Here is a 233,445-nt window from a genome sequence, read left to right on the forward strand (position 1 = left end):
TAAGCTATGGTAATTGCTACTAACTAGGAATATTCCTAACCCTCCAACCCAACAAATGGGCATTTTCATCTTTTTTTTAATGAGTCCAAAAGAGAACAGATACCCAAAAAGCCCCTTGGTTAGGATTACCAGATGGCTTCTTTTTGTAGGGCATCTGCTACTAACCCTAATCAAAGGGCTTTGAACTCTCCCAGGCTACAGCATGTTGGCTCTACACTTAGCAGTTCCTCTTTTTTGGCTGAATTATCTGACAAGGGCCTACCATCATCCCAGGCTGCCACACATGAAACTGCCTTATACTGAATTAGACCCTTGGTCCATCTAAGTCAGTATTGTCTACTCAGACTGGCAGTGGCTCTCCAGGGTCTCAGGAAGAGGTTTTTCACATCACCTACTGCCAACTGGAGATACCCAGGACTGAACCAGTAACTATTTGCATGTCAAGCAGATGCTCTACCACTGAATCACAGCCCCTCCAAGGTCGGTGAAGTTCTGGGATTATCAACAGGCCCTCTGAAGGTATGTGTCAGAACTTGTAACTTTATTATTGCTAGCTTAATGTAGAACCAGTATAATTGATGGTTGGCAAGTATGCATAGAGTGGACCTGAGCGTTGAACCAGACCGACCCCATGTTGTAACCTTTCTTAACCTGAAGTGCCTGAGTAGTAGTTAACCCTGCCCCGATGGTATCCAAAGTATTTGGGGGCTGTAGACTGAATAATGTTGTATCTCTGTACTTTCTCACACTGACACCCTTTGAAGCCGAATCGTGTGGCCTTCAGAGTAAGGAGGCAACGTCTTTGCTGATAGCACTGGTGGGAAGACAGATGTGCCTGTAACGGTGTGAATTAAAGCTTTGTGGGTTGTTTGTTTTACTATATAAAACTGGGCCAGTGCTGGCTCTCGCCATCACTGTTATCTTGTACCTTGTATCTAACAGTTCTTAGTTCTCTCTAATAAAATCCTAGCTTGGAAACTAAGTATGGGATCTGCCTGGAGTTCTTAAGTTCTGACATTATAACAGTGATCCCATTGTTTCGGAGCTTATCTGAACTGGAAACCCGGCCCGATGGCTGCAAAGGTTCCAGACAACGGAGAGCCCACCACTCCAACGGAGGACCCGCCGCTCGACCCGAAGGTGACGGGGGTGAGGCGCAAGATTAAGGTGCCCGCACCTTTCTCGGTGGACGCGTTCGCCGCACCCCGATCCTGGAGCCCGCGGAAGTCCACGGCGGCGATCGACGCGGCGGAGCAGCGGTACAGAAGTATGCTGGGCGACGGGGCAAGCGGAGACGGAGACGACGACCAGGGCGAAGGTCCAGAACCGCGAGGCGGGGACGACCCGGTCCGGAGCCTCCGCAACGACCTGTTCGACTATGTACGGGAAATTCACAACGACGTACACGCCTCCCGAGTTATGATGGCCGAGGAGATGCAACAGAACCTAGGCGCGATCTACGACCAGCTCCGCACCTTGCAGACGGCGGTCCTGGGGATCCCCGTGGGAGGGCTGCCGCTGGGGCAACCGCCCGTGGCCCCACCGGCCCCGCTGGCTCCCGCGCCGCCGGTGGTGCCCGCTCCAGCCCCACCGGCCCCACAACCAATGGCGCCTCCGGCCCCGGGGGCCCCCGCGCCGCCGGTCCCAGCGCCTCCGGCGCCGCCAGTTCCGGCGCCCCCGGCGGTCCCCGTGCCCGCACCGCCAGCGCCGCCGGCCCCAGCTGCACCAGCCCTACCGGCCCTGCCGGCCCCGGTGCCCCAACCCGCGGCACCCCCGGTCGCAGGGGGGGGGAGAGAGCTGAAAATTACATTCGACGGGAGCCCAGAGGACGTGGAGTACTTCACCATACAGTGCGACACGTTCTTTACCCACTGGGGTGCGGACTACCCGACCGAAGCCAGCCGAGTGTACCACATTGCGTCCCGACTGAGAGGTCCAGCCCGCAAATGGTACGTCGGGCTGTTCACCGCGAGGAAGCCCGAGCTAGCAACCGTAGCGGGGTTCCTGCACGCCATGCTCCGCCAGTACGGCGACCCGCTCCGCGAGGAGAAAGCCATCGCAGCCCTCCAGCGCATCGAACAAGGCAACCGATCCATTCGCGAGTATGCCACGGAGTTCCTGGGCTACTGCGCGGCAGTGAGAGGGTGGAACGAGATTATGAAATATACTGCTTTTTGTAACGGGCTGAACCCGAACGTCCTCGACCGCTGCTACAGCCACGGGCGACCCGACACCTTGGTCGGGTGGATCCAGCTAGCCGGAGAGGTCGAGACCAACATCCAGCACGTGGGGCTTCGCCGACAGCAACTGGCGAAGAAGGGGTTGAAATCCACACCTACCAAGGCGGAGGGGCGGCGGGCCCCGACAACCTCGACCCCCACCACTGCCCGAAAGTGTTACCGGTGCGGCGACCCGGACCACCTCGCCTCCAACTGCCCAGCCAAAGCGGGGTCCACCCCGCCGACAGCCAGGCCAACCGCATCGGGGCCCAAGAAGAAAAAGAGTAATCGGCCGAAAGAGCCCGGACGGGGCTCCGTCGCCACCACCTTGGCGACTGACGAGGATTTTACCGCCGAACCAGAAACCGTGGAAGAATCGACCGGGGAGTCGGACGACACCGAGTCGGCGGGAAACGACAACGACCTGCTTTAATGGGTGCCGCGAAGCAGGTCCAGCAACAGCCGGCACTCCTCACGGTGAGAGCCACTGGGGGTTTATTGTTTATGGCCGTAACTCTTCTCAACCCGAACCTAAAACGGTTCATGCATGCCCGAGCACTAATCGACTCGGGGTGCAACCGGGACTTAATCACCCCCCGCCTAGTAGAGGCGCTTGGATTAGCCACGTCCCCCCTCCCGCTACCCATGCTTTTCCAGCAGATGGACGGGGGGCCCATGAGGGGAGAGCCATGTAAGCTAGAAACGCAGGCGGTCCCCGTTGGGACCGAAGAGCATTGGGGGATCGAAACTTTTGTAATTGCCCCCTCTTGCTCGTTTGATGTGGTGATGGGCTCGGGTTGGCTCGCCCGCCACCAGCCAGACATAAGGTGGGAGGAGCAGATCGTCCGATTCCCGGACTGGAGGTGCGAACACCACCATTGGCGCCCCGAATGGGGGCCGCATCCGCCTCCCCGGAATGAGCGAGCCTGCCTCACCCTCGAGGAGGTCGCCTCGATCCCCAAAGAATACCGGGACTTAAAACTGGCCTTTAGTGAGAAGGAGGCGGATGAGTTACCACCTCACCGCCCCACGGACTGTGCAATCGAACTGATCCCGGGGCAGCAACTGCCAAAAGCGAAACTGTACTCCATGGGTTGGGCGGAGAAAGCGGAACTCCGCAAATTTTTGGACAAAAACCTGAAGCGGGGGTTCATACGACCGGCAACAGCCCCCCATGCTGCCCCCGTCCTCTTCAGAAAGAAAAAGGATGGGTCGCTTAGACTTTGCACAGATTTTCGCTCGATAAACGGGATTTCGATGTCTAATGCCTACCCGATCCCATTGATTAAGGACCTATTGAACACTGTGGCCACAGGGAAAATATTCACAAAACTCGACCTCCGAGACGCGTACTTCCGAGTCCGCATCAGGGAGGGGGACGAGTGGAAGACCGCGTTCAATACCCCGCTAGGACAATTTGAGTACTTGGTTATGCCTTTCGGGCTACAGGGGGCCCCTGGGGTATTCATGAACTTTATCAACGAGGTTCTGCGAGAGTTCCTGTTTAAGGGGGTGGTGGTGTACCTTGATGACATCATTATCTATTCGCCAGATCTCAAGTCACATGTACCACTAGTCAGAAAAGTGTTGAGCACCCTGTGCAAGCACAAGTTGTATGCCAAACTATCAAAATGTGAATTTCACAAGACTGAACTAGACTATCTAGGCTTCCGAGTATCGGGGGAAGGGTTGTCAATGGACCCAGCAAAGGTTCAAGCGGTGCTAGACTGGGAGCCCCCACGAACCCGCAAACAGCTCCAAAGTTTTCTCGGGTTCGCAAATTTTTACCGCGACTTCATAAAGGGGTTCGCCACCATCATGTTACCCCTTACGGAGCTCCTTAAAACAAAGGGGAAGGGGGCAGAGGCAAAAAAGCCGGGCGCGCGCCTAACGTGGACGCCCGAGTGTCAAAAAGCCTTTACAGAATTGAAACGCCTCTTCACCTCGGAGCCCGTGTTGGCCCACCCTGACGAGTTAAAACCTTTCGTGGTTCAATGTGATGCTTCCGACGCCGCCGTCGGAGCCATATTAATGCAAAGGGGGGACAACGGGGTTCTGCGCCCCTGCGCCTACATTTCACGAAAGTTCTCGAACGAGCAGAAAAATTGGTCAGTGTGGGACAAGGAGGCTTTTGCAGTCATGTTTGCCTTGAAAACCTGGCGCTCCTGGCTTGAAGGGGCCAGAGTCCCATTTGAAATCTGGACTGACCACAAAAATCTCGAGGCATTGACCGGGCGCCGCAAAATGACTGCAAAACAAATCCGGTGGGCTGGGTTTTTCGCCAAATTCGACTTTGTACTGAAACACATCCCAGGTACCAAGAATTTCTTGGCGGACGCCCTCTCCCGCCTGCCACAGCACGAGAGCCTCCGCGAGGAGGTGGTGGACTCCCTTATCCCCCCTTCGGCCATCGCGGGGGGGGTCACCACCCGCTCCGGGAAGAGGATCGGCCCCCCGGAGCCAGACCTCTTGTCTCAGTTAGTTGCGGAGACTGCTCGGGAAGCAGATCAACCACCGAACCTCCGTAAAAGCGAGGACGGCCTCCTGTTGCACAACGAAAAGATCTATGTGCCCTCCTCCCTCCGCAAGCAGATTTTAGAGCATTGTCATTCCAGCCGCCTGGCGGGCCATTTCGGCTATGTCAAAACCCTCAACCTCCTTACCCGACAGTTTTGGTGGCCTAGGCTCAAAAGAGACGTCTCCGAATTCGTCCTCTCATGTCCCACCTGTCTGATGGCTAAACGAAGAGGGGGTAAACCTCCCGGCCACCTAGTGCCCCTCCCAACAGCCACCCGGCCTTGGTCGGTAGTGTCTATGGATTTCATTGTGGAGCTCCCGCCGTCGCAGGGCAAAACTGTTGTTTTGGTAGTGGTCGATACATTCTCCAAACAAGCCCACTTCATCCCCTGCAAGCAGCTCCCCACGGCTAAAAAACTTGCCCAACTTTTCTTTACACACATTGTACGCCTACACTCGTTCCCAGACAAGGTCATTAGCGACCGCGGGACGCAGTTCGTTGCCAACTTCTGGCGGGAGTTTTGCAAACTTGCGGGTATTGAGCAGGGCCTCAGCTCAGCCTACCACCCCCAGTCGGACGGACAGACGGAGAGAGTTAATAGCCTTCTAGAACAGTACCTCCGCTGTTTCATTAACTTCCAACAGTCCAACTGGGTGGACCTACTCCCATTCGCTGAATACGGCTACAACAACAGCCTTCACAGCTCTACTAAAACCTCTCCTTTCCAAATCATAAATGGCTATGAGGGCAAGCCTTTCCCAACGCTTCCCCTCCCTGCCACCCCCTCAGAACCCACATCGTGCCAACAATGGTGGGAAGGCCTTCGGGAGAGCTGGAAGGGAATTCAGGAGAACCTGGAGGAAGCGAAAAAGGCTTACAAAAAACAGTTTGATAAAAAACACTCTCCTGAATGGGAATTGAGAGTGGGAGACACTGTCTTTTTGTCCACAAAAAACCTCCCCCTTCCTCAGCCCTGCCGCAAACTTGCGTTGAAGTTTCTTGGGCCTTTTAGGATCAAACGAGTAATCAATAAGGTGACTGCAGAACTCGAGCTGCCCAAGTCTCTAAGCAAAATCCATCCTGTTTTTCATTGCAGCTTACTCCGGAAAGACCCTGGTGCCACGTCCTTCCATCCCAGGGCTCCGCCGCCCCCTCCGACGACAGTGAGGGGTCAGAGTCACCATGAAGTCCACGAAATCCTGGACTCCAAAGTCAAACGGGGGAAACTGTATTACTTAATCAGGTGGAAGCACTTCCCCCCGAGCTGTGATGAATGGGTCGAGTCTCAGAACGTAGCTGCGCCGCAATTGTTAAAAAAGTTTCACCTGCTGTACCCGCACAAGCCCAAGCCGCCACCCCCCGGGGGAGGGCGCTTAGGGGGGGCAGTATGTCAGAACTTGTAACTTTATTATTGCTAGCTTAATGTAGAACCAGTATAATTGATGGTTGGCAAGTATGCATAGAGTGGACCTGAGCGTTGAACCAGACCGACCCCATGTTGTAACCTTTCTTAACCTGAAGTGCCTGAGTAGTAGTTAACCCTGCCCCGATGGTATCCAAAGTATTTGGGGGCTGTAGACTGAATAATGTTGTATCTCTGTACTTTCTCACACTGACACCCTTTGAAGCCGAATCGTGTGGCCTTCAGAGTAAGGAGGCAACGTCTTTGCTGATAGCACTGGTGGGAAGACAGATGTGCCTGTAACGGTGTGAATTAAAGCTTTGTGGGTTGTTTGTTTTACTATATAAAACTGGGCCAGTGCTGGCTCTCGCCATCACTGTTATCTTGTACCTTGTATCTAACAGTTCTTAGTTCTCTCTAATAAAATCCTAGCTTGGAAACTAAGTATGGGATCTGCCTGGAGTTCTTAAGTTCTGACAGTATGCCAACTCCCGTTTTAAATAAAGGAGCTCCTTTTGAATCAAAGAACTGTAGCAAATCGATGACTACCATTCGGAAATTAGTCTGCAGTTTAGAAAGACTAGAAGTGGCCCCACGGCCTCAGAGACCTAGATGAAGGAGGCAACGCAGCAAGGGGCGGCCCAGTGGCAGAGGACGGAGCAGCTGAGTGAGCGCTTTGCTCTCAGTCTCCACCTTTCACTCTAGCTTTGCTCCAACCCGCGGGAAAACGACATTGCTTTGGCGGCGGCTTCACGCAAGCTGCCTCTACAACTTAACTTTCCTCCAACCACTGGCGACTCCTCCCGCCAGAACACACCCACTGCCGGGATCCAAACCCTCCAAGGCTTCGGCCTCCGCCTCCTCTCCTGGCCTGGCGGTTCTTCGTCGCCCCGGGCGTGTTCCCACATAAACGGGCAATGGCCGGGGGAGTTGCCTCGCACGTGTGAAGCGCCTGCTCTACAAAGGCACGAGCCCTTAACTGTGTTTGGAAGGACAAGACCGGGGGCGGGGGAGCTGTTGAGGAGTCTGCTGCTCGCTCACCTTATAGACGCTCCCCTTTCAGGCCTGCCCCCTCGCTTTATGCAACTACTCTACGGGGGAGGGGGTCGCGCCGCAAAGGCATCACTGTGGGCTCCCTGCTCCCTTTCGATGGGCTCATCCTTTCCTGGTCTAAAAATTAAAAGCGAAGCGGGGGAGGGAAGGAGAGAGAAAGAAAGTCCCAAGTCAAGTCGCCGACGTCTCCAGCCCTGCAGTCGCAGCGGCCGCTCCGCATTCTTGGCATTCCTGGGCTGTGACTCCGAGGTCGGTGGCGGCGGCTTTTCCAAGCAGCTCCACATTACAGGAGAGAAAGAGCAACGCAGGCACACGCACGCTCCAATCGCCCCTCAGCAACAGCCGCCGCGCCTCCTTCACCACCTCGGGTCCTCTGCGTTTGAGGCTCCGACAGCAATCCCCTCCCTTGCTTTCTTTCCCCACCCTCCTGGCTCTCAGCACATCCCCCCCCCCCGCTTGACTCCCCCTCCCCGGCGAATTTCCTGCCTCCTCACCAAACTTCTCCAAACTTTCCCCAGTGCTGCTGGGACGAGAGTGTGTTTCTAAGGCAGAAGAGGAGGAGTCACTCCTCCGATAGTCTTTTCTCCCCGGCCCGTCCCTACATAACTAGCTACTATCTCGATCTTCCTCACCTCCCATTGTATAGATATTATTTTGCAGCGATCTCTCGGGTTAAACTTTTCTTTCCCTTCCCTTTGGATTCTTTGATTTAAGACGGGGAGCTTCGTCCATCCTTGGCTGGCTTCCTCGGGATTTTGTACAAAAGCCTGAGTTGCCCCTTTTCCGAGGGCGGAAAAATGCTGGGGGGATCCCAGTGACCTTTGCGCCTTGGGAGAAGCAGTTGCCTTCGGGTGACCCAAAAACATAGGAAACAGGTAAGCCGCAGCTGAAACACTTGGGAAGGGGGGTTGTTTGAAGTTTCTGAAGCTGAATTCCGGGCAGGCATGCTGTGTTAGAGCATCATTTAACGACTGAAATGTAGAAGCTTGTCATAAAACACTTTTATAGTGTGTTATATTTTGCATTAAAAAACCCCTTCTGTCTATAATGTGGAATCAATTAACATGCAGTTATTGAGGCAAGATGGTGCTTCTGTTTTTTGTTTTTTTGCTGAAACTTTATTTTGGTTTGGACTTGTTAACCTGCCGGTTTGGTGTCCCAAAGTGGAATTGAGAATGAAGGCCTTTTGGAACCAAGTATAACCCCCCACCCTTAACAAACTTATTCATGTTTCATTAAATGCCTGTAAACAGAATAACTTTTCTCTTCACTCCCTAGCTTCACTGCCCTGCAGCAGTGTGTGATACTGCTCAGCTTCCAGCCACCCTCCCACACTGTTGGGTGGATTTACCTTCTTGCTCTTTGTTAGCTACCAGTCAAGTCTGTACTGGTCATTTGTCTTTGGCAAACAGTGTGAAAAGAAGTTAGGAATGCAGTGTGATCTGCTCCTGTTTTTTACAGGACAGAAATCATTAATCTCAAAAGTTTTTCCAAAGTTAGGTATGAAGGTATGAGTCACTGGACATACAGTATGTACAAAATAGATGTGTGTGTGTAAGGCTTGTAAATGGGATGAGGTTTGCTACTTTTGAACTCTGTGGGTAATGTTAGTGAAGGGCCTTTTGATTACAAGTTTGCCTCTTTGCAGTCTTGAGTAATGTACATAATGAAAGGTGCAGATAATGAAAGGAAGAAGAATCGTATTTGTAGAATGTTGCTTAACTTCTTGTGTGTGTTTCTCACACACATCTTGTCATGGCTTCATTCCTGGGTGCACAGTTGAAGGAGGTAATGCAGAAGCAAGAATTGTTAACAAACAAGTATGTCCTCGTGCATTGGTTTTTGCAAGTTCTAACTGCTAGTATTTGTGTGCATGAGTAGTTTTAAGGCCTTACAAAAGGTAAAGTACATAAGTGATAGTGAATAAGATTAGACCAAAGATCCATGTAGATCAGTGTCCTAAGAACATAAGAAGAGCCCTGCTTGATAAGACCAGTGGTCCATTTAGTCCAGCATCCTGTCTCATATTGTGGCCTGTCTCATACAGTGGCCGACCAGTTTCAGCAGGTCCTGTTTCCAGCCATCTGCATCCAGATGCAAGGAGGGCATTGAGAGCATGGTCCCTATTCCCATTTGCCCCCGAGTCTCATATTATAGTCTTAAAGTATTTGATTGTCAACGAGTTGCTGCAAGTCTGTGGCTAATGCCATCTTTACTACCCATAATTCCAGATGGGCACTAATTCTGCTTAATGTTACTAGGTGATACTGCCAGGCACAACCCACTGGATTCTGGCCACTTGCAGGTGGGGACAAGAGCATGAAAAAGAATTATGAGGCCTTTCTCCTTCCAACCTAAACCAAGAACTCAGGGTTATATCATTATTTCATTATTATTTGGCTGGTTCGTGCAATCTCATGCTTCACTTAATTTCTCAATGCTTTATTATTATACACTAATTAACCAGCAGTTGGAGGTGTGAATTGCCTTCATGGAAAAGCAGTGAGTGTATGTGTGGGTGTGAAAGCCTACTCTTTTGGAGTGGGTGGGGTTGATGTGGCCTATTGTATAATCTGGAGTATTTTTTAAATATGTTTATATAAGTAATTAGCCTCTTTAGAGGGTCTTTTGCTATGGACAAGCAAGGATGAATGCTGTTTCTCTCATGTTGAATCTGTAATTGCCTTATTCACATGTGATTTGTTGCTTGATGTTGTGGTCAGTCACAAAATATTGACATAGCATGTGTGAATCAGCCACCCTATGGAGTAACTTAGGCTGGGAAATAGTGCTCTACCTCCAGTGGTTTACTGGCCTTTGGGGTGTCCCACAATCAAGCCCAACATTCCATTCATTCATCATCCATTAATGATTATTTCAGGATATGATATCTTGTAGATATGATATACAAGGATCTGGATATGTTGTTTTTTTGAGTGTTCTCATTTTGGAGTTGTTTTTTGGAGTGTTCTCATTTTGTGACTTTTCCTGCAGCTCCCTGACAGCATGGATGCTTTCTTTAAGTAACTGCAAGAAGCATGCAGATGATGTTGATATCCCTGTTGAATAATGATGATAAGGGTGGGATTTGGGGTGCAAGAAATTCTGTGCTCATTGACTTCAGTAAGTCTCATTGAACTTAGTGGATTCTATTCCTGATTTAATGTAATAAGTAGCCATGCTTAGGATCACAGTACAGGTTGCTTAATTATATCAGTTTTAATTGGCTAAATTGCTTAAATTTGCATATAAATAAAACAATAACTTTGAAAGAAGCAAACTCATTATTTAAACTTATACATATATTTATTGTAGCAGATGTCCTGTTAAGAGGTATGCATTTTCTTATGGTAAATATAATTAATCTTTTCAAAAATATCTGTCGTCTTGTTAGGGAACACGTTATAAATTGATCAAAAACTATTAGAGTATTGGATTAGGATCTGAAGGACTGGCATCTGCTATCTGTTGAAGGGAGATTTGACTCTGAAAGCTTATACCCCCAAAATCTTGTTGGTCTCTTAGGTGCTGCTAGATTTGAATATAGCTGTTCTACTACAGGGCATCATGGCTACCCTCTGAAACTAGGTTGATGTCTCAACTCTGTTGTGGAAGCTTGCTGGGTGCCCTTGGACCAGTCACATGTACTCAACCTAACGTACCTCAGAACGTTGTTGGGAGGATAAAGTGGGTGAGAGAAGAATGATGTAATCTGCTTTGGGTTCCATTGGGGAGAAAGACAGGGTATAAACTCATAAACCGAATTAGTACCTTCATCCTTAAACATGTTTATAACATGTTTATTGGAGGTAGATCCAACTTTGTAGTAAGGCAGCTGACAATTGTAGTTTTAAATTGACAGCAATAAGGATTATTATTTCTACAGTGCAGACAATTGCCTAGGCTCTGTACAAAAATGAAATAAAAAACACCAAGCCACTGTTTGCTTTGAAATCTAAAACAGAGGTTGAAAAGCTTTTTGGCCTGATTTCTGAAAAAAAAACAAGCCCATATTTTCCCTGCGAAGTTGGTGATGTGCTGGCAAACAGAACTCGGTAGAGAGAGCTGAGAGTTGGGCCAGATACATTGTGATGAAGCCCAACCCCAGGGTTGGGGTCAGCACCTTAACAGCTCCCTTTGGGCCAGCTGGAGGTTGTTTGGGAGGCAGCAATGGGTAGGCAAAAGAGGCAGTGCAGTGCCTCTGCCTTGTTCCACAGCCCGGTTGCTAACAGGCCCCGATCCATGGCCCAGGGGTTGGGGACCCCTGCTCTAATCCAAAAGTGTCGCACTTATTTATTATGGCGAGATTATTATTTATTATTATTTTCAATTTATAGCCCACACTTTCCCAAATGGGCTCTGAGCGGGTTACAACTGTCAATAATACAAGGTTAAAACCAGATTAAGACAATATACAATCTAAAAGTAATATAACAGTCTAAAAACAAACTCCAATTCTGCCGTTAGTGGTATCAGTTGCCTCCACGTCTTCCATACATCCCCTAGTTGGTATAAAATAAATGGGTCAACAGAGTTATTTCATCAGGGTCTCCGCCATCAGGGAGGCCACAGAATAACAAAATGCCCACTGCCTCAGTTGAATGCTTGGTGGAACAGCTCTGTCTTACAGGCCCTGTGGAACTGCAATAGTCCCTGCAGATCTGACATAAATGTTTGTTGGGCTGGGCCATGTGTGCCATAAACGTAATATCAGGTACCAGAGCTATAAATTGTATAAATGACATAGGCAAACACCATTAAATCCCCATTTTTACTCAAAATACAAACAAAAGCAATTGATTCCTAGGAATGAAAGCAGCTGATTTACTGGGGAATCCACAAAAGCCCCAATAAATATATTTAATTATGTGCAAGGTTTTTTTCTAAGGAATATCATAAAAGAGGGGGAGGTATCTTACATTTCCAAACAAATTAGTTACTTTTCATATGTATAGCACCTTTAGGAGTTGTTATCTTCCTTGCAAGTAAATAAGGTAGTTTTTTAACACACCCATATGCCCAGCCTCAGCAGCTGTTTCCTGCTCTTTGTTTCCTCTCTTGCCCTGTCCTACCTCTGAGGATCTCGAGGAGGCACATGGGTTTCTTCTTCCACCACCCCATCCCACCATCAACAACAACCTTGTGAGGTGGTCCAGGCTGAGTGACCACCCCCAGGTGACCCAAACAACAAAGTCCTGGCTTGGGGGGGGAGGGGAATCTGAACCAGGCTCTCTCAGATCCATGACTTCATTTCCCACAGAAGTGGCAAGACTGAGAGGAAGACCTGATTGAAAGTCTTTTCCCAAAACCTCCAAGGGGTGCTTTTTGTCCTCCCATGACCCCTTTCTCTTCATATCCCACGCTCCCTGATACTCACTTTGGCTCTGCCACTGTTCAGACATGTGGTGACAATAGTGGTACCCCTTTTTCCTTTCACTCCTCCCAAGGCTAGTATGTCTTTCCCCTGAGTGTGGCATGCACAAGACAGCCCAGTTAGTACTTTCCAATCCACACACCAGCCCTCCTACTTCCTCCCCTGCTGGCCCTGGCCCTTTGTCCCTTCCTCTGCCTTCACTGCCATTGCCCCAAACTGTTACCTCAACCTCATAGTCGTGCCCCCTAGCAATTTTCTTTCTATTTCTTAAGAACATAAGAACATAAGAGAAGCCATGTTGGATCAGGCCAACGGCCCATCAAGTCCAACACTCTGTGTCACACAGTGGCAAAAATTTTTATATACACACATACACTGTGGCTAATAGCCACTGATGGACCTGTGCTCCATATTTTTATCTAAACATATTTTTATCTTGACAGCTTCAACCACACAACCCTCACTTGGTGCACCTGCTTATCTGCCTCCAGCAGCCTCCTGCCTTCCTTGTACCAGTTGCTTGTAGTATGGATAAGAGCCCTGGACAGGCCAGTTCTGGCCCTGGGACTTATGTTTGACACCCCTGCTTTAATCAAATTTGAGTTAGATTACTATAATGCATTCATGTAGTGTTGTCTTTTAAAAAACTGTTCAGAAACTGCAGTTGGACCAAAATGCAGCAGCCATGGATTGGTTACAGGAATCATACCATGTTTATGCTGAAAGATCTGTTTCTAGGCACAACCCAGAATGCTGATTTGTCACCCACAAACCCTAAATAGCTTGGGGCCAAGGTACCTGAAGGTCTGTCTCCTCCCATACCATCCAGCCCACCAGTTAAGATCTGCCTTTTAAGTCCTACTTTGTGTGCTGCTTTTTCAGAGGTGAGGTGAGCAGTGGCAAGAGTCAGAGCACCTTATATCATCGCACCTTGAACTCTGAAACACCCTCCCTCTCACCTGGTGTCTACTTTCCTTTCTTTTAGGTGCCAGGCCAAAATACATCTTTTAACCCAGGCTTTAAATTGGTATTTAAAAGTCTTACTGCTTACCTCTGTCTTGTAGATGTTTGCTTAATGACTTGATTTTAAAACTGTGACTTTATTTTCGTGAGCTATCTCAAGCAGGACTATGAAGAGGTGGCGTAGAAATATCCCAAATAAATAAATAGGCTCCACCATGAATCTATGCCAATCATAACATATTGGGAGGTCCCATGCTAAGCATCCTCCCATGATAGAGGAAGCTGCTTCCTAAACGGTGCTTTCTGCAGTTACAAAGATTATGTTTTCTGAAGCACCTCCTGAATCAAGGAAATCTGGGGAAAAGAAAATGTTTGATTTCAGTTTACAAAGAAAGGTAAGGGTTTGCTCTGTGAGTTGCTCCAGGAAGATGTTTCCAAGCTCACAGACAGAAGAAAGTCTGTCTATGACTAAGTGAAAGGTGTATGGCTGTGATGCACTTGTCTGGTATGACCTTAGTGCTGTACTGGTTCGTCATCTGGTACTGAGTGACCTGAAGATCCCTGCTTTTTTCTATTCAATTTAACACCCTTTGGATTCAAGCTGCAAGCTGGTACCAGGAAAACCATTGGTGGGCACCATAGTACTTTGTGAATATGGGCTTAAGCTATATGGAGTCTTTTGCTCTGTGTTTGTGGTGGGCTTCCTCTGTGTTTGCTTATCCCTGGTGGATCAGAGGTCTTGCTTTCTGCAATTTGTTCCTTGCAGGTCTCTAACATTCTGGGACTTAACTAGATTGTAGATCCGGTTGTAAGGCTAGATTTTTGTGATCAGCCAATACCACATTATAAGTTTCTCCATCGCTATTTACTGTTTACACATGCTGCAAGTACTCTGGGTTGGGTTCAAGAGTGTCTGACAGATATTAGGAACCTTTCAATGACAAAGCATTTTCATTTTAATTGGAATAGCTGAAAAATGGTTTTGTAAATCTTCTCTTTCAAGGACAGTCTAGTGAAGGAGGGCAGTAGATGTATTTGTTCCTTGAGGAAGCTGTGTGCTGTGGCTGTCAAGGTTCTGAAAAATCCTTCAGATTTTTTTTTGTTGAACAGAACAATGTCCTTGAGGAAGTTGGGTGTTTTAGGTCTTAAAGTTCTAAAGCTCCTCAGCCACAGAGAATGTGCTCTTCATGAACTTCTGAGGAGTAATTCTGCCAGCTGTAGGAAGCTATTGGATTGTGCTTGTTACATTTAAACATGTAGTGTGAATTGCTGAAGTTATATATAGATTGATATAAAATGTAAATGTTCAAATACAACAATTTTACTCATAGATATTGTAACAGAAATCTGGTAATTTTCCTGTTTTGAAGAAGACCCTCTGCTTTAGAGTTTGTGTATAATGGTAAACTGAAAAACTTTTGTAACTAGGAAACATTTTAAAAAACATCTCATTTCAGAGTAGCCCCACTAGCCAAGATGTTTCCCGTTGATATATTTGAACATGTACACTTAGTTCTTATAACACATTCTTACAGCATGTATATATAGATCTGATACCATTGTAGTGATGTGCTTCAGTATTTGTGTTTTTAACTTTTGTACACAGTTGTTCCTTGTGATTGTCACAGAAATTGTTTGAGACTGGCTACCTATCAATCATTTGTTCTTATATTGAACTTCTGGTGGACTAAGAGTACTTCATTTTAGTTCTGTACCTCAGCTACTTCCATTTGTGAACACTTGCTTGCTATATACTAATATCTGCCAAAATTTTTACTCCAATTCATAGGTGACTGTATTTTCATGATTTATTTGGGGACACTACTTTGAATTACAGTTGTGGCATACAAGAGATCTGCAGCTTTACAGCTTGGATCTTATGCTATCTTCAGTGTTAGGCAAGATACTGAATTTCAGTGAAACCCTTAAAAATTGATGTTGCTTTAAATTATATGCAGTACAATTGCAACTTTACATTTAATGTCTTTTATTGACTGTTCTAAACATGAGAGGGCTATAATCAGGCTGACTACATGTGTCATAGCTGAAATATCCCTTGCCTTCCCTCATTTGAGGATATTGCAAACAGCAATCCTAGACCATCTGTGCTGGTCTTATAAATGGGCCTTCCCTTCCTTTTCATCAGGCACATTGTTCTGCAGGCTCACCCCACCCCCATTCAGCCTGGTGCAAAGATTTAAAGGCACACACACCTTTCTAGAAGCAAGCTGTTCCCAGTGTCGTCTTAAGCCTTTTGAGATTTGAAGGCACATGGAAGCTGTTGGGGCCAGGCTTCAACCTGCTGTCCAACTGACTGGGGGTGGGAAAGAGTCTGCCAAACTGGGAGATCCCCTGTTGGGACTTGGGGATCGACTACCCTATGCTGATGGGAAGAGGAGTGTTAAGATTTGATGCATTTGTTCTAGGTTGCACATTCAGTTCAAAGTTGCTTGCATGACTGGGGCTTTTGTCTGCAGTTAGCTGTAATGTGCTCCTGCTTTTATTTTGCAGCATGAGATTAGTCCTATGGCTGAAATTAGATTATATTTAGAGTTAGCAGTTCATTAGCCTACATGCTATAATTGTGCTTGCTCTGTAGTTTGAATCAGCTAGCTAAGGGAACCAAATTTTTGGCCCAGTTGGTATAGTTTAAAAATATTAAATAGTATACCATTTAATTACTATTATTAAATGCTATACCATTTAATTATTTATGTAGCGACCACAAAGACTGTAGGATCTTAGCCACCAACTGATTGCAGAATCAAAACCTGTCTGAAGAATAAATACATTATCTGAGTGTTGATTGTTTTTTGGGGTCACAAGGACCATTTCCACATGGATTATTCCCCTAGTATTTTTATTGCAACCAGCAAGAGTCTGGGGATGAAGGTGACATGGACATGATGGGTACCGTTAGCTTGAAGTCACTTCTGAGAAAAGCCCAGAAGTTATAACACACCTCTCTCAACCCAGAAGTGATATCACACCTCTCTCACTGGAAACTCTATGGTAATTATAGAAAGAACTGATGTTGCTTCCAAATTTTCCTCAGAAATGATGTCACGCCATTGGCCTGACAGCAGTCCCTTCCCCCCTCCAATGTTTCTTCTGCCTCTTGGAGTAGCAATAGGAAGAGAGGGTCACTGGCAGGAAGTCCCGCTCTTGCTGGGAGACCTGGCAGCCCCGCCTGTGTTAAATGCCATTGAGAAGGGGTTTCTTTTTCCAATTCCCTGTAGCATCATGGTACATTCATTTACTTCCCTGGTTTCCCCTGGCTTTTCTGCAGTCTTTTCCAAACTTTTGGGGAGGGATGGTGTCTCAGTAGTAGAGCATCTGCTTGGTAAACAGAAGGTCCCAGGTTCAATTCCTGGCATCTCCAAAAAAGGGTCCAGGCAAAGAGGTGTGAAAAACCTCAGCTTGAGACCCGGGAGGGCTGCTGCCAGTCTGAGTAGACAATACTGACTTTGATGGACCAAGGGTCTGATTCAGTATAAGGCAGCTTCATATGTCCATGTCCAAACTTGCTTTGCTGTGAAGTTTTGAGAGAGATTGCATCAAAGCCTGTATGGCTGCCACAGTTGTGGGAAGGTTCAGATTTTCCTGGTCCTGCCCACTTTTTCCCTTTGTTCCAGTCCCCATGGCAGCCATTTTCTGCCCTTGCTACCGAGTGGGCTTTTTAAAAAGTTCACCTTTTTTATGTCACATTATAAAGTTTTGTGTATCATGTTGTCTGAATTCCTAGCTTTCATTTCAAAGAAAAAGTGTATAGCCCTTTAATTATGGAGATATAATAGGAAGAGTATATGTCTTCAAGAAAAGGGATAGACTTTCTTTTTTGAAAAACATACAAACTGGGAATTCAGTAGGCCTGGTATACAGATTGTTATAATAAATGTTATATCAGTACAAAACCAGGCAACTGTTAAATAAGTGAAAGCCCCCATGGCCCAGGGATGGCTGCTGTTGAGGGATTGGGGCAGGGAAAGTTCAGGGAAACCTGCTGCGTGGAAGCCTGTTGCTGCTGCATTGCCACCCATAGCAATGTCAGGAACCATATTTATTGTGCAAAACCCCCAAGATGTTTTAAACCAGAGTTGCCAACCAGTGATTGCAACTGGCGGGAATGGGGGGGGCAGGGACATAGGGCATTGTCATTTGCATGGCAGCATTATGACACTTATAGAGAAAACACTGAACTATCATACTTATCTAGGAATCTCTGGCAACTCTCTAGAGGTGTGACATCACTCCTGGGTTCTCCCCAGAATTGATGTAATGCTGTTGTGCTGACAATGATTTTTTAAAAACTTTTTTCTCCAATGGAGCAGCAGCAAGCAACAGGAACTGAGGCCAGATGATGCCTTGCCTCCAGTGGATAACTGGTATTCCTATTTTAAAACAGGGAACTCTTGTTTCTGTCTTCTTTCAGTAGTCATTTCTAGTAGCAGTAATGGCCTAGGTGCAATACTATTCATGGGAGCAATTAATTAGCAGCTGGTGTTAACGTATCTCAGTGCTCTTCTCAGCTGACCATTAATTGGAAGCAGATGTTTTGTTGCTTAAATATGGGACAGATTCCTGTGAAACAGCTATTCATGCAGTTTTGTTTAACTTGGGAGTGTTTAACCAAGCATAGATAAAAGGCATATAAAAATACAGAATTCCAAGGAAAGAGAAATGTATCTGTATGCATGGCACCAGTGAGTAGTGAGAGAAGTGCTGGCTGCTTGCTAACCATGGTTAAGCAACTGAAAGGCAATCTGGTGAAGGTATACCATCCCCCCCCCGCCCGAGCGATTTCCCCTTTCTTTCCCCAATCTTAATTGTAGATTTGTAGCCATGGTTTTAAATTGATTTTGCAAATCATGATTATGAGGGAACGTGGTTTTGTGTTAATTGTGGCTTGTGCTGGTGTGCATTTATTGTGATACAAGCCATGGTTAATGCCATTAGAGGAGGTGAGAAAGAAGTCTGTGTCCATTAGGTTAGCTTATGATTTCCAAACCACACTTTGCAAGATGTTGAGGTAAGTTTGCAGTCAAGATTACAGAAGCAAATGTCATATTTCCCCCTCTGCTGTGAAGCAGGGGTTGATTAAGTTAACATTCTTGTGTAATATACTAAGTTGTAATATGATTCAACATCTTTTAATGGTGATTAGCATTGTTAAAGATGGAGTTGGCGCTGATATAAGTCTTGCTGGCAAGTATTTTCTGGTGTGTCTTGCTAAGCGGACATCATTCAGGAACAATGTTACTATTCTAATACACTGGGCTGTATATTTCTTGTTTGATTCTAGAGGCAAAGGCAGACCCAAGTTCTGTATCCACATCTGTGCCTTCTCCCACGTCTGGCTTGGGCCTAAATACCTTATAGGCCACCTGTTTTCTTACACCCTCTTTAGCGTAGCAACTGGTTGGTGGTCTCTTAGAGGGACCTTCCATTCAACAAGTACACCCAGAGGAGATTTTCTGATGGCTACTTCAAGCTCTGATACGTCTTTCTCTGGATGTAATCTCAGAATCCTTGGAAATAATTTTTTACAGGCAATTGTTTCAGTGAAATTAAGGAAAAAAGTGAAGCACTTAATAAAAAGTGATTAAACTTAATGTGCTGCATTCTGCCTGGATTATACTCTTGTATGTAATTTATTTACACTTTGGCTCTTTGCCGGTCCTCTAGAGCTTGGATGTTGCTTATTGTCAAGGCCCAGGGTATAATGTATTTTTTAAAAATGAAAACAACACTAAACACTCAAAACCAGGCCTGTCAGAAACAACGAAAACTACCCGTGGGCTTCTTGATTATGTGAGAGAGAGCTTGGTGAATCATTTTAGGGGTGAAGTTCCAAACACTTTCTGAAAAATCCCTGCTCGATGTAACCTTTAGTGTACAACTGTTGAGAGGCCATAGATTATTCATACATTTCTTTTTATTTTCTGTTTGTATTTCCTTATTTTCAGTGTGATGTCTTACATTTTATATCAAGTACTTGCTAAGATTTCCCGTGTTAGCACTCTAGTAGAAAATACCAACTATTTTTAGATTCCACCCCCCCCCCCATTACTATGAGGATTATAAACTTGTTCTGTTAGAATTGAAGCTTTCATTTTAAGGATTAGCTTGATTATTAAGAGACTTTGAATGCAGTCCTATGCAGATCTACTCAGCAATAAATCCTGTCTCATTCAACAGGGCTTACTCCCAGGGAAGTGTTCTTAGGATTGCAGCCTTTGGCACAAAATTAAAATGCATGGAATTTTGGTTGCGACTTGTGTTGCACCCCATATTTATTTATTTACTTCATTTATAACCTTCCTTTCTTCTCAGTTAAGACCAGAATAGATTATTTTCCTCTCCTCTATTTTGTCATCACAACATCCCTGTGAGGTAGGTTAAACTGAGAGTCACTCAGCAATCATGGCAGAGTGGGGATTCAAATCTGGGTCTCTCAGATCTGGCATTCTGTGGTCTGAGGCAGAATACAGCCTTCCAGAGCCTCTGTCCATAATCATAACTCCCCCTGTATGCAATATGGAGTGGGAAGGAGGCATGGTGTAGTTTGGTCTTGTCAGATTGTGGAAGCTAAGCAGGATAGATGGGATGGGAGACCACCAAGGAAGACTCTGCAGAGGTGGGCAATTACTAACCTCCATGTTTGCTTCTCACTTGCATAAAAAACCCCACAATGAAGTCTCCATGGCTGTGACTTGATGATGCATACTATGTATACAGTATGTATATTTTAAGGAAAAAGGTGACAGCTAATATGATGAAGTAAATAAACTTGGAAGTTTGGTCGTGTACCTCCCGCCTCCTTTCCCTCCTGTGCTATCAGCAGCATTCCCATAACTTTGCCTACTTCTGAGTCTCTGCTTTCCAATCCCATCAGTTAATTTCTGTGAAAACCCTGGGAGGCCTTGGCTCAAGGAAGACTGGGTTGTTCTGTCTGCACTTGCACATTAGCTGGCCACAACAGTTGATCTTTCCGTGTGTGTTTGACCTACTACGGAGAAGATTCAGATAGCACTTTACCTCCCTCTCTAAACAATATGATGACAGTGGTTTCATTTCTTTGCATGTGGTTTAACTTTAGTCCTTTGTTGATTCTTGTCAGGTATTGTGTTGCTTAGGGTTTTTTGTGTGTGTGTTTTTAAATGGTTGCCAACATTCTGCATGATTAGTTATATGATCTGTGACACGTGGCCCTAGCTTCATGTTTTGGTGAAGATACTAATCTGTGTACCTTTTCTATTTTTAAAAACAACCACATGTCTTTTTTTCTTTTAAGATCTTGTCAATTTGTGGTTGATGGGAAAGTTTATAGTAGAGCTGAATGGAAAATTAAAGATAGTTGGTTCAAACATACTTAGGCTTGCCAATCCCAAGCTCCCAACGGGGGTTCTCCCTCTTTCCCAGGCTCCTTCCTGCCTCCAGTCAGTTGGCTGGTGGGGGGAAGCCCCACCCCCACAAGCACCATGTGCCTTTCCACCTTCGAAGGCTTCAGACTCCGCTTGGAACAGCTTCCTCTTTGGATGATGTGTCTGTGTCTTTAAGGCTGAATGGGAGTGGGGGGAGGAGGCAGAACAACATGGCTGCTCCCAGTGGCTGTGAAAGCAGCACAGATCCTCAGTTGGTTGCACAATCTTTTCAGAGGTCATTTGCATAGGAAATGTAAACTTGAACCTTTGGTTGCTCTGTATTATTTTGAAGATGTTGGAAGTTCAGCAACTTGTAAGTAGAGATGCCAATCCCCAGGTGGGAGCAGGCCTTTCCCCGCTTCAGAGTTGTCAGAAACGGGGGGGAGGGGGAGAGGGAAATGTTCATTATTCCCATTATTCGATTCTCATAGGGTATATTGGAGAACTGATCTGGGGGTATAATTGGAGAATTGATCTGGGGGTATTTGGGGTTCTGGATGGGCTGTTGTTTGAGGTAGAGGCACCAAATTTACAGCATAGCATCTGATGACTCTCCTCAGAATGCTCTCCAAGTTTCAAAAAGAGTGGATCAGGGAGTCCAATTCTATGAGCCCCAAAAGAATGTGCCCCTATCCTTCATTTCGAATGCAGGAAAGGCATTTAAAAGGTGTGTGGTTCCTTTAAAAGTGATGGCCAGAACTCCCTTTGGAGTTCTATTGTGCTTGTCACAACTTTGCTTATGGCTGCGCCCCGATGTCTCCTGGCTCCATGCCTAAAGTCTCCTGGCTCCACCCTAGGGTTGCCAGGTCCAATTCAAGAAATATCTGGGGACTTTGGGGGTGCAGCCAGGAGACTTTGGGGGTGGAGCTAGGAGAAAAGTTGTGACAAGCATATTTGAACTCCAAAGGGAGTTCTGACCATTATATTTAAAGGAACCGCACACCTTTTAAATGCCTTCCTTCCACTGGAAATAATGAAGGATAGGGGCACCTTATTTGGGGGCTCATAGAATTGGACCCCTCAGTCCAATCTTTTTGAAACTTGAAGGGACTTTGGAGGAGAGGCATTGGATGCTATGCTGCAAATTTGGTACCTCTACCTCAACAAACAGCCCCTCCCCCCGATACCCACAGATCAATTCTCCATTATTCCCTATGGGAATTGTTCTCCATAGGGAATAATGAGTGTCCAGCAGACATTTCTCTCTGTCCCCCGCTTTCTGATGACCTAGACGCGGGGGGGAGAGCCTACAAACTGGGGGATTCCCTGCCCACACCTGGGGATTGGCAACCCTACTCCACCCCCAAAGTCCCCAGATATTTCTTGAATTGGACTTGGCAACCCTAAACATATTCCATTGAGTTTTCAGTATAGCCTTGCACCCACCTCATCAAGTACTGATGTTTGATTGATTTGATTGGACTAATATTCCGCCCTTTCCTGTAAGTGGGCGGAATATAAGTCCTCAAAAAAAATAAATTAATGGCACTGTTGTATTGGAAATTGGGTTTAGTAGTTTGCGCTGGGGTTATATTTCTGAAGACCTTTGTCCAAAACTGTTTTTAAAAATTTCTTGGTTTTCACAGCAGTGTGTGTCAGTGCATTTGAGGAGGAAAGTGCTGACTCATGGAAGTTCATGGTGCAATAACCATTGTTAGTCTTTAAGGTGCCACAGGACTTCTGTTGTATATTGTCAGTACATGTATATTGTCAGTACATGTTTTTTGTTTAAAACATTATGTGGGTTTTTTCTTCTTTTTGGAAGTGCAATCCTGTTCCCAGTTTATCTACTACTATCATTTGTACTTTATGATGCTTTATATAATATGATCACATTTAAATCAATACCTACCTACCTTGTTGCCCAATGATGGGGCACAGGAGTGGCCAAACTTGGTTAACATAAGAGCCACATAGAATAAATGCCAAATGTTTGAGAGCCGCAAGACATGAACATCACTCAGATGTTTGAGAGTTGCAAAACATGAACGTCAGATATTCGAGAGCTGCAAGGAAGGAAGGAAGGCAAATAGATGGTGGAGAGAGAGGTGGAAAGAAAGCAGCATTAATTTAAAATGCATTCTCCAAGCTCCTGGCTGGCTTGGCTTGGATAAGTGATTTAAAGAGACGGGTGCCTTCACCAAGTTGGCTGATGGGGTGGAGGGGACTTCATGAGCCATATAATATCTGTGAAAGAGCTACATGTGGCTCCCGAGCTGCAATTTGGCCAACCCTGGGCCAGCCCAGTATCCAGTGTAATTTACGCTGAATGGTATGAAGGTGTTATGATGAAATAACGCTTATGGGGTCTACTTATATTCATGTTTTTGCTTTTCTCATTGCTTAGGGTTTTTAAGCTTAAGACCATGGCCATGTTTCTTCTACACCTGTGTAGAGGCTGAATGGAGTTTCTCTCTCTCTCTCTCCACACTACGTTTTAGGAGTATGGCATCCACTCGTCTGGGTGCAAGGGTTAGTTTCATGAGCAGATTGTGCCACTGTAACCCCCACTTTCCATTTTTCCATGTTACATCCTGGCTCATCTGGGCAATTTAGCACTTACTGGTAATCCGTCTATGCCAGAAATTCATATTCTTTGGAGTAATTGGTATCTAGGCCAAACAGAAATATTTTGCTCTGTGTAGCTATGCTCCTCTCCTGGAATTTTTTAAAAAACTAATACATTTATTAAATATTTATTAAAACTAAGTAAAGGTTAGTTACATCAATGGATGTTGCTTGGGAGATTCCACAAGCAGAATATTTTAGATTACACAACAAGAATATTCTAAATCTATGATCAGAGTATATTATGCATGTTAAATTAGGTATGCAGATCTGCACAGCATAACAGTAGATTGTTTATTTGCTAGGGCCCAGAATTTCTGTGGGAAAGACCTGAAAGTGTTACAAGGCTAAGACTAACCACATTTAGACTGAGATTGTTGGAGAAAGGACTTGTAATTAAAGAAGGGTGTAGAAAGGGACTTTACTGGGCAGGATTGCTGTTACTTCTGTTGGATTACTGTTGGTTGGGGAGTTTAGCTGCAGGCATCTCCTGTAACAGCTGCCTGTGGTCATAGAAGTATAGAAATGACAAGTCCTTGCTTGTTGTTTGGAGAACACAGTATTTAAATGCTGGTTGTCACTGTACTTGAAATAAGGAACACAGTCATCTTAAGGTCTTGTAGGGCTTTGGAACAGTAAAATTTGGTGTCAGTCATTTGAGGAATGTCTTGAATATTTCTATAATTTTATTTCATATGTCAAAACTTGGGTTGCTAAGTCCAATTCAAGAAATATCAGGGACTTTGGGGGTAGAGCCAGGAGACATTAGGGGTGGAGCCAAGATGAAGGCTGTGACAAGCATAATTGAACTCCAAAGGGAGTTCTGGCCACCGTTTCAATTCCTTCCTTCCATAGGAAATAATGAAGGATAGGGGCACCTTCTTTTGGGGCTCATAGAATTGGACCCCCTGGTCCAATCTTTTTGAAATTTGGGGGGTATTTTGGGGAGAGGCACTAGATGCTATACTGAAAATTTGATGCCTCTACCCCAAAAAACAGCCCCCCCCAGAGCCCCAGATACCCGCGGATCAATTCTCCATGATTTTCTATGGGAATAAATCTCCATAGGGAATAACAGAGTTCCCAGCAGACATTTCCCTCCCCTCCCCCCGCTGTCTGATGACCCTGAAGCGGGGGGAGGGCCTCCAAACCAAGGGATCCCCCGCCCCCACCTGGGGATTGGCAACCCTGGTCAAAACTGTGTCTTTGAAGAATCCAGTTTGTTCTATTGGCCATTATTTAAGTTAACCTTGCAACGAAATGCACAGAAGTTAGCAACTTTCTTATTTACCAGTAACTGTGTTTTCTTAGAGCTTTGATTATGCATTCAACCACTGTGCAAAGATTGATCTTCTTCGTGGTCTCTGTGCTTCACACTCATGGGATAGTGCGCCTGCGCCGATCCCCGAATCGGTACCTGAAAAAGCCCGGGATTTTTTCGCGCTCGGCGCCAATGGGCATGCGCAGGCGTCCCAATGCGCATGCCCACCAGCGCCAGCGCGGGGATCCCGCCAGTTCCTTTCTGACCGCCGCGCTAGAGAGGTTCCCTTTCTGCTTCTCCGGTCGGTGAGAGTATTTTTTTTCTCTCGTTCTAGCCCGTTGGCCTTTGTAAATAGTTAGTTAGTTAGTTATTAGTATAGTTAGTGATAGTTAGTAAAAAAAAAAAAAGTGTTTCGTTGTCCGGCGGACTACCCCTTGGGGTATTCCGCTTTCGCTTTCCCCCGCCTTTCTCTCAGGCGTTTCTGAGCAGAAAGAAATTGTTTTTTCGTGCGACTGCCTATGGAAAGTCGCTGGGGGTTTTTCAAGCGCTGCCGTGCTTGCAAGAAGAAGATTGCCCCTCCGGACGGCCATTCTCTGTGCCTCTTGTGCTTGGGAGAGTCGCACAGAGTAGAGTCGTGCCCGCATTGCCTTTGGTTCTCGAAACAGACCAGGAAGAACCGTGCGGCTCGATTATCGGCGGCGTTAACTGAATCGGTGCTTCGACCTCATCGACCGATGGAGGGATCGGCACCGAAATCGACTGACACCCCGGCACAGGAGCTCGCATCGGCCGATGCCGCTCCGATCCCGACTTTAGAACTGCCGGAAGAGCGTGGCTCCACAAAACGTTCCCGCGAGGGCTCGGTGGATATGCCCGCTAAGAAACGCGTGAGGACTCGGGGACCCGAGCTCCGAAAAAGGCGAAATCGAAGGAGAAGCGTAAGTGACCCCGCACTCCTTCCCCGTCGGGTGGCGCATCGACATCGGCAAACCCGCCGAAAACGATTCGGGTTTCCCCGCGCCGAAGCCCAGCAGCCCAACAACGCGTGTCGGCGTCAGAGCAGGAGCCGGAGATTGACCTCACCCAATGGTCTTCGTCTTCGGGCTCACGTCGTGGGTCGATCAGCGATTCGGCGTCGGAAGTGGATGCTTCGGCACCAGTCATAGACCCGCCATTCAAGCCCCGACCCAGGCGGGATCCACACTATACCCCGCACCGCTTCCCGATACCACCATGGGAGCAGCGTCGGTGGCAGCCTCCCTACTCCCGGTATGAATCCTGCCGTTGGTACCCGGAGGACTACCAAGACTGGGAGCAAGCTTCGGAGTTCTCTTCGGTGTCGAGGGTCTCGCATCGTTCCCGGAAGGCGTCGGCGTCGGTTCCCCCGGATCGACAGCTAGTTCCGGTCGAAGCCCCTCATAGGCTACAGCCGCTTCAACCTCCACTGAGAGAGTCGACCCCGATCCTGTCAGAGCATTCCACTCATCAGGATTCTTCATCGGAGTCGGACGGTGAAGTCCACGACTTAGACCCTTCACCGGTCTCCCAGACGGCTGAGGATCTTCCGATTTCGCCTTCGGAGGATCTGAAGTCTTATGGGGACCTTGTGAAACGCATCGCTGCCACCCTTCGATTACCCGTGACCCAGCCTGAACCCGTAGTGGACGACAACGTGTTCGACATAATGCAGAAGAACACGTCCACTGCGGTCGCTCTACCGGTTACCAAGGTGATCCTTCAAGTGGTCAAGGAACCTTGGAGCAAACCATCTTCGACGCCGGTGTCATCCAAATGGCTGGACCACATGTACAGGGTCCAGGAGACGGGGGCTGAATTCTTATTCACCCATCCATGCCCTAACTCGGTGGTAGTCTCCTCCTCCTCGAAGGCCAGGAAGGTTCACTCCGCTCCACCGGACAAAGAAGGGAGGAAGATCGACGGAATGGGCCGCAAGGTCTACTCAGCTGGGGCACTCGGTATAAAAATATCTAACTATGCAGCCTGCATGGCTAGGTATCAGTATGCCGTGCTGGAACAACCTGCCCCGTTCGTCTCTTCTCTAAGTGAGGACAAAAAGGCCGCTGCAACCAAGCTGCAGAAAGAAGGTCTCGCTGTGGCCAGACAACAACTGGCTGCAGCGAAACACATGGTGGAAGCCTCAGCCAAACAGATCACCTCTGCAGTCTGCATTAGGCGTCACTCCTGGCTTCGGTCTACGGCACTCCACCAAGATACAAAAACCTTTATCGAGGACCTGCCTTTTGAGGGTGACGGGCTCTTCAGCACCACAACTGACACGGCGCTGCAAGAGTTCGACAAGAGCGTCAAGACCTCCAAGAACTTGGGCGTCCAATCCACCCCCAAAACTTCTAGGTCCAAGCAGTGGCCTAAGCCCTGGACCAAGAAGCCCTATCAAAGGTTCACCCCTGATCAATGGCGTCCCCGGCCTGCACAGCCTGAACGACCCTCCTTCTCTGGTAACGGCAGGAACCGTTACGGGGCCCAGCCCTCCAGCAAGTCTAAGGGGGCTCGTCCTCAGAAGCAGGGGGTTTGACTTCCTGCAAGCACGCGTCTTCGTTCCCACTGTTGGCTCTTCCATCCGCCTACGCCCTTTCCTGCCTGCCTGGGAGTTGATCTCCACAGACAGGTGGGCACTATCCATCGTAAAAGAGGGCTACAAAATAGAGTTTGTTCAGACCCCAAACCAGTCCGTGGTAGTTACCACTCCCCCTTCCCCACCTCTGCTGGCGGAGGTGAACAACCTCCTACAGAAACAAGCCATAGAGGTGGTTCCGCCGGAGGCCAGGACAGGAGGCTTCTACTCCCGTTACTTCCTGGTCCCCAAACGGGACGGGGGTTTGAGGCCTATCATGGACCTTCGGAGTCTGAACAAATTCATTCTGTACCAGAAGTTCAGAATGGCTACCCTGCAAACTATCCTGCCCCTCGTCAATCAGGGAGACTGGATGGCGACCCTGGACCTCAAAGATGCCTACTTTCATGTCAGCATCCACCCTGCGTTCAGGCGTTTCCTAAGGTTTGCAGTGGGTGCTCGGCACTTCCAGTTCAGGGCCCTGCCGTTTGGACTGTCTACCGCTCCTCGGGTGTTCACGAAGCTGATGAGTGTGGTGGCTGCCCGCCTTCGTCTTCAGGGAGTTGTTGTCTTTCCATACATCGACGACTGGCTTCTTGTGGCGAAGTCGAAGGAGAGTTTGACAATGCACATTGCCATCACTCTGTGTCTTCTCGGCACCCTGGGATTGCAGGTCAACCTGGAGAAGTCCCATCTGACTCCATCAAGGACAGTTCAATTCATAGGGGCTCTGCTGGACACAGATCAACACCGAGCATTCCTTCCTTCGCAGAGAGCAAAGGACATCATCAATCTGGTACAGCTTCTCCAAAGGCGGCAGTGGGGCACGGCTCAGCAGCTCCAGCGGATGCTGGGGCTGATGGCTGCGACGACAAGCGTGCTACGTTTCGCAAGACTGCGAATGAGGGGACTGCAACTGTGGTTCTTACGCCATTTTCGTCCGCTCAGAGATTCGCCCCGAAAGAGGTTTTCCATCCCACCTGGGACTATCCAATCTCTGCAATGGTGGGGATTGGAGAGCAACATCTGTCAAGGGGCTCCCTTTCATCTACCAACCCCCACTGTGACTATTGCCACCGACGCTTCCATGTGGGGGTGGGGAGCTCACCTGGAAGACCTATGTGTGGGGGGCCAGTGGCCTCCGAAACTGAGTCGGTGCCATATAAATTACTTGGAACTGCTGGCGGTTCACTTCGCCCTTCGCTCCTTTCGCCCTCTGTTAGCAGGGAAGACTGTGGCACTGCTTACGGACAACACCACTGCCCTGTGTTATATAAACAGACAGGGGGGGACAGTGTCCCGCAGACTGTGCTCGCTGGCGATGGACCTCTGGATGGAGTGCCTCCAGTGGGACATTTTTCTGAAGGCAACACACCTGCCGGGGGTCCTCAACATTCAGGCGGACTCTCTCAGCAGGGGTGGAGCTCTCCCACACGAATGGGAACTGCAATGGCGGTTCCTGGAGCCGGTGTTCCAGCGTTGGGGGTACCCACAGCTAGATGTTTTCGCCACAGCGGAGAACAAAAAGTGCCCCTTGTTCTGTGCCAGGGGAGGTGCGGATCCAGCCTCGCTGGGAGACGGACTCCTTCAGTGGGGGGGGGCTGGTTCCTTTACATGTTCCCGCCCTTGCCTCTTCTGACAAGGGTAGTCCACAAGTTAGTTCAGGAGAAGCCACGTTGCATCCTGGTGACTCCTTGGTGGCCCCGTCAGAGTTGGTTCTCGATCCTGCTCCAGCAGTCGAGGGGGGTATTTTATCAGTTCCCGACAGATCCGGACCTGTTGTCGGCCCAGGGCGGGCACGTACTCCACCACAACGTGCCCCACCTGAAGCTGACGGCGTGGTTCATCGATCAGTAGGGTTTTCCACCAGGGTCCAGCAAGTCCTCCAAAGCAGCAGGAAGCCTTCCACTCGTGCCTCTTACGAGAGGAAGTGGAAGAAGTTCAGTAACTTTGTGGCTGACTCCCCTACGTCGCCTGACTCCGTTGGGCTTTCGGCAATTTTTGAGTTTCTTTTAGCCTTGGTGGATGAGGGGCTGGTATTCTCCTCCATCAAGGTTTATTTGGCAGCTATCTCTGCTTTCCATGTTTCAGTAGAGGGCTACTCTGTTTTTGCTCACCCTCACTCTAAGAGGTTCCTGAAGGGACTGTTCCGCCTTCATCCCCCTTCTAGATCCCCTCCACAGTTGTGGGATTTGACTCTGGTTCTGGACAGGTTGACTCGTCGTCCTTTTGAGCCCATGGCAACGTGTTCCTTACAACTTTTGTCCTGGAAGACTGCATTTTTGGTTGCCATCACCTCAGCACATCGTGCGGGGGAGCTCACGGCGATGCGCTGTGATTACCCCTACCTTGCCTTCAGGGAAGCGGGGGTCTCCCTAGCTCCAGACATTACTTTTCTTCCCAAGGTGGTTTCCCAATTTCATCTTAACTTAGAAGTTTGGTTACCCACGTTTTACCCTAGCCCTTCCTCGGATGAGGAGCGCAGGCTGCATGCCTTAGACGTTAAGCGTGCCCTCTTGTTTTATTTGAATCGTTCACGGGGTTTTCGTGAGGACAACCAACTTTTTGTCTCCTACTCTGCCCCCAAGTTAGGGTCCAAGATTTCGTCTCAAAGGCTTTCCAAGTGGCTCACTGAGACAATTAAACTTTGTTATTTGTTGGCGAAGAAGCCTTTACCTGGACCTGTTTGTGGACACTCCACAAGGGTGATGGCCACGTCGGTGGCATTCCTGAAAGGTGTGTCCCTTTCCGACGTCTGCAAGGCGGCTACCTGGTCTTCTCCGCATGCCTTCATGAAGCACTACGCGCTGGACGTGCATGCTCAGCAGAGGACTCGGTTGGGAGCTGCGGTGCTGCAAGCTGTTTCTTCAGGTTGACCGTCTTCCCACCTCCAGGTATGCTTTGCTTGCTAGTCTCCCATGAGTGTGAAGCACAGAGACCACGAAGAAGATAGACAGGTTGCTTACCTGTAACTGTAGATCTTCGAGTGGTCATCTGTGCATTCACACTACCCGCCCTCCTTCCCCGCTGCTGACGGTCTCCCTCCAGTAAGAGGCTTTCGGCGGTCAGGAAGGAACTGGCGGGATCCCCGCGCTGGTGGGCATGCGCATTGGGACGCCTGCGCATGCCCATTGGCGCCGAGCGTGAAAAAATCCCGGGCTTTTTCAGGTACCGATTCGGGGATCGGCGCAGGCGCACTATCCCATGAGTGTGAATGCACAGATGACCACTAGAAGATCTACAGTTACAGGTAAGCAACCTGTCTTTCTTGGTGCCACCTAGTAATTAATTTTTTTATAATGTCCCTTTGTCCCAAAGGGATCCAAAGCTGCTTACAATAGGGGGGGGAATACTGCATGTGTAAACTGATGCACAAATTATGTGCCCCATGCAATCTTTACATTTTGTGGTGCTATATATGTTATTTTTTTGTCCAACAAAGCAGGGGAGTTTCTCATAAATCTATTCTACATTTGTACTTTTTCTCCAAGTGTGGCTATTGATGCTATAAAAATGGAAAACCAGTCATCAAACCACTATGGGAGGAAATTTATGCTTGACTAGGAATAAGGCCCGTTCTGAGGAAAAATACAATGGGCTCTAGAAGGAGGCTCTGGGTAAGTGTCGCCCCCCGGTATCTTCCCATCTCCACCCCCTCCAACTACCTCCCGACTCCCAACCACTTCTTCCTCTCAACTACCTCCGTACCCTTGGCACACCACTACTCCCCCCCCCCCCCAATATGACATTCGCTCATCTCACGCTTGCTGTCTTTCCCCCCACCAACCCTTGACCTTCACTTACCCCCTCTTTTCGGTCTTCCTCCCAGCCCTTGGTATTCACTCACTCCCCTCTTGCTGTCTTCCCACCCATCCTGCAGCTGAAACAGATGCTGGCTTCCCTGTGTGTGTGTGTGTGTGTGTGTGTGCCCCCATGTTTGTGGTGGCTCAAAACCCTGAAAGAGGCCCAAAATGGAGATACAGAAGAATAATTATGGGGTGTGAAGGTCATGACAGCAGACGGTGAAGCTCAGCATCCTTTTGTTTGCAGTGCATTTTTACTACCTTTTCCTGTCATATTCAGTCTTACAACATTTAGAATCAGTATGTACTTTTGGCTTGATCTGAGGTTTTTTTTACCTGACTTGATGTTGTTATGATATACCATAGAGTTTGCACCTCAAGGTGGTGGTTTTCTGTAGGGAAATTGATCTGACTTCAGCTTTCCATTTCCCTCCCCACCACTCCCGTAGCCTCTACCTAGGAAAAATACAGTCTTTCTCCACAGTATGTACTTTTGGCTTGATCTGAGGTTTTTTTACCTGACTTGATGTTGTTATGGTATACCATAGAGTTTGCTGTGTAGTCACATTATGATGACAATGATGGCTCCCTGGCTTTGGAGGCTGCGTGTGCTGGAAGGCCATTTGTGTGGGCTGTTGATGGGGCAGCAGAGGTCTATTGCTGGCAGCCATGACGCCTTTCTTGAGGCTGCAGTAGAGTGGCAGCCCTTTCTAAGGCTGATAGACAGAGAGGACAAAGAGAAGCATTGGAGATGTGTCTGTCTCTGAGGGAAGACTGCTTTGGTAGTTTGTTCAACATTCACGGGCCTACAGTAGATGGGAGCAGGGGAGTCAGCCAATGGGAGGTCAGAGATGCTGACTGAGCTGTAATGGACCAATGGTTTATGGAGTGCATGGAGAGCCAATGGAAAAGCTCAATTTGGCCACCACCGTAGGGGACTTATTATCTACTAGGAATAAGGAAACAGGCTCTAGAAAGTCTCTGGCCAAGTGCCCTCCCACTCACCCACCCAAATGAAGACACTCAATCCCCCACCGTGGGAGTCTTTCCACCCACCTGCCATTCACCCCCCTTCAACCTCCCACCACCATCTCAGCTAAATACATCAGGTGCTAAAAGGTGCTATGATCAAAGAACGCTCAGAGGGGATAGGGAAAAGGGTGTGTTTGTTTCAGAATGAGAGGAGAGCAGGATGAAGGCTAAGCTGACACTTCCATGCATTATTCCTATGACCCCTAAGGGCCCTCCAACTTCCCTCCCAGGTTTGAGAATCTGCCACTCCCCTACCATCGCCATTTCCCCCTCATTGTCAGTAGCCCCCCCCAACTATGTCACTGGCCAGCCGGTGGCAGCTTCCCACCCCCGCCAGGTATGTGACGTGAACTCCCACCTGAGAGGCAGAGTAGAGGCTGCAGCATTATCTGGGCGCATTGTTGTTACCTTGGGCTGTTTTGGAGGATCCGGATTGCTGTTGGAGAGTGTCATAATCTCCCAGCCTCTGTTGCAGGCCTGTGATGTTTCCAAGGCCCCTTGGGAGGGCGTTAGGGCTGCCAAGCCCCTGCTCCAGACGGGGAATTCCCCGCCCTGGAAGTTCCCAACCCGCCAGCCCACATTGGGCTGGTGGGGGGGAACCTCCCCCTGCGTTGCTGGCATGACGTCACCCGGAAGTGATATCATCAGTATGGTGGTGCACATGCAGGGCCGCTCTAGGCATTTCCAGGAAAACTATGGTTTTCCTGGATGCTCTAGCCATTTGGGAGGTAAAACTCTATGGTACAATAGGTACCAAAGAGTTTTAACCAACATGTGGACAAAGGGGACCCAATAGATGTTGTTTACCTTGACTTCCAGAAAGCTTTTGATAAAGTTCCTCATCAAAGGCTCCTTAGTAAGCTTGAGAGTCATGGAGTAAAAGGACAAGTCCTCTTGTGGATCAAAAACTGGCTAATTAATAGGAAACAGAGAGTGAATGGGCAATCTCCTCAATGGAGGATTGTAAGCAGTGGGTTGCCGCAGGACTCAGTACTGGGTCCGATGCTTTTTAACTTGTTCATTAATGATTTGGAGTTAGGAATAAGCAGTGAAGTGGCTAAGTTTGTGGATGACACTAAATTGTTCAAGGTGGTGAGAACCAGAGAGGATTGTGAGGCACTCCAAAGGGATCTGTTGAGGCTGGGTGAGTGGGCGTCAATGTGGCAAATGAGGTTCAGTGTGGCCAAGTGCAAAGTAATGCACATTAGAGCCAAAAATACTATCTATAAATACGATGGGGTGTGAACCGGAGGAGACTGACCAAGAGAGAGATCTTGGGGTCGTGGTAGATAACTCACTGAAAATGTCGAGACAATGTGCAATTGCAATAAAAAAGGCTAATGCCATGCTGGGAATTATTAGGAAGGGAGTTGACAACAAATCAGCCAGTATCATAATGCCCCTGTATAAATTGATGGTGTGGCCTCATTTGGAATACTGTGTACAATTTTGGTCACCGCACCTCAAAAAACATATTATAGCATTGGAAAAGTGCAAAAAAGGGCAACTAGAATGATTAAAGGTTTGGAACACTTTCGCCATGTGGAAAGGTTAAAACACTTGGGGCTCTTTAACTTGGAGAAATGTCGACTGAGGGGTGACATGATAGAGATTTACAAGATTATTCATGGGATAGAGAAGGTGGAGAAAGAAGTACTTTCTAGCAATATAAGAACTCATGGGCATTCAATGAAATTGAATTGCTGAGCAGTCAGATTAGAACTGATAAAAGGAAGTATTTCTTCACCCAAAGGGTGATTAACATGTAGAATTCACTGCCATAGGAGGTGGTGGCAGCTATAAGCCATTCAAGAGGGGATTGGATAAGCATAAGGAGTAGAGGTCCAACAGTGGCTATTAGCCACAGCGTATTGCTGGAACTCTCTGTCTGGGACAGTGATGCTTTGTATTCTTGGCGCTTGGGGGGCACAGTGGGAGGGCTTCTAGTGTCCTAGCCACACTGGTGGACCTCCTGATGGCACTTGGGTTTTTTGGCCACTGTGTGACACAAAGTGTTGGACTAGATGGATCTAGCATTGGCCTGATCCAGCATGGCTTCTCTTATGTTCTTATGCCATTTGCAGTTTTTATGTAAGTACTCAGGGCTTTTTTTGAGCAGGAACACACAGGAATGCAGTTCCGGCTGGCTTCGTGTCAGGGGGCATGGCCTAATATGCAAATGAGTTTCTATAGGGCTTTTTCTACAGAAAAAAACCCTGTGGAAAACTGGTGACATCAGAGAGTATGGCCTAATATGCAGATGAGTTCATGCTGGCTTTTTCTATAAAGAAACCCTGTAAGTTATCAAAGATTTCAGGTTTTCACGGCTGGTAACATCATTAGGGTTTGTAGAATCTTTCGGGATCAAGTGCCGTGTTCTACTGGAGACAGTTTTCCTTCCAGACGTTTTGTTCTCAGCTGCGGAGAACATCCTCAGTGGCGTTGCAGCCGGAGCAGGCGCTCAGACCTTCTTGGCTGCTGTGCATTGAGTGGGGCCAGGGCTGCTGGAGAGTTTTTAAAGCATAAGGCTAATATTGGTGTAAAGGTTAAGTGTGTCATACTAGAATCTGCAAGATTCAGGTCCTTATCTGCACTCTGCCATGGAAGTTCACTGGGTGACCTTGGGCTAGTCACTCTCAGCTCTTTTGGACAGAATGTCTTGTGCAGGGATCAAGGTACCCATCTCAACAAATCAGCATCGAGACAAATGTATATGTTTTGGTTGCAGCCTGAAGTTCACAAGTGTCCTCTTGTAGCTATTCTGATAGAGCACTTTCTATAGGCACTGCCCTACTTAAAAATAGATTCTATATACTATGTCTGGGGGAAAAAGACATGAGTTTATTTTTGCATGTCTAGACGTTTCTTCTATATGTTTTTCTTGGTTTTGCAAAATAATCCTCTCCATGCTGGAAGTCAGTTTAGTTTGGGACTTACTTTGTGGCAAACTGTAGGGTGTTTTTTTTTTTTTAAATGCTACAGAATTTAGAAGACACAGGTATCTGTAAAAATATGAAAGGTATTTTGTTTTCCCTTAGTACAATCTCCTCTTAGACATTCCTAGCTTATCCAGTGGATGGTGGGCTCTAACCTGTGATGACCTTGTCTCTACAAGAAAGCAGGGTCATCTGCAGTCATTTTTACTGTGTGCTTGTGTGTGTTTTAACAAGGGAAAATACTTTACATTCTTCAGGTTTCTTAGATTAGCCCTTATCATTAGAACTCCCTTCTTTTAAAAAGAATTATGGGGCGAAATTCTCTTGGACTTCAGGTGATTGTGGTTATTAAGCTAAACTCTGGGCAAAGTCTGATGTAACTGAAAGAGCTGCAGTCTCAAGTGCCCTAAATGCTTTGGCTGCAGTAAAATTCACCAGCATCTGCTTCTCCCCTCTTTCCTTCTGCCTATGCTAATGACAGAAAGAGCAACCATATTTTATAGACATATTTACTTTCTTGTGCGGGCTAGTGATCTGTGATCCATAATGGCAGTTCACAATTTGCTACTGTGATTATTTGCAAGTTCCATACATATTGCAAATATTTATTTTTTTAGATTTTCGTCCTGCTTGTGAATTCAAGTCAGGTAGTAATACAAACAAAATTCTCACAGATTGAAAGTCTTCAATTATTTAAGCACTGTGAAGTTTTAAATGCTTCTACAATTACGAGCCACCCACTTCTCACTGGAGAAAGCATCCTCTTCATCTCCTCCCTGGCCAGCATCTCTTCCAGTTCAAACTGTATCTTTCCTTAGCCACTTTAATCCTATTTGCTAATGCAGTTCGCCCAAGAACACTTTCCCCCGCATCCCGAGTCTCATATCAAAGCAAGAGAAGTTTCCCAGCCTTGTAGCCATGAAAGCAAGGTGTGTTAAAGTTCCATGTGAATGATTTCTCTTGCAGGCTTGTATTTCTGTACATGCAAATACGTGCTCTCTGTAATGTGCATAAAACACATGCTGTCCTCTTGTTTACATGATCTTGCTTCTGCTCTATGCTAAATGTAACAGGAATCATGCTTCTGGATGGTGCAGAGTGCTTGAGTATGCACTAACCTTTGGGATGGTCTTGTCTTCCATTTATAAGACTTGCAAAACAGACTCTCACACACAACTATCTAGGAATGTAGTGTACAGAGTGTTTTAATTCAAACTGATATCATTTCTGCTGTTCTAGATAGATGTGCATTTAAGGACCAGACATGTTGTTTTGGGATATTCTTAGATCTGGTTTTATTGCTTGATGTTTAAATCACTTCTGTTACATAGTGTGCTGCATACTAGCTTTGGTTAGCATGCCAGATGTGGCCATTCTTAAATTTGTCACTGTTAATTCAGGCTCTGGCAACTTCTAGGTTTGATTACTGTAACACATCAGATTTCATCTTGGGAATCTGGACCCTCAGGTGGATTGCAGAGGCCCAGCTGCTTAGTCAAGAACCTCTAAATGGCAGTTTTGCCAGTTCTGGAAGGACCTGAAGCTAGTGCATGGGTATGGAGAGCAAAGGTACAACATCTACTGTCTTAGTGCATGCTGTGGAGAGCAGCAGGGTCATGAGGTGAGGTGAGGGCTATGAGGTGATGACTAACTTTTGGATTTCCTCATTGTGGTGTACTTCCTGTTGCTCAGTGTGTTTCTTGTCCCTGATTCTCTTGATCTGTTGCCTAGTTTTATCCTGTTTCCCTCTTCGTGGCATGTGACTCTGAAGTCAGGTGATTTCCTGTCATGTGTTTGCATGTGTGGTTTCTCTTCTGTGTGTTTGGGGTAAAAGGTGGATCCCAGGTTTCAAAAGATTGAGCACCATTCCTGTAGTGCGCTTTATTGTAGGTTTTCCTTTGAAAATAGTTCAGAATTTTTAGCTGGTCCAGAATATGGCAATGGGATTGTGAATTGCAGCTGATAAAAGGAAGCCCATTTCCACAGTTTTGGAAGAAAATTTCTAGTTTGTAGTTTGTCTTTGGGCAGAATTCAAAGTATTACTTGATCAGTAGATCCTAAACAGTCTGGGAATCTTAAGCAGCCCTTTGTCCTGCATGAGCCTGTAAGTTTAGAACTGTGATGGATCTTTTCTGTGGTGGTGTTATTGTTACAGAACTCCCATCCTATACAGGCCTTTTTGTGGCAGGCTAATTTGCTGCAGCACAGTTTGGGAATTTCTGGAGAAGAGGCTCTTAGACCGCATGTGAGTGGCAGCCACAACGGCTGCTATGTGGCTGCTCTTTGCTTACTGTATTAGTCTGGTCATGGCTGTTTGTCATTTTTTGCATATATAAGTATAGAGAGGAATTTGGTTATTTGGAGAAGCTGGATTCTTGAGACAGACTTCACAGGCCTTTAAGCTTTATGGCTATGGGACTATGTTTGCAAACATGTTTTCCTGAAAGCTGTATCTTTTTGGAATGGAAACATCCCTCAGTTGCACAACACAGTGCAAAGTCCTAAAATTCTAATATCAGGTTCAGAATAGTAAGCACATTTGCTTAAGTATTGCTAGTTTTACGAATATTCTTATTGAAGAATATAATTTTCCTTGGTGCAGAGCACCAGCAGCAAATACCACAAGGCTATTAGCTCTCTAGTTGCAAACATATCCAAGGATATGGTGACCGTGACTTGGTTTTTCTGATAGGGTGCTCATCTCCTCTCAAGAGAAACTTAATAATCTTCTTCGTGGTCTCTGTGCTTCACACCCGTGGGATAGTGCACCTGCGCCGATCCCCGAATCGATACCTGAAAAGCCCGGGATTTTTCCGCGCTCGGCGCCAGTGAGCATGCGCAGGCGTCCCAGAACGCATGCTTGCCGGCACCGGCGCGGGGATCCCGCCAGTTCATTTCTGACCGCTGCGCTGAGAGGTTTACCTTTCGTGTTCCCCGGTCGGTGAGAATCTTTGGCTTTGCCCTTTTCTCTTCTGTTTAGCCCGTTTATTATTTTCTTAGTGTAGATAGATAGATAGTTAGTTAATTAGAGAGTTAGTTGTTTTTTAAAAAAAGTTTTTCCGTGTGTGTTTGTTGGATTGCCCTTCGGGGTGTTCCGTCCCTTTCCCCCCAGTTTTTCCCCTCAGAGGACTCTGAGTGGGTTTTTTAGCGGCTATCGTCTACGGACAGTCGCTGGGGGTTTTTCAAGCGCTGCCGTGCTTGTGGGAAAAAGATTGCCCCCCCCCCCAGACGGCCATTCCTTGTGCTTGCTGTGTTTGGGTGAAGCGCATCGCGTGGAGGCCTGCCCACACTGCCTTCGCTTCTCCAAACAAACGAGGAAGAACTGAGCGGCCTGTCTATCGGCAGCTTTGACGGAATCGGCGCTTCGCCTGCAGAGATCTATGGCGACCTCATCGACACCGAAGACGGCGGACACCCCGGCACAGGAGCTCGCATTGGCCGATGCGGCTCCGACTTTGACTCTGACCGAGTTGCCGGAAGAGCGCGGCTCCACAAAGCGTTTCCGTGAGGGTTCGGTGGACACGCCCGCTAAAAAGCGCCGAGACGACTCGGGGACCCGAGTTCCTAAGAAGGCAAAATCGAAGGAAAAGCGGAAGCAACCCCGCACTCCTTCGCCTTTGGTCGACGCTTCGGCCCTGGTGACCTCAGCACCACCGAGGAAGATCCTGGCTTCCCCGCACCACAGCCCGCTGACTCAGCCACGTCAGTCAACCTCGGAGCATGAACGTGAGATCGACTTGACTCAGCGATCTTCCTCGTCGGGCTCACGTCGACGCAATGCGAGCGAATTGGCGTCTGAGGTGGAGGTTTCGGCACCGTTCATCCAGCCTGTACCGATGGGGCCCCGAGAGAGACGAGAGGTGGAACCCTTTCAAGCACCTCGCCGCTTCCCGATACCACCGTGGGAACAGTGTAGGTGGCAACCTCCGTACTCTTATTATCCGCCGTACCAGTGGTACCCAGAAGAGTTCCTGGAGTGGGAACGAGAGTCGGAGTTTTCCTCCATGTCTCGAGTGTCACACCGATCCTGAAAGGCGTCTGCATCGGTATCGATTCCCCCGGAATGACGCATAGTCCCGCTTGAAGCTCATCGACGACCATCGCCGCCGATCCGGTCTCCTCCGAGGGAATTGACGCCGATGTTATCGGAGCACTCCGCTCACCAGGATTCCTCGTCATCAGAATCGGATAGCGAAGCCCAGGACGTGGAGCCTTCACCGGTCTCCCAGATGGCTGAGGATCTTCCGATTTCGCCGTCGGAGGATCTGAAGTCATACGGGGACCTTGTGCGGAGAATTGCAGCCACTCTCAACCTGCCTGTGACTCAGCCAGAACCAATTGTGGACGACAATGTGTTCGATATAATGCAGAGGAACACATCCACCGCTGTTGCCTTGCCAGTCACCAAGGTGATCCTCCAGGCAGTTAAAGAGCCCTGGAAGAGACCATCTTCTACGCCGGTCTCCTCCAAACGACTGGACCACATGTATAGGGCCCAGGAGGCAGGAGCTGAGTTCCTCTTTACCCACCCGAGGCCAAACTCAGTGGTTGTCTCCTCCTCGAAGGCACGTAAAGTTCATTCCTCCCCACCAGATAAGGAAGGGAAGAAAATTGATGGTATGGGCCGCAAGGTCTATTCAGCAGGGGCACTCGGAGTGAAGGTATCTAATTATGCAGCTTGCATGGCTAGATACCAGTACTCCGTGTGGGAACAACTCTCCCCTCTTCTCTCTTCCTTGAGTGAGGATAAGAAGGCTGCTGCCAGGAGGTTGCAAAAAGAGGGCCTTGCTGTTGCCAGACAACAACTGGCTGCAGCAAAGCACATGGTGGAGGCTTGGTGGAGCCATCACTTCCGCTGTCTGCATCCGGCGCCACTCCTGGCTCAGATCCACTGCCTTACACCAAGACACTAAGACCTTTGTGGAGGACTTACCATTTGAGGGTGACGGGCTCTTCAGCACCACTACTGACACGGCGCTGCAAGAGTTTGATAAGAGCGTCAAGACCTCGAGGAACCTGGGCGTGCAGGCCACCCCTAAAACTTCCAGGTCTAAGCAGTGGCATAAGCCTTGGGCCAAGAAGCCCTTCCAGAAATTTTCGCCTGAGCAGCAACGGCATCCTCGTCCCTCGCAATCTGAAAGACCCTCCTACTCCGGCAACAACAGGAGCCGTTACGGGTCCCAACCGACGGGCAAGCCCAAGAGTGCTCGGCCCCAGAAGCAGGGGCTTTGACTTTCCTCCAGCACGCGTTATCGCTCCCACTGGTGTTACATCCATCCGCCTATGCCCTTTCCTACCTGCCTGGGAGTTGATCTCCACAGACAGGTGGTCTCTGTCCATCGTAAAAGAGGGCTACAAAATAGAGTTTGTTCAGACCCCGAATCAGTCCGTGGTAGTTACCACTCCCCCTTCCCCACCTCTGCTGGCGGAGGTGAGCAACCTCCTACAGAAACAAGCCATAGAGGAAGTTCCGTTGGAAGCCAGGACGGGAGGTTTTTACTCTCGCTACTTCCTGGTCCCCAAAAGGGACGGGGCTTGAGGCCTATCATGGACCTTCGGAATCTGAACAAATTTATTCTGTACCAGAAGTTCAGAATGGCCACACTGCAAACAATCCTGCCTCTCATCAATCAAGGGGACTGGATGGTGACCCTGGACCTCAAGGATGCCTACTTCCCCGTCAGCATCCATCCGGCGTTCAGGCATTTTCTAAGGTTTGCAGTGGGTGCTCGGCACTTCCAGTTCAGGGCCCTTCTGTTCGGCCTGTCCACTGCTCCTCGGGTGTTTACAAAACTGATGAGCGTTGTGGCTGCCTATCTTCGTCTTCAGGGAGTTGTTGTCTTCCCGTACATCGACGACTGGCTTCTTGTGGCGAAGTCGAGGGACAGTCTATCATCGCACATTGTCATCACTCTGTGTCTTCTCGACACCCTGGGGTTGCAAGTCAACCTGGAGAAATCCCATCTTACTCCATCAAGGACGGTGCAGTTCATAGGGGCTCTGCTGGATACAGACCAACACCGGGCATTTTTGCCTTCGCAGAGGGCAAAAGACATTATCAGTTTGGTGCAGCTTCTCCAAAGGCGGCAGTGGGGCACGGCTCAACAACTTCAGCGGATGCTGGGGTTGATGGCGGCGACGACAAGCGTGCTGCGTTTTGCAAGGCTACAAATGAGAGGTCTTCAACTATGGTTCCTGCACCATTTTCGCCCTCTCAGGGACTCACCTCGAAAGAGGTTCACCATCCCGCTTGCAGCTCTTCGATCACTGCAATGGTGGGGGTCGGAGAGCAACATCTGTCAGGGAGCTCCCTTCCATCTTTCGACCCCTACTATGACTATCACTACCGATGCTTCCCTGTGGGGATGGGGGGCCCACCTGGAAGATCTCTGTGTGGGTGGTCAGTGGCCACCGAGACTGGCTCGGTGCCATATAAATTATTTAGAACTGCTGGCGGTTCATTTTGCCCTTCGTTCCTTCCGCCCGCTGGTAGCGGGAAAGACGGTGGCACTGCTTACGGACAATACCACTGCCCTGTGCTATATCAACAGGCAGGGGGGGACAGTGTCTCGTCGACTCTGTGTGTTGGCGATGGACCTCTGGATGGAGTGCCTCCAGTTCGGCATCTTTGTGAAGGCGACACATCTGCCGGGGGTCCTCAACATACAGGTGGACTCCCTCAGCAGGGGTGGGGCCTCTCCACACGAATGGGAACTGCAGTGGCGTTTCCTAGAGCCTGCGTTCCAGCTTTGGGGGTACCCGCAGCTGGATGTCTTCGCCACAGCCGAGAACAAGAAGTGCCCTTTGTTCTGTGCCAGGGGGGGAGCGGATCCAGCCTCGTTGGGAGACGGACTCCTACTTCCTTGGGGGGGGGCAGTTCCTTTACATGTTCCCGCCTCTGCCTCTGCTGACGAGGGTGGTCCACAAGTTAGCACAGGAGAGGCCACGCTGTATTCTAGTAACTCCTTGGTGGCCCCGCCAGAGCTGGTTCTTGATCCTGCTCCAGCTGTCGAGGGGGGTCTTCTACCAGTTTCCGGCGGAACCGGACCTGTTGTCAGCTCAGGGCGGGCACGTGTTTCACCACAACGTGCCGCATCTGAAGTTGACAGCGTGGTTCATCGACCAGTAGGTTTTTCTAACAGGGTCCAGCAAGTCCTCCTAAGCAGTAGGAAGCCTTCCACCCGTGCTTCTTATGGAAGAAAGTGGAAGATATTTAGTGACTTTGTGGCCGACCCCCCTTTGCCGCCTGACGCTGTCGGGCTCTCGGCAATTTTTGAGTTTTTATTAGCCTTAGTGGATGAGGGCTTAGTTTTCTCCTCCATCAAGGTCTACCTGGCAGCTATTTCTGCCTTCCATGGTTCAGTGGAGGGTTACTCTGTTTTTGCTCACCCTCAATCAAAGAGGTTCATGAAGGGGCTGTTCAGGTTGCATCCCCCCTCGAGGTTCCTCCCACAATTGTGGGACTTGACTCTAGTTCTGGACAAGTTGACTCGTCGTCCATTTGAACCTATGGCAACGTGCTCCCTACAACTTTTGTCATGGAAGACTGCATTTCTAGTTGCCATCATGTCAGCACGTCGTGTGGGGGAGCTCACGGCGATGCGTTGTGACTATCCTTACCTTGTTTTTCGAGAAGCTGGGGTTTCTCTGGCTCCAGACATCACTTTTCTTCCTGAGGTGGTCTCTCAGTTCCACCTTAATTTAGAAGTTTGGTTACCTACGTTTTACCCTAGCCCTTCCTCGGACGAGGAACGCAGATTACATGCGCTGGACGTTAAGTGTGCGCTACTGTTTTATTTAAATCATTCACGGGGTTTTCGTAAAGACAAGCAACTCTTTGTTTCTTATGCTGCTCCCAAGTTAGGGTCCAAGATTTCGTCTCAGAGGCTCTCAAAATGGCTTACGGAGACAATTAAACTTTGTTATTTGTTGGCGAAGAAGCCTTTACCTGGACCTGTTCGTGGGCACTCCACAAGGGTGATGGCCACGTCGGTGGCATTCCTGAAGGGGGTGTCCCTTTCTGATGTCTGCAAGGCTGCTACCTGGTCTTCTCCGCATGCCTTCATGAAGCACTACGCGCTGGACGTGCATGCTCAGCAGAGGACTTGGTTGGGAACTGCGGTGCTGCAAGCTGTGTCTTCTGGTTGACCGTCTTCCCTCCTCCAGGTATGCTTGGCTTGCTAATCTCCCATGGGTGTGAAGCACAGAGACCACGAAGAAGATAGACAGGTTGCTTACCTGTAACTGTAGATCTTCGAGTAGTCATCTGTGCATTCACACTACCCGCCCTCCTTCCCCACTGCTGACGGTCTCCCTCCAGTAGGAGCTTCCAGCGGTCAGGATGGAACTGGCGGGATCCCCGTGCCGGTGCCGGTGAGCATGCGTACTGGGACACCTGCACATGCTCACTGGCGCCGAGCACGGAAAAATCCCGGGATTTTCAGGTACCGATTCGGGGATTGGCGCAGGCGCACTATCCCATGGGTGTGAATGCACAGATGACCACTCGAAGATCTACAGTTACAGGTAAGCAACCTGTCTTTTTGGAACTTCAGCTTAAACTTTTCTTCTACTTGTTCTTTTTCTGCCTCCTCTGCCCAGACCATTCATTATGTTTGTTAACTTTGCTTTTTATTCCTTTCTGTCTGTCAGATTTATAATTCTTTTAAAAACATTTTAACTGTTGCAGAATAGAAAAAGGCTTTAGTATTTTTAGCAATGCAGTTATTGTTTTTTCTAAATATATATAGTCGTCTTAACATTACTTCAGACATAAGAACATAAGAGAAGCCATGTTGGATCAGGCTAACGGCCCATCAAGTCCAACACTCTGTGTCACACAGTGGCAAAAAAATTTATATACACACATACACTGTGGCTAATAGCCACTGATGGACCTGTGCTCCATATTTTTATCTAAACCCTTCTTGAAGGTGGCTATACTTGTGGCCGCCACCACCTCCTGTGGCAGTGAATTCCACATGTTAATCACCCTTTGGGTGAAGAAGTACTTCCTTTTATCCGTTTTAACCTGTCTGCTCAGCAATTTCATCGAATGCCCACGAGTTCTTGTATTGTGAGAAAGGGAGAAAAGTACTTCTTTCTCTACTTTCTCCATCCCATGCATTATCTTGTAAACCTCTATCATGTCACCCCGCAGTCGACGTTTCTCCAAGCTAAAGAGTCCCAAGCGTTTCAACCTTTCTTCATAGGGAAAGTGCTCCAGCCCTTTAATCATTCTAGTTGCCCTTCTCTGGACTTTCTCCAATGCTATAATATCCTTTTTGAGGTGCGGCGACCAGAACTGCACACAGTACTCCAAATGAGACCACACCATCGATTTATACAGGGGCATTATGATACTGGCTGATTTGTTTTCAATTCCCTTCCTAATAATTCCCAGCATGGCGTTGGCCTTTTTTATTGCAAACGCACACTGCCTTGACATTTTCAGTGAATTATCTACCACGACCCCAAGATCTCTCTCTTGGTCAGTCTCTGCCAGTTCACACCCCATCAACTTGTATTTGTAGCTGGGATTCTTGGCCCCAATGTGCATTACTTTGCACTTGGCCACATTGAACCGCATCTGCCACATTGATGCCCACTCACCCAGCCTCAACAGATCCCTTTGGAGTTCCTCACAATCCTCTCTGGTTCTCACCACCCTGAACAATTTAGTGTCATCCGCAAACTTGGCCACTTCACTGCTCACTCCCAACTCTAAATCATTTATGAACAAGTTAAAGAGCATGGGACCCAGTACCGAGCCCTGCGGCACCCCACTGCTTACCGTCCTCCACTGCGAAGACTGCCCATTTATACTCACTCTCTGCTTCCTATTACTCAGCCAGTTTTTGATCCACAAGAGGACCTGTCCTTTTACTCCATGACTCTCAAGCTTTCTAAGGAGCCTTTGATGAGGAACTTTATCAAAAGCTTTCTGGAAGTCAAGGTAAACAACATCTATCGGGTCTCCTTTGTCCACATGTTTGTTCACCCCCTCAAAGAAATGTAACAGGTTAGTGAGGCAAGATCTTCCCTTGCAGAACCCATGCTGAGTCTTCCTCAATAACCCGTGTTCATCAATGTGCCTACTCATTCTGTCCTTGATAATGGTTTCTACCAACTTTCCCGGTATTGAAGTCAGACTGACTGGCCTGTAATTTCCCGGGTCTACTCTGGAACCTTTTTTCAAGATGGGGGTGACATTTGCTACCTTCCAGTCCTCAGGAACGGAGGCAGATTTCAATGAAAGATTACAGATTTTTGTTAGAAGATCCACAAGTTCAACTTTGAGTTCTTTCAGAACTCTCGGATGTATGCCATCCGGACCCGGTGACTTATTAGTTTTTAATTTGTCTATCAGTTGTAGGACCTCCTCTTTTGTCACCTCAATCTGACTCAGGTCTTTCAATACCCCTTCCAAAATTAGTGGTTCTGGGGCGGGCAAAAAGTTCTCATCTTCCACAGTGAAGACGGAGGCAAAAAATTCATTTAGCTTCTCAGCCATTTCCCTATCCTCCTTCAGTAATCCTTTTACCCCATGGTCATCCAAGAGCCCCACTGCCTCCCTGGCTGGTTTCCTACTTCTAATATATTTGAAGAAATTTTTATTGTTGGTCTTTATGTTTTTTGCAATATGCTCCTCATAGTCCCTTTTTGCCTGCCTGATCACAGTCTTGCATTTGATTTGCCACAGCCTGTGTTCCCTTTTACTAATCTCACTTGGACTGGTTTTCCACCGCTTAAAATGGTTTATTTGTATATTCTTGGTAGGGTAAATACATACTTGTTTGCTTTTTGCATTGGAAATGGAAACTAGTGTTGTCACCCAAATGCTAATTAATCCGTTAGCACAGCTGATAAGCAGAGGAAACACGCATTGTGCTGCTTTGTTACCTTCAGCCATTAATATTAACCTGTGTTATTTTGAATACATAGGATTTCTCTGCCAGATTTGCAGATGGTAATTTTGGTGTTTCAGGTTATGGTATAATTGGTATGAGCTGGCAATTAGCCAAGTTATCCTGTCCTGCTGGAATGCTTAGAGTTCCAGCAGGAACTTCCATTAACTCTTTGAGAATCATTGTGTAATTTGCCTTCCCATTAATTTCACTTGATGCTTTGAGGTAAATGTGAATTTCTGCTTATAAGCACAATCCATAAGCAATAAATTTCTTTACCTTGAGTCTGTTGATGAGACTGGGAGTTCCAGAAGCATTTGGGTTAAATGATCATAAGTTATTCTTAGATGTCGTCACAAACCACAACTCAAATTTCTGGGTATCTTCTTCTAGATCAGTTGGTTCATAGGATTGGGAAAAGCAGAATGTACATTCTTCCACTCAAATTAGGGGCAGACTTTTTTTGGACAGACGAACTATTTTCAAAGTAGGTTGCATCAATAAAATATACATGAAAAAGTCTTCTGCCTTTACAACTTAGTGTCAACTCCTGTAAGTTCTTCCCCATTAAAGGACTCGAGTGGTTGCTAGAGATCTTATTGAGAGACTGACATGACAGGCTAGATGAGCATTGCTAAAACCGGTTTAGGTGGGCAAATGCCCTGATACATATACTTTAAGGATAACTGTTAAAACATTCAAGCATTAGGTGCCAAAAGCAGTCCCTCCCCCCATAGTTTCTTCCCAGATGCCCTCTTGGATGTAGGTGCAAGCAAATCTCTGTAAACTAGATTCCCCAAGCTTGAAGTGTCTAGCACAGGGCGATAGTGGGTACATGATGATTACAAGACAGGGCGCAATAGATAGCAGGCATAGCGGTGGGAGAGACAGGTTACTACAGGGCAAAATAGCTGTCTGATGTGCTACAGTTCAAAGTACAAAGGTTACAGGTTACTAGTAACCAGATCATGGCAAGAGCACCTCTTGACACTTAGTGTATTTCCAATATAGTGATGTCAGTTGGAGAGCTGACCTTTGGGTGTACATGCTACAATATCTTTATTTCTTGACTGAGAGAGAACATTTATTGAAATGAGATGAATGGATCACCACCTTTCATTCTCCAGGCTTCAGCAGGGCATACCATGCCTCAACACACTGAGGCTGTTCCATTGCTTTCTTATTTATGAAGCATCAGTCATTTGCCTGTGCATGTTAATGCATAAAGGAAAAAAATGTTTTGGTATATGACTAACTGAAGTCTCTAATGATTTTTCCTCTCTATATTTTATAAATGATCAGTTTGAAAGAACTCATTTAAAAACAAACAAACCATTTGATGTTCCTAATGGACAACTTGGTGAAACCCAGCCAATGTCAGCTCTGCACCTGAGCACGCTTGTCTTGATTGTAGTCCTCCAATGCCAGCTTTTTCAACAAAAGAAAGCCTTATGTTATGCCCACAAGATCATCCAACCTGGCAGGCTATCAGAGAGAACCAGTTTGACAGACAAAGACCTACATTGGGAAAACAACCTGGTTTGAAATTTTCAAAGACATTCAAGGGATTTACCCACACACTTCCTCTTTTTAAAAAAAGTATTTAGAGAAGAAAATCCCTCTCCAGAGATTTTGGAAATCAGCTGTCTGGGCGCTGACAATGTCAGCATCTTCTGGTTTCCAATTCTGTGATGAAGTGTAAACTGAAATAATAAGAGTAACTCCAGATGCTTTTTAAAAAAAATGATGGTGCCTTAAGACACATCGTGTTAGTGGTACTTCATGGCTTGTGGAGATCTGTCTTTGTACTTACCAAAACAGCCACATCTACTTCCATTTCTACCATGGACTGTACCTCAAAGAGGATTGCAGTTTATCTGTTCCTCTGACAGCAGCTATTCAAGATAGGAACCAACCAGACACTCCACCAGCCAAGGGCCTTGCACACTTTCTTGAAACATAGAGTGCATGCTGTATGGTGCTCAGAAGCACCACAGATGGCATGTCAAAGAGCCACATGTGGCTCCTGAGGCATTGAGTGAGTTTCACTGTGTTAACTGTTTTAATGCTAGAGTTACAGAATGACAGTATATATGGAAATAAATAACTCTAAATGTGTGAACTCCTAGAAACCCAATGTATGTTGCTTTAAGTTCCAGGATATAAATAAGCCAGGATATAAATATGTTTGTGTGTGTGTGTAAAAGGGGGGTGAACAGCTAATGGCCCAGAAACAGGAGATGGAGTTAAGAGTATTGGGGGGGGGGCACTCTGCAGATCAAAAAAGAATAGTAGCAGTAACTGCATCATGTGAAGCTGCCTTATACCAAGGCAGACTGCTGGCCCATCAAGATTGTTGTTGTTTGAATTTATATCCCACCTTTCTCGCAAGCAGGCTCAGGTAGGGTAACATCAGAATTAAATAAACATTAAAAACTACTTAGTATAATAAGTTCTTTAAAACAATCCAGAAACAGTTAAAAAGATAGTAAAGAATGGATAACATTTCAGTGACACCCTATAAGCAGGAAACATGGTAACAGGAGTCGCACCGAACTTATATAGTACCAGTACGCCACATGGGCACATGAACAGGCAACTTTTTGAAGGAAGGCCAACTAGTTGGGTATCCACTGCCTCAACTAAAAGCCTGGTAGAACAACTCCATTTTGCAGGCCCTGTGGAACTGCAGTAAGTTCTGCAAGACCCTGATCTCAGGTAGGAACATGTTCCACCAGGTGGGGGCCAGGATAGAGAAAGCCCTGACCCTTGTTGAGGGTAAATGGAGTTCCTTTGGGTGAGGAATAACCAGTAGATGTTAATCAGTGGAGCACAAGGCTCTCCAGGGGATATATGGGGAGAGACAATCCCTTAGCTATGACAGTCCCAAGCCACTCAGGGCTTTAAAGGTTAGTACCAACACCCTGAAACAGATCCACTACTCAATTGGTAGCCAGTGCGACTGATGGGGCTCTAGCTGAATACATGGCCATGTAGGTATTGCAGTCAGTAGATGAGCCACTGCACTGTGCGTCAGCTGGAGAATCTGGGTCAGGTTCTAGGGTAAGCCCACATAGAACAAGTTACAGTAATCCAACTTCGAAGTGACCATTGCATGGATCATTGGAGCCAGGTCCTGGGCAGAGAGATAAGGAATTATTAGAAAGGGAAATGGGAATTATTAGAAAGGGAATTGAAAACAAATCAGCCAGTATCATAATGCCGCTGTATAAATCGATGGTGCGGTCTCATTTGGAGTACTGTGTGCAGTTCTGGTCGCCGCACCTCAAAAAGGATATTATAGCATTGGAGAAAGTCCAGAAAAGGGCAACTGGAATGATTAAAGGGCTGGAACACTTTCCCTATGAAGAAAGGTTGAAACGCTTGGGACTCTTTAGCTTGGAGAAATGTCGACTGCGGGGTGACATGATAGAGGTTTACAAGATAATGCATGGTATGGAGAAAGTAGAGAAAGAAGTACTTTTCTCCCTTTCTCACAATACAAGAACTCGTGGGCATTTGATGAAATTGCTGAGCAGACAGGTTAAAACGGATAAAAGGAAGTACTTCTTCATCCAAAGGGTGATTAACATGTGGAATTCACTGCCACAGGAGGTGGTGGCAGCCACAAGCATAGCCAGCTTCAAGAGAGGTTTAGATAAAAATATGGAGCAGAGGTCCATCAGTGGCTATTAGCCACAGTGTGTGTGTATATATAAAAAATTTTTTGCCACTGTGTGACACAGGGTGTTGGACTGGATGGGCCATTGGCCCGATCTAACATGGCTTCTCTTATGTTTTTATGTAAGGAACCAATTGCCTGACCTGACAATAAGTAATGTTTCTTTTGACTACCAGCAGTTCTTCAGTATCTCAGGTTGAGGCTTTTTACACTGTCTCCTGCCTTACCCTTTTTAACTAGAGGTGCTGGGGACTGAACCTGGGACTTTCTTCAGGTGGAGCAAATAGTGTACCCCACCCCCTTCCTGTTAGGAGTCTTATGGAGAGGACTACAGCAAAACACTTCTGAGGAGGGCTCTATTCATCAGTCCTCTGTTCCCCATTTCCAGTGTAAACTGCTATAGAATATGACCTGTTTTATATAGGATAGAGTTCCCTTCAAAATTGAAAAGCTCTTACTTCATAAGAGAGGAAGAACTCAGCAGTTGTTGCCATTATGATAGATAGATAGATAAATTTATTGTCATTGTTCTCAAAAAAGAAAATGAGAGCAACCAAATGAGGTGCTCTTCCACAAACATACCAACACATCAACACCCCCCTCCAAAAAGGACATATACATAGACCATTTAAATGCATCTGAAAACAAATAATTATTTGTATCTTGCTGTGGATTTTTGTTGTACAATGAAAGCTAATCTGGTTGGAAATAGCCATATAAACATACTAAATAAATGAATGCTTGAATGAATGTTTTACCTTAGTGTTTAATGGTTTGCCGAGATATGGTCATTAAGAGGCGTCACTCTCTACCAGAAGCTGCTTTCAAATGAAATTCATCTCCAGAAGTGAAGTCTTAAAGTCAATATATGATACTTCTCACTGTAGTACAGAAAATGAGAGTTTGGTCTATTACAATTCTGGCACAGCTGAGGAGTTCCTCAAAATGTAAAACTCTTCACACCAAGATATAAGCTGCTGCTGCTGCTGTTGTTGTTATTAGCATCTTGAAGTCATTGTGGCTTCTGGTGACTAATCCCTACTAGGGGTTTGGAGGGTATTCAGAGAGGTGGGTGAATGAAGCCTGCCCCTGTCCTCTTGGCTGTTGGTATTCCAAGGAGGTCTCCTATCCAAATACTTGCCCTCCTTAGCTTCTGAGATCTGATGAGATTGGACTTGCCTGGGCTGTTTAGGTCAGGGCAAGACATAACCATTTTTGATGGGCTAAGATGATCATTGCATTTTCACAAACATCTCTAGAGAATAATGAACCACAGAAACAAGACATGAACAGTAATTTATTTATTTATTTTAAATATTTATATACTGCTTTTTTGGTAGCATGCAAAGAGGATTCCAAATACAGTTTTATTTGTATAAACGTTTCTTTTCTTTAGCACCCATTCTCAAAGTTTGGGGCTGTCCCTGAGAAAAGCCATGGAAACTATCATAATCTCCCTTGGCATTGGGACTTTTGTCTCTACTGGATGGGCAGCCCAGCAAGTATGAAGGTCTCAGGCCTCAGGCCATTGGGAGTTTTAAGGATTAAAACCAGCACTCAGAGTGGTACTCAGACTAGCAGCCAGTTATAGAAATTTCAGGGTCTCAGTAATATGACTAAATTTGCTGGCTCCCATCAGTAGCTCAGCAGCTGTGTTCTGGAATTTCCAGGTTGGCTTCAAAGGCAGCCCCACATAGAGTACATTACAGTCATCTGGCATGGATGGAATTATCTAGATTGGGCATATCTAGGGATGCAAGTTTTGAACTCAAAGTAACTGAAGACAAGCAATCCTAACAATAGCACCGGCTTGCTTCTCCACCCTCAGGGCCAGGGCTGGGAATGCCCTTCAGCTTCTTCTTGTTGTAGTTTCAGTGGAACTGTTTGTAAAACATTGAAAATGTTTATATTTTGAGCTGGGGTGAAACTTGCGGTGTAATCTTCCTTTCCTCTCTTGAGGTAACCATAGTACAGTATATCTGCACAGTTGTTAACACTGTCTGCAGATGGTTTTAACTAGTTTGCAAATCCCCTTCAGTGTCTGTTTGCAAACTCTTTTGAAGTGTGAGTGCACACAAAAGCTTATACCCAGAATAAAGCTATGTTGTTGCCACTGGACTCAAAGTTTCTGAAACTAACCACAGTTACAGCTAAAATTGGTGCAGATCCAGTGTACCATGGTTAGCATTGACAAGGAAACGATAAATGAGTCTGTGGCATGCTCTCTGTCTCTTGATCATAGTTATGCAAGTTATGTCTGTACTGGGGCTAAGTTACTGAAAGTCTTGCAGGCAACCAATATCAGATTGGGTATAAATTTAATTTACGACCTGACAAATGTAGGGCATCACTTTTCAGCCAGTGGAGCTCCACTTATTCAACAAATCCACTCTTCCATGTCTCTCTTCTTCAAAATCAAGTGTGTGTTTTATAGAAAGTGTGTATATTTTATGGCTAGCCATTGGAAGCATCTCTTCTGTCTATAACCTAAAATTGGCACAGCCTTATAGACTGACATACTGAGTTTAGGTGTCTGTAAAGGGTTTATTAGTTTTGGTCTGTATTTTTATTAAACATAATAATTCATTGAGAACACAGTACTGTTTTTGGCAAAGCTCCATTGGTGCCTCAGCTTTTGGATCAAGTCTTTCTGTTTTAATGCTCCTCTCTTTCCTGCTTCATCTCCTCCTTCCCTTCTTGAAGTGCAGTAGTCTTGTAATTTATCCTCTGGGGCCAATGACCGGCTTATTTTTCTTTAATTTTGAAATTTAGCTCAGCTTTGAACTACAGGGCTACTCTCCTAACTATATGCCCAGAAACGATGTGTGGCCTTCCATTTCAGGGTGTCTGGAGGGGAATACAGCCCTTAATTATCAAATTAGATGCACATTCTGGTTCTTTGGCATGCCTTCCTGGCTGCCCATCTGTTAAGCTGGATTTGGGCCCACTGAGAAAGTAGCCTACTGGTTTTCAACAGTGCCCAGGCGCCAACCAACGATGGGTTAAGAGGGCCAGCCTGCAGAATAGTTTATATTTAGTCTCCCCTGCCAGGAGCTCTTCCTGAGCACAAACTAATGCCAGCTTAAGCCCATATGTCTCATTTGTATGGGTTCACATCTGTGGAGACAGATGTGGCCATTGCTTCACAAAGAGTAAATGATAAGGAATGGGGACTGTGGCCACAGTTTATAAATCAAGAGGCCCTTTGTAAGTAATTTAATAACAGCACCACTTCATCATTCTAAGTACTTAAAAAAAGCTCCTTCCAAGGTCAGTTGTCTCTCTTTTCCAGTTCTTCCAATGCCCACAAGCAGCTGGCCTATATAAGAGAGCCTGTAGGTCTGATTTTAAAAGCATAGTGCAGTTCTGGCATTAGAATGCTTTACCGATCCAAAAGTAATTTTTGTAGTTTGGATCAAACCTTGACTTCCACATCACTTTATTCTGTGTATAGTATAAATCTCATTCATGAAGATGAGGGCTGGCAGTAGGGCTTGTGATCTTGCTTTTTCTCTGCTACTACAGGAGATTTCTCTCTCTCCTTTCCACAGTCACTTCAAGAATAGAGGGAAGATTCAAACCCAGATTTCCCTACACCACTGACTCAGTGCTCTTTCTGATTCTATCCCTCCTTCCCATCCAACAATTATTAGTTTTGGGAAAATGAAAAAGGGGCACCATGTTAGAATGTCTTTGTTCTTAAGTGCCCTAGATCCTAGCTTGACACTCTAACCCAACTCATTTGTTACAAGGGCTGGATTTGACACAAATGGGACTTTGTGAGGCCGAGCCATGCATGCCATAAGATGTAATGCCAGGTAGTGGAGATATAAACATTAAAAAAGATACAGATAAACACAATTAAAGGTATTATTTTTACACTTAAAATACAAACATGTTTAAAACTCTTGTGATATTTTGTTTAAAATGGAAAAGTGGGGGAACAGAGGGATTTGGCAATGCAATTCTAAAAGTAAAATATGAAGAAAAAGCACAAGGATCACAGCAGAAACTAAGAATATAAACTAAAAATATAAAACGGTCTGAACCTAGGAAAACATGAAATGGCCAGACATTGCAAGCTTCTCTCCCCAACCCACCCCCATCTACTCAGATTGCCAATGGCTTGGCAGTGTAATATCCCCCTTTGGCTGTGGGTTCCTGGGTTAGAGTACTCACTAGGCACCAGTTCATTCAACAGAGACAAGCTGGCTCAAAGCTTCAGCCCTTTATTTACAAGGAGCTTCAACTGGCCATTAAGGCTGCAAAAAGTGAAACTGCCTTTGCTCCATTCCATTTAAATACATTGCAGCACAAAATTGCAAGGAAAACATGGAATGGATTTTCCATTAAGGTCTCTGGGTGCAGAGATCTTAATAGAAAATCCATTCCATGTTTTCCTTGCAGCTTTGCAAGCCCTGAAGCCAGCAAAGACAAGGCAGAAGGAATTGGGAATGTCATTGGCAACCTCAGAGCTTCAAAGGTGGAGGAGTGGGGAGGGGAAAGAAAAGAACCCTGTGGGCCTGATTGAAGCCCTGGGCAGGCCGGGTGTGGCCCATGGGGTGGAAGTTTGACACCCCTGCTCTAACCATTACTTCACACTGGCAATTTGAAATCTTTGAGGTTTTAGAATGTTTCTCAACATTCTCCTGTGGGAGTGGGATACATTGACCTCAGCCTTTTCCTGCATAATTTTTCTCATACATTAGGACCATAAGTGTTTTATAAGGCAGCATGGTTGCTTCATTATTTAGGAAGTTCCCCTTCTGAGGGAACCCATGTATATTTGCTTGCTCTTATACCAGACATGCTTTAAAGGTTTGGTCCCTTCTTTGGTCTTCTTCCTTCTATCTCAAGCCTTTCCGGTCTTCTATCTGTGCACTTTTGACAGCAAAGGAAAGCAGCCTGCAAACCATCCGGAAGAAAAGGAAAGAAATCCCCTCTGCAGCACATTTCTGCTGCTGTTATAGGAACTGCTGATATTTTTGTGGAAGGAATATGAAAGTGGAACACTGACCGCCTCAGAGATAGAGCAGAGGCAACCTGGTCCTCCTCTAGCCATTCACCAGGCTTTCTTAATCACATTCTTGTCTCTCTAGGAAATGCTGGCATGCTGCCTTTCTCATTCGTGTAAGTAAAGTACTATATGGCCCAGGCAGTTCTTCGCCTAGATGGACATGAGCCAGGATAAATCTTAGTTAAATATTTGCTCCATATTTCACTGAAGCCAAGTTAATTTCCCAGTGGTGTTTAAAAAAAGACATTTTGTTTAGACCTTGATTCTTCTTGCTACATAATATGAGGTTGATAAGTATGAACACAGTGAAGACTGAGAATGTTTTTTATTTAAGAAATTTATATTCTTGCTTTCTGGCCAATGAGGGCCAGCAAATGACTAAGAATTCAAAACAGTACATTATAAAAGGGCACTGTAAAATCAGTTAAAGCTGGAAGTAAAATGCATGTATAAAAACACCAGTTATAACATAGGGTAGGATGGAGAGGTACTGAGAGGAGACCTGATGAAACTTTATTATTTTGATTTGATTTTGTGTGCCATGGTTGCTATTCTAACTTTATCTATATGTATTATGTTTTTCAAAACTGCTGCATGAAGAAATAATGTTTCAGTGGAAATATTAACCTGAAAATATCTAGAAAATGGCCTTCAAAGCGCTTATAGATTTTCTGTTTAGATTATCAGGACCCTAAACTTTGTTTTATTTTATATACACTCACACTCCATTGTTATTTCAGTATGTTTTGAAAGAAACAAATTTGTGCATAGAAAAGCAAGTTCTGTGTGTTTTAAATACATTTTTTAAATGTAAAAAACTTTCAAATATGAGAGTTTAATCATACATTGAGACAGAGTCCATTAAGTCAGGTTTTATTTTGATAGTCCAGGATTTAATTGTATAAGCATAATTTCCTCTTGTTCCCTTTATATATAGCATTTTGACAGACAGTTATAAGTTTCCTTGTAAATATTCTATGTTTGATGTGGATTGAGAAATCTATGTATCTTTTTCGCTTTGTCTGAATTCAAGTCTTTGTCAGACTTCCCTCCAACCTTGTGTCAGCTTTTCCTTATGAATAAACCAGTGGCAGTGTAAGTGAATGGGGTTCCTTCACTGTGCTGTGATTTCATTACATCATGATCAGTGAATCCCCTTGAAATTCAAATCTTTCTCTCTTTCCTTTCTTCCCTCAGGTGGAAGGCAGGAAAAGGTCATTATCTTTTAATTTTTGAGTGGAAGTACAAATGACCGCTAATAGGGGGCCCTGATGCTCCATAGTTATTATGGTGCACAGTAGCAAGAGGGACTAAAACAAATTTTCTTTAAATGGACCTAGTATACAATATAAATTGTCTGATAGGGTTGCCAACCTCCAGGTGGGGCCTGAAGATCTTCTGGAATTTTAAATGCTCTCCACACTGTATACATTAGTATCCCTGGAGAAAATGGCTGCTTTGGAAGGTAGAGTCTATGGCAAATTATCCCACTGAAATCCCTCCTTCCCAAACCCCACAGCTCCAGTCTTTACCTCCGCCCCCCCCCCCCAAAAAAAAAGTCCTCAGGAATTTCCCAACTGGGAGCTGGCAACCCTAGCAGGGTTTTAAGTAGGGATGTCTACTTCCAGTCTCCCATTAACGATAAGCAAAGACCTCTATTACAGAGCTTGAGAAACTTTTGTCAGTCAAAGCAGACAATATTACATGAACCAAACCACTCCACAAGATTGTTGTCTTTTGGGTGGTAGGTAAGGTTAAGCTGTAAAGTGCCAGGTGTATTGGTGGCACTATATCAATACTTATAATTACCAAAAAGGCCATTCTTCAGGATTCTTGAAGTCTTCTTGGTGGCTTCTTTTGCTTTGCTGATGGCCCGAGAGAGCCAGTTACTTGATAGCTGGGAAGGCCCTTTTCTGCTTATCAACAACATGGGATCACAATTACTATTACAGGCTACACAAAAAACAAGCACTGTGATATACAGGCTAACACTGTTTAGTAAAACCTTTAAAGAATCATGTAAAACTATTGTATGCATTATAAAGAAGTACAACTTTATAAGTTTTTGAAGAAAGTAAAGATGCTGCAGAAAGTATTAAATGAATTGTAACAAGGGGCTGATCTCTCTCTCGGCTTGGCTTCGCGAACGAAGATTTAAGAAGGGTGCAATAGTCCACGTTTGCTGCAGGCTCGCTGGTGGCTGACAAGACCAATGTGGGACAGGCAGGTCCGGCCACAGCGGCTGCAGGGAAAAGTCTGATTTAGGGTTGGTCCTGTAGCAGTGCGATTCTTCCTCAATCTCCTTTTGTCCTCAAGACCAGCTATGCGTGTGTTCTCAAAGGAAGAGACAGCCTGGTGGATGGTGTGCCTCCATGCTTTGCGATCTGAGGCGAGGTCAGACCACTGGTGATGGTTGATGTGACAGGTGCTAAGGGATTTCTTCAAGGAGTCCTTGTACCTCTTCTTTGGTGCCCCTCTATTTCGATGGCCGGTGGAGAGTTCGCCATACAGGGCAATCTTGGGAAGGCGGTGGTTTTCCATCCTAGAAATATGCCCTGCCCAGCGCAGCTGCGTCTTCAACAGCAGTGCCTCGATGCTGGTAACCTCTGCCCGCTTGAGGACTTCAGTGTTGGTCACAAAGTCACTCCAGTGGATGTTGAGGATGGTGCGAAGGCAGCGCTGATGAAAGCGCTCAAGGAGTCGCAGGTGATGACGGTATAAAACCCACGATTCGGAGCCATAGATGAGGGTTGTCATCACAACCGCTTTGTAAACATTGATCTTTGTGCCTTTTTTCAGATGCTTGTTGCTCCACACTCTTTTGTGCAGTCGGCCAAATGCACGGTTTGCCTTTGCCAGCCTGTTGTCAATCTCCTTGTCGATCTTGGCATCTGAGGAGATGATGCACCCCAGGTAGCTGAACTGCTGGACTGTCTTCAGAGCTGATTCACCCACAGTGATGCAGGGAGGGTGATAATCTTCCTGGGGTGCAGGCTGGTGGAGAACTTCTGTCTTCTTCAGACTAACTTCTAGGCCGAATAGCTTGGCAGCCTCTGCAAAGCAGGACGTCATATGCTGCAGAGCTGATACCGAGTGGGAGACGAGTGCAGCATCATCAGCAAACAGTAGCTCTCGGATGAGTTTTTCCATTGTCTTGGAGTGTGCCTTTAGTCGCCTCAGGTTGAACAGGCTGCCATCGGTGCGATAGCGGATGTAGACACCATCGTCCTCATCTAGATCTACTGCGGCTCTTTGAAGCATCATGCTAAAGAAGATCGTAAAGAGAGTTGGCGCGAGAACGCAGCCTTGCTTTACACCTGTGCCTATTGGGAAGGGCTCCGAGAGGTCGTTGCAGTGTCTGACTTGGCCTCGCTGGTCTTCGTGTAGCTGGATGATCATGCTGAGGAACCTTGGGGGACATCCTAAACGTTCCAAGATTTGCCACAGGCCTTTCCTGCTAACGGTATCGAAAGCTTTGGTAAGGTCGACAAAAGTCACATACAGACCCTTGTTCTGTTCCCTGCATTTCTCTTGGAGCTGCCTGAGAACAAATACCATGTCGGTGGTGCTCCTGTTAGCTCTGAAGCCGCACTGGCTCTCTGGGAGGAGTTCTTCTGCAATGGTGGGCACCAGTCTGTTCAGGAGTATTCTGGCAAGGATTTTGCCTGCGATGGAGAGCAGGGTTATCCCCCGGTAGTTGGAGCAGTCTGACTTTTCCCCTTTGTTCTTGTATAGGGTGATGATGATTGCATCGCGAAAGTCCTGTGGTAATTTGCCTTGTTCCCAGCAGGTGACAAGTACTTTGTGAAGTGAGCTATGTAGTACTGTGCCCCCATGCTTCCAGATCTCTGGTGGAATTCCATCAACTCCTGCTGCCTTGCCACTTTTCAGTTGCTTGATGGCTTTAACAGTCTCTTCTAGGGTGGGGATCTCATCCAACTCTGTTTTCACCGGTTGAAGTGGGGTGAGGTGGATTGCTGAATCTTGAACTACGCGGTTGGCACTGAAGAGAACCTGAAAATACTCCGACCACCGGTTCAGTATGGATGCCTTGTCTGTGAGGAGCACTTGGCCGTCTGCACTACGCAAGGGACTCTGAGCCTGATATGATGGACCATATACTGCCTTCAGGGCTTCGTAGAACCCTCTTAAATCACCAGTGTCTGCACACAGCTGGGTTCTCTCTGCAAGCTTGGTCCACCACTCGTTCTGAATGTCTCGAAGCTTGCGCTGGAGGTTGCTACATGCAGCGCGAAAGGTTGCTTTTTTCCCAGGACAGGAGGGCTGAGCAAGATGTGCTTGGTAGGCAGATCTCTTTTTTGCCAGTAATTCTTGGATCTCTTGATTGTTCTCATCAAACCAGTCCTTGTTCTTCCTTGTGGAGAACCCGAGGACTTCTTCAGAGATCTGCAGGACGGTAGTTTTTAGGTGTTCCCAGAGTGCTTCTGGAGAAGGGTCTGTGGGGCAACTGAGGTCCTCAATTCTTGACTGGAGTTTTGCCTGGAAGGCAGCTTTAACTTCGGCTGACTGGAGGCTGCCAACCTGAAACTTCCTCCGAGGGATACCTCCTCTCCTGGGTGTGGGTTTAAAGTGAAGACGGAGATTGCAGCGTACAAGACGATGATCCGTATGACATTCTGCGCTGGGCATTACTCGGGTGTGTAAGACATCTCGAAGGTCTCTCTGGCGCACCAGAATGTAGTCGATAAGGTGCCAATGCTTGGACCGTGGGTGCATCCAGGTTGTCTTCAGACTGTTCTTCTGCTGGAAGATAGTGTTGGTGATGGTGAGCTGGTGCTCCATGCAGAATTCTAGCAGGAGGCGCCCGTTGTCATTGCAGTTGCCAATGCCGTGTTTGCCAAGTACTCCTTTCCAGGCTTCCGAGTCTTTACCTACTCTGGCATTGAAGTCGCCAAGGATGATCACCTTGTCCTCTGTAGGGGTCTTCCGTACAAGGTTGCGTAGATCAGCATAGAACTTGTTCTTTTCTGCAGGATCTGCTTGAAGGGTTGGGGCATACACACTGAAGAGTGTTGCATGCTGCTTGTTTTGAAGTGGGAGGCGCATGGACATGATGCGATCTGAGTGACCTGTTGGAAGGTTTTCGAGTTTGGAGGCAATGGAGTTCCTGACCATGAAGCCAACGCCAGAAAGGCGGCTCTCAGCCTTTGACTTACCCGACCAGTAGAGGGTATAGCCAGCACCGTGTTCTTGAAGACTACCTTCCTCAGGGAAACGGACCTCACTGAGAGCTGCTATGTCGATATTCAACCTGAGAAGTTCGTGGGCAACTAGAGCAGAGCGTCGTTCAGGGCGACCACTGCCTACTGTGTCAAGCATGGTTCTGATGTTCCAACACGCAAGGTTTAGTCTTTGCACACTTTGTGAGGCAGGTGCATGCCTTTTCTTTGTTGTTATTTTTCGACCGCAAGTAAGGATGCCCGTTGACCGCGGCTAGCCAACTGGGGTGGGGGAGACGAGCTTTGTTTAGGCCACCTTTTCTAGGCCCCTCTCCGTGTGGAGCAAGCAGTGCTGTCCCTAGATAAGGCTGCTTGGTCGTTCAGGGTGCTGCCGAAAGATGCTTTCGTCTCCGGGTTAGCATCAGGCGACCAATATCCTGAACCGCCTACATGCAGGATCGGGACTGCGGCTTCCAGTGGCACCTTCCACCTGCCGTTTCGCCCCTTGCCTATCGCTGCAGGACTTGATGCATTGTGGGTTGTGTGTGTGGATATGCCCTTCAGGCCTGCGCAGAGGAATTTTTTAGGTGAAGCGCAGTGTGCGCGGTACTGGCTCCACCCTTTCACCTGGGGGTCATCTGCCATGGCCCAGTAAGCCGGGACGCCGGCAGTGAGTCCTCCAGGTGGTAGGTGTTACATTAACGAGCTCTATCTGCCCGGGTTTGATGTTAGAGTTTTCCTTCTCTGAGGCTGACGAAGTTGGTGGGCCCAGCCTGCCCATCCGGTTATACCGCCGGACAATTCGGTCGCACCATGACGTAGCAAACTCTGTGAAAACGGGGGGGACCAGCGAGAAGGTGTTGCTACGGATGCAGTAATGCAGGAGAGGCCATTGCAGTGACCATCTGCCAGGCATAGCCAGACAGTGACCACGCGGCGTTCACTACACCGGGAGAGGAGAGGCTATGTATTGCGCATGCACTTTCCCTGGGGGGGGTAGGATTCCCAGAGGGAGCCCACCCCCCACCACCCCCAACAAGGGGCTGATAACCTGAAGGAAATAGGAACGCTCCAAAGGGAATACTCCTGAGGAAGTCATTGACGAAATGAGCTGATATCTGGGTGCTGATTGGGATGGACTTTATTGTAAAGTTGTACTTCTTTATAATGCATACAATAGTTTTACATGACTCTTTAAAAGTTTTACTAAACAGTGTTAGCACTGTATATCACAGTGCTTGGTGCTTGGGAGTGCGGGCACAGTTGGAGGGCTTCTAGTATCCTGGTCCCACTGGTGGACCTCCTGATGGCACCTGGATTTTTTTTTTTTTTTTTTTTTTTTTGGCCACTGTGTGACACAGAGTGTTGGACTGGATGGGCCATTGGCCTGATCCAACATGGCTTCTCTTATGTTCTTATGTTCTAGTGTTTGTTTTTTGGAAGTGGAAAATATGGCAGCACAGAAGCAGCTGTATGAAGAACTAGTATGTGTAAGGAGATCTGTAACAACATGGAGATATCATTTGGACATTTTACAGATCTAACATTTTGCTTCAAGATGGACATACTATGAAAGAAACTGCAATGCTCTGGGCTTATGGAGCAGACTGTGTGGTAATCTCACCGAGTGGGAAACAGTAGGAGGAGGAACAGGTAACTGACATTCCTTTCTCCCGTTTTAAGTATTAAAAACACACTGCTTGAGGGAAATAACCTGTGTGTGTATCTGCTCAAATAGCGTTCTCAAGTGATCCAAGTATTTTAATTTTTGATAGCCTTTTTAAAGTAGAGAGGATTCCAACTCTTACAAAAACAACAGCTAAATAATAGGGTTGGAAGGAAGAGTTAGTATTTAGGTGTTAAAGATAAGCTGATCCATCTGCACTGCTTTAAGTCAGCTCTAAAGGGTACACGAGATGATAAGTTTATTAGGTGGGTAAATAAGAAGCTTACTAGTTTTGACTGGAAATTATTACTGAGAGATGCAGATAGGAAATAGTCCCCGTTGTATATTGGTTTGTCCTTTCCATGCTCTTTTACTGTTCCTAAACATTTTTATTTCCTAATGCGTAAATATAAAAGGATCTTTACATTGCTATGCTGTAATGCCCTTCCAACAGTACAAATGACAGGATGGTGCTTAAACATACCAGTTATAAATCGTTTATGTAAATGTGCTCCAAATCAGGTCAAGTCATTAGTTCATGTAATGCTATACTGCCCTCTGTACAATAATTTAAAAAAAAGAAATAGATCATCCCTTGAAAAAGGAATTTAGTTGAAACTTCTGAGATCTGAGGGATACATTTTCTTTTAAATGGCTTGTTACAAAAGTTAACCATCAACATAGTGAAGTTTCTTTCAGTGGCATTTTTTCATAAGGGAGAAAAACTTAAAGACAGTGGATGGCCTTTTTGGCTAACAGGAACAGGCTTAAGTGCTAAAGTGATTTTGGTTCTGAAAGTTTTTAGTTCATGTTTGGCATGTTCATAAGAAATAAAAAAATCAAGATTTTCTACACATCCTGCCTTTTGTCCTTAAAAGGTGTAGCATGTAAAATAAAGATGGTTAACCCTGTGTAGGATTGCCTTATCTCTCTCATTATTTGGAAATTGTGCATTAAATACTCCATTATTAATAATTTCCTAAGTATAATTTTCTAGCTGGATCCAGGTGGCAGCCATGTTGGTCTGAAGCAGTAGAAGAAATTTTGAGTTCAGTGGCACCTTTAAGACCAACAAAAGTTTATTCAAGGTATGACCTTTCATGTTCAGGCACACTTCCTCAGATACACAGAAATGGAAGAGAATATTTCATATATATAGGCAGATGCTGGCATAAACTTGAATAAACTTTTGTTCGTCTTAAAGGCACCATTGGAGTAAAAATTTGTTCTGCTGCTTCTGACCAACATGACTAACCACCTGGATCCAGCTACAAAATTTCTAGCGGTTATATGTAATATCTATCTTATTTAGTTATGGGAGTTTGGGATATGCTGCACTGAAGTAAAATATATTTTGCAGTGCAATGCTAAGCAGAGGTATAACTGTGCTCATGACTGCACTGTTAGTGGCTTATAACATGCCAGTAGAATAGAGGTCAATTTATCCCCCCCCCCTCCCCACTCTGTGCTGTGAAAGGTGCACAAAACGATAGAAAAATATTCCCATTCCCTCTGCTCTTAGTTACTAATTAGCCTTTTTAAAGATAAGTGATCGTTAATGACTTGGTTAATTGTAAAAGAGATAAATATATCTACCCCTTGAAAGAGCTTCAGTCCTCCAGTGAATCACTGTTAATAACTTTAATCTTGCACATTGTCTCAGCTGACTAATTTCTTCAGAATGGAATTTGGCTTGAAAATGAAGGAAAATGTTAGCAGCCTTACAGAAACTTGATTTTGCTCCTTTGTTGTGTAAGTACAGTTTTGATCACCAGTTATTACATTTCACCACTCCTAGCCTTGACTGTTAGTTGTAAACCTATGTCTCCCAGGTAGAGAAATAACTGAAAACTTTAATAAAGCATTACGTTATTAAAACAAATGTAATTTCTTACTTTCAGAATGGTTTAATTAGCCCTGATTTCAAGGCATGATGCTAGCAGGACAGGGGAGCTCTCTTTGTGACCTTGCCATGTACATGGCATCTAGCCTGGGTGGGTATTGCTCTGCATACTAATGTTATATGCGTAGGCGGGTAGCATAAATAGTGACCTAGTTTGAACAAAATGCTGATCTCTGCAAAGCTGCATATATAAGTTCTTCTGTCTCACCAGGGTTATGTTTTAGATATCACCATGGGGTTTGACCTTATTTCACTTGCTTCCTTTTAAGACTTTTAGACCATTCAAGAAGGAAAAGGAAAGGAAAGGTCCCCTGTGCAAGCACCAGTCATTTCTGACTCTGGGATGACGTTGCTTTCACAACGTTTTCACTGCAAACTTTTTACGGGGTGGTTTGCCATTTTCTTCCCCAGTCATCTACATTTTCCCTTCAGTAAGCTGGGTACTCATTTTACCAACCTCGGAAGGATGGAAGGCTGAGTCAACCTCGAGATGGCTACCTGATAACCCAGCTTCCACCGGGGATCAAACTCAGGTCGTGAGCAGAGCTTAGGACTGCAGTACTGCAGCTCTTAATGAAAGTACTGTAAAATGATGATGATGATGATATTGGATTTATATCCCGCCCTCCACTCCGAAGAGTCTCAGAGCGGCTCACAATCTCCTTTACCTTCCCCCCCCCACAACAAACACCCTGTGAGGTGGGTGGGGCTGGAGAGGGCTCTCACAGCAGCTGTCCTTTCAAGGACAACTTCTGACAGAGCTATGGCTGACCCAAGGCCATGCTAGCAGGTGCAAGTGGAGGAGTGGGGAATCAAACCCGGTTCTCCCAGATAAGAGTCCGCACACTTAACCACTACACCAAAATGGAAAAGCAATGGCTTGAAAAAATGTTCTCCAAATGTAATCAGCACCCCACTGCAATAAAAACCAGTTTGCTATATTCTGCCGTATTCTCACATCAATAAAGGATGCTATGGCCTTTAGTTTGCAAGACCTGAACAGGGCTGTTAATTGGTAGTACATCCCTAATTCATAGGTTCACCATAAGTCACAGGTGACTTGATGCCATGTAACAGGCACTCACTTCTGTCACAGATGACCTCTGTGTACAGTTGGATTGAGGTGGGTTGGCATTGCTGCTGTTGCTTGATCTTGCAGCAACATTCAACAGGATCTTAGAGCAAAGACCATGATCTTTTGACCCACTACCTCACCAATTTAGGAGTGTATGGGGTAGCCTCGAAATGGCTTACCTCATTTCTTTAGGGTTGGGGACAGAGGGTGGTGCTAGGAGAGAGGTTGTCAACTAGGTACCTACTAGTATGTGGGATTCCTCAGGGGGCAGTTGTCTCTTCAATATTATTTAATGTCTATATGTGCCCCCTTGCCCAATCGGTGCATAGTTTTGGGCTGGGTTGTCACCAGTACACTGATGACACCCAGTTATATCTGTTGATGGGGGGCTGGCCAGATACTGCCACTGCAAATCTGGCTGAGGGTTTGGTGGCTGTGATAGTATGGTCGTGTCACGGCTGGAGCCGGGTCAGGCAAAGTCCAGAGGCAGTCCGAGGTCTGTAGCCAGTAAGCAGGAGGGTCCGAGGCGCCAAATCCGAATCACTGTAGAAGTATCGCAGGTCTGAGGTCCAGAAGCCGAGGTCAGGGAGTCCAGAAGTCCAAAGCCAAAGTCAGGGAGTCAGGAACCAAAGTCAAGCCGGAGTGGATGCTAGAATGTCAGGGAGATGACTAGTTGCTTCCACAAAGCTTCCTCCCAAAGCCCACAGCTATATAGCCCTCTGCTGGCTGTTGCCCGTTTGGGCTAATTGCTGGCTCAGGGAGGCAGCCAGGATCCTGTTACCACTCAAGCATCCTTGCTCTTAGAAGGGCCAGAATCCTCTCAGAACTCAGGGCTCAGGGAGCGTCTTGCTTGTGAGCGTGCCGCCCTCCTCCGATCCCTGAGGTCCTGCCGGAGGCGGTCACGCACACGAGCCACCCGAGAGGGCGAGGCAGGGGGGCTGGGATCTTCTCCAGCAGGAGGCAGGGGCACTGGTGCAGGTGGCAGGGGCACAGTTTCCTCATCAGACTCAACTTCCTCTGAAGGGTCCCCAGCACCCATGACACTATCCCCCCCCCCAGGGCCCCCCTCCGTCGAGGGACCTGGAAGGTCGGGGTGGTCGTTGTGGAACTGGTGCACCAAGTCCGGGGCATGAAGATTGTCCTCGGGCTCCCAAGACCGGTCTTCTGGGCCGTATCCCTCCCAGTCCACCAGGTACTGGAGGCCTCCACGATGGTACCGGGAGTCCAGGATCTGGCGCACCTCATATTCTTCCTCGTCATCCACCAACACTGGTGGTGGCGGCGGTGGGGAAGGAGTCCGAGCTGGGTCAGGGGGTGCAGCCGGAACAAGGAGGGAGCGATGAAACACGGGGTGAATGCGGAGGTGGGGTGGCAACTGGAGCCTGAAGGCGACGGGGTTTATTTGTTCAACGACGGGGTAGGGTCCAATGAACCGTGCATCCAGCTTGTGAGACCGACCAGGCCGGCGCAGGTAGCGAGTTGAAAGCCACACCTGATCCCCCGGCTGCACTGGAGGGCCTTCTTGCCTCTTTCGGTCCGCAGCCCGTTTATATGCCTCCTTGGCTTGCTGTAGCTGCTCTCGGAGCAAGTCTTGGCTGGCACGGAGTTCTTGCAGGTAGGCATCGACGGCGGGGACATTCGTGGGTGGTAGGATCGCTGGGAAGAACCGAGGGTGGTACCCGTAGGTTGCAGCAAACGGGGTCATTTGGGTGGATGAATGGACCGCGTTGTTGTATGCAAACTCCGCTAGGGGCAATAGAGTGGTCCAGTCATCCTGCTGGTAACAGGTGTAACAGCGGAGATATTGCTCTAGCGTGGCATTGGTGCGCTCTGTCTGGCCATCTGTCTGTGGGTGGTAGGCCGAGGACAGGTGCACTCGAGTACCCAGGCTGGAATGGAGGGCTTGCCAGAACCGAGAGGAGAACTGAGGGCCCCGATCGGAGATCAGATGGGCTGGGAGTCCATGCAGACGAAAGATGTGTTGCAGGTAAAGCTGGGCCGTCTCCTGAGCTGTGGGGAGTTTCGGGCACGGAACAAAGTGGGCCATCTTGGTAAATAGGTCGACGACCACCCAGATACAAGTCTGACCCTTGGAGCGTGGAAGTTCCGTGATGAAGTCCATCGAGATGGTATCCCAGGGTCCTGAAGATGTGGGCAAGGGCTGCAGCAACCCTGAGGGTTTGGCTGGGATGTCTTTGGCCCGTCGGCAGACGTCACAGGAGCTGACATAGCGGGCAACATCAGCGCGAACTCGTGGCCACCAGAATTCCCTTGTCAGCAAGTGGGTGGTCTTATGCTGTCCAAAGTGCCCGGCGGGTAACGAGTCGTGGGTCAGGCGTAGCACTTCTGCCCGCAAGGGCCCGGGCGGCACATAGAGGCGTTCGCGGTGTAGCAAGAGGCCGCCTCGAGTCGTGAACTCCCCTGTTGGGTCATCTTGGAGAGCCTGGAGGTGTTGCTGGACCCAGGGATCATTGGCCTGGCTAGCCCGAATGTCCTCCACGAGTGCTGGTGAAGTGGAGGTGGCTGCAAATACTGAGGGCGGCAGGATTGGAGCAGCGGGCGCGGTCTCAGTTGAGGCAGGGGTGTATTCCGGTTTTCGGGAGAGCGCGTCTGCTTTCCGGTTCTGGGTATGGGGGATGTAGGAGATCCGGAAGTCGAAGCGAGAGAAGAATAGGGACCACCGGATCTGGCGCTGGTTGAGACGGCGGGTGGTCTGGAGGTGTTCCAAGTTCCGGTGATCGGTGAGCACTTGAACAGGGTGGCGAGCCCCTTCGAGGTAATGTCGCCAAACCTCAAACGCCGCCTTGATCGCGAGCAACTCCCTCTCCCAGATGGTATAGTTCCTCTCTGCAGCAGTGAGCTGCCGCGAGTAATAGGCGCAGGGCTGTAGTGGCTGGGACGGCTCCTCGCGCTGGGACAGCACTGCTCCCAGGGCCATGTTGGAGGCATCAGCTTCCACCGTAAAGGGAAGCTGGGGGTCGGGGTATCTCAGGAGTGGCCCGGTGGCAAAGCGAGTCTTCAGGGTGGAGAAGGCGTTATCGGCCTCTGGGGACCAGTGGAAGGGTTCTTTGGGGCGGAGTAGTTGAGTCAGGGGTGTGGTCAGGGATGCGTAGGCTGGGATGAATTGCCGGTAGTAGTTGGCAAAACCGAGGAACCGCTGCAGGTCTTTGCGATTCTGAGGAGCCTGCCAGGTCAGGACCGCTTCTACTTTTTTCGGGTCCATGAGGATCCCCTGCGGTGACACGATGTGCCCAAGGAACTCGACGGAGCGCAGGTCGAAGTCGCACTTCTCCAGCTTGGCGTAGAGACCATGGGCTCGTAGGCGCTGCAGGACCTGGCGGACGTGCTCGGCGTGCTGGGCAGGATTGCGGGAGTAAATTAGGATGTCATCCAGGTATATGATCGCGAAGCGGTCGAGCAGGTCCCGGAATATGTCATTCATGAACCTCTGGAAGACAGCGGGGGCATTGGTCAGTCCGAAGGGCATTACCAGGTGCTCGTACTGCCCGTATCGGGTCCCAAACGCGGTCTTCCATTCGTCTCCGGGCCGTATGCGCACCAAATTGTACGCTCCACGGAGGTCCAGCTTGGTGTAGATTTGGGCCCCCTTTAGGCGATCCAAGAGTTCAGGGATCAGTGGTAGAGGGTACCGGTCGCGGATGGTGATCTTGTTCAGGGCCCGGTAGTCATTGCACAGCCGGAGCTCCCCACTTTTCTTCTTCACGAAGAGCACTGGAGCAGATAGGGGAGAGGTTGAGGGTCGGATGAATCCGCGTTTCAGGTTCTTGTCCAGGAAGTCTCGCAGAGCTGCCAACTCCGGCTCCGACATTGGGTACAGACGCCCCACCGGGAGTGGTGCCCCAGGTACCAAATCAATGGCACAGTCGTAGGGCCGGTGAGGGGGAAGCTGATCAGCTCCTGTCTCTTCGAAGACATCAGCAAAGTCCACATACTTCTGAGGGAGCTGAGGACCACCACTCGGGATGCCAGCTGCTAGAGTGGTGGGAGGAGTCAGATGGGGGCATGGGTCTCGGAAGCGTAGTTCCTGCTGGGCCCAGTCCACGATGGGGTTGTGCAGCTTCAGCCAGGAAAGGCCTAGAATCAGCGGGAAGCGAGGCATGCGGGCGACATCAAACCGCAGCTGTTCTTGGTGCTGCTGGACGTGGAAGATGATGGGACAGGTCTCCTGGGTGACGGGGCCAGAACGGAGGAGGCGCCCGTCAATAGCCTCCACCAGCGACGGAATCCCTTTTGTCTGCACAGGGATCTGGTGCTGCTTCACAAAGGCGGCATCTATAAAACAGTGGGCCGCTCCCGAGTCCAGCATGGCATACACGAACAGCCAGCGTTCGTCAGGCAGACGGAGTTTGACTGGTAGCAGGAATGGCCCTGGGGTATCAGCCCGCTGTTCGGAGGACCCAGCTAGTCGCCCCAGGCTGGGGGGTCCACTTACGCCTGGGGCTGCCCTTTTGGCGGCGGTGGCAGCGAAGGTCCAGGTATCCGATGCTTAGCAGGGCAGCCAGAGGCATAGTGGCCTGCCGTGCCGCAGTAGAGGCACAGATTCTGCGTGCGGCGTCTGGTCTTTTCCTCTGGGGTCAGGCGGGGTCGAGCAGCTTCAAGCTGCATAGGCTCATCCTTGGTGCTGGTACTAGCTGGGGACGGGCGAGGAGCCAGGTAGCACGGCGCAGGGAGCTGGCGCCCTCTGGTCTTGGCTTGGCGGCGACTTTCCAGGCGGCCATCGATGCGGAGGCAGAGGGTGATAAGTTCTTGGAGCGTGGGTGGCTGCTCCACCCTGGCCAGTTCATCCAGGACCTCCTCTGCCAACCCCTCAGTAAACTGGTCCATCTGGGCAGCCTCATTCCACGCCAAGTCCTGGGTCAGGAGCTTGAATTCAGTGGCATATTGAGCCACCGAGGAGTTGCCTTGTTTCAGTGCCCTGATCTTCCGGTTGGCTGTGGCTGCTTGGACTGGGTTTGAGAAAGCAGCAGACAGGTGGGCCTCAAACCCCTGGTAATCAGTCAGTAGGGGAGAGGACGCGACCAGTAAGGGTGTGGCCCATTTGGCCGCCTGCCCGTTTAACAGACTGATGACGAAACACACCTTGGTTTTGTCATTGAGGAAGTCCCGTGCTCTCAGTTCAAAGTACAGCCGACACTGTGCTAGGAAGGCAGGAAATTCTTCCACGGCACCCCCAAATCTGTCAGGTGGGGGAACTGGGCACTTGGCTGGAGCACTGGCCGCAGGTTGTTGCTGCAAGTGCACTACTGCCTGTGTTAGCTGCTGTACCTGGGCTTGGAGCGCAGCCAGTAGTTCTGTGGTTTCACTTGCTTCAGCATCCATCCTGTGGAGTGGGTGTTTGTCGGTGGAAGCAATCTGTCACGGCTGGAGCCGGGTCAGGCAAAGTCCAGAGGCAGTCCGAGGTCTGTAGCCAGTAAGCAGGAGGGTCCGAGGCGCCAAATCCGAATCACTGTAGAAGTATCGCAGGTCTGAGGTCCAGAAGCCGAGGTCAGGGAGTCCAGAAGTCCAAAGCCAAAGTCAGGGAGTCAGGAACCAAAGTCAAGCCGGAGTGGATGCTAGAATGTCAGGGAGATGACTAGTTGCTTCCACAAAGCTTCCTCCCAAAGCCCACAGCTATATAGCCCTCTGCTGGCTGTTGCCCGTTTGGGCTAATTGCTGGCTCAGGGAGGCAGCCAGGATCCTGTTACCACTCAAGCATCCTTGCTCTTAGAAGGGCCAGAATCCTCTCAGAACTCAGGGCTCAGGGAGCGTCTTGCTTGTGAGCGTGCCGCCCTCCTCCGATCCCTGAGGTCCTGCCGGAGGCGGTCACGCACACGAGCCACCCGAGAGGGCGAGGCAGGGGGGCTGGGATCTTCTCCAGCAGGAGGCAGGGGCACTGGTGCAGGTGGCAGGGGCACAGTTTCCTCATCAGACTCAACTTCCTCTGAAGGGTCCCCAGCACCCATGACAGGTCGAAGCAGAGCTGGCTGAAACTGAATCTAACTAAAATGGAGGTTCTGTTTCTGCGGAGGAGGGACTTAGGTTTGGAGTGCTATCTCCTGGCTCTTGACAGTGTGTCCTTGACACCAGCATCAACTGTGAAGAGCCTGGATGTGATTCTTGATGCCTCCTAATCAATGGAGGCCCCGGTCACAAATATTGCCATGCTGGCATTCTTCCATCTACACTAGGTCAGGTGACTGGCCTCTACCTGTCTTGCCCCAACCTAGCCACTGTAATCCATGCAACAGTCACCTCCAGATTGTACTACTGTAATTTGCTCTGCATAGGGCAATCCTTGAGTCTTACCCAGAAACTCCAACTGATCCAGAATGCGGCAGCACAAGTCTTTATGAGGACTTCGCGCATAGCATATATCCACCTTGTGCTTTGTGAACTGCACTGGCTTCCAGTGGAGTACTGGATCAGGTTCAAAATTATGGTATTAACCTTTAATGGACCTGTGTATCTTTGGTACCACCTCTCGTAGTATACCCTCCCGAAGGGCACTATACTCAGCTGATAAGAACTTGTTGTTGGTCCCTAGCCCAAGAGACATCTGGTTGTCCCCAACCTGGTGGAATTCTCTGCCAAAGAACATTCATGCCCTGTGGGACTTAATGCCATTCCATAGCGCATATAAGGTAGAGGTGTTCTACCAGGCATTTGGTTGAGGACAGTGACAGTCTTTCCTCTGACTGGCACTCCTGTTTCTTCTGCCTCTCCCCCCATAAGGCAGTGGCATACTTTGGCAGTTTCGTCACCATCTGGCTGCAGTCAGACACACTAAATAATGCACTTTCAATGCACTTTTCAACTGGATTTTGCCAGTTCACACAGTAAAACCCAGTTGGAAAGTGCATTGAAAGTACATTATTTAGTGTGTGTGATTGCAGTCTCTGTCTGATAAGTTATTGTTATTGTACATTTTTAGGATTTTGAGTTTTTATTATAATTTTGTAAAGACTTTTTAATGTGCACTGCTCTGAGCCCTGTCCAACAGAGGAGAGTGGTTTAAAAAAATCAATAAATAAGTCTTTTTCAGTGGTGGTACCTTGCTTGTGGCATGCTATTCCCCTTGAGACTTGCATGGTGCCTGCGTTGCCCTCTTTTAGGCATCAGGCCCAAATGTTTGTTCACCCAGACTTTTAATTAAAAACCTGATCTCCCACCATTTTAATTTGAAAACTGCTTTTATTTGTTACTGAGACTCAAGAAGAAGAAGTTGATGATGATATTGGATTCATACCTTGCCCTTCACTCTGAATCTCAGAGTGGCTTACAATGTCCTTCCTCCTCCATAACAGACACTCTGTGAGGTAGGTGGGGCTGAGAGAGCTCTTAGAGAAGCTGCCCTTTCAAGGACAACTCCCACCAGAGCTATGGCTGACCCAAGACCGTTCCAGCAGCTACAAGTGGAGGAGTGGGGATTCAAACTCAGTTCTCCCAGATAAGAGTTCACGCACTTAACCACTGCACCAAATTGGCAGATGTTATTTTACTTTGTCATTTTAAGCTGCTCAATTATCTGTTTAACGGTCTATATTTTTATGCTCTAGTTGGGTTTTTAATGCTGGATTTCAATTTAATAATTGTTAATGTTTTGTTTTTGTTAAGTTTTATGAACAAATGAAGCTGCCTTATACTGAATCAGACCCTTGGTCCATCAAAGTCAGTATTGTTTACTCAGACTGTCAGTGGCTCTCCAGGGTCTCAAGCTGAGGTTTTTCACACCTCTTTGCCTGGACCCTTTTTTTTGGAGATGCTGGGGATTGAACCTGGGACCTTCTGCTTACCAAGCAGATGCTCTACCATTGAGTCGCCGTCCCTCCCCTAATATTATATTGTATGCTGCCTTGGGAAGATTCCTTGGAAGGGTAGGAAACAAAAGGAGCTAGGTGTAAGGTAGAGCAATTTTATTAGCTCTTCCAAAGCCCAACACATTTCACTGGTTGTTCTAGTTGTTCAAGGTGGGACCAGGGAAGCTCCTATGTAAGGTTCCCTGACAAAGCATATAGCAGAATGCATAGGTTATCTAGAAGATCTAATAAAACTGCTCAGTCTTACACCTTGCACCTTGTTCCTTTTTTCTCTTACCTACTGGTGAAGCCTTATATTCTTCCTGTTCCCTGGAGAGATGGCATTAATTTTTTCTAAATAAATAAAGTGGCTTAGAACACTATTTTCCCTCCTCTTTTTTTCGTTCTTTACAACAGCAACCCTGCAGTCGGTTAGACTGAAAGAGGCTTACCCAAGATCACCCAGCAGGCTTCCATGGCAGAGTGGGCATTTGTACCCAGGTCTCCCAGATCCCAGTCTGACACTCTCACCATTTCACAACACTGCCTTTTCTACATATGCTGGATCTGTACACTGATATTGTTGTGTGTACAAGAGAGATGATTGGGAGCAGATGATCCCAGTCACAGGGATAAAATCAACATGCATACCTGTGTCCTTAATTAGGAAAACACACACTACTGCATGGGTCTGCATGCTCCAGTACAGGCATGGCGTCTTCTCTGAGGAAATTTGCTTGTTCCAAGTCTCAAGAACTAGTAGTATTCTGAAGGGAGAGATTTGGTTGAGGATGGGAATTTTCCAAACATTATCTCCTATGCCTCATGATTTATTGTGATCTCCTTCATTTATGGCTGCAAACAATTAAAATCTTAAACTGTGACCTCTTATTTTCAATGTATGTATATTCATTTTGATAAAAGGAACAAGAGCACTAGTGGGGACATACGTCTGTGAAGTGTGTTCTCTTCCATTTTGTACCACAGCCAGAAAAGAACAGATGCATAAATGTATGAGACAGGTGGTTTGCTGCTGCTGCTCAGAGTTTATAATGGAAATGGAACTGTTCAGTTTTGCAGTAACAGGCAAAGATGCCTTGATGTTGAGTAGCTGCACTTACTTAGAAAGACCATCAGAAAACAAGGAAAGCTTTTTCATTGAGCTCGAATACAGAATATGCTATGCCATAATTTGACACTCACTCCAAATATTCTGCTTAATTTAAGGACATTCAATTTTTGTGCATCATATTATTTTTGATAGTAGTGCTAATGACAAAATACTACTTGTAGCTCAAGACTAGATGACAAAACACTGTCAGTGTTTAAAAAAATCATAGAACAAGAAAAAATGTAAACTTTGTGAAGAATGCCATTTGTATTTCCTTTGCTTGTTCAAGACTTGGCAGGTTGTCGTCTGGCACAATTGGAAAAGTCATCAGGATATTCTGTCACAGTTATGCATGTAATGGCATGATCCACTAGGAAGCTCTTTTGAGCCCAGCACAAGGCCATGAGAAGAATAACATCTTCTTTATCCCTTTCCTTTTGTTTATTAGCTCCCTTGACCAATGGTCTTAAGCTCAACATAAAACAAGACATCATCTTCTTTATCTAACATGTGAAATATTTCACAGTTTGATGAGAAAAACAAGAAAGTTTCTTACGCTTTAAGAGCTTATGGTTTCAAAGTATCAGTAGTTGAGAAGACAATGTAGGCAAGGAAGTCACCAAGGGGGAATGCGAACAAGCACAGTTACATAGACTATGGAATGGAAGCAAGACAGGAGGAAAATCAACTCATTTGAGCTGTGGTGCTGGAGAAGGCTCCTGCACATTCCTTGGACAGCAAAGGCGACAAACAAGCTAGTACTGAAGCACATGAAACCAGACATGCAATTGGAAGGAAAGATCACAAAACTGCGACTGACTTATTTTGGCCATGCCATGCAGAAGAACTCATTAGAAAAAGAGATTGTTTTGATTGGTTAACAGCAAAAAGAAACCAGACCACCAAAGAACATGGTGGCTAGACACCATAAAAGTTGACACCAGCCTAAGCAAGATCAGAAAATGTGGAGAGGACTGGTAAATAGAATTGCCAGCAGTCCAACATGACTGAATGGTTAGCAGCAAAAATGGAACAGAAAAGGAAAGGATTGAAGATCAGGTCAAAACAGCAGAAATATGTAGGGTTTCTAAGTGGTATCTGGAGGAAGAGCAAGAGATGCAGGCAGTTGCATATTAGGAAAGGTGTTCAAGGCATAATGTGCAAGAAGAGTGGGAACCTAGCATCATTTGAGGTAGCAAAATTTGGATTATCTTCATGTACAACTTGTGGTGATCTGTCTTATTAGAGTACTCTGGCTTCATGTGTTAAAAAGTTTCCAAAAACCCAGATTCTTTTACTGGGTCCTCAGGTGCGTCAACATCCAAGAAACAGAAATGAGATCAGATGATATCCAGATCTCGCACTTGAGTGCTGCTCTTACATGAAAAGAATAGTTATATCATAAAAGCAGTTCCAATTAACTGATTGGATTCTTTGGGACTTGTCAGCTGCCTTTGTTTTACAGAGAAATTTCTTTTGATTGCCTAAAGGCAGAAGTAAGTAGTCAAAATATTACTGGGTTCTCTGCCATGACAATGAAAGAGAATTAGGCTCTCAGGTCCCTGAACAGAATGCCTGGCAGTTTTGATGCAGGTTGTCATCAAACTGAAATCCTAACTTTAATTATCTGTTGAATTAAAAGGGAGACAGGAAAGTTTTATCAGTGCTTGGTTTGTAGGGCTCCTGCGTAAAGTGGAGAAGGCCATGCATGTAAAAAGCTAATTCTTTTTCATGGTCTTGAGTGCTTAGTGTAAGCAAGAATAGCAATTTTGTTGAGTTCTTGACCAGTTCTTTCTGTTAAAAACTTATGCTGCTCGTACTTCAGGTAGTTCAAATAACATGTGTGGTTCTTCCCTCCTTCCCCGGCCTATGGCATAGGTTAGGCTGAAAGAGAGAGAGATCAGCCCATAGTTGTACTAGCTGAGTTTCATGATAGAGCAGGAATTTGAACCTGGGTCTCCCTGTCACAGACTAGTACTTTAACTGCTACATTATGCTTCAGCAAATGTCTGATATTTCTGTCTCTGTAGTCAGACATGGGCTACAGCTGGAGTTAGGATTCCCATGTGCCTCTTTATGGCAGAAGACCTCCAGGTAATTGTAGTCCTTGCCCACCAACGCTCATCTGGTCAGCAGGGCCAAAGGGTGGACACAATTATCCTGAATAGAAAAAATTAAAAAACAAAAACAGTAGATCTAAGAATCTCCAGAAACTCAGTGATAAGGTTACATCGAATTACCCTTTGTCATTTCCAGGTAGCTCTAGGAATCACCAGGAACTCTGTAGTCAGAATGTCATGTAAGTAGATGAGACCTTATTTCCCTTTCTAAATTTTGTCCGGGATGCTGCTCCCCCACAGCTCTCCACCAGTTGCTGGGCATTCCTGCCAGTTGCCAGAGGAACCCTAGCTAGAGTTATTTTATTCCAGAGAACAATCTGGAAGTGATGCTTCTTTAGGAATTGCTGGAAACTCTATGATTTTACCATAGTTTATGGTGAGAGACCTGAGATTACGTCAGGGTTTTCCCAGGAAATGACAGAATGTGATTGTGCCGCAGTCACCCCTCCTAGACTCCCGCTGGTTGCTACCAGCTGGCAAGCAACCTAGCTGTAGCCAGTTTTTTTACAGGACTAAAATGTCTGTATGATGGATAATTAATAGCCGACAAAATCATTGTATTTTACTGGAGTAATTTTTTGCTGTTTGTTTTTCAAATGGAAAATGGTAGGAAAAGAGAGTCTTAAATTGCAGAGATGAATATCAGATCATATGCAGTACTTCTAGTTGCCTTAGTCAACAAATCATGTCTACTTTTTCTAAGATTTTAAAAAAAATGTTTCAGGTTTCACTTGATTTCCCTTTGCCTTCTCTTGTTCTAAGAATTTTCAAGCTTGTTTTTTACTGTTTTAAAAAGATGAGTTTTGTCTTCTGAGGGCTGCAGATCAGACCAGCTGTCATTATCCAGTTTGGTTAGTGGTTGTGTGTGGACTCTTATCTGGGAGAACCGGGTTTGATTCCCTACTTCTCCACTTGCAGCTGTTGGAATGGCCTTGGGTCAGCCATAGCTCTCATAGGAGTTGTCCTTGAAAGACACCTCATAGGGTGTCTGTTGTGGGGGGGGGGGGGTGGACGTAAAGGAGATTGTGACCACTCTGAGATTCAGCGTATAGGACGGGATATAAATCCAATATCATCATCATCTTCTATCTGAGGCTTAGTTCAGTCTAGAGGCTTAGGAATATATACAGGAGTCTACAACTCCCAGGATCCCTTCTGTCCCTCTAATTGGGTAATAGAGTTTTGGAGGGAAAACTAGCCGAGAGGGGCTGGGACCTGGGAGGAAAGCATAAATAGATTTGGCTGGAAAGGGAAGTTGTTCTCTCTGCTGAGGCTGGACTGGAGAAGGTTGCAACTGGGGATAGATCCCTTGCCCAAAGGAATTAGTAGCAGGGAACATCTAGTTAGATGCTTTTATTTATTTACGCCAACTTTTACTGTTTCTTTATTCACTGTTGAGCTAAATGTTTTATTACCCACTTGTTATAGAGCACTTATAATAAACTTCTTGTTGTTATACTGCCTGGGTCCTTGCATCTCTTCTGTCATGGTTAAGAGGTACTTGCTAATAGGGAAGATACAGGGGTGGTTGGCTGCCCTGGACCCTCCCATGCAGACCCGTACAAGAGTGGTGGCAGTCAGTAGAAGGTCCTTACTGGTCCCCTGCTGTGTGACACCAGCTCATAGGATGTTCTTTATGGGCCATATAGAAACTAGCAGGTTTAATTACAGGGTCCCCAGTGTGGTGTCCATGGGTGTCATGGTGTACCTGTTGAGACCTTTTTGAGCATCTACCAAGTATTTTTAGGAAGTGGATAGAACCAGATGGGACTTCTGCCCAGCAAGGCTTCTGATTAGCCTTTGTAGATTTGATTGCCTCTGCAGATTTTTTTTTTTAAAAACTTTGATCTGGAAGTAGTTGCCACTGCAGCACAAAGATCTTCACTGTGTAATTGAAGCCAAACTTCACTGTGTAATTGTGGCTGGCTCTGCCTCCAGTGACAGCCATTTTGTGGCTGCACCCATCAGACTGTCAGAATTCCAAAGGTGACTGCAGGCTTTAAAAAGTTGGGGGCCTGTTATTTAATGCAGAGTTAACACTAAAGGCTTGTTCTTGTCATAGTTGGTTCAGTGAGCCTTTTCCCTTCATTATGAATAGCTAGCAAGGCAGTTACTAATCAGTGATAGCCTGGCATGTATGTGTCAGTGTGACAAATCAGACAGATCTATGGACCCCATCTTGCTTACAGCTGATTTAAATGAATTTGGGGCTACTTTGACTGTTTTTCTCACAAAATCTCACTTTATATGGACTTAGAATTTATATTTATATGGACTTAAGGTGACTCAGGGACCAACCTTTCCTTTGTTAGCTAGAGAGTTACTACAGAGAATGCAGTGGTAGAATGGTGGAGGACTGCAGGTGAAGGATTGCATTTTGGAATGTTTCATTATATTAAATCCTCCTTCCCCCACTCATGTAAGTATCAAACATCCTACGAAGATAGTGGGTGAAACCTCCCTCCTTGCTGTGCTAGTTTTGTGTTTGCAGGAAATATTTTATGCCAGTGAACATTCAGATCCTCCAGTTACAGTAATGCAGTCTGTTCCTGGCATTCTATCATCTCAGTCTCTTCAATTGTAAGCCAGGCCAAATCTTATAGTAGACTGCACCTCAGAGTTTTTAACACTGCTAAGGTAGGTCGTGAATGGGCCCTAAGTCACTGTCTGGTCAGTTCTGATGTCTGTACAAAAGTAGTTCTTGCAGCCTCCAGCAATCCAAAATCTTTAACTTGTTGGTAGCCTACTGACTGTACCCAGACAGCCAAGGCTTTTTGCCTAAGTCAGTGTTGCTTACCATTCAGAGGGAAATGGGGGAGAGGGAGCTGCATCTGTAAATAAGCCTTAGTGCTTCACATTTGGCCTGTTTGTGTTATACTGATCAGCCCCATGTATTAAATAACGGACAGTCAAAATTTAAACATAACGTTTGTGCAATAATTATAAATTATTAATGTTGCCAAGCTGGTTGGATTGCTTGAACCTGCTATTGTGAAGGAAATGCATATAATATACAAAAGGTTTTTTTTTTTTAATCGACTCCCCATTTGCAGAAAGCCCTATAGTGTTATCATATTCTGGGATTTTACCAGGTTCAGTTCTGGAGTGCAAAGCAAACCGATGTTTACTGAATCTGAAAAGTGATTTTATGCATTTCTGAACCTGTTACTATTTCCTTTCTGTGGAGAAGAAATGGATTCTGGTTTTGCCTGAATCACAGGATGATGGATTTTCTGGTTCATTACCTTCTGTTGCTCACCATTTGACAACTTCCTACTTTACTTGACATGACACCATTCTAGCCTTTTGTTATTATAGAAGCCCCAGTGTCTTGTCTCTTTAATATCTGGATTTGTAAGTCTGAACAGCAAGATGTGCCCTAGAATTTGGTATACAAATTTTAAATATCAGTTTTATAATCAGAAAGATTTTCTTTACATTTATACTCACTGTTGATTTTTTTTTAAACTTCGGGTGTGGGTAGGCTTTCCAACCCCCCCCCCCCGCCCTGGCGGGGGACCCCTGAATTTGCAGCCTCCTCCCCGCTCCCCAAAAATCTGGAAGCGGGGGGGGGACGGCGCTTCCCCCTCACAGCGCCCGGCTGCCACCGCAGCAACACAAGCGCCGCCACCACCAGTGCCGCTGGCCTGGGCACAGGCAGCAGCCGCCATCGCTGCTGCTGCGGCCCGAGCTACAGGCTGCCTGAGGAGAGAAGCAGAGGGTCTCCTCTCCTTCCGTCCCACCAGGCCCCGGTCACTCTGCAATTCATCTTCCAGTATGAACTACAGACTCCAGCATGCTGCGTGACTTTTAGGCACACCGGTCTATCTTGCGCCGCTGTAATCCACTTCGGACCACACCCCCCAGCCTTCCTTGTGCCGACCCGCCCTTACCCCCTGCCTAGATGCATTCTGGGACTTGTAGTTCTGCGCTTCCCGACAAAGTTTCTCTCTTCTGTCGCCCATGAGGGAGGAAAAGTTTCCACACTCCTGTCACTTGCTGGGCCGGGCAGTTGCTAAGGGCAACCGTGCGCCGACCAATAGCAAAGGCGCTCTCCAAAGCGGGAGGTGCGAAGAGCAGCGCGACGGGCCAATGGCGTGCTTGGCGGGGGTCTTGAGGGCGGAGCGTGAGTCTCCTTGAGCCCCGTGCTGCTTTGCAGCGTAGTCGGGTGCTGCAGGTGACTGACCGACCTCGGGGCGATGGGAGGCGGCGGTAGCGCTTCGCGGAGAGTCATCTTTGAGGCGGACGAGAACGACAACGTGACAGTGGTGAAGGGCGTGCGGGTGAGCAGTGGAGAGGCTCCCCTTCAGCGCCTCCTGTCCCCTTTGGGTTGCCAATCCCCAGGTGGGGGCAGGGGATCCCCCGGTTTAGGACCCCCCCCCCCGCGTCAGGGTCATCAGAAAGTGTGGGGGGGAAGGGAAAGGTCTGCTGGGCACTCATTATTCCCTATGGAGACTGATTCCCATAGGGTATAATGGAGAAGGATCTGTGGGTGTCTGGGGCTCTGGAGGGCTGTTTTTTGAGGTAGAGGCACCACATTTGCAGCATAGCATCCGATGGCTGTCCCCAAAATACCCTCCAGGTTTCAAAAGGATTGGACCAGGGGGTCCAATTCTAGGAGCCCCCAAAGAAAGTGTCCCTATCCTTCATTATTTCCAGTGGAAGGAAGGCACTTAAAATGGTGTGCGGTCCCTTTAAATATGATGGCCAGAACTCACTTTGTAGTTCAATCATGTTTGTCACACCTTTGCTCCTGGCTCCACCCCCAAAGACTCCTGGCTCCACCCCCAAAGTCCCCAGATATTTCTTGAATTGGACTTGGCAACCCTAGGTGTGGGTGATTAGGAACTTAAGGGTATTACCATACATTGCTTTTAGATAGGAAGCAGAGGTCATAATAAATGGATGTTTTATGGAGTGAAGATGTCTTTACTGGCCACTAAGGGATATGCCCATACTAATTTCTTAGTCTTACATCTTAAATTTCATTTTAGGAAGTAGCCTAAAAAGTTCTTGATTAATGGATGTTCTGTAGAAGTGGGACTGGGTGATTTTTATCTTGCATACATTTGGTCTGTACATAAACATGTGATAGGCTTATTTCTGTCCTTTTATTCCATTGGTCTTTCATCCCATTGTTTACAAACTTACATGTCAGTATAGGACTCCACTTCATGCATCTGACAAAGTGGCCTCTGACCCATGTAAGCTTGGTATGTATTAAATACAAGATGTGTTGGTCTTATAATGTTCCAAAGGCTTTAAATGTTAATTACCTTGGTATGCATTGAACTCTTTAGCTTTCCCCTAGCCAGTTTTGTCATCTTTGGGGACCTGGATACTGATCAGCCCACTTGCAACTTCTTTTGCATCATGAGGCCATTTTTAGTACATGTCTTGAAGTGGCTGGGTCCAAGAAAAGATATTTGGGTGGAGTTTTTAAATGTTTCCCTGAGCTATGATTCTGACTCTTTAGCAGAAACTGTTCATGTGGTTTTCATTTTTCCTGCATCTAACCACACTGGTTAGAAAATTGCTCTTCAATTCCTTGGGAATCTAAAAAAGCCACCACCTTCTATGCCAGGAAACTGTAATCTGTAGTATAGGGTGTGATCATGCCCAGACATATTTCTAGATCCCTTTGTAATTAAATATTATTAACTGTTTAAAAGAATTTGAGCGACTAAACAACAAAAACCAGAATAGTGCTTGAAAACCTACAGATATGGGACACTATGTGTTTTTAATACAAACATATCATGTGGTAATCAGGAGAGGGGTCATGGTGAAAATGAGAACCCCACTGTACAAACTAAGTTACTCCAAGATGCCTCAGACAGCAGTGACTCTTCAGAAACTTTGACCCTGGCTCACGGTTCTAAAGCTGCTTTTTTGAAGGCCACCCACACTCATTGCATATTTCACAAGCATTTTACTCCTACTTCCAAGCCTGAGTGGCGTCAGTTCTGGCTCACTGCCTAGGTGTGCTTCCATCTGGCTCTATATCATGCCATAGCCTTTTGCCACCTTTTCAGTCTCCATGTTTAACACTTGCAGGCCCAGTGTCCTCTTTTCCCACTTCCTCTGTTTTCCTGGACAAGTAGTGTAAATTGGCAATTTTCTTCAGCGATGAGAAGGCAAATTTTAAAATACTGAGTGTGTTTTTTTAAAATAATTGCCTTAGATTTCCCCTGTGACTCTTTCAGAAGATGTGTTTTACCTAATATTAGTGGTATACTTGCTACTTAATAAATGCAAATTTATAATAATAATAATATTTAATTTATACCCCGCCCTCCCCGCCGAAGCCGGCTCAGGACGACTCACAACATAATATAAAATACAAAGATTACATAATAAAACAATAATCTACAACATTATACAATTTCCTTAAAATTTCCTTAAAACCATCTAATTAAAAGCAACAATTTCATATGATCGTATTCGGTGCTACATTTTCAAAATTTCCGATCTTACTCATATACAGATTTTTTTCATAGCGATGGTACAGCTGAATCTGCATTAAGAAAAGGCCAGTTGAAAGAGGGTAGTCTTGCAGGCCCTGCAGAACTGGACAAGACTCCACAGGGCCCGCACCTTCTCTGGTAATTGATTCCACCAGTGGGGAGCCATGATTGAGAAGGCCCTTTCCCTTGTAGTTTTCAGTTTGGCCTCCTTCAGCCCGGGGATTATCAGTAGATTTTGTGAACCTGATCTCAGCACCCTCTGGGGTACATATGGGGAGAGACGTCCCTAAGGTAGACAGGTCCTCGGTCATATAGGGCTTTAAAGGGAGTGACCAGCACCTTGCAATGGATCTGGTACACAATTGGCAGCCAGTGCAGCTCCCGCAGCCTCGGCTGTATGTGCTCCCACTTAGGGAGCCCTAAAACAGCCTGGCTGCCACGTTCTGCACCAGCTGTCGTTTCCGGGTTCGGCACAAGGGCAGCCCCATGTAGAAGGCATTACAGTAGTCCAACCTTGAGGTGACCGTTGCATGGATCACTGTTGCCAGACGTCATTCTCCAGGAAGGGAGCCAACTGCCTCGCTCGCCTAAGATGAAAGAAGGCAGATTTGACAGAGAAGGCTCCAGTAGCACCCTCAAGTTCTTGACCTTGTGCGCCATTACCAATGGCGCTGCGTCAAAAGCTGGTAAGGGAATTCTCCCCGACTGCCACGACTCAGGCAAAGAACCTCTGTCTTCACTGGATTCAACTTCAACCTGCTCAGCCTGAGCCATCATGCCATAACCTGTAATGCCAGGTCCAAATTTTCTGGGACACAACCAGACCGGCCATCCATCAGTAGATAGAGCTGAGTGTCATCGGCATATTGGTGACAACCGAGCCCATACCTCCGGACAATCTGGGCAAGGGAACGCATGTAGATGTTAAACAACATCGGGGAGAGGACTGCCCCCTGTGGCACCCCACAATTAAGTGGATGCCTCTGGGACAGTTCTCCCCCAATCGCCACCCTTTGTCCCTGACCATCAAGGAAAGAGGAAAGCCATTGCAAAGGCAACCCCTGAGTCCCCGTGTCGGTGAGGCGGCGGGTTAGTAACCGATGGTCAACCATATCAAATGCTGCCGATAGGTCTAACAACATCAGCACTGCCACGCCACCTCGATCCAGATGTCACTGGAGGTCATCCACTAGGGCGACCAGCACTGTCTCTGTTCCATGGCCCAGACGAAAACCAGATTGGTAGGGATCTAGCACAGAAGCGTAAATACAAAGTTAGCATGTACAGGCGGTAAGTGGAATGTGCCAGGGATGATGCTTTGTAGATATTGACAAGAACTGAGCAAACACATTTCAAGAAACTTTTGTGTAGTGCTCTTATTAGAACCCCCCTTCTAACTTTACTCCATCTTAAGTTTTTAATCCAGCCTTTTCAGTGTTATAGAAACACATTAAGTTATAGAACTATACTGGAAAATTTTACCACAAAATTAAATTTCAGTAGGTTTAAGAACAAATTGTCCCCACTCATTTATAAAATATGGTTGCTTATGCCTTACCCATTTACTTATAAAGAAAGAAAATCACAGTGGTTCCTGTGTATAATGTATAATTTGTTTACATTAATTGGGTTGCCATTCTTTATGTTAACGGGTTTGTTGGCCAGGTGATTTCTGTTGCCTCCCTTACATCATTATATAAGAGTGGATTACAACAATAATAATAATAATAATAATAATACATGTTTGAAAGGACTTTGTAAATTTTTCTGGAAGGCTATGGAGTCTGACGGATTTATTCCTTCTTTGAAAGTAGGGCTGCCAAGTTCCCGGGCCAGGCAGAGAGTCCCCCGCCCGGCAGGTTCCCAACCCGCCAGCCCGCGTTGGGCTGGCAGCAGGATTCTCCCCTGACGTTGCTGGCGCGATGTCATCACTCACAGTGACATCATTGCACTGGCAACATCGTGTGCCAGCCACTGTAGGAGCTTCCGGGGAAACTATGGTTTTTCCCGGACAATCTAGCAATTTGGGAGGGGAAACTCTGTGGTACCTATTATAGTTAGCATGTACAGGTGGTAAGTAGAATGTGCTAGAGATGATGTTTTGTACCATAGAATCCCCCCCCAAATTGCTAGAGTGTCCAGGAAAACCATAGAGTTTTCCCTAAAGCTCCTAGAGTGGCCGGTGTGCAACATTGTTGGTGCGATGACATTACTTGCAAGTGATGTCATTGTGCTGTGTGCGCAGAATGCGCACGAAAACAGTCCCCCGCTGGATGCTGCCTGTCTGAAAGTGACGTTTACTCATAAGTTTACATATCTGCTTGTAAGTTAGGATTGCCTCTGAAGAAGGCTGAAGACTGTTTCTTATAAGGACATGTTTTCCTTCTGTAAATGTTTTCTGGGATCTTTATATGTGATTGGTAGCCTACGTGTTTATATTAGAATTGTTATATTTTGAGAGTAGTAGTAAAACAGATTAAATTTTGGAATACTAATTGGTCTATAAAATTGTTTACTAATGTTATAACCTCTTAATAATTGGTGGTGCAACAGCCAGGGGCTTTTCTTCTCATGCTCTATCTCTTATTGCATTCCCTCCCTGCATTGTTGATTCTTTATGTGGGGCCTGGAATTCTCCTGCAATTATAGTTGATTTCTCAATTACAGACATCAGTTTTCCTGAAGGAAATGGCAGTTTCTGAGGTAGGCTCTATGGAATCACATAGCTGCTGAGCTTTGTCCCATCCCCAAACTCTATCCTCCTGGGCTCTATCTCCGAGTATCATGGAATTTCCCAAGCCAGAGTTGGCGACCCAATATGTAATCCAGTTACAGGCTGGTTACTACAGAAATCTGAAAACATTTGTATGTGTCAGCTCAAAACAGGGGACTTGTACTACGAGATGATGAAATTTCTTACCTGCCATAGGAAGAGTTTGACATTTAGGATAGCACAAGTTGCTTGATTAAAATCTAATAGGAATATCTATTCATCTTTAAGGCATTTAAATGTCAGCTACTTCTACACTTGCAAAAGTGCTGAAATTTGGTACTCTTCTAGCACCCTGATTGTGACAAAGGTTTCTAAAGGAACACATTTTAACATCTAATGACTGAAACATGGGATGTGATGTTTACCTTATAATTGAAGCAAAACTCCTGTACAGAAAAAGCAGAACCACAAGTGGGGAGGAATGTTGGGCTATGGGAGCATTGTTAACTCTTTACATGCTTGTTTTCAGTCTTTGCGCAGGATTACTAGATGAAGCTATAGTTTATTTTTATTTATTTTTCATTTGATTTGATTTATATCCCGCCCTCCGCACAAGGCAGGCTCAGGGCAGCCTGTAATCCAAATAGAAAAGGTCTTTATAGGGTACTCTCATGACCAGTGTTCCCACTAAGCCTTTCTTCTGGTGCTCCATCATTGGGGATGGTCATGCTCACCAAAGAGGAGCTGCCTTTGCTGGCTTTCTGCCTGGCCTCAGCCATCCGAAGGGAAACTGGCTGCCACCCAGGGACCATGTGAGACGGTGCACCAGCCGCACACATGGCTAGCAGCTTGGCCGAGTGTGCTCTGCACTGATCCAAAAATGTGCCAGGACTTGGTAGCACAGCTTAGTGGAAATAGTGCTTATAATCCTGTTTGAATAAGAGGTGTCCTTGAATTTGCCATAGACTAGCTTCTTCTGTGACTGAAATATGAATGTTTCCCTCCTTCATAGCATTCTCCTAATGCCTTTCCAGTACAAACCCATGTTTGAATATGTGGGAGAAAAACTTCAGAAACCCTCAAATACAGATTCCTCATTTAAGAAATGTGGCTTTCAGCAATCACAAGGATAGAAAGACTAGAAATTTGCTGTTTGTAGTTGTTCTAAATATCTTCATTTGGGAGTACTTACTCCTAAAAATGAAGTGGCACAATATTGTGCACACTTTTATTTTCCTGAAATTGCTAGCCAAGCTCTATGCCTAAAATGAAATGTATGTTTTCTTCATGTGCAATTTAAATCACCAAGCTTAGCCAGAGAAAAATATTATATGTATTCATGGATATCTAAATTTAGAAATATGAACACTTCTCCTCCTGTTATAGATTAAGAGAGATAAGTAATAGGAAGAAACAACTGTGTTTGAAGTATTTCTGCCTGAGTGGAAAAGAGGATGAGATTTTTTTTTTTTTTAAAAAGCCTAACTTTTAGGTAGACAGTTTCTTTAAAAATGGTGCTTGCCTTTGCGTGGCTAAAATAAGAGACCAGATTTCAGCAAGCTAACAGGAACTGATCAGTGTATGTGCTATACAAGTAAAGGTCTTGCTTGCCCCAGATGAGTATCTGGGAGAAGAAATGTATGTTCAGATGTAACCAGTGAAGGAGAGCCCCTGAATAATTAATTAATACCCCCAATAATAATAGTAATTGCTATATTGAATAAGAGCATGCTTTGCCGCCAAACTAAGGTGCCTGTTGTAATACTGTCATTAGAAAGTGACCACCGCCCAGCGGCTGTGAGCTGCAGCTGGAAGATTAGATAAGAGAGCAGTCTTCTACAGGCGACTTGCTGTAAATAGATAAAGGAATCGTATCATGGAAATTTACTGAAGAAATCAGATAAGCTTACGCCAGCCTACTCGCTTGCTTGCTTGAAAACTGTATTCACTCAGGGAAATGCATCTCAGTCATTTTGGGGCCCTGTGCCCGACTGAGTCCTCCTTTTGGTACCAAAAAGTAAACCTCACTTCATACCAGTAAGTCTGAGCAGACCTCGTTATTTCTCTGCTTCACCAGCATGGTAGATGTAAATTGCTATTATATAACTATGCTAATTGCTAAAAACTATGTAAATTGCTATTATATTTAAAATTTGAATTCTATTGTTAGAATTTCTGTATTGTAAGCCGCCCTGAGCCCGCTTCAGTGGGGTAGGGCGGGATATAAATCAAATAAATAAATAAATAAATAAATCACCAAATATGTTTGTGTTAAAATTACTAATTTTTGCAAGCTCTAAAATGAAATGAATGTTTATCCGTTTTAGATGTATTTAAATGGTTTTAATGGTTTTAATGGTTTAATGGTTTTAGATGTATTTAAATGGTTTATGAATATGTGTGTTTGATGTGTTGGTATGTTTGTGGAAGAGCACCTCATTTCGTTGCTCTCTTTTTGTTGAGAACAATGACAATAAATTCATCTATCATCTATCATCTATCCCACCACTTCGGGTGCCTCATTCAGCATCAATCAGAGCCTGGGCCTCTTCCATCATGGCTCTGTTTCTGTGGAATGGGCTCCCAGAATAGGTGAAAGGAACACACACCCCTTAGAGATCTTCAGAAGATGCTACCAGGTCTGCCTGTTTGCCAAGACATTTGAGAGGGGTTTGAACAGCAGGCATCTTTTAAGTGGGTGGGAGGGAGGGATTTGAGGCTTGTTATTTTATTGTTTATTTTAGCTGGTGGTGTTTTAATTATTGGTGTAAGTCTCCCTGAATCAAGATGAAAGGCAGGATATAAATGTTTAAATGGAGAAAGTAAGGCTGGATTTAACAATAATTTTCATACATCAGTACCAAACATAATAGTGCCATGACAAAGGTAAGTACCAAAGATAAGGTTCCATGATAGTATTTAAAGATAGAATCTTCTGGATGATCATATAAGCTTTTTGTTTTTGCTACGTAAATAGTAGTCACTGCGAGCCTCATGGTGAAACTGCTTGCAGTAATTCCATATCCTTCCTATTGGTTCAACTGCATCAACTGGAATTGTTGCACTGCTGTAAGTTGTCAGATGAATTGAACTGGGAAATGGTGAGAGAGGTGTTCCAATTCACTGATATTGAATGCCAGCCAAGCATTCTCACTGGATAGCCTGACTACTGTGAATTTCATATTAACATGAAAGGCAAGCTCATCACATAATTGCTGATACTTGACCTGGACATATGAAAATCAACATTATGGATTCTGCTTTTAGTGCCATGCAAGTACTTTCTTTGATATGAACATTTTTCTTGCACAGTACTATATATCAGTAAGTGGCAAACTGATATTTCAATGCTAAATATGGCTCTTAGTTTACTGTCATTTGCATACTGCTTACTCGTGCCTTTCTAGGGGCTAAAAGGAATGTTTTCACTACTGCCTAAATAGTAGCTATAGGAAAAAGAGATACTTCCAAAAACATTCATAATGTGTAGCTTTTATTTTCTATTATCCTATTCCCACTAAGGCAAAGCATGAACCTGGTGCTTTTTATGCTCATCAAAATAAAATCATATTGACAGCAGCTACCAAGTCAATGGTGAGAAATTTTGTCTTTTTCAGAGGCCCTAGAATAGATGGCGTGGATCTTGTATTTGATAAAAGGGGTGCTGAAACCAAACAGCTGGGCTCTTTTTCTTGTTGACACTAGTGTTGGGTGTGTGCCCTGGTTTCTCAGTATATACCCCTCTCCCGGGCACCACAAAGCATCATGCTGTGTCTCTAAAACACTTCTATATAGATGAAAAGCTGGTTTCCGTGCATGGATTTTTTTTTTTATTGTTGTGAGTACATCACTAAAATATTTTTTTTTTCATTGAAAGCTTTTAGAATGATCTAAGTAGTTGGGATTTACGGTCATTTTGGGCTAGATACAGTAAAACTGTGACTGTTCTTTTTCAGATTTGCGTAAAAAAACATTTGGGCATGCTGTTATTCTTTAGTAATAGTTTTATGCTAGATTCTTGGAACAGTTTGTGATTCCCATTTGATATCCATGGCTTATATGCACAATTTATATCTGCAAAAGTCCATCTTATTATTTTCAAAGGGAGATGGTATATCCACATACTGTTGAAAGAGAAGGATGAAGTGTGGTTAACATAAAAGGGCTTGCTTCTAAAGCATTCCGATGCACTGGAACCAGCCAAAGCTTGCAGTCGTTTCAAAGAGCAATTTCCCCCCTGGCCTTCTCATTTTCAGCAATAAATCTTGCTTCTAAGTGTATGAGTTGTATCAGGCTAGTTAAGCCCACACATCATGCATCGAAAAACAATGCTTTAATATTGAGTGGGGGAGAGGATGAAAGAGGAGTCTAGGCCATTAGCTGAACTGTTGCTTTGTTTGTCAGAAGAGGTGGTATTTCTGGCTTGCTTTTGAAACAAGCACACATTCATGTTGTAACTGTGTGATTTATATTGAGGCTTTTAAACTGTGAATTAAAACTAGGGACATTGTCTCATGCAGACATTGAAGAGAAGTCCTAGAAAAGATTTTAATGATTTATTTCCATGTGCCTTTATGGACTAGTCACAGAAGGGGAGGACCTATTCTAAGAGAGACAGGACTTCTGTCCCTTTAAGATGCATGAAGGGAAGATTTAACAATTACAGTTAAGAAAATACCTCTTTCCCTGCTGAATATTGCCTAGTTTATATTCTCTGATGAGCAACAGAAGTGTTTAGGAAACAGCCCTAAATTCTAAAATAGAAACAGTGTAAATTTACAGGATGCTCTGTCTTGCAACAGTATTGTCCTTGTACTCAAACTTTGTAAGCCAAAATGCCCTCAAAATGAGGTTGGGGAATTGTCAGGTGGGCACCTGGCTTAATCAGGATCTTTTACCTGTGTAGACAGGATTCCATGTCCAGAAATTAATGCTTAAAAATATTAGGGACTCTAATTAAGTAAAAACAATTAAAATTTATTAAGAAAAATATAGGCTTCCATACAAGATAAAATACTCATAAAATCATACACACAGTCCTAGGAAAAATAGATAGAGAGATAGGGGAACACATGGGTAGACGAACAGGCTGATATTTACCGATCGTAGTGTTCAAGGAAGGCTCCAATGGCGACGAGCGAGGAAGTGAGAGAGGGGACCCAAAACTTGGCCTTAGAATCGGGGATGGATCTCGGCAGCGGAAATTGGGATACTGCTAGAAGCACAACTGTGGGTAGCTAGTCCACAGGTTATAAGGACTACCTTGAGCCCTTAGGGGATGGGAGGTACGAGGGAGGAGGAAGGTGGTCAGCTGACGCATGACCTCACAAAAAGGGGAGGCTTCGCAGTGACCGTAAGGGTTGGACTACTACAATAGCCAATAGGAAGTTCATTGGTGTCACCAAATTGGGTGCTTGCTCCTGACCAATGGACTTGCTTGGATCCTGGATACCTGAGTGAACTTTCAGGTTGAAATGGACCAGGGAGAGGCTCCAAAATGACCATTGGGGAGAAGAATAGGAGAGATTACTGGGTGGGGAGATGCTTAAGACTATTAAACTTACCTAAAAGGGTGACAATAGTCAAATCATTGCCTAGGTAACACCCGGTTTACACAAAGGAACTTGGCTCTGGCTGAAGATGGTCTTCCTCTTCTTCTGTCTTCTCCTTGGCACCAGTCTTTGTCTTGAGTTCCGTTAAACAAAGAAAGTGGCGGTTGGACGATTAGCCACTCCTGGGGTGGGTAGGTTGCTTGCAGGCACAGGTGACATCTGGCGAGTACGTGAGCTGTCCACTTCGCTGGAACGGAGTCAGGCCTGGTAGGAAGATGGCTGCGTGTGGTGTTAGCCCTCCACAGTGGATTCTATGGTCAGAACTTCAAAACCATTTGCCTGGATAGCTCCTGGCGGCGCAGTATCTTCCACTCCATGGCTGGGATGGACGTCATACAGAATGACAGGAAGCCATCCATTCTCCTGGGGGGCACTCTTGTACCAGTCTTGAGTGCCTTTGTAGTGTTATGGCTGCTAGTACTGCATAAGTCCCTTTCGCCCCGGGATAGGTTTACCCACACTCTCTGGCCAGACGTGTGTGAGTCACTTCTCCAAGTGCTCTGGCAACCAAGTTGGTGATTATGATGTTCTGTAAGGGGTTTTTTCCTCACCAATAATCGTATTCTTGCTTTTTTATTTTTGTCTCAGTGAATTCATATTAAGTCTTCTATACCTAAGTATGTCAAATATATTTGGAAATAGTTGGGCAAAAAATTCTGCTGTGAGAGAAGTGTCTTGGATTTTGTCTAAAATATCTAGAAGTTAGTAACCAGGACATCACAGATAGTGTCATTCTAACTGAGGGTGGTTGATCTACTACGTTGCACCATTTTCTGATCTAGTAGTTGTTCACCTTTGTAGATTCAGGAACTTCTTGCTACCCAGAGTTGCCAGTTGGCAACATTTTTTGACTATACATTTTCCCACTTTTCTAAACTCTCTCCCCAGTCATCAGTCTAACTGGTTTTCATTATTGCCTTTTTACATAGTTTCATCTTTATTTCTGTCTGTCTCCAAAAGGAAGGAACTATACAAGAATCAATGTGAATTGTGGAGATACTACTGCAACCTGCCTTAGTTTGTCACATTTCAGAAGTGCATTGCAACCCACCATTAGAAGGCCAAGCCTGAACTGTTGCAGTGAGCGTGGTTTGTTAAAGGACAGATCCAAGCCACTTAAAATATTATGCAGCAGTTGTCAGCAGTGCATCATTAAATGCATCAGGGAGCCACAGACCAATCAGCCCTCGGCCACAGCATTGGCTTGATTTTGCTGAATCTTGGACAACCTCATAGCTCAGGGTGATCACTTAATGGTTAACTCCCCAGTACTCAGTGGTGGTTTGGGGTGGGGGAGGGGGGAGTTGACTAGGAACAAAGCATTCCTGGAGTGACTAGATATACTATTCCAGGAGGAAAGCTTTTTTTGTTTTTGTTTTGTTTTTTTTTAAAAAATCAGTCACACAACCAGGGGGTGCTAAAAGAGACGTCCTTTTTACCATTGGTGTTTTCAGGGAAAATATGTTTGTTTGTTTTTTGTGGAGATGCTATCCACTAGTCATCTTTCTTGAGCAGCAGCTACTCATTTCAGTGGTGCATGCTGGAGAAGTTCTTGGTGTTATACTGGCATAAAACTTACTGAGGCTTCACAGACACTTCCAACAGTAGTCTATAGTGGCTGTGATATAAAACTTGTGCTAAGGATGAGTATTAAGGAGAAGCTGGAAGAGTAATGGTATCTGGAATAATGGCTTCCATGTGCATATAATTTTGGATCAGTTATGCTTCATCTGATGCCAAGTTAAATGTGACTCTGGGTAGCAAGAAGTTACCCATCTGGCATTGCATGTGCTGTGCATCTTGTTTAGAATATGCCATCATTTTCAGCTTGCTACTTGTAGTATTATTATACCAGCACAGTACCTGACCAACAGACTTCTTAACCCTGACAGTGCATATACAGATAATGCAGACTGAGTTAAATAAGACATGTGGGTAAGTTCTTGGAAACATGATATGTTTAAATGAAGCCCACTCCAGAACTGCAAATTTTGGGAGGGGATTGAGATGATGAGAGAGGAGGGTCCTATGACTGATAGACAAATTAAAAACTGAAGAATCACCAGGCCCAGGTGGCATACATCTGAAAGTTCTGAAAGAATTCAAATGTGAATTTGTGAATCTCCTGGCAAAAATATGCAATCTACCACTAAAATCCCAAGGACTGGAAGGTAGCTAATGTAACCCCCATCTTTAAAAATAAGTTCCAGAGGCAGCCCCATAGCCAGAATTTTTGGGTGGGGGGGCACCGGGAATAAATTTTTGGATGGGGGGGCCATGGGGCTTGGCTTCTTCTTCCAGCAGCCAGCTGCCCAGTCCCAGCTCACTCTCTTGCACTCTTGTCTCACTAAACTGGAGAGGAGGCAAAGAATGGGGAGGTGGATGGGGAAGAAGGGCAGCAAAAGCCAGCACACATACTCCTCCTGGGGCCCCCAACAGGCGCCTGCAGGCCTCAGGGTGCACGGGGGTGTAGCGGGTGGGTGGGCGGGCGGGGGGAGAGTGGAAGGGATCTGGCTGGGTCAAGGTCTCCCTGAGTGGCACTGGAGGTGAACTAGGCGGCAGCAGGAGCAACAGCTGCTGTCACCACCGGCTCAGTCCCACTCAGTCCAGCCCTGCCACCTGGAGGAGGCCGATGCCCAGCTCCCTGGTTGCCTGGGCCTGCACTAGGCCCCCTCCTTTTTCTCCTCCACATTCCCATCTCCCAGGGGCCTTCAGGTGGAGAGGCACGGGGGCAGCTTGGTGGGGGGGGGAAGGTGTTGCATTCACTGTCCCTGCTTCCTCTTGCTCTCCCTCTCTCTCTTGATGTCTCTGTCACTCCCTCTTTTACTCTCTCATGGGGGGAGAGAGATAGCTTGGAAATGGAGGGGCCCTACGGAGGGAGGGGGGTTTACATGGAGCATCTGCCCCCCCAGGGCCCTCCATAGCTACAGGCCTGTCCAGAGGAGATCTGGGAAATTACAGGCTGGTCAGTCTAACGTTGATACTGGGTAAGATAAGAACATAAGAGAAGCCATGTTGGATCAGGCCAGTGGCCCATCCAGTCCCACACTCTGTATCACACAGTGGCCAAATATATATATATACACACACACACACACTGTGGCTAATAGCCAGTAATGGACCTCTGCTCCATATTTTTATCCAATCCTATCTTGAAGCTGGTTATGCTTGTAGCCGTCACCACCTCCTGTTGGTAGATCTGTTATTAAAGATGGAATAAATAGGCACGTTGATGAACAAAAGCTATTAAGGAAGAATCAGCATGGATTCTGTAAGGAAAGATCTTATCTCACTAACTTTTTAGAGTTCTTGGAGGGGGTGAACAAGCATGTGGACAAGGGTGACCCAGTAGATGTTTACCTAGACTTCCAGAAAGTTCAACATCAAAGGCTTCTAAGTAAACTCAGCAGTCATGGGATAGGAGAACAACTCCTCATGTGGATTAAAAACTGGTTAATTAACAGGAAACAGAGAGTGGGTATAAGTTGGCAGTTTTCACAGTGGAAGGTGTCAAACAGTGGGGTGCCATAGATAGAACACTGGGCAAGTGCTGCTCTGTATTCTTGGTGTTGGGGGGGGGTCATAGTGGAAGACTTTCTGGAATTCTGGCCTCACTGGTGGACCTTCTGATGTCACCTGGTTTTTCGTCACTGAAAGAGAAGGTTGAACTGGCCTGATCCAGCACAGCTTCTCTTCTGTTCTTATGTAAGCTTTGTCTAGGTGGACCAGCCTAATTATCCTCAACTCCTGTTCTTGATTGTACAGAAATGATTAAACTATGCCACAGCCCTTGGTACTCTGGTTGGTGACTGATATTACAATATCCTTTTGTTCTGATGCAATCTCAAGACAATTGGTGGTTAACACAGAAGTCTTTTTTTCTTGTCAGAGGAGGAGGAACGGTGCTTCTTGTGACTGTCTCTTATCCACTCGACAGCTGGACTCATGTTCATTTTATCTCTATATTGCTTAGTGCTGTAGCTTTCAAGTATGCAGTTCTTTAGCACCTAGCAAATTCTGCCATCAGTTATGATACATTTTCCTGTGTTTATCATCAACTAGTTTCTATCATCACTGTATTTAATGGTGGCTGGCTCCTATTACGATAATGAAAACAGCAAATCTAGGCTGCCTACAGACAAGATAGGGAATTGGGGAAATTTTCAGGTATTCAAAAAAATGTGACTAAGTAAATTAACCAAAAGGTGGAAAACCCCTCCAAAACTGCCCTAAATTGGCTGGAATGATGGAAGCAGCTAAGTATCAGTTGAAGAGAAAAAAAGAGGTGAGAGGAAAAATCAGCCCATTTTAGATTTTATTTAGACAATCCTGAAAGGGAAGGTTGGGTTTCCAAATTGTTTTCCCTCTCCTGCAGTTCTTCACAGGTGCCCTATGTTTAATGATTCCCTCTATGAATGTTGTAAGTTGTTAGTGAACTTTATATCAAGCCCATGGGGTAGGCCAATATTATTTCCAGATTGTGTATGTGTGAGGCTATTTAGGACCTAAAAGTTCCATCATTTTACTGGGGCAGGATGATGACAAATTTAAGGTTGGTACTTTTGTCTAGTGTGTTTGGTCATGGTGAATCAGTTTTATGTTTGGTCATCCCTTACCTTCTGTAATATAGTGGGTTCTAATCATTGAAGAATCGAGGTGTTAGTGATAAGCTCTTTATTGGAGTACAGCATGGTACATGGCTGCCCAGACTCAACTGCCTGACGGGCCCCGCAGGGCCAACTATATACAATACTGTGTTCCCGTGCCAGTGCGTGATTGGGCCATTCAAACCAGCTGGGGGCCTGTGATTGGAGCAGAGAAGTTAGGATTTGGATTCTATTGCCCATTGTTCCTAAGTCCCCATGCTCATTTTTCAGGCTCCAACGAGTCAGGCCAGAACACCATTTGGTCACGCATGGATTCACATACATAACACCTTCCTCTTGCACATACCATTCCCCTCCCATAGTTGTATGAACCATAAATTTCTATGGCATTGGCAGCAGGCAAACTATTTGCTTTAAAATCAGAATTAGAAACTTACTTGAAATAATGGTGTTTGAGGGGGAAAAAACCCTGGCTTGAAAGTGTGTTGGGATTGGTACAAACAAGACAGTAGTGGGGATCAGAGCACATGGAAAAGAAGCATGCATGCATCCACTGCTTTTGCATCTGAACCAGGCTTTTGGGGTGGGGGAAGAATAAATTGTTTGACATTTTAGTTAAATATGCGCATATAATTGATATATTAGGGATCTTTTAACTTGTTTATAGCTAGTTAGCTGAAAGCATGGCTCCTTTTAAAACATATTTTTATTCATGGAGCCACAGATACGACAGCAGGTAAGTTGGTGAATTTTTCCAGATGAGACCTGCCTATGGTATTTGGCAGTAGTTTCATGCCCGTCTACTGAAAGTGCAGGCTTGTACCTCATCAAGCAAGTTGTACTAATTATCCCCTTCTCCATGCCCAGCCCAGAACTGCATACTTTTGATAGGTGTGCTGTAGTTCTGTAATATGTGGAATGCTGGAAGAATTCCAGAGTCTGTCAGTAAATCTAGTTTCTAAAGTGTAGGAGGAAAATACATGAACACCTTTTTAAAATGGGTAACTACCTGAAGAGTCAGACACTCTGGCTGTATGTGTCTGAAGGTATTCAGCGGCTATTGTTGGACTTTTGCTCTAGATCTGAAGAGAAAGCAAAGATTATGGAAAGCAAATCAAATGATATTTTGATCAGAGCTGTTCGCATGTACTTGTATGGGGCAAAGCCTCACTGATTTAATAGACTTAAGTGTGTGTAGAGTTAGGGTAGAAGTTGTGGCAGGGGTGACGTATAGGAACATGAATAGCATCTGCCCCATAGAAGCAGAGGTATTCTCTTCCCCTTCTGTTTCCCAAGCTGACACATTCATGACTCTTGTCTATACCATAACCTCTAAGACTGCTGTCTTACATTTGGTCCAGGCTTTCAGTAGACTGAAGTTGCAAAGACTGGAAGCAATAGAATGGACTGCATCATTTCTTAGTGCAGGCAGTGGATTCCGGCTTCAGATGTTTCTTTGTGTTAAAAATGCAAGCAGACAGAAAACTAGTATAGCATGGAGAAATGTTCTGTCCCTGTTCTGTCTTTGCTTGTGTTAGCTTTCTATTTGCAATATTTTTTTTTAACAAAAGGAACAATCCATGGGGTGACCTTCTCCTTGCATTATGAAGTGGTGCACTCTGCCACCTCATTCCCATTGTATTCTCTTCTTAAGCCTGACACAAAGATTGCCGGCGTTGAATGTGTGGGCCTGGTGTGGGAAGCCAAGGAGAGTTTGGTTATTTGGCTGGTGTACTGTCCGCCTAATACCCCAACCAATGCCCTGCCTGGTCTGATGGAGGCAGTGTCTGCCTGGGCACTGGAGTACTTCAACGTCCATGCTGAAGACGCAGTCTCCTTGCAGGCTAGGGACCTAGTGTCATCCATGACAACACTGTGGCTCTCCTAATTTGTTTTGGCTTCCACACATCAAGTGGGACACATGCTGGATCTTATCTTTGTCTCAGGGATTATGGTAGACTGTATTACCACGGATGTGGTGCCATGGTCAGACCACTTTGCCTTGAAGGCCCAGCTATGTGCTCCTAGCCCTCCCTGTTTAGGTGGTGAGCGCATTTATGCTCGCCCGCAGAGCCTGATGGACTCTAATGCGTTCCAGAGGGCTCTGCAGGTTCCAGTTCCCCCTGGTAGCTCATTAGATGATCTAGTGGATGACTGGTATGACTGTCTTTCCACAGCCATCAATGTGGTCGCCCCCTAGCATCCTCTTCACCCTCGTGATCACTCAGCCCCTTGGTATTCCGTGGAGCTGAGACAGATGAAGTGAGAGCTGAGACGGCTAGAGAGAGTGTGGCGAAGAGCTTGCAATGAAACTTCGAGAGCATCCTATAGGTCCTTTGTTCAGTCCTATGAGATGGCTATGAAGGCCACAAAGGAGTTCTGTGTGGCCTCTATTGCATCTGCAAAATCGCACCCAGCACAATTATTTAGATTAATTTAGTCTTTGACTTCTTTGCCTCAAGGCATTCCAAATGCTAGGGAATTGGCTATTGGCTGTGAAGCTTTTGTGAATCATTTTGCAGATAAAATCTCATCACTCTGCCGTGACCTCCCAGCTACATTTGATACAATATGTGAACTGGAGGCCCTTTACCCATCTCTGGGTCCAGTCTTGGACCAGTTCAGCCCACTCTCTAAGGAGGAAGTTGACAAGACCCTGGTGGCTGTGAAACCAACCACCCGCCTCATTGATCCCTGCCTATCGTGGCGATGAGGTAGGGATTCCCCTACAGGAGATTATCAATGCTTCCCTGTTATTGGGGACATTCCTGGGAGCTTAGAAGGAGGCAGTGGTTCACCCTCTCCTGAAGAAACCATCTTTAGACCCTACGGTCCTTACTAACTACTGCCCAGTATGAAATTTACTGTTCCTGGGCAAGGTAGTGGAGAAGGCAGTGGCAATGTAGCTCCAGGCTTTCTTGGAGGAAACTGATGTCCTGGACCTCCTCCAGTCTGGCTTTCGCCCCACCCATGGGAAAGAGACGGTTCTGGTCACCTTAGTAGATGACCTCTGGAGGCATATGGATCGTGGCAGTTTGGTGCTGCTGATACTGTTAGATCTGTCAGCAGCATTTGATATGGTCGACCATGAGGTGTTGGCCCACCATCTCGCTGACGCAGGGATTTGGAGATTAGCCTTACAGTGGCTGACCTCCTTCTCCATGGTCAGGGACAGAGGGTGGCTCTTGGGGGGAGGGGATTGTCTCAGCGGCATCCACTAGAATGTGGAATGCCACAGGGGGCAATCCTTTCCACGATACTATTTAATATATGTATGTGCCCCCTCACCCTGATGGTTTGAAGATATGGGCTGGGTTATCACCAATATGCTGATGACACCCAGCTCTATCTGCTTATGGACGTCCACCCGGCTCTGCCCCTGAAGAATTGGGTGAGATATTGCAGGCCATGGCTGGTTGGTTGTATCAGAGCTGGCTGAAACTGGATCCATCAAAGACAGAAGTCCAGTGTCTGAGTCAGAAGGGGGTGGGGAGTGGGATCAGGCTTCCACCCTTCGATGGCACCCAATTGACGCCATTGACAGAGGTGAAGACCCTGGGGTGTTTCTGGATGCCTCTTTATCTATGGAGGCACAGGTCACCGCCACTTCGAGGACTGCTTTTTTCCATCTGAGGCGGGCCCGACAGTTGGTCCCCTATCTTACTTCCCATGATCTAGCCACAGTGATTCATATAACGGTCACCTCCAGATTAGACTATTGTAACTCTCTCTACGTGGTGCCTCCCTTGACCCTGCTCCAGATAGTCCAGTGGGTGCAGAATGCAGCAGCCCATTTGTTGGCCTTGAAGCCTACGCGGGTGTGGATGCACCCGGTGCTGTATGAACTGCACTGGCTACCTCTTGAGTACCTGATCTGGTTCAAGGTGTGGGTCCTTACCTTTAAGGCCTTTTACAGCCAAGGGCCTGCATATTTTCAGAACCACCTCTCCCCATATGAACCCCCCAGGCTCAGGTCTGCTGCACAATGTCTTCTCATAGTCCCTGGTCCTATGGATGCCCAGCTGGCTTCAACGAGGGCCAGGGCCTTTTCCTGGTGGAATGAGCTTCCACTGGAGATCTGGGCCCTGGGGGACTTATCCAGGTTTCACAGGACCTGTAAGACAGAGCTCTTCCGCCAGGCTTTTAATTTATCCAGCGGGCGTCCTTTGAAAGTCATCACTTCTCCCAGCATTTCACTATGGTGGTGTTATGTTATGCTGTTCGTCATCAGCCACATGCTGTTTACTGCCTATGTCTGTAAGATTGTTTACTGTGCTGATCCTGTTTTGTAATGTCTGTTTTTATCATGAACATATGAAGTTGCCTTATACTGAATCAGACCTTTGGTCCATCAAAGTCAGTATTGTCTATTCAGGCTGGCAGCAGCTCTTGTTTATCTTGTTTAACATCATCTTGTTTAACATTTTTATTAAGTTTTATTAAGGGAAGATTTTGGGAAGGGAATAGGGGGAGAGGAAAGGTTTAGGGAAGGGAAAGGGGGGTGAAATGTGCGTCAGAAATTTTTGTTCCTCCACCAAAGCATCTGTTAAACACATAGTTTAATTCTTAACTTCATTAATAATCTCTTATCAGAATGTAAGTATTATAGACTCAGTAAGCTCATTAAAGATAAGATTCGTATACTCATAGTTTTTTTAGTTTACAGTTTTCAATCCATTTATAAAACGGTTGCCTTGTCTCTTTCACATCATATTTACTCTCTTTTTTCAGCAGATGTTAAAATGTCCTTTTCAGCAGTTTCAGAAATCTTTGTGATTACTTCTTCCTTCGTCAGTAGTTCTATCTTCTTCCAGTATTTTGTGTATTGTATCCTTCCCGCTGTTAATACACACTCACACACATACAAATATTTAGTTTTCCTCTCCATACTTTCCGACTTTATATTCAATAACAAGCATTCTGGTTTAAATGGAATAACCCTGTCACATATATCTTGAATCATCTTATAAACCAATTTTTTTTGCTTTTATACATGTCCACCACATATGATAAAATGAACCCTCTTTGCTATGACATTTCCAACAGGAATTTTCCATATCTGGGTACATCTTAGCTAGTTTATAAGGTGTCAAATGCCACCTGTAAAGCATTTTATAGATGTTTTCCTTAAATGATACAAATTTTGTTATTTTCAAATAACAAATAATGTCTGTTTTTGTGATATTATTTGAATTCTGTTGTTTTATTGTAAGCTGCCCTGAGCCTCCTTGTGGGATAGGGCGGGATATAAATCTAAAAATTAAATTAAATTAAATGTGGAACAGAATGAGGTGGGAAACTACTGAGGCAGTAGAAAGGTCTATTTCTTCAGACTGCAGGTTGAGTGATCACATTTGGGGATGCTGCACTAATAAACTGCTAAGAACTGCCATATTGAAGGTATTTCAAATGGTAGCTAGGTGCCAGCTCATCTATTAACTATCTGCCTGCTCTATCAAATCTCTACACTGTTCTCCAGCATGCTGTTCCTCTGTGTAATTTTTTGTTGGATGTTATCCTGCACCATTCTAAGTCATTAATTTGTGCCAAACTGCATCTGGAATATTCAAAACAGGTGCCCTTTGATGATATTGGAGATAATGTTTCTTCTTAAAAGTTATGTTTTTCGCTCCATAAGACACACCTGACCATAAGACGCACCTAGTTTTTAAGAGGAGGAAAACAGGAAAAAAAAAATATTCTGAACACATCCCCCATGATTTCCAAATGGTGGGAAGGCATTTTAAAGGAGCGTGGTTCCTTTAAATATGTCGGCCAGAACTCTCATGCTCCTGGCTGTATCCCCAAAGACCTCAGATATGTGTTGAGTTCGACATGGCAACCCTAGGCCCGATGGAGCGCAACACGAACCCACCGTGACTCTCTGGCTGCAGTCTCTGCCCCAAGGAGCTTGCCTGACCCAGGCAGCGCCCTCAGTCTCCTGGGAGGGGGCTGGACTGGAGCCTTGACGCTCGGTACATGCCCCGCAGCCTCCGCCGAAGAAAGCGCAGGGCCAGGCCCTGCCAGTGGCCGCCCAGCTCTCACGTGCTTCAGCCCGCTCCGCTTAAAGGGCCGCCCCAATGGCGGCAGCGCGTCCAGCGCGATGCCGCTGCTGCCGCTGCTCTTCTTGCTGCTGGCAGGCGAGCGCAGGGAGCGTCAGGTGGCCCTTTGCGTCGCCTCCTGCCCGCAGCAGCCGCAGCCTTTGCCCTGACGCCTCAGCGGGCATGAGAAGCAGAAGATGACACAGCCGAGTCGCTGCCTCCTTCCCCCTCCGCTCTCCTCTTCCTCTGCTGCCATTGTTTGCCCCTCTTCTCGCGTTGTCACTCCGGCTCTGGAGAAGGAGCAGGGGAGGCCGTTCGTGTAAACACCCCTCAGTATTGATACTTCCTCTCTCCCGCCCGCTGCTCATTTTCGACAGCCGACTAGAAGGAAGAGGAGGCCGGCATGTCCGGGCAGCAACAGCCGCCACAACTCCCAGGGGCGGCTCCTCAAGCGCTGGGCAACCCCCCGCCTCAGCCGCGCTTCTCCTTTACCCGCCGCCACTGCCGCCTCCTCCGTTGCCGCCACCGACCACCTCGGCCCCTCCGCCTCTCCCTCCGCCGCCACCGCCCGCAGTCGTCACTACAACAGCCCCCGCCACCGCCTCTTCCTCAGCGGGACCCATGTCTGGCGGTGGCAGTGGCCCGGCCCCGTTTCCTCACTGTGGCGACCCAGCCCTCAACGAGCAAGAGAAGGAGCTCAGGCGGCGCCTCAGGCGACTCTACCCAGCCATGGATGAGCAGGAAACGCCGCTGCCCTGCTCCTCAAGCCCGAAGGACAAATTCAGGTGTGAATATGAACAGACTACCAGGTTGGGAGAAGTGGGAGATGCAGCGCGAGATCCTGGCCCTGCTGGGGCCACCCTTGGCCACGCCCCTTTTTTGCAGTATTCCCCCCATAAGACGCACACACTTCCCCCCACTTTTTTTTGGGGGGGGAGTGCGTCTTATGGAGCGAAAAATACGGTAACTAGTTCTACCTCATTACAAGGAAAAGCTGTTTTTCATAGTTTATCTTTCATTAATTTTGGAATATGAAATATTTTCTGTTAAAGTAACACACCCAGTCTGAAGTAGCTTAAAAATGGAGAGAACAGGTTAAAATCCCAGCAACGTACTGGAAAGGCCTGCATGGTTAACAAACAAAGTAATGGAAGCTGTAAAAGGTAAGGACTCCTTTAAGTGGTGGAAAACCAGTCCAAGTGAGATTAGTAAAAGGGAACACAGGCTGTGGCAAATCAAATGCAAGTCTGTGATCAGGCAGGCAAAAAGGGACTATGAGGAACATATTGCAAATAACATAAAGACCAACAATAAAAATTTCTTCATATATATTAGAAGTAGGAAACCAGCCAGGGAGGCAGTGAGGCTCTTGGATGACCATGGGGTAAAAGGATTACTGAAGGAGGATAGGGAAATGGCTGAGAAGCTGAATGAATTTTTGCCTCCGTCTTCACTGTGGAAGACGAGAACTTTTTGCCCGCTCCAGAACCACTAATTTTGGAAGGGGTGTTGAAAGACCTGAGTCAGATTGAGGTGACAAAAGAGGAGGTCCTATAACTGATAGACAAATTAAAAACTAATAAGTCACCTGGTCCAGATGGCATACATCTGAGAGTTCTGAAAGAACTCAAAGTTGAACTTGTGGATCTTCTAACAAAAATCTGTAATCTTTCATTGAAATCTGCCTCTGTTCCTGAGGACTGGAAGGTAGCAAATGTCACCCTCATCTTTAAAAAGGGTTCCAGAGGAGATCCGGGAAATTACAGGCCAGTCAGTCTGACTTCAATACCGGTAGAGTTGGTAGAAAGCATTATCAAGGACAGAATGAGTAGGCACATTGATGGACTCGGGTTATTGAGGAAGACTCAGCATGGGTTCTGCAAGGGAAGATCTTGCCTCACTAACCTGTTACATTTCTTTGAGGGGGTGAACAAACATGTGGACAAAGGAGACCCGATAGATGTTGTTTACCTTGACTTCCAGAAAGCTTTTGATAAAGTTCCTCATCAAAGGCTCCTTAGAAAGAAGATGAAGAAGATATTGGATTTATATCCCGCCCTCCACTCCGAAGAGTCTCAGAGCGGCTCACAATCTCCTTTACATTCCTCCCCCACAACAGACAACCTGTGAGGTGGGTGGGGCTGGAGAGGGCTCTCACAGCAGCTGCCCTTTCAAGGACAACCTCTGCCCGAGCTATGGCTGACCCAAGGCCATGCTAGCAGGTGCAAGTGGAGGAGTGGGGAATCAAACCCGGTTCTCCCAGATAAGAGTCCGCACACTTAACCACTACACCAAACTGGCTCAAGAAAGCTTGAGAGTCATGGAGTAAAAGGACAGGTCCTCTTGTGGATCAAAAACTGGCTGAGTAATAGGAAGCAGAGAGTGAGTATAAATGGGCAGTCTTCGCAGTGGAGGACGGTAAGCAGTGGGGTGCCACAGGGCTTGGTACTGGGTCCCATGCTCTTTAACTTATTCATAAATGATTTAGAGTTGGGAGTGAGCAGTGAAGTGGCCAAGTTTGCGGATGACACTAAATTGTTCAGGGTGGTGAGAACCAGAGAGGATTGTGAGGAACTCCAAAGGGATCTGTTGAGGCTGGGTGAGTGGGCGTCAACGTGGCAGATGCGGTTCAATGTGGCCAAATGCAAAGTAATGCACATTGGGGCCAAGAATCCCAGCTACAAATTCAAGTTGATGGGTTGTGAACTGGCAGAGACTGACCAAGAGAGAGATCTTGGGGTCATGGTAGATAACTCACTGAAAATGTCAAGACAGTGTACGTTTGCAATAAAAAAGGCCAACGCCATGCTGGGAATTATTAGGAAGGGAATTGAAAACAAATCAGCCAGTATCATAGTGCCCTTGTATAAATCGATGGTGCGGTCTGTGTGCAGTTCTGTTCGCCGCACCTCAAAAAGGATATTATAGCATTGGAGAAAGTCCAGAAAAGGGCAACTAGAATGATTAAAGGGCTGGAACACTTTCCCTATGAAGAAAGGTTGAAACGCTTGGGACTCTTTAGCTTGGAGAAACGTCGACTGCGGGGTGACATGATAGAGGTTTACAAGATAATGCATGGGATGGAGAAAGTAGAGAAAGAAGTACTTTTCTCCCTTTCTCACAATACAAGAACTCGTGGGCATTCGATGAAATTGCTGAGCAGACAGGTTAAAACGGATAAAAGGAAGTACTTCTTCACCCAAGATGTGATTAACTGCCACAGGAGGTGGTGGTGGCCACAAGCATAGCCACCTTCAAGTGTGGTTTAGATAAAAATATGGAGCAGAGGTCCATCAGTGGCTATTAGCCACAGTGTGTGTGTGTGTGTATATATATATATATAAAAATTTGCCACTGTGTGACATGGAGTGTTGGACTGGATGGGCCATTGGCCTGATCTAACATGGCTTCTCTTATGTTCTTATGAAAGGGTCAAATGATGGAACAAAGATTTTATTTCAGCTAAGCATTGTGATCTTCAGTTTTGTGAGGTTCTTATCCTTGAAATAAGGAAAGCTGCAATGCTACCTAACTCTAGATTTGGATGCAATTTGGATATAAAAGCTTAGATCTGTGTTTGCTTATATGATGATGTGTTTCAGTGGTATCATAGTTGCTGAATCAGATGGGCAAATATTTAATCTTCAATTGATGTAAGTACAGATTATATCAGTGAAAGCTTGCAGTTTGGATTGTTATGTGGTTGTAAAACAGGCTTTCAGGAAAGGCATGGGTTGCCTGCCCTAAATAAAGGATGAGCGGGAAAGGTGTCTTCAAGGCTTCCAGTACTTTTATTTTAAATGATGATACATATGGACCCTAAAAGTATAGACAGTTAGCATTTAGAGTTCCTTACATAAACTATGGGATGAAGCTGTGTCTCAAGGTAAAACATCTGTTTGGTATACCAAAGGTCTCAGGTTCCATTCCTGTCATCTCCAGTTTAAAAAAGGAGAAAATATCAAGTAATGTGGATCAAGTGATGTGGAAAACTTTTACCTGAGACCCTTGAGAGCTGCTGCCAGACTAGACTGGCAGTTGTAGCGGCTAAGTACATGGACTCTTATTTGGGAAAACCGGGTTTGATTCCCCACTCCTCCACGTGCAGCTGCTGGAATGGCCTTGGGTCAGCCATAGCTCTTGCAGAGCTTGTCCTTGAAAGGGCAGCTTCTATGAGAATCTTTTCAGCCCCACCCATCTCACGGGGTGTTTGTTGTGAAGGAAGGGGATAAAGGAAATTGTAAACCGCTCTGAGACTTTGATTCAGAAAGAAGGGCGGGGTATAAATCCAATTACTTTTTCTAGACAGTACTGACATTGATGGACCAATGGCCTGATTCAGTATAAGGCTATTTCATGTATGTTCATGTTCAAGGAAGGAAGCTGATCAAAATAAATATTGCATTCTATTACTTTACAAGCACAGTTTATTTTACATTGGTGATTCATACAATTTTAAATAGTTTGTGTTTCATTCATCGTATACATGAAATGATTGAAGCTATAAATAAATTTACCAATAAAAGAAGTCATTTCAATATTTATTTTTGTTTCATAATTGGGTTTCTAAACAGTTGTTTGTTACATTCATGGGCAGGCCTGTAGCTTTGAAATTTTAAGGGGGGCACAGGGGAAAGTGATGGGGCCCTAAAATGACATCAGAAAAATAAAATCATAGGGAAGGTCCTCTGAAGGAGCCCCTCCCCTCAGGGGCAGCAGAGGGGCCGGAGGAGATGGGGCTGGCTTCTATTTCCCCTAGCCAAGCACACTGCCTCCCTGAGACAAGACTCATATTTTCCCCTCCTGCTCTACATTCTCTGCTGGGCTCAGAGCTCGCCATGGCCACCCATCTATGTTGGCATAGGGGAAGGTCCAGATCCTCCCCCTAAACCTGCTCCTCACTCTCTCCTCTCCTCTGCCCAAGAGGAAGCCATTCCTGTGGGCAGCTGGCAGAGATCCCTGCACCACTCAGTGCCTCTGTACACTGTGCTCTCTTCCCCGCAACCCTTTCTTCATGCGGTGCCCAGGAGGTGTTTGATTAGAGGATAGGCAGCTTCTGGAAAGAGAAGGCAGCTGGTGGCAGTGACAAGGTGTGCAAGAACTTGGAAGTTGGGGTGGAGAGTGGTGGGGCCAGGATCCTTGAATGGTGGTAAAGTGGTGGGGCCGGGACCCTGGGCGTCCCCACCGTGACAGAGATGTACTTCATAAAATTGGAGCCTGGGCAAAATTCAGTCCAACCTTTGGTGACCTTTTTGTCTAGTTTTCTTCCATTCTCTCTCTAATTTAATTTCAAACCATAATTTCTTGGGCATATTGCAGGATACACAAAAGCTATAGGCATAGTCTCAAAACTAGAGGACTTATGCTCTTAAGAATGTTAATGTTATTTAGAATTTGGAATCTCTTTTAATTACCACAGTTGTCTGCAAACCATGCTTTCCTGGTTTTGGAGCTATCCAGGGAAATGGGTAGTCTTTCTTGGTTCTCTGCTTCAGAGTATGTTTTCTCCATTCTTGTTGCTATTAACTATGCGTTCAGAGTTAGATGCTTATTGATGCTAACAAGGGTTAATGCTAATCTTGACAAGATGTTTTTGAATTCTGGTCTTTGAAGCATCCATGATCAGAGTCGACGCATGCACAGCTCTTTCCAATGCAGCAAGTCAGTAAGGAAAGGGTGGGGAGAATTTGCTCTGGAGGGTGGCGGAAGAGAGAATATGTGCCACAGGCTGGCCTCTGTTTAAAAAACATAGCTCACAGAGAACCTGATTGATGTGCACTGGAGCTTTTCAGTACTCTTTGGAATTTCCATATTTGTCTCCATCAGGGCCAAAACAGCAAATTGGTGACAACAAAGAGGGCCAATACACCTGTGCAGTTATGACTGCAGAGGGTGTATTGTTTGCAGATGGGGAGGGGTTATGCATGTAGGTAGCCATTTCTGGCTTGTGGCCATCGAGTTCTATTTGAATGGTAGTTAATTGATTTGGTTGTTGCAAGTCAATGCTGTTGGCATCCTCCTCCTCTCCCAGCTTTTGCTGTTGCACCTCAACTCCTTCTGTCTAGTATTTGGCTGCCAAGATCATTTGCCTCTTTTGTTATGACTATGTGGCAATCCTCCTTAAATCTCTAATTGAGTGCCTTGTCCATCACAGGGCTACTCACCCTCATCTTAAAAGACCTCCATAGCCTGTTTCCAGTTAATCTCCCCTGCTCACTTATCCCAATATCAGCTTGCCTTTTGCTTTTCCATCTACACTAGTTCAGCCTTTAGAAGATCTCTTGCTCACTCAAAAAACCCTATCCTTTCTGTCTTTCTGCCGCTGTACCTGGAATTCCCTCCAAAAACTTTCATATCTCCTCTAAAACCTTACCTTTTCTGTTAAATTTTTAACACTGAACACCCTCTTTAGGCTTAAATTCAACAAGGAAAGTGTACTAAGCACTGGAATACTCCATCCCCACCCCAATTTATCTTCCCTTCCCCTTTAGTCCCATACTTCCTCAGGACAGGGGACCCTATCTTGTACTCTGGAGAGATCCAAGCACATTGAAGATGCTGTTGAAAATATACATATCATGGAAGGATTGTAGTTTAAACTATGTGTGAAAAGTAGGGGTGGGCACAAACCACATTTTTATGGTTTGTGGCTGGACCACAAACCAATACGAACCAGGTGACTGGTTCATGAACTGACCTTGTTTGCATTGGTTGGTGAGCCATTTAAAGTTTAAACCCCTGCTTTCTACTCCTCATGTATTTTCATTGAGATCAGAAAGCTGGGAGCCATTTAAACCAAACAGCTGAGCTGCTTTTTGCTCTTGACAGACTGCATCAAAATTTGTCAGAGTTCGTGGCTGTCCTTCAGTATGCGAACATTGTTTCATGAACCACAAACTGACAAAATTCATGATAAACTTTAGTTGGTCAGCCGGTTTGTGCCCATCCTTAGTGAAAAGCTTGTATAATATAGCTGCTACTTGTGTTTTAGGCTAATGCTTTCTCCCAGCTATCTCCATGGAAATAGCCACACTAGAGAGCTACCTTGGTGTAGTGGTGGATTCAGATACAGAGAACTGAGTTTGATTCCCCACATCTCCACAAGAAGCCAGTTGAGTGACCTTGGGTCAGTCACAGTTTTCTCAGAGCCCTCTTAGCCCCACCTACCTCACAGGGTGTCTGTTGTGGGGAGAGGAAGGCAAGGCAATCGTAAGCCACTCTGAGATTCCTTCCAGGTAGTGAAGAGTGGGGTATAAAAACCAACTCTTCTTGTTGTCATTTTATGTTTTTCAGGATTTGTTCTGGGATCTTTCTTGGCATGGGCGACCATTCCCACACCTGGTGGAGAAGATCAGTATCTAGAGGTCTCACATTTACAGCTGTCTTGCTGAAAAGACCCAAGGCGTGAGGAGGAGAGAGACAAGTCTCTTGGCCCAACAGCCATGCCTTTTGGGCTGAAATTGCGGAGGACCAGGCGCTACAATGTCCGGAGCAAGAACTGTTTTATGACTCGGATTCGCTTGTTGGACAACAATGAGATTGAGTGTACACTGTCTGTGGAGAGCACTGGGCAAGAATGTCTGGAGGCCGTGGCTCAGAGGCTGGAATTACGAGAGGTGAGGCTAACCCAGGAAAAGACCATCTGTCGTTTGGCATTTGGCATATTTTTAACTCAAGCAGTTTGTCATTTGGAATCTGTTTATTAGAATCATGTTATTCTTGGAATAGACCTGATCTTATCGCTGAATGGAACATTGGCAAATGTATCCTAGTTACATAAAAAGCAGGGGACCGTCCATTACCTTCAGTTTGGTTTGTGATTCACTGCTATTTCCTGCTGGGGCAAACTCAAGGTGATCTGAAAGACAACTTGATTCTCTTTTTTGCATAGCTCTGTTATTTTACATTTTGAGTGGGCAGCTGATGTTTCCACATTTGGGCATGGCATCAAACATGTTCAGACTCCCACTTGTAATTTGAGGCAGCTGTATCTTTTGTGTGTTTCTCTTATTAATTTTCTTTAAAAAACCCACTAAGTTTGTTTTCCAACTGTTTCAATAACAGATCCTTGATTATTAGGACTGATTGAGTGTGCATGTAAATTTCAAAGTGACCCAGGGACTCCACCAATTTTTGATGGAGTTTGAGAACTCTTCATTGGAAATATAGTCCTACAAGTTCAGTGTGATCCAGTCTCAGTTAAGAGTGCATGGGATTTTAGCTCTTATCCTGGTGAACACACAGCTGTAATACAGAAAGGAGATTCAGTGACTGCATTCAGATGTCACTGTTAAGTAAAAATGTATATGAGTCTCACTTCTCTGCTGTGTCTTCCCACATGGAGATTTGCAGCATTCCACTTACTGATGATGCACAGGTCATCTGAAGCTAACTTTCTCTGGCTAGCTGGTATTCCAAACCAGTGTATAATCCAGGTTTAGAATCTTTAGTTAATGAGGAGGATACTTTCTCTGATTAACCTGTATTTGCATTCAGGGAGTTAGCATTTACCCGAGGATTCTCTTGAGGAGAGAAGGAGCAAGACAAGCATGCAAGATTGGCAACAAGCCGATTTTGTGTAGATCTTTACTTAACAAGGGAGTTAGTGGGTTCCTTGGCCATGGCATGATCCCACCTTTCTCTTGGCTTCACAATTTCAATGGCAGAGATATATATTAATTAACTGAACACATCCATCCAATCTTGTCTTCCTTTTCATGTTTTTGGTAGGGGTTTGACCTTTAAAAATGAACAATATATCTGCTCTATTATATATATGTCCTTTGCCTTATTAATTACAGTTTTTTTAAGAATGCAAAACTGCTCCAGCTTTTCTGGATTATGGGCCATTTGTCCAGGTAGCTACATTCTGATGTCACATTAAAATGAAATTTGATTATGAGCTTCACAGATCAAGAAGTCTTTGATCATTCTCTATGGGCCAGGGGAGAAGGGGAGGGAATTGTGGGACAGTGTGTGAGCATGATAACAATCTATATTTATGGCCATTGTAACAAGCTGGGTTCTATGGCAATTTTTTCTGAGTTCAGATTTGCAGAGGAAGGGTATGTTTGGGCTGAACGCAGTAAGGCAACGTCCAGATCTAATTCTCTGCTTTAACAATTCTGCATTCAGCTTCACTCTAAGGGGCACACTGAAAATGAACCTCGCTCTAAGCTGAACTCATATTAACCCTAGTAACAAAGGCAATAGGAAAATTAGTACATTGGAAACAAGTTTTTAAAGTGCTAACTGTGTTTATCATTGATGCAAGATAAATGACTATAGCAAGCTTGTATATGTTGATTGCTATTCATATGTTCCTGCATTGCTCCAGCAGGAACTTTGATGCATGCATCTTCAGCTGTGTGTATATAGGAACCATTTTGTTCCATAGTATCGTATGGGAAATGTTCCTTATGCACAGTGGAGGAATCACAGAAAAGTCCAAAAGGCTGCCTAGCTCTTAGATATAATTAACACCCATTTGATGTGCTATGCTAGTACAGCAAGGCTTTGTACACTGGATTGTGCCCCTAGACCTTCAAAACTGATCAGTTTAGGTCTGATTTAAGCACAATGCTGACAGAGCAAAAGTTCTTTCCTGTGGGACGTGGCACTCACAAGGCATCTTGTCCTGCTACCTGTACAAAACAGCTATATGTGCTTAAATAGTGTGCCAGGGTAACACTTGCCTAAGGATATCTATCATGCATAGCTGTAACTGCCCAGTTTAATTGAGGAGTTGTACAGTTGCAAAGTCCCGCAGGTAAGACCTTCTGTCCTGCCTAGGTTACATATAAATCAGATCTAAGTGTGGAGCCTGTAGTAGTACTTTTGAATTCAGTGGGACCTGCTTCTGGGTATACATACACAGAACTTGGCTGAGTAGCCCATTCATGCTACCCTTCCAAAAAGAAAATATATGTATTTGCACTTCCTTTTATTTTTAGAATTCTGAAGTATGGAACAGAGCAATTGAATGGAATAACTTGCTTTAGCACCACAGGCTTACCTTGCAATGCTGGAGAAAGAATTCACCCAGGGAATGTCTTTGTCTTTTACAGTAGCATTGCAAATACTCTGGCTACTGCTAATCTCTCTGTACTATTAGGGAAAGGCAGTTGCAGCTCTGTAAGCAAGCTGCAGCTGCTTTTGAAAAAGAGATGCTATTCCAAGGGTTAAAGTGATTCAGTGAACTGGCAGTTGCTCCTGTCCTTCTGGAGTGCAGGGAATGTTAAGAGAGAAGCAGACTTGGAAGCAAACTAATGGTGAAGGGATATCCTCTCTTTTTGGTTTTCAATGGGATGAAAAGAACTTAATTTGCATTCCTTCACTAGGAAGGAAATAGAAAATGTCCTTGATACAGTTGATATCTAAGTATTCTGAAACTGTTAGACAAAGATTGTGGTGGGGCTTTCTCTCTCTCATCTGTTAACCTTTGTAAGTCCTGAACAAGGAACTTTTAGTCGTCCCCAGTATATGCACTTGGGAAAAATAATTGGAATTTTTTCAGACTTCAGGAAAGGTATTTGTACTGGCAGTCTTAATTGAACATATGAAGCTGCCTTATACTGAATCAGACCCTCGGTCCATCAAAGTCAGTCTTGTCTTCTCAGACTGGCAGCGGCTCTCCAGGGTCTCAAGCGGAGGTTTTTCACACCTATTTGCCTGGACCCTTTTTTGGAGATGCCAGGGATTGAACCTGGGACCTTCTGCATCCCAAGCAGATGCTCTACCACTGAGCCACCGTCCCTCCATTATTTGGGTCTCCAATACTGTTTCTTCTTCATCATCTCCTTCATCATCATCTTAAATTTTTCAGATCCTATGGGGTACTTGGGTGGGGAGAGCTGGTAGATGACACCAAAATTGCAGGGAACCTAGTCCTGCCTGTCCAGTAAAGACATCCCACGCCCCCCTCCCTCACCTGGGTGAAGGCCAATAAGGTATTTTTCAGATACATATTTGGACCAGAAACGTATAAATGCACAACCCTACCTTTGTGAGGAGTAAGATTATGGTTTCAGCAAAGTAACATGCCTTTTGCTAATTCTAGGGATCCCAAACAGCAGCCTGTGTTTTTTGGAAGTTGTTCCATACACTGTGTGTTTGAATCTTTTTTCTCCCCTTGTCAAGATAATATCAGGCTGTATATATTATAAGCAATGAACTTTACTTGGAAGGTTATAGCAAAATAACTGGAGTAGTAGAGGTAACTGATGTAATTCTAATAGGCCTCTTCACACTTGCAGTTGCAAGTAGATCTTTCGGTTAGTCTGTTAAACAATATGTCATGCATACAGGATGGCTTCTCTGCTGTTGCTAAAGAGCTATTCTGACACAAGTAGTTGTGATCCAATAGTCACATAAATGTGGGATTTGTACACAATGGGCAACTTTCTGCATATCTGTTGCATAGGGTTGCCAAGTCCAATTCAAGAAATATCTGGGGACTTTGGGGGTGGAGCCAGGAGACATTGGGGCGGAGCCAGAAGCAAGGGTGTGACAAGCATAATTGAACGTCAAGGGAGTTCTGGCCATCACATCTTTTAAATCCCTTCCCTCCATAGGAAACAATGAAGGATAGGGGCACCTTCTTTTGGGGCTCATAGAATTGGACCTCCTGGTCCAATCTTTTTGAAACTTGGGGGGTATTTTGGGGAGAGGCCCTGGATGCTACGCTGCAAATTTGGTGCCTCTACCTAAAAAAAACAGCCTCCCCAGAGCCCCAGATACCCGTGGATCAATTCTCCATTATTTCCTATGAGAATAAATCTCCATAGGGAATAATAGTTACCTCCCCTCTCCCCCCCAGCTCTTTCTTTCACTCACACACATGCTTAACTGTCTCTGGTGCCTCCACAACGAGGTCTGGAAAGTACAGGAAAGTGCTGCTCTCTTTTACACACACACTCACTTGTCTGAAAGAAAGCAAAACACTGTGAAGCCTACAACCCTGTGAGGTAGGTTAAGCTGAGTGACAGGCTCAAGGTCCCCCAGGGAGCTTCCATGGCAGAGTGGGGATTTGAACCTGGGTCTCCAAGCTCCTAGTTAACTAGTAACACTCTAAGATGAGGAAGAAGAGGAAGAAGATATTGGATTTATATCCAGCCCTTCACTCTGAATCTCAGAGTGGCTCACAGTCTCCTTTATCTTCCTCCTTTACAACAAACACCCTGTGAGGTGGGTGGGGTCGAGAGAGCTCTTGCAGCAGCTGCCCTTTCAAGGACAACTCTGAGGGATATGGCTGACCCAAGGCCATTCCTGCAGGTGGAGGTGGGGAATGGAACCCGGTTCTCCCCCGAAGACCAGGACACCAGCAGCATGGGGATGAAGGCTGCTCCCTGCGTAAAGGCGCAGGGCAGTTTCCCCTGCAGGGGCCTCAGCCTGACGAACACACAAACACCCACTCTCTTTTCACTTATCTCCGCAGGGGGACTGGCCTCACTTTCCTGTGCTATTCTTCCCTCACGGGTTGCTTCTTTTTCGGAAAGAGCGCGCAACCATTTGTCTGTTCTGCCTTCCTCACACCCGCTCGTTTGCCCTGGGGGTAAGGTGTTCCTTCCACGCCCCCCAAGCAATCTTCCTGTTTTTTTTCAAGCATGCAGCTCTCGCCCCTGAGCAGACTGTAGCGTGAGATTACTCTCGGCAGCCGCCATACGGTCCTCCTCGTTGCTCCAAGGACAGACCCAGAGAGATGTGGGGCTCGCTTCCCGGCACCACGAAGTCCCATCCGCGCCGACCGAGCAGGATCCACCCTCTCCACCACCCCCACAGGGAAATTTCTCAAGCGCAAATGGATGCTTCCTCAGATGGACCCTGGCGAGCTCGCGCGGGGCTTCTTTACCCTTTGCAAAATCTGGAAGTGGTTTCTCTTCACTGACAGAGAGGAGAGCGCTTCTCCTCCCCTCGGGAAGGGAAGGGGCAAGGAGACGCTGCTGCGCGCCCCCCCCCTGCTTTCCAGATTTTGGCGAGCGGGGGGAGGAGGCTCCAAACCGGGGGTCCCCAGCCCAGGCGGGGGATTTGGGAAGCCTACTGTTGCCACTTGTGAAATTTGTGCTTGCTTCTTTCTATTTGGAATGCTGGAACGGTTTCAGTGAGGCTGGGTTTTTTTTGGGGGGGGGGGTTGTGGGTTAGTTTGTTTCTGGACTCCTTTCTGGAATGTTAGGTAGTTATCCTACTTCATCTGATTTTTTTATATATATAGCAAAAATCTACTTCTTTTAAATCTGTTTTTAATTACAGTGCTGTTCTTGTTTTGCCATCAGCTGATGTAAGTTTAAACCACACTTTGTTTAATTGGAATTATTTTAACACTGGAAGCATAGCATTTATTGCTTTGTTTGGCCTTTTTCCCAGCACACAGTTTCTATACCATATTTTCACTGAGATATGTGCCATTTGCAGTTTAGCATCAAATGTACTTCTGGTAGCCTACACAGGCTGCCCAGATCAGTGTAAAGAGAGCTAGTTTCACAGGTGTATTGCCAGTACTTGGGCCTCACATTCTGGCTGTCTTCTCTGGACAATCTGAGCAATCCAAAACCTGGAGGTCCTGGGGAATGTCTTTTAAAGAAGAATGGATGATCATGCCCTGTTGCTGGAGTTTTATTTTTGCTCTTATTCCTCTTCTGTTACCTCCGAACTATTAATATTATAGTCAGGATCTCTAAGTTGCAGTCTAACAATTTGACCCTATCTGTCGTTTAATCTGCTTTGTCAACCCGGTTTTGTTTTTTGTTTCGTATGCAGTAACAGTTTTTTAAACATACGGCATGTGTTATGTTTTAACAACAGTCAATTAAAAAGTAAATTAAAGAAAATAAAGAAAACAAATGTATCCATAGAACTTTAAGAAAACTAGGAAGTAGGAGGAAGAAGGGAATTATTTGATCATCTATAGAGACGCTACACATTTGTATTCCTTAGGCAAATAGTAAATGTTACTAGTATTGCATTGTACAAGGACATTTCATTTTCTGTTCAATACATGCAAGGTGTTTTTGTGTGTATACCATTTGTTCTGTAGATGATAAATCTAAAACATGTATGTCTCAGTCTTCAAAATTTAGGGACATAGAAGTTTTGCAAGCCATTAGGGCACAGTTGCCAGCTCCATCTTGAGAAGCTTAGGGGTGGAGGGATGTGGGGAAAGAAGGCAGCTCAGTGGATATGTGATTCCATAGAGCAGGGTTTCCCAAACTTTTCTTTCCTGTGGCTCAGTTATTTTTACACTGCTCCTTCGTGGCCCACTAAAATTCGGGGGTGGAGCTGGGAGACAAGAATTATGTAATTTCCTGTGGTGTCACTTCCAGGTCAAGGGCCAAGTGATGTCACTTCCAGGGCACACACTCCACCAAAACCAAAACTCCATCTTTTCCTGTGATGTTACTTCCAGAGCACTCCTCCAAACCTGCCTCTTCTTCTGAAGTAACTTCATTTTCAGAAAAATCTCTCTGAAACTCATGCTGAGCCAAAATGGGGTTGGAAAGTGGGTAGTCTGCAACTTTTTCATGCATTCCCAGGGTCCTCTCTTTCCACCCTCACACCTGCATGCACCTGTTTGTGTGTTCTTCTCCAGCTTGCAAGCACTCCTAATGCCCATGTTCAATTGCCTGCACCACCTACACACCCCTTCCTCAACAGCACTGGCCAGTGTATGCAGTTGGAAGTGCTTTTGTCATTGCCATCAGGCATGCCAGTGCTGTGTTCCACCCACACTGGGCCCTGGCAGCTGCTGTACCTCAAAATATGCTGACACATTTAGTAGGCCCTTCCTTCAGCTGCTACTACTGGAACCCTTCCTCAAGCTATAACCAAGTTTGCTTGGTTTCAAGAAAATCTTTTGACAGCTATTTTTCATACTTTTCCTTGAGTGAAACAGTGGGAAATTGCTGTGAAAGGTAGCAGAGAATTGTACTGCAATTAATGAATTAATTTCAAGTTATATAAAGTTCATACAAGCTTTTCTGCAGTTATCCCAAAAAGGATATTTATGAGGAGCTTGCAGCTTTTTACTGGCTGTGTTTCCCATGCCTTTAAAAGCAACCTGTTGTTCAGATATTTAGCCAATGAACTTCTTTCATCCTTTTTAATATCTACAGGAGGAGTTTAATTTTGGTGTCAGACAGCTGTTAAAAGCAGGACCGGTAAAATGGTGCCAAGTTCATAGTATCATCACTTCCAGTGCTGTTGAGATATACAGCAGTAATCTCCAATAATCTCTTTCTGCCCCACACCTCTAACTCTCACTCACTCACACAGAAATCTCATTGAAAGGCCAGCTGGCTACAACTGGGGGTGCCAATTTTTCATTGACAGAGCTCCTATGTTTGCAACAACAGTATGATGAACAGAAAAGTTTCATCCAGTAAAAATGGAAGGAAAGAAAGAAAGGGGAAGAATGAAATGGAAGGAAAGGAAAAGACAGACATGTAAAGAAAGAACATAAGAACATAAGAGAAGCCATGTTGGATCAGGCCAGTGAACCATCCAGTCAAAAATTCTCTCATACAATGCCCAAAAAGCACCAGAATGTCCACCAGTGGGGCCAGGGCACTAGAAGCCCTCCCACTGTTGCTTCCCCTCTCCCCCAGCACCAAGAATACAGACAGAGCATCCCTTGCAGAGGGAAAAAGAAAGAAGAGGGGACAAAGGAGGAAAAAACCTTACCATCAGATTACCCCAGCCAGCAACAATTCTGTCCAGGAGTCGTTTGGTAAAAAAAATAGCTACTGAAATGCCCACTCCCTGCCCCTCCCGGCTAAAAAAAACACGCACCCCTTCTTTGCCCAGGCCTCCCAGGGAAATCTCCCCAAAATAGCATACTGCTAGGTACATGAAAGCTCATATCTTGAAGAACACTTCATGTATCTAAAGTGCCGGTGGACGCCAGCTTTTCTCTCAAACACTGGGAGATGGGGAGAAGGAAGGAGAGGCAGCCCAGCTCTTCTCTGCAGAGAGAGGGGAAGGAAGCAAAACATAGCTCAGGCTTTGCAGCCTGTGTCAGTCTTCAAGGCTAGCTTTTCTCTGCACAACAGAGAGCCGGTGGAAGGATGGAAGCAGAGCAGAGGTCTGGCTTTGCTGGGGGTGGGACTAGCTTTGGCTTTTCTTGTGACCCGGTAGTGAGGCTTCCGTGGCCTGGTACTGGGTCCCAACCCTGCAAATGGGAAACAGTGCCATAGAGCCTGTGTTCCATTGCTGTCATTTTGTTCAAGAGTCTGACCTCTGTCATCTGGAGATCATTTGTAATTCTGACAGAACTCCAGGCCCCATTCGGAGAATGACAACCCTGCTTTAGGGCCACTTATTTAACCATTCAGATTGCTGTTCTAATCATAAGAACATAAGAGAAGCCATGTTGGATCAGGCCAATGGCCCATCCAGTCCAACACTCTGTGTCACACAGTGGCCAAAAAAAATTATACACACACACACACACACATATATATACACACTGTGGCTAATAGCCACTGATGGACCTCTGCTCCATATTTTTATGTAACCCCCTCTTGAAGCTGTCTATTCTTGTAGCCGCCACCACCTCCTGTGGCAGTGAATTCCAAATGTTAATCACCCTTTAACCTGACTGCTCAGCAATTCCTCACTGCCTGTGACTTCAGCAAGAACTTCATGATTAGTATATAACCAGTCACTAAATTAAAAGCTTGCTGCTTTAGACTGATTCTTTATTTTTTTACCGCTGTCCCAAGTTATGGATAATATGGCAGTTCCAAAGTCAGGATGATATCAAGTTCTTATCTTCAGCAACTAATATTATCAGAGGAATTAAATTTGTCCGAATTTTTGGGAACTAGTGTTCTCTTTTTCTCCTTTTTATCAGTTTGAATCTTAAATCCAGTGGAAGTTTCTGAATATTTGACAACCTGTTTCCACTGGACTGGTAAAATGGCTTATTTCATGTCAAATATTGAACCTGCTTACAAGACTAGATATCTAAAAAATGTCCCTAAGGACTGTAAAAAGTTGTATGCATTCATCTAGGCAGGTGTGTCAAACTCATTTGCTAGGAGGGCCAGATCTGACATAAATGGACTTTTGGGGGCTGAGCCATGCATGTCCTAAAATCTAAATACCAGATAGCAAAGATATAGACTTTTATAGAGGCCAACACAATTTAAGATACCATTTTTTAACTTAAAATACAAACATGTTTAATAATCTTGCAATGTTTTGTTTAAAACAGAATGGTGAGATAGTGAGGGATAGTGGGATTTTGCAATGCAATTTAAAAAATAAAACATCAAGAAAAAGCACAAGGATCACAGCAGACACTTTAAAAAATAAAATGTTCTCAGCCTGGGAAAGCATGAAATGGTAAGGCATTGCAAGATTCTCTCCCCCCTGGTCTACTCAGATTAGCAATGGCTCTCCAGTGTAATATCCTCCTTTGGCTGTGGGTTCCCAAGTTAGAGTACTCACTAGGCACTAGTTCTCACTCCACTGAGAAGAGACAAAGCTGGCTCAAAGCATCAACACTTGGTTTGCAACCACACAACTCCAGGAAGCTTCAGATGGTCATAGGAACATTGGGAAGTTTCTCTCCATTGAAACACATAGACAAAGTTACAAGGAAAACATGGAGTGGATTTTCTTTTCACATCTGCTCTGCCCAGAAGCCTGAAAAGAAAATCCATTCCACATTTTCTTTGCAGTTTTAGCCTCTGCAAAGAGAAGGCAGAAGGAGCTGGGAACATGTTGGCAGCCTTGGAGCTTCACAGGGTGAGGACAGGAGGGGGGAGAAGAGAGCCCTGCGGGCCTGATTGAAGCCAGGGTAGGCCAGTTTGGCCTGCAGGCCGCACGTTTGACACTCCTGATCTAAAGCTTGAAAATTAAGAGGTTCACTTTTTGATTTGAGATGGAAGAAAGAAAATGCTGTTAGTAACACATTCAGAGAGTGAGTTTTAAATATAGAGGGGGAATAGATGAATGAAAAGTTTTAAATGTGTATGGAACGGGAGTAGATGAAATGTGTGTTTTTAACTTGTTCTTTTTAACTAGTCTTTTTAACTAATTCTTTTTTAACTTGCTAGACAATAAATTTATCTTTTAAAATTCTTTTTTTCCACTAGACACACTACTTTGGCCTTTGGTTTCACAGCAAGAGCCAGCAAGCACGATGGGTGGAACTGGAAAAACCTCTGAAAAAGCAGATGGACAAATTTGCCAGCGAGCCTTTACTTTTCTTTGGGGTCATGTTCTATGTGCCCAGTGTTGCTCGATTACAACAAGAAGTCACAAGGTATCTGATGTTTTGCATTTAAGAATATTGACCTGTTGCCGATATAAGGATTGGCTCCCTACATAGCATTGGGTTGGATGCAGTAAATATTTCCAGTGATCAAAAAGGGATTAGAATTTCTCCAGTGATTCCCCTCCCCCTTTTAAAGCTACCTAAAACTTTTTTTTTGCTGATTTTCACCCTTCCACAACAGACCTCCATCTCTCCCCTATGCTGTTCCTGGTGTTCACTGTCCTCAGGGCAGCATTTCAGGGGCCATTTGGATGGGAGGGTGGATGCAGTGAAGTCCTGGTTCTTTGCTGGAAATCACTTAGCACTGGAAATGTTGCTAAGGATTCTAGTCACAGTTTGCAAATTTGGAGTCTTCCTTCTCTCTATGGTATGAATTTCACTCTCCCTGTCCTTGTTATCGTTAGCTTTAACCACAGCTGAGTGCTAAGTCACTGCCAGTTATTATGGGTAACACTGCCTAAATTCCACCTAAGCCAAGTAGTATGAACCTGCTTCAGATCTTGGTTTGAAAATAATAGATCTTCATCGTGGTCTCTGTGCAGTCCCACACATGGGGTTTTCCACCTGGAATGAACCCGACCTCTGAGAATTCAAAGCTAGCCTAGGCATTTATTTTGGCACGCATTCCCTCTCAGTCTGGGGAGCAGGCATCCACTGCACATGCCTGGAGCGAGGGGAAGGCGTTCCACCCACCCAGTTTCTTCTTAACCGCCGTTCGGGATATACCTACCTAGTTGCATCTCCTCAACTTCATTGTGATCTTCTCTGTTTTTTGACTTTTCCTCGACTTTTCGGCTTCTTCTTCTACTTCGCCGACTGGTATTGTTAAAAAAAAGCAGCCAATGTCAAGTCCACATTTTTCTATCTTAGGTGGGCAAGGCAGCTGGCTCCCTTCCTGGAGCGCGACGATCTAGCAATGGTGATCCATGCAACGGTCACCTCGAGGTTGGACTACTGCAATGCCCTCTACATGGGGCTGCCCCTGTGCCGAACTCGGAAATTGCAGCTGGTGCAGAACGCTGCCGCCCGGTTGTTATTGGGGCTCCCAAGACGGGAGCACATCCAGCCGGGACTCCAGGTTCTGCACTGGCTGCCAATACTCTACCGAGTTCGGTACAAGATGCTGGTCATTACCTTTAAAGCCCTATATGGCCTAGGACCTGCCTACCTGAGGGACCGTCTCTTCCCACACGTTCCCCGGAGAGTACTGAGATCGGGAACTCCAAATCTCCTGGTTGTCCCCGGGCCAAAGGAAGCCCGTTTGAAAACTACAAGGGACAGGGCCTTCTCCGTAATGGCCCCTTCCTGGTGGAACCAGCTGCCGGAAGAGGTAAGGGCCCTGCGGGACCTTGCTCAATTCCACTGGACCTGTAAGACAGCCCTCTTCCGGCTGGCCCACAACTAACCGGCACTGAACTTGAACTGAGTGTAGCTGTAAGATCGCTGTATGGTTTAATGTTTATGTATATAACTGTGATAAATGTCTAGATTTTAACTACGTAAATTATGAAATATTAACTTTTTATGTTTAATTTTATATTCTATGCTAGTTTTATATGTTAGTTTTTTATATGTTGTAAGCCGCCCTGAGCCATTTGGTGGGAAGGGCGGGATATAAATTCCAAATAAATAAATAAGTCCAAGCAAACATGTCATCCAGTTCCACCTGAGGAGGAGGGAAAGAAGTTAGACACCTTAGGGAGAAAAAATTACTCCCTTTCTACTGCTACCTCCAAAATTCATAATTATTTAGTATATTTTTCGGCTTACACCTTTAATGTGACGTCCCAACTTACTTCAGTGGTCCCTTCTCTACCTGACTGCACAGAAACAAGCATCACATATTCTACAAGAGCTTTTCCGAGTCAGCAAATAGCAAATCAATTCGGTTCGTCATGCTGTTGCTTGCTCATCCAGAATCATGGCCACATCCATCGCCTTACAGCGCCATGCCTGGCTCTATTCCTCCTCATTGCAACCAGACAACAAATTTAAAATTCAGGACTTGCCCTTCGACGGTCAGGGTCTGTTCGATGCTACAACTGACGACATCCTGACCATTGTTGACGACAGTAGAAAAAGGGCTAGGAGGTTGGGAGTCAATCAACAATAGTCTCAACCTAATAGACAGAGTCTGGAAGCCATCTTATTATAAACGCCCTCGCTCACCTTGACAGGCTGATTTCTGTAAGCGCAAGGCTCTACCAGCTAAACAACCCTTCCACCAAAGGCCGTGTGCACAAACCACAAAAAAACCAACTCCGGCTTCAAAACTGTCTCTTTGACTCCCTAATATCACCTATCCATCTACCACAACACCCCACTGACAGCACCAGACTGCGTCCATTCTACCCCGGGTGGAAGTCCATAACATCGGATTCCTGGGTCCTGGCGATCATCCACAGGGGCTACACCATAGAGTTCGATTCGTCCTCAAGGCTTCATCGATTCATACATACTCCCCCTTCCCTCCCTCTTCAGGAAGAGATCTCCACCTTGCTGGACAAGGCAGTTCCACCGAAGTTCCATCACACAGGGTTCTATTCTCGATACTTCCTGGTTCCGAAGAGAGATGGGGGAAATGTCCAATACTGGATCTTCGCAAGCTCAATTGCCATATTCTATACAAGAAATTTCGCACGATCACCCTGCAGTCTATTCTACCACTGATTCCAAAAGATGCTTGGATGGCGTTGATAGACCTTCAAGACGCCTACTTCCACCTTACCATCAACCATCACCACAGAAGATTCTTGAGGTTTGCTGTCGGAGACCAACACTACCAGTTCGGTTCCCTCCCCTTTGGCTTGTCGACCGCACCAAAGAGTCTTCACAAAATGCATGGCAGTTGTAGCAGCGACACTTCGTCAACAAAAAGTTTCCATATACCCTTACATAGATGACTGGCTCGTTGTGGCCCAATCCAAAAAGCAACTCCAAAAAGACATCTCTATCACTCCGGCTCGCCTATCTTCACTGGGTCTTCAGGTCAACCTGACAAAGTCCAATCTGATCCTTACACAGGACATTCAGTTCATAGGGGCACACCTATCAACACTATCGCACAAGGCCTACCTTCCTGCAGACAGGGTTCAACACATTCAATCTCTGGCCACTGCCATCATAATGCACCCTACCCAAACAGCCTTCATTTTCCAACGTGTGTTGGGTCTCATGGTGGCCACAACTTCTGTCCTGTGCTTTGCGAGACTCCGCATGCATCCTCAGCAATTGTGGTTCGTCCGGATGTTCTGCCCGCATCAACAAAACCAAATGACCCTACTCACCGTTCCACACCACATTCTTCCAACTCTGGACATCTTCTGGCTGGAATGCCGTTCATACAGTCACCCCCATCAGCCGTTGTCACGACCGATGCCTCAAGGTGGGGTTGGGGAGCTCACTTCGGGACACTAACAGTACAAGGGCAGTGGACAACCTAAGAGAAATCCCTTTATATCAACTGTCTGGAACTCTTGGCGGTCCACAGAGCTTTCAAGTCATTCCTGCCATCCCTTCACAGTAGGCATATCCAGGTCACTGCGGAAAATGTAGCGACTGTATTTTATATCAATAGTCCGAGAGGCACCACTTCTGTCCGCCTTTGCAGGCGAGCCTTGTCCCTATGGCATTGGAGCATTGCTCACAACATATTCCTTACAGCTGTAAATCTGCCGGGAATCCAAAATGTTCAAGCAGACACACTAAGTCACCACCTCGTGAACGACCACGAATGGACCCTCAACCGTCATTATCTTCGGACAGATTTCGGGACGTTCGGCGTTCTGACCATAGATGTCTTTGCCTTTCCGGGCAACGCTCAATGCCCACGTTTCTACACTCGGGGCCCTCCATCCACGCAATCTGCGGGAGATGCCTTCTTCCACTCGTGGTCGGGACCACTATTCCACCTGTTCCCTCCTATTCCACTGCTAATGAGAACACTGCAGAAAATCCAATTGGATTGGACCGACTATATCCTTATCACTCCCTGGTGGCCCCGTCAACCATGGTTCACTACCCTCCTCCTTCTTTCAGTGTATTTCATCGTTTTTCCTCAAGTTCGAGACCTACTCTCTCAACAGAACGGCAAAGTCCTACATCACGACCCTGGACTTCTGCGACTGACTGCCTGGAGAATCAGTTTCTGAATTTCCCTTCAGAGGTCAGACATGTTCTACTTAATGCCAGAAAACCTTCCACTAGAAGATCCTACTTTCTAAAGTGGAAATGTTTCTCAGCGTATGCTGCCCTGCAGAACTTTCTCCCTGAATTATCATCTATAGCTCAGATTCTGACTTACACTTTATCTCTTTCTAACTCAGGCCTGACCTATTCTTCTCTAAAAGTTCATTTAGCCGCCATCTCAGCCTTCCATCCACACATTGAAGGACGCACCGTCTTCTCCCACTCCGCAACAAAAGCCTTCCTAAAGGGCATCTTACATCTTCAACCTCCAATTCACCAACTACATCCCACATGGATCTTGTCTCTTGTGCTGAGCCAGCTAATGAAACCTCCCTTTGAACCGATGGCGTCCATTCCACGGCATCTCTTGTCATGGAAGATGATGTTGGTGGCATATCTGGCAAAAGAGTCAGTGTCATTTATGCTTTTCGGACAGATCCTCCATACACTATCTTCCACCATGACAGAGTAATTTTACGTCCTGATCCTGCTTTTCTGCCAAAAGTCATCTTGCCGTATCACCTGGGGAAGTCAACCACTCTGCCTTCCTTCTTTCAAAAACCTAGTGATGCAGGTCAACGGGCCCTACACAATCTTGACATATGTAGAGCCCTTGCTTTCTACATTGAAAGGACACGTCCCTTCCGTAACGACCCTAGACTTTTTGTGGCATATGGAACTCATAAGCAGGGACACAAAATCTCAATACAGAGGTTTTCAAAATGCATTGTGGCTGCCATTACCTTATGCTACCAATTGGCTAAACAGCCCATACCTGAACGATTATGAGCTCACTCCACTCGAGCCGTCTACACGTCATCAGCCTTCTGTAGAGGCGTACCAATGGAGGACATCTGTGCCGCTGCGGTCTGGTCTTCTCCATCTACATTTGCCACGCACTACGCCTTAGACGTTGGTGCTCAGCATGACGTATCCTTCGGGCAGGCCGTACTTCGTTCCATTTTTGACTGATGCCTCCAGTCTTCTGCTCTGTAAGTACAATACTTCTCCTTTCTTATATGCATGTTTAACATGTACTCTTCTATTACAGAACCAGCACCTGCCTCCGTGCACGTCAGCTTACCAGTCACCCATTTGTGGGACTGCATAGAGACCATGATGAAGATAAACAGGTTGCTTACCTGTAACTGATGATCTTTGAGTGGTCATCTGTGCAGTCACACACGCCCGCCCAGCCTTCTCCGCAGCTGGCTTATGCTCTACTTTATTAATCTTTCTCTATACAGCAGCTAGAAGAAACTGGGTGGGTGGAGCGCCTTCCCCTCGCTCTAGGCATGCGCAGTGGATGCCTGCTCCCCAGATCGAGAGGGAATGCGCACCAAAATAAACGCCTATGCTAGCTTTGAATTCTCCGAGGTTGGGTTTGTTCCAGGCAAAAAACTCCATGTGTGTGACTGCACAGATGACCATTTGAAGATCATCAGTTATGGGTAAGCAACCTGTTTTTTTCAGGAAGCTAGTTTTATGTCTGCATTACACCATTGTAGTGAAGTCGAGTTCAAGTTGATGATACATACTTATATTTTTCATGGTCCTTTGAGGGTTTGCTTTAGAGAGGTAGATTGGATTTTCTTGAGTGATCCCCCCCCCCTTAAAGCTACACACAAAAAATTTCTAAGTGCAGATATTTACTGAATAGGTTTGCTACATGTTGTGCCAGATAGTTTATACAAATACCAAAAAAGGTTGTTCTTAAGAATGTGGGCATATGCCAAAACACTACACATACAGAGATTACCTGATGCTTTTTATATAATGAAGTGTTCTGTACAGGAAACAGGAAAGTTGGCATAATTGCTTTCAAAAAATTTTTTCCTGGAAGGCACTATTTTAATTACAGACACGTTAAACAGCAACTTTGTGGCCATCCAGCTGTTCTCTCTATTGCCAGGTGGAGATGCAGTACTGGTTTGTATAGCTGAAACACCTGCTATTTGAATAGCTGCTCAACAAAGAACAACTTTTATGGTCCTCTGAAGGGTAGATATTTGCATGGATTGCTAATATAGGTTTCCTCTTCAAGTGCAATATGTCCCTTGGTGATGAATTAGATCTTTTTAATAATGTTTTACAGACTGTAATGTGTTGCTTTTCTCTTGTTGTATGGACCAAATCCACTGTATGCCGTTGCTCTTTTTGCTCCAGTTGCAACTCAGATTCCTAAAATTCTCTAGTAGGTTTCACTGTATTTATTTCCTGAGCTACCATTTCTGAATAGATACAGCTTTTTTGTACTTAGTCTAAGAAGTCCAGATTCATGACTAGAATTGGGTCCCCTTCTTACCTCTGGTGCCTTGAATTGGAAATCAGTGGAATGTGAAACTGCTGGAGGTATTACACAATTTGGTAGTTTTGTTTTTCCTATGATATATTGTCTGTCTTCTAGGGCCTGGTCATGCATTTCCCTACTCAGCATAGGGTTGCCAAGTCCTACCTTTGACTCGATGTGGGACTCCTCTTGTGTGCATGTGAAGCGTGCACAGCATGATGATGGCACCCAGAAGTGATGTCATTGTGCCATGGACACTCTAGGATTCAAGTAAAAAACCCCACCTCTATGGTACCATAGAGTTTTTACCCAAATGATAGAGTATCCCTGGTGTGACGTGACTGATGTGATGATGTCACTTAAGGGAGATGTCATCATGTCAGGCATGTCGCATGATGATGGAGCTCTTTGGGGGTGGGGATCCCCCCTGCTAACCAGCTCTGTGCTGGCAGGTTGGGGGCCTCCAAACCGGGGGGAACCCTGCCCCCAGCGGAAGCTTGGCAGCCCTAACTCAGCTCTGTTTCTTTGTTTAATGCATTTATTAGCCACTCTTTCTTGTAGGGACTTGAGGCAGCTTACAATGTAAGTAATTTTTAAGAAAACAAAACAAAACGTAAAATACATAAAAATCCATTAGTTAAAATGAACTCTGATGAAAGGAGCTTTGACTTGCAAAAGCTTGTACCCCAAAACTCTTGTTGGTCTCTAAGGTGCTGATTGGATTCAAATCTAACTAATTTAAAACTGATCCCAAGGAGAAGAACTAATCAAATGCTGTTATGAATAAAACAGTCTTCGGCTGCCTTCTAAAGATCAAGAGTGAGGGGGCCAGGCACAGCTCCTTGGGGAGATTGTTCCATAATCTGAAAAGGCTTTCTCTTATGTAACCATCAGACAAGCTTCTTTGATGGATAGGACAGTCAAAGGGCCCTCCTTGTGATTTTAGTTCCTGGGCAGGATTGTATGAGAGGAGATGAGTGCAGCAATCATCCATAAAAGTCCCACCTTTCTTCCAGGGCTCTGAACCAATCCTTGTGATTTAGGCCTCATGCAAATCTGAGTGATTGCCAGCCACTCAGAGCCCATGGACCTCCACCAGATGGGAGGAGGTAAGCCTGCCTCAGCTTAAGAAGGGTGAAGAAAATTATTTTTCTTTCTTTGGATAGGGATTTTGTGGCTCTGGATAGGAGCGACATCTTAGCCAGGCTTTTATTTGGCTTGTAGTTAGGATTTGGGGGTTGGGTTAGGGAAGACAGCTAGTTGTAATGTAATAAATAATCATCCTGTTAAGGGCCCATCTTAACTGGTGTTTATACGTTCTGTAGAAAGGTGCTCTGCAAGGGGAAAAGATTAACCTTGAACATGCTGTGGTAACCGTCCAGAAAAAGAGGAATCACATCTTCCTTCAGGGTTTACTTTCTTTACTTGAGAGCCAGTTTTACTGTACATATTGAAACCATCCACATATACCATTTCTCTATTAAATATTTTATTTTATGTTAAATAAACCTTTATTGTTCATCTTCATCTGTCTTATCTGTCAAGTCAAATGTATATATTTACCGCTCAATAATTATAACCGTGGGCTAACACAGGAGTCCCTCACCTTTTTGAGCCTTTGAGCACATTTGGAATTCTGACATGGCATGGTGAGCACAGCAACAAAATGGCTGCCTCAGGAGGCAGAGCCAGCATCAAAATTACTGTTATGGCTTAATTTCATTTTTAAAAATCTACACAGCCAGTCAGAAACCTTGCTGGACAAAAGCCCTTCCTGGCCCTACCCACTTCCTAAAAACACCTGGTGGGCACCAGAAAATGTGTAGGTGGGCACAAGGGGTGGCGCTAGCGGTTCTGTGACACCCTCCCTCCAAGCTCCCCCTCCCTGGTTTCCTTGAACCATAGTATAGTTTTGCTACATCAGTTTCAATTTCACTATGTGCCATCTCCTCATAATGTAGTTTAAAATTCTGCTTAACTTGATTATTGCTGACACTAATTAATGCTGCACCATGTCTGAAGTTAGCTGTGAAACAAAGGGGGACTTCACATAGCTGAGGAGATGACGGACAAAGAAGTCTGCAAACCTCAACATGCTGTCATGCTTTCTATGGTCATGAAATCAGTTGTTACGTCAGTGCCTGTCTCGTTAATGGGCTAAGTGAATCAGCTCTTTTCCCAATTCTAGCCTGTCCAGTATTTTTCAATGGGGACACAAAAGGGTGAGAGAGGCACACTGCAAAGATTATGTGTAAACATAGTTTGTGTCTGTAAAGGTCTGTCAGGAGTTGCAGTATTTGCATGTGGAGAATGGCATTTTCACCTGCCATGCAGTCCTGACCTGGATAGCCCAGGCTAGTCCAAACTCATCAGATCTTGGAAGCTAAGCAGAGTCAGCCTTGGCTAGTATTTGGAAGGAAAGCCTCCAAAGAATACCAAGGGTTGTGATGCGGAGACAGGCAATGGCAAACCAACTCTGAAATGTTTCTTGCCTTTTAAAAAAGACACACGTCTACCTTGCTACATACAGGTGCATAATGCTAAAAGAGCTAGGACTTCTGGCTGCCAGACAATCTTAGGATCTCCTGGTTATACTACACATAATGCCTAATAATAATAATAACCTGCCATGCAGCATTTTGAAGAGCCTCCAAATGGTACTAATTTAACTCACCTTTGTGAATTCTCTGCCAGCCTCATTGACAATGTTTTTAACAAAGGTCATTCTTCACAGATTGTTTCCGCTCCACCCCACTCAGCATCTGGAGCAATGTAAGATAAAGCCAGACATTTGTAACATGCTCAGTGTTCTCACATTGTTTACGTATTGGCAAGTTGTTCCCTTCCTGTGATTCTAACTTTCCTGGAAAGGGATGTAGGATGAAATTCTGTTTTGTGATGGCAACTGGGAATATAAATTAAGAAGGAAAAACAGTGTTCCCCATCACTATCACCAATGGTGTTTTCCATCAAGGAAAAAAATTGCTCATAATTTTCTCAGTCTAACATTGCTTTGTTTTTACACCTGCAGGCATGTTTTCAAACTGTTGCAGTGTGAGATTATTACTTTGAAACGTTTTTCTATCCTATGGGGTTTTTTTTTAGTACAAATAATCTTTGATTTCACTTTGGTTAAGTTCCTTTCATTTTTAAATAGTTCTTTCCTGTATCTTAGTAAGGCTATGTATGGCATCAGCCCTGTGAAAAATTTAGTCACTACTGTGGAACTGCTGTGGCAATAGCTATACAGTCTTTGAAATGTGTTGTTGGAGGAGAGTTTTACAGATACTGTGGACTACCAAAAAGATAGATCCAAGTGGGCAGCCATGTTGGTCTGAAGCAGTAGAACAATGTAGGAGTCAAGTTCACCCTTAAGGCCAACAAAATTTTATTCAGAACGTAAGCTTTCATGTGCTCCAAGCACACTTCACCAGACAAAGAATATATAGCTCTGCTCACTGTACCTTATTCCTTGTCTGATGAAGTGTGCTTGAAGCACACGAAAGCTTCCGTTCTGATAAAACTTTGTTGGTCTTAAAGGTGCAATGACTCCTACTTTGTTCTACCAAAAAGATAATTCATGTGGCTTGTTTTATGGAATGGGCTTTGGAAGGGGGGGTTTCATGTGTTACAGTGCTTTTAACTTCTTTGTTTTATTTAGTTGGGATTCATCCTGAGAGTCAAAATCTCTAGGTATTAATTCTGTGTTTATAAAATAATTTGTTGAGGATTGCAAACCCTTCTCCCTGCTGACTCCCGCCAGTGAACAGGGAGCTTGTTTTCATTGTGTTGATTTCTGAAAACTGAACTCTTAGAGCCAGATATTTTAAGATGCCATTGACAACTCTGCTTGGCACTTAGCCTTAGGAGGGGAAAATACTGTTATTTTTACATACCGTATGTTGTGGAGCTACAGGTGAAATATATATATTGAAATTTATATTACTTGCACAAAATAGACATATCTTTGCAGCAGCAGCCTATTGTCTCCACATATCAGTGTAGTTTTGTGATAATTTGTGGTAAAAGTTGGACATATGCACCCGTGAGTGTGATTTTAGGATCTAAATTTTAGCTGTATTCATTAGACTTGTAGCCCATCTTTTTCTCCAAGGAGCAGTGCTGTATCCAGTGGCAAAAGAAGCCGTTGCCCAGTATCTACCATGAACATGTATGAGAGATTAATGGATAGGCCAGAACATAGCGGGAAAGGAACCAGGCACGCTCCCCTGCTTGTACTGAATGTAGTCCATTTCTCCTATATATTAGGATATTAGGATTCAGGGGTATTAGGATTCAGGGGTACAACTTATTTAAAAGGGACAGGCAAATGAGTAAGGGCAGAGGCGTAGCGGTACATGTGAAGGAGGTATATACAGCTCAGTTGAGAGTCTCTGGGTAAAAATAAAAGGAGTAAGAAATAATAGTGATATAATGGTGGGGGTCTGCTATAGACCACCAAGTCAGGCAGAGGACTTTGATGAGGTACTTCTACAGCAGATTGCAAAGTTTTCCAAGAGAAGGCATACAGTGATCATGGGAGATTTCAATTATCCGAACATCTGTTGGAAGTCCAACTCTGCTAAAAATGAAAAATCAAATAAATTCCTGACGTCTTGCTGACAACTTCCTTTTCCAGAAAGTGAAGAAGGAAACAAGGGGATCTGCTATCTTGGATTTGATTCGCACCAACAAGGAAGAATTGATTGAAGAAGTGAAAATAGTGGGCACCCTGGGCAGTAGTGACCATGTGATTTTGGAATTTACAGTTTTAGGGAAGGGAAAAGCTATATGTAGTCAGACTTACAGGTTGGACTTCAGAAAGGCAAACTTTGATAAACTTAGAACTATGCTGGGTACAATCCCATGGTCAGAAATACTTAGGAAGAAGGGGGTTCAGGAGGGGTGGGAGTTTCTTAAAAGCAAAATACTGAAAGCACAATTACAGACGATTTCTATGAGAAGAAAAAATGGAAAAAAGCCTAAAGAAGCCGAAGTGGCTCCATAAACAGCTCTCTAAAGACTTGAGAAATAAAAAAGACTCCTTTAGGAATTGGAAGGAGGGCCTTATAACCAAGGATGAATATAAACAAATCACCAGTGCTTGTAGTGAAAAAGTTAGGAAAGCTAAAGCTCAGTATGAGCTTAGGCTGGCCAAATATGCTAAAAACAACAAAAAAGGGTTCTTTTCTTATGTTCAGAGTAAGAAAAAGAGCATGGACATGGTAGGCCCATTGCAAGGTAAGAAAGTGAAATTGTAACAGGTAATGAAGAGAGGGCAGAACTGCTCAATTTCTACTTTTCCTCAGTCTTCTCTTCTGAGGGAAATGGTGCTCAACATGGCAAAACCAGAACATATAAGGAGGGTATGACGTACCAACCTAGGATCAGCATAGGGGTAGTACATAAACACATAGTTTCTTTAAAATGAAACTAAGTCCTCAGGGCAAGATGAATTGCATCCAAGGGTTCTAAAAGAGCTTGCAGATGTAATTTCTGAGCCTCTGGCTATTATTTTTCAGAATTCTTGGAGAACAGGAGCGGTGCCGGAAGATTGGAGGCGGGCGAATGTTGTCCCCATCTTCAAGAAGGGGAAAAAAGACGATCTGGGTAACTACCGACCCGTCAACTTGACGTCTATACCTGGAAAAGTTTTAGAACATCAGTCAGTCCTGGAACATTTAGAAAGAACGGATGTGATTACTAAGAGCCATCATGGTTTTCTCAAGAACAAGTCATGTCAGGCTAAACTGATCTCTTTTTTTGAGAAAGTGACTACTTTGCCGGATCAGGGGAATGCTGTAGACATCGTTTATCTTGATTTCAGTAAGGCTTTTGATAAGGTTCCACATACTATCCTTGTTGACAAGTTGGTAAAATGTGGTTTGGATCCTGTCACCGTTAGGTAGATCTGTAACTGGTTGACAGATCGCACCCAAAGAGTACTTGTGAATGGTTCCTCATCCTCTTGGAGAGGAGTGACAAGTGGAGTGCCTCAAGGATCTGTCTGGGACCTGTTTTGTTCAACATCTTTATCAATGATTTGGATAAAGGAATAGAGGGAATGCGTATTAAATTTGCCAATGATACTAAATTGGGAGTGGTTGCAAACACAGAAGACAGAAAAAGGATACAGGATGACCTTGACAGGCTGGAAAACTGGGCTAAAATCAGTAAAATGAATTTTAACAGGGATAAATGTAAAGTTCTGCATTTAGGTAGGAAAAATCCTATGCATGGTTATAGGATGGGGGAGACCTCAGACTTGTCTTAGCAGTAGTATGTGTGAAAAGGATCTAGGGGTCTTAGTGGATCATACACTGAACATGAGTCAACAGTGTGATGCGGTGGTTAAAAAGGCAAATGCAATTTTGGGCTGTATCAACAGAAGTATAGTGTCCAGATCATGTGATGTGATGGTATCGCTTTACTCTGCTCTGGTAAGACCTCACCTGGAGTATTGTGTTCAGTTTTGGGCACCACATTTTAAGAAGGATATAGACAAGCTGGAACGGGCCCAGAGGAGGGTGACAAAGATGGTGAGGGGTCTGGAGACCAAGTCCTATGAGGAAAGGTTGAAGGAACTGGGGATGTTTAGCCTGGAGAGGAGGCAGCTGAGAGGTGATATGATCACCATCTTCAAGTACTTGAAGGGCTGTCATCTAGAGGATGGTGTGGAATTGTTTTCTGTGGCCCTGGAAGGTAGGACCAGAACCAATGGGTTAAAATCAAAAGAGTTTCCAGCTCAACATTAGGAAGAGCTTCTTGACTGTTAAAGTGATTCCTCAGTGGAACAGGCTTCCTCAGGAGGTGGTGGGCTCTCCTTCCTTGGAGGTTTTTAAACAGAGGCTAGATGGCCATCTGACAGCAATGAAGATCCTGTGAATTTAGGGGGAGGTGTTTGTGAGTTTCCTGCATTGTGCAAGGGGTTGGACTAGATGACCCTAGAGGTCCCTTCCAACTCTATGAGTATTGGGGCGTAGTCAGTGCCTGCATCAGAAGGGAAGGAAATATGGTTATGCTTGCTCTCCTTTCAATCTTCAACCCATCCCAAGACACGCTGGTAGTTGGGTTAGGAGTTTTAGTCCTTCTCTGACATTGATATTGTGTAATGCCAGGTCCATTAATAATAACACCACAATGCTACAAACTTATTTTGTGGCTCAAGAAATTGACCTGGTATGTGTGGCTGAGACATGGGTGAGGGAGGGCAAGACAGTTACCCTAAGAGAATTAACTTCCCTGGGTTTTTTGGTTCTTCATCAATCCTGGGCAAGATAGTGGAGTAAGTGGTGGCTGAACAGCTGCAGGCTTTCTTGGATGACGCGTTGGCCTTGGATCCATTCCAATCTGGCTTTCAACCTGGCTATGGGATGGAGATGATGCTGGTCGCTCTTACAGATGATCTGCATAGGCAGCTGGATAGGAGCAAGTCTGTGCTGCTGTTTGATCTCTCAGCAGCGTTTGATATGTGGCATCACAATCTGTAGATCCACCACCTTGCCGACATTAGGCTGAGAGGGCCAACATTGGATTACATGTGATAGTCCTTCAGTGGCTGTGCTCATTTCTCCACAGGGAAGGACAGAGGATGGCACTAGGATAGAGGACCTCGTTATGGCAACCATTGGTGTGAAGAGTCCTGCAGAAGACAATCCTCTCCCCAATGTTGTTTAGCATCGATATGTGTCCTCTTAGCCAGCTAGTTAGGAGCTTCAGACTAGGGTGATCAGTATGTAGTATCTGTTAATGGATGGCCATCCGGACGCTGTCCCAGAAGATCTGGCCAGTGGTCTGACTGGAAGCTGTGGTGGGATGGTTAAAGCAGAGCCATCTGAAGTTGAACCCACTGAAGATGGAGGTTTTGTGGCTAGGGTGGGAGGGCCAGGCCAAGCAATTCAACTTCCCACTCTTGACAGGGTGTAAGTAGTACCAGCTTGCTCTGTCAGGTGAGTGTGGTGTGTGATCCTGAACACCACTTCATTGGAGGCTCAGGTAACAAATACAGCCAGGTGGTGTTCTTCCATCTTCACCAAGCCTGGCAGCTGACTCCTTACCTGTTCCATACCAACTTGGCTTCAGTGATCCATGCAATGGCCACCTCTAGATTAGTCTACTGTAAGTTGCTGTATGCAGGGCTGCCCTTGAACATATGGTCACAGATTGAGTACTGAATCAGATTCAAGGTCTTGGTACTTATGTTTAAAGCCCCAAACAGTCTGAGATGATCATATTTACAGGACTGCCTCACCCTGCATACCCGCAGAGAGCAGTATTCTTGTCTAGTGACAACCTACTGGTTATCCCTGACCCCAAAGTAGTTCAGCTGTCCTTAGTCAGGACCAGGGCCTTCTCAGCTCTGGCCCCAGTGTGGTGGAACTCTCTGTCTAGTGAGACCTGGGTCCTGTGGGACTTGGTACAGTTCCATAGTGCCTGTAAGAGATAGAGCATATGGGTCAAGGGCATATTGGCATATGGTAAAGGGCAATGATAGTTAGAGAAACCAGATGGCTTCCCTCCTCTTTCCCTCTTCCCTTTTCCTTTCTTTTCCTTTCCCTTTTCCTCACTCTGTTTTATTCCATTTTTATCACGTCCCTTCCTTCCCTAATTCTATTTTTTCCTTCCTTCCTTCCTTCCTTCCTTCCTTCCTTCCTTCCTTCCTTCCTTCCTTCCTTCCTTCCTTCCTTCCTTCCTTCCTTCCTTCCTTCCTTCCTTCCTTCCTTCCTTCCTTCCTTCTCCTCTTCTTTTTCTTTTTCTTTCTCTTACCTTTTTTTTAGGGCTTGCCTTCCTATTTATTTATGAGGGCATGATTGTTTTATGCTGGCTGCCTTCCTTGTTATCCCCATGACAGATTGTTGGAGAGTCGTTAATACAGTAGATAGAGAGAGTTTTAGGTTTTTATCTTGTGATTTTTTTTTTTGGAAAAAATTTTTTATTATAAAAGAGATAGATATACATGACAAGAAATAAACACAACAAAAAGAAACAAGAAAAGTGAAAACATAGACATACATCAACACATAATCAAAACACAAATAGCAATAATACAACACATTTGCCCACACCCACACCCTGGGAGATGGAAAGGATGAGATTACGAATAAGTTTTTATTGCTCCAAATCAAAACCTCTGCTTTTTGCCCAATTATACACGGGTTCCCATTCCTCCTGACATTTTTGCAAATTACCATCTCTTAATCTTGTGGACATTAAATCAGATTCGGCGATATCTAACAACTTGTTAATAAATTCCTCCCTATTAGGAATATTGTTCGTCTTCCAGTATTTAGCGTACAAAATCCTAGCGATAGTGACTATATATAGTACCAGCTTCAATTTTGGTATAGGGAGGTTTTTATCTTGTGATATGTGGAACTTAATAACTGTAGATTGTTGATTCAACGTATGTTTGATTGTTGGAAGCTGCCTTGAGCCCCACTTGTCAGGGAAAGGAGCAGGATACAAATTGAATAAAATAAATACATTTCAGTTTATCCTCAGAACCAGTCTGTTGCTTAATGTGAGATGGTGACATAGCCAAGCCAAAGTGGCATGCTTCATAGTAGTGTATGGATTTGAATTCAAGTCTCCCATATAAATCCAGTGTGCTAAACATGGAAGTCTCAAACAGTTTGGTGTAGTGGTTAAGCGTGCAGATTCTTATCCGGGAGAACCGTTTTTGATTCCCCACTCCTCCACTTGCAGCTGCTGAAATGGCCTTGGGTCAGCTATAGCTCTTTACAGAGCTGTCCTTGAAAGGGCAGTTCTGGGAGAGCTCTCTCAGCCCTACCCACCTCAGAGGGTGCCTGTTGTGGGGGGAGAAAATATAGGAGATTGTAAGGCGCTCTGAGACTCTGATTCAGAGAGAAGGGTGGGGTGTAAGTCTGCTGTCTTCTTCAAGTGGAAAGTGTTAGGGTCTCACTTTGGTATTCTTTCATGGGAATGTGTTACTAGAAATGCTTGGGGTCTCCTCTTTTAGATGGGGGAATTAGCAAGAGGGAGACTTAGGTCGAGTGAATTAAAGCAAGGATCTTTTCTCCAACGATACGGAGGTCTGGTTAGAGAAAAAAACTCCAGAAAATATATTTTATAATGTTTACTGGAAAAATATGTAAAAGGTATAATCACACACACACGGAAAATACAGTACAGGTAATCAAGAGGCTAGGAAAAATAGAGGTGATCAATAGGGATTTTTAGGGATCGTTGATAAGGGTAATACTACCTGGTGCAGAAGTGCAAACGTCCGTGTAGCAAGGAAAATGGAGAGGGGTTTGTGCACAACCAGCGTGACACGCCCAAAGATCCAGTTATAGAGCATAATGGGGGCACAAACTGTATATGATGCACAGAATGCACACCGTAGTGTGATTTGGACCTAGTCTATATAGGGACCCCATTCCCTCTCTGTTGGTGTGCTCCCATGGAGGCAGGCCGCACTTCCTGACCACAAATGCAAGATTTGAAACTTATGCCAGCTGTTCACAATAGATGCAGCAGCTTATGTCTTGTAGAAGGGAAAAAATGTTTCCTGAATGGCTGCCTTTAAAGAATGTGACATGGCAGTGCAAGGAAAACAAATATTAAGTGAGGATGGGGCATACATCAGCCTGTTGGGGATAGCATTAGAGACTCACTGAGGAGGGAATCATTTCCTCCCTAGTTTTAGGATAGCCTACTCCTCAGGAGTGCCTATATGTCTAGTTCTTTGGAGGCTAAAAAGTAGCCAAAATAATTTTATTTGAATCCGAGATGTAACCAAGAAGAAGAAGTGAACCTTCCTGGAATCCTGTGCCACTAAAATGGTTTTGCCTTCCTTCCCCTTTCATTGAAGCATGAAATAATGTTGTTGTTCAGTCACACAGTCACGACCCCATGGACAAAGTCACGCCAGGCCCTCCTGTCTTCCGAAGTCTGCTCAAATTCATGTTTGTTACATCAGTAACGCTGTCCAACCATCTCAACTTTTGCTGTGCTCTTCTTCTTTTGCCTTCTGTCTTTTCCAGCATCAGGGTCTTCATGAAATAACATCTCTGACCTTAATTCTGAGAGAACTGCCTCCAGTCAAAATTGATAGTATTGTGTAGATTAATTACATTGTAACACCTAATGTTAATTATTAAGGGCTTGTTTAGAGGATACTGAGGACAACAGTTCAATGTCCTGTGTGTTTTGCTTAAAGGTTGAATTCACATGTATACACATTTGATTTTTTTTTCTTAGTAACATTCTGAAATCAGGCACTAGAGACTAAAACCCTCTTAGTGCCACTGTAGTAATGGAGAGGGGATCTTATTGGGCAGACCTGGAGAAGAATAAGTGGGTTAGAAAACAGCCTGTATTGACCCTATGGGCCCATGATGTTTGGATGTTGTTGGGACAAGGTTAATGTTAAGCTTTCCCCCCTCCCCCACTTCCATAATTCTCCCAGGGTTGTATGTGTCCTGCTTGTTTTTTCATCTTGGTTTAGTGTAGTGACTTGGTGTAGTATAGTGACTTTTAATCATTGTTGATTGCATATTGATTTTGGCATTTTTATATGTTCTAAAAGGGCCTGCAAATCATCTGACTAATATGGACTATATAACATATTTGACAAGATGCCTAGAGAGATGGGACAAGATGCAATAGCTTTCAAGGAGTATATGGGAAGAAATAGAGTTGCCAATCTCCAGGTGGCACCTGGAGTTTTCCAGGAATTACGGTTGATCTCCAGAGTACAGAGCACAGTAGCGATAGTTTGAGTTAAAATGAAAATATTTAAAGTTAAGATATTTTGTTTGGTTTGTCCTTTTTGCTGCAGTACAAAGATGCAGCCCCAGGGAGGGCTTGTAGCAATTGTACATGTTTAAGGTGGCCTTCTCACACATTGTGGTGAGTTGTTGAATAGCAGCTGTATATGAGTTTCTATTGGTAGGTATTACGTTTTGAGTTGATGTGAAGTGATGGAAGTTTTCCCGAAAATGCCTAGAGTGGCCCAGTGTGCACACCGCCATTTTGATGATGTCACTTCCGGGTGACATCATCGTGCCGGCGGGTTGGGAATTTCCGGGGCGGAGGATTCCCTGCCAGGACCAGGGGCTTGGCAGCCCTAATATGAACGCATCTGATATTACCCATTGAAAATAATTGAGAGTGAATGTAAATGTAACCGTTTACTTACCTTATAATGATGCACTTAAACTAGTTTGTCAAAATAATTCTTCAAAGTGCTGCACATGTCTTTCTCTATTTATCTAAATTTTGAACTTCCTCTGTTGTTCCTCAGTTGGTCCAATCACATACTTTCAGGCTAGCCACAGGATAAAATGGCGGCGAGGAGAATAATATAAGCTGCTTTGGGTCCACACTGTGGGGTGGGGTTGGGGGATAAGGCAAGCTACAAATGAACTAACTAAATAAAATATTCCTGCTTGATCACTAGCTTTCAGTATGGCTGCCACCACACTATGGGAAGACCATGGCAGAGGCAGTCATGGAGACATTGCCAGGTTTTTGGAAAATGGCATAAAATGGAACCTGATGAAAGTGCACTGGTCTTCAGAGGTTCGCTTCCGTCTGTATATGAATGCTCCCTTTATTTACCATGGCTAGTAGCTGTTGACGGACCTATGCTCCCATCAACTGACTAATTCCCATCTGCAATCATGACTATCACTACATCCCCTGGTAGTGAATTCTTTGAATTCAGTTACTGAATAAAGAAGTATTTTCTTTTGTCTTTTCTTTTGTCTATTGCCTATCGACTTCACAGGGTGATCCCAAGTTGTAGTATTGTGAGAGAGCAGGAGAAATTTTCTCTCCACTTTTCTCCCTCATGCTCCTCCCTTCACTGCCTTTTTTCTAAATGGAAAAAGTTCTAGGGATGTCGAACTCATTTGTTATGAGGGCCAGATCTGACATAAATGAGACCTTGTTGGGCTGGTCATGTTTGTTATAAAATGTAATGCCGGGTAGTAGAGATACAAACTTTATAAAGGACACAGACAAACACAATTGAATTTTTTGTATCTCTCCTGTGTGATCGAGCGAACTGGATAAAGTATACTCTGGCTCTTTCCCTCCCTCCCTAGAGGATGAGGAGGGGACGGAGCATCAGCCAATAGAAGGAAAAGAGGCTTACCTCAGTAGCTCTGCTGTGTGATCAAGAGAGCCCTGCAAGGCAAGCTCTCCCTCCTCCCCTTCCTCCCTAAGGGAGGAACCTCAGCCAATGGAGAAAACAAAGGCTTTGCTCTGTAGCTCCTGTACGATTGAGCAAGCCTGGCAAAGCAAGCTGTGACACAGAAAGAAGCTCAGAAAGAAGCAAGAAAGAGAGAGAAGAAAACAGACTTACTTGTGGGCCTGACAGGAACCTTCCAGGGGCCTGATCTGGTCCCCGGGCTGCACCCTGTCCCTAGACTCTTCAGACTTTTGTCATAGGAAATGTGTTCCAACCCCCTACTTATCTTGGCTGCCCTTTTCTGTTTTTTTTTCTTTTGCCTTTTACAGCTTTGCAATATCCTTTTTTTGAAATACAGTACCCAGAACTCTGCACAGTATTCCAAATGTTAAAATAATATATGAAATCCAATGACAGATGGTTCATTGTGGTTTGAAAAAATCTAAGGGAATGTGGGGAATGATTCCGTGCCCAGAATATGGACATACTGTAACCTTGTTCCATATGAAGGTCTAATTCATTGTAGTCTAAGTTGCCGACATCTGTTTACTTTTCTTGCCATCAGCAGGTCTGAGTCAGGCTCCTGTATGGTTGGTTGATCAAGAGTAAAATAACTTTTTTAAAGCTTCCTGCTTTCATGGTGTTACGGTTTCCTTCCTTGTTACTTAATGGGAACATTATTGAGTCACTGATCAGAGCAAGCCTCGTTCGGACAAGTTAAGAGAATAGGAAACCTGCTTATCATTCACGCTCTTGCAGAAATGTGTTGTATTTTTGAAGGCAGTGACAGGCTTGTTTTTCCTTTGGCTTGTAGCTACATAATCATTTTGGCCTCCCCTTTTTATATATTGTGATTTAGACAGAGAAAACAATGTAGTCCCTTGATGTGATGTGAAGTCAGATGGTCGTCATAGAATAAAGATTTTTAGTGGGACTTCCTTTGTGTGTAAATAATTTTGTATATGTCGTTTTCACAAGCAATTTAAAGAACTTTGCCATGTCCCAAAACAGACTGGATCTGAAACAGTTCAATTGTAATAAAGCTGATAGGGAATAACATCTTTGTATTTCTAAAATATCATTATGAATCTCTGGAGGGGAAGCTTGTGCTGTCCATATGATTCCAGTGGATTGTTTATAAAATCAGATACTATGAATTTATAGCCCAAAAGCTTGATTATTAAGAAATTGTATACCCAAATCAACCAGCTTACCTTGTGTTATTACACAGATGAAAGTAGAATTCTAAAACCTTTAGTGCATCAGACTGGTAAGTGTTGCAGATCTCTACTGTGGACAAATAAATAGTCGTCTCATTTCTCTGAGCGGTGAACACTACAAGGTGGAACCTGGAAAGGGAACTCTCTGCATTGAACAGTAGTGATAGATCAGGAGGAGACTGTGCTTTCTACTCCAAGTAAGTACACCAGCACAAGTTATATACTGCCCAAACCAAGAAACCACCCCAGTAGACAGTAGGTGGACAATGTCTCATTTCTGTGTTATCTTTGTATTCTATATTTGGCACATGATGCAAAAAATATGGCAATGTCCATTTTAAATTCCATTTTAATTTTTAAATATTCTAATGCTTCGATGTTTGCTGCCTTGGGGACCATATTTGGGAGGAAAGGTAGCATGGAAATTTTAAAAATAAAATAAATACTTAATGGTGTTTCCATGATTGCTCTCCCTACTGCCCTTGCCTGTCCTGGTCTGTCTTTGTGTGCATAACTGAAGCATAAAATGCTTTGTGTGTCTACCATGAATGAGACATTAATGTCTAAGAGAATTCCATATATAAAGTATGGCACATTACAAATAAAAAAGATGTTTTCTTATCTACCCTCCATGTTTGCATTCTGCATCTACATCAGTAGTGAAGTTCATGCTGGATTCACATTTATGCCTCTCCTGAGTGCTTCCCTTTTTGGCCACTTGTTCTAAGACTACACTACCAATGTATCAGCTACATCCATGCTTGTAATCAGATCATCAGAGGGTTAACTGAATACATAATTTGAAAACAATGTTGTTGTACAGGTGATTCTGAAGTTCAGACTTAGTTAACGGCACTGTTGATCCATGACTAACAAAAGAATTCTGTTCATTTGCCCAGGGCTGTGGTAGACCTGGTCTTAGCTTGGTAGCGAACTGTAACCACATCTGAGCAGAATTACTGATTAAGAAGAAGTCACTTTTACACAACCATTTTTGAGAGTTGACCCAAACTTGTCAGAGGTCTCAAAGGATGTCTGTATAAAACAAAAGCTCAAGTCCTATGTATACTTAGGAGCAAACCCCATTAAACATGTGAAGCTTAGCATGTATAGGGTCAGGCGGTAGCAACAGTGCAGAAGCATGGTGGATTGGAGAAAATCAATGGGATACTATCATGCCTAGTTATAAACTCTGCAGGCCCAATAAGGAGGGAGGTTTGGGGGGAGATCTTCAGGAGGTGCTACAAAGCTTGCCTGTTTGCCATGGCATTGAGGGGTGTTGAAAGCAGGCATCTTTTAAGGGGAGGAGGGAGAGGGAATTTTGGGCTTGCTGTTTAACTTTTACTTTAGCTGGAGATGTTTTAATAATTATATTCACAGCTTCGTAACTCACTACTGCGTCCCATTTTGGAGAAATCAGGAGACTGTTCAGATGCCTTAAAAGTCTGTAGGCTCCTGAGTTGTTACTCCCCGAAAGACACTGAAATAGTAGTCAAGTTTATTTTTCTGGCCACCATGATATGCCAAAGGATTTTGTAGCCATAGTTTTAATTGATAACAATGTTTCTAAATTTTAATTGTACCTGTTGTATTTTATAAGTAATTTTTATTCTGTATAATTTGGTAATCCGTTTATTCTGCATTACTGATTTCTTTTATGCCAATGAAGGCTGATGATGATAATTATTATAGTTAGCCTTCTTGAACCACGAAGGAAGGTGGGGTATACATGTTTAAATAAATAAATAAGCAATCATGGGATAAGAGGACAGGTCTTCTTACAGATTAAAAATTGGCTAAACAATAGAAAGCCAAGAGTAGCAATACACAGAGAGTTGTCACAATGGAGGGAAGTAAGCAATGAGGTCATATAAGACTTGGTATTGGGGGGTGGGGTGCTGTTCAGTTTCTTTGTAAATGATCTGTAATCAGGGGTAAGTGGTTTAGTGGCCAAGTTTGCAGATGACACAAAATAATTCAGGATGGTGAAACCCAGGGCTGACAGTGAAGAGCTCCAGGAGGATCTCCACAAATTGTGTGAGTGAGTGGCAGTCTGGCAAATGATATTAGTTGAGTTTTGCAGGTGTCATCCCTTCAGTCATAAAAGGGTTAAGCTGGCATCTCTGTAAGATAATGAACAAGTTTATGCTAGAATTAATTATGTGTTGAGTAGAATCTTTCCACCAAAAAGGGGGAGGTGACCCTAGGATTGACTATTGGGTAATCAATATATGAGGGATAATTCATGCCATTCTGCATTTACAAAAGGGGTAGAGCATTTGGATGGGAAATTTCATCTTGTGGTCATAAGTGTAAGAGGGAGTGAGTTAGGCTGTTATAGTTTTTCTTTCCATGTAACCCTTTCCTTTAATTTTGTAGTAAACTTTTTCTTAGAAGCTAAACACACACATCTGGATGCATTGTTCTGCTGCACTTTATTTACTCTGCTAAATATCCAGCAATGTTCAGTGCAAGTAACTGTAAAGTGTGTGCATTTAAATAAAAAAATCTCAATTTCAGGCATAAGCTAATGTGGTCTGAACTTGGTAAGGCTTAGAGGGAAGAGAGACATTGAGATCATAGTGGATGGCTCAATGAAAATGTCAAGCCTGTGTGCAGTAGCACTAAAAAAAAAAGGCAAACTCTGTGCTAGGAACTACTGGAAAAGGGATTGGTAATAAGATGGCAAATATTATAATGCCCCTGTATAGATCTGTGGTATGGCCCCATTTAGAAAACTGTGTAGTTCTGATCAGTGTATCTCAAAAAGGACATTGCAGCACTGAAAAAAGTGCAGAAGAGGGCAACCAAAATGATTAAGGAGTTAGAGCACCTTCGCTATGAGGAAAGTCTGAAGAGTCTGGGACTTTTTAATTTACAAAAAGGATGACTAATGGGGGGACATGATAGAGGTTTATAAAATTACTAGGAATAAGACCCATTGTGGAGAAAAATACAATGGGTTCTAGAAAGAGGCTCTGGGCGTTTGCCCTCCACCTTTACTGTCTTCCCATTCACCCCCCCCCCCTTGGGGTCTTCCCCACCTCCAACTACCACCTGCCCCCAGCCACCTCTTCCTCTCAACTATCGCCACACCCTTGGCACTTCACTATTCCCCCACCACCACCTGTGACACTCACTCACTCCCCATCCCTTGCTGCCTTCCCACCCTCTTCACAGCTGGAACAGATGCCAGCTTTCCCCTGCCCTGCATGTGTGTGTGTGTCCATGTCTGTGGTGACTCAAAGAATGGAGATAAGGAAGAATAATTATGGGATGTGCAGGGGGGCATGACAACAGTCACACTGGCACTGAAGCTCAGCATCCCTTTTGTTTGCAGTGCATTGCTGCTGCCTTTTCCTGTCATATTCAGCCTTGTGGTGTTTAGCATCAGCATGAGCTTTTGGCCTGGCATGGTTGCGTTATATCAAGGTGGCCATTTTCTGTAGGGGAACTGACCTGACTTTAGTTTTCCAACTCCTCCCCCCTCCCTGCAGCTTCTGACTAGGAAAAGTACAGTCTTTCTTTGTAGTGTGAACCAAAGCAAAAGGGAAACAACCTCAGCAGGGTATAATGACATGGAGTCTACCCTGCAAAGCAGCCATTTTCTCCAGCGGAAAGAAACTATGCACTAAAAAAATACAGTAATATGTGAATTTTCTATCTTGAAGCACTAAAAATATATTTTTTCCAAGTCCTTTTACAATGCATCACACATATGACTGTATAACAGTTACAGTAGCCACATTCCAAGGTTCATACAGGCAACATCTACTTAAATTTCAATGACAATGTCCGAAGTAGCATCTTAATCAGTGCTGACCCAGAGCCGTGCATTTTGAGAAATGTCGAAAGTCCACACGAAGAGAGAAAGAGAACTCACCTCTTACAGAACTTACGGTGGTTTCGATGCTCTTCTTCTGCTCAGTCTCTCATACAAATAATTTCTATTGGCTCCATAGATTACACCTTCTTATGCATGGATCAATGCAATCTCTTGAATGTTCTGCACTCAGACGTTGGTGGCTATTGATAGGGATTAATGCAGATTCATGGAGGATAGATCTGTCACTGGCTAATAGCCATGGTGGCTAAAGGGAAGCTCCACATTCAAAGGCAAGAAATCCCAGAATCCCAGAATATCAGGGGAAGACCTCAGCCTGTACGCCCTGTGGTTGGTCCTCCAGAACACCATGGTGCAAGACAGGATGCTGGACTAGATGGACCATTGGTCTGATTCTGCACTTTAGATTTAGCATGGTGCTGAACTTGAATTTGGGAGACCAGTATTCCTATTCACTCTTGGCCATGAAATGATATTGTGTTTTTGGGCAAGAAATAACCTTGCCTTGAGTTCCCATCTTTTAAATGGAAATAATGCTCACCTAGTCTTACACAGGATTATTACAAACAAAATGCTGGTTCTTAGTTTAAACCATGGTTTGTGGAGAGCCAGAATCTCATCTGCATTAAACAATAGGCTTGATATAAGAGAATCAGGATATATCATTAATTAGTCTTAAGCTAAAAATGATGCATGAGCTATCTCTCTCGGCTTGACTTCGCGAACGAAGATTTAAGAAGGGTGCAGTAGTCCACGTCTGCTGCAGGCTCGCTGGTGGCTGACAAGACCAATGCTATACATATTAAGGAATATTATGTTTAAAATGGTTTCATATTGTTAGTACATTGAAAGCAGGTTTTGCTGAGAGACTTCTCAGTGTATGGGACTCTTAATTTATTCCCAAGGGAAATATGGATTACCATTACCTATTATTTTATCCAGCCATCTCTTAGATCAGGGGTCCCCAACCCCCGGTTCAGTGGTCCATGGCCTGTTAACAACTGGGCTGTGAGTTGTATAATTATTACATTATGTATTACAATATAATAATAATAAGACGACATTGGATTAATATCCTGCCCTCCACTCTGAATCTCAGAGTGGCTCACAATCTCCTTTATCTTCCTCCCCCACAACAGACACCCTGTGAGGTGAGTGGGGTTGAGAGAGGTCTCCCAGAAGCTGCCCTTTCAAGGACAGCTCTGCAAGACCTATGGCTGACCCAAGGCCATTCCAGCAGCTGCAAGTGGAGGAATGGGGAATCAAACCCAGTTCTCCAAGATAAGAATCTGCACATGTAACCACCGCACCAAAATAAAATGCACAATTGTATCATCCCAAAACCATCGCACCCCCCCCCCCCTCGCTGGTCCGTGGAAAAATTCCACAAAACCGGTCCCTGGTGCCAAAAAGGTTGGGGACCACTGTCTTAGATTGTTGTAGCATGACTGAGCATCTGGCTTGACCATTAACCTGGCTGAATACCAGAGAAATTTTAAACCACTGGTTTATGTTGCTTCCATATATAGCTCAGCCAACCCCCCTCTCCTCCCCCAGTGCAGTGTTAGCTGCAGCTACCTTTCAAGGCAAGCCGAAGCATATTTGAGAATGATTTCATTGGTGTTGGTGGTATAATTAAACTCTTTTATGGTTAGCTGTGTATCATACCAAGCATAGTTAGGAGGAAGACCAGCTATTTTTTAAAAAAATAATTCTTTTTTTTTTTTTACATAGTCATGGACTACTTGATATGTCTACTGTATGGAAGGGTCTGAACAAAATATTGGGACTCAGTTATGTGACTCAGATTGAAAGGCTCTCCTTTCAATCCACATCTGTTGAAAGGTCTACATGAAAGTGTCTGGGTTTGGCTCAATATCCCTAGCCCTACCTGGGGGCAGGGCACAGAGGAGCAGCAACTGGCCACTAAGCACATGGATAACAACAATCCTGGCCATCCATAGCAAACACTGGTGTTGAAGAACAGCTTCAGTATGCCAGATGAACCTGGGATGAGGCAATGCCCCATCAGCCCAATGATGGAGGGGTGGGACATCCTGCATGGCCAGCTAAGAAATGGCTGTCATCAGGCTGTTCAGGCTGCAGCTGAGCCCAAGGCAAGATTACATCCTCCCTTTACTTCCCATGGGAACTGCAATCTTTGTAGAAGGTAGAGGAAGTGCTAGGAGCAGCATGCTCAACAGGCTGTTTTCTTGAAGATCTGGGATATTGGACCGGATCACATCCTGGTTTAGCTCTTTTCAGCCCTAGAAATGGAGGAGAGGAAGAAGACGACGACTGCAGATTTATACCCTGCCCTTCTTTCTGAATCAGAGACTCAGAGTGGCTTACAATCTCCTATATCTTCTCCCCCCACAACAGACACCCTGTGATGTGGGTGGGGCTCTTACAGCAGCTGCCCTTTCAAGGACAACTCCTGCGATAGCTCTGGCTAACCCAAGACTATTCTAGCAGCTGCAAGTGAAGGAGTGGGGAATCAAACCTGGTTCTCCCACGTAAGAGTCCGCACACTTAGCCACTACATCAAACACCAAGCTGGATACAGTTAACCCCTTCTCCTGTCTATGGCTGAGACCCAGAGCAGTGAGATTCTGAAGGTGCATTGACCTCTGCCAACCCCAGTGAGCTAGTAAATCCACCCAGAAAGGTATGCCAGTCAAATTTTATGGTAACATATTTTTTTAATCTGAATGATCTGCGTGTCCCCTTGCTCACAATGTGGTTGTACTTTGTGTGTACACAGGCAGAGTGAAATGGTGTCACAATGGTTAAAGGCATATGTTATGTCTAAAAACAATCAAACAATCTTAGAACACAAGTGACACCCTCCATGTGGGTCATGCTATGGCCTTCCACATTAGTTACTTGTCCACTCTGAGTACATGCATATACATGCGCACACAAACATACGTGGATAGTTAGTTATTTATGTACTATGTTGATTTAATTTGTGGACTATATAAATAAAAGGACAAGATACTGAGTGAACAGTGGTGACAAATCATGCAGATCTGGTTAATACCTAATAGAGGTTCTTCAATAATATTGGTCCTGTGAAATGCATCACGTTCAAATCAGATTGTTGGGGGGAATGTGCTCCTTCTGCCCCTTCTGGTTTCCCTTGCTGCTCATCTGGACTGCCTTTGCTCTTTTTAAATTGCATGTACTTGTACCCGCGCAAGTTCTACATTGAGTTAATGGATCTGGACGTTGTTGCCTTGTTTCAGATTTCTTAAAATGTCTGAGCCCAGTTCAGTTGAGGTACTCTTAAAAATCCCTTAAAGAAAAGCCAGAAAGGAGAGGAGCTCAGTGTGAGTGTGTGTGTGTGTGAGAGAGATTTTTCTGTAATGTGCTGAATAATTCTCCTGGTATTTTGAATGAGTTCTCATTCTATTATAGATGGTTATTAAAGGAATGCAATGTACTTATACCTTGTTCTTGGTCTCCCTGTAATTTGCTATAATTAATTCAGGAGTCCAAGGGCAGACAATAAGGACTGGGTTGAGGCATGTCTTTGGTTGCTTGTGGTCCCTTTTTAAAAATCCAATCTTGATGTACTTCTTTTGGTGTCTACTTTTATCTTACAGAATATCCAAAATTTGAAATTCAGTGAAGAAAAAAATTTAGGTAAAGTTTTTGAGAACTAAGCATTTCCCCCATTTGTATTGGCAGCTTTCTTTCTTCTCTATCAGGGTGTCTTTGACTGGACACATTGAAATTTAGCAAATGAACTGCATGCTGGCGTGGCAACAGGAAAAGCTTCTAGGTGGCTAAAATTAATCAGGCCAGACTTTTCCTGTTACTGCATTTCCATGCTGATCTTCATGCAGTTCACATACTAAACCGGGGTGGCCAAACAGTGGTGTTTAACACACATTGTGTGGCTCTCATTGCCCCCACTGCCACATTGGTTGGCTTGGAGAATGCATTTAAAGTTAAAATTGCTTTCTTTCCACATCTCCTTCCCTCCCCCATCTATTTTCCTCCCTCCCTTCCTCGCAACTCTCACATATCTTCAGGGCTTTTTTTGTAGCAGGAACTCCTTTGCATATTAGGCCAACACCCCCTGATGTAACCAATCTTCCTGGAGCTTACAGTAAGCCCTGTAAGAAGGCCTTGTAAAAAAAGCCCTGTCTGATGTCCATGTCTTGGGGCTCTCAAACATCTCATGTTTATTCTGTGTGGCTCTTAACATTAAGCAAGTTTGGCCACACCTGTGCTAAACAGTCTGTTAGTCTAGCTGTTAATGTGGGCCTGCATTATTTGATACCACCAAGCCAGACATAGCCCAGCTGCTGACTGAGGCCTGTGACGGGTTGTATAAAGCTCCTGCGCAGATGTCTACCTGAAATGGTAAAACCAAGAGAATTGTCAAGCACCTAGTATTGCTGGTAGATTGTTCAGCTTGATGGGTCACAAATTGTGCAACCAGGACCTGTCCCATGAAAAAAGAACAGCAAAGTTTGCAATGTTACTGAAAACCCTTTATTGACTTAGCACACATATATTAATTTCTCTTGTAATTTTTGTAGTAAACAAAATATGTATTCTTTGGACAAAGAGAGTCTCATACAGTTACAACAGGACTACCAGTGTATTTAGAGTTAAAGTTACACTTGTAATAGTACCTGTATAACCACAGGTTAGGAAAGGTAGTACAAAATCTAACAGGTCAAACAAGCAGGGTAGATGAAGATATAAGGGAACACAGGCTGTGGCAAATCAAATGCAAGACTGTGATCAGGCAGACAAAAAGGGACTATGAGGAGCATATTGCAAAAAACAAAGACCAACAATAAACATTTCTTCAAATACATTAGAAGCAGGAAACCAGCCAGGAAGGCAGTGGGGCCCTTGGATGACCAAGAGGTAAAAGGATTACTGAAGGAGAATAGGGAAATGACTGAGAAGCTGAACGCAATTTTTGCCTCCGTCTTCACTGTGGAAGATGAGAAGTGTTTGCCCGCTCCAGAACCACTAATTTTGGAAGGGGTGTTGAAAGACCTGAGTCAAATTGAGGTGACAAGAGAGGAGGTCCTACAACTGATTGATGAATTAAAAACTAACAAGTCACCAAGTCTGATGGCATACATCCAAGAGTTCTTTCAGAACTCAAAGTTGAACTTGTGGATCTCCTAACAAAAAAATGTAATCTTTCATTGAAATCTGCCTCCGTTCCTGAGGACTGGAAGGTAGCAAATGTCACCCCCATCTTTAAAAAGGGTTCCAGAGGAGATCCGGGAAATTACAGGCCAGTCAGTCTGACTTCAATACCAGGAAAGTTGGTAGAAAGCATTATCAAGGACAGAATGAGTAGGCACATTGATGGACTCGGGTTATTGAGGAATACTCAGCATGGGTTCTGTAAGGGAAGATCTTTTGTCACTAACCTGTTACAGTTCTTTGAGGGGGTGAACAAACATGTGGACAAAGGGGACCCAATAGATGTTGTTTACCTTGACTTCCAGAAAGCTTTTGATAAAGTTCCTCATCAAAGGCTCCTTAGTAAGCTCAAGAGTCATGGAGTAAAAGGACAGGTCCTCTTGTGGATCAAAAACTGGCTAATTAATAGGAAGCAGAGAGTGAGTATAAATGGGCAGTCTTCACAGTGGAGGAAGGTAAGCAGTGGGGTGTCGCAGGGCTCAGTACTGGGTCCCATGCTCTTTAACTTGTTCATTAATGATCTGGAGTTGGGAGTAAGTAGAGAAGTGGCCAAGTTTGTAGATGACACTAAATTGTTCAGGGTGGTGAGAACCAGAGAGGATTGTGAGGAACTCCAAAGGGATCTGTTGAGGCTGGGTGAGTGGGCATCAACATGCCAGATGAGGTTCAATGTGGCCAAGTGCAAAGTAATGCACATTGGGGCCAAGAATCCCAGCTACAAATACAAGTTGATGGGTTGTGAACTGGCAGAGAATGACCAAGAGAGAGATCTTGGGGTCATGGTAGATAACTCATTGAGAATGTCAAGACAGTGTGCGATTGCAATAAAAAAGGCCAACACCGTGCTGGGAATTGTTAGGAAGGGAATTGAAAACAAATCAGCCAGTATCATAATGTCCCTGTATAAATTGATGGTGTGGTCTCATTTGGAATACTGTGTACAATTCTTGTAACCGCACCTCAAAAAGGATATTATAGCATTGGAAAAAGTCCAGAAAAGGGCAACTAGAATGATTAAAGATTTGGAACACTTTCCCTATGAAGAAAGGTTAAAACGCTTGGGGCTCTTTAGCTTGGAGAAATGTTGACTGCGGGGTGACATGATAGAGGTTTACAAGATTATGCATGGGATGGAGAAAGTAGAGAAAGAAGTCCTTTTCTCCCTTTCTCACAATACAAGAACTCATGAGCATTTAATGAAATTGCTGAGCAGTCCAGTTAAAACAGATAAAAAGAAGTACTTAACCCAAAGGATGATTAACATGTGGAATTCACTGCCACAGGAGGTGGTGGAGCAGAGGTCCATCAGTGGCTATTAGCCACAATGTGTGTGTGTGTGTGTTTGTGTGTGTGTGTGTGTGTATATATATATATATATATATATATATATATATATATATATATATATATATATATATATATATATGTATGTATATATGTGTGTGTTTGTGTGTGTATATGTATGTATACACACACACACACACACATATATTGGCCACTGTGTGACAGAGTGTTGGACTGGATGGGCCATTGGCCTGATCCAACATGGCTTCTCTTATGTTCTTATTAGAGAGAAAAAGACTTCCTTCAGGAAGACTTGCCCAAATGAAGCAAACAAAAACCAACACAAACTTACACAAAGAAAATGCAAACACTCACTTAGGGAAGCAAAAAAGAATTGTTAAAAGTATAAAGACCAACAATAAATTATTTTTAAATACATTAGGAACGGGAAACCAGCTTGGGAACAGTTTGACCATTGATTAAAAAGAATTAAAGGAGTACTAAAGCTGTGACCAGGATAGCCTATTGTTGTTGGATCTCAGAAGCTAAACATGGCCAGTCCTGGTTAGTGTTTGGATGGGAGACCACAAAGAAATGCCAAGGTACAAAGAATACAGAGGCAAGCAATGGTAAACCATCTCTGAAAATCTCTTGCCTTGAAAACCCTAAGGGGTCACGATACGTTGGCTGTGACACACAAAAAAAGCCCCAGGAAGGTGATTGCTGAGAAGCTAAATGAAATCTGCTATTTACTTTTTATCCTAGAAAAAAGAAGAGTAAGAGATGACATGATAGAGGTTTATAAAATTATGCACAACATGGAGAGAGTGGACACCTCTTTCATAATACTAGAACCTAGGGTCAGGAGAACATAAGAGCCCTGCTGGATCAAACCAGTGGTCCATCTCACCTAGCATCTTGTTTCACACGGTGGCTAACCAGTCCATTATGAACCTACTGCCCGCCAGCATCACTAAATGCCCTCAAGTTCTGATATTCTGGAAAAGGAAAAAAATCCTTTGTCAACTCTCTCCACTCCATGCATAATTTTATAAATCTCTATCATGCCCCCCCACAATCGTCTCTTTCTGAACTGAGAAGTCCCAGACTCTTAGGCCTTTCCTCATAGAAAATGTGCTCCAGCTCCCAATGATTTTGCTAGCCCTCTTCTGTATTTTTTTCCAGTTGCAATATCCTTTTTGAGATATTATGACCACTGCTTAAGTCAGAGGTGTCGAACTCATTTGTTATGAGGGATGGATCTGATATACATAAGACCTTGTTGGACCGAGCCATGTATGTACCTATTTAAGATTAGGTAGCAAAGGTATAAACATTATCAAGGATGCGGAGAAATACCTTTAAAGTTTTGTTTGTTTGTTTGTTTTAAAAAAACCACCTTAAAATATGCTTAAAACATTAACACTCGTTGATCGTAAAGGTGCTTTCTTTGTATTTCTCATGTGGGATCCAGGGAACTGGGCAAAAAGAAAGCTCTGCCTCTTTCTCTCCCTCCCCAGGGGACTGGTTGGGAGCCTCAACCAATAGAAGGAAGAGAGGCTTGGCTCAGTAGCTCTGCTGTACAATTGAAAGAGCCTAGCCAAGCTTTCCTCCCCAAAGGAGGAGCCTCAGCCAATGCAGAACAGAGAAGTTTTGCTCTGTAGCTCCTGTGTGATTGAGCAAGCCTGGCAAAGCAAGCTGTGATGCAGAAGGAAGCAAGAGAGAGGGAGAAGGAAACAGATGACAGCCAGTTGCTTGCAGGCGTGATAGGAGCCCACTGGGGGCCTGATTCGACCCACGGGCCAAATGTTTGGCACCTCTGGTTTAAGTCCTTTCATTGTGAGAACTGTCCATTGATTCCTACTCTTTGCTTCCTGTCATTTAACCAGCTCTTAATCCATAACAGTAGCCATCTTCTTATTCCGTGGCTTATCCCATCTATTGAAGCTGAAGGGTGGGAGATTCAGGACAGACAAAGGGAAATATTTCTTCACACAGCGACTAGTTAATTTGTGGAACTCACTGCCACATGGCAGCAAACTTGGAAGGCTTTAAAAGGGGAGTTTGACAAATTCATGGATGACGGGGTATCAGTCATTATGAATCATGATGGATATCTATTTCCTCCAGTACCAAAGGCACTATGGCTCTTTAAATCAGTTGCTGAGGAGGGAGCGCACACAGGATAATGCTTCTGCAGTGTTGCTGTATGTGGGCTTCCTAGAGGTAGCTCACTGGCTACTGTGTGAACAGAATAGTAAACTAAATAGACCTTTGATCTGATCCAGTATGACTGTTTTTATGCCCTTATATTAAAAACCGAGTTCTTTTGTATTATCAAGCACATTAAGAACATAAGAGAAGCCATGTTGGATCAGGCCAACGGCCCATCAAGTCCAACACACTGTGTCACACAGTGGCAAAAAATTTTTTTATATACACACATACACTGTGGCTAATAGCCACTGATGGACCTGTGCTCCATATTTTTATCTAAACCCCTCTTGAAGGTGGCTATACTTGTGGCCGCCACCACCTCCTGTGGCAGTGAATTCCACATGTTAATCACCCTTTGGGTGAAGAAGTACTTCCTTTTATCCGTTTTAACCTTTCTGCTCAGCAATTTCATCGAATGCCCACGAGTTCTTGTATTGTGAGAAAGGGAGAAAAGTACTTCTTTCTCTACTTTCTCCATCCCATGCATTATCTTGTAAACCTCTATCCTGTCACCCCGCAGTCGACGTTTCTCCAAGCTAAAGAGTCCCAAGTGTTTCAACCTTTCTTCATAGGGAAAGTGCTCCAGCCCTTTAATCATTCTAGTTGCCCTTCTCTGGACTTTCTCCAATGCTATAATATCCTTTTTGAGGTGCGGCGACCAGAACTGCACACAGTACTCCAAATGAGACCGCACCATCGATTTATACAGGGGCATTATGATACTGGCTGATTTGTTTTCAATTCCCTTCCTAATAATTCCCAGCATGGCGTTGGCCTTTTTTATTGCAGACGCACACTGTCTTGACATTTTCAGTGAGTTATCTACCACGACCCCAAGATCTCTCTCTTGGTCAGTCTCTGCCAGTTCACACCCCATCAACTTGTATTTGTAGCTGGGATTCTTGGCCCCAATGTGCATGACTTTGCACTTGGCCACATTGAACCGCATCTGCCACGTTGACGCCCACTCACCCAGCCTCAACAGATCCCTTTGGAGTTCCTCACAATCCTCTCTGGTTCTCACCACCCTGAACAATTTTGTGTCATCCGCAAACTTGGCCACTTCACTGCTCACTCCCGACTCTAAATCATTTATGAACAAGTTAAAGGGCATGGGACCCAGTACCGAGCCCTGCGGCACCCCACTGCTTACCGTCCTCCACTGCGAAGACTGCCCATTTATACTGACTCTCTGCTTCCTATTACTAAGCCAGTTTTTGATCCACAAGAGGACCTGTCCTTTTACTCCATGACTCTCAAGCTTTCTAAGGAGCCTTTGATGAGGAACTTTATCAAAAGCTTTCTGGAAGTCAAGGTAAACAACATCTATCGGGTCGCCTTTGTCCACATGTTTGTTCACCCCCTCAAAGAAATGTAACAGGTTAGTGAGGCAAGATCTTCCCTTGCAGAACCCATGCTGAGTCTTCCTCAATAACCCGTGTTCATCAATGTGCCTACTCATTCTGTCCTTGATAATGGTTTCTACCAACTTTCCTGGTATTGAAGTCAGACTGACTGGCCTGTAATTTCCCAGATCTCATCTGGAACCCTTTTTAAAGATGGGGGTGACATTTGCTACCTTCCAGTCCTCAGGAACGGAGGCAGATTTCAATGAAAGATTACAGATTTTTGTTAGAAGATCCACAAGTTCAACTTTGAGTTTTTAATAATTATCAGAATAATTGTTTGGATATTCAAAATGAAACAAACATTTTTGAACATATGCATTATGCATAGGAATTATCTAATGCTATAGGTTCCCTAACATAAGAATGTCATGCATTTTGAGTGAGTAAAACCTTACGTTAAAAAGCATTTTACCATGAAAATATTTCACAGGAGTTTTTCAGTGCTCTCTGGAATGTAATATATATTTTTCCATTGGAAATACTGAAAAAAGACTGTTGGAACTATCCCGCCCCCAGCATTTCACATCTTTCATTTTGAAAAGCTTTGTATATCTGAAAACTAAACAGTACATCTTCCGGCACACAAGTGGTTAGCTTTGAAGTGGTTAGCTTTGTTGTGTAGGGTTGTATTCTGTTGCACCTCTATAGAAAGGCAACTTGAAATAAAGTGATTTTTTTTCTCTTAGGGAAGCTCTTTATTGAATTCTTAAAATACATTTATACATTTCAAATAAATAAACTTTGTGTTGCATGAACTCAGTTATCTGCTTTCCAGAATTCTACTTGGTTGCCAGAAGACAACCACAATTGAACCCAAATTGTAATAGAACAGCAGAATAATATATATCAGAACCAAGGGACCCTGCTCATTTGAAATGCCATTTTGTAAGTGATCCTGTAATCTTCTGTGCCTTACGTAGGATTCTGCTGACAAGCAACAGACTCATTCAGTATGCTCTGATTGACAATGCAGTCTCTGTTAGAATAGATCCTCCTTGGAAAAGTAATGGTAGCAAAGAACCTGACAGGGGTTTCAAAGAAATTCACAAGGGCACTATCTTTGATTACATAAGCCCTTTTGCCCTCTTCTACTTTGATGATTCTAAGGCACAATCCTGTCATTTTATTGTAATTAGAACAATGTGCATCGGATAATACGCAAGGTTATAAATCATGTTTTTTGCTGAAGGGAGTTTGGGAAATAACCATCTTGCTATTACATCTTTGTCAGAACTTGCTTTCCCCTCCCATAAATACCCGTTGGAATGAGATTGGCAATCTGTAATAGCCTTACTGTCAAAGCACCAAAACGCATACTTTTTAAAAATCATAATTTGCAAGGAACCCCAAAGGAGGAGATTGCCTCCATTCTTGACTTATATCATTAGATGATGTTTTACTACTTAGTTCACTAATATGGAAAGAAGGACTTCATAAGCAGCAGCAGTGATTTCGTAAAATAGCCTCCCCCCCCATGTTGTAGTTGCAATGTAAGCACAGGGCTTTTATATGTGCTACTCATGCTAGACCTGCTCCACCACTGTCCTCACATAAAGGAGGGAAGTATTGTTATCACAGAGGCATTCTTAAAAATAGTCAGGGAGTCTGTGCACGGAATCACAGGATATGGGATATATGCTCCCTTCAACAAGCATTTATTTAAAAAGCCAAAAGTCCATTTGAATAAGGGAAGTAGCACTGCTGATGTTCAGCTCCTTTAAAAATAGGGAAGACATGCATGATCATTCCCATTCCAGAGCAGACTAGTGGAAGAGCACTCTGCTTTGGAAAAATTAAGGTGAGAATAATAATATTTTAAGAAGTTCTTAATGATGTATGGGAATGGAGAGATACTGTGCAGCAGTGCTTTTTTGTAGAAGCCCAACAGGAGCTCATTTGCATATTAGGCCACATCGCCTGGCCTTGCAGCACATAGCTGCTGCATGGCAGGTTGGGCCAGCCAGAGCCCTGGCCAGCCCAGGTGGAGCTCTGCTCCTGTGGGCTCCAGCAGAACCGCGCCCCCCCCCCCAGCCCTGCCATGCAATAACTGTCTGTGCACTGTATCTCTTGCAGTTGCAATAGATGAACTAGTTGGGGGTAGGACTAATAAGGACTACATTGTCTCAGAATCGAAGTATTACAGTTTGAGTGATGGGAAAATATTATGCCAACAAAAACCATTGCTTTGGGGAAACATGTCTGGTTCTCCCTTTTAAAAAATGAGTAATTGCTGCATATTTCTTGTGCAACCATCAATTGGAAGAGAAGGATGAACAGATGGGGCTGAGGGTGGAGAAAGATAACAACTTTATATTGATCACTTGTAAGTTACTTTTTGTGTTTTAATGTCAAAAAGGACTCCATTTCCTTAAAGGAGACAAAAAGGAGAATTTGAGGGAGAAGATGGGCAGTTTGGTGTAGTGGTTAAGTGTGCGGACTCTCATCTGGGAGAACTGGATTTGATTCCCTATCTCTCCGCTTGCAGCTGGCCTTCGGTTAGCCATAGCTCTGGCAGAGGTTGTCCTTGAAAGGGCAGCTGCTATGAGAGCCCTCTCAGCCTCACCCACCTCACAGGGTGTCTGTTGTGGGGGGAGAAGATACAGGAGATTATAAACCGTTATGAGACTCTGATTCAGGGAGAAGGGGGGGTATAAATCTGCAGTTCTGCAATTCTTCATCGTCATAGATACATCCAATACCATAAGATAAAATTAAACATACGATTGGGGATGCCAATAGAAGGTTGGCATTAAAATATGAGTCACAGATCTTTAAAGGTCAATCTTTATAGGGTTAGGTTGGAAAAAACTGAGAGCTAGATTAATAAACACTATATGTTACAATAAGAAGTAGCTGATCATCTAAAATTTCAGGGGAAGTAGGGCAGTCTAATTCCATTGCTTTCAGTGGTAAGCATTCCTTGTTTTCTCTGTCTTGCTCTTCAGCGTATCTTCCTGTATTTAAGCTCTTGTGTCTTAAAATAGGGGGACCAGTCTATATTCTGTGAAACTGATGCCATAAAATATACTCAAGCAACCACAGATCATTTAAACAAACTTCTCTCTCAGCGTATATCCGGAATGTACTAGGGTTGCCAGCCTCCTGTTGGTAGCCTGGAGAAAACCATGTATAGAAAAAAACTGGTAGCGATTTCACAATTGATTCCACAATTAGTAAAGATACATACAACAAAGAACAAGCTAATCTATGCATGATAATTCACAGAATAAATTGCAACAACCAATTGCTCCAAAATATAAGAAACAGAGTCCACGAAGTTGAAGAGCAGAGCTCTATAGGTATGCAAGATGTTGATTTTCAAAGCAGTAGTTGAACTGTGACACACTTCCGGTAATTTCACGTGTTTTGGACACCCTTTGTCTGACGCAGCTTATTTACACCTGGAACCAATGCTCAACGAATACATGCGCCTTAGTCTAGTCAGTTTCCTCAAGGCATTAGTGGTTCTCCATCGGAGGCTTATGCCTTGAGGAAACTGACTAGACTAACGCGCTGAAGACACCCAGATCTAGGGGTCTTAGTGGATCATAGGCTGAACATGAGTCAGCAGTGTGATGCAGTGGCTAAAAAGGCAAATGCAGTTTTGGACTGTATCAACAGAAGTATAGTGTCCAGATCACATGAAGTGATGGTATCGCTTTACTCTGCTCTGGTAAGACCTCACCTGGAGTATTGTGTTCAGTTTTGGGCACCACATTTTAAGAAGGATATAGACAAGCTGGAATGGGTCCAGAGGAGGGTGATGAAGATGGTGAGGGGTCTGGAGACCAAGTCCTATGAAGAAAGGTTGAAGGAGCTGGGGATGTTTAGCCTGGAGAGGAGGTAGCAGAGAGGTGACTTGATCACCATCTTCAAGTACTTGAAGGGTTGTCATATAGAGGATGGTGTGGAATTGTTTTCTGTGACCCCAGAAGGTAGGACCAGAACCAGTGGGTTGAAATTAAATCAAAAGAGTTTCCGGCTTAACATTAGGAAGAACTTCCTGACCGTTAGAGTGGTTCCTCAGTGGAACAGGCTTCCTCGGGAGGCGGTGGGCTCTCTTTCCTTGGTGGTTTTTAAACAGAGGCTAGATGACCATCTGACAGCAATGAAGATCCTGTGAATTTAGGGGGAGGTATTTGTGAGTTTCCTGCATTGTGCAGGGGGTTGGACTAGATGACCCTGGAGGTCCCTTCCAACTCTGTGATTCTATGATGACATCCAGCTTTATCTGTTGTTGGACGGAAAGCCTGACTCTGCCTCAGATATTATAGATGAGGTGTTGGGGGCTGTGGCTGGGTGGTTACAGCAGAGTTGCCTGAAGTTAAATCCAGCAAAGATAGAGGTCCTGTACCTGAGGCTTGTGGGGTATGGGATCGGGAATCTGGCTTCCAACCCTTGGTGGAGCCTTGTTGATGCCAGCACCAAGGGTGAAAAGCCTAGGGGTGATACTGGATGCCTCACTTGCCATGGAGACCCAGGTCACCAATGTTGCCAAATCAGCCTTTTATCATCTCCAGCTGGTCAGGCAACTGATTCCCTGTTTCTTATCCCAGTGCTTAACTAAGTGATCCATGCAATGGTCACTTACAGACTGGATTACTGTAACTAGCTCTATATGGGGCTGCCCTTGAACTTGACCAGAAACAGCAGCTAGTGCAAATTGCAGTGGCACACTTGCTGACTGTGTGGGTGTGCATTCAGCTGGTGTTACACCAGTTGCATTGGCTGCTAATTGAATGCCGGATCTGGTTCAAGGTTTTGGTCTTAACCTTCAAAGCCATATGCGACCAGGAACCAACATACCTACAGGACTGTCTCACCTCATATGTGCCTTAGAGAGCCTTGAGCTCTTTGAACCAACACTTTTTGGTAGTCCCCAGCCCGAAAGACATTTGCCTAGACTTGACCAGGGCCAGGGCATTTTCTGGTCTGATCTAGTGGAACATACTTCCACTTGAGATCAGGGCCCTGTGGGATTTATTACAGTTCCACCAGGCCTTTGGTTGAGGTGGTGGATGTCCAACCATTTCAGCCTCCCCTGCTCATACTGCTCTACTCAACAGTCCCTCAGTGCTATAGAGATCTGCACAGCACTCGCTGGTGAATTGGATGCCCATTGAACACCTACAGGGTTGCCACTTTCTGGAAAGTCAGGGAAATGGAAATTGGTCAGGGGAATTAGTCTGAACTCAGGGACAGTTAGGGAAATTGTGATTAAAATATATTCAAGCAGTGGATTTTGCACCTGCTGCTGCAAGAGCATGATCTGTTATTGTGGCAACTGGAATAGAGAAGTAGCAGAATACAAGTAAAACTTAATGATGTCCTTTCCCAGCTCCACCTTTTTCTCAGCTCCACCCCCAGCAAGCAGCCTAATGTGTTTGTTGAGCTCTGTCCCTGCATGATTTCCAGGGTCTGCCTGTAGCATTTGCAAAGCTACACTGGTTCAAACGTTTAGCGGTTTATAAACTTTAAACATCTGTTTTCATCCCTACCCGCTAGTTTAACTAGCATTTAACTTACATAAGAAGATAAGCATGTTTTTAGGTCATGCTTGTGTATGGAATGGATGTTTTGTCTCCTGCAAAACCCAGCACAGAGTTGCAAATGAGTTTTGCTGCTGTTGTATTTCACAGACAACTAGCACTTTCTACTCTGCACCATGCAAAGTAAATTTTGCAAATGTGATTGCTTGTTCCTGCTGGAGTTTACAGAGTACTAACTTTCTCACCCTCTTTCCTGACTTCTTCCATACATAAAGGTTGCAAATGAGGGTTGTCTGCTTCTATAGATTGCAGAAACTCCACCTCCTTTCTGCTCCTTACTTTCTGGTTCCAGAAAGTGAAAGTGAAAATTTCCCAGCTTTGGAAAGTTCCTACTTGTTAGCATTCAGAGTTTACTTGAATTGAAGTTTGTATCTTGGTGTAATTTTTGGTGCAATTGCAAAACAGATGTTGCTGCAGTTAATGTTGAAAGAAGGTGATATTAAATCTCTTACTTTGGCAAATATTTTTGCAATTGAGACTTGTGTAGTTGTAGAGTGAAACATTTCATTAAGCCTTGCACTAATGCAACATGACCTATTCATTTTTGGTTTCAAACAATTTTATTAGTAACATATGGTAATGAATTTCAATTTCTTACTTCATTAATAATTACTTTTTAAAATCTATCTCATATATTACTTTCTACCCACCCCTCCCCCCGTTACTTGACCCCCGCCGGTGTTATATACTTAAAATCTTAATATTAAAGGTACCCTTAATTAATAAGAACCAAAATTAATATCCTCCTCCCTCTTGTACTTAGTCATTATCAAAAATTGTCCAATGTCCTTTTATTTTCCACTCTTTTTCTACATATCTTCTGAACTTTTTCCACTCCATCTTAAATACTTCTAAATCATAGTCTCTTAAGGTCCTTGTTAAATTGTCCATTTCACTCCATGTCATAACTTTTACAATCCAATCCCATTTCTCTGGTATTTTTTCTTGTTTCCGCAACTGCGCATACAATGTCCTAGCAGCTGAGAGCAAGTACCAAATTAAAATTCTATCTTCTTTTGGAAATTTTTCCATTTGTAATCCCAACAGAAAAGTCTCTGCAACTTTGTTAAATTCGTATCCCAAGATCTTAGAAATCTCTTGTTGAATCATCTGCCAGCACTTTTTTGCTCTTTCAGAAGTCCACCACATATGGACCTTCATGTTTTTTACATTTCCAACATCTATCTGGCATCTTATTGTTCATCTTTGCCAACTTTTTAGGAGTCATATACCATCTATGACCTATTCATTTTTTAACTTGTGGTTATATTTGAATGGTGGTCAGGGAAATTAACAAATGGTGGTCAGGGAAAGTCAGGGAAGTGAAGATAAAATTTTAATAGCAACCCTGCACCTAGTTGAGCCCATCCAGGAGACACTTTAGAATCCCGCAAATTGGTCTGCCATCTTTTTTTAATTGGTTTTATTTTGGTTTTAAATAGTATGTTTTAACATTGCTATCATGATACTGTTTTGTAATACTATTTTTGTGACATTGTTGTGATATGACTGTTCTGACTGCCCTGAGCTCGCTCATGGGGGAAGGTGGACTATAAATCAAATTATACTCCACTGGAATCCCTCCCTTCCCCAACCCCTGCCCTTCTCAGGCTCCAGCCCCAAAATCTCCAGGTATTTCCCAACCTGGAGCTGGCAACCCTAGGAATGTACTGTTATTTGGAGTGATAAGCTGGAAATGGGGCAAATTATAACAATATAGATCTCTTATATAAATATGTCATTTATATACAAGTATGAGACATGTGACTCCAGTTCTAGAGACAATGTGCTCTGTTAATAATTGAGGATCATTACAAACTTTGTGTGAATATTGCATGGTGAGTCTTTAAGGGCATTTGTATAGAAATCTGACTTGATCCCATAGCTCTAAACTAGAAATTTGGTTTATTTGCTAGGTAAGTGAATGACATGCATGCATCATGGTAGTAAAATGTACATTTGATTTCCATACCAACCTTCACAAAACTCGCAGTGCAGATGTGACATTTGTGGGTTCATGAAAACAACTCTGGAATACCAATAAGGCAGTTTTAGGATCACAGACTGTTGGCTAATTCTCTTTATATATTTTTTCTTCATAAACTTATTCAAAAATTCCTATTGGGCTTCAGAACTATCCAAACACCTCAGAATTTCAAAGCACACAGCCACTGTTTCCGACTCTGAGGTGACGTTTACACAACAACAATTTGAAGTGGCTTCTTAATAATAGTGTCACTGTTGTGTTTCAAGCTAGAAAACTAAGGCTTGGCCAGAACTTTGGTGCTGTCTAGTGGCAGGTCGCTGAATCTCTCTTTTAGTTTTATAGACTCTACAGTCTCAATTAAAAAAAGAAGCACAATTCTCTATTGTGAAATGACATAACAGTAAATGATGTGATTGCCTTGGGTGTGCTGGCTTTGTTCAAAAGTATACAAAGCATATGAAAAGATTTCCTTAATCCTCTCTTCTATTCTCCTTTTTTCAAGTTGGATACATGGCTATGTGAGCAGAGCTGATGCAGACACTGCTGCCTAAAATTTTTGTCTCTGTGTGTAAATTAACACTGGATGTAGGAACATAGTTTGACACCCTCCTGTATCTTTCTTGATGTAAGCCACCTAATGCTGCCATGACAATCCTGAGCCAGTGCTTTGGTGCCATGATTAAGTGGCTAAAGATGAACAAGTTGAAAATGAATCCTGGTTGGTAAGGCTGTGATCTTAGAGGATATTGTGGTCCCTGTGTTTAGGATATCTCCTTTCTGAATCTAGCATGGGGTGAGGGGGCTTACTTTATTTATTGTTGTTGCTAGAAAAAGAGCTGAGTTCAGATTCTGGAGAAAATGTTTTCCTCCATTTTCATCTGACATGGAAGTTAGTTGCCTACCTTTGACCTAACTGGCTTCATGAATTTGTCCCGGAGTAATCTGATGTAAAGATTTTTGTTATTACTGTTGTTAGTTAGTTTTAAATATTATATTATGGTTGGTGTCAAATATTTATTTATGATTTTGATTTGTAAATCATTTTTCATTTCATTTCATTTCATTTGATTTATATCACTGTGTCCCTGAATACTCACGGTCCTGAGCAATGAACAACAGTACTAAAATACGTAAGAATTAATACCATGTGGTTTGTTTAATCTTGCTGTAAAGTTTTTAATGTTGTAAGCTGCCCTGAGCCCGCTTGCAGGATAGGGCGGGGTATAAATAAAAAAATTAAATTAAATTAAATAGTTCAGTGGTAATCAAGTTGAGTTAAAATGATTCACAGATGGCATTGTCAAATTCTCAGCTGTGTCACCGCTTCCTCTAAATCGGGTGGCCAATGGTAGCTCTCCAGATGTTTTTGCCTACAACTCCCATCAGCCCCAGCCATTGGCCATGCTGGCTGGGGCTGATGGGAGTTGTAGGCAAAAAACATCTGGAGAGCTACCGTTGGCCACCCCTGCTCTAAATAATGCAACAGAACTTGAAAGGGAAAGGGGGGATAGATGAGAAAGGGAGAGAGCCAAGATGGTACCCATTGCTGCCCTCAGTCAAAGGCCTAGTGGAACATCTCTGCCTTATGGGCCCTGTGGAATTGCATTGAGTCCCGCAGGGCATGGATATTATTCAATTGAGATTTCCATGACCAGGAAGTGACAGGCCTGAAAAGGCTGTGACCCTGTTTGAAAACAGCCAGATGTCTTTTGGGCCGAGGACTATCAGTAAGTTTTTCTCAAAAGAGTGTAATACTCTTTGGGGGACATATCAGAGGAGGCAGTCCCAGAGGTACATAAGTCCCAGACCTCTCAAGGCCTTAAAGGTCAGTACCAAAACCTTGAACCTGACCTGGCACATTTTAGTTTTATTGTTGTCTGTTGGTTTTAAATATTGTTATGCACCACCTCGAGTCCTCTTAAGGAAAGCAAACAGTGAACATAAATAAAGGTGACAATGGCTATTTCAGAGATTTAAAACACTGCAGGGTATATTTTTCTAATTCTTAAACTAGCCATTGCAATCTTTCACTTGTCCGTATGCCAAATGTCATGTGCTAGATGAAGTAGGCATCTTTCATGAACACTTACACATTTTGTTTGGATAGAAAAAAAACTCAGCATTTTTTTGTTACTACCAGTAAATATCCATGTGCTCTGTTGGGTTCATTTTGCTGTATCTCTTGTTTGCAGGTATCAGTATTACCTACAAGTTAAAAAAGATGTTCTTGATGGGCGATTGAGATCTTCGTTGGAACAAGGCATAAGGCTAGCTGCATTGGCTGTTCAAGGTGCAGTGAGCACATTTGCTAATTTTTTCTGGTTTTATTTGTTTCTTAGACAAATTTTATTTGTTTCTTAGGCTGTAACAGGGATTTGGGGGGGGCAGTTTACAGTGGATAAAGTGTCAAGGAGTTGGGGGACTCAGGTTCAAATTTCTATTTTGCTTGGGATATCTTGGGCCAGTCACAGTCTGAGCCTGACTTATCTCACTGGGCTGCTGAGAGAATAAAAAGGATAAGAGGAGAACAATGCAAGACACTCTGTTTCCCTGCTTGAAAGAAAGGCAGGGTATAAATGAATTAAAAAATTAAAAAAGAAGAAGAGAACGTGAAGCTTATGTTGCTGGCAAAGGGTATGGTACAGTTCCTTAGAATGTAAGATGGGCTGTGTCAGACAAAAAGGTCTAGCTAGTCCATCACTCTATCCATTCACATTCTGGGTTAGCAGTTGCATTTCTTGCTGTTTATTTTTATTGTTAAAACATTTCTGATGCATTAAAGGTCCTTACAATACATCAGGGTGGCCAATGGTAGCTCTCCAGATGTTTTTTGCCTACAACTCCCCTGAGCCCCAGCCATTGGCCATGCTGGCTGGGGCTGATGGGAGTTGTAGGCAAAAAACATCTGGAGAGCTACCATTGACCACCCCTGCAATACATGACTGAAAACATCCAGGTAGATTCAGGCGGATAGCCATGTTGGTCTGAAGCAACAGAATACAGTTTGAGTCCAGTGGCACTTTTAAGACCAACAAAGTTCTATTTAAGACAGGGACTGGCTGACTGGCCAGGATTGCTGTGGGGCCTGGAAAAGTCACTGTCACAATTCAGGTAAGTTTCCCCCCTCGTTTCTTTATTTCCTTTTCTTTCCATTTCCTTCCCCATTTCTTTATTTCCCTTTCTTCTCCCATTTCTTTATATCCCTTTATTCCCCTTTTCTTTCCCTTGTTTCTTTCTTTCCCTTTCTCCCCCCTCCCTCCCTCTCTCTCTTTGGAGCCTGAGTGGTGGGCATTGTGAAGGGCTGCTGCTGGGGTTTGTGGGTGCCTTTAAAGGTCTGCTGGGATCAGCTGCAGTTTCCGCAGGGAGGGAGGGGTGGGGGTGGGAGCCAACTACCAAGAGTTCAACTTGCACTTGATTATCCAAGATGGTGTGGCCTAATATGTTAATGAATGTGTGACATAATATGCTAATATTAGGGGATGTGGTCTGATATGCTAACGAGTTTCTGCTGGGCTTTTACTACAAAAAAAGCCCTGGACCTAGGCATTTGCCTAGGGTGGTGGGTCGTGTGTGTGTGCCAAATTAGGCTCTCCTCACATAACTTCAAATACAAAAACAATTATTTGCATTAATTTTGCTGACCTGAATCGGTGGAGCACTGTTTTTTAAGTTGATAATTTTGTATGGCCTGTGAATGATGTTATAAATATCCAAATGGCCCTTGGCAGAAAAAAGGTTCCCCACCCATGATTTAAGGTATAAGCTTGAATAAGCTATAAGCTTGCCCCCTAGTACTTTTGAGGCTTTCCTGGAAGAAGCATCTGTCTTGGACCCATTCCAGTCTGGTTTACACCCTGGCCATGGGATGACGATGGTGCTGGTTGCCCTCAGGTGACCTCTGAAGACTGCTAGATAGGGGTGGGGCAGCGCTGCTGTTATTCTTAGATTCAATGGCAGCATTCAAACAGTTGACTACGATCTGTTGACCCACTGCCTCACTGACATAGGGGTTAAGGAGACTGCCCTGCAACGGCTTTCCTCCTTTCTTATTTTAAACAATTTTATTGATAACATATGGTAACAATTTCCATTAATAACTTCTTTTCATCTATCGCATATGCTTCTTTCTAATCACCCCTCCCCCCGTTACTTGACCTCCGCCAGTGTTATTTACTCAAAATACTAACATTAAAAGGTATCTTTAATTCCTAAGAACGAAAATTAATATTCTTCTTTCTTTTAAAGTTTAATCATTATCAGAAATTGTCCAATGTCCTTTTACTTTCCACTCATCTTCTACATAACTTCTAAATTTTTTCCACTTCCTTTTAACATCTTCTAAATCATAATCTCTTAAAGTTCTTTTTAATTTGTCCATTTCACTACATGTCATAACTTTTACAATCCAATCCCATTTTTCTGGTATTGTTTCTTGCTTCCATAACTGCGCATATAGTGTCCTAGCAGCTGAAAGCAAGTACCAAATTATAGTTCTATCTTCTTTTGGAAATTTTTCCATTTGTAATCCCAACAGAAAAGTCTCTGCAGCTTTCTTGAATTCATATCCCAAGATCCTAGAAATTTCTTGTTGGATCATCTGCCAGTACTTTTTCGCTCTTTCACAAGTCCACCACATATGGTAGAAAGAACCTTCATGTTTTTTACATTTCCAACATCTGTCTGGCATCTTGTTATTCATCTTTGCCAATTTTTTAGGAGTCATATACCATCTATACATCATTTTAAAACAGTTCTCTTTAATATTCTGACATGTTGAAAGTTTCATAGCGTTCTTCCATAAATATTCCCATGTATCCATCTGTATTTCTTTATTTACATTTATTGCCCATTTAATCATTTGAGATTTCACTTCTTCATCTTCTGTAGACCATTTTAAAAGTAACATAAATTTTTGAAATTAATTTTTCATTATCTCCAAGCAGAACTTTTTCCATTTCTGTTTGCTCTCGTCTTATTCCTTCAGTTTTAATATCGTTTTCCACCAAACTCTTTATTTGTTGCATTTGAAACCAATCGTATTTGTTATTCAACTCCACAGCAGTTTTCAATTCTATTTTGCCACTTTGTATTTTTAATAGTTGATTGTATGACAACCATTTTTCCTCACCTGTCTCAGCTGTTATTTTTATCACTTCTGCTGGCACTATCCATAATGGTTTTCTTTCATCACCATATTTCTTATACTTCATCCAGGTATTCAACAAATTATTTCTTATATAATAGTGAGAGAAAAAACTATCCATCTTTTTCTTCCCATAATACATATAAGCATGCCAGCCGAATTTATTTCCATGACCTCCCAACGCTAAAAGTTTTTTATTCAACAGCGTCACCCAATCTTTTATCCACACTAAACAAACTGCTTCATGATATAATCTTAAATCTGGTAATTGGAATTCTCCTCTTTCTTTAGCATCTATTAAAACTTTCATTTTAATCCTTGGTTTCTTCCCAGCGTATACAAATTCCAAAATCTTTCTTTGCCATTTGTTAAATAGTTTACTGTCTTTCACGATCGAAATAGTTTGAAACAAATACATTATCCTGAGCCTGCTTCGGCGGGGAGGGTGGGGTATAAATAAAATATTATTATTATTATTATTATTATTATTATTATTATTATTATTATTATTATTATTATTATTATTCTCGGCAAAATATTCATCTTAATTGCAGCTATTCTTCCAAGCAATGACAAGTTAAGCTTATTCCATTTTATCATATCTTCATCCATTTTACACCATAGTTTTCATAGTTATTTTTGAACAGGTCAATATTCTTCATTGTTATTTCCACACCCAAATATTTTACTTTAGAGGTAACTTCACATCCTGTTAGTCTCTGCAACTCCTTTTTTTATCTACTTGCATATTTTTACATAGAAATTTGATTTTTCTTTATTAATATAAAATCCCGCCAGTTCTCCATATTCTTGTATTTTAGCTAACAACAAAGGTGTTACTTGTGTAGGATTTTTATTTATAAACATTATATCATCAGCAAATGCTCTATATTTGTAAATAAATCCTTTAACTCTCAACCCTTCTATTTCTTTATCATCTTGTATTTGCATCAATAAAATTTCAAGAGTCATTATAAACAACAAAGGTGAAAGCAGACAACCTTGTCTTGTACCTTTGCTGATTATCATTTCATCTGTAAGATCTGCATTTGTACATAAGAACATAAGAGAAGCCATGTTAGATCAGGCCAATGGCCCATCCAGTCCAACATTCTGTGTCACACAGCGGCCAAATATATATATATGCGCCCCCTCGCCCAGATTGCCCGGCGGTTTGGGCTGGGTTGCCATCAATATGCGGATGACACCCAGCTCTATCTACTAATGGACGGCTGGCCCGACCCCGCACCAGGGAATCTCGACCGGGCCTTACAGGCTGTTGCGACATGGCTCAGGCTGAGTGGGCTGAAGCTGAACCCAGCGAAGACAGAGGTCCTTTGCGTGGGTCGCGGCGCTCTGGGAAGGGAAATAGCTCTCCCGGTCTTCGATGGCGCGCCATTGAAAGCAGCGCGCCAGGTAAAGAGCCTGGGTGTTTTACTGGAGCCTTCACTATCGATGGAGGCCCAGATAGCAGCCACTGCCAAGTCAGCATTCTTCCATCTGAAGCGGGCAAGGCAGTTGGCCCCTTTCCTTGAGCGCCGGGACCTCGCAACAGTGATCCATGCAACGGTCACCTCAAGATTGGACTACTGTAATGCCCTCTACTTGGGGCTACCTTTGTGCCGGACTCGGAGACTGCAGTTAGTGCAGAACGCGGCGGCCAGGCTGTTGTTGGGACTCCCAAAACGGGAACATATACAGCCGAGGCTACGTGAACTGCACTGGCTGCCGATCATATACCGGGTCCAGTACAAAGTGTTGGTCATTACCTTTAAAGCCTTATATGGCCGAGGACCTACCTACCTGAGGGACCGTCTCTCCCCGTATGAACCCCAGAGGGCACTGAGATCAGTTGGGAAAAATCTAATGACCATCCCCGGGCCGAGGGAGACTAAATATCAGAATACTAGGGTACGGGCATTTTCAGTCGCGGCCCCTACCCTATGGAACCGACTCCCCGAGGAGGTGCGGGCCCTGCGGAACCTTGACCAGTTCCGCAGGGCCTGCAAGACCGCCCTTTTTAAACTCGCATACCTGGACTGTTAAGAAGATCGGCAATTAAGCACCCGCCAATGCGGTTAAGACCACACCGCTGAATAACTGCACTTACTGGATTGTTTTAATGTTATTAAGTTAATATTTACTGTTTTATATTGTTAAATGTAAAAGTTTTAACCATTGTATGTTTTTATGAAATGTTGTTAACCGCCCTGAGCCTGCCGAGGTGGGGAGGGCGGGATAGAAATAAAATTTATTATTATTATTATTATTATTATATATATACACACACTCACACATACACACTGTGGCTAATAGCCACTGATGGACCTCTGCTTGCACGTTGTTCAGTATATATTGCCTTTATCATTCTTATAAAGTTTTCCCCCAACTCTATTTTCTCCATTACTGCAAACATAAAGTCCCAGTTCAAATTATCAAAAGCTTTCTCTGCATCCGCAAAGAATAATGCAACTTCCTTCTCTGGATGTCTTTCATAATATTCTACAATATTTACAACAGTTCTAATATTGTCTCTTATTTGTCTTTTAGGGAGAAATCCCGCTTGGTCTTCCTTTATGAAATTTATCAAATATTGTTTAAGTCGTTCTGCCAAAATTCTTGTATATATCTTATCATCATTATTTAGTAATGAAATTTTTCTATAGTTCTTTACATTCATGACTTCTGTTAATTTCTTATATGTTCTCCTTTCATTTATCACTTGTTTTGGCAATTCTTTCATTATTCTTACTCTGCTTCCTCCCACTATCCATGTCTTTTCAAAATTTTTATTCAAGATTTTCCCCACCATTTCTTTTGTCATATATCTTATAACCACATCTCTTGGTAAGTTATTTTTCTTGGCATATGATGAATTCACTCTATACATATAATCATACATATTTCTCGTCCCTTCAGGATCTTCCTCCAAGAAATCAGCAATTATTTTTATTACATGTTCTTTTAAGTCTGTCCCTTCTTTTTCAGGTACTCCTCTCAGACATATTTGTGTCTCCATCAATTTACAGTCATGGATTGTTATTTTGTCTTGCATTTTTAATAAGGTGGAATCCTGGAGTTTAGCTTTCCCTTCTACCTCCTGCACTTTTTTTGACACCACCACTGTTTCATTTCTAAGCTCTTCCATTTCTTTTTAAACGTCCTCAATATCTTTTTAGTTCTTTTTTGCAAGCATTTATCATCTTTTCCACCCTTTTCATCATCCTAGCTTCCATTGCTTCCAACTGATCTTGCATCTTCTCCAATGAGGCAGCCCTTGCACGGGTTACCTTTGACTCTGACATTAAAAAAACAGTGAAAAATTTGATATCACCAAATTAAATTTCAACTATCAAGTTTGATAGATTAGAACTTGCCCTTTCAAATGAGCCTAATTTCGCCGTCCTCCAACCTTCCCAGGCTCAGATATTAATTTTTTAAAAATTTAGCCTCCCCGTAATGGCTGCCGATGTTTTTCTATGGTAATACAATACTAGAGTAGGTCTACTTCTTCAATAGTTACTTCCTGCTTTGCTTGCCCCAAGTCACATTCTCACAGGTAACAAAGTCTCACGATACTTGACGTATTTCCTGTGTTGACTGTAGAAACTGCAGATCTCTGACGATGGTGCTTTCACTCCATGACCCCAGGTAGACAAAACAATAAATTCTTTTCCAATTTTTAACACTGTCCTTAATTTAACAAAGTCCAAAATTCACCCCTTCTCTTCTTCTTCCAAGTTTTCAAACTTTCTCTTTCCCACCTTCTAATATTATTTTATTTGCTTTAAAATAGTCCCAGAATGGTAGATAGCAATCAGTACCTTTTTCTAAGGTTAACCAGATCAACACTGGTCTCGTACAGCATCAGATGTTTAGCAGTCTCAAAGAAGATTAGGATCTTGTCAAGCTTATGTCAAATAAATGACTCCGTAAGCTTCTGCAGATGATGAATATGCAACTCTTCTCCAGGGATCCCTCAAAGCCTCAAAGGAGCTGCCCCTGGGACTCCCTTTTAGCCAAGGTAAATCACCTCAAGTTTCCTGTGCATATCTTGGACTAATCTCTCACTGAGAAAAGTAGGCAGAAGGCAAAAATTTGCCCTTTACTACCCCGAACAGGAGCTCCAGTCTGCCCCCCTTAGAGAGACAGGTCAGCTCAGCATTCTCCAAATCCCGGAAGTCTCTTGGCTTTCCTCCTTTCTTCATGGTCAGAGACAGAGAATGACACTCAGTGAGAACATCTCCCGGCAGTACCCACTTGAATGTGGAGTGCCTTGGGGCGATGTTCTCACCAATGTTGTTTAAAATCTATATGCCCCCCCCCCTCACCCAGTTGGCATGGAGGTATGAGCTGGCTGGTCATTGACTTGCTGATGATACCCAGCTCTATCTGTTGATGGACACCTGCCTGGATTCTTCCCCTGAAAATCTGGGCAAGGCACTGGAAATCATGGCTGGATGGTTGCAACTGAGTCGGTTTGAAATTGAATCCATTGAAGTTGGCAGTCCTGGCCTGAGCTGGGGTGGGATAGGTTCCAGAATCAGTCTCCCAGCCTTTTATGGGCTGAGGGTTAAGAGTTTAGGAGTGATTCTGCATACCTCACTTTCCGTGGGGGCCTAGGTCTCCTCTATTGCCAGATTTGCCTTTTAACATTTTTACCAGGTCAGACAATTCGTTCTTTAACTTTCTGCTCAGGATCTGGCAACAGTGACCCATGGAACAGTCACTTCCAGGTTAGATTACTGTAACTTGCTCTATGCGGGCTTACCTTTGAACCTTATCCAGAAACTCCAATTGGTGCAAAACCTGCCAGCTCTCCTGCTGACTATACAGGCACCTATTCAGGTGGTGCTCTGCCACTTGCACTGGTTCCCAGTTGAGTACTGCATCTACTTCAAGGTATTGGTGTTAACCTTTAAAGGTCTGAGTAGCCTGGAATCATCATATCTTAGGTACTGTCTCTCCCCATATACCTCCCAGAGAGCCTTACTAATCAACACCTACTGGTTATCCCTGGCCCAGAGAAAGCCCTCAACTAGGGCCAGGGCTTCCTCTGTCCTAGCCCCTACATGGTGGAACATGCTCCCACCTGGGATCAGGGCCTTTTTGAACTTATTGATGGCCTATAAAACAGCTGTGTCACCAGAATTTGGGCTGAGGTGGTGAACATCCAATCATTTGGCCTCCCTGCATGGAAATTGCCTGGACCATCTACCCATATGGAGTCTGATGAGCTGGAGTGACTCCTACTATTATTTGTCCAGTTTCTGGGGGAATTCTGAACCCAGTATTATGATATCTATTTTGCCTTCTTTTGATGGTTAATTGTTTTGTTTTAACAATTATATATTGACTGGATTTTAATTATTATATAATCTGGTGTTACCTGTCCTGAGCTTGTTTGGGAAGGGTGTGATATAAATATAATAAATAAATAAACATTAAGTTAAACTTTGTGATACTGGTGACACCTAAATCTTTAATCATGTAGCATTAAATCGGGTGTCAAACTCATTTGTTATGAGGGCAAAATCTGACATAAATGAGACCTTGTTGGGCCAGGCCATGTCGGGTTGGGCCGGGTCATGTCAGGCTGGGGCCATGTGTGTATCTATATAAGATTAGGTAGCAGAGCTGTAAATTTTATAAAGAACACAGGCAAACACAAATATAATTTTTAAAAAACTTAAATGCTTAAAAAGTTTGCACATATTGGTCTTAAAGATGTTTTCTTTGTATTTCTCCCATGGAATCCAGGGAACTGGGCAAAGGAAGCTCTGGCTCTTTCTTTCCTTCCCCAGGGGACTGGGGGAAGGAGCCTCAGCCTATAGAAGGAAGAGAGGCTTGGCTCAGTAGCTCTGCTCTGCAATTGAGAGAGCCTGGTGAAGCAAGGTATTCCTCCCTCCTTCCTTCCCAAGGATGGCGCCAATGGAGCAAATAGAGGTTTTGCTCTGCAGCTCCTGTACAATCGAGCAAGCCTTGCAAAGCAAGCTGTTATGCAGAAGGAAGCAAGAGAGAGGGAGAAAGAAGTAGATGACAGCCAGTTGCTTGGGGGCCTGATAGGAAGAAGATATTGGATGAAGATATTGGATTTATATCCCGCCCTTCACTCCAAATTTCAGAGTCTCAGAGCGGCTCACAATCTCCTATATCTTCCTTCCCCACAACAGACACCCTGTGAGGTATGTGGGGTTGAGAGGGCTCTCACAGCAGCTGCCCTTTCAAGGACAACCTCTCAAGGACAACGTCTGCCAGAGCTATGGCTGACCCAAGGCCATTCCAGCAGGTGTAAGTGGAGGAGTGGGGAATCAAACCCGGTTCTTCCAGATAAGAGTCCACAGACTTAACCACTACACTACAGATAAGAGTCCACAGACTTAACCACTACACTACAGATAAGAGTCCACAGACTTAACCACTATACTAAACTGGCTCTCAGGAGCTCTCCGGGGGCCTGATTTGGCCCCTGAACTGCATGTTTGGCACCCCTGCATTAAACAGTATATTAACTGTTCCAATATTATTTAAATTTAAACAAAAAAACCTTTGAAAGTATCTACTGTATACATAGGAATTATCTAATGTTGTGGACAGTCTTTCATTAAAATTTTCATGTTATATGTTTGGAGTAAAACCTTTTCATTTTCCACTTGAAAAGTTGAGAAAGTCCATAGACTTTTTCATGCTATATATTTGGAATGATTGAAATGCTCTTCCTCACTCAAAAAGAAAATGCTTCATGGGAGGGTTTTTTTTTTTAATTACTCCCTCACATCCCTCGATTTTTCCATCAATAAAATTGAAAGAAGTCCGGGGAGGGACAAACTTGGCAGGGAGGGTTCACATCTCTATTTCTTCCTACAGTGTGTGGTTTTTTTGTGTTTTTTTTGCAGGGGGTTCATTTATACTTTTGGGGGGGGGAAATGTATAGAGTGTTTTTTTAGAATGCACATTTTAAAACTTGTTTGGCTTCCTTCACGTTTGTGATAAATAAAATGGCATTTTTGGCATCTCCTAATAATGTAAAACTGGCTTGAAGGGTTTGCAGCAATATTTGAATAGTGTAATTTATGATGGGAATTTCCAGCATCTTGCATGTGAGAATCTTTTAGACAGTGTTTGATCTGAATCAATTAAAATAAAATAAAAGCCCTTCGGCAGTTCTGTTCCCTTTAAAATTTAGCTGCTTAACAGATAAATAGGAGTTTCTTTTAAATACAGTGTTATAGCCCTTAGGAAATACTTCCAACTTAATTCCCCACACTGTTTTGTAATGAAAATACAAAATAGATGGGCTATGTGTATTGAATGCCTACTATCGTCCCCAGAGCTTGACCACAGTCTTTACTGCTCAAAGCATTTCTACTTGAGGGTTGCCAGTTTAGGGTTGGGAAGATCTTGAAGTCCTGAGCACAAAATCTGGGGAGGAGAGTTCAAGGGGGATGTGATGCCATTGAGTCCACCCTCCAAAGCAATTGTTTCTTCCAGGGGAACTGATGTATGTATTCTGGACTTCAGTTGTAATTCTGAGAGATCAACAGACCCCACCTGGAAGTTGGCAACCCTCTCTACTGGAAAGTTTCTTTAGTGCCAGAACTCAGCAAAAATGGAAAGTTCTTTTGATTTCAACTGTATAGAGTTAAAAACATGCACCTAATTCTTCCTTTAAATCAGCAGTAATTTTATTTGGACTTTGAATGGTATCTTTTTTAGTTTTTATGTTGATCACATCTGCATAGACTGTGGTCCAAAAAGTAGTTTGATTGTGGAATCCCCCATGTCTAATCAAAATAGCATCTTCTTCCAAGTATTATCAGGGAAGGAAATGATACAGGCATGGTATACACTGGCTGTTTTTCTCCCTCATAGAACAAATAGTGGATTGAAGGGCTCATGTGAAAGCAGGGCAATGGCTTGCAGAGAAGCATTAAACACCACACAGTCCTTGCCCAGTTTTCCTGATCAAGTTTAGCCCCCTTCATTATTGCAGTTTTTTAAAAGTTTGCTGTATTAATTGTTTTGTTTTTCATTTTATTCAGGTTTAAAAGCCTATAGGCCATGCACCATAATTTAAGAATGAAGACTAACAGCAAAGCATTTGCTTTGTAGAGGCATCTGCCTTATATATGTGAACTGTCAACTTCCATTTCTATGTATCTGAGGAAGTGTGCCTACACATGAAAGCTCTTACCTTGAATAAACTTTTGTTGATCTTAAAGGTACCATTGGACTCAAAATTTGTTCTACTGCTTCAGACCAGCATGGGTACCCATCTGCATCAAACAAAACAAAAATTAGCCACATCAACAGTACAAGATTTTTTGTGGCCACTCAGAAGTAATCTTATGGGTGTCCATAGAAATTTTTCCCTGACCTCAGCGTGTTTTGGCAATGAAGAAAAACATGCATTAATGAGTCAACCACTGATAAAGAGCAGTCACAAAAGCACTTTTCTGGAGATTTCCTGAGAAAATGAGCCTTCATCTTAGTTGTGGTAAATGCATTACAACATGCAATCATATATGACCATCTCATCAACACATGAAGATAGTGCAGTTCAAATTCAGCTGGATATTTAATTCCTGTGTAAAGTGGAGAAACTTTCCTTCTAGCATCTTTAAGCAAGTGTGCCTAGTCCTTGTTAAGTAATCTCTTGATGAGTAGTTCTCTTTTTTTTCTTTGTTAAGAATCTCCCAGTATAGTTTTGGCCAAAGTCAAAGATTGTGGACCTTACTTTCAAATATAGATTGCATGTTCCAGGAGCTACATATTAAGCTTTCATGTATCTAGGGTTGCCAGCCTCCAGGTGGGGCCTGAAGATCTCCTGCTTTTACAACAGATCTCCGGCTGGCAGAGATCAGCTCCCTGGAGAAAATGGCTGCTTTGATGCCCCTCCTCTCCCCAAGCCTTTCTCTCTCTCAGATCCACCCCCAAAGTCTCCAGGTACTTCCAACCCAGACCTGGCAACCCTACATGTATCTTTTCAGGATGAAAGTTTTCATGTCCGGGTATAGCAGAGTAATTGTGGGTTTTTTTTCCTGTCCTCTCATACAGCTGATTTTGGAGACTACAATCACTTTGAATCTCACGATTTTCTCCGGGAATATGTTTTGTTTCCTATGGTGAGTTAGTACCCCTTGACTTTTCTTTCAAAATGTTAATGCAATTCCTTCTTGCCCAGGTATTGTTTTAGGGAATGTGGAAGAACAAGTCTGCAAAATATTTGTGCTGCATTTGGAAAAAAAATATTAAATTCCTGCAGTTTTGTTCTCATCAGTTAAATTACCATTTTATTCATATAACCAAACACCACATCTTTTATATAATTTTTTTTTAGTTGCACAATCTTTCTGTGTGTATGTACAAATCAACTTTCAAGTTCCCTCATATCCTAGTAGTGGAACCACAGCTCAGTGGTAGAGCACACAGTTTGTAAATAGAAGATCCAAGGATCATATTCCCCAATCATCAATTGAAAAGATATTTCAAAGCTACTAAGAGGGTTACAAAAAGAGCCCTGTGGCACAGAGGGGTAAACTGCGGTACTGCAGTCCCAGCTCTGCTCAGGACCTGAGTTAGATCCCGGCAGAAGCTGGGTTCAGGTAGCCAGCTCATGGTTAACTCAACCTCCCATCCTTCTGAGGTCGGTAAAATGAGTACCCAGCTTGCTGGGGATAAAGCGTAAATAAATGATTGGGAAGGCAATTGCAAACCACCCTGTAAAAAGTCTGCTGTGGAAACACTGTGAAAGCAACGTCATTCCAGAGTCGGAAACGACTGCTGCTTGTACCTTTACCTTTTTAAAAAGGGTTACACTGAGGGTAGATGGATCAAATAGTGTGCCTCAGTGTGAAGTGATCCTGTGTGTTCATAACTACGGGGATGCTGAGTAATTGAACCCAGAGCTAGATAAATGCAGATGTGAGTTAGCTCTGGTCTTCTGGGTTCCATTTTACATTTTCTGTACTATGAGGAAACAAGGTACATTCATGGCTATAGTTTTTTGGGAGGGAAAACCATATCTTCCACCCACCGTGCTGTGTAGCTCAACTTTTGCTAGAATAATCTGAATGGAGTGTTTGTGAGTATATCATATGTCTGAGCATTATATAATATATTATATAATGAGCATTTATAAAAGGTTAGATACCAGTTTTCTAAATAAATAGTATGGATTGAGGGATCCTGTAAATATGAAAAAAATTGTCCATTCTATTTTTCCTTATGCTTCTTATGAGTCTTTAATCATAATTTGACACCTACTGCTCTCAGAATTATCAGTAGAAGATATAAAATATTTCTCAGGATGTTTCAGAAGTGGAGATGCCATTTTTCTTCTGCCTTTTCTGATTTGTTTACATTTGTGTTGTAGCCTTCTTCCAGAGTAGCCTTGAATTTACCTCACAGAGTTACTGTGAAGGTAAGGTCACAGAGACCTGCCCAAGCCCATCCAATGAACTCTGTGACCAGAATGCTGGACTTGAGTGTAGGGGAGGACCCAGGTTCAGATCCTTGGATATCATTGGATATCTCCATCTAACTTTTGTAGGGATGTTGTGAAGCTAAAATTTAATGGCCAAGTGTGTACTTGAGGTTCCCAGTCAGTAACTTTTAATGTGGCTTAACATCCAGTACTTTCCATTCAGTTGATTGTCCAAATGGGATAGTTCTAGTTTACAGTTAATAAGTTGATTGTCCAAGTTAATAGTAAGCCTTATTAACTGAATCTTGAATCGATCAAAGGCTTTGTAGGGCAGGCAAGAATACTGTCCCGGGGAGCTTCTGAACTGTTGAGAGGAGTGCTGTGCATGGACTTTGTTTGATCTTGTGCAGCTACAATATGTGTCAAACGGCATTTCTTCAGCAGTGAAAAGAACAAAGTTGTATATACAGAAGAATGCTTCACAGGTGTGTAGCTGTGTACAGGCACGTACCATGCCATTTTTCATTAGCACGTTATAGCATTCACATTTTTCAGTGTCAGGAACAAATATTACAGGGAGGCCCCAGATGAGTAAGAAACAGACAGTTTAGTCAAGTACAAATGCACGCAGTCTTTAGGCATTCTGAAGTAATCACTTGAGGGAGTATTCTAGATTCTCCTTTGTTCATTTTTGTAATTAAGCAGAGATGCCATTTTGTATTATTGTACCAAATTATTTAAAAGAGTAAACTCAAAACCACCATATACAAGCTACCTTTACATAATATACATATTTGTCCTAGTTGCTGAAAATATGAGTGCATTACATTACATATTTTAATAACATGGATGACAAAACTTTTTGTCCCATCATTCTTTGATAGTACTAATAGGCATGCATGTAGTTGAGAAGAATTCAGCTCCTCCCCCTTTGCATTCTTCTGACATTTCTGGACCATTCTCTTGGATCCTTATGAACTCTAAATTGCTGCCATGGTAGTATGATATTGCTAGAGTGCCTTTCATTTCAGTAATAATGATCATTATATTTTGAGCTGAAGAAGAATTTCCTTTTCCCTCGGGGGCACTGGTTTAGTATTTTGTAGCAAAGGAGCTAGTACCTGTCCTTGCAATATGCTCCTAGGTTCCTTTGCATAACTTGTGGAGCTGTTTGCTTGGTAACCTTTTTTCCACTCATGTATCTGCATTTGGTTGAGTGTGACCTGGTTAATACAAGTTTGTGAAAGAGAGTCAGTAACCCCTTACAAACTGACTGTACAATACAATCAAATCATGTTACTGTCCATGATAAACTTTGTTATTTGAGTGCAAGTGGCATTTGGGAAACTTTAAAACCACCATAGATGTGGTAAGCTGCCGTACCTGTTGGAAAGTTTGACAATATCATTTAGAGATTTTTCAATATGAAGGACGCTCTCCCTTCCTTCCTGAATGTTATTCAGTACCCATATGAACATGCAAATCAGCCCTAAGGTCCTAATTGAATTTTTTCCCTTATGCTATGACTAGGTCTACACCAGCAGCAGAATGAGGTGATAGAATGGACTATACCACTTCAGAATTACATATGGAGGACTGCATGATTTATTTACTTCTTAGGAAAAATAAAACTGTTAAATAGGAAACTAGCATGAGAGCTAGGCTATAACTTTGATTTTCATGTGCTAATTTTCTATGTACAAAAGTATAAATCGGTGCAGTGCACTGTACCAATTCTCACCTCAGTCTTCTGGACATATAGACTAGGCTACAGTTTGATTACACTTGTATCTCCTCTGTCAACCTTCCAGTTTTTCCTTGACCTTCATATTACTATTGCTATTCTGATTCTGATCCATAAGAGTGGCATGATTATATTTCTGAGATCACATCCAGCCAACTTTAGCTCTTCCTGTCCAATAGAGCTGATCCACATTTATAGCTAGGAGAATAAAAAGCACCAACCACCATTATGAGACATGGTCATGAAACCTGATGGAATGCTGTTGAGTTTCTGAACCACTTGGCTTGCCAGTCTCATTTTTGCGCCCAAACATCAAGCTACATTAGCTATAAAATGCATTTCAGTGTAAAGTTTTCATTCTGTATTTTGCCTCCCCCTGTTCTTTGTCTCACTTAGAACAGTACTATTGTTTGTATGTCTATAGGATTGGACTCAAGATGAAGCAGTACTAGAGGAACTCACTCAAAAAGTAGCTCAAGAACACAAAAATCACAGGTGAGTCCTCAAATGTCATGTGTTGACTGCTGCCAAGCTACAGGGCCTAAATGTCATTTTATATATGGGCTGTCATGTAGTCCAAGGACATTTTCCTGCAGTCAACTATATTGATTTATCCAGTAGCCTTGTTATAGAAGACTGCGGATTTATACCCCACCATTCTCTCTGAATCAGAGACTCAGAGCAGCTTACAATCTCCTATATCTTCTCCGCCCACAACAGACACCCTGTGAAGTGGGTGGGGCTGAGAGGGCTCTCACAGCAGCTGCCCTTTTGAGGACAACCTCTGCCAGAGCTATGGCTGACCCAAGGCCATTCCAGCAGCTGCATGTGGAGGAGTGAGGAATCAAACTCGGTTCTCCCAGATAAGAGTCTGCACACTTAACCACTGTACCAAACTGGCGCTCTGTGTTCTGAAACTACATTTTGCAGGTATTTGGCAAGAGATGCTAGCTAAAGTTGTAATCTTTTCAGTAGGCCTATAGACAATGAAGACTGTTTGCCCCATAAAGTATAGGATGTTAGAAGTTCTACGTAGCCTGCTAATTCACTCCTGCCACACATTCCTCAACATCTTTTAGCAGAAGTTCCAGTCTCTTGTTAAGTTACCTCCAGTGCTCTGACTAGAAGCTTTGATTCTCCATGCAATCCTGTGTGTTATTTTATTTGCAGTGGCACACCTGCAGCAGAAGCAGAATTCCTTTACATCAGTGAAGTTGAACATCTGGATGGGTTTGGTCAGGAAAGCTTCCCTGTGAAGGTAAAGTGCTATGGTTTCATTTGGTTTTTGGGAAAGGAGTTTATCATCATCATCAGGAAAATATGAGACCTCCAGACCGGCATGCAGAGGTATTTTACTGGTTCTTTTGAGACCTGTGTGTCTAACAGAACACATGATCAGATGCTGGAGTCATTATAAAAGGAAAAGAGAGTGTGAGGTGGAAGAGAAGATGCATTTGGCCTCGTTACAACATTAACTATAACATGTAAATGTTAATTATAAAAACATTCCTGTCAACACCTTTTGGAGTGGAAAAGGCAAACCCAAACAAAATAAATGGTTTTCCTTTTTTTAGGCCCAGTTAAAATGTCACCAATCAGCCAGCAAAGTTTTGAGATCCAGCTTATGGTCAGTTTTAATAGTTTCAGTCAGTCTTAAGGGAAATCAACCCAGACTGTTCCCTGGAAGGCCAAATGCTGAAGCTCAAATACTTTGGCCACCAAATGAGAAGGGAGCACTCATTGGAGAAGATCCTGATGCTGGGAAAGACAAGGCAAAAGAAGAAGGGGATGGCAAAAGATGAGATGGCTGGACAGCGTTACTGATGTAAAAAACACAAATTTGAGCAGACTTCGGAGGATGGTGGAAGAGAGGAGGGCCTGGTGTGACTTTGTCCATGGGATTGCAAAGGGTTGGACTTGACTGTGCGACTGAACAACAGCAAATAGTTTCAAAGGGAGGGTGGCCATTGCCATCTGTGAAACCTGAAAAATTTATTTGCGTCTATGCAAGCATGTATCTCATCAGTACCTAGGTGGAAGAACTTCTGAGAGTTTCATGTAAACTGTCTTGAGTTCTATAGCAGAAGAAAAGTGAGATAAAACATCATATTCATATCTGAAAGAGATGCAGTCCACAATTTAGTGTAGTAAATGGTCTTGCCGATCATCTTTTTACTCCAGTAAGGCTGTGTGCTTTTGAGTCATCAAAGACAGCTGAACCAATTTTCAGTATTGTGATGTGTATAAAGCAGAGGTGGCCAACGATAGCTCTCCAGATGTTTTTTTTTGCCTACAACTCCCATCAGCCCCAGCCAGCATGGCCAATGGCTGGGGCTGATGGGAGTTGTAGGCAAAAAAACATCGGGAGAGCTACCATTGGCCACCCCTGGTATAAAGGAAAGAGATGCTGAAGTAGCACAGGCTAAACTATATGCGACAGAAGCTTTTTAACTGAAGTCAAAGAAGCTTGAAATCATTTCTGGATTTTCCACAAATATGCAGTCACTTAAGGAAAAATATGTGTAAATGCTACCAAAACAGCATACTGAAAATTAGCTGCTTTTTTTGGGAGTGTAAGTTATGTCTCAGTTTTACGTTCAGTGTTCCTCTCCTTTCAATTCCTGGTTCAATGCAATTTGTAACATGTGAGAATGCCTTATCTCCGTTCAGATCACTGGTCCACCAACTCCTTTTTGCATCCTTTGTCTTAAGGCGCAGCCCTCCAAGGTCATTCCTGGTTCTGCTTCTTGTGGTCCCTTTGGCTGGCAATGGCAAGACTTGAACCTGGGACCTTTTGTATGCATAGCATGTGATCTGCCATTGAGCCACAGTCCCACATTTCTAGTAGCATATGTGAGCTTGATACCCTTTTGCAACTTTACAAGGGAAATTTCACAAGGGATCGATTTCACTGAACTGCAAAGTCCTCTGGTTTGCATCCTTTCGAAAGTATCCATTAGAAAATTTTAATGTGTTTAAAATCTATGACTTTTGACCAAAAATTGTAAAACACTATGAACACCTTGAGAAAAATAATTATATCATTAATTCATTTACCTTTTTTGTTCTTTTGTCTCTTCAGTTTTAATTATTGGTAGCATTTGATTGTTGTAATGTTTCATACACTTTTTATGTAGGGAGGCCCGAACAGTGTGTATTGACTTGACTAGCTGGTTTGCAGAAAAATGTAGGACTTCCATTTAAAAAAAAAATTAAACATTGATTCCCTTTAGCCATCTTCGCTCTCTGGAACTTGTGACAGCCTACATCAAAGTTAATGACTTATGCACTGGAAGGCAGAAATGTTGTGGTCTTCTGTATCCAGCCTATAACACAACTGACAAATCAAAGGCTCACAGCACATTTAAAATTCTGTGCTGCAGTCAATCAGTTTGATAAACAATCTTCTCGTCTTGCTTTACTGTGAATAATGTTTGGTATGCACCAACATGAATTCAGCGCTATGCAAGAAAAACTGGAGGGAGTCTGTTAAGTGTAGGAGTGAGAACGTAACTGAATGTATTAGAATAGGCCAAGATTATTTAAGATCTGTTTTCTTTCTAAGCAATAGTGATATCCAGTGCTCTCATATCATATATGTGATACATTACATCTCTAGTTACTTTTATTTGAACTAATGTCTCATGAACACACAGTATATGGCCAATGGTCTGGTTTATATTGTTGGTGTTGTAGAGCTTCTTATGGAATAATGGCTCAAGTTGGCCTGATATGTTAACGTAACGTATTGGCCTGATATGTTAATGTAACATCATCTATGTTTCTATCTCACCCTCCTCCAGGAATCTCAAGGCAGTATTCTCCCTTGCAGTTTAACCCCTGGGCAGAACCGCTCTATGAAGTAGTTCAGGCAGAGAGAGAAGTAACTTTCCCAAGGTCACCCAAGTGAGCGTCACAGCAGAATGGGGTTTGAATTTAGGTCTCTCAGGTCCAGCATATTAGCAACTACACCACATTAGAATCTAAAGAAGTGATAAGTTATTGTTGATTAGCCATACATTGCAGTCTTTTATTCTTCACCTACCAGAATTTTTTGTTGGAAGATTACATTTTGGGTTTTCAATTTTTTCTCTCCAACTTTATATAGGACAATCATGGAAATGACGTGCATCTTGGAATTTTCTGTATGGGAATTTTTGTAAAGAACAGAATTGGAAGGCTCACGGTGATCTACAGGTAAAATGGGGGGTGGGGGTGGGGGAGAGAGAATTTATGCTAGATCCAGAACATTTTTTATTTCTGTGGTAGAACTGAGGATGTGGACAGGATCCTTGGATGTTTGAGGCCTACCACCTGCTTGTCAGCCTGACCTGGATGGCCCAGGCTAGCCCAATCTTGTCAGATCTTGGAAGCTAAGAAGGGTTAGCCCTGGTTAGTATTTGGATGGAAGACCACCAGGGAGTACCAAGGAGAGGAAGGCAATAGAAACCACCCCTGAATGTCTCTTGCCTTGAAAATCCCACAGAGTTACTATGTCAGCTGTGCCTTAACATTCCACCACCATCTGCTTGTTTGACCCTTTCCCTTCCTTGCTATTTAAATCTGCTGCAGTGAGGGGGGGAGCTGGCTGACTGGGTCTGAGAAAGAGTCATTGTTTTTGGGAGAAGAAGTGGTCTCCACAGCCATGAAATAGGCTGTGATGCATCCACTATACATCTGCCCCAGACCCAGCCAGTCACCAATGTACCATTCTTGAGCAAAGTGAGTGAACTTCATGGTTACCTGGAAGAAGTGAACTATTTGGCTACTTTGTGCTCTAGCTTTGGACCTGGTTATGGGACTGGTACATGAGGAGAGGGATGGCGAAGTTCCACTCTGTTGATCCTGCTGGAACTCTCAGTGACTTTTGATACCATTGACCAGGATATCCTTCTGGATTGCCTTTTGAAGTTAGAACTAGGGACACCCTTTTGGGGTGATTTCAATTCTACCCAGAGGATAGGTCTCAGAAGATCATGCTGGATGGATGCTGCTTGGCTCCTTGGCATGTGGCATATGGAATTTTATCCATTTAAACATCTATGAGAATGCTTGGTGAGCTCATCCAGAGATTTCAGCTGGGTGGTCACCAGTATCCAGGTAACATTTCATTCTATTCTTTGCTTCTAGTTGATTCCAGGGACACTGTAGGAACTCTGTGCCTGGAGGCAGTTTTGGAATAGATGAGAGCTAATAAACTGATGCTGAATTCCAACAAGATGGAATTGCCACTGGTGGATGGAAGGACTGACCAGGGATTTAAGGTGTCTCCAGTTGTGGATGGGGCTGCCTATTGAAAGGGCACATATGATAGGCTGTTCAATTACTCTGTATATGAAATACTATCAACCAAATTTATGTACCCAAGCTAAGTGAATGGAAACTTGGCTGTTAATCAACATTTTTCTTTGCAATAGAATAAGCCTTTATGACAGCTCTGGGTGTTTTGTAATAATATGTTGGTAATATTGCTTCTCACAGGTGGAATGATATTGGAAATATAACACACAACAGGTCCTCGATAGCTGTGGAACTCGTCAACAAGGAAGAAACTGTGCTCTTCCACACTGTAAGCAACTGTTTAAAGATCAGTATTGGGGAGGCGGGGGAGGTTAAGCCACGCGGTCAGTATCCTTTTTTTGTATGAATAGGGCAAACTTTAATTTGAAGAGAGTTTTAGGTGTGTAGCTTTGTTACTCTTTAGCAGGAGGCCTGGCATCTCTACCCAAACTCGCCATCAGATCAGATTACCACTTCCTTTACAAGATAGCACAGTTGCTCTACTCTCTGAGAGGCCAGCTGGGTTGAGGTCCACTCTCTTTATGACTCTAAAGTGCTTATAGACAGATGCTCCACTGCACATTGCATTGGGAAAAGTGGCTCAGATAACCTTAAGAAAAAGGCATTGTATAAACTATCCAGCCTGGATAATTAATATAAGTGTTTTTACAGTTGTAGCCTTTTCTCCTTTGCAAGCTCATAGCTCTCAGGCATTTTTACAATGCATCATGTATTTGTTGGGGTGCTCTTTGGGCCCAAACAGTGTAGCAAGGTTCTGTTAACATCTCTGTCACTTGGGCGCTGATTACTGATTGGTTTTTTAGCATCTTTTCTGAACACAGTGTTATTTCTACTAAATATTTTAGAATAACATGGCCTCTTTTGGATGACTCATTGCTGTACTAGTTGCACTGTGATTAAATTGTTTTTTAATGTTTTCTCTCTCCTCCCCTCCTTTCAAGGATGACCTTGAAAATGCCAAGTATATGTCACGCTTGTTTGCTGTGAAGCACAAGTTTTACAAACAGAATAAAATCTGCACAGAGTGAGTATATACCCTTCGCAAATTCTGACTCGCTGTTATGAATGTGGAATCTTATTTTTGTACAGACACCGGCTTTTTGAGGGCATTTTGTAGTTTCTTCCCATCTGCTCTTTGCAAGTACAGCAAAATTAAAAGAAGGTAGTCCTTGTCTGTGTTCCCTCTAAGCTGTACGTGTGATTGACTGTTCATTAACATAGAAGCCTCGCTTAGCAGCAATCTGGAACCATACAGGGTCTTGCACTGCCCATTGCCCTGGTGGAGCGCTCTGTTTCACAAGGCCTGCAAGGCAAAGATGTTCCACCAGGCTTTTGTTTGAGGACAGCAAAGGTTGCCGGACTGGTATCCCTCTCCCTCCCCCCCTGGGGGCTCCCTGCCCCAATGCAGCATCTAGAAAACAGGAATTGACAGCACTTCATAACAGACGTCATCGGGTTTGCAACCTGTTTTTAGTAATTGGTTTTAAAGATTATTGTATGTTTTCATTGTTGTACATTGCCTAGAGCCCGGCTTCGGGATGGGGCGAGTCATCAAATTGAATGAATGAATGAATAAATGAATAATTTAAGATTACAACAGTTATATTCTACTCTGGATGTGAACTGCTTCACTTTGGCGGTGGGGGGAATTAGAGGGAACTATATAACTAATGTTTGATTTCTTGAATTAAACTCAAGAGGTACACAGAAAAGAAGAGAGGGGTTCCCTAATTTTTTTTAGGCATGTGATTACAATCTGACACATAATCTGAGGCACAATCTATGACTATTGTCATGGTATCTAGTAGCTAAATAGAAGACTAACAACATCAGCTTTCTTTTTTCCCTTTTTTATCCCTTTCAAAAATGAAATCTGAGATGTCATGGTTGTGGTCGGGGGAACTGACATAATTTTTTCCAGTATTGCAGCATGTGGCCTAGATGGGATCTTTTCTATAGAATCCAACAGTCAGAAAGGGTTCATTCAAAAGTACGTATTCGCCACATTTCCATGTACCCCCCCCCCCAAAAAGCCTTTTTTCTTTCTCACACACAAAAAGATCCAGATCTTCTTCGTGGTCTCTGTGCATTACACTGATGGGATTAGGCGCCAGTGCCAATCTCGATCGGTAAACTTAAAAGCTGCGGATTTCCGCGCTGACATCCCAGTGCGCATACCCAGAAGCCCCACTGCGCATGCCCACTGAGACGGGAGCAGACATCCCGCCAGTTCTCTTCTGACCGCCATGCTGATCAGTCGATCTTTTCGTTGCTTCGGTCAGTGAACTTCTTTACTTAAAAATATATAGATATATAGATCTTCTTCGTGGTCTCTGTGCATCACACTGATGGGAGTAAGGCGCCTGCGCCGATCTCGATCGGTAAACTTAAAAGCTGCGGATTTCCGTGCCGACGTCCCAGTGCGCATGCCCAGGAGCCCCCACCACGCATGCTCACTGAGACAGGCACGGACATCCCGCCAGTTCTCTTCTGACCGCCGCGCTGATCAGTCGATCTACTTGCTTCGGTCAGTGAACTTTTCCCTTTCTTTGAAATTAGTATAGTTAGCTGTAGTTTAGTTTTTATAGTTGTTAGTTTAGTTTTTAGTTAGTGTTAGTTGCTGATATTTTGGGGGGCGTTCGGGCGGAGCGCTTTAATTTTGCTTCCTCCCCCCCCCCTTCCCCCGTCTTCCCGCCTTCTGGCGCATGGAAAGGCGGTGGGGATTTTTTCGGCGGTGCTCCAAGTGCGGGAGCAAGATAGCCCCACCTGACGGGCACTCACTCTGCCTCCTGTGCTTGGGAGAACGGCATCGCCCCGACTCTTGCACACACTGTGCAAAATTCTCGAGACAAACCCGGAAGAACCGAGCAGCAAGACTTGCGGCGGCCCTCATGGAACAAACTCTGTCTCCGGTTTGTTCATCGGCGGAGAAGGCAGACCAGCCTGTCGTTACCGACCCGCCATCGACATCGCCATCGTCGGTGGTCGATGCCGAGCGCCCGCCTTCCGACGCCGAACGGCATGTGAAACGCACTGCCTCGGCCCCCCTGTCGGACTCCTCTATGCCAGCTAAGCGGCCTAAAGAGGATAAGGGCGTAGTGAGCGAGAAGAAGAAAAAGGCAAAAAGGCTGGATAAGCCAAAGCCTAAATCTTCGTCCTTCATCGCTCCCACCTCTCCGCAGGACCCGACGGCTCCGATTATACCGCCGCTGAAGCTGCTTGCCTCAACGATTCGACCAATCACCTCGATGTCGACGGAGCTCGTCATTTCCTCCGACTCCGACCAGGAGATCGAGCCCGGCCAGCGTCCCGACATCGAACCGCCGTTTTGGCCTCGCCCTCGAGCTCCCCGCAGTCCACCCCCTCGGGACCGAGAGGAAGACCTTAAGGACCGTTCGCCTAGGAGCCGATCTCCTCGACGCCGAGACCCTGCCCAGGTCCCATGGGACCAGAGACAGTGGCAATATTTATATGGGGCCTACCCCATGCAACCTTCTTTCCCGTGGCTCCCTTCTCGTCAACCTGATTGGGACCAATCTTCCGATGCTTCCTACCGGTCTCGGACATCGTACCGTCCCCCACGTCGCCCAGCCTCCGCGTCGGTGTCGAAGGCTCCCGACGTCGAGGACACCACACCACCAGTTCGGCATCGAGCCCCAGCAGAAAAGCCGAAACCAAAGACCCCGGTGTCGCCGCCCGACCCGCATCTCTCGGATCGTTCGGAGTCACCTGCGCGATCATCTAGGTCGCATGATTCATCGGCTGATGAACAAGATACCTCCTCGCCGAGACAACCCTCCCCTTCACCGAAGACCTTCGAGGAGCAGCCAATCTCCCCCTCGGAGGACTTAAAATCATATGGGGACTTGGTAAAGCGCATGGCTCAGTCACTGTCACTCACCACTGTGCAACCCGAACCGATCATTACCGACACGGTCTTCGATATCGTCCAGAGGGACACTTCCAATGTCATGATGCATACTGCCAAGACCTCATGGGACAAACCCATTTCGACGCCTGTGTCGTCTAGACGCCTAGACCATATGTACCGAATCCAGGAAGCTGGTGCGGAGTTCTTGCACAACCACCCTCGTCCTAACTCCATTGTTGTTTCTTCGTCTTCACGCGCCAAGAAGACGCATTCCACTCCTCCCGATAAAGAGGGGAAGAAATTGGACTCCATAGGCAGGAGGCTGTATTCTACAGGATCGCTGGGCTTCAAAATCGCCAACTACGCGGCCTGTATGAGCCGTTACCAATATGGTCTCTGGGACCAGGTGTCTACACTTCTTCCCAGCCTTCCGGAACAGACCAAGACTGCCCTCCGTAGATTGCAGAAAGAGGGTATGTTGCTAGCAAAGCAACAACTGAACTCCTCTAAACACTCGGGCGACACTTGCGCGAAAACACTTACAACTGCTATTGCCCTACGTCGCCACTCCTGGCTTAGGTCCACGGCCCTCCAACATGATACCCAGGCCTATATAGAGGACTTACCGTTCGATGGCTCTGGTTTGTTTAGTGCAACCACCGACTCGGTGTTGCAGGAAATAGATAAAAGCATCAAAACATCGAGGAACCTGGGAGTCTCCGCGGCACGACCTCAGTCCAAACGACAGGCACCAAAGCCTTGGAACCGAAAACCGTTTCCCAAGTCGCCTGACCAACCATGGCGCCCCAAGTCTGCCTCCCCATACTCTAAACAGCAATACCCGCCCAAGCCAAAGTACTCTCCTCCGGCTGGACAGTCTTCTAGGCAGAAGGGTTCCAAGCAACCCAAGCAGGGCCTCTGACTGCCTCCTGGCCCTCCTCCCTTCCCCCTCCTTGTACCGTACCCGCCTCTTCCCATATTTGGAGGCTTGGGAGACCATTATGACAGACAAATGGGTCCTCGGCATCGTTCGAAGAGGCTACATCATCGAGTTTTGTCAACGCCCTACCACACCGACGTTCGTCTCCACCACCCCTACGGACACGTTGAGAGAGGAGGTCGCATCCCTCCTTCAGAAGGATGCGATAGAGCGCGTACCTTCAGACCAGAACCGCCTAGGCTTCTATTCCCGATACTTTATAGTGCCCAAACGGGATGGTGGCCTGCGGCCCATCATGGACCTCCGGGCCCTAAATTTGTTCATAAGGTACCTCAAGTTTCGGATGACATCTTTGCCGAACATCCTCCCCCTCCTGAACCAAGGGGATTGGATGGCCACACTGGATCTGAAGGATGCCTACTTTCATGTGTCTATTCATCCCTTCCACCGAAAATTCCTTCGTTTTTCTATCGGCTCGGACCACTTCCAGTATTGGGCCCTCCCGTTTGGCCTCTCTACGGCCCCCAGGGTCTTTACAAAGACTATGGTCGTGATTGCAGCGTTTCTACGGCTTCAGGGCATCACCCTGTTTCCGTATATCGACGACTGGCTGCTAGTCGCTCCGTCTCGAGAGACTCTGCTGTGTCACATCACCACTCCCCTCACGTTGCTGCAGAACCTGGGCCTGCAGGTGAACCACAAGAAATCCCGTCTCCAACCCTCACAGAGGGTCCAGTTTATCGGTGCCGTTCTGGACTCCAGGGTCTGCAGGGCATTTCTCCCACCGGACCGGGCGGAGGACATCATTCGGGCGGTGAGGGCTCTCCAGGAGTGCCCTGTCGCCACCGCTCGCCAGTTTCAGCGGCTACTAGGCCTTATGGCCGCCACCACAGCGGTGTTGGTCTTCGCGAGGCTTCGCATGAGGCCTCTTCAACTGTGGTTTCTGGCTCATTTCAAAACCGGGAGGGACTCGCCAGAACACCGCCTGACGCTTCCCCCAGAGATCTTGCATTCCCTCGACTGGTGGACGCGGAAGGCCCATCTATTAGAAGGGGCTCCTTTCCACAAGGAACCTCCGACCCTCACCATTACCACGGACGCCTCCCTGTGGGGCTGGGGGGCGAATATGAAAGGACTCTGTGTGGGGGACCGATGGGCTTTATCCCAGGCAGGCAACCACATCAACTTCCTGGAGCTTTTGGCGATCTTTCATGCGGTGAGATCCTTTCACAAGTTCCTGCGGAACAGAACGGTGGCAGTTCTTACGGACAATACGACGGCTATGGCGTACGTCAACCGACAGGGCGGCACGGTTTCCCGCCGACTCTGTGGCTTAGCCGTAGCTCTGTGGGACATGTGCATCGCCCTAGGGGCTTCACTGGTTGCCACCCACCTTTCTGGGAACCTGAACACCCACGCGGACTTCCTCAGTCGGGGGGGCGCCGCCGGGCACGAGTGGGAGCTCAATTGGACCTTTCTGCGCCCTGTCTTCCTGGCGTGGGGGTCCCCGGAGCTCGACGTGTTTGCCACGAGGGCGAACAGGAGGTGCCCTCTCTTCTGTTGCAGGGGCGGGGTGGACCCGCTGTCCCTTGGGGACGGCCTCCTTGTGCCCTGGACGAGGCACAAGGTTTATCTCTTTCCCCCGCTGCCCCTGATCACCAGGGTGATCCAGAAAGTCATCCGGGAGCGGCCGAAGGGCATTCTTGTAACTCCCTGGTGGCCCAGACAGCACTGGTTCCCCCTGCTCCTTCGCCTGACCGGCGGGATGTATCACCACTTCTCGCAGGCCCCGGACTTGCTGCTGCTGCACGGAGGGCAGGTGGTACACCACGACATACCGAGCGATGGTGACTTCAGCGGCCTTCATGCGAGGCGTCCCACTACAGGACATTTGCAGGGCTGCAACCTGGTCCTCTGGACATACCTTCGTACGCCACTACGCGTTGGACCTACGAAGCCGTCGCGAAGCGGCGCTGGGCCGAGCGGTGTTAGAGTCTGCTTCCTGCTGATGGACCGTGGCACCCGCCTCCAGGTATGGTCTTGGCTTGCTAGTCTCCCATCAGTGTGATGCACAGAGACCACGAAGAAGATAAACAGGTTTCCTACCTGTAACTGATGATCTTCGAGTGGTCATCTGTGCAGTCACACTCCCCGCCCTCCTTCCCCGCTGCGACCGGTCCATGACTGGGCTGACGTGGCGGTCAGAAGGAACTGGCAGGATGTCCGTGCCCGTCTCAGTGAGCATGCGTGGTGGGGGCTCCTGGGCATGCGCACTGGGACGTCGGCGCGGAAATCCGCAGCTTTTAAGTTTACCGATCGAGATCGGCGCAGGCGCCTTACTCCCATCAGTGTGACTGCACAGATGACCACTCGAAGATCATCAGTTACAGGTAGGAAACCTGTTTTTATAGTTATAGCTGTAGTTAGTTTTAGTATTAAGTACTTGGTAGAGCGCAGGTGTGAAGACCTTTTTCTTTTCCCACTCTTTCCACCCCCTCTCCCCCCCACCTCGTCCTTCCTTCTATTTTTCGTATGGAAAGACGTTGGGGATTTTTCAGGAGGTGCTCCAAGTGTGGGAGTAAAATCGCCCCACCGGACGGACATTCATTGTGCCTATTGTGCCTGGGGGAGCTCCATAGAACGAACTCTTTTGCGCACTGCGCAAAATTGTCTAAACAGACCAAGAAGAACAGAGCTGCCCGCATTGCAGCAGCCCTTATGGAGCAGGCGCTATCCCCTCGGAAAATGTCTTCATCAGAACAGGTCAAACAACCGACTGCACCTGCCGAACCATCGACCTTAACATCGCTCGAGACCGATCGTCCCCTTTCCAAAGCCGATCGCCCTCACAAACGCTCGGGCTCAGTTGCTCTGTCGGATTCCTCTACGCCTGCTAAGAGGCATAAGGGCGCTCATGCGGAGAAGAAGAAGAAGGCTAAGAGATCGGATAAGCCAAAGCTTACCAAATCCGTCTCGCCAGCTTCTCTGATCTCACCATCGGACCCGACGGCACCGCTTGTTCCACCACTGAAGCTCTACACTTCACCGGGTCGTTGGCCAAGCCCTCCGATCCTCGCCTCAATGTCGATGGTGCTCACTATTTCCTCCGACTCCGATCACAAAATTGAACTGGCACAGCGTTCCAATACCGAGAAGAGCCCGCCTGATCGATCCCGAAGGGTAGCTAAGGTCTCTCGATCCCGAAGTCCGCTTCCTCGAGGTCAACTGCATGAATCGTGAGGGGACCGCTCTTCGAGAAGCCGCTCTCCTCGATACCGAGAGATCGATTGCTCTCCTCCTCACCACCTGCCTTCGCAAATCTCCTGGGATCAGCGTCAGTGGCAGTACTTACATGGGGCGTACCCCATGCACCCGTCTTTCCCTTGGCTCCCACCTCGCCAGATGGACTGGGATCAGTTATCCAAAGCTTCTCATCTATCCCGAACCTCTTATCGACCATCCAGATGGGCACCCTCTGCGTCGATGTCGAAGCTGCCCGATGTCGAGCCAATTCGAAACCGTCGAGACCCCCCTCAGCAGATTTCTTTGGAGCAAACTAAGGGCACAACAACGGACCCTGTGTCATCCCCGACGCCACATTTATCGGAGCGCTCTGAATCTCCTGATGCGTCACCCAGGTCCATTGAGGGGTCGTCTCCGGTGGAACAAGAAACAACATCATCACCTGGGGAACCCTCTCTACCACAGAAGATAGCAGAGGAGCAACCCATTTCGCCTTCGGAGGACTTAAAGTCTTATGGAGACCTTATTAAGCATATGGCTCAGTCTTTGTCCCTTACTACAGTCCAACCTCAACCAGTGATTACAGACACCGTCTTTGACATTGTTCAAATGGACACTTCCACTGCAGTAGCTCTACCACTCACTACTATCATGCTGCACACTGCGAAATCGTCTTGGGAAAAACCAGCTTCCACGCCCATCTCATCTCGTAGACTGGACCACATGTATCGCATACAAGAGCCCAGTGCAGACTTCTTCTGCACCCACCCCAAGCCGAATTCCGTAGTAGTGTCCTCATCTTCCAAGGCAAAGAAGACACACTCTGCTCCGCCTGACAAGGAAGGAAAAAAATTGGAAAACCTAGGAAGAAGGCTGTATTCTTCTGGGTCCCTGGGTGTTAAAATTGCCAACTACACTGCTTGCATGGGTCGCTATCAATACGCCCTCTGGGAGTAGGTCTCCAACATCTTGCCTAACCTCCCGGAACAGAGCAGGACTGCTCTCCGGAAGATACAAAAGGAGGGAATGACCCTAGCCAAGCAGCAACTTAACTCGGCCAAGCATTTGGGTGACACCTGTGCCAAGACCCTGACAACGACTATCACTCTATGACGCCATTCCTGGTTGTGCTCCGTGGCCTTACAACCAGACACTCAAGCCTACATTGAGGATCTACCCTTTGATGGCATTGGCCTCTTCAGTTCTAATACCAATTCGGCGTTGCAGGAGATGGATAAGAGTATCCGAACCTCCAGAAACCTGGGAGTCTCTACTCCACGTTCCCAAAATAAACTACCTCGGCCAAAACCTTGGAACAAGAAGCCTTATTCAAAATCTCCTACGGAGCAATCTTGGTGCCCAAAATCGACAACATCATTTACTAAGCCTTTGTATGGAGCTAAACCTAAATACTCTCCTTCCTCTGCTCAGTCTTCTCACCAGAAGGGCCCTAAACAGCCCAAGCAGGGGCTTTGACTGCCTTTTGTTCTCCCTCCCTTCCCACCCGTCCTCGTTGGGCCGTACCCATCTTTTCCCTTTTCTTTGGGCATGGTCCAAAATAACTTCAGACCAGTTGGTCCTATCCATAATCTGGCGGGGCTATGTGATCGAATTCCATCAAAATCCAACCACCCCAACTTTCGTTTCAACTGGCCCTTCAGACACCTTACGAGAAGAGGTTCAGTCTCTGCTTCTCAAGCAAGCCATCGAACAAGTTCCCTTAAATCAAAGGGGACTCGGTTTTTACTCTCGCTACTTCACGGTCCCCAAACGAGACGGAGGTCTTCGGCCGATCATGGACCTTCGAGCTCTGAATTTGTTCGTCACTTACCACAAATTCAGAATAACCTCGTTACCCAACATTCTCCCTCTTCTCAATCGGGGAGATTGGATGGCCTCACTGGACTTACAAGACGCCTACTTCCACATCTCTATTCACCCCTTTCACAGGAAGTACCTCAGGTTCACTATTGGAGCCTCCCATTTCCAGTACCGGGCGTTGCCCTTTGGCATTTCTACAGCCCCCAGGGTTTTCATCGAGACTATGGTGGTTATCGCAGCCCATCTGAGATTGCAGGGGATAACCCTGTTCCCGTACATAGACGATTGGCTCCTCGTGGCAGAATCCAAGACCCGCCTTATGCAGCACATTGCCATTACTCTCTCTCTTCTTTGGGAGCTCGGCATGCAGGTCAACCAAAAGAAGTCCCACCTACAACCCTCTCAGAGGGTGCAGTTTATAGGAGCCATAATAGACACCCGTGCTTGCAAGGCCTTCCTGCCTCCAAATCGAGCGGACGACATAATCAATCTTGTTCAGACCTTTCGGCGCAGCCCCATGGTCACAGCTCGCCAGATTCAGCGTCTTTTGGGCCTCATGGCAGCCACTACCTCGGTTCTGGTCTTCTCCAGGCTACATATGAGGATCCTGCAACTATGGTTTCTCAAGCACTTCAAATGCAATCTCGATTCTCCCATCTCGCCTGAAGACCATCCCTCCAGAAGTCCTATCACCTGGTGGCAGCAGCGGCAGCACCTGATGGAAGGGTTGGGGAGCACATATGAATGGCTTATGCGTGGGGGACAGGTGGCCCAATCACCACGCGCATCACCATATAAATTTCTTGGAACTGTTGGCGATCTTCCATGCTCTCCAGTCTTTCCAGTTGCTTCTCAAGGGCAAAACAGTGGCCATTCTGACGGACAATACGACGGCCATGTCTTACATAAACAGACAAGGAAGTACGGTTTCCCGCAGCCTCTGCATACTTGCTCTGAACATATGGGAGATGTACAGATCTATGAGTGTGTCCTTGGTGGCAACACATCTTCCGGGGGACTTGAATGTGAAGAAGAAGAAGAAGAAGAAGAAGAAGAAGAAGAAGAAGATATTGGATTTATATCCCGCCCTCCACTCCAAAGAGTCTCAGAGCGGCTCACAATCTCCTTTACCTTCCTCCCCCACAACAGACACCCTGTGAGGTGGGTGGGGCTGGAGAGGGCTCTCACAGCAGCTGCCCTTTCAAGGACAACCTCTGCCAGAGCTATGGCTGACCCAAGGCCATGCCAGCAGGTGCAAGTGGAGGAGAGGGGAATCAAACCCGGTTCTCCCACATAAGAGTCCGCACACTTAACCACTACACCAAACTGGATCTCCTGTGCGTGAATGTGTGTGCAGATTTCCTCAGTCGAAGAGGGGCATCGCTCCACGAATGGGAGCTCAACTGGGAATTCCTCCAACCCGTCTTTCTGAGTTGGGGAACTCCGGAGATAGACGTTTTTGCCATGTGCAACAACCGGAAATGCAAACTATTCTCCGGCTGCCCCGCCAAGTGCACCCAGCCCAGTACTGTGCCACCGCCGCCAGTAAAAGACCAGCCCCAAGTCTGAGTGGACCCCCCGACTTGGGGCACCTAGCTGGGTCCCTTGAACCCTACGTTACCGGCCAGGGCCAGTTCCTCGTACCGGTCACACTCGGCTTGCAGGACGGGCGCTGGCTGTTTGTCTACGCCATGGTCGACTCTGGGGCCGCCTGCTGCTTCATCGACATGGCCTTTGTGAAGCAACACCAGATCCTGGTGCAACGAAAAAGACACCCCGACCCTGGTCAAAGCCATTGATGGGCACCTCCTCCACTTCAGTCTGGTGACCCAGGAGACCCACCCGGTCACACTCCAGATCCAACACCATCACGAGCAAGTACAATTTGATGTTGCTCACATGCTCCGCTTTCCCCTCATTCTTGGACTCTCCTGCGTCGTAAAGCACAACCTTCTTGTGGACTAGGCACAAGGAAAGCTGAGCTTCAAGGACCCTTGTCCTCACCAGGTCTGGTCAGCCACCCTGGCTGCCGCCGCCCCGGCTGCTGGTCCTCTACTTCCCCCGGCCTATGCAAACTTTGCTGATGTCTTTGAGGAAAAGGAGGCCGACCAGCTCCCCCCGCACTGGCCTTATGACTGTGCCATCAATTTGGTATCAGGGACACCCCTGCTTATGGGGCGGCTCTACTCCATGTCCGAACCGGAGCTAGCAGCCCTACGGGACTTTCTCGCCAAAAACCTGGAACAGGGTTTCATCCAGCTATCCACGTCCCCGCTGTCCACCCCTGTTTTCTTTGTCAAGAAGAAAGGCGGCGAGCTCCAGCCCTGCATTGACTACTGGGCCCTGAACAAGATCACCATCTGAGACGGCTACCCTTTGCCACTGATCCCAGAACTACTGGATCACCTTAAGGGGGCCCAGGTCTATGTCAAGCTGGACCTCCGTGGCGCATACAACTTGGTACGTATCCGCGCAGGAGGCGAATGGAAGACGGCTTTCGGGATCCACTATGGCCAGTACGAGTATCTCATGATGCCCTTCAGCCTGACCAATGCCACCACTGTCTTCCAAAGGCTGATGAACGACATCTTCCGCAACCTGCTCGACCGCTTTGTGATCATTTATTTAGATGACATTTTAATTTATTTCCAAAGTCCCTCCCAGCACGCAGGGCATGTCTGTTAGGTCCTGCATCGCCTGCACGAGCATGGTCTCTACAGCAAGCTAGAGAAGTGTGCCTTTGACTTAACAGCAGTCAAGTTTCTTGGCCACATCATCTTGCCCCATCTGACTCGGAAGGACCAGAACAAAGTCAAGGCGGTCCTGACCTGGCAGACGCTGCAGAACCGCAAGGATGTACAGTGGTTCCTTGGCTTTTCCAATTATTACCGCCAGTTCATCCCTGCCTATGCCGACGTAACCATGCCTCTGACCTAGCTCCTCTGGCCCAAAGAGTCATTCCACTAGACTCCAGAGGCAGACCATGCCTTCACCACCCTGAAAACCAGCTTCACCACCGAGCCGCTCCTGCATTACCCAGACCCGCAGCTGCCGTTCACAGTAGAGACCGACGCCTCCAGTGTGGCCCTCGGCGCAGTGCTATCCCAGCGGGAGGACCCCTCCCAGCCACAACAACCCTGTGCATACTACTCACAGCAGCTGATGCCCACAGAGCGCAACTACACCACCCGGGAGCGGGAACTCCTGGCCATTAAGACCGCCTTCGAGGTTTGGAGGCAACACCTTGAAGGGGCCCGCCACCCCATCCAGGTCCTGACTGACCACCAGAACCTGGAGCATCCTCAGATCACTCGACACCTCACCCAGCGTCAGATCCAGTGGTCCCTCTTCTTTTCCCAGTTTGGCTTACATCCCGCAGAACTGGAAAGCGGACGCCCACTCTTGAAAACCGGAGTACACTGCGCCTCTAATGGAGGAGACCCCAACTGGGCTCATCCTTGCACCTTTGGTCTTCGCTGCCACCACGACTCGCCCGACCTTGACTGCAGACATCCAGGCCAGCCAGGCCCAAGACCTCTGGGCTCAGCAGTGCTTCCAGGAAGTGCAAGATGGCCCGGCCAGGGACCTCACTACCCACCAAGGACTCCTCCTGCACCGTGGGCGCCTATATGTGCCTCCGGGACCCCTCTGGGCCGACGTGCTCCGTCTGACCCACAACTCCTTTCCTACAGGGCACTTTAGCCAACACAATACCCTGCACCTGCTCACATGGGAGTTCTGGTGGCCTCGCATCCATGCCGACGTGGCCTGTTATCTTGTTTCCTGTGAGGTCTGCCGGCAAGCCAAGGATGTACCAGCCAAGCCCCCAGGGCTTTTACATCCCCTACCCACGCCTGTAGGACCCTGGACTTTATCACCGAGCTCCCCAGGTCCAAGGGGCACACTTGCATTCTGGTGATGGTGGACCTCTTCACCAAGATGGCTCACTTTGGCTCACGGTTCCTGTGAGGTCTGCTGGTGAGCCAAAAATGTATTGGCCAAGCCCCCAGGGCTTTTGCATTCCCTACCCATGCCTGCAGGACACTGGACTTATCATTGAGCTCCAAGGGGCACACTTGCATCCTTCACCTCTTCACCAAAATGGCTCACTTTGTTCCATGTCCCAAGCCGCCCATGGCTCCTGAAACAGCCCAGCTCTACCTCCAGCACGTCTTTCGCCTGCACAGGCTCCCGGCACACTTGATTTTAGACCGAGGCCCCCAGTTCACCTCCCGATTCTGGCAAGCCCTGCACTCCAGCTTAGGCACCCAGGCGCATTTGTACCATCCCCAAACGGATGGGCAGACCGAACGCACCAACGCCACGCTGGAACAATACCTTCATTGTTACACCAGCTACCAGCAGAATAACTGGGCTGCCTTGCTACCCCTGGCCGAGTTTCCCTACAACAATGCCGTACATGTGTCCACGCAACAGACCCCATTTACTGCCACCTATGGGAACCACCCTCTCTTCTTCTGCACAGTCCCTGCCGCTAATGTGCACCTGCAGGAACTCCGGGCTATCCAGGACTTGCTTCGAGAGCAACTCAAACAGGCTAAAGAGGCCTACAAGACAGCCGCCGATCGAAAGCGACAGGTGGGGCCCCCACTGAAGCCCGGGGACCACGTCTGGCTCTCCACTCATTATCTGCATTGGCCTGGCCAGTCTCGCAAGCTGGACTCTCGCTTTGCGGGGCCTTACCTGATCACAGACCAAATCAGCTGCCAGCCACCCTCTGCATCCACCTGGTCTTCCACCAGTCCCTCCTTGTTCCTGCTACACCACTAGATCCCATCCAACCGCCACCTCCAGTGCCGTCTCCTCCTGTCCTGGTTGATGACAAGGAGGAATATGAGGTCCACCAGATCCTGGACTCCCAAATCCACCGCGGGGACCTCCAGTACCTCGTGGACTGTGAAGGCTATGGCCCCAAGGACCGTTCATGGAAACCCACGGACTACCTACACATCCCTGACCTTGTGCAGCAGTTCCACACGGCCTACCCTGACCGGCCTGGCCCATCTGTGGGGGGGGGGGTCTTGCGGGGGTGGATAGTGTCATGAGCCCTGACGAGGAGAAGCTGGAAGGGTTAACAGACCGGAAAGAGTTGCCAGTCAGTTCCTTAGCTGAACAAACAGCAGCTGGCCTATCAATCACTCTACAGGCACCAGTGTCTGCTGTTGACAATCAATCTCCTCCAAGCTCTCCTCCTCCTATCTCAAGAATTCGAAGCAGGCTCCGGAAAGAACTTTCAGAGCGAAGACATGAGGCATGCCAATGCTTCAGATCTCTCAACCTTGAGTTCTAGCAGAGTCACTGCCACCCAGGAGCAGGCTGATTGAGACTCCCATATAGCTCCCACCCAGGACCTGGTAACCTTGTGGAAGCAACAAGTCTATTCTCTGGCTTGCATCCATGCTCCTACCTGATTCCTGATCCTGACCTGCTTGATCTCCTTGGCACCCTGACCTTTTGGCTTTTGGACATTGACTTCTGATTCCGTTTTGTGATTCTGCATTGGTGACTTGCCTCCTGCTTGACTTCCTGGATTTTGACCTTGGACTGGCTTTGGACTCCTGTCTGCCCGCACCCTGAAAACGTGACACAGTCACAGTAAACATTCACATCTGTCTTATTGGGCATTGCGATCTGTTGAGTTTGCATAACTGAGTAAAAAGTTCAAGCATATAGCCTCATTGTCAAGTTGACTTGTATGAAAATCTGACTGCAGTTATTTTAATCTGCCCCAATATTCGTGATGCATAGTGTTAAGTGAGGAGAGGGTTGACTGCCAGAGTGAATGCAAGAACAGAGAGATGGAGAGACCAAAGCCAAGCTACCACAAATGTGCACATGGCTCTGGATTGGTTAGGCACAAACTACTGTGAGGAAAACCCCCATTGCATAACATCGTAATTACCAGCCTGGTTGCCAGAGCAACTGGAGAAGTGACTCGCACATGTCTGGCCAGAGAGTGTGAGCACACCTATCCAGGGGCAAAAGGGACTTATGCAGTACAAGCAGCCATAACGCTACAAAGGCACTCAAGACTGGTACAAGAGTGCCCACCAGGAGAACGGAAAACTTCCCGTCGTTCCGTATGACGTCTATCCAAGCTATAGGACAGAGGAGGCTGCGCCGCCAGGAGCTATCCAGGCGAACGGTTTTGAAGCGCTGACCATGGAATCCACCATGGAGGGCTAACACCACACGCAGCCATCTTCCTACCAGGCTCGACTCCATTCCAGCGAAGCGGATGGCTCACGTACACACCAGATATCACCTGTGCCTGCAAGCAACCTACCCACCCCAGGAGTGGTTAATTGTCCAACCTCCTTTTTCTTTGTCTAACGGAACTCAAGACAAAGACTGGTGCCAAGGAGAAGACAGAAGAAGAGGAAGACCATCTTCCGCCAGTGCCAAGTTCCTTTGTACAAACTGGGTGTTACCTAGGCCATGATTTGGCTCTCTATTGTCACCCTTTTAGATAAGTCTAATAGTCGTAAGTATCTCCCCACCCAAATAATCTTTCTATTCTTCTTCCCAACTGTCATTTTGGAGCCTCCCCTTGGTCCATTTCAACCTGAAAGTTCACTCAGGTATCCAGGATCCAAGCCAGTCCATTGGTCAAGAGCAAGCACCCAATGAGGTGCCACCAATGAACTTTCTATTGGTTGTCGCAGTAGTCCAGTCCTTATGGTCACTGCGAAACCTCCCCTTTTCGTGAGGTCATGCACCAGCTGATCACCTTCCTCCTCCCTTGTACCTCCCATCCCCTAAGGGCTCAAGAGAGTCCTTATAATCTGTGGACTAGTTACCCACAGGTGCACTTCTATCAGTATCCCTATTCCGCTGTATAGATCCATCCCCAATTCCTGATCAGTTTCGGGTCCCTTCTCCCACTTCCTCGCTCGTTGCCATTGGAGCCTTCCTTGAAGACTACGATCGATAAATATTGCCCTGTTTGTCTACCCATGTGTTCCCCTATCTCTCTATTTTTCTTAGGACTGTGTGTATGATTTTATGAGTATTTTATCTTGTATGGAAGCCTATATGTTTCTTAATAAATTTCAATGTGTTTTACTTAATTAGAGTCCCTAATATTTTTAAGCATTACTTTCTGGACGTGGAATCCTGTATACACAGGTAAAAGATCCTGACTAAGCCAGGTGCCCCCCTGACAATTCCCCAACCTCGTTTTGAAGGCATTTTGGCTTACACTGCACATGATGCTTAAACTTCTGTGTCTTGCACTTCTGAACTTATGCATCTGCAACATGTTGTTTGGTGTAAACTGTAGTGGGGGAAGCTATGTATTAAGATCCCAGCTCTGGGGAAGTGATAGAAGTCCCCCCCCCCTAATCTTCACTCTTTTTCCAGTCAAACATGTGCCCCCTCCTGAACCACATTAAGCCCTGATAGGGGAGAAAAAGCTAGCACACTCTCCCCCCTCTCAGGTGGAGCTCAGAGCAGCCCAAGAGAAGGCATTTTAACTGGGGAAAACAAATGGAGGGGCTTAAGCTCCCTTTCCAGCCCCAATCCCAGACTGGCCCCCACTGAAGCCATTTTTAGTGCCAGACTGATTGAGGTGACAAGAGAGGAGGTCCTACAACGGATAGACAAATTAAAAACTAATAAGTCACCAGGTCCAGATGGCATACATCCAAGAGTTCTGAAAGAACTCAAAGGTGAACTTGTGGATCTCCTGACAAAAATATGTAATCTTTCATTGGAATCTGCCTCCTGAGAACTGGAGGGTAGCAAATGTCACCCCCATCTTTAAAAAGGGTTCCAGAAGAGATCCGGGAAATTACAGGCCAGTCAGTCTGACTTCAATGCTGGGAAAGTTGGTAGAAGCCGTTATCAAAGACAGAATGAGTAGGCACATTGATGAACACAAGTTATTGAGGAAGACTCAACATGGGTTCTGTAAGGGAAGATCTTGCCTCACTAACCTGTTACAGTTCTTTGAGGGGGTGAACAAACATGTGGACAAAGGGGACCCAATAGATGTTGTTTACCTTGACTTCCAGAAAGCTTTTGATAAAGTTCCTCATCAAAGACTCCTTAGTAAGCTCAAGAGTCATGGGCTAAAAGGACAAGTCCTCTTGTGTATCAAAAACTGGTGAATTAATAGGAAACAGAGTATAAATGGGCAATTTTCGCAGTGGAAGATAGTCAGCAGTGGGGTGCCACAGGGCTCAGTACTGGGTCCCATACTCTTTAACTCGTTCATTAATGATTTGGAGTTGGGAGTAAGCAGTGAAGTGGCTACATTTGCAGATGACACTAAATTGTTCCGGATGGTGAGAACCAAAGAGAATTGTGAGGCACTCCAAAGGGATCTGTTGAGGTTGAGTGAGTGGGCGTCACTGAAAATGTCGAGACAGTGTGCAATTGCAATATAAAAGGCCAACGCCATGCTGGGAATTATTAGGAAGGGAATTGAAAACAAATCAGCCATTATTATAATGCACTTGTATAAATTGATGGAGCGACCTAATTTGGAGTACTGTGTACAATTCTGGTCACCACACCTCAAAAAAGATATTATAGCATGGGAATGGATGAGCATATGGAGCAGAGGTCCATCAGTGGCTATTAGCCATAGCGTATTGTTGGAACTCTCTGTCTGGGGCAAATGATGCTCTGTATTCTTGTGCTTGGGGGGGGGTGTACAGTGGGAGGGCTTCTAGCCCCACTTGTGGACCTCCTGATGGCACTTGGGTTTTTTTTGGGGGGGGGGTTGTGGCCGTTGTGTGACACAGAATGTTGGACTGGATGGGCCATTGGCCTGATCCAACATGGCTTCTCTTATGTTCTTATGACTGTAATGTGGGAGTCATGAAACTCTAAAATCTGTGCAGTCAGGCCTGATGCCTGATATCAAGTAACTTTTTCAACAGTATGCTATCATACTAAGAGAGGTGACCCTGGCAGGCACTGGGGGCAGGGCTATCCTTTGTCCCAAGATACCAGTCTGACCCTCTTACTCCTTGCCTATAGCATTGTACCTCACAGAGGTTCCTAACCTCCTCAGGTTCAACCCCTAAATCTTCAGGAGTTTCCCAACCTGGATCTGGCAACCCTATGCCCCCCAGTCCTCCCTCAGTGGACGGGTGGGACCTGGCAACCCTAAAACCAAGACTTTACAACATGCACGGCCAACAATAATGTGCCTCATTGTATTCTGTTAAAAAAAATTGTTATTATTTTGGTAGGATTGGGCAGTGGGTACATCTGATCTTATTTTTTTTAAATTGCTACTGCTGTCATCTGCTGTAGATTTTGTCATCTGTTGCTGCTACTTATGCTTATATCTGCTGTTTATTTGCCTTCTTTGTTGTAATTGTTGTTTTAGGTGATACATGTAGACATTTTAAGAAATGCGTTTTTCTGTGGGCTGACTTGAGTTCTCCCTCTGTCTTCTATATCAGCACAGAAAGAGAGCATGAGGAATTGAGAGAGAGAGGGTGAATGCTTGGATAAAAATATTAATTGCCCTGTTCATAGATTGCATAGATGCTAGGCTTTCTCAGCAGTGGAGTCCTGATTATGGAATTCCTTGTGCAGTGAAAGCTTACTTGGCCAGTTCTTTGCATGGCTTTAGAAGATAAACATAAACATTTAGAAGGTAAACCTTCTAGTTCTGCAGTGCATTTGTCCTCACAGAATAATTAATGTTTATCATTGTAATGAGTGTTTTATGGCTTTGTCCTGTTTGTGTCAGTGATTGTATTGTATTAATGATTTCTGATGAGCAGGTGTGGTGCAGAGAGCAGAATGACAGACTGAGGCTATGGAGACTTGGGTTTAAGTTCCTTTTCAGAGGTGGAGCTCACTGGGTGACATTGGAGCTGTCATGACCTCTCAACATAACTTGCACAGTTGTTGGAAAGATAGGTGCACTTCTCTGAACTCCTTGTTTAATTGCCCTTGGATTCTTGGCTAAGAGTCAGGTTTTACATTTTAATCCTAAAATAAGTACTGATTGGATTGTACCTATGAATTTCAGCTTGATTGCCTTTCCCATTCTCTGTGGTTTGCAAATGATTCTGTTGTCAGCATTTCTTTCTTTTATGTGAGTGTGTGTAATTTCTAATTGCGCATAACGTCATTCACCAGATGAGCAACAATAACAGGAGCAATTCTGCCTTTCCTCTCTCCACGTAAGCACTGGCTGGATCTTATGAATGGTTTTCTTCCTTTTCTGTCCTCTCCATCTCAAATGATGCATCTTGCTGCCCTAACATCCATGTCCATAGTTGCCTCTTCAGTTACTCTGTTTTGCTTGGCTTCTTTGGAGCCTTACTCTGCCCTTTATGTCATTATTGCTTTCTTTGCCTAAGGCATGTGGTAAATGGTGTGCCATTCAGGTTCAGTTTTCATTCAACAAAACACTTCCATTTAGTCCTTGCCTTGCATTTTCAGAATAAGGTAATCCAATCGTGGTGGTGTTTTATTAAAATGCATGTATGTTATGTGTGTGTGTGTGTGTATGTCTTTATAAAAGATTTTAATGCAACCTCTCCTCCCCAATTTATGTCCATTACAAATAAAATAGTTACAGTATGTGAAGGTCCTTCTTCTTTTTAACTTTGTGAAGTAGAATATGCCTTTGATAGAAAGGTCTACATTAGAGTAACTTCCTCCATGTTTCTCCCACAGACAATCAAATTCTCCTCCTCCCATCAGACGGCGGCCCACCTGGAGTAAATCATCCTTGGTAAATATCTTGGCTAACTGATGAACTAGATGAGTAGTAATTATTCATTGTGTTTTTAAGCACATTTATTGCAAGCTGCTTTAGATGCCATAAAGTGGAACACAGATATTTTAAAGAAAATAATTAACCTTGGAAGCTTCTCCCAGCTATTTCTCAGAGGACAAATGCCTAAATGTAGTAAATAGCAAAGTGCTGCTTTGTGGAATGATCACTGCAGAGTCATGTATGCAATTTCTTCTATAAATTTATTGCGCTTTATTTTTGTTTTTACATTTTAGCCAAGGCAGCACCCATTTATTTTGCCTCCTATGCATATCCAGTGCGGCGAACCTTACCCTGAAACTCACAATTCACAAGGTATTTAATAATAATACTTCATATTATATATTACAAGCATTAGACATCTCAAAGCACTTCACAAATATAATTATAAGCCTTAACCATTGCTCTGTAAGACCAGTCAATATTGTTATCTGTGTATTGCAGGTTTTGGGAGGCTGGACTGAATATCCTGTAGCCAGTGAATGGGTGGTAGCGAATAGGGGAGTAGGAGTTGCCAGTACCAGGGTGGAAGATTTGGGGAGTGAAGCCTAAGGAGGCCAGTGCTTGGGCAGAGAAGGGTCTTCAGTGAGGTATAATGCCATAGAGTCCACCCTCCAAAACAGCCATTGCCTCCAGGGAAACTGATTTCTGTAGAATGGACATCAGTTGTAATTCCAGGAGATCTCCAGGTGGGGCAATTGAACATAGGAGTTGAACAAGAGATTTATTGTTTGCAGCTTTGTTGTGAATGGTGCAGCCCTAAGTAGAACTGTACCCTTCTGAGTCTGTTGAAGTCAGTGGATTTATAAGTGTGTTACTCTGCTTTGGATTGTCACCTGGGAAATAGCTCTTAACTTGGTGTGCAGGAAAAACATCACATCTATGAAAGGGAATAGCTCCTATCTCCCTTTCCTGCCTTGTTTTAAAAATAAATTACAGACTGAAATAAAAAAAAGAAAAATCTTTGTGATTTTGAAGGCTGAGGCAGGCAATGGACTTCTGCTGACGCATGTCTGTGGATTTGGGATGCTTTGGAATCTTTGGAGGGTGGACCCTATGGCATTGTACCCCACAGAGTTCCCTGTCCTTTTCAGGTTCCACCCCTAAATCTCCAGGAGTTTCCCAACCTAAATTTGGCAACTCTGTGCATGCCCCCAGTTCCTCCAAGTGACCAGATGGAATCTGGTGGCCCTAAACCCAACACTTTGATTTAGAGTTGGGAGTAAGCAGTGAAGTGGCTAAGTTGCGGATGACACTAAATTGTTCAGGGTGGTGAGAACCAGAGAGGATTATGAGGCACTCCAAAGGGACCTGTCAAGGCTGGGCGAGTGAGCATCAGTGTGGCAAATGAGGCTCAATCTGGTCAAGTGCAAAGTAATGCACATTGGGGCCAAAAATCCTAGCTATAAATACAAGTTGATGGGGTGTGAACTGGAGAGGACTGACCAAGAGAGAGATCTTGGGGTTGTGGTAGATAACACACTGAAAATGTTGACTCAGTGTGCAACTACAGTAAAAAAGGCAAACACTGTGCTGAAGATTATTAGGAAGCAAATTGAAAACAAATCGGTCAGTATCATAATGCCCCTTTATAAATCTATGGTGTAGCCTCATTTGGAATACTTCGTACAGTTCTGGTCACCACATCTCAAAAAAGTTATTATAGCATTGGAAAAGGTGCAAAAAGGACAACTAAAATGATTTAGGGGGATGGAACACTTTCCCTATGAAGAAAGGTGTCCGGGCTGCAATGCCCCAGCCCCCTGACAACTCAGAGCCCCCTGGGCCGCGGCCCGAGCAGGGCGGACCCCATCGTTAACTCGAGACAGCCAGACCCACCTACCAAGGCTGCTGGAGGTGGGCGTCCTGGGCATCGGCAGAGACACAGAGCTCCGGAGTGTCTTCAGGCCCCAGGGGGAAGGGGTGGAGCAACGCAGTCAAGCCGCAGAGACCCGGGCGGCATCAGGATGTGACTGCCGAGGGCCAAAGAAGGCGAGCACAGCAGAGGGGTGGAGGAGGAGCCCCCACCCCGGTTGGAAGCCGGCACCCAGCTCAGGTGGGAACAGCTGTCTGAGGGCAATAAAGGGGGAGGGAACACTGATGGCCGGGGAAGAAGTAGCGGAGAAGGAAACTGAGGCCAAGACAGAGAGAAAGAACGAGACTGCCTGAGAGCGTATCCCTCCACGGAAGTGGTAACTGTGTGACGCAATACGGCTTACCCCTCCATTCTGAGCCCCTCCCTGGACCCTCTCCCATCACGACTGAAGCCCCACCGGGCAGGGGTGTCAGTAGGGGGCACCACAAAAGGTTAAAGAGGTTAGGACTCTTTAGCTTGGAGAAATGACAACTGACAGGTGACATGATGATAGAGGTTTGCACAATTATGCATGGGATAGAGAAGGTAAAGAAATAAGTTCTTTTCTCCCTTTCTCACAATACGAGAACTCGTGGACACTCAATGAAATTTCTGAGCAGTCAGGTTAAAATTGATAAAAGGAAGTACTTCTTCACCCAAAGGGTGATTAACACATAGAATTCACTGCCACAGGAGGTGGTGGCGGCTGCAAGCATAGACAGCTTCAAGAGGGGATTGGATAAACATATGGAGCAGAGGTCCATCAGTGGCTATTAGCCATAGCATATTGTTGGAACTCTCTGTCTGGGGCAGTGATGCTCTGTAGTCTTGGTGCTTGTGGGGGGCACAGTGGGAGGGCTTCTAGTGTCCTGGCTCCACTGATGGACCTCTTGATGGCACCTGTTTTTTTGTGTGACACAGAGTGTTGGACTGGATCGGCCATTGGCCTAATCCAATATGGCTTCTCTTATGTTCTTTACAAAATGGATTGCCAATGATAATGTGCCTCTGTGCCCTGTCCAGAGGAGCAAGCTTGTTGAGAGAAGCTCACAGAGCTTTTTGACAAGCAGCTTCTTGTTTACTTGAATGGGTAGGGACACGGAACAGCTTTGTTCATGCAGAAGGTGATAAGTTTCTTCCCTACTAAAGTGAAGGGGGAAAATCTTGCAAAACAAGGGTAGCTCTTCTTGCACGTGTTCACTCACTAGAACTTCTATACAGTAACAAATTGCTGGATTGTGGCCATATGATATTATGATACAGGAAGAAATCTAGAGCCCCATACTTGTTATGAGATTTTACTTTATGTCTGTGGCAAACACCATGAGTGCGCTGGATTTTTTGCTGTTCCATGGGGAGTGGGGAGACTCTGCTTATGCTTGTGAAATTATGCCAAGGCTCTCAAATGGTTTTCTGCATCTTTTCTTCTGTTGCTTACTCCCCATGTTATCCTGTTTGTTTACCTTTTCATTATTTTTTTCCTCACACATTCAGACAGCATTTTCCATGGAAATGAAGAAATGTTTTACTATCGATCCCAGACTAGCTTGGATAGATGTGCAATGGACTACAGCTACTTGAATGGCAATGTCCCCAATGGCAGTGTGTGCAGTGCCCAAAGTATGAACTCTCTGAACCACTCACAGAATTTTGTTCAGGCTTCTCCAATGTCCTCCAACCTCAGCATTCCTGGGAGTGACATCATGAGAGCTGACTACATCCCCAGCCATAGGCATAGTGCAATCATTGTACCTTCCTATCGGCCAACGCCAGACTATGAAACTGTAATGAGGCAAATGAATAGAGGAATTATTCATACGGACAGCCAAAGTCAGTCATTGCGGAACCTCAATATTGGGAACACTCACGCTTACAACCACCCCAAAGACCTTGTATATAGCCAGCCTGAAATTCGAGAGAGATCGCCTTATACCGTAACCTATGGGCCCCAAGGCACTTATAAAAAACATGTCACTCCATCTGAGCAAATGAACCCCATAAATCCCACACAGGCTAAAGCAGCAGCCAGTGCCATTTCCCACACAGTTAGCACACCAGAGCTGGCCAACATGCAGGTGCCAAATAACCAGAGAGGTGGCACAGCCCATATACTTAAAAACTACGTTTTCAGGCCACCACCCCCATATCCACGTCCACGCCCTGCTACCAGCACACCTGATCTTGCAAGCCATCGCCACAAGTATGTTAGTGGCAGCAGCCCTGACCTGGTCACTCGGAAAGTCCAGATGTTGGTAAAGACCTTCCAGGAGGATAGCTCTCCAGTCATCCACCAGTCTCTCCAGGAAGTCAGCGAACCCCTTAGGGCTGTCAAGCATCATACACCTGTCAACAAGCGGCAGAGTTTAGAAGTCATCAGCAACATGGTGCGTGGCATAGAGGCCATGACTTTAAAGAGTCTAAATGCCCCTTTACCACGCAGAAATACTTTGCGAGAGCAGGTGCAGCCAGAAGGAGTAGTGGAGTTCCCTCGCCACCATCACAAGAAGACCTTCTCAGATGCCACAATGCTAATACACAGCAGTGACAGTGAAGAGGAGGAGGAAGCCTCAGAATCTGTGTCCTCTATGCCAGCATTTCATGAAAACATGGAGTACAGTGCTCAGCTGCAAGCTGCCTTGGCTAGAATACCAAACAAACCTCCGCCTGAGTATCCCGGTGCCAGGAAAAGTCTTAGCAATGGAGCCTTGAGAAATGACCAGATGAACATTACAGTGGCTGTATCTAGAGCCAAAGCCATAAGACCAGGGCCTACAAAAGCCATAAATATATGTCGAACTGATCCAACCACAGTGAATGGCTCTTCACTCGGCCCATCAATCTCAGAACCAGACCTGACTATTGTCAAAGAGAGAGTCAAGAAAGAGCCAGTGAAGGAGAGACCTGTATCTGAAATGTTTTCTATTGAAGACAGTATCATAGAAAGAGAGATGAGGGTAAGTATATTCTTCATTTCTGAACTTAGCAACACTATGATAAATCTGAAAAAGTAATAGTAACACCACCAAAAAACAATACTCCATTAAAGCTGATTTTAAAATAGAAATACATGCATCTCTGTGAATGTATGGGTTTTCAGTGATAGGAAGTCAGATCAAGGGTGTACCTTTAATAAAACTGCCACTATAATTATAAATTTACTTTAGAATCTTACTTTGAAAAATAGGATTCCCAAGATTCTGCTCTGTTCTGAATTCCCTGTTCTATGCTCTGCTGTCTTGCAGATTTTCTAGATTCCTAGTCATATCTCCAAAATAAAAGAAGTTTCTGAGTAATGATTCCAATAGTGTAACTATCTGGTGATAGTTCTTCTCATGCTGGGAAAGGGAGAGGTTGCTGCTACCTGGGCTGTCTTCCATGGGAAATGATCTAATAGAGAAGTCTTAGCATGGGATTTCCCTATAAGTAGGTGTTGTCTTGAGAACTACTAGGTCTAGCTATTCCTTTCTATGAAAAGTGCAAGAAAGATAACTCTTTTTCCAGTCTACAGTTCTAAGGGGGAGAGATGCTACAAATCTAGCTTTTGCAACAAAGAGAATTGATGACATTTCTGGCTTTTGAACAAGCAAATTTAGTTGGACAAAAACCGAATCATTTTGCTTTGTTCAGAGCTCTGGTTTTACATTTTATGCTCTCTCTCCCCAGCCCTGCATATTACCTACCTGGTGGCAGTGAAACAAGTTTCCAGTTGGCTTTTTATGGGCTTAGTCGTGGGGAATGTATTTGTTTGTTAATGGAGCTCATTGTATTTATTTCAGCATAACAACACTGTTTAAAATCCACCACCAGTCTGTGTTTATGTATCATCTTTGTGATTCGCTTGGCTCGCTTGTTTCTGTTCTCTCAGTGTAACGTTAACAGAGAGAGAGGCCTGTCTTTGATGGGAAGTCTTCTGTACCGTGGGACTGTTCCTTTGAAATTAAAACTCTGCACTCATGTAGGAACAAGCCCCCCAGGGAAATAATGGGAAGTTTAGGAGACGCGTTTGAATTTGCTCTGCTAATGGCAATCATCTGTACTCCTCGGACTGAGTTGTAGATTTTTTGGGAGATTAAAAAGACATTCCAACATTCTGCTGGCATTATTTCTAATCACCCTGAGATGAAAGCGTGCCTTTTCTTGCCAAAAGTATCTAGAAAAACAGAAGATGGCAGGCCTGGAGGCCCAGAAGAGGCCCTTGATGTTGGCAGCACTCAATGGTCTCTCAGTTGCTCGAGTTCCAGTGCCTGAGGATAGCCAGGATGAAGTAGCCAAGGTGCCAATGGATGAGCGGGTAAGGATAGGATTCTCAAAACAATGCACATTGGTTTTTGTTTCTGTCAGCGATGGTTCCTGAAGCATTAAAAACATAGCTAAATAAAATACGGACCAAGCAAAGCATGACTGCAAAAGCAGCATTCTGTACATAAAGGTCTCCAGTGGCTGAATCCAGTAGTGAAATGCTAGGGCACATAAAAATCATACTCTTGAAACGTAAGACCACACATTCCCGCTTGAGCAAAATCTCTGCCCTCACACAATAATGGTACTTCATCCACATTAATCTCCATGATCTATGAAAGGTATTTGAATAATGAAATCAACAGACTTTGTGTTTTGGTAGGCCTTTTATTACTAAATGGAATCTGACTTGGGTGGCTCCCACAAATTCCTTCCTTCCTATTCTTTTTAATGAGCTTATGCTGAAATTTCTCATCTTCTGTCATCCTCTTCCCAATATTTCCATGTCCTGAGATAGACATCTACTTAGTAGACAAGATTCGAAAGATCTGTGAACAGATTTCCCTATGCTTAATTTCATTTGTAAACAGCAGCAGGAACCAAGCTATGGTGTGGGGATAGGAGGTGCTTAACTCTCCCCCCCATACTATTTTTGAAATAGGATTTGCCCTTCCCTAAGTGTCTGTTCAAATATTTCCCCCCCATTGTGGAGCTATTAGCTACTGGGGTGTGGAAGGGTTCTGATTTTCCTAAAGGAAATGGGGGGCAGTTAAATTCCCTCTGCCACCATCCCAATCCAAATCCACCTAGTCCCTCCTGCCTGATTTTAAATTAAATGAAAGAAGGTGAGATGATTCACTTGCAGTTGTCTAGTTGCTCCCTGAACTTAAATACTTTTGGCAAAATGGTGCCCAATACTAAGGATTCTTAGGACCTCTCAGATATGTTCATGGGTTTTTCGATATTACCATTAAACCCCCATTTATATTTAACTCTGGTTATAAACATTTACAGCACTCAAGTTGGGACAAGCAATCTGATATTACTGACCTGATAAAAGGCCCAATAGTTCTGGGTTTGGATCATCAACATCAGATACCACAAAATAATTCCCAATTCTGATATTTCACTCTCAATAAATAGCAGAAATATCAGAACTGGGTTGGGAGGGCCAGTTGGAAGATACCATGATTGAAAGCTGCTTTCCATCTCCCAGTGCAAGTCATTCAACCTGGACAGCCAAGGCTGCTTCAGTTCCATGACCAGGCCTAAAAACAGATTGGAAAGGATTTAAACAGTTTTCAACCCAGAAAGCCTAAAGTTGTTCATTCACTACCTGTTCAGACACCTTGTTCAAGAATGGAACATTTGAGACTAGTCAGTAGTAATTGAGATCTCCTGTGTACAGGTTAGGCTTTGTTAGAAGTGGAGGCACTACAGCCTGTTTTGCAACTGGGGTGATTACCCCCTTCCTCATGGAGGTATTAACTACCTCTTGGATCCAGTCAACAGGCCTCCCATCAGCAGATTTAAGTAGCCAGGAAGGGTCATACAAGAAGGTGGTAAGCCTCGAACCTCCAAAGATCCTGTCTATATTTCCAAACTGGATAAACTGTGTCCCAAACAAGTGGACAAGCTGGCACCTGGCACCATCTGACTCTGACACTGCTAATGTAGAGTCCAAGTCGAAATCATGCCCTTCATTACTTTCTGATACAAAATCAAAGCTATAGTTTTTGAAGTGCAATACTAGCTCTACATTATTAGCTGTTTAGCTTTAGTGTTTTATAGAAAGTATGCTTCTGTGACCAAAAGTTCTCATATGATTATGGAAGCTATAGAAATAGCACAACTGTCAAGGCTATAGCTAGAGTTGAGCACAAACCAGGAAAATGGAGGTTTGTGGGGTTTCACGAACCATGGTTTGCCAGCCTCCATGAACATTTCCATTTCCTGAACTGGTTTGGGTTTGTAAAGGGGGGGCATTTTTAAGTGCCTCCCTTAGTCGTGCTACAGAGGAAGTGCAACTCTGGAGAGGGAAGGGGGATTAAATGCTTTCCCCTCCCTCCCTGAGTTTTGCCACAGCAGCGGCATGCTTCCAGAAGAGAAGCAGTTTGTGGAGGCATGCTGATGAGGTGACGTGACTCTGGAGAGGAAAGGGGTATTTTTAAATGCCCCCCCTCCCTCCCTGAGTTGCACCAGAGCTACCACCAACTTCCAAGAGTGAAGGGAAGGCAAATTGCAAAGGCAAGGCACAAACCGCCACAAACGTCTGGAGGTGTGCAGCCAAGGTGATGTGACTCTGGAGAGGGAAGGGGAGCATTTTAAAATGCCTCCCCCTCCTTCCCTGAGTTGCCCACAACAGCAGCAGCACACTTCCAGAAGTGAAAGGAAAGCAATTGTTAAATGTCTCCATCTCCCTTCCTGAGTCATGCTGCAGTGGTGGCACACTTCCAGGAGTGAAGGGAAGGCAAATTGCAAAGACAAGGCATGAACCAAAAGAACTGTCACAAAACCAGTGGCTGTTTGTGGGTAGATCACAAACCATGAACTTGCCTGATTTATAACGAAACCTGGTTTGTAATTCATTTCATGCCCATCTCTAGTTATAGCTGTTGAAAAAAAATGGCATTCCACACAGTTAATACAGTGCATTTGGATTACCCAGGGTAACTTCTTCAAGATTAAGTATAGGTGGCTCAGGCATAACTAGACATGAGTGTCCTCAGGGATGCCACCACCATTTTAGAGCTGAATGCAGGTCATTTAAAAATGCCACAAGGGCAGCCCAGCTGGACCAACTAATTGTGCCCCCCCCCCCCCCAATATCTTTCAAGTTCTTACCCTTCCCTACATTGCAGCTGCTTTGGCACTTGAAAAGGAACGGGGGTGGGGAGAATAAATAATCTGGCTATGTCTGCCAAGAAAACGTTGTGATGTGACATCACCCCATTGGTTGTGATGTGATATCACCCCATTGGTCAGTAATGACTTGGTGCATGCACAGGGAACTACTTTTACCTTATTAACATTTTTAAGTAGCTCATGTTCAACTCCAAAATGGGGGCAACTTCCCCAGTTTGAACCCATAGACACCATAACATCTAGCTGTGTCCTTAGTTACTTTTCCCTGACCTGGGAATAATCATTTCTGCAAAAGTATGTTCAGGCAAATAAAATCAGTCTGCCATGACATGCTGTATTTACATGACCTCACACTAATAATGTGTTGTGTCTTGACATGAATCAGCTGCAATTTACAAAGGGCTTCTGAAGATAAGCACATTTGCCCCATGCTTTGTGGTATGTTCTCCTATCTTGTACTTACTGGCCTTGGATCTTGGTTGGTGAAAGCTCACCAACTACAGAAGACCTTGGGGCTTTGATGTTGTCAGTATATCTCCCAGGAGAGGAATACCCTCATTAAAGAAAGTGGTAGTCATCATTAAGCCATCTTTTAAGCAATACCCTCATTAAAGAATACCCCCACCCCAAAAAGCCATCTTTTAAGCAGTGACAGCCCTTCAGTCTTTATGTTTTTAAATCGGTGTCTCCCCCATTGGGTGAAAAGTTATCTGAATAGGTAGTTGCTTCACAAGACAGGCCGTTTCTGGATATAGCAGATGTATCCTGATTTGCTATAGCTGGGCTTCCAGCCTGGTCATGCGACTAAGACTATTGGGGTTAATGGGCACCTAGAGACCAGGAGACATAATGTAACCCTGTAGATTTTGTTTAAACTCTCAGTTAATGTCATTTGTTTTCTCACCTAAGCCAGTCCCTAGTGGCCGGGAGGAACTGACTGAATTCCAACAAGATAGTAGTATATCAATTACTGATTCTTCAGCACGCTGGAGGAACCTTTTCCGATGATTAATGGAACAGATTGAATGTGAAGTGAAAAGATTTTGGGGAGAGTTCTATATTATATTTAGCCGATCACAGTTTGTCAAGGGGGGGGGCTGCTTCCAACTACATATAGTACATAGATTTCTGCCTTTTTTAAAAAAGACAGTGATATATAGCTTATACATGAAGTTAGCTTTGAGTCAACAAATATATTTTTCCTCTTTGGGGGGCTGAAAATAACAGTGCAAAATCCTGAAGAGAAAACTGGAAGAAGGAATGGTATTCACTGAACATGAGCAGATTCCGAAAAAGAAGTCAGATGGAATCTTTACCACAGCAATGCTTCCTGAAAATGCAGAGCGTAACCGGGCGAGAGAAGTCATTCCGTATGAAGAGAACCGAGTGGAATTGGTCCCAACCAAAGAAAACAATACTGGCTACATCAATGCCTCACACATAAAGGTAAAGATTGAGAAAGTAACCACTGAAATTTCAAGAGACTCTGGTTGAGTCTGGTTCCAGTCCACTATCCATACCCACAAAACCAAAGTTCAGATCTGTATTCAATGTGAATTTAATGGGAGAATCAGTTGAAAGCTATGTTTTTTTTTACCTCAGTTATTTCTATGTTTGATAGAAGGAATAATCAGTGTATGATTATTGCTTTTATATGCAAAATACTTTCTACTACTTTCCCTTGTTCATCCTCACAATAACTCCTATTGGAATGATTCATTTATTTTCTCATTTTACAGATGAAGAAAGATTATCAGTGCCTTAGGGCACTCTGAGTTCATGGTAGGGAAAACTTCCGTGTGGGCTGCAGAATCTAAAGTGGATGGCTTAATTCATTTCAAAGAAATGCAGAAAGACCTAGTGCAAGAGGCTTCTAATGCAGCTATTTTTAGAACAGGCCTAGAATCTGCCTACTGTGGGTTCATTCTAAACATACTTATGTCTTAATGTTAGCCATGCTAAACCATTTTTAGGAGTGGGCTTGTGGAATGGGCAACTAGATTCTAACTTGGGAGTTGAAGCCAAAATCTGTATTGGCTCAGCATTATTCACTGTCTCGTTCTTCATGCTGAATTTGAAAAGGTTGATCTTCTATGAAAAAAAAAATGATTCAATATAAAGTAAAAATTCTTTACATTCTGGATAGCATATATATACTGCAATGATAAGAAGTTTAAAAAAAAACAAAGCAGTTTACTGTAAGAATTTATTGTTTTAATATAATTTGAACTTGTCTGCTCTTATGATATATATTTCATTGCTGGTCAAAACAGTTTAAATTGTAAGCATATTTTACTGCTTATGTTCTAAATGCAGTTTGGGTCATAATTTACTATGCTAAACCTTGTTGAGTAAAAACACCTTTCTAAACCAGAATCCTGTCAGAATTCTGCCAAAGGACCTGGTGGGTAGCAGATACTGTGTTTTTTTGGCACTATCTGCTGCAGCTTGGAAGACTGATTACTGAATCTAATTTTTTTCCTTCCATTTGTGGGAGGAGAAATCATTTCTAAAACCATAAATTTTGTCCCAAGAGGTGGCATGGTCCAAGAAAGTATTTTCCCCAGCCAGTTTTAAGAGTCCATATTTCATCTTGTGTGTCAACATTGGACATACACGCATTGTTCTGTGGTGCATGTAGCGACATGCGCTAATGTTTTTTAGTATACAGCTCTGTTTGCTGCCAGTACTTTCCTTCTCTCACTCCAACTGGTTGTTACAGAAGCCAAGCAGATGTTCTTTTGCTCAGAAGGTGAAATTGCATCTGCAAATTTTACCTCAGTCACACAGCAAGTGGTTTTCACCCAATTATCAATTTTTAATATCCTACCATCAGGGCAGTAGAATGCAGTCGCATTCCAGTCAATGCACTCCCTCTAGACTATTTATGCGGTTTTGTTCATGCCTTGTGCCAAGAAGCTAAGCAGTTGAGCTAGCAAAGAAACTCTGATATCATTCTGAAAAGATCTCACACTGGACTCCCACACTAAATTTGAAGTCTTTGGTGGGGTTTGGTGGCTTTTTAAAAAAAATTCTGTTCAGACTATTAAGATGATACAAATTCTGTCTGAATATAGTTTTTTTTTTTTTTAAAGCTGTCAGTGTGAATACCCTTTTCCTCATGCACTCCCCATTTCTCAACACATACCTTTTTCTTAGTTCTGGTTTTTATAGCTGCTAAAATATAGGATTCCTTCAACTCAATCCAACAAAAATATTTTTACATTACAGTATAATTAAATTAATTCATATCTCACTGAAATAAACTTAACAGGACGTACAATGATGATTCTCCATCTATCACACTGCATATAGCAAATGCACAGACTCTGGAGTTGCTTTGTGGCCCAGCCTGCTGCACAATACTCTATGTGACTGAGCTGATCAAGACAGGTTTTGACACTGAGAACCCAAATAATATTGGTGCTTGGTTACTGTAGAGGAGTTAATCAAATAGATTTACATGTTCAGCTCTGCAGTTGACTTAGTGCAGTCTTTCTTTCTCGCTCCCCTCCCCCCGCAGGTTACAGTAGGTGGGGAAGAGTGGCACTACATAGCCACACAAGGACCTTTGCCACACACCTGCCATGATTTCTGGCAAATGGTGTGGGAAGAAGGGGTGAATGTGATTGCCATGGTGACAGCAGAGGAGGTATGTAAAATTGGAGGGGAAGTGGGGCTTTTATAAAGTAGTTCTCAGACTGATAAGGTAGCTTCTCCGAAAGATGCAGAGATCAACTTGGGGCATATGAGTTTCTTCTCCCCATTACCCTTTCTCTCTGGGTATGTTGGTTAACACATGCTCCCAGTCAAACTGTCGAGCATTATTACCATCTCCCAGACAAAGATTCTACCCTAGCCCCTTCTCACGTCACCATCAAGCCAACCCAAATATCACATGACTCACTGTTGATTAGCTTGATAATTGTTGTTTCTCTCTATATGCACCAAACACTTCCCCCAAACATATACCTCATATTTTCTGTCCTGCTTTTTCTCCAAAACCCACAAAACAGTGTACCTCCCATCTGCTAGATTTTCCTCACAATAACCTTGTGATGCAGGACAAGTCAAGAGATGTTGACCACACTTTAACACCACCACCACTTCTTCAACAAAGGGGTTGCCGAATTTATAGCACAGACATCAGTATCCCTCCCAGCAATAATATCTCTGGAAGTTTGTCCACCATCCACCTAGTTCGGTTAATAGTGTGCCTTCTGTCCATTCCCTCAAAATGCATCCTGAGTCTTTTAGAATGCACTAATTGCCATGTTTGGATAGACCAATGTCCATATAGTTTGGTATTCTTTATTGATTGAAGGTCATCAATAGTGGCCAGGAAGAAGGCATGGGAAGGCTTGCAAGGTGATACTAACTTATTCTAGTGTATTCTCCTGCATTTGTGTAATGACATAGTTTTGTACAGATAGGTACAACAACCTGGTTCTTTCTGTTTAAGTGAAGATGTCTTTGATAGTGGAGTCTAAAGTGGTTGCTTTTGTGATGTACTAATTTCTTTGTAGCCTTTTTGTTTTCTCTTTACTCTTTTTGAATTTTCCTTTTGAACTTCAGCCTAGGATGACTAAACAGTTACAGCCACATTCATAACATTTTGGCGTTCAGCCTGCCACATAATATAATAATGGATGTTTAGCTGCATTAGGAGATTGTAGCATGCCAAACAAAGCAAAGATAATTCCAGGGAGTTCTGAGAAAGCCAAGCTGCTCTTGTTTGCAAAGAATGGCATTCGTAACTCATCCAAGGCCACCTCTGCACACTAGCATCCTTATCAGCTGCAAGAGACCAGAAGCTGTTGTTCCTGTAAAAGTGTCCATTAAAAAAAAAATCTCTCTTATTCCGCTTGCCAAGTACCACAGTTGGTTCTTTTCTGATCCCAGAACTGTATGTTGTGCTGTAAAACTGGCAGCCACCAGTAACCAGCCCTGTATCCAGTTCAGAGCTCTGCTGCCTTTATGGCCACCAAGGAACAGCCGTTCTTTTTTAATGGCACAGCCTGATATTTTCCATTTTAAACATTTACCAATGTCAGCTGTTCAGAAGGGGGAGCAAGAGTCCACTTAATGTACAGTTACAGAATAATCTGACCAGGGAGGGAGCCTCTGCCTGAACAATGGCAGACACTTCGGCTGTCTCATGGCCTGAACTATGATTATATGCATGCATTTATAATAAGGCTCTTATTCATTTCGTGCATAGCTACAGCAGGGAATCTTCGCTATCCCGAGATGGTGGGCTTCCTCCCCCCCCTACTAATGGGAATGCATGCTGTATGATAAAAGGGCACTCCTGGAACAACTCTGCATCCCAGCTTACCCTGAAGCAAGGAAGATGTTCTCCATTTGAGTGGGAGCAGCCAAGCAGAATTGTCCCCTCTTGGCTAACTGCTTTCTGGGAGAGTACAGAATGATGCCCTAGGGTGGTTGGCTGAGTAGCAATCACTAATGAAACAGTTGTTTTGTTTTCTCCCAACTAAATGCATCAGTGCTGTATTACCCTAGACGCTTTTAAAAAATTGTCTGGAGAACCAGGGCATTCTTTTTGACACATTATATGGTGCTGTGCAATATTTCTGTAGTGTGACAACATGCATAATATCAATATTATGAAAAACTGAGGGAAGTTTTAAAGCATTCTGTTGATTCCCAAAATTCATGTCTTTGTTTCCATAACATCTCCATATGTGTACCTCAAGAGCTTTCTGTCCACTTCCAAAGCAGACCTCTGCACAAAGACGCCAAATGACAAAATAGGAGACAGTCCTTTTGAAGCCTTATTCCAAGTTTTAAGTGGCCAAAGGAGCAGTCTGTGGTTGTGAATTTTTTAAGGAAGCTCAGTTTTTACCGCCAGGTTCTTTGCCTGTGACACTGTATTACAGCATTTTGTATTCCAGAGACTGTGAGAAAAAAAAACCCTTATAGAACATCGTAATCACCAGCTTGGTTGCCAGAGCACCTGGAGAAGTGACTCGCACACATCTGGCCAGAGAGTGTGAGCAAACCTATCCAGGGGCAAAAGGGATTTATGCAGTATAAGCAGCCATAATGCTACTAAGGCACTCAAGACCGGTACAAGAGTACCCACCAGGAAAACGGATGGCTTCTCGTCGTTCCATATGACGCCCATCCCAGCCATGGAAACTGCACCGCCAGGAGCTATCCAGGCGAACGGTTTTGAAGCACTGACCACGGAATCCACCGTGGAGGGCTAACACCACACGCAGCCATCTTCCGACCAGGCTCGACTCCATTCCAGCGAAGTGGACGGCTCACGTACACACCAGATATCACCTGTGCCTGCAAGCAACCTACCCACCCCAGGAGTGGTTAATCGTCCAACCGCCACTGTCTTTGTCCAACGGAACTCAAGACAAAGACTGGTGCCAAGGAGAAGACAGAAGAAGAGGAAGACCATCTTCCGCCAGAGCCAAGTTCCTTTGTACAAACTGGGTGTTACTCCAGGAGTGGCTAATCGTCCAACCGCCACTGTCTTTGTCTAATGGAACCCAAGACAAAGACTGATACCCAGGAGAAGACAGAAGATCCTGATTAATGCGGGTGCCCACCTGACAATTCCCCAACCTCGTTTTGAGGGCATTTTGGCTTACAAGACAGCCAGCTGGAAGCCCACAGGGCACATTTGAACCTTGTGCTACAAATGGTGGATACATGAAAGCTGCCTTATAATGAATCAGTTCAATGGCCCATCAAAGCTAGTATTGTCTACTCAGACTGGCAGTGACTCTCTGGGGTCTCAGATTTCTTTCACATCACCTACTACCTGGCCATTTAAATTGGAGATCCTGGAGATTGAACTGGAGCCTTCCGCATGCCAAGCAGATGCTATACCACTGTACCATGGCCCCTCCCTTGAATTCATTTTTTTCTGGCCCTTGGTGGCATCAAATTTTAATCAAGTCTTGTAACAGATAGAAAATATATATTCAGGATATAAAAGCATCCATTCACACAACTGTTCATATATTTATAATCCTTGACCACTGAGAACAGAAAAATTGGCCATTGTACTGGCTTACAGATCAAGAGGGGGTACTTGATTTGCACTGACAAATCATTAGTTATAGTCTGTGACTATTGGAGCTGTGGCCAATAAGAGCCGAACTACATTAATTTTGCTTCTGCTTCTCTTGTTATGGAATAGGAAAGAGGAAGAACTAAGAGCCACCGTTACTGGCCAAAGTTGGGCTCCAAACACAGCTCAGCCACATATGGGAAGTTCAAGGTGACCACCAAATTCCGAACTGATTCTGGTTGCTACGCCACAACAGGTCTAAAGGTCAAGCACCTTTTGTCAGGGCAGGAAAAAACAGTGTGGCATTTGCAATACACCGACTGGCCAGATCATGGTTGTCCAGAAGAACAAGGCTTTCTCTGTAAGATTTCTTTCATATTACTGTGAAAATGTTTTTTGGTATCTACCAGAATGTTTTGCAATGAGAAACTTGCATAGCAATTGGGTGTTCTTGATGACATTGTTGCATTATTACCTCTAGACTTTGCCATTGTTTTGTTCAGTGCCTTTAGTCTCAATAGTAATTTTAGGGAAAGGGGGGGAAACCATATACATGTTCAGTGACTTGAAACCCCTGGGCCAAATCTGGTCTGCTGAGAGGTACAGCCCTGGCTTCCAGCATGGAGGCCTGGAGGATGAGACAGTGAAATAAGTGGGAGAGTACGGGAACCAAAATTGAAGTTGGCTACTTCATGGTATTATTTGTTGCCTAGCTGTATACACCATGTGTGAAAAACTGCACAAGCATCAGTTTTGTTGTCATTACACTGTAGCTTCTAAGCACACACAATCATGACAAAATAGATGGTTTGTTTTCACACATGATAGTGGACATGGGCACATACACACTTTTTACCCCACACCATTCTGTGCTGGAAACAGCCCCAACTTTTCCTAGTGTAGCATAGTTGGAAGATATTCTGATTCCTTCTGCAAAGGAAGGGAAAGATCAGATGGATATTCCCTTTCCAGTAGATACTGGCGCTGACAGGCATTTGTTTCAAGGGGACCTTGCTGCTGTTGTGATCCCAGTCTGTTAATAGTAGGAATAGCTGTAAGTAATGTCTACAATCATCTGCTTGAGGGACTTGGGGATTTGTAGAGGGGGAAAAGAAGATACGTGTGTGTTTTAAAGAGCTGCTTAAATTAAAGGGCCAAAGTCCCAAGGAGTAATTGACACCCTGCTGGTACTTACTGGATTCAGTGCTATTGCTGACCAGAGGCCAAACAATTAGTGTCTGATAAGAAATCTAAATGATCATAATTTGAAAAGAAATTTGCTCCTCCATAGATTTGTCATCTATGGTTTGGAAATGTAATTTCCAAATAGGGTTTGGAAATGTAATTTTCTTTTCCCCTCCCTTACAGCCTATTTGGAAGAGATACAGTCTGTGCGCCGCCATACCAACAGTGTTCTGGACAGCAGCAACAACTGCAACCCTCCCATTGTGGTGCACTGCAGCGCTGGCGTGGGGAGGACAGGGGTAGTTATTTTGACGGAACTTATGATTGGCTGTTTGGAGCATAATGAGGTAAGCACACACCTCTTCCATAAGAGTTCTTTGTGTATTACTTACAGGGGCGAACTCCAGAGCAAAGGTCAATTCAAAGCATGTGCAGTGAAATCTGAAGAGGGAGAAGCGGATTGTGTAGCCTTTCCAACAGATGGGACATGATTCTTTTTCCATTTGAATGCTTAGTAATAGGAAACTAAGAGAAGTAAAATGAGAAAATCAGTGCTAGTTGGCCTATTTGATGAAAGGATCAAAAATCCAGTTTTTGGGAATATGTCTGCCAAGAGTATGGATTACCTTGGTATGTATTTTTTGTTTATTAATTTAAGTACAGGACATATTCATTGAGTGTGCCCCTCTAACAGGCAATCTACATGTTTTTAAAATTTAAAAACCCTTCTGGTGCTGCCTTGCTGTAATATTTCAGGATGTCCATGAAGGAATAGCAGTTTGGAATGCTCATTCTCCCCCCTCCCCCAACACGACTTTTTTCTGTTCAGAAGTGATGTGATCACCATCTTCAAGTACTTGAAGGGCTGTCATATTGAAGATGGTGTGGAATTGTTTTCTGTGGCCCCAGAAGGTAGGATCACAACCAATGGGTTGAAATTAAAGCAGAAGAGTTTCCAGCTCAACATTAGGAAGAGCTTCCTGACAGAGCGGTTCCTCAGTGGAACAGGCTTCCTTGGGAGGTGGTGGGCTCTCTTTCCTTGGAAGTTTTTAAACAGAGGCTAGATGGCCATCTGACAGCAATGCAGATCCTGTGAATTTAGGGGGAGGTATTTGTGAATATCCTGCATTGTGTGTGGGGTAGGACTAGATGACCCTGGAGAACCTTTCCAACTCTATTATTCTATGATTTGGTTGGTTTTGTGTTTTGACTTTTGGTGGTGCTTTTAAACCTTTCGGGGAGATTCAAACGTGCTGTTCCACAAGTTGCAACGTGTGTTTTATGGTGAATATGCTTTCTAAGACTATGTAGACAAGCTCTTAAGCCAATAAAATATTTGTTTCCTAATTGAATGTGAAGAATCTGAAATCTAGCAGATCAGAATCATTTCCTGTGGGAGCTGTATTCACTACCAGAGAAACCCCATTTTTCCCCTAGGTTTTTGTTTTGGCATAATGCTAAACCATAGTTTGACCTTTTGTGAGTGAGTCCTGTCCTCATGTACCCCTTCTGCTTCAGTATGTGATTAGATTTGTTGCTTTGGATTGCTGCAAGCCACAGTTTGGATTTTTAACCAGCAATTTAGTATTCACATTCCAAATCTAAACTAGGATTGCATTTGGCTTCAAAACCTGGTTAGAAATCCTGATTTTGAAAGGAAGTGCAGGCTAGAATTTGCAGGTTTAGATGAAATAAAAATGATTGTTTACATTTAACATGAAAGGCATTTATTGTGTCTGAATGCAGGAGTGAGGGAAGGAGAAAGATGTTTCTTTTGTGGCATGGATTAGCACGATTTTTGCAAGTTGAAATGCAAATAAAAGAGATGATTGAGAGATGGTACTATGAGATGCAAAAAACACGTCCCGGTTCTTTAAAAGGTACAAAAGGCTACCATAGGAGTGTGTATGTGTAGTAACTGATTGTTTTTCCACCAAGCAGAAAAAAGATATCCTAAACCTCTGTCAGATGAACAACTATTAAAATTTGGGCTAGGCTGTACAAGTCTAAACTGGCCTGCATTTTTTTTTTTTCTGTTCAAACTAAGACCATGTTCTGACTGGCTCGTAAAGCAATTAGGTCATGAGCTAATGATCAGATTCCACACAGCAACATTCTTTGGGAGAGAAGAGAACTGAATAAGGAAAAGTTTGCATTCTTATTAGCACATGTTTGAAATAGGAGGAGGGGGCAGTGTCTTTCTTGAGCCATTGAGGTAGGGCTGTGCACTTGGAAAAAACTCAGTATTTTTAGGATTTGTATTTTGGATTGGCTTCCATACCAGCATTCTGGATCATTTGGGTCCTTGATACAGTTTCAGAATTCAAGTTTGAGCATTTATCGCCCCCTGAAGTTTTTCAGGTCCAGCAACCTGTTTCACACAGTGGCCAAGTAGATGTCTCTGGCAGGCCTACAAGTAGGGCATAGAAGTCAAAGCTGCTTCTCTGTTGTGTTCCCCCAGCATTGGTATTCAGAGGGGTACTCCCTCCGAAGATGGAGTTCAATTCTGTTTTCATGGCTAATAGCTATTGGTGAATAAACCCTATTCTCCATGAACTAGTATAGCTATTCTTGTATAAATAAGGCTATCGCCATATCATTGCAGTAGCAAACTCCACAACCAGTTTCTTTGAAAGAGGTACTTCCTTTTGGTGTTGTCCAGGTGCTGGTGGTAGAAAAAAGCCCAGCAGGAACTCATTTGCATATTAGGCCACACCCCCTGGCCTCACCATTGTTCCACACAGGGCTTTTTTGTAGTAAAAGCCTAGTAGGAGCTCATTTGCACATTAGGCCACACCCCCGGGTGCCAAGCCAGCCAGAAATGCGTTCCTGTGCGTTCCAGCTCAAAAAAAGCCCTGGTGTTGTCTAAATAAAGATGGAGAAAGGAAAATGGCTTGTAAACAACTTTGTGAAGGAAACCATCAAATGAAAGTCTTAGGTAACTTTAGAAACCGCTTTTTCATTTTGTAAAGTGGTGTACTAAAGATGCAGTACAGGGTTCTAAGAACCATCAGTATGTGACTCTTCCAATCAAAATGATGGCAGTTAAGGAGGCCGCAATGAGAGAGAATTGATGCAGTGAGAATCATGCTAGTGGATCAGAACTAAATTAAAGGGGTAGCACGCTTTGGTTGGTGGATAGAGAGATAATGACCAGGTGACAGAATCAAGACCAACGACATAGAGCAAGCAATTCTATACCAGTTGGACAATCAGACAGTAATCTGAAATAAAAAACGGTCAGTTTGCTCTGTAAAAATCAGATTTTTCATTTTAGTTCTCCTTTAATTACATAAAGATAATAAATGTTTAATAGCTACTGTATTTGCAGTTTACAGTAATTTTTCTTAATATAAAAAAGCTTCTGTTTCACATTCCTGTCTTGATACCTGTTGATTCACACCCACATAGCTAATTACATTGTTTCAGTGGAAGGTTTCTGTATTTTTATATGGTATTGTCTTTGAATTTCTTCCTTTGTTTTTTTGTTTTGTTTTATTACAAGGGTTTTTTCCCTCAACAAGGAGAAGTCAGGTTTTGCTGTCTTGGCTTAAGATTGTCCTGAGTGTGACTGAGTTGCCTATCACCATGATTTTAGCAAACTAGGTTTTTGCAGTTTGTCCAAAGTGTGCCAGTTACAAAGTCAGTTATATTGTATGTGGACATGTTTAGAAATCTTTTTACTTGTTTGTATTATTGACTGTAAAAAATACGGCTTGTTGAGGAATCATCTGGTCATATGATTCCTAAAATATAGTGTGCCTTATACATTCCCCAAGCCTTTGTTATCATTTTTTTTAGTACAGATACTCAAACACCTGCCAGTTAGGCTCACTTTTCTTTTGCTGATAGTGATCAGGCAGCCAATTAATTGATGGACTCTTTACAAACTGTTCATGTGTATTCACTGGAACAGGCTACTTTGCAACCAGTAGAAACCAATGCCCCAGATGATCTGCTGTTGAATAAAAAATGGGAAGGGGGGAATCAGGAGTCTATACCCCATGCTCAAAATTTTGTGGCCTCCTGGACTTGCTGAGATCAGAAGTGCAGCTGATTTCACTTTTCAGTGAAATCAAAGTCGCCTATTTTGTATTGTGTATACTAGAGTGAACCTTTGGATTTCTGATGCCTTTCCCCCCCCCCCCCCCCGTTGGCCACCATTTACTTAGTGCAACCTCAGAACAAATGGTAAGTCACTGAAGGCAGTGATGCTTCCTGTGTTTTTAACAAGCTAACAGCCCTGGATAACTTTCTCTGTGTATGTCTAGATAGTACCTTTGCTCAGTAGCTGTAGCACTGAGCAGGAAGTGAGTGAAATGGTGCTTCAGAGAAGAGGTAGCAGTTAGCTTGAGGTTTGTTACTGTGCTTGCCAGTGACTGCATCATGCATGCTAACTCTGCTTCCCCCAATTCATTTGGCTTAGCATTGTTCAGTAGGAACCAGTACAATCCCCATGTGTCTTGCAGGTGCTGGGTGTGCTGATTCAGCATCTTCTCATATTCTTGCATCTAAAAGTTCCTTCTTACAAATCATATAGGTTCTAAATATGACGTGGACAGTGATAAGAAACAAATGGAAACTGCAATCTGTGGCATTCCCCCTCCCCTTTACCATGCTGGTTATTTACTGTAGGTGCCGTATGCAAAATATTTAGGTGAATTTTCTCTTCAATTTCACAGAAAGTGGATGTACCAGTGATGCTGCAACGTCTGAGGGATCAGAGGATGTTCATGATCCAAACGATCGCTCAGTACAAATTTGTCTATCAAGTACTCATCCTCTTCCTACAAAACTCCAGGCTTATTTAGCATCCTCTGAAGAGACTCTTCGTGCCCTCTTCACTCATCACACGTGCAACCTTGTGGCTTTGCAGGTCTCTTCTGTGACGATAACCATGTATTTCAGTATTGTGTGGCACTCCCAGAATTGCCTCACTAGTAAGGAGACCATGTTCTTCCTAAGATTATTTTATACAAGATAATTTATTTTATTTCTCCCTTGTGTTGAACTGATGTGTGATTTTTTTTAAATTGTGAATGATTTTGGAATTGAACCACATCTGAAATGACCAATCTGCTTTGTAACATGATAGTGAGGGAAGATGTTCCTATCTGATGGTGATGTTCTCCTGACTCTTGTGTTACTATATGACAGGTGAGATAGTGGCTCATTAAAATTGGATTTGTAGTCCTTCTTCAGGGTCATGCAAATAGGAGAGAAGAGCCTACTATAGATTTAATTTCATCCAAATCCCTAACCCTAACCCAATCTACAAGTACATAAATTTCTATACAGTTATGGGATACAATAAGCTAGAATTACATCTGAGCAGCAGGAGAACCAGAGTGCAGATCTTCAACATCCAGCAGTGCCTCCATGTACGCAACCACAACACAGTTGGGATGTTGTAACAAGATTAGTCCGGGGGCGGGTGGGGCTGGAGCCATCTCATGAGCCTTTGTTCCCCAAATGATGGTAAGTCCTGCTCACCTGATTCAGAAAACAGATTTTATTAATTACATGGCATATAATGTCAAATAGCTGGGGGAGGTGTCTTTTTATGCCTTTGTGTAAGCATTTTTAAGGGACAATCGGCTGGGAAGTTGAACTACATTGGCTGCTCCCATTCAATCCTATGGAACTTGTGAGGAGAACTTCTTTGCAATTTGTGCCCTACATCTTTATACGTCACATTCCATTCCCTGCAGTCTGTTATTCTGATTAGCAGTGACTATCAGACAAATATATGAAGTCGTCCATACTGAGTTAGCTCACTGGCCTCAGTACCATCTCTTCCATCTGTAAGCAGCCTTTCAAATCTCAGAATAAAGTCTGTCTTATCTCAGGTGTTTGAAATCCCAGTGCCAGAATTAGATCAGGCCTGTAGCCAGGATTTTTCATTTGGTGGGGCCAAAAGCCAAGGTTTTTGTTTAGTGAGGCACATTTTTTTTGTGGGGTAGGGAGCACTCACTGAAGAAGATCCTGATGCTGGGAAAGACAGAAGGCAAAAGAAGAACAGGACAGCAAAACTAACTTTAAAAATTTGCAAATGTAGAGGCTTTGGGCAGGGTAGAATGCTCATACAGAAGTAAAACCTACAGAATGCCTTGGACCTAAAATTAAAGTTAAAATCAACACCATTAGTAAATGAATACATGTCCCACTCCCCTGTCAATCTCAGTCATAAAGCACATTAAGAGCAAATTGAGAACAAATTCAAATAAATCAAAATGAATAAAACAACAAAACAGAATAAAACAGGGCTGAATGAGGTTGAACCATTGATCTCCTGCTGCCTGTCCTAGGAGGCGAAGGCGATGACGGGCATCTCTGCAGCTGATTGGATGGGCGATAAAGGTAGGACAAGGTTTTGATTGGAAGGGGCTGGACCACCCCACCCCTCCCTACCTTAAGCTACAGGCCTGCACTGGATTCCATGGATGTATGCATGTGCTCTATCACTGGATATGGCACCTGAAGTTAGGATGTTATCTTAATCTATTGTTGCTTTCCAATGGGGTTTTTTTTGGGGGGTGGGGGAAGAAGAGGGTATACAGTGCAGAAACAGAGGGCCTCGGCTTGTGCTGTGGGTGGGACAGAGCGAAGGGGTAGAGCTAGGCCACATTTCTAGGCACCTTCCGGCTAGGATAAAAGGACTCTCCACTTCTATTCTACTGTGTCTAACGAAGGCAGCTTTGACTCTTGAAAGCTTACACCTTGAAACTCTTGCTGGTCTCTGAGGTTCTAGTGGACTCTTCTCCTGCAGACCAACACAGCTACCCTCTGAAACTTCCTAATTAATGGCATCCTTGGACATAATGAACAAGATTGCTAAATAGAAGAAACACTTGAACTGTCTCCTCCCCACAAATGATAGGGGAAGAGGCCATTATGAAATGTTGGGAGAAAGTCTCCTGCTGATATTCCTTTAGAGACTGTGTTGATTCTTTAGTCAACTCCTGTTTTCAGGCCAACACCTTACCAATGCCAACATATTTCTTGTTAAATTAGCTGCAGCCATTTAAAGTCTTTTAGTGGCATCTGCGTGATAATTGCACAGAGACACTTTGTATCTGGGAAGCTGGCCAAGGAATAAACCTTGAAGCAAAGTGTATTAAATTAGTTATCTCATTATAGCTTTTTGAATAATTTCCTAATGATGAATTAAGTTTGAACCCAGAGCTGTCACGTCCCATTGCTCCATTTGGCCTGACAGGTAGGGAGTAAGATGGGGAAAATAGTCTGCTCCAAGGTCTGATTATTATGATATCTCAGTTGAAATGAATATATTTTTGGCTTTTCTGGAAGTGCATGGGAAAAAGTTATTTAATAAACAGGCATAATGGATGCTAAGAGGAAAAAAGTCAAGGCTGTGCAGCCAAGGTTTTTTGTCAGTACACACAGCCTGCAGGCAGAATTGCAAGTCTTCTGAAATGAAAAAATACAATGATCACTCATGAGTCAAAGGGTTGCCAACCTGATAAGCAACCATTTTCAAGCCATTCCTAAAATGAGTGGTGGAGTTCAAGGTGGCCTCCATTAAAATGCACATTAAATTTCAGTGTCATGTTCACCATAGACGTGATTTTGATTAGGTCTGTTAACATCTTTTCAAGAACGAGACTGCATTATCTTGAACAATTTTTTTCCTCTCTTCCTGGTAACTTCAATATCACAAGACTGGAATATGAATTTACTGGCATTTGATAAAATGCAACATTTAAGATTTCATGTTAAATAAGCTGCTTTTTCATGCCAGAGTTCCTTTAAATATATGGGAAATTGAATTCCTGAACCAACTTCATCAGTCACACAGAAAAATCAACCTAGGAGGACTAAAGAATTGACTTTCCCATTCATTTGCCATAATTTTAGAATGACACTTTCAATTCTCTCCCATGTTAAACATCTGTATGAAACAGATAGGTGACATCACCTAAGGTACTCCATCCCCCCAAAAAATATATTTTATACATTAGTTCTGCAATTGGCAACCTTGAGGATCTTTCAGATAAACTCAAGGATATCTTAATGCTTTAAGTAAATACATGAAATGGTTCTTTTGAAATCCATGTTAGCCAATCTAGGATTGTTGGCACTCCATAGGCCAAGAGAATGGAATGGCTAAAAGCCCCTGTATTCCCAAGTCTTGTTTAATTTGATGTTTAATATAAACTATTATTAACCACAGCTTTGTGTACAAAGCAACTAAATAATGTTTATAACAATGCCAGCTCTTCTAGCAAATTAATGTTTAGGTCACCATGCCCTCTGGAGAGAAAAGTTAAAGTGTTTTTATGCATCATGACGCCATACTCTTAATTTGCTGACCATCAGTGATCCCAGAACCAATTTAAATGTGTCTAAATATAACAAAAATTTAAGATGGAAACTGCATAACAAGATTTCAGAATGGATTCTATGTAACAAGTCTAGACAACATACTACTGCATTTTCATCTTGCCCCATGGTTGTTGCATTCACAATCTCTGGATATTAATTTGTACTGTAGTTTTCAGAGCTGATATGAACTAGTGAGGCATTTCTATTGACTTTCTTAATTGTCTCAACGCTCAGGATTGCGTTGTTTATTTAATGTCCAGCTATAAAGTGGACAGGAATTAAATTAATCACTGTTCTCATCAAGCTCTATTTTTGTGCTGCTATCCCATTTTCAACCAGCATTAACAACACTAGACTATTCAAAGGTAGCACAGCTTATTTCTATTGAAATCACCACCGATGGGAACGTTCTCTCCATTTCTAAACAAAAATATCTTTTTGTGGATATTTTGCACAAAAGATTACATATGCAGATGTTTTTTAAAATTACACCTATATAATCTGATATGACTTGTGCTACAAAAATTAACATGCTTAATTGATTTTTACATTACTGGATTGTATTGTTTTGTTATAATATTGTTGTATTTCATCTAGTAATTGCTCTATTGACTCAAATTCAGAGCCATTATTTGGACAGACTTAAGTTTCAGTTGTATGTATAAATTTTGTGAACTGTGGCTGACTGTTTATTTCCATTCACTATAACTGCCATATGCTCTATTTGTACTATTGAATGCCTTTTTAAAAAACTATGCATGCTATTTTGTACACTAATGTATATTCTTATCAGTACATAAGCTTATGCTTGCTGGTTTTATGTTTTGTATAGAACCGACTGACAGTATTTTTGCACTGTTCTCTGGTCTTCTATTTTTGTAAGTTCTTCAGCATTAATCACCTGCTTTTTTTACATTTTCACTGCCTTTGTGTACATAGATCGCTTTTCCAATGTGAGAAATCTGACTCAAAGCTTTGTTTTTATAAAAGACTATGGCAAGACTTTGTATTAATCTTATGAAATAAAATTTTTTCTCAAGTTCCAGTTGTTAGCTTACCAGTTTGATTACAATGAACATGGGCAATTTTATCAGTGTTTCAATTTGCATACTTATAATGCTTGTTTTATCACTCTAATCCAACAGTACTGAGATCTGTTGGAAGCTCACTAGCCTTTTAATAACTTAATTTTTTTTTAATTTTTATGCAAGTGAACACCATACCACCAAAAAGTGAAACAAATGAAAGGTATTCTTCCAGGAGTATCACTGTAGTGCCATAAAGAAAGTCAGTCATAAAATTACAAGATTAATACAATATAAAATCCAAATATTTAACAGGCAGTTCCCACTGTTTAGATATTAAGTTATTAACATAGTCTAGAAATTCTATATGTAGCTCATTCTGACTACTGGAAGAGGACCTGAGTAAGAGGCTGTCCAGGTAGGGGTCATGGCTCAGTGACAGAGTAACTGCTTGGCATGCAGAAGGTTGCAGGTTCAGTCAATCACATCTCCAGTTAAAGAATCTGTAGGTGACTTGAAAGACTTCTGCCTGAGACTTTAGAGAGCCCATCACCAATCTGAGTAGATGGTGGACTACTGGTCTGATTCAATGTAAGACACTCATGGGATATATGCAGATACCCTGGAGCCTGAGGTATGCTGCCACCACAATAATCTGTTTTGGGGAAAGAGAAACTGAATGGGAGCGCTTTCCATTGAAAACTGACTTGTGCACCACAGGCAAATTTGGAGGGATTTTATGGAGGGTGAAGGATGGATTGGCACATGAAGTTAGGCTTCTTTGAAATCTGCGGAATTTATTTTATTAATGTTATGCAGAGTTCACCTTTCTCATGGAGATTCAAGGCAGATTACACAGCGTAAATCAATAAATAGGATGAAACATCTAACAAGCAGCAAGATAGGTCTGAGGTCCAGACCTATCAGATTCTGTTATCGTGTAGTGTTAAGTCACCTTGTGCACAAACACAAGAAAGTGAAGGGCCTTAAACTGTCTGCAGTATTTTTAGATCTTAAAAGTGCCTTTGATTCTGTCCCAAGAGAATTACTTTGGAAAAAGCTCATGGATTCTGGGATAGATAAGAGATTGTTATTCCTGATTAAAAAGTTACATCTGTCAGGTCAGATTTTCACAGGAAGGAGATCTAGCCCCCCAAATTCCAATAAATATTGGAGTGAAACAATGTTGCATCGTAGCCCCTCTATTATTCAATCTTTTTAGAGGGTATAGATGGCCACAGTTCCAAACTTGGGTTGATTCATTTTCCACTGCTTTTATATGCAGATGATGCAGGGATGTTTCCCTTTCAGAAATTGTTTTGAAATGGCTATTATCACACTTCTACGATTACTGTGAACTAAACAAATTGACCTTGAACTTTGAGAAATTAAAAATCATGTTTTTCAGAAAAATGTGGAAACCCTCAAAACGAAATGTAAGCGGCAACTGGATCAAGCAGGTTAAAAGTTTTAGATACTTAGGAATACATTTACACCATAGAGCTTCCTCATAAGTATTTTGAGGTGCTTTAGATCTAGGACTGTCCTCCAATCTTGAGTTTTCTTGGGCATGACAAACAAGGTACAGTAAGTCCCAAAAATTCTTTCTTTCTCTCTCCTATTTCTCTCTTTCTCCAGCACCAGCTCTGTTGTCTGGATCTGCAGGTTATGGTTAATGGAATGGAGCATTAGTAGATGTCAGTTGTTTGTTCTGGATCTAGGAGACAGGGGAAATCTGTCTGAAGGAAGGTAGAAAAGCCTTAGCTGTTTGTTGGATTCAATAAGTTTTGGAGAACCTTGAGTCCCTATACTTTCTGTGGTGAAATGAAACAAAAGGCGCTTGAAACTGGTCTGCTGGATTTAGGGCCCACTTTCCTAGATGAAAATGATAGTCAGCTTCTCCTTAGTCTGAACATAGAGCTTTTCCCCACTGAAAAGAGTAGACTTGATATTAGTCTTCATAAT

The 233,445-nt window shown here is 44.7% G+C and overlaps 1 protein-coding gene across 1 annotated transcript; it reads left to right on the forward strand.

Moving 5' to 3' along the window:
* Window positions 1–7,211: 7,211 nt before the first annotated feature.
* PTPN14 (protein tyrosine phosphatase non-receptor type 14) lies at window positions 7,212–227,113 on the forward strand. The gene is made up of 19 exons (XM_060246847.1): window positions 7,212–8,067; window positions 108,337–108,659; window positions 119,139–119,308; window positions 163,844–163,941; window positions 175,852–175,919; window positions 179,389–179,459; window positions 180,135–180,222; window positions 183,073–183,161; window positions 184,446–184,533; window positions 185,207–185,289; window positions 204,812–204,869; window positions 205,148–205,226; window positions 208,261–209,720; window positions 210,914–211,057; window positions 215,098–215,316; window positions 217,394–217,522; window positions 221,054–221,285; window positions 222,293–222,456; window positions 226,792–227,113. Exons 2-19 carry the CDS (start codon window positions 108,486–108,488, stop codon window positions 226,918–226,920), a joined length of 3,543 nt encoding a protein of 1,180 aa, XP_060102830.1. The 5' UTR covers window positions 7,212–8,067; window positions 108,337–108,485; the 3' UTR covers window positions 226,921–227,113.
* Window positions 227,114–233,445: the final 6,332 nt, after the last annotated feature.

Source organism: Heteronotia binoei, chromosome 1, assembly GCF_032191835.1.
Source record: "Heteronotia binoei isolate CCM8104 ecotype False Entrance Well chromosome 1, APGP_CSIRO_Hbin_v1, whole genome shotgun sequence".
Lineage (NCBI taxonomy): Eukaryota > Metazoa > Chordata > Lepidosauria > Squamata > Gekkonidae > Heteronotia > Heteronotia binoei.

Coding starts and splice junctions, on each gene's coding strand:
- PTPN14 (XM_060246847.1), top strand. CDS start 108,486: ATGCCTTTTGGGCTGAAATTGCGGAGGACCAGGCGCTACAATGTCCGG. Junction 163,942..175,851: donor AGCTGCATTGGCTGTTCAAG/GTGCAGTGAGCA, acceptor CCTCTCATACAG/CTGATTTTGGAGACTACAAT. Junction 179,460..180,134: donor CAAGAACACAAAAATCACAG/GTGAGTCCTCAA, acceptor TTTTATTTGCAG/TGGCACACCTGCAGCAGAAG.